Source organism: Strigops habroptila, chromosome 1, assembly GCF_004027225.2.
Source record: "Strigops habroptila isolate Jane chromosome 1, bStrHab1.2.pri, whole genome shotgun sequence".
Classification (NCBI taxonomy): domain Eukaryota; kingdom Metazoa; phylum Chordata; class Aves; order Psittaciformes; family Psittacidae; genus Strigops; species Strigops habroptila.
In genome coordinates, this window is record NC_044277.2 from 8,921,410 (window position 1) to 9,209,767 (window position 288,358).

Below are 288,358 nucleotides of genomic sequence, written 5' to 3' on the forward strand. Positions count from 1 at the left end.
TAAGCAGAGCTGCTTGTGCACAGTTTCATGAAGCAAAGGAGTTGCACCTTGCCTGTTCCTACACAGATTCAAGCCGGCACCTAATGGTAGATTGGTCCTATTTCATGTTGGATTCAATTCTTAAAACAACTCACCATTGTGAATTCCACCTGATTCTGCACAGCAAAATGTTGTCATAGAAACTTGAATCAATCTAATCATTCATGATTTTCTTCACATGAGAACTTGAGTGCAATATTTTTCCAGATTGAATAAAGTTACAAGTTACCCATTTGACAATAACATAAATGAAATTTTGAAGTGTTCAAAAACCATGTAGATGAGGCCCTCAGTGACATGGCATAGTGGTACTTTGGTAGTCTTGGGGTAAGAGTTGGACTGGATCTTAAAGGTCTTTTCCAATCTAGTTGATTTTATGAATTTATGATTCTATGATTAATAATTTGCTAAAGTGTCATGTGAATATAATTTAATAAACATAGAATATGAAACCATTGTATAACTAATATATAAGCCATTAGCTGTTATAAGAATTATATATTTGTATCTCCTCAATAAGATTTTAAAATGTATAATGTGTCTCTATATTATATAGATGATAGCATATAATTACAGTAAAACAGATACGTTTTTTATACTCTACAGAAAATGCATCATTTTATAAAACAATATAAAGACTGGACAATTAGAAGTTTCAGAACAGTGATACCGTAACTTGAAATATCTCAGTCAATTTACGTAAAAAAAGAAGTACCCTCCATTCTTAAATTAGTTATACTGAAAACATTAATGAAAGTTGTATTTTACTTATTTATTTCTGTTTATCCTGAAAATGTTATTTCAATATTTTCAAAGCATGTAGGTAGCCATGTTCATGTAGGTAGTAATGTTCAAAGATGAAAATACGATTTTTTATGAGTCTTTGTGTAATGAAAACGTGCCCATCAAAGTATTCAGACACTTGTCAGATATACATCTGAACTTTTGGATGATAAAACTGAAATTCTGAATATTACTACTGGTTGTCATTAGAATAGCTGAGGGATTTTTTTTCTGTTGAAACTGAAGAAAGGAAGTTTCTGTTACTTTCATAAATTTTTAAATATTTACTCTGCATGGAATAAAAGCTTTTTTTCAATTACAATTAAAAAATTAATTATTTAGGAGAAATCTAAATATTGGTGGAATCTGCGCTTTTGATTTAAACTTTGCCAAGTTGCTCCCTGATATCATAGTTTATTTGCTTCCCTTCCTTTATTCTCCTTCTAGATCAGGTTCACTGACCCATACACGTCTTTCATATGGTACCTGTGGCTGTGGGACTCTCCTGACATACTGAAGTAGTTCAGTAAGAGCAGGAGAACAAAAGCACAGTGGGCAAAGTGGACATCCTGATGAGGGGAAAAAACCCCTAAATCTCTAAGAGCACAGTGACTGCAGACTGCAAGTGCTATGATATTAGAACTTTTGAATTTCAGCCAGAGCTTTTGAACTTGTCTTCAGCTGTGCTTCCTATTTCTAAAAAATCAATGGTTTCAAAAAAAGAAAAACAATTTTCTGACAAGCCCTAGTTACTATAACAGTAACTTCATGGCCAAACAAATATAGAAACACACTGAGAATCAGGAAGCCTTGGCTTTATTTTTGATTTTGCCACCCACAGTTTTACACGGGGTACGTCACTCTCCATTTCCACTTCTGTGTTTGGCCTATGTCTCTGAAGTTGGACTTCTCTTTCCTCTGGGTGTATATAAGAGGATCTAAGCCTCATTTCATGGAGATGGCCATTTTAAGGACAAAACACTGATCTGAACTGAGCTCCTGGCCAACACAAGCAATAGGTTTCCATTGTGGAATTTCTGTGTCTGGGCCGTCATTTTCCACACAAAGAATAAGTCAAGAGACTTAAAAGAATGGAAATAATTTGTTATTTTTTATCATTCCCTGCTCATAACTAACAGTAAAGGTTTGTATCTAAAATTATATTGTTTGGAATCAGCTTTTAAACACCAATGCTTTTTAAATTTTCTCCCCTTGATGAAGGATAACATTGGCATCAGGAATGTTGACCCCATTGGTACTTCTGGACTTTCATTAAATATTCTGCTAGCTTCTTTCTTTTAAAAAAATTTAAAAAATAAAAAAAAAGAAAAAGAAAGACAAATTCAGCTTTCTAAATCCTTCCCTGGGAAAAAAAAAAAAAAAAAACCTTCTCAAGACATCTAATCATCCTCACATCCTCCTTTGGAGTTTTCCATTCTAGTATTATTTTCATTGCAGGCTGGTAGTCAGCGCCACACACTGTATCAAAAATATCTCTCTCAGGTAACTGTTCCACTCACAAGGAATGAAAAAGAACTGGACATCCATTTGTCACAGGTAATTCACATTCAGATGAGTCACAAGACACCAAAGTTAGTCAAATCTGGACATGGTTCAACAAGGTGCATCACAATGAGTTCCAATCTCAGTTGCATGGAGTGAAAGGAATAAGTGTTATGGAAAGACATGATTGTTGCCAGACCTGTATGTAGCTGGAATCTAAGCAGGCAGTAGGGGAGAAAAATGAAGCTCCCTATCATTTTCCCACCTAAACCTTCCCTGATAATAGCCAGGCTTGTGGTGCAGTGGTTAGAGTAAAAAAACAAGAGTTAGACATATTTCTTGCTCTACTACTGACACACGCGTCACATACCTTACCTGTAAGGTATGTATAGCCGCTATAGGTTGTCCATGCTTAATAAATAAACAAAATGTGGTACTACATCATGCAGAAAGGAATATGTATAAATGTATAGAAAGTGTGCAAAGTTGGCTTTTTTACTGGGCTTACAGCACTGTGATACATACCGATCTAGGAAACCTCAGACGCCTTGACGAAGGAGGTCCATGACAGCAAAACTGGAATCTTTTTTGGCTGAGGCAGTTAATTTCTGTGTTATTCCCTGAGAAAAAGGTTACATCAGTCAGGAAGGGGCAGAACTGTACATTCCTACAGCTTAGGAGAAATATTAAAACTCTAATGTTAAGAGTATCCATTAGTATCTAAACTATAACTGTAACTATGGCCTTTGTCTACTGAAGTCTGCTAATCCTTTAATTCTTCTTCATCTTTCTTGACAATGTTTTAATTTACTTCATTTCTTTAGGAAACTATAGGTATGATTTCATCTCCTTCCTATAATATTAAGATAGAGACAAAGACAAGTTTCGTTTTTAATAAGTCTCTGTAAGTCATAGGCATGAAAGCTTCCAGTCATCCGTATGCAGAAGTCTGGCACAAAAAATAACTGCTTTTGTGCAACCAGAGCACAGATCTCACCAATGCTGATTCTATAGAAAAGTAGATTTTGCTCCCTTCAACATCTATCATTACTGCACCTTATGCAGCTATTTATTTAATTACTTCAATCTATCTATCTATCTGTCTATTTATCTATCTAGTGAGGGTGTTATACACACTAAGGTATAGCAATTATTTTACGATTTATCCAATCTTAACTCAAAAATCATTCTTGTACAAATCAGTATCTCAGTATGCCAGTAAAAAGTGATATTTGATTCTTTTTTAAGCTCTAAGGGCTATCAACAACTGGTAGAGAGCTATGAAGTGTCTGGAAATTACCACTTGCTTTCATTGCAGATGAGTCAATAGCTTCTGAAGATGGTTAATACTCAGCATTGCAGTGTCAAAGATTTTATCTATCATCTCCTGTATGACCTACCCTTTTAAAAATGATTGAAATGATGTAACCAGAGGGAAGAAATCCTTCTTCTTCAACCCACACAACATTAATGGTTCAAAGAATAATGAGTTTTGACCAGACCATGTTGTCTATCTCATGGACTGAAACAAAGGATGAAATCTCCAGATGTTGAAGAGCAATAAAGATACAAACAGATCAGCCAACAGCAGGAAGAACCTATGAGTTTATACAGCTTCCAAGTGCTTCAGTAGCCCAAGCAGAACTGTATACTATAGAGTCAAAGTCCTCCTGTTTTGTACACAAGTCTGCTAGCAAAGTTACACTTTGGTTCAGTAACATCTCCATTAACAAGGCAAGCTGTAACAATCTCCCCTTTAATGCATGGACAATATGTCTTCATAATCCTAATTTTGATAGTTCTCAACTGGTGGACATTCATAGGGTTGGTTTAGCCTTAGCTGGAAGCAATGTAATATCTTTGCTTTGTAATAAAAAATTATAATATGCTCCATTATTTGCCTTGCACTTGTGTAAACCAGAACTACTTACTTCTTGCCTTCTCCCAATCTCTTTCATTCAACCAGTTATAGCAAACCCAGCCACACGGGCAAGATAGGATGGTCATGATCCCACAACGCCTGCTGTCTTGGAAGAATCTGTGGCACTATGTCACAGTAATTTTTCAGTCCATTTCTGAAGCTCAGGTGATCTGTTTAAATTTGGTAAATTTATTAAGCCTTTGTACTTTGTGAAGTCCTGGGTAGGTAAATGGGGCTAAATTAGTTCTGAAGGAGGTTATTCAGAAGATTTTGAGACTAGTGTGAAAAGTTTTGGCTGAAATAGGTATTCTGGTCTGGGTCTGAGGGATATGATTACTCACTGAAAGAGATGTGCCAGTGGAAAGTCCTATGTGTATCTATAATTTAACCCTAATTCTTAGGCTTGAATAATGGTATTATGTGTAAAATAGTATGGGAAACAGTATATCACAACCACTGCAGACAGAATGGGCAGAAGCATGACATTAGCATACATGGGTAATAATACATTAGGCAGTACAGGTCAGCTACTTAGACTAAGGAATTTCTAGGATCAGATGTTATCAGATGCAAGAGAAAGAGCTGAGTCAAGCCATTAAAGGGCAAAAAGTTAGAAGAAACCACATAATTGACAAGCAGATATAAACATAATCTTTGCTTCGTTTAGATTGCAAGAAAACAGTGTAATTATATCCAAAGGCATTTTTGTAGATTAAAATGTTTCATAGTATTGATTGAACTAATAAAAGTTGTTTCTGTCACCCCAAATATGTTCTTCCGTCCTTGAAGAATGTGACTGTAAAGCTTCCCATCTGAGATATTCAAATACTTGTACTTCTTGAAACTCAGTTTTTGAACTTTGGTAAATTATGTGAGATTTCTGCACTAAAATATTTAATTTCCCTCCCTAGAATTTTCACTTTGTATTCACATTCCTTTATACATATCTCTTACAGGTCACAGTAGCCCATGCAATTTCTATGATGTCACATTTGCATGGCATGATTTTTATTTATAGGATTATTTTGTTAAGTAAAATTATTTTCATCTTGTTTTCACAAAAATCCAATTGCTTTCAACTTGTGTGTTTTGCCAAGTAATATCAGGAGATCAACAAATATAAATACAATTATTCAGAAAAAAAACCCCAGATTTGTGCCTTCTTTCTTGATTATTTTCTTTTACTGGTAACAAACAGAACATTTCCAGTACAGCTGCATCCATACCATGGATGCTATGTTGTTGTTCTACTAGTATTAAAGTGCTTCTCCAGCCCATATCTCCCTAGTGTCAAAAGCACACATTTTACTGCCCTGCTTTAATTCCTTATATGTCCTGAATTTATTTAAAGGAAAATTAAAAAAAAAAAAAAAAAAAAAAGAAAACCAAAACCAAAAAACAAAAAACATTCTTTGCTTCTTGTTGAGTAAAATACAGAACAGGACATTTCCCCTGAGGAAAGACGAAAATAACTAAGGAATTAATTTTAAGGATGGAACATCCAAGGGAACATTGCTGAGAAGGTATAAAGCACCTTACATATATCTTACTCTGTTTCAGAGCTTACTAAAATTCAGTGTAAGAATGTGGAACATATAAAAAATAAAAAGAAACCAGAAACAAAAGAAGAAGGCTGAAAGAAAATGCCTGGCTTATCAAAGTGCATCACGAAAGTAGCATAGTCTTGTGGTCTGAGAAACAGTAGGGAACTCCTACAATCTCGTGCTGCCCCTAAATGCAACATCCTTCATGTCTCTGTTTCCCAAGTGAGACAATAACTCTCCAAAGGGTCCAAAGTCTTTGGGTCCAAAGCAGGAGAACTTCCTCCACTGTCGTCTTGGTAGTGCTCAGGTATACAGATGATGAACTCACCGAGGAACTGGTTACTTTAATTGACAGGAAGACACCCGCGAGCTGGATGAAGACAATTGCTTTGAAGCAATAGAGAAATTCCTCATCCAGGAAGTGCTTATGACAAAGTTCACAAGTTTTGCTTCACAAATTCTTCCCTGGCTTGTCATATGTGAAAAAATTTTTTTATATCCCAAAATTACAAAAGATTGATCACACATTATCCCTTCCTAAATCACAGGAAGACAAGTTACTCATGTGCTCACATGTGGACTCCATGTGATTCAGAAATGTGTTCCCAACCTAACTACCTTGCTGTTAAGTGTTAAAGTACCTCAGCAACAATCTCAAACGATAGATAAATTCAGGGTCTCCTAATAATTCAGACCTCTCCCACTGAGGACACTATAGACATGTATTGTTTGGAGAACGGTAACACACGAATGCCAGAGATCTTGAGACTAAGTAAACCAGATAGAGTGGATGGAGATAAATTTTGAGTCATTGTGCTCTTTTTTTTTAGTACCCTGATGGGGAAGAAGTCTTTAAAATCAATGCAAATATAAAATATTAAGTCCCTGTTATAGAGCCAAGAAATGTAAAAGAGGTCTATTGTAAAAATTATCAGGTTCAATGAATACATGAAGGTATGCAAATTAAGTTGAACAAAACCAAACTACATAAGCAATAGGGCGGAGAGGAATTTGACTAGATCAGGTATGTCACCAGCAGAAAGTGACCTGTCAAACATTTTCCGATGTCTTTGTTGCTCCTGTTACAAACTAGAACAACCGAAAGTCAACTCAGAGGAGCAGTTCTCCTGGTTCCTCGATTTTTTTTCCCCTGAGTCCAATTTCCTCATCTGCTTTGCATCTGCTATCTTCTACTACAACAAAATGTGCTACTATTATGAAACAGTTGGTGTTTCTGTTTGCTTTTCTTGAGTGGGGTGGATGAAACAGAAGTGATAGAGCTGGGGAGAGAACAGGGACTGGGGCCTATTTTGCCAGTTGCATTTTTGGTGCAGGAACACCCACAAAGCTCTGTTCTGCTGTACAGGCTGGCCAAGTCTGATTTCTACTGCTTCCTCCTCCTCATGTTTGCCTTTTGCAAAAGCTCTTCTGTGTATAAGACACCAAGTCCATATTGCATAAGTTGGGAATAGGCTCCTCCACCTCCCCAGGCTTTGGTTTTTTTCTGCTGGATTTTGTTTTTCATTTTAACAGTGTTCAATGGTCTCTAACTCTATCACCATCTATAATGCTCTTTAGGTCATGCTCTAGTAGCATTTACAACACATGAAATTCATATGATCATCCACTAAACTTCCATTTGTCCTCGACAGATAGAAACGGACTATAACATCTACTGATATCAATGCAGCAGCCATGCATCAGCTGCAAAAATAAAAGCCATTTTCCATTTCTTCACATAACAAAGCACACCCTATTTCAATGAAGGTTTCAGCTCAGGAAAGATTCTGAGATGGACTTTTCATAGTTAAACAAGCCAAAAAATTCCCTGCCTCTCTCTAGAGAGATATTCTCAACTATGTTCACAGAAACAAAATAAGAGAAATTCCAGTTATATGAAAATACTGAAAAGTTAGAGATTAAAAAGGTGTTATCCATGTTTAGATGATTTCCAAAATAATCAATGAAATCATTTAAGCTAAAGGAAGCATCCACATTAATTTTATTAGGGATTTATTACACCATTATGGGTTCAGTAGTTATGTATCCCAGCAGAATAGAAGCACCTCTGAATTGTGCTGCAGCATAGATTAAGGTGTTAAAGCAAGCTGTCACTGCAAACAGCCTATGTTATAGGGAGAACAACAAAATAGATTGATGGTACGAGCAGAGATGTGCTGTCTTCAGAGGGGAACTTCAAATTAAATTTCAAGACCAAGCTCATTTGAAATTTGAGAAGCTGGGATCACAATCTGAGGGTGCCCTTGTGCCAGTTTTTGCTTCATTGGGCTGTTTGTCATACTGGGAACACTTACAAAACTTTTGAAATAATAAATGACCATCATAGAAGTATACAGTACTGCAAGAGCCATCTGGCACAAGAAAAGCAAACAGATCTTTGACTTCTGGTCACAAGCACATGTTCTACTACTTTTATAGTGTCCATCATTTTTTCTTCACTATTGGTACCCTGTCAGAATATTTAAAATAATTTTACTATATTTTTGTCCTTTTATTTTTCTTTGTCTAAGCTTGTCACCTTTCCATTCACGCTTTCTGCACACAGCATAACTCATCATGGCTGGGCTGTTTATTTGCCTTTTTCATAAGCACTGACATTACAGTCAACTTCAAGCTGGGGACAGAATTTGCTTGAAAGTGAACTGTGCTTTTTGGCACAAGGAGGATGACAGCATCCTGATCAAATCTTGTCCGTCCCCCTCCCAGTAATTATCTATGTTTGGAATTGTCAGTGCTTGAAAGATGTTTGCTGGAAATACCACGCGACCATCAGAGTTGGGAATTTATGGACCTTTACTGTTAATTTATGAGAAGTTACAATCTCATGACCTCTCACTGGTGCTACCAAACTCTATGTTGAACAAAGGTTATGAACATTTACATATGAAGGTGCAGAATATGACAATTCATGTGTCTTCTTCTTTCATTTCCACCATAAAAAAGATGTATTAAAATCAGAATCAGAATGTAAATATTTGTTTTTATCTTATACCCCTTCTCTTGGCTTAAAGAGATTCACTATATTATTGCTTTTACCTGTTAATTTTCTCAGTCTTGTAAGACAGAAGAAACTGCAGTTTTGTCCAGAGGATCTTACAATCAAATCAGTTCAGCCATGTCTGTATGCAGAGAAAGAGAATATTGTAATGTCAGGCATAAACTGTGCTTAATTATTTAAGCTGTAAGTAACTTTTAAGAAACAAAAGAGTATATTAAGCACAGAGAGTAACGCTACCTCAGGACATTCCCTACTAAAATAAGTTTGCTTTATAGCAGATCAAATTATAGCCTCAAACTACTTGATAATTCAGCTTTAATGTTTCCAGCTTGTCAAATTTTAATATTAAATGAGTGTGAAATTTCAGCCAGAGGTAAAGCAAAGTTTCAAGACTAGAAAGTTGCAGCTAGCTAAGGGAATAAAAAAAGGATTTATAGAAGTAGGTTCTGCATGTATTGGGCATTTTGACTGTGAGCCAGAAGAAAAATAACAAAAAAAAAAAAAAAAAGGAAACATGTGACTAGTTGTAATCAAGGAATCCATAGGTCAGCTATTTTGCCTTGTTTCAGGTTAGGAGCAGAGAAACACGTGATGGTCAGTTGAGTATGCGCTATATGTGAGATTTCTAACTTAAGAGTTCGGTGGTGTAGGATGAAATTCTGGCTTCATTAAAGCCACAGTAAAACTCCCATCTACAGTATTCATATCACACTGCAACAATAGCTCTCCTTCTCAGAATAGCTTATGACTTTGCCCTCCCACCAGTCCGGTGTAATTGTTTTACAATAGGAATTTAACATCTCTGAACAGATAACTCTACATTATTCTGGTCAAGGTCTTCCAAGATATTCTTGTATGTCAGGGAGACACTGGCACTTTAAAGTCATCTGCAGGTTTCAGCCAAAGGCATAATGCCAAAATATACACTGAAACAACTATTGTAATTTAAAAAGCTCCAGGAAGGTTGAATAATTTCAAAATCCAACCAGAAAAGAGAAGGTGGAAACAGGCTAGGTATTTTCTCTATTAAGCAATGAATCAGTGTTTATAACACTTACACGAGACATCTTCTTCCTTGAGAGTGCTTAAATTCATGGCCCATCCCTCTGAGACAGCACCATAAACTTTATAGGGAACTCTGAATTAAGGACCTCTTCATCTCTTACTTTGTCCTTTAATATCTTATCTAGTTTATATATAATATTTAAATATTCACTAGAACAAGGAAAGGAACCCTAGTAACCTCTTTTCTAGCAATGTGTTCTGACCTTGTTCTATTGCTGCCCTGTGCAGACTTTGTGCCTAGGCAACAGGGAGTGGAAACACATAGAGGTCTACCAGGATTTTGTAGTGTTGATGCTTCCCAAATATTATCATTAAACATTTTCAAACAAACATCTCTGTGACTCTACACCACCAGCATGTTATGGTAGATGAGAATGTATGGCATCTGGGTACAGACGGTGTATTTAGAAATGGTGTGGATAAAAAATCTGAGATCAGAAAGGAAATCTTTTCCCACTAAAGAATTACATTTGTGATTTGTCGGCCCAAGACTTGAAACTTGGATGCTGCACAGTCCCTTCATTTCTAATCCTGACAAACATTAAAATCATTGAACGGAACAAGCTGCTTTATCTGTCTATCTCCCTGTTGGGCCTTCTGGAAGTTTTAACAGGCCAACTCCTGTTGCCTGTTTTTTATGGATATAAAAATAAAACTCTATCTGAAGTAAGTATCTAGTTAATGCTCTTTATCTACTTGTGGCAGGAACAAGGTTCAAACAAAACCCTGTTTGGATAGATTTCTTATTGGAACTATTAACCACAAATATGTGCTAAGTGGCCTTCAAACTCTTCTGGGGTTGAAAACTTTTATGGTTTCAGGCAGAGAACAATACAAAGCAGCTGGCTACCACAAAACCCCTCTTGTTGATGAGTTTCCATCTTGCTCAGCAGCCAGGTGAAGTCACAGAGGAGACCAAATAACTGGGACTTCCTTGCCCTCCATACACTGCAGGGAGAACTTGCCATGACACCCAAGGCCACATTTTGGCTGTGCTTTATTCCTAGTGCCTGGCAGGCACTGGGCTGTGGATGGAAGTGAACAAAGCGTGAGTCATCCTGGGGGAGAGAGAAGTGCTGTGTTGTGAGTGGGAGGAAGCATTTGGATGAGCTGGCAAAAGCTGTGACTGCTGCAGGACACAATGATCAGTCATTAGTCCTGAACTCAGTAACACCAGTGGCCGGAAATAATTCTTTACTTCCCTTGCCTGATGACTGTATCCTCCCTGGTAAACGTGGATGTCTCTATGGTCTTCTCTGAACTAGTTAATGCCTGACTGCAGCTTTGGATCGTGAATAGGTTAGGGCCACGTCTAATGTGGCATGTATTGGGAGATCCACCAAAGTCCTGTCACCAGGCAAGGACTCTTCAAATGTCTGTTAAGATCCACTGCATGGAATTCAGGTCTTTTCTTTAGCTCTGTTTGAGGGTGAGCTATACCCAGGGTATTTGTGCGCACAGGGAAAGGGCTGACAATCTCTGATGATGTCTATCAGAAATGTTTTTTCTGCAGGTGCAGAAACAGATCAGCACAGTGTGATATCCACTTTTCCTGCTGTATTAGGTGAGAGCTTGCAATACAGCATGATGGGGACAAGAATCCTCTTAAGTCATTCTAGATGCACGTCTGTCCCAATATTTATATGCCCACCACATGCATCTTATGAAATGGAGAAATGCACCTTCAAAGTCTGCATGGCAATTCTGACACTGAAGAGAGGAAAGTGGACCTGACATTAAGACATCTTAGCTCAACGGCAAAGCATGAGGTGAGGGATCAGCCCTGCACCTATTTCTCTGCTGCGCTGCATGTTTCCTTCCTTTGGCTGCACCTTCCCATCCCAAGGGGTCTGCAACATCTCCCTTAATTGTGGTGAAAGCAGGAACCACAGAAGCACGAGAAATTAGCACTGCGCTCAGCTTGGGCTCTTTACTTTATAAAAGCTGCTTTCATCCTGTGTGGCAGCTTGTCAGAATTAGAAGCAAGTGACCTTAAGTGTGTTTATCTTTTTATTATGCAGTTAGCCACATTGCAGGGTCCTGTAATTTCTTTTTGTGACTTAATCCTTGTAACTGAATTGCAGAGCTGTCCTAGACATAAACTCAATAGAAACTTGGGAATAGTAATAATTACAAACCTCCTGAGCTTTCCAGTCTCCCAAATTAGTGTATGTTTTAATTAGTTATTGGTACTTAATTCGCTCCTAGAGGCAGTTCATTCAAACCTTTGCAAAATCATTTTTAAATTATTTCCATTTTTGCATCAGAATATAAAACCAATGCTTAAAATATCTAGAAAGTTCATGCATTTCGTTCACATTTTCACAATGAGTTTCAGAGGGAAAAGGATGAGAAAGGCGATTTTCATTTTAGCTACAGTTTATCAGTGCAGCACAGACTAAATTCAGTGCTTAACAGCCCCACCTCCTGGTGAAAAACAAGGATAAAACAAAAAATTGGGGGTTTTGCTGTGGGTGTACATTCCCTGGCGATTTTTTCTAGCTCTAGCTTACATAATGGAAACACTTTTTTACTTTTGCACTTTTGCGTGACAGCTCTGGAGCATGTTTAGAGCTTCTTTTTTTAACTTTTACCCTGTATTCCCTCTTTTTTTTTTTTCTCAGTTTGTGGCGATATTTTAATCTTTGCTTGTCTCTTTCATGACTCCTTTAAAAATAGCTGAGAAATCCATTCTTTGTCCTTTTATGCGTCCCCATAGAGAAAGCCAATGCTACAAATCAGGAAAAACCCAGCAGGGTCTGGGAACTTCTGAAGATATGCTTGTGTACAGTTTCTCCAGGAGTTAAAGCATTAGACACTGAGGAATTCCAAGACGGTGTAAATCTTGGAGAATAAATTATTAGGTGTCAGAAAACCATTATACAGTAACATGGATCAGGCTGCACCTGCCCTTAGGAAGGACATATCCTGTGTGGCTCTCTCCTGTGCAGAGGTCTATGTTTTCAGTTCATTTTGTTTCACAATATCTTCCTAATAGCAACTTCCAATACTTTTTATCTTTTTCCACGGATTCCTTGCCTCCAGAAGTGGAACTATAAAACCAATATGAACCCAGAATGTTTAATAACAAGAAAGGGGCTGCCAGCATTTGGGGAGATGAAAACAACCTACATTCAATCCTTGGAAGCATCATAAGGACAACGAAAAGGTCAGTGGCTTCATTACTAAACAGAGCATGGAAGGAAGGAGTATGGCATGAGCAAGAAGAGGGGCTGGGTGCTTCACAGTGAAAGGCACATTCAGTATAAATCTTGGGCAAGCTTGCTTAAGATCTGCCACTTTTACTTCTCTGATTCATTGTCTGCTTCAACCTCTGTGCCATCTTTAGGCTTGCCAGCAGCTCTCTCCCCCAGCTACCTGTCAGGCCCCAACTTCCACAACCTCAGGATTCCCATCATCATGGCTGGCCCTGCAGCATTTTGCAGAGAAAAGACTGTGTTTTGCAGCAAGATGCCTTTTGAGCAAAACTTCTGAAGAGCAGAAGAAGTGATGAAACCTCAATCTACCTTATACATCCTGCTGGGCAGTTGGCATCTGGTCAGGGCGGGCAGTGGCAACAAGGTAGTTATATTCTACAATTAAATGCAAATAGGATTGTGTTAAGGAATGCATTTTGAAGAGAGCAGGAATTATGTGCTTTTGCAAGTATTGGCTAGTGCATTTCTAATGGCATCTGTCCAGCAAATGCATGTTTTAGTTTCATCACTTGTCTGTAGGGTTAAAATGCCTCAGCTAATACTTTCCAACAATATGCCTTTAAATACTAATCAAGATCAAGCCTGAAGCTGTTGACCCTGTTGCAACACAACACAATAGCATGCAAGGGAAACCTTCTCTGCCCACAACTGAAAGGGCAAAGCAGCCCTGGGCCCAGAATTGGGCCCAACATAATCATTATTCTATTTGGAAGCTTAAAAAGTGCTGCATTAAATTTCAGGAACTATTGATTGCTGTCGAGGTGGTTATGTAAACTCAATTATGGGGTTTTGTTTTAGGGAAAGAAGTAAGAGAGGAAAAAGGAGTACATGCCAGGATTTAAGAGAAAATGCACGTGACTGAGAGGAATAGTAATGTCATGGGACCACAACTTCAAAGATCGAAGCCCCATCTAGCCAAGTCCTTTTGGTTGCACAGGCAACACTTCACATATTGCTTGAGGCTGTTTTGAAGTGTCCTAGCTTTGTTCACCTCCTTTTCGTTGTATGGACAGCTCTCTATGGTTTGCAGTTTACTCTAGTTAAACAAATAAATGAAATCACTGGGGAGGAAGAGGGAAGGGGAGGGGGATATCTGTGCACATGCCTGAAGGTTGAATTGAACCTTTTATCATGTTTAAAAGATTGTCTACAGAATAGAATAAACAGGAATGTTATTAGGATGTGGGTTTCAGTTCTGCCAGCTTCTAAACATATAAGCATACAGAATAATTTGGTGCTTAAATAATTTGCCAAAATGGGCTAACTTGATTCACCTCCCACAGAAGCAAACCCCAAGAATATCCACCTCATCTATTTTATCTACAACATTTACCACTAATGCAAGAACCAAAATGAGGTGCAATTCAGCCCATACTGGTGGAGAATAAAAGCCATTTAGGACTGAAATAACTGGTAATGTTGACTCACCTCCCAATGACACAAATCACTCTCATGTCAAGTATTGGATTCCCTGGATGTCATCAAAGATATTTAGGAAAAGACACTGAAAATGAAGGATACATCTTCTCATCTCTTGCTAGACTCTTCAGGGAGCTTGTGGCACTGTTTCCATGCTGCATTTACTTAGCCATATCTATATATAAAGAGGAGTTATGTTTTTTCAGGCTGTCAGGACAAAGCCTCTCAAGGAGGACTAAATTCACGCGAACCTCTCTGTCAGTGCCTGGGGCTAGTAAAGGGGAAATAGTAGCAGGACTCAAGAATTTAAGGAATGAAGATGAAGGCTGCATATAACTGAAGCAGAAGAAAATGTGCAAGGAAAAATTCAATTACCAGTATTGCTTGTGTTTTAGAGCCTCTAGAATACAACCAGGAGAACAGTTTCTAACTAATAAACTAAGAAACAGCAGTATTTTTGCTCAAAAGAATGTTACAAACATAACAAAGTAATCACTTAATAAATTGTTCATGAGCATCTCATTGCAGTATTGGACCTTTGAGCTGTGTTGGATTACTACATGAAAAGCACTGGGATTGCCGTGCAGACCCAACCAAAGTAAAAATTTAATCAAAGGAATTGTTATGTGTGTAACAAATAAACAATTCAAACAGTTTATGATTCCATGGTAAATACCGTTTTAATAGTTGCTTCCTAATATTCACTTCTTTGGGTTTATTATTACATTCACAAATGTTTTTTGTCATTTATTCAGTTTGAATGTAGACCTATTGTAATTTTTCACTGAGGAAATACAATTAATAAATTAATAATTATCAATAATTAATATATATAAATAATATATAACTGTTAATAAATTAATAATAGTGCCAGTGGGTAAGAATTGAAAGCAAATACAAAGTCAGTTCATTCAAACTGGAGAAAGTATTAGGAAGGATTAGGAGACTAGTGCTGCCAGCAATGTTTCCTATGACTGTGAAAAAGCCATGTCACTTTAGGAGAATGTTATTTCCCCTTTTGATTCTTCATTTACTTACCCACTTTTAACTTTGTAATGTTACACATTCTTTTAGAGGATTCCCAAGAATCTACCTTTCCCTGTAAATCTAATGAGAAAGACAGTGCTGATGGTAGAAAAACTAATCAGCTTTCATCAGAGGGAACAGACCTGGGTTTTTTCCCCTCAGATGCATGATCAAGGCCTGAAATCTGGTGACTTTTTTTATGATACCTTTTCATTTTAAAGATTCCTTTACAATCCCTCCAGAATTTCACACTGTGAAAGATAACACGAGGCTAAACTGAACAATGTTGTGATGGCTTTAATGAAACTGGATATACAGGGTGAAAGTTTCACCCTCCTTTCCAAAGTGGACAGGTCTTTTTGCTTGGGTTTGAAGAGCAAATAGTCTAGATTAAATGATCTTTTTTCACACTGCTGTGTACCAGATAAAAAGGTCTTTCTGCAAGCTGCTCTGTATCAGACCAGGGAACTATGAAGTTGTAAGAACCGACTGTCCCATTGAGCTGTTGTTTTCTTCACTGGCTGTGACAAAAAGGAATTTTTCACGTAGGAATTCTGTAAGCGTTTTCCATTATGTTGGTTCATATTAGTTCAGCCTATTAACTAAATATTTTGGCTGTTTATCAGCACTGAAAAGAGGAATATTTCTCAATATGACCCACCTTCAGAACAAAATATACGGCTTGGGACTAAGCAGGCAGTCAACAAGGGCAGCACATTGGGGAGAGAGAAGCAGCTTTGGGAAATGCTGTTTGCAGCCCCTCCTCCCATACATATGTAAGGAACTGTGTTATTCAAGCACCACGTCTCCTTCCAGTACAACCAGCCTGAAAGCTTCTGCTGTTGCACTTGCATCCATATCTGTGGTGGGTGAGCTCATAGGAACAGTTACTACCTTCTTCTTACCACAGCCCTGCTGGCACTAACTATGGCCAAGGCAGGGTTAACAAGCTCAGCTCTCCCAGGTCTCTCCTTCATCCCAAGTCATAGCCCAAGAGCTGTTTTAACTTCAGCTACCTGTGAGGACTCAAAAATGCAGTGGAGTTCTATGCTGAGAAACGTGGAGGTAGCCCAGAGCATCCTCTGACATGCAGCCAGTGACTGAAACAAAAAGAGTGCAGGCAATAAATACAAACCAGCATGAACGTGCCTTCAGGAGTGCTTCATTTCTGTGCCCTGTTGTGCATTTAGATGGACAACGGAATGAAAATGTTCAACTAATATTCTGCTAACCAGCTTTTCCATAGCTGGCTACTTTGAGACTTGGCTAACTTGCTAAGCTTAATTGTCTGGGTCTAAAGTGATAAAAGTACTAAATAACATTGCAAAACAATATTTTTTTTTTCAGGTTCTGAAGTCAACCAGTGACTTTTTAAAGTTGACCTGTGGAAGCTTAGAAAATAAGAGCAGCAGAACTGAAGTGTATCTTAAGAGCTTTTTGAATGGGTCAACAAACGTGAACCTGGGTAAATTGAATTTGGTTTAATTTCAAATGAAATTAAAGGGGATGGGTTTAAGATAAACAAAGGGAAGTTCTTTAAATTACAAGTAAAAGATTTATGGAACTTCTTGTCAAAGATGAGAGACTGGAGAAGGCTGGAAAAGATGTCTGTAAGGTATTCCTAAGAGGAAAACCATGTCAGCCTCAGAAAATCCGCTCAAATGAAAATAGTTTCAGGATGCAAGAATCATTACTAATAGGTCTGTTATTATGATTCTATGGTCTGAAAGAGGGAGATGACAGTAGGAGGTAAAAAAAATTAAGTCATGTAGTGATATGGAAAGACAGGGAAAAGACTGTTTTCAGTAGACTTACACCTGTGTAAATGCAGTAATGCCTTCTGTCAGCCCTCTCCTTCACCCTTCAACATTCTGAAGGCTCTAGACCTTTCTGTTTTTCCTTCCAAGTCTTATATTTGCTTTGGTAGGCTGGGTAGTGGTGTGTGGCTTGTAGGTTGCATGAATGAACACATTAAATCTTGCAGGCTGTTTTATGCAAAACATCTGTTACATATTTGCCTGTGATTGCCATGGATGGGGTTCACTGATGTGGATGCTTCTGCACCAGCTCAGGCTGTAAACAGCAAGTAAGGGGTCTAATCAAGCCAGGGTCTGGGGGAGAGTAAAAAACAAGATTTCACCCCAGATGAGAGGATTCCCCAGGTTCTCTTTTTCCCTTGATGCATGTGTGCTTTAAAGCTTGGCTCTCACCCTCTGTTTTTACAGCTTACTCTAATTAATTTCCAGCTTTTCTTCCTCTTTTGGTCAGCTCAGAAAAACTCCTTTCGCAAACACAGTCCATTAGAGAAAGTTGTGCTCCATTGACTTGGCTACAGTTCTGTGAGGCAGCTGCTGCTGTTGCCACTACAGGGGCTTGCCAACTTCCCTACCTCTTGTTTGTGTTTTGATTCATTATTCATGAGAGAAAACTATCTAATCTAATCAAAATATTAAGACTCTGCCTGTGCTTTTTACTGCTTTTTTTGCTTTTCTATTCAACTACGCAGAAAATCCATTGCTGTTTTATAACAAATCTCTCATATGACACTCAAAAATTAAAGGTGGTGACAAATGTTCCTGCTCTGTTCTTAAGGAAATTCCCTTGTATGCTTTTTCCTTTCTTCTGAATGAGAAGACTAACCATGAAGGCAGGTTAGGAAATAGTCAAGCTAGGTAGGAAATAGTCAAGCACACAAGCATTTAAGAAGAGACAGCTAGCTGACTTCCACTGAACTTTCCTTCACCTGATTGTTAATCCTTCTTTCAGACTCCCTGGGAATCAGTACTTGCTGCAGGGGCTCTTCTATTTGGAACAAATTCCAGAAAGTTTATAAGAAAATATGGATGAAAAAAATGTCCCAAAATAGTTCCCTTCAAACCTTACCAGAATTTTGATATGGGTGAATTAAACTTCAATAGACTTTCAGGATGATGAACACAAAGGGCACAATACCCTCTACTGTGCAGTAGAACATGTTCTTTCACAAACAGAAAACAATTGCTCTTTGAAATGTCAGAGGCTATCCACAAAGTCTTACACACTTCCAGACACAAATACCTCTTTATACTGGATATTATTTTTGTTCCATTTGTTGATACTGTCCAAGCTCATAATACAAAGACAACACATGTCTGAAATTTGAAGATACTTACATTGGTACAATCATTATGGCCTGATTTAGATATTAGTGATCTTGAATCAGCTTTCTAGTCTTCTGCTGAAATCTTGCTCAAACACTGTGATACAATACTTTACTTAGAAAAGAAGTAGACAGATGAGAAATTGGGTTCAGCAGGGGATTTCTTTTCTAATGATACGAGTACTTTCCAAAGGTGAGAACTCAGTCTAGAAGTAAGAGTGTTGGTATTATCTTTGGTAACACTGTGGGAAGTAGTTTTCATGGTACATCATCGACAAAGATGTTAAATGGCGCTGGTCCCAATACCAGTCCCTGAGGAACAGCACTTGTCACTGCTCTTCACTTGGACATTGAGCTGTTGATCGCAACTCTCTGAGTGCAACCAGCCAATTCCTTATCTACCGAATGGTCCATCTGTCAAATCCCTGTCTCTCCAGTCTAAAGACAAGGATGTCATGTGGGACAGTGTCAAATACCTTGCACAACTCCAGGTAGATGACATCAGTCACTGCTCCCTTATCCAGCAAAGCTATAACCCCCACTATCAAATTTTTCAGGCACGATTTGGCCTTGGTGAAACCATGTTGGCTGTCACCAATCACATCCTTATTCCCCATGTACCTTGACATGGTTTCCAGGATAATCTGCTTCATGATATTGCCAGGCACAGAGGTGAGACTGATCAATCTGTAGTTCCCCGCATCTCCTTTTTTTTCCGTTTGTAAAAATGGGTATTATATTTTCCCCTTTTTTGTCGAGGGTGCTGTACTTTCATCTAGAGGTGGATATAAGAGAGCCAAGGTTTGCAGGAAGACATGGTATCTTTTATTATGCCAGCTAGTACAAGTGGAAAAAAACCCAAACTCTTCATCCCACAGTCCGTTTTTGTGTCAGCTTTTCATGTCATGTCCGTAACTTCCACATCATCATGGCAGTGTTGTCACAGCCAAACTGACTAACATTAATTTTTGGCATTGTACTGCCTGCTTCAACCCGGCCAGGGTAGGTCTTATAGGCAGAATTATTCTGTTCTTGGTACTCCAGGATCAGCTGGAGTTGATGACAATGATGCAAGTAATTACTGGCATAAAGCAAAGAAAAGATTTGGAGGTGCAGGCAGAGAGCAAACAGGAGTGCTAAAGAGATTTCATTTCTCTGTTTCTTTCTTCTCTCTTGAAAGTAAAGATCCCTAGAGAAACATTTGAGATCTACCATAAATCTATATAGGCAGACTTTGGTCTACATAGAAAACCATTTGTATTTGTGAAAGCAGTTGTATGAGCCTGCTGTCTGTCTATAACACTTATTGAATACTTGCTTGCAGCTGAACTGGTTTTACTATTTCATTACTCAATCATATCATTTAAATATGTAGGTTGTTCTGTTCTAGAAAGTCTTTTAGATGTGTTTTCCTCAAAATGGGAGCACTGGAGCATTATGCTCTCCAAATGATGTGAGAAAATTAGATCCCATCTTGTGATCTTGCTTGCTTTGAATGAATTTCTGCTGTAAATACAACAGTCAAATGTTGTTGGAAGAGTTTTTTTGCTGTGGTTTGGGCTGGTTTGTATTTGTTGCTGAACACACACAGGCAGGAGAATTCATGCTGCACTGCAGTAAAGTCTAAAATGCCGTTAGAATATATTTGTGGCAGCATAAGAAGAAAGGATCAAACTCCAGGACTTTTCTCTGAAACATGAACATTAAGAACATGACAATGAAATAAATGACTGTTTCTTTTTATGTATTTATTTGGGTTTGGCTTTTGCATGGAATAAAAGAAAGCCATTGTTTTAACTCACAGATTCTCATAAAGATGCATCCCAGTGGTGCCTTTAACCTTTTTGATGAATACTTTCTCCTGCCATTACAAGACCTGAATCTGTCAAAGATTTTCTATTCTTATAGTACATTAAAAAATCCTAGTTTCATCACAGATTTTTTTCCTTTTCCTGTGAACCCCACAGATTGACTGTGACCAACACAGTGCCTGATTTCCTTGCTAAAAATTGCATTTTTCCAAGTCATGGTAGAAGTCTGTAGAGGCGGAAAGAGGCAGAAGAACAGTCACTGAAAGGAGGTTAGTATTAATATGGGGACAACTATAGAGAAACCTTAGGTGACCACTATGCTTCAGTCTTTCACCGCTCTCATTCAGCCTAGATGTACACACCCTAAAGAAGATGAAAGGGGGAAAGATGTTTCCTTGCCCTTCCCACTCACTTCTGCATAATTCCTCTCACTTTTGTTAACTGCCTCTTTTAAAGTGACATAATAGTTTGCAGGTGCCCTAAAGCTTGCCTGACCAACATATAACAGTGAGGCTGAGGCTATCATTCGGAGCAATTTATATCTCTGGCTTACCTGCACCCACTGAAACAAACAAAAAGAAATCACACTACACTCCAAAATGTAGTCCAAATGCCAACCTAGGAAGAAGGATAAAACCCAGAGCATAGGAAGGTAGAATTATACCCTGAAAAATCACTGATTCTGACAAGTATTTAGGCACTATCATGCAGAAGTCACTCAGTGGAAACTTCAAATTGAATGCCATAGTTAATATACCTTAGTAGGGTTTTGAACCAGCTAGTGATGGAGAAGGAAGAGAAAGACTGTTTATTTTTTTAATTTATTTATTTGTCTACTTTTTTACTTATTCATTTGTTTCTTCTGTATACATCAAAGGAAAGACTAAGAGAAGAACACTGTATCCAGATGTGGTTTCTAGACTGGGGAAAACTGGAACAGATACAAAAAGTTGTTACAAAAATAATTAGAGGGCTGGAATACCTGCCTTCCTGTGGGAGACCTGGAGGACTGAAACAGTTCTGCTTAGCAAAAGATGACTGAGAGATGAATTGATTCCAAAATGTTTGCATTAATGAGGAGAAAATAGAGCTCTCTCATCTACTGGAGAAAAACATAACAGGAATTAATGACTACAAACTTCAGACACACAAACTGAAATTGTAAATTTGGTATATATTTTAAAAATGAGGTTGATTTGCCAATAGTTTAAAACTCCTAAAGGAGATGCTGCACCTTTTGGTTATGGTTGGATGATACACTGAATCTGCCTGCTCATTTTCCCTTACAGTCCCCTGTCCTTGCATGTTGATAGCATTGTTTAAAATACAGATTTGGAAGTCCACAGAGATTTTTCTTCGAAAGGGGACTTTAGTCAAGATTTGTTGAACTCTGGCCCTTCACTTTGCAGCTTATGCAGTGAAAGTCCATATTTTATGGGATTTCCCCCTTACATTAGACTTTTGTCTCAGACTTTGGTTTTTGATAGGCCATGGATTGGGAAAACCACCCCCATCCAAGCAGCAGGCCAGTGCAATGGATGCTTCATTTATCTCCCCAATTCAATTTATTCCCAATGATATCCAATCCAAACCAGGAAGGAAATACTTGACCTCAGGCAAAAGAGGAAAGTTGCTATGCAAGTTGTCCACTGACAGTGTGCTTAGTGATGGGGTCTACTATGCCAGGGGTTTGAAGTTCACTGTTAAACAACCTGTCAGGTTCAGTCTCAAGTCCTGTTTCCTTGAGCATCAATACTTAATAACTGTTGATAGGCTCTCCTTTTGAGTGAACCATCAAAATCCCTCTGAAGGAAAACATGCCTGTGTGGTCCAGAGTTCTTCTCCAAAGAAATGTCTCTTAATGGGCAATAAGGATAAGATTGGGATTTGTGTCACTGAACATATAGTCCTCTAACATTATCCCAGCAGGTTTTTCATCCTCCAACGTCACTACATGTTCTCACACCACACTCCAGGACAAAAAAAAATAAGAGACTAGCTTTGGTTTTATCATATAAATACAACATTCTCACAGGATACAACACAGATCCCACATTGGTTTTGACACTTTGAATTGAAAAAAAGTATATAACAAGTGGAAATTATGTCTTAGGACCATGGGAACCCATGGAGATGTTCCAGGAATTATTGAATGAAGATATGGCAGGTTCACTGTAGAGAGGCCAGCCCCAAACTGTGAGCTGCAAACACTTCAGAGTACTTGACATGGCAGAGTGGACACATTTAACAACGTATGTATAACCATCTGTGCTACATTGTGAGCACCAAAAGGACTAGAAACAGACCATACCTGCAACTGTTGCTGCAAAGAGTCTGCAAGAAAGACAGGGTTGGTAATGGACACTGTGGCGCTCCAAGGAATGCCACTACAATGAGTGCATCCTAAATGCAAAAAAAGGATATCGAAGATGAACATCCCAATACTTTTTATGAGGCTAGTTTGTTTCTTACGAGAAAGGAATATCATGTAGATCTCCATGGAAAATCCTGGACAGAAAATGGTTGATAGTATTGTGAAGTCAGCAAGAGCTACACTTGCCTGTGAAACCATAAAGGTGCCACTAGAAGTGTCATTTCTGCAGATGGAATTTCAAGGAGCTTGGGATGGCCAAGACCTATAGGTGCAGGCCAAAGGGACTATGGACTAAAACACTGAATTATATAGGGAAAATATGAGCTTTATTTCTTGAATCCTGCATACGTACAATTTCAAGGTACAGCTTCTGCTATGAAGATTTCCCAGAAAAGAATAACTAGGGATTCCTTCACTAGTAGCCACACGATTCCTGTAGGTAAATGAACTGCAGCTGGTGAGAAGGTGCAGGCATTTCCACTGGGTTTTCCCTGAGCCATCTGGTTGCCATCTGCTCCCCTTTCACCTCTCAATTATTGCGCAGAAAACAGCATGCAAATGCAAGTGCAGCAAGGAAGCTGGGGTCAGATTTAACTCTGGAATTAAGGACTCTACCTCCAAACCACAGCTGCTAAGGCAGTATTTTGAGAGGGTCTAATGAGGTATGAGGTTGCATCTGAACAAGCTACATCAGCACAAGCCAAGACAAGAGACAACAGGCCTATGGCAGGGACAACTGCAAGTATTCAGGGTGGCATTGTGATGCCACTGGTCTCGAAGCGTCAGGCACATACAGGCACCTTGGCATGGTGTGAGCTGAGAAGCAGCTGTGGAAGACACTGCTGCCATGAACTTAGCCAGACCAGCTGGTGTTAGCTTCAGTAGACCACTCTCCAGTGACCTACAATGCTTGCAGCGCAACAGAGTGAAGCCTTTCTTCCTGTTGAGAAGGACCTCAGCTGGGATGGAGGGACGGAGAATATGCATCCTACATCGTGGGCAACTGCCATACAAACAAAGCCTGTTTTGACCTTCTGTGTGCTCACCATTCAGAGAAAGTATAGGCCAAGATAAATATCTGTGAAATTCCACAAGCATTTATCTGAGAGGCTCTAACTGGCACATCAGAGAGAGTTAGAGGTTGCCTGATTCCTAATAATAAAAGCAATCCTCTTTCTATTCTCAGCTGTACTTTCACATTGGCCATCTGACACATCACATAACAGGTAAGCCAACACAGATGTCCATGAATGTAACCTATATCTTTCCTCATGACCAGACCTTCCTAAGTTACAATACAGATCCAGACATGATATCATGGTTTGATACCTTCGAATCAAGTTTGGATGCCTTTTTGAAAGAAATATTTTTGCCAGATACAGGTTGCTGGACTTGGTGCAGAGATGGCTAGATGAAAAACTATGACTGAAATAAAAAGGATTACTCTACTAATATCTTTTAGCCTTATATTAAGTCCCACTTCTGGCTTTATTGTAGACTAAGCATTATCTGATGTGTGCCCCTAAAGCTGCAAAGAAAAAAATTAGAACCCTAATTTGACAGCACAAAATAGTGCAACAACAGTGTACTAGTATATCCCAAACATCAGTATTTATAAGAAAATTTCATTCAGCTTATGTGTTTTTTTTAATGAGTGGCCTGGCAAAACAGCTCTGCCCAGAGTACACCCTGACAGAGCCGAGAAGTAAGATTATGATGCAGAGAAAACAAAACTTCTGTTCAGTGAAAAAAATCAACAGTGAGATCTTTTTTAACAACTGACCCTATTAAATTCACCAAGCAGGAAGCTGAACATAGGAAAACAAGAAATAAGCAATAAGAAGTTTTATTGGAAATACAAAATTAAGAAGCAGCATTGCATATACTTGAATTCTTTCTATTGGCACCTCGTCTTTTGACCAATACTACCTAGACAGACACTTTGGTGGGAGAAGAGCCTCTCCTCTCATCCACACACTGAACCTCGTGTCAGGACAGGTAATGGGTATTGGATTAAGATACAGTCCTCATCCAACCAGAGTATCCACTTGGTTCAATATGTACATTGACCGCCTGTGGCTTCAGCCCTATACTTGTCATGTCCATCTTTCTTGGAAATCTTTCCATGGTTTCAGAGCCACAGGCATGACCTTGTAGAGCTTGTAGCATTAATGAAATCATTAGTCTCATCATAAGAGCTGATTCTTAACTTACAAACATTTCAGTTTTCTAAATTCAGAGTCATTCATGCAAATGACAGCATGACACAGAAACGCAGTGGTTGTTCATTCAAAGAAGAAAAAACATGCTTAATTTCAAAGACAGGAAGAAAATTTCATTTGACACCATTCCAAACATAAAGGCTTTTTTGTTTTTTTTCTTTTCTTATTAAAGCACTAGATCATGGCATTTAAATGACGATGAAAGAACATGTTTTATTTTTATTTTTCAGTACTACAGATGAATATGAGTGACAGACTTAGAGACACGTGTACTGAAACTCTTCTGCGAATAGCAGAGGCAGTCTCTGTGTGAGCAGAGGCTTCCTGTACATTGTCTGAAGATCTAATTTTACTATTTTGGTAAATTAGCATGATTTGTAGAAGGACAAAAAGTGCTGAGAGATGGGGATGAAACAGACGCAACAGGGGGTGGGAGGAAAATTTTGGTGGCATTTGAACGAGTACATGATTTTTGCCCTGACTGACTCACTCTGGGAAGCGGACGTTATCAGAGGGGCTCCTGATCAAATGATCCATGTCCATGATTTGTTCCCCAGCCTTTAGAGAATCTGGGTTCACCCTGGATGGACAAACTCTTTTGGTATCTAAAATGAGGTATACAAAACAAGCATTCAAAAGGTTATACATAACTGTGTGGATCCACCTGACTTCTGAAAAAGTAATCCGCCATTCTGTCTATGTGGAAATGAGCTTAACGTCCCAGCTTCTTCTGTAAAACATACAGAGACTTACATACAACCGAATTTGCAAATTCGCTGTCTCAAGATTACAGCTTACACACAGACAAAGCAGCTGGATCTCTCCATCTACAGAGAATCAGCAGTAAGCCTGGCTGCCTCCAGATTTTGCAGTGCATTTCTGTGGGCCTTTCTTGCTAGGGCGGTGTGGGTTATTTATAGAGCAGTGGCTGAGACTGGAGGAGATCTAGTCATGCGAAAAGGCATATCCAGGAGTGCTGGCCAAAGTGTTGCATTTAAGCTGTTTGGTCAGACGGAAAATTGGATTTCAACAAGCCTTTTTTGCAGGGAGGTGGTACCTATTTTCCAGTGCAATTTTAATACTAAAGCACAAGAATTGCCCAAAGATACAATTATTGAAAGTTCTGTATTTCGAAATTTTGCCAGAGTACCTCTTGATAACTATAATCCAGTTGCAATATTCTGCCTTTCTCTGCCAGACCACATCTCCCATGATTCACTGAAGCTGAGAACACCCAGAATACATTGTCTCTTTTTTTTGATAAGGACCATATAATCCACCAGACAAGACGTAAAATAGCCTGCTAATATACAGAGAGGAGATCCGCATATACCAAAGCTATACTACCTAAGAAATACCCTGGAAGTGTTTCCAAATGGAAATATTTCAAGGCTCCACAATTGCTTTCGGTATTTTAACTTTTACAGTCAAAATAAGCAAACAAACAAAAAAGAAATAACTGCTGATGTGACAGCAGGCAACAGGACAGAATGAAAACAGTGGTACAGAAAGGTGAAGTGATCTGCCTCAGAGATTGAGTTTATTTTCAGGAGCTCTTCATTGCTTAGCATACTGTTGTGCTTTACAAGCTCTAAGACTGGAAGCAAAGTCGAGGAAGGCACCAGAACAGGCTGTCAGGATGGAACATTAGTCATATCATCAGCCTATGCTTAAATAATTCCCATGTGAGCTGTTACACTAAGTTAAATATACTGGGTCTTATTTTCAGCTCTGTTACACTTGCATGAAACCATTAACATTAAGGAATTGCACCACTGTGTTTTAGAAGAGAATTAAGCCTATTTGCTTCATTAAAAAAAAAATAAAAAATTACTTGTAATTGGTAACTCTGTACCTTTAAACACATGATCAACCTTTGTCTTTCCTTTGGGGGAAAACAAAACCCAGTGTTTTCTTCTATGAGCCTGCAGTCATTTGGGAGACAGAATCAGAGATCAGCTGTCACTGCAAAGAACATCAGAGGAGTTTGTGGCAGCAAGCCATAGTCGGGAGGTTAAAAAAACCCTTCATCGTGCAGCTATTTTGTTCGCATTGTTGGAGAGAGAGTAATGGTAAAATTAGTGGGTCCTTATGATCCTTAGGGAAAAGGTGTAAAGTTTACACTGATAAAAGTACCTCCTGTAGCATCACATACACAGCAGAGCACAGAAAAATAATTAGACAGACCAGGTTGGATGGGGCCTTGAGCAACCTGGTCTAGTGCAAGGTATCCCTGCCAGTGGGTTGGAACTAATTGATCTTTGAGGTCCCTTCCAACCCAAACCATTCTGCGATTCTGTAGAGGGGAAAGAGGAATCATGACCAAACCAGAGTTATTTCTTCCCCTCTCTCCTTGTGTGTACCCTCACCTGCTTCCAGGATGAGAAAAAAAGAGAATTTACAAAGAAGAGTATGATCTCTTACTGTCCCAGCTGAGTAAGCTGGGGAACATAGAGATCAATAGGATAAGCCAGCAGCTTATCAGTTCATCCTCCTTGATCAGGAGGATGAAGAACTCCAGTGTTTCACCAATGCCACCCTCACCCTGGTCGTGAACATTGCTTTGTCTGGCATCTAACTTACTTCCCACTGAACAGTAATGTTAAGTTGCTTACCCCATACCCTTTTCCTTCACTCAACCCTTAACATCTGCATTCACATTTTTATTCTTTTGTCCACTTACTCCTGCCCCCAAAAAACCTGCCCTTAAATGTTAAAATGACAGTGAAACAATAAAAGGTCATCTGTGATGCAAACACAGTGCTTTGCCAAACTCCTATCAGACCATAGTGTTTATCTGTTGCATTACCTTTCCCAGATCTGCTTCCATCTAGAGCAGTCAGGTAATAAGCCCCTGTAAAACAGGCTTTCTCTTATGTTTGTATAGAAAGCTAGATTCGACTTGGAGCCTCAGATGCAGGTCTTTACATGAAGGGAGTTGCTAAGCTACAAAGTTTATCTGGTACCTTAAATTTCAGTAATCTTTAAGAAAAATAGCTACTTAGGATAGATACAACTTCGAGTCCTGCTCCTACCCACCTTTTTCAGGGGCCAGCCATGGGTGCAGGACACCCCACATAACAGTGAACCACAGCAGCATCTTCTCCATTATCAGAAAAGGTGTCGTTCTGGAAATCAACAGAAGACTCTCAAATGCCTCCTTTTAAAGGTGATGGAGCAAAAGCCAATTACATTATTTCCATTTTTTCTCCAAAAAATACACCAATTCTATATACAACATTTCCAATGGAAGTGTGCAAGACCAAGAATACAGGCAGAGGTAAGGAGGGAGTGTATTTACTTGTAAATAATAAGACAGAATAGCTAAGCTAAAGATAACAGCTAAAATGAAGAAAGGCAGATGAATCCTCAAGACAAACTCAAGACAAACAGTAACTATTAAGATTTAGGATAAGAGCATTACTCGGGCAGATTATCATATAGCTGTCTCCTGAAAGCTATTTCATCTTATTCTGAAGTAGTTGACTCTGGCCCTAGTCCATGAGTGGATAAATGAGTTGACAAATGTTATTTCTGACATTGTGGTAAATCTTATGTTTCATAAGCAGGGCAGCTGCAGGTTTTGAGACAGTCTGCTAGATTAGACTTTATTCACACAGATCACTGCAAAGGGGCTGTATTATAAAATATTGCTATATCACACCTCTACTGTTATGCCAAGCTTCTTGAACTGTTTTGTTGGGTTTGTGGGGTTTTTTTTCCCAAAGAACAAAATGCTGAACTCTGAATGAATCTTGCTTAAATTTGGTGTGGGCATTGTCCAGCCTATAAGGCAGATTTCCTGACTGAAAACATGATGGAATATTTTGCTCAGATCTTTAGTCTCAACATCCCCATTCCTCTTGGGGTAGACTTTCAAAGACACAGGTGTGTTGCATAATAAAGAATAGCGTCTGTTGAATAATCTTACAATAAATTATGACCAGTTTTCTGGAAAATAAAATATGTCTTTTATTGTAAAATCTTTATGTAAGTCAGTGTTATTTTCTATACCTGAGCTTCTGTATGTCATTTTTCATATCTGAGGTTCTTTCTCCTCTTCATTTTGTTTTCCAAAATTTTCATTTTCTTAGCTAAAACTTCTTTTCTTTCTTTCTTTTTTTTTTTTTTTTGTTTTATTTATGTCTTTTTATCATTTGTCTATGCATCCCACACTGGATTTCCTCCTGAAATCTAGTTTATAGCATGTCAGCTTTCTTTGTTGTTACATATTTTTAGATTTTCCTCATCATCACAGAGTCTTTTGCTAGTCTCCAGTTCTCTGCTTGAAAAGACATTTGAGGATTCTTCTTTTCTTTTCCACATTTCACATAAAAGCTAAAAAGCACAGGGTCTGATCAGGAAGAAAGGTCAGTTGCTAATAGGAAAGGTTGCATTGCAAATACACTTCTACGCAGAACTGTCTCACCAATCACAGCAAAGGACACGACGGCGTGTTAAGCACCTCTTTTGTTCTGAAGGAATGTTCCCTCCTGCTATAAAATCTCCCTGTGCAAATAAGACTTCTCAGATGGCACAAAATAATTTCAAACAGACCCAGAGGCTGACAAGCATTTAAAAAATATAATAAAAAAAGCTTTGGAAAGTAGCTGGAGGAGAATTAAAGTTTAAATGTCCTTTGCTGTAGAGTGCAGACACATGAGAGGAAATTCAGGGAGTAGAATCATTTTCTAGTGGCTACAGCAGACGATGGGGAGAAGGGATCTGGACTTGTTTGTTTGTTTGTTTGTTTGTTTTGCTTTATTCTTTTACCCAGTCCCATGTGGCCTTGGGCTAGTTGGGTAACTTGCTATGCCATGGTTTCCCCAACCTAATTACTGCTTTCCAATAAATTACATAGAGCTATGATATTTCCAAAGCAAAATTAGAGAATAGGAAACGAAACTTTGAATTCAGCAGTGTTCTTAAAGCTCTATTAGTTACTCAGCATCTCACTTTTAGTTTGGAGTTGGAAGGATGTTAGAATAATTAAAGAAAAACTCAGTTGAACTTAAAGACTTTTCTCCAGACTTCCAACCAGAACTACACCCCCTTCAACCCAAGTTCAGGCTAGGTGTATTTTCATCAAGGAACAGCCTGGAAAAAAATCTCTGAATTCAATATAAGAAAGTTCAGTATTTACAGTATTCCCAGGAGTGGGAAGGGGAGAGCTAGAGTGGCTATAGTTCCAGTTTACCTTCCATTGCTATGGTGTAATGGCCTCAGAGACATGATTTATGAGCAGCTGTTACTCTGCAGCCCTGCTACAATTACATGCTTCAAAGTTCTCTCTGTTTTCTCCTCAGACTACAAGGTATTCTCATTATTGACATATCAGCAACCTCCTCATAAATTTGGTGGTACTTGATATTTAGTGGCTGTTCTTCAGAATACACAGTGATGGATGGATCATGGATGGAAGGAAGAGAAAGAGGGAAGGAGAGAGGAAAAGAGGGAAGGAAGCAAGGAAGGAAAGTAGTAAAGAAGGAAAGAAAAAGGAAGGCAGGCAGGTGAGAAGCTAGTTAACTAAAAAATACTAGCAGTCAAAACCAGCTTCCTATGCCTGGTTCTGCAAAACACCTGAAGTTTATGTGTAAATTTTCTTTCATTCCAGCAGCACTGGGTACAGGCTCAAGTCCCTCAGGTATGTGGCTTTTTGCAGGATTGCAGGGTAAAAAACATGCAGAAATTCTCCAGCAGTTATCTTCACTATTTCACAATCTTTCTGACAAATTATATCAAAGTACAAGTGTTAACCCAAGTATCTGAAATTATGTGACAGTAATGATCACTTCCACATCTGAAATATTTCTGGCCATCCACAGCTGAATGTGTTTAAATTTCAGCACACCTGGACTAGCTCTGGCAGCCACAAGTGAGCATCAGTGAGAGCTGACTTCATGAGTAAGTCGCTGCTCATGTAGGGGGCACATGGAGAGAGGCATGCTGGTTTAGCTATGTGAAATATACAACTGACTGATGTATATTTCCTTCATTGGCTTTAGATCCCTCTTCTCCATTTCTGTGCCTAAGAAAAACAGAGCAATTACTATGGAAAATGCATTCTGCGGGGGCATTTGCAGTTATAGGAAAACACTGAGAGAAGTAAATATCTTTGCTAATTTGTAGGCAATATTAAAACAGTTCTGTCAAATAGTAAGTGAAATATTACCTCTATAGAAATTAGGCATTGTTACTGAGCTTATTCATAAAGGGTTGGGAAGAAAAATTGCAATTGTCCCAGACTTCCTAGATGTACAGGGATTGAACATTTTGTTATTTTTTATTTTGATTTATGTTGGAACAATATCTGCACTATTTCTCTTTTCAAACACATTTTTAAAAAGAAGCATGCAAATTTCCCAAAAGTTAGATAGACCATGAAAAACTGTTCTATTTGTAAATGCAACCCTTATTTTTTGGTTGGTTGGTTTGTTTGTTTGTTTGTTTCATTTTGAAATAAAACTTCTCACTGCAATCTATGCATAACACTGATTCCATCACTTAATCGTGGCACAAGTGAGCACTGGCAAGAGTGGAATACCTTTCCCTGAGCAATCATTTCTTTGTTTTTCAATTCAACCCAGAGTATAAAGACACTTGTTATATGATTTTTCAAAATCACATGGAATTTAAACTGACTGAAAATTAAATGTAGGAAAGAATAATGCACACTTTCAAAATATTTTTTACTTTTTTTCCCAATTATTTTCATAGCATTAATCTGATGGGCTGGGCAAAAAAAACCCTAGGGTCTTGACCCACTCTGGGAAAGACTTTCATCTCATAATGACAGATAGTAATTATGTTCCTTTTATGGAAAAGATCGAGTAGGTTTCCTTTTTTACGCCTGGTTGGCTGTGGACAGAGGTGTGTGCAGAGCCATGTCTTCCTGATATTGCCTATCATTTTCCATGGCCCTACTTAGCACATCATGGTGAACCCGCCTGTGGTGGTGTCCTTGGTGCTGATTTCTACACACTGATTTCTAAAGAGCAGGCTGTTTTCATGTTCTCAATTATAGGCGCTGGTGAGCAGGAGAGCAGGATCTGTGCACTGCAGCAGGTAAAAAGGGTAAGTCTTATTGGATCAGATATGTAGGAAAGTGTCCCTCCTTTCCATTTCCTTTCTGTTCCTCTGAGTAAGATAAGGATAAATCTAATTCTTAATATAGCAAGCAGAAATTCACAAGGTGTGAGAGTAATAAATTCTTGAAGGACGGATATATGTCATATGCACAAATGCCTTTTATCTGTCTGTGTATCGGGGAATGGAAATGCTACCAGTCACTTTGCATAGTTAAAAGACCATTCAATGAGCTACACTGAACACCTGCGTAGTACAGGCGATGGACTTTCACCCAGAAGGTCCTGCATTGAGCCTTAAACTCCTGAATGAATGAAGCAGGAAGAACCAAACCTATCCACCTCTCACCATTGCTTCCAGCATCCTCCCTGGTTTTTGTGAGCCACAACAGGAGCCACACAAAGCACACTGTGGTGTGCTCACATCTCCACGAACGGACACTCCATGTCCTTGTGACCTTGGAACCTCTGTTCAGAATGACTGAGCTATCACATACCTTTCAAAGCATACTATCTTTGCTACCCTATTTAGAAACACAAAACTGAACAAGATACCCTTGTTTCAGCGGATCGCACGCAAACAAAGGATTTAGGAACTTCCTTGCTCTGTCTACGGTATTTCTTAGGAATCACTTGTCTATCTACAAGTCAATGCCAACATCATCTGTGGTACTCGATGAAGAGTCTTGAGAATGGAAGCAGTGCTGGAGGGCTACTGAAACACTAGTAAAATTCCAAATATATCAGTAGCCTGTTACATGGGTAGTTACGAAATTATATAGGAAGGGCAGAGACTGAGAATCATAGAATCATAGAATCGTAAGGGTTGGAAAGGACCTTAAGATCATCTAGTTCCAACCCCCCTGCCATGGGCAGGGACACCTTGCCCTAAACCATGTGGCTCAAGGCTCTGTCCAACCTGGCCTTGAACACCGCCAGGGATGGAGCATCCACAACCTCCCTGGGCAACCCATTCCAGTGCTTCGCCACCTTCACTGTAAAGAACTTCTTCCTTATATCTAATCTAAACTTCCTCTGTTTAAGTTTGAACCCATTACCCCTTGTCCTACCACTACAGTCCCTAAGGAAGAGTCCCTCCCCAGCATCCTTGTAGACCCCCTTCAGATACTGGAAGGCTGCTATGAGGTCACCACGCAGCCTTCTCTTCTCCAGGCTGAACAGCCCCAACTTTCTCAGCCTGTCTTCATATGGGAGGTGCTCCAGCCCTCTTATCATCCTCGTGGCCCTCCTCTGGACTCGCTCCAACAGCTCCATGTCCTTTTTATGTTGAGGACACCAGAACTGTACGCAGTACTCCAAGTGGGGTCTCACAAGAGCAGAGTAGAGGGGCAGGATCACCTCCTTCGACCTGCTGGTCACGCTTCTTTTGATGCAGCCCAGGATACGGTTGGCTTTCTGGGCTGCAAGCGCACACTGCCGGCTCATGTTAAGCTTCTCGTCAACCAACACCCCCAAGTCCTTTTCTGCAGGGCTGCTCTGAATCTCTTCTCTGCCCAGCCTGTAGCAGTGCCTGGGGTTGCCCCGACCCAGATGTAGGACCTTGCACTTGCCTTGGTTAAACTTCATAAGGTTGGCATCGGCCCACCTCACAAGCGTCTCAAGGTCCCTCTGGATGGCATCCCTTCCCTCCAGCGTATCAACCGAACCACACAGCTTGGTGTCATCGGCAAACTTGCTGAGGGCGCACTCAATCCCACTGTCCATGTCACCGACAAAGATGTTGAACAGGACCGGTCCCAACACCGATCCCTGAGGGACACCACTCGTTACAGGTTTCCAACTGGACATCGAGCCATTTACCACAACTCTTTGCGTGCGGCCATCGAGCCAGTTTTTTATCCACCGAGTGGTCCATCTATCAAATTGATGTCTCTCCAATTTAGAGACAAGGATGTCATGTGGGACAGTGTCGAATGCTTTGCACAAGTCCAGGTAGATGACATCAACTGCTCTGCCGCTGTCCATCAGTTCCGTGGCTCCATCATAGAAGGCCACCAAATTGGTCAGGCAGGATTTCCCCTTAGTGAAGCCATGTTGGCTGTCACCAACCACCTCGTTGTTTTTCATGTGCCTTAGCATGTTTTCCAGGAGAAACTGTTCCAAGATTTTGCCAGGCACAGAGGTGAGGCTGACTGGTCTGTAGTTCCCCGGGTCTTCCACCTTCCCCTTCTTGAAAATGGGGGTTATATTACCCTTCTTCCAGTCATCGGGAACTTCACCTGACTGCCAGGATTTTTCGAATATGATGGACAGTGGCTTAGCAACTTCATTCGCCAGCTCCTTCAGGACCCGTGGATGGATTTCATCAGGTCCCATGGACTTGTGCACGTTCAGGTTCTTAAGATGGTCTCGAACCTGATCCTCTCCTACAGTGGGCCTAAGGTCTTCGTTCTCACAGTCCCTGCATTTGCTTTCCAAGACTTGGGTTGTGTGGTCAGAGCAGTTGCTGGTGAAGACTGAGGCAAAGAAGTCATTAAGAACCTCAGCCTTCTCCAAATCCATGGTAGCCAGTTCTCCTGATAGCTTCTGGAGAGGGCCTACATTGTCCCTAGCCTGTCTTTTATTTGCTACGTATCTATAGAATCCTTTCCTGTTATCTTTTACATCCCTTGCCAAACTTAATTCTAGCTGGGCCTTAGCTTTCCTAACCTGGTCCCTAGCTTCTCGGGCAATGTTCCTGTATTCTTCCCAGGCCGCCTGTCCTTGCTTCCACCTTCTATAAGCTTCTTTTTTCCCCTTTAAGTTTCCTCAGCAGCTCCTTGTCCATCCATGGAGGTCTCCTGGCCCTCCTGCTGCACTTTCTTCTAGTCGGGATGCAACACTCTTGAGCACGTAGCAGGTGATCCTTGAATACCAACCAGCAGTCTTGGGCCCCCCTGCCCTCTAGGACTGTATCCCATGAAACCTTACTAAGGAGGTTCCTGAAGAGGCCAAAGTCTGCTTTCTTGAAGTCCAGGGCAGTGAGCTTGCTGCACGCTCTTCTCACCGTCCTGAGGATCTCAAACTCAACCATCTCGTGATCACTAGAGCCAAGGCTGCCCTGGAGCGTTACATTTCCAACCAGTCCCTCCCTGTTGGTGAGCACAAGGTCCAGCATGGCACCTCTCCTCGTCGGCTCCTCTACTGCTTGAAAGAGGAAGTTGTCTTCCACACAATCGAGGAACCTCCTGGATTGCTTGTGCCGGGCCGTACCGTCCCTCCAACAGATGTCAGGATAGTTGAAGTCCCCCATGAGGACCAGGGCCTGCGAGCGTGAGGCTGCTCCTATCTGTCTGTAGAGCGCTACATCCACAGAGTCCTCTTGATCAGGCGGCCTGTAACAGATCCCCACCGTAATGTCCCCTGTTGCTGTTTTCCCTTTGATCCTGACCCACAAACACTCTGTTACCTCATCACCCGTCCCCAGACAGAGTTCCATACTCTCTAGCCTATCACTGACATAGATAGCAACGCCCCCTCCCCGTCTGCCTGGCCTGTCTTTTCTAAACAGCCTGTAACCTTCCATTCCAACATTCCAGTCATAGGAGCCATCCCACCATGTTTCTGTGATACCAATGACATCATATTCCCGCAGCCTTGCACACATCTCTAATTCCTCTTGCTTGTTCCCCATACTATGGGCGTTTGTATAGAGGCACCTTAGCCGAGCTCCAAATGAAGCCGACTCAATGGCTGGGGCAGCTGGAACATCTCTACATCGCTCCAAGCACTTATTACAGGTGCTGGCAACTGACCAGGAATGTTGGGATGGATCAATGCTCCCCTCCCCCAACACATCTAGTTTAAAGCTTTCCTGACCAGCCTGGCAAGCCTCCTACCAAAACAGCTCTTCCCCTTCTTTGTCAGACCAGCTCCACCAGCCTCCAGTAGATCTGGCCTCCCAAATGGAGCCCCATGTTCTAAATAGCCAAACCCCTGACTATGGCACCAGCTTTCTAACCATTTATTAACCTGCCAGACACACCTAGCTTTTTTAAGGTCCTCCCCTTTGCCCTGGAGAATCGATGAAAAAACTATCTGAGCTCCAGAGCCCCTAACCACCTCTCCCAGGGCTCTGTAGTCCTTCTTAATGTCCTCCAGGCAACTGCTGTCTATATCTCTAGCACCCACATGGACCACTACAAGGGGGTAATAGTCAGCAGGACTTACTAGAGCAGGCAGCCTCTCAGCAACATCCCTGATCCGAGCCCCCGGCAGGCAACACACCTCCCTCGAGACTGGATCAGGCCAGCAGATGGGTGCCTCTGTGCCTTTCAAAGTAGAGTCCCCTACTACTATGACCCTCCGCTTCTTCCTGGAGGCACCAGTAGCGATCCTCTTTACTGGTGCATCAGCAGGGTGCTCATTAGGTGTGGTGGGTGCTTTCTCATTAGCCTCCTGCAGAACCGCGAAGCGGTTCTGGGTGGGGACATCAGATTTAGGAGGAAGCCCCTTGTCGTTAATTGTCCTCTTCCTCCTTTTTTTGTTCGTTTTTCTCGTGACTAATTCCCAGCTTCCTGGGTTGCTGCCCTCCTTCTTTCCTATACGAGCAATGCTGGACGTTTGCAGCCCCTGCGCAGTTTGAGCCTGGAGCAAGCAGCCCAGCTTCCTCTCAGCTTCCCTGGCATCTTTTAGCTCTCCAACAGCCTCCCGCAGCTCAGTCACCTGCTGCAGGAGGACCTCCACCAGAGCGCACCGAGTGCAGCCCTGTCCATCGTGCACCCCCGCCTCACGAGACCAGTCGAGGCACTTTCTACACTCCGAGGTCTACGCCGCAGCCTCCCCTCTCATCGGCTCTGTCTGGGTGCCTACGCTGGCCACCGCCGGGGCAGAGCTCCCACAGCGGGCCCTGCTCCTAAGGCGAGTGCTCACCATCCCGCTCGCTGCCCGCTCGCCCTGCCTGCGCGAACTGCCGTGCCACGCCCTGACTGCCCGCCCTGGTCGCCGCGCTCCTGGTCGCTCGCGCTCCCTGGGATGGGTTTTACCCACTGAGGGCTGGTGCCGTCACTCCTGGCGCCGCCCCCTGTGAGTCAGCTGCTCGCGTCAGCTGAGCTGCCGGCTCCTGGGCAAGTCCTGTCGAGGACTTGAGGCTCCCTCGGTCTCTCTTGCCGCTCCGAACTGAGGCTCCGGGACGCTGTGCTTCCCCCCGCTCCGGTGTTAAAGGCGTCCTCTCTGGAGATACTCACCTCGGCAAATCCGAGGAAACAGATGAGTCTGAAAGTAATGATAAAAAGCCTTTAGGTAATGTTTTAATTATACTATGCATAGTTTATGATAGCTTTTCTAAGACACTGAAGATATTCAGTCAGAACTATTGATGATTCTTCATGGAAAGCACAAAATTAAAGTCTTATTCATTTTTCATTCTTGGAATTAACATGCAACAAAATTGCTTCTGGTTGCATTTTTTTGACCATCAGAAAGGTTGTCATTCAAGACTAAAGATAATGATATGCAATATAAAAATGATAATGTTCATGTCACTGAAAATATAGTGAATTTACACATTTCACAGCTCCTTCTTTTCATTGCTCCTGTTCAGAAAAAAAAAAAAAAAAGAGATTTTAAAATATATTAAGAAGTTGCTAAGTTCATCAAACATTGGCTGTATGCAAATAAAACTGCATGAAATAGAACCGTTGTCTTTATTAAAAACCTTACTGTTTGCAGTACCTGTCAAATTCTATTTACCACTTGAATTTGGAAATTCTCCACGTAGTCTGTGTAAAAATAAGAAGAAAGCAGTGATTGAAAATTAACAACTTTCTGGACACATGTTGGGTTTATAATAATAAAGTTCCACACATGACTAACTTTAGTCTTCTGTTTTACATATGACATAATTAACTAAGAATATTTTCCACTTATGGTAATGAAACATACCTTTGGGAATAAATGATGTGAGACTGAAAATTAAACTGAAAGGGAGGAGCAGATGAGTCAGAAAATTTGTAATAGTGAAATGAACTGATATTATGCACACACTGGGCAAAATTACTGCATAAGGCAAATACACAGTCATGGAGTTGCGGCTGGATATATGTTCCTTCTATGCCTGAATGGAAGCATTTTGAAAAATGCTCCATTAGCTTAAGGTTAGCCTTCTCTGCAGCAATTCACATCAGTTTTCTAAGGACACAGGCACATACACAGATACTACACTTCAGATCCTTCACCTTGCATAACACTTGTTCACAACTGATTGACTACCTGTAAGTAGTAACAGATAAGTTTGCAGGCAGGGTACAGAATGGTTCCAAGAAATGTGAACTGTCCATTTGTTTCAGCTGTCCGAGGAAATGTGTCAACACTGGGAATAATTTAATTTCCTGAGGAGAAAAGTGGATTTCCAATTTGCACAAATTACTGTAAGCAAACATGTCATTCTGAATGACCATTAGGAAAATCTATCACCACCTTTTCAAAATGAAAGGGGAAAAGACCATTAACTTTTTCAAACCCAAGAAAGGAGAAGTGTAGTTTTAATAATTCAGTGGATGGAAACAGCAATGTCATCATATTTAGATGATCCATAAAGTCCTTGGTGAGCAGTGTATTGCTTAAGCGACCCATGAGGTCAGAACTTATTTTTTTAATTTGTCTTGAGAAATGGCATCTTCTAGTTTCCACCAAACCTAACTATGGCTTGAAAAGAGAGATAGACTTGCTCAGTGAAATGCAGAGGCTGTGTCATCTCAGTCTTGGTGTGTATGATATCCACATTACAGTTGCAAACTGTTGGGGTAGCAGGTTAAGAGAGCCTAGTTGAAATATGGGCTAACAGAAGGAGATGTGGAATAGGCAGACTTGCAAGTGGCATCCTCATTCTTCTAGGGTTTTGTTTTCATCTGAAGTAGTGTATAGAAAATAATTCAAGTGCCACTAGAAGAGGACTTTGAGAGATGACCTCTGGTAATCTATTTAAGATGTTATTTCTTACCTACCTGCCTCATCTCTATAAAAGGATAATGCTTACTAAATCATTGAAGTTCATAGTCCGGTAGCCAAAAGATGTGGCTTAAATCACCAGAGAAGATCAATTTTTACTGAGACTTCAGACAGTGAACTGCAGTGGCTGGAACTCTCAGCTCCTCAAAATTTGGGGTTGGGTGGTGTCCTTCCTCAGAAAGGCAGACTGTGTGGCTGAGAGAAGTCACTTATGGGGGACACTGTCTTAGACAGCGTGAGTCAGAGTTCTGAGCCTCTAAATTAACTGCCAACACAGCTTAGTTCCTTTCCACTCAAGGACACAAGAAGAGTCCCAGAAGGAGCAGTATGGCACAAAACTTTACAACGAAGATATTAAAAAAGCCCCTGGAATATTAGACAAAATATTCCATAGTTAAAAATAAATCAATTGGCAAAGTCAGTTATTAAAAAAACATTCTGCAAATCAAGTCTGGAATGGAATTAGGAGACACAAACAAAAGGGGAAAGGAGGAACAGAAGGGAGGCCAGAAGTTATCTGACATGATTAAATGGCAACTTTCAAATAGGAAAATGAGTCAAACAAAAATCCTTTATTATGTGACCCTAATAAAGTCAATAAATGGGAAAACGAATTAAGTAAACAGCTATTAAGTAAAAAGAAATTTAGGAAGGCCGAGATGGATTTCAAAGAATAAGTAACTAATGGTGTGAAAACAAATGAAAATTAGGAAGTCTGCAAGAGATCAATAATTCCACTGAATCATCAGGAGCTAAAGGGATCTATGAAGGAATAGCACATTGATTAGTGGCTTCTTTATAGAAGTTTCATGAAGGAGACTGTTTGGTAAATACTTACCTTGAACTTGTTCTTTCTTGGCATAAAAGGAAATAGTTTTGGATATTGAAATGTCAGGAAAAGAAATAATAACTTAGAGAGTGATAAAATCCATCAGACCCAAATGACACACCTGGGAGTTCTAACAGAGCTCAAGTATGGAAAAAAAACCTCCATGAAAATATGCAGTCTGGCTTTAAAATACCGACTGTTCCAAAGCAGAAGAATGTGGCAAATGTCATATGTAAACATCTGTAGCCAGAATAACAAATGTCTGGAGGGTATCTCAAGAGAGGGAGCAGCCAGCCTGACCCTTGCAGAAGAAAATTACATCATCCTACTCCCTTGGACTTCTCTATATGTCATTAATGTAATGAATAAAGGAAGTATCACTATGGCAACATATATATTAAGACTTAACACTTAGTATTTTGAAAGGTCTTTGATAAATATTCTGAGAGCAGGAACAAACTGAACACCAAGATCCATAGGCAAAGAATGCTAATCAGGGCCATGGCTGTAACTGATTAATGTCAGAGTGAGTATGTAGTGTTCCCTCAATTCTGTAGGTGAAATCTGCTGTAAGAGGTCATGAGTAGTGAGTCTGACACACTGAGGACAGGCTAGACCACACATGCTAAGCACACATGGATGTCACATCTGCGCTAGGACTACTGTAGGGGTATGAAGTCAAGTGTGTCCAGAACACATTGCACTCTCTGGGCTTATTCAGCATTTCTCTTCAAGAATCCAAATATCCCTGGGAACTAGCAAAGGCACTGCTCTGACTGGCAGATATTGAGACCTGCAGGATCTAGGTACTTTACCCAATATTGCTAATGGAAACATTACAGCATCTTTTATCACGTCAGGTATATTCACCCTCTTAAATGATGTTCATCAGATGAAGCATTATTGTTAGGAGTTGTGGGGGATCAAGAAATGAGTGACAAACAGAAAAAAAACTGAATAGTGTAAATGGAAAAATTGAAAATTAAATGTTCAGTTCCTGGAAAGGAGAGGTATTGGTGAGGTAATAATATCATATAACTATTTAGGTTCAACAGATTCCAGAAGAACTAATTTTGAGGGGTTTTTTAAAGATTTACGTAAAGCAGGTGATCAGGTCACAACAGCAGATTACTGCAAATGCCAGTTCTGAGACATCCAAAAAACGTCATTACCCAATATGCTTAGAACTGGCCAGTGACTGAGTATGTTGGTTGATGAGAAGTTAGTTGGTTGACGAGAAGCTTAACATGAGCCATCAGTGTGTGCTTGCAGCCCAGAAAGCCAACCACATCCGGGGCTGCATCAAAAGAAGAGTGACCAGCAGGTCAAAGGAGGTGGTCCTGCCCCTCTACTCTGCTCTCGTGAGACCCCACTTGGAGTACTGTGTACAGTTCTGGTGTCCTCAACATAAAATGGACATGGAGCTATTGGAGCGAGTCCAGCGGAGGGCCACGAGGATGATAAGAGGGCTGGAGCACCTCCCGTATGAAGACAGGCTGAGAAAGTTGGGGCTGTTCAGCCTGGAGAAGAGAAGGCTGCGTGGAGACCTCATAGCAGCCTTCCAGTATCTGAAGGGGGTCTATAAGGATGCTGGGGAGGGACTCTTCCTTAGGGACTGTAGTGGTAGGACAAGGGGTAATGGCTTCAAACTTAAACAGGGGAAGTTTAGATTAGATATAAGGAAGAAGTTCTTTCCAGTGAAGGTGGTGAGGCACTGGAATGGGTTGCCCAGGGAGGTTGTGAATGCTCCATCCCTGGCAGTGTTCAAGGCCAGGTCGGACAGAGCCTTGGGCGACATGGTTTAGTGCGAGGTGTCCCTGCCGATGGCAGGGGGGTTGGAACTAGATGATCTTAAGGTCCTTTCCAACCCTAACTGTTCTATGATTCTAGGACTTGTTGGAGCGAGTCCAGGGGAGGCCACGAAGATGACCAGAAGACTGGAGCACCTCTGCTATGAAGGCAGGCTGAGAGAGCTGGGCTGGGCTTGTTCAGCCTGGATAAGAGAAGGCTCCAGGGAGACCTTGTAACAGTCTTTCAGTACCTAAATTGGGCCTAAAAGAAATGTGGAGAGGGACATTTTACAACGACATGTTGGGATAGGACAAAGCGAAATGCTTTTTACTGGAAGAGTAGATTCTGATTAGATGTGAGGAAGAAGTTCTTCACTGCGAGGGTGGTGAGGCACTGGTACAGGTTTCCCAGAGAAGTGGCTGTCCCATCCCTGGCAGTGTTCAAGGCCAGGACTGGATGGGGTTTTGAGCATCCTGGTCTAGTGGAAGGTGTCCCTGCCCATGGCAGGGGGATTGGAACTAGATGATCTTTAAAGTCCCTTCCAACCCAAACCATTCTATCCTAAATGTGAGTTTGACTTTTGAAAATCTTGGCTTATATCTTATACAGTTTGCATGGTATTCAGAGATGTTTTATATAGAGAACCATATAAATACAGACTTAATATTTGACTAAACAATGTAAGTAGCTGTCTTAGCCATAGGAAACCAAGACTCTTCAAAGTCTTTCAAAGTCTGTAGAAATTATCACAGGATGTGGGAGTGAGGTGTGCTTGAAGGAATGTTCATCTAATACCATGTTTTTTCTGTGAATACTTGTTTTCTAGAGTAGTATTTCTGAAGAGGCTGGTAGCAGAAGAGTCAAACTGAAGCTAAAGGAGAGAAATGTGAGTAAAAACTCTGAGAAAACTGTTAAGTTCTGTTAACAAGAATGGTGAAAGAAAAGGAACGGTACACTGGGACTGAGGGATGGTGTTACGTAGTAACATAATGTAGTTGCTGAAAACAAGAACTAGAGGAGAAGACAGAGAAACCTGAAGGTGTAAGAAGTCAGGTAGTGGGAGAAGTAGATTGAGGGAAAAGGATGAAATGCCTGAGTAACCTCAGAAATGAGGGAGATTTTACTCCTGTTTGGCCTGTAAATTGTATTACTAACTTTTATGCATTGTGCAAATCCCTATCAGGCATAAATCAAGTAACATGAAAAGTGATATAAAGCTCCAATGATATAAAAAGTAGTTACTGATGGATGGCTAACCAATGGTCCAGCTCTTTATTATCTATGGTTATTTATGATTCCTGTCACTAGCTAGTAACTAATAACCACACAAGTGACCACAAAGATCATATTTTCTTTGTAATTGCCATCTCTAAACTACCTGATAATACGATTGTGTGTTGTGGAATGCTTATTGCTCTATGCTATAGTGACAGCAGTAGCACTACTTCCATAGGAAAATTTCCCTTTTGGTAAAGTGTCTTAATCCCCTCATGAGAGATAACATATGTAAGCGATATTCCTGGTAGCAAAGTACAGTGCGTTGCTCTACCTGCAGTCTTTTTTCCCATTACCTCTGACGAACTTGATCTCACTTGCCTGCAGTGTGTGCTGTGTTTGTTCCTTCTCTAGCCTTTTTATGCATAATTGCAATCCCACAGAGACTGGATGTTTTACTAAAGATATTAAACGTTACCAGCAATCTCCATTAGTATAGGAGACCACACAGAGCTCCAAAGTGCCTCACATTAAGGCATTAAGTGCATTATTCCAGTAGCTGAGGTTAAAGTTTTATGACTTGGTTGCTTACAGTATGGCATCTACAGAGATGGACAAGATTTCCAGGTCCTGTCTGAAAATCCTTCTCTTTTCTGTGTTGCCTCCATGGGACAGGGTCAGTTCCCCATCCTGGGACTGGGGGGATTGGTTTCCAGTATCCAACTGGGAGAACAAGATTTCTCATAAACTTTGTGGCATATGAGTTGGGGGCATGCTGATGTCTTGGTAGCATGTCTCAAATGGTACTACATGTCTGTATGTAGGCAGTTAGATCATATTTCATTCGGATTTAAAAAGCTGAATTTGCTAGACCTACGATAAATCATTTAGGTATCAGCATATGGATGTTATGCCTCCATTTAGGTATCCAATTTGAAAATTTTACTTTAACAGAATCTGTGGATTACTTCAGTCATTATTTAGTTTTCTGTTTGGGCAGATCAATGAAGCTCTCATACAGTTATTTTAGAAACTACCATGGAATGTTTTCAGATTATCTAAACCAAGGTTAGTACATATCGATCACTGAGCTAACAGATTTGCACTTTCTGAATCTTGTTCTCACAATGGGAGTAGAAAAGGCTAACCCATGTTGTTTAGAAAAGATTTTGTTCAATATTGAAAAGGTCACAGTCGATAAATACTTGTTTGGGGAACTATGTTTCTGATTATATAGAGCCTGTCTGTAAATCAGCAAACAAAAGTTTGATGGGATTAGGTAAAGAGTTTAATGCCAGATATGTAGGATGGATTTCATGTAATTTAACTTTAGCTGTGCACATCATAAACAAATATACTTCTGATTTAGTCAGTGGAGAGACTGGGCGCTTCTGGAGCGAAATATCTGTTATCACTTTCAGACTCCTTTTTGGGCCATGTTTGTGGTACCATGTTTCTCTCACTGACTGTGCAAGCAGTGGATATGACCAGGCCAAGTGTAGGTGTTTGCATAGATGTTACCTCATTTTTTTCAAGTACAAGCTGAACTTTTCCTCGGATGTTCTATTCAGGTGTTTACAAAATATGTCAACCTATTTGGTTTTAGGTATTATGAAACACTAAAGTAGAACATAACATATGCATGGAGGTTTATTTTAGTGATGTTGTCTTTGTGGTTGCACCATTTTTAAATATTTCTGTTTCTTTTTCTCTCTCTTTTCTAATTTGTGATCTGGAGGAATATGAAAATAACACTGGAAACACATCAAAATGTAAATTGGGAAAGAAATCTGCAGTACATGCACATTGCACTGACATTTTTTGCCTGCAGCAGTAATTGTCTTGCAGCAGAAAATTGTCTTGCAATTTTCTTACCTGTAGTTGAAAATAAATAGTAATTTGTAAAAAAGCCAAACCCACTGCAAATCTCATTTGCTTGGTTCTGACAATCTCATCTGCTCAGGTCCCACATTGCCACTGGCCATTATTGTTCACAGCCTTGTTAAATCATTGGAACACAAGTTTGAATGTTATGTAGTGTTTCCTCTGCTGGAAAAAAAACAACATTTAAAACGTTGAAATGGTGAGTTCCTCTCTGCAGTACAGGTGTAAGCAGGAGGTATAGATGTGAGAAGGTTCAAGGCGTCAATGTGTATGGCTTAAGTACAAAATCTCATTTGGTATAAAATAACAGGGTTTGAACAATATAAAATAAGCCACCTCTGGTTGGTTTTATTTTCTAAGGACTCTGACACAGGTCAGTGGTCTACTGAATTCACTTTGTCTCTCCAAAGACAGAGTTTATGTCTGCAATAAGCCACTATATACATTGATTTACAATTTTTCATTGCTCTGTTTGTCACTGCTTAAATTCTTACACTGCAAGTAGCATTTTGGTAGGAAAAAAATAGATGTACTTTGGCCAAAAGTTTTACAAAGAACACTGTCAACTTCGTGTGCCCTTCAGTAGAGATGCATAGCAAAAAGACATTATATGGATTCTAGGTCTATTGTGTACATATATAATCATATTTTCCTACTCTTTCTTCTTTTGTATTTAATTCTATTTTTAATATTTGCTGCCAGGATTAAAATTAGGCTGCTTTCTCCCAAATTGGAAATTTCATCCTTTTTGTACACTGCTATTAGATTTCAGAGATTTCATTACATTTTTCATTAAAGAATATGTAATAATGAAAATGTGAAGGACTCAGATGATCAGCTCTCTGGAGTCTCCAGGGGGTGACTGGGACTTTGGGAAGTACAATTTGTTCCCCTGAAGAGGGAACTGGGATGATCAGGCCACAGTGTCAACAATGGGAACTAACTGGGGGATGATAAGCTCAGTAAAACTGGTCATGTTTCAGCAAACCTCTGGTCACAAGTAGTGTTCCTCGGGGTTTAATACTTGGGCCAATACTGTTTTGCCTCTCAAAGAGCTGGGAAGATGGAATGCACTCCCTGCAAGCTGGTAGATGAGACTAAATTGGAGAGAGCCCAGTTTGGGATCCCCAGACACTGACAAAGAGCAGCAGGTTGAGCAGAAGGCCACCAATCAGGATGGAGGCTGGAGCACCCATGATAAGGGGAGGGGTATATAGTCCTTTCCAACCTTAATTATTCCATTATTCCACTATCCTAAGTAATCTGAAGACCATGTGAGAAGAAGAAACTTAAATCCCATATGAGGAGATTGTTCTCATGAAGGAGGTATATAGTTCAACATGGTAAATATACCTTCCGTAACCTATTAATTTCTCATTCATATATTTGGCCATGAGTGTAGGCAGAGCTGTGAGTGTTTGAGCTCTCCCTCCTTCAGGATATTCAACAACTTGGAGAGGGGCAGTCTCCTGATGCTGACCTGGGAATTTGCACTGTGCACAGGCACTGAGAGGCTAGACCTGAGACAGCTTGAGCAATACTACTGACATATGACATGTTGCCTGGCTCTATTAGCTACTCAGTGTCTTCTTTGACATCATGTCCATGAGATCAGGAAGACAACACTTAATTGTGCCTATCTTCTATCCAGGATGAAGAGCCAGTTTCACAGAGCTGTAGCAGTATTTATTGGCATTTTCTATAGAAAGTAGTGTTGTTAAATCATCTCTCTTCAACTTCCTGAAATTTAGACCCACAGAAAGGTGAAGCTGTGCTATTTTTACTCTTTGCTATATTGAGTTGCATCCCTATGTACATTTTTTTATAGATCCATTTTTATATAGTAACATCCTCTCAAAAGTACATAACACTGTGCATTAACAGAAACTCGTGATTGTGGGACAAGCAGACAGAAAAAGTAAAACTGGAAATGAGGCCCAAAAGCTTTTAGCAATTCATGCTTCTAAATTAAAAATGAAAGCGTAGTAATTTCTTATGTATCACAATGCCACCCTCTGCCCAGCTGGTGTTCATTTTGCTTGGACATTAATGTCTATACATCATGTGGAGCATTGGAGTACTAAGCCCAGGAATTCTATGCCCTGAACTACCTACAGACTTTCTGGTAGACATAAATTTTCCCTTTATGCAGTTTATACTTATCAGTCCTTAAGGTAGAAGCAATTAAACTAGGATGACTTAGGGTCTTCCTTGTCCGTACAGAAATAACTCTAGTGCAGACTGATGAATACTTCAGGGTATAAAGCACTCAGATGTGAGGAAATACCACGGTCAATATAGCCCTGGGAATGGTAATTTGTGTATAAGCATTACAACACCGCATTTAGATACTCGATCATGTATTATTTTGCTTCCTTGTCCTTGGATTGAGCCAGACTCATACAGGAGAAGAATTTGGTGGGCTTATTGCAAGAATTTCCTTTGTTTGCTGCAACAGAATAGCAGTTTTAATAGGATAGCAAATTGAACTGAACAACTGGATCTTCCCCTTCCCTCTGCTGTAGATTTCATGTGATGCAGGCCAAGACCAGCCCAGAAGTCATCGTTCTCTGAGCTTCTCTTTATCTGGGAAGGTACCAAACAGCAGACCCCAGGGTCTAATTTTCTCAAATGTTGAGTGCTCACACCTGTTAACAAAACCACTTCAAACTGTGCTTTTAGCAGAGAAACAAAGAAAATCTCAGGCAAAGGGTGGGTTAAATGTCTCTGTTGGGCCGACAATCAGAAGGCAGATGAGTCAAGATTGTGCTTCTTGCTATTCCAGCCCCTTTGAACTACAGATACCTCTCCATAGCACAGTAGAGGGATGTTTGCGATCCAGGCATCTGAGATGACCTGTAATCTGCAGAAGAGCTTCAACAGAGCCAGCAAGAAGCCTTGTGTGGGTCCTTCCTCTTTTCATAACATAGTTGTTTTGGACTATAGCAATTGAGTCCTTCCCTTTGCCTCTGCTCTTATGAATGACCACTTGATATCAGTCGCAAGCTGGCCTTCAGCTGTGCAGACTGATTCTCTTACATCAGGATTAGGAAGTAAATCTTCATGAGGGCTACCACATTGCTGTGAGGTGATCTGAGCTCCTCAGCACTGTAGTGTAGACTATAGAAATGGGAGTTTGAGGCTGCAGAGAGGTGCTTGAATAGTCCAGAGCTGTGAACCACTCTATTGCACCGGTCCCTACTGGGGATAGATTTAAAACAGAGTGTAAGCATGAGAGTACTCAGGGTTAGAATAAATGCCTGGTAGCAGTAAAATCTTATCTTTCTGCTGAAAGATTATCTCTCCAGTAGGATTCTTAAAGCCCTGTTGGCATAAAAATAAATAGTAATTGCTATATTTTGTCTTTTTTTTCCCCACTTTCTGATTTTCCTTCAGATTGATAGTCAGTTTGGAATTTAACAGTCTCATCTGAGTGGTTGATTGTAAAATGACCATTAAAAGCTCAGTAAGCATTTGTGCATTTGTGTCCTTTCTGACCTTATGGGGCCTGTCAGACAATAGTTATGGAATTTTGATTTTTATCTTTATCTTTGGTGTTTCATATTCGCTTCTTCATGGGTTTGCTTCGCCTCGCCTTCAAATGTAAAAATCAAGTTGATCTCTCCAAAAATTAGTGAGGTCATACTGCTATTACCTTGTTAATAGTGAAGCAATTTGCTTTTAGCTTTGCTATATGCATTGAACATTTGTGACACAATCGACCCTCTTGCAGTGCTCAGTCACATTTTCATAGCTTCAGGAATCCATGACTGCATAGTAGACGAAATGTATAAAAATGGCACTTTGCAGAAGGTTTTGATGATCACATTCATTTGATGGTCAACATAGTGCTGTGAAAAAGCTCAAGGATTTGTCAGCTAGATTTTGGGGAGATGTTTTAGATTAGAGCTAATGTAATCCAACTCTGTCACCAACACTATGGCACCCCTTTCCCCTTGCATCCAGGTGAGAACTCCCTTAGTCCTTGCTGCCTTTGACCTGTTCATCGTACAATCTTACTGATTTACAAGAAAAATAGTTAATTTTTTTAAAAAGTTTTTATTTTTCTTCGGCGATCAATGTCACCCTGGAGGCAACCATTAGATATGATGCAGAGGAGGAGGTGGGAGATCTGTTCTTCTGACAGCAACTTTAGATCAGGCGAAGTACAACATGAAATTGAACATGTAATTTCAGGCCAACAGCCTAAAAAGAGAAATATTTCATGGCCAGGGGAAGAGAGGTTGTAAAGGCATTTTCTGTTTCACTGAATGAATCCTGTAGCTGTCTGTAGGTGTGGATGGAGAAATAGTTACCAGAAAACAACAGGCTAGAAAGAGGAAAACACTGTGTTTAGAAGACTTCAGTATGGAAGTTTGTGATGGACTGACAGACTCTGGATACCAGGACTCTTCTGGTGAACTTGCAAGAGGTGATGAAATATTTTCTGAATCTGTACAAGGACACGAACACGCACTAATAGCAACCACAGGTTAGGTAACTCAGGCCACATCTGAGAGGGGGTGGCAGCCATATGCACATGAAGGCTACAAGAGTACATATATATATCTGTATGTATATATAGATATATACATATACAAGAGTATGTATATATATACACACATATATATATGTATGGTGAAACAAAGGACCTTCTGAGGGATTTGAACACTTACCAAGAAGTTAGCTCTACTTCTGAGTAAGCAGCTGGGGTCGTTCTCCCAGCTATTGCTCCAATTGTGTAACTGCATGCGAATGAGCTGAGTGAATGAATAACTGAATATGTTGTATTAATAACTATCTGATGTCAGTAATAACAGCTTAATGAATAACAAGTATTGTAGAAAATATTGATTGCAATCCCTGCTTTACCCACACACATACAAATGTACACTTGATATCCTATAAGGAAAAAAAAGAAATTTACAAGAGAGGCAGGCAATTACTCCATTTTTCATTACCTTACCTACAGTGATAAAGCCATCCTAGACCGAACCACAAATATCCAGAAAAGACAAAAATAATGAGCAGTTAGTCTAGAAAAGGCAGAATCTGTTTCTAGGGTATGTGGCAGGTAAGTCACAGAGGTAAGAACAGAATTCAGAAACTCTAATTCCATACCTCTTGTTTATCTCACCATAATGAAGAAACACGGAGAGCAGGGGAGTAGACTAGGTTTTGGAAGGGAAAAGTATATCCTGCCAAGAGCTACCCTCAAAAAAGTCTCATGGAAAAAATTTTGCAGTTTCTAATATCCCTTGCTGCATGCCTGAACTGCTAATGTGTCAAGCAGTTATTGTTTACCTAGAGCATGGGAATTCCAGTTTAATTTTGCTATTTTCTCTTTCTCCCCACAAACAAGAGTTCAAGGGTGGCAGTTCTTAAAGAAGAGTTCGACAAGGAATTTGGTGGCCATGGCTCCTAGAAAGAACATTCAAATATATAGATGCATATAATTAATGGATTTTCAAGGCTATCAGATATAAATGAAGGAAAAACTTGAATTTGCTATCAGATGGAATTCTCTTAGGACAAAACAGTTTTCAATAATTGGGAAATGAAGCTGGGACCTCAATAACAAACATTAATAAAGAGCAGGCAAGGAACTTTAACATGTTACTGTGGGAAATCTAGATCTGTTACCATACATGAGATTAAACAGTGTGTCTGTGAACCTATCTATCTAGGCCCCTCCTGTGTTATGGGCAAGAGAGACCTTCTTGTACATGACCCAACTGACCCTTTCCTCAATTCCCCAGGCCCCATGCTCCCCCAGGATGTAATGAAAAAAGCAGCTGATACCTCCCTGGCATTTATCTAGGACCATTTACTAAACTCCAACATGAACAACCTGTCTTCCTTATAGCTGAGGATGATTTTACCTCCCTTTTTTCGTATTTACTTACCTAGGATCTTAAATAGCACTTCCTTCAATTACTCACAGTTGTCTAATCAGCCTTGACATTAAAAGTTCTACTTTCCTTTTCTACCAAAGCAAAACGAATAACCGGCCTCTCCCTGCCTCATAGGTCAAGCATCATAGACTACAGCTTTACTTGATTGTCAGATAAAGTTTCTCCACTTAGCTGGTTCCCCACATCTTCAGACAGCATCAGATGTCTGAGGTACAAGTATCTGCAGCAAAACCAGTCATAATATCTATTTCTGAGTAGTTCCTAATTAGTTCCAAAGTCAGGTCAGGGAAAAGCCTGACTGAAGTGCAGAAGCACAGTAGTTCTGAAAAAAACACTGTGGCAGTCAAAAACTTTTAATCTCCCACTTCTCCACTACTCCTCAGAAGTTTGGCTGCTCTAATACAAAACTGAAATGAAAATTGGACAAAGCAACATTGTCCTAGTGAGCACTCGCAGAGATTCACCCAGCTTGGTCCTAGCTGGTTTTTTATCAGATAACTGAACTGATTTCAGCTGCACTTAACTTCTGCTTTCTGCCAACTGAGGGCAGGACATGGTGCTCATCTGCTCTGTTCTTTGTTTCATAACTAAGTGTACAAACAAATGAAACTCATGGCTCTGTATTTGAGGAAGTTCACTCAGGATCAGTAACTGGGTGCTAGGAATGCACCACCTCAGGATTTAAAAATTAATTAGGTATTGGTATTTATTGTCATTTTTTAAGAACAAGTGTGGGTGATTTTCATAAAGCAACGGTCAGATAGATAGATTTATATGTGAGCAAAAGACCTACCTACAGGTCCTGCTTTCCTACAGTGATAGACTGTGGTGGCAAAAACAGAAGCTGTGACCTCAGTGCTGGCACACAGAGGAGAAAGACTGAACAGAAAAGATCAAATCCAAGCTATTTAAACTGAGGGGGAAAAAAGACTAAGAAAATTACTGTTATGAAGATATGCAATGTCACTGAGCACTTACATATTATTTTTTAAAAGCAACTGCAGGTATCAAAGTGCAGCCCTCATGGTCAGCAGACCTTGCTAATCCTTCCCTACCCTTTTGCTCAGTACTCAGTTAAAGATGCAATGGAGCTGGAAGGGGAACAGCTGGAGCTCAAGGCCAAAAATAGAAAATGTCTAAAGCTGTCAAGGGTGAGGTGGCAACACACACAGCCACATGCCTTCAGCCAATGCAGCTGGGATATGCTTTTGGCAGTGCAGGCAGAGAACAGGCTCCTCTCTGCTTCCTTTGCACTGCATTGACCTGCGGTTTGTCTGCATTTTATGAGTCCATCACAACAAAAGAGACATTGATGTGCTGGAGCAGGTCCAGAGAAGGGCAACAAAGCTGATGAAGAGTGTGGAGAATAAATCTGATGAGGAAAAGCTGAGGAAACTAGGGTTGTTTAGTCTGGAGAAGAGAAGACTCAGGGAAGACCTTATAACTCTCTACAACTACCCGAAAGGAGGATGAAGAGAGGAGATGGTTGATCTCTTCTCTCAAGGAACAAGTGATAGGACAAAAGGAAATGGCCTCAAGCTGCACAAGGGGAGATTTAGATTTGATATTAGGAACAATTTCTTCATAGAGAGGGTATTCAGGCACTGGAACAGGCTGCCCAGGGCAGTGGTAGATTCACTGTCCCTGGAAGAGTCAAAAACTGTGTAGATGAGGCCCTTAGTGACACGGTTTAGTGGTGGGCTTGGCAGTGCTGGGGTAAAGGTTGGATTTAATGATCTTAAAGATCTTTTCCAACCTAGTTGATTCTATGATTCTGTAGTGGTTTCCTCATGGGGGAGGAATCAGAAGGCAGGAGCCTGTGAGAAAGTACATGTCTGTGTGAGCAAGGGAAGAAATGCAGGTTTCAACTTCTCTCTGCCACAAAGGACCTGGAACAATCTTACTTAGGTAAAGAAGTCATTCTCCCCACCCCAGAGATTCAGGAGCAGAGACCAAGCTAAAAGTGGCCATTGCCAGGATGTATGCCACCCGTGGTGGTTGCACAGATTGCATGCACTCATCCTGGAGGTGATGGCTTTCCTTGTGCTCCTGCTCCAAACCTCTGCTTCTGCCTTTGCAAAATGGACTGCTTCTCAGCTTGATGGGTTGTCAGGAAGCTATATTCATCAGAGTCTACTAAAATACCTGATTCGGAGCAGGCAGGTGTTAAAATGATGCCCACATCACAAACAAAAATAAAGCATAGAAAGGCCTGGAGAAACCATGCTACATTCATGGGAGCTGAGCGCTCTCTGAACCTGGAGCTTTCACTTAAACCATGCCTGCTGAGAGCTTCTGTCTCATGAGTCTTGCTCTTTCCATGGCACAGGCTTTACCTTTGGTGAGAAATAAACAAGTTTCAGGAGAGTGGAAGATGCCTCAGCATCTGTTGTCTGTTGCCAAGAATTAACTTCTCAATGGTGATATTGACAAGCTTGGCACATTCACCTACCAGGAACAAAGCAATGGCTATTGGCAGCAGCACATATGCTCATTTATCTTGGATTTTCTTAGCTGTGAGTGGGCATCTGCTTTAGGGCCAATATCCCTGTTACTCTTACTCTCCTCTGCACCACTGGATGCAGGAAGTGGACACACTTTCAGTCTGCTCCGACTGCCAGGTCACCAAGGCTCAGGCTGCCATTTGCTATGGAGGTATCAATTTGGGGGACTCTTTTTGTGTTAAAACAGTACAAGGACAAGGCAAATGGCAGTTTTTTCTTCAAATTCAAATGGATAAGACAAACAGCAGCTCAGAGAAGGATGAGAAAATAAAGATGCACTCTATTTTTAGGTGCTGGTGAAGCACTATTGGACCTAACTCCCTGTATGGCTGTAAGCTTATCAGACAAGAATTACAGTGGTATCTAGACCTCTAAAGATTAAGAGATGTCAAGGGAGAGCTATTATGGCATTCAAATGAGTTTCCCCTTTACCTTCTGGGAGATTTAATGTCTTACCTGAATGGATTTTTTTTGCAAATCATCCATTTGGCACTTTAAAGCACTTTAAGGCACTTAAAGACTGCAGAGTCCTGCAGGAAGGTCCTATTTCAAAATCAGATGTCCAGGCCCTGTGCACAGCAGCAGGTCGCTTCTTTCAGGGGTGCTGATACCCACAGGGCACATTTCTGTGGATCCCTGTATGTAGCTGTACACCCTGTACAGTAATTAAGGCTTAAGGCATTGCTTACAGCTGTGTGGAGATAGGACCAGACTCCTGCTCCTTACAGCACCTGCCTGCTGTCCCTATCCCAGCCATGGGGATGCAGTAGAAAAGGTGAACAGCTCACCAAGACAGGGCTCTCTGCAAGCATTGATGCCTGACATATCTGCATAGTCTTTCATCCTGGAACACCTCTGTTTGCAGAGAGCAAACAGTTCAAGCTGTCTCAGTGGTTGAAATGGCATCTCTGCCTATAGTGGTGTCAGCTGCAATTTTCTTCCGCCTTTCTTACCCTTGTCTTGGTAACTCAATACCCAATTGAGAAATACCCAAACTCCATGCAGAATGGAGGATATGCCTTCTTTTTTGTGCCTTGGGCAAGGGCCACAGGCAAACCTAGTCAGTTTACAGGCAGTGTTTTAAAAGTAAAGTTCGAAAGAGGTGTAGAAGGCAGTTCCATATCAGGCAGGATGTTACTCAAGGGTCTGTATTACTCCTGGAGCTGTCAGTCAGCTCATGCAGCTACATGGTCAGTGCAAGGTCCTTCACCCCATCACACATTCCTCCAGGTTGACCACAACCTAACTCCTGTTTATTAAGAGAGCAGTTTGTATGAATGCCTAATATTGCTCAGGCTTTCCAGTGTACATCCCACTTGAAGTCATTATCCTCTATCTGAGCCTTCCTAATCACTATTCCACAGCAATCAATTAGGAGGTGACTAACAAGCAATTAGGTCTTCAGGAGAGTAGATAAACACTCCAGACACCAAGATCCGGCTTTGTGTAAGTATGCTTTGCAATCAAGAATGAAATAAAAAAACAACAAGGTGTTCCAAAACCAGAATTAGTCCTCAAATAGAGCAGTGTAAGACAAATGAGAGTGGCCTTTTACTGGCACATACAAAGGTGTCATCTCTGCCTAGAGACACTTTCCAGGGATGCCAGTACTGTGCTGAAAAAGTGCTTATGGAGCAACAAAGGTGGTTTTAAGAACAGGAGATTCTTAGTCCTGTAACAACAGCAAGAGGGAAGCCAGCTTAACCTGGGTCCAGCACAGCTGAGGAGCTGAGCTAAAACCATAATGTCTGGCCAGCCCCCACTGCTATTTTAAAGGTGACACAAGTGTGTCTATCTAAACAAGCTTCATTTGGTACATCTCTGAGGCCATGAGGTACATTTTTGTTTTCCTGGGCCATGGCAGGTCAACCCATCCATCAGTGCCTTGGCTGTATGATGGAGGTGAAAGTCATGTTCCCTTTTCTCAGAGACAGGCAAAAAGGCTTAGTTGGATATGTTATTTGGAAAAAAAACCCCAACCAAACAAACACCAGAACTGAGTTGAAATAAATTCCTTGCAAATTTAACCTAAATTCTGCCAACTAACATTAACTGGGAAACCAATGAAAACAAAAACTAAACTGTTGATGCTTCTGGGTCTGATGATTTTTCATAGACAGCATTAGACATTTTGCCATGGCAGTGACATTTCAATACACAGTAGGAGCCATCTTTATCTGGTTAAAAAAACCCCAAACAACCATAAAACAGAGTACCTAGGCAATCTTTCTAATGATTATTATTATGGTGGCTTTATGAGCAAATAAAAGATAGAATCACTTGCATATTGTTACAATATTCATTCTTTTCATCTCTGGGCTTTTTTTGGGGGAGCTGTTTGGATAATGTGTATCTTTTTGGACTTCAGGAAAGGGAACATACTTGGGGCAATACTCCCAGCTCAGTCCTTTGTGTGGGGTGTGCTTTGAGTGGGCCAAGTGGCCCTGTAGGCATCTGGGTAAATACCGTACAATCTGACCCTTATTTCACTGCAGTCCACTGTAAAGGAGCAGGCCCAGGAGAAGTGATGACCCTAGGAATGAGAAGTTTCATCAACTCTTTGCAGGAGACAGATATCCTTATCGCTAAATATCTTTGGGAGATGTCCCCTTTAGAGACCTCCTGAGGTTGTCAGAGCTGTGTAAATATGTCCCTACAGGGGCAATAGAATCATAGAATGGTTTGGGTTGGAAAGAACCTTAAGATCATCTATTTCCAACCCCCCTGCCATGGGCAGGGATGTCTCATACTAGCCCATGTCAATCCTTGTTCTCTCAGAGACTTCTCCTCTTAAATTAACACAGAATGAAGCTGGGATAAAAGTTCATCTATTATTTGTAAATTGTGAGTTTGTCTTTATTTTGCTTTCTTTTGTTTTGTTCTGTTATTTTAGTGGATGGCCCAGAACCCTGGTCCTTCTGGCAAATCATCTACCAAAACTAAATAGCATGGGAAAGCTAGATGCAAAGCAAGTGTCGGGAAAGTTTAAGGCAATGTGTCAGCCAGAGAAATGGAAAGTTTGTTTCAAGCATGAGAAAAATGCTGGTACAGAGAAGGACCCAGCTGGGAGAGAGAAAGAAAAGCTGTGAGAAGACGAAATTATTTTTTCCAAACTCTCTAAAGACAAAAGAGAGACACTACTGGATTTGATATTGAAATTAAATGGAAATGATCTCTAATTACAACGTGTTTGGAACGTACACGTGATGCTGGATTCCCTCTAACAACAATTTCTCTTCTAGAGAGTGGTAATAGTAAGAGACTAAAACCTTGCGTTTATACCAATAATTTCACAATAACCAGCCTTGGTGCTTGAAGTTTTCATCTTGACTTATTATTAGAGGAAGAGATTTGCCAAAACCCCCACAGAAGATTGCAAAAGGATACTGTGAATGAATAATCCTATTTTGGAGGGTTCAAAAGGTGCAGAGCCATGTCAGCAGGGCTTTACAGAGGGGTATTCTGTTTGATTGCTCACTGAAGAAAACCAAGGTCTGAAATCCAAAACTTTAAATTCAATAGGAAGATTAATGGGTGCCAGAGACTTCGTCCTCAGATTTCGCTGCAGAAGAACCAGGGTCTTAGCCTCCACAAATGAGAAAGAGGGTCAAGTTGCTTCATACCTGCCTTAGTGGATGTAGATGAACTGCATCTGGTTTTCCTCATACAGAAAAGGTAACAACCTGCAATGTGGGCACAAGGTTAACAACTGCAGTGATTAACTTCCAGTCTCAAAACATCTTGTATTTCCTGAAACCCTAATTCCTAAAATTATTTTTCTTTTTTCTTTCTGTAACAAAATGGACCTTCTGAATATAGAAGGGTGTTGTGTATTTCTAAGATTAGAAGAAGAATTAAAATCTCAATACTATTATTCAAAATTCCTTGATGCTTAAAGCAGTCTCACATTTTCCTACTGTCTGTCTCCTGGCTCCTGCATGCCAGGTCAGAGGACAAGAAAGGGATGAGCCATCATGCAGGGTGTTCTACAGAGCACTAAAGTAGGAGTAGGCTATTCTAGTACTTGCCCCACTCCTGCTCCCTACTTCTCTCCCCCAAGGCAAAGTACCAGGCACCAGTTATTTCTGCTCCTGCCTGCCCTCCTCTCTAAAGCAAAGTCACATTGGGATGAGATGACTGAAGAGAAAGTTCTTTCCTCCCTGCACCTAACAGGGAGCCCTGACAGTCCAGACACTTTTCTCTTTGGAAAAGGCACTCAGCCTTGCCATGTATCTCTTCACCAGCCTAGGACATGAAAGCAGAGGACTGCAACATGAGCAGTGATTGCATTGATATTATTATTATCAGTATCTTCCTGCAAGACTATCAGACAAATGTCTCTTCTCTTCGTCATTTCTTGGTCCTAAAACACACAGGCCACTTGAACTCGAAGGACAAAAATGATTGCTAAAGCAAGGAAAAATAAACCAAAAATCAAGAGGCTATAGTTATCTTCAATTCAGCTTTGTTCTATTACGGTCATGCTCCTTTTTGTTCATTCAAAGTACAGGACAAAACCTATTTGCCTAAATGCGAACTGTGTCATTAAGATATTAATGAGCTTTATAGGCTAGTGAAGTGAAGGTATACAATTTTGTGTTGCTGAGGGCACACAAAGAACAACTAGGCACTTCTAACTGCACTAAACCACTGGGTTATCCACCTTAAAGCTGGTCAGCTGGAGATGTCCTTTAATACAAATCTGGAGACTTACTATAAATTGTTTGTCTGTAGCAAGAGTCATGTAAATGTAAATTTTACTTGGCTTTCAGCTTTTCCTTGTGTTTCACACAATGCTGATAGTAAACACCAGTTAATATGTCAACAGCTTGTATGAACACTCAATTTGCTTTACTTGTCTGAAGCTAGATTGATCTTGCTGCCAGTCTGGATGGTGTCTGGGTTTATGTCGTATATTTAGATTCAAAATGTACACTTTAAAATTGAGTCTGATAGTAGAAATGTTGGATGAAGAATACTTCCACTTAGCATACCTGCTTGAGTTATTTTTGAGCACTTCAAATATACTGGACCGTGACTTCCTGAGCATCAAATTTCACCGAGTCTACACATTTACCAACTCCCATGGGAAAGAAAAGAAATATAGATCCCCAGATTTATCCTTCATAATTGCAGGCACCAGCTACAGGTGCTCAGACCAGGGAGCTGTTAATCTAAATCTCCCATATATTCTGGAAAGTGCTGTCTATCTATGTTGTATATGACGGACTCCATCTCTCTCCTGGAGTGAAAATAGAGCCATCTCAACTTCTTCCTTACATTAAATCACTCAGTTAAGTGTCTACAAGCTGTAATGAAACTGGACCAATGAAAGTGGAGTTTCTTGGACACAGCAAGAAACACTCACAAGGCTTTATTTTCCTAATAAACAGAATAAGGGAACATCTGTGGGTACTACATTCAGATGTATTGCTGTATTCTTCAGAAGGGCACAGTTTTGGTCTGGACGTCTAGCACTTCCCCTAGGACCTAGCAGAGAACAGAAACTACTCTCAGTAACTAGTCTGTACACAGCCACCGTTTAGAGAGCAAGAAAAGTTAACACTATGGACACGGGTTGTTCTGTGCAGTTCAGACAGAGTACCAAAGGATGATTTGGGACACAGGTAGTTTACTAGGGTAGATGTAGCCAGGGCTTGGATTAGTCCCAGCTGCCTCCAGACATCCCTTAACCAACACCAGATGCGTGTATTTTCAAGGTTCTCTTTTGTTAAAATATCACTGCCCATAAATCAATACTATAACAGCATCTCATTTGAAAACTGCAGTCAGCATTTTGAGATATTTCCATTGCCATGTCACCGGGTTATGATCTGCTTGTGATTTAAATGTTCCAATTGTTTTTATTCAAACCAAACAATTTATGTCTCTCTTTGTGACCTTGCCAACATAAACATGTCAGGGAAGAGGAAAGGTCGCATTTTGACAGACCTGCTTGCATGGCCATAGGAAATGGCTCTCAACCAGACAAACACGACTTAGAGAATCATTTGCTCTTAAACAAATGGAAGCCTGCACTGGAAAACAGAGCCTGATACTTCATAAAATATCTGAAATAGAAAGGAAAATAATAAAGAATGCCCTGAGCTATTTCTTCAGGGAGTAGTATCACCAATCCATCATTATCAAAGAAACAGCAGGTGTCCCAAGGACCTCTGACACTATCAGAGAATGGAAAATGTAAACTAAGAATGAATACGTATTTTTTTCTTTTTGTTTTTTGTATTGTATACTCACTTTGTAAACAATGAACACCATTTAGAGAAAGCCACCTTATTTTCCCAAATACTATAAAAATACAAATGACATTCTACTGTGCCTCTGTGCCATATACGAGTCAATGTATGAAGGTAAAGTCAAAACGGAGTATTGCAATGAGGCTCAGTGGAAGTATGGCCAAAAGCATTCTGGACATCTTAATAAACACTAAGAAAAGGTCATGGGTCCAAAGTATTTAAAACATGCTGGGGGTTTTTATTATTATTTCTGATGCCACAGGGTCTGTGATCTGCAGTTGTATACATGCAAGATCAAATTCCAAGACTATTCGATCACCCACATATGGTAGATCTCTAACTAACTCTGAAAATTGTATCTTAATGAAGAATCACTTGAAACATATGTATCAAAATTACAGATTTTTTTGAAGATAATGGCTTTACTTTGTCCTATTATCCCATGTAAAATAAGGATGATTATTAGCAACATCCTGCTCTGTTACTCAGATACCTAGATCTATCGCTTTCCCCGCTTCACATTTAGAACGTCTATCTCATGTTCAGATTGCTGTATTTGTGCTTACTCTCAAAGATTATTCAGTAATAATAGTTTACTCTATGTTTTACTAGAGTCATCTTTTAAAAAATGTTTACTAGAGTCATCTTTTTACAAAACAACATGGAAAGTCTCCTGTAATTTCTGAAACTGCACAAGTTTCCCTTTGAAAAGAAGAAAAAGAAAATCAAAGTTGTAATGACTTTTTTGATATTCAGCCACTTTTGTAGCTCTTTCATTTGTTTTTGCCCCAAAATGCCAGTTGACCTTTTCAAGGCTATTAAGATTAAAATTTCATTATTATTGTTTTATTATGAGCAGTGTTCTGCCATCACTGTCAACAGCTCTGCAGAAGGTTTTATTTGCCTTAGAACTTGCTTGTTTTTTCCAAAAGTATCAGTTGAAATAACAAAAAGATACTCCTTTTTTTTCAGCAAACCTAATTTTTCTGTTGTATTTGCAATGAACTGTCTCAACCAGCAAGCTCCAAATATCAGAGAATTCCAAGCAGACTCATTTCATATGTAAATTAATTTGATCTTCATTTATTTCAAGTCATTTTTTTAATAAAAATCTGGGAAGAACTGAAGCAGAATCTTAATGTCTCATCTCTAGGCTTCACACAGCTTTTAATTTATGCCTTTCAAGCAGCCTACAGACTAAGCAAAGTATAATTCATGTGTTTATTTGCATTCTGAATTGCCTAGTGTTCCTACTACTCTAGTAGACTTTGTATTTTACCTAATGATTACTACTACAGGAAACATATGTAAAAAAATATAGATGTAATTCAGAATTAGAAGCAGGAACTATGTTTTCCACCCTCCCCAGTTCTGTGCTGAAACCGCAATACCATATTTATGTCCTCATTTGTGTGGGTTTTTTGTGGTCCAGAGGCCCCTCTTCAGAAGGATAGGGAGAATGTTCTTGCTTAGCAATGCAGACTGGCTAGCAACTTCTGTACCTTTAAGGCAGAGGAGAAAAATGCAAGCTGAATCTCCGTGGTTATAGAATTATAGAATAGTTTGGATTGGAAGGGACCTTCAAAGGCCAGCTAGTTCAACCCTCCTACAATGAGCAATGACATCTTCAACTACACCAGGTTGCCCCAGAAACACATCCATCCTTTGTGCTGAGTCTAATCATTCGACTTCTACATAAAGGGAGCAGAAAAGGACCGTGATGGGTGTCACTGCCAGTTCACTAGGGAATAAAAAACAAGAAACATGCTCTTCTGAGAGTCACAGTTGGGTTGAGGCACTTACTGATTGAAAAGGTGTCCAAAGAGTTCAGGAACCTACAGGCTTTGGACCACGGATTTGGGGACTTCATAACCTGAATTCCACCACTATTTTACTATCTCGTAAAACACACTTAAGACATTTCCAAAGATACTGGAAAATATAACAGCTTCTGTGCCTGGGCACCCCCAGTTTTAGATGGCAAATTCCCTCTTTTTAGCTTTTGTCAGTCAGTTACATCTGATTCAACTGAATGACTCACTGTTGTCACAAGGGCAGGTAAGCAAAACCTGACACAACACTGGTCTTAGGTGGCTCATGAGGAAAGGAAAAAGCTCTTTCCCCTTCCCAGCCGCATGCAGCAAAATTTATGCTGTGCTGAGACAGCACCAGCTCAGTCCATGCCCAAGAGTTACATACACTTCTTGGTGATGTGGCTTTAAGACATGACTCCATCTGTTTGGCAATGCTTTCCACTCACTTTGTAAAAACTTGTCACATATGTACAGGGATGTAGGCTTCAAAAGACAACCTCTTAATGTACAAAGTGGTGTTTGAGGCCTGAATTTCTTCCTGGACTCAGTACAAGACTTCCTAGCTTCCATAGCCAATACTCTGCAGGGGTTCAGATTAGATAATTGAATGACCTTTTCTGCATGTCAGCACTAAATGCAAAAAAACCTCTAGGATAAGAACACAGTCATAGAAAACCTGAAGTTAGACAAAACTCCTGGAAATGTCTAGTCCCACTCCCCTGAAGCTAGCAAGGCTAGCTTCAAACTTGCGTGAAGCAGCTCAGAGCCTGATTTAAGGTTCAGTCCAGGTCTGATCATCCCCAAGGATGGAGCTTCCACCATCTGTGTTGGCCCTTCTTCTAGTGGTTAACAACTCTTATGATGATTATTTTTTTTTCTTGTGTTCTCGTGTTCCTTATATCTCAGCTGAACGACAGAGTTATGAATGATCAGGAAAATAAGTGGGGTTCATATGGAGAGACTGGTTAGAGAAATCAGGTAAATGGAGTGCAGAGAGAAGGATTGAAGTGCTGTTTGCCAAGGGAAGTAGTCATGAGTATCATCACTTTGGGATCCTGAAAGGACTGTCAAAAGGAGAATGAGAGCAGTGGAGGACTTGAGGAATAATCCTGTCCACGAGTAGGCCCTAACCCAAGTTTTTCAGATGAAAAGCTTGATCACAAGCTGAGCTCTGCAAAGCTTTCATGCTTCTCACTCTCACAATAGTGTTCCAATTATCAGAATCTTAATTACCAAAACAAACTACAGAGGGAAAAAAAAATATCCAGCATTCCATTTTTAGCTGCAGCCAGCTGCAGCTGGGCATGAGTATAATAGCAATGATTAGTTGCCCATGGAAATTACAATGATGTTTGTGAATAAACTTCCCCAAGTTTACATTGGGAGACTATTAAAAACAATATGGTCAGTTGCTTAGTGGGGCCAAGCACTTAGAGGTTCCCTAAAGGTGGCTTCCCAAACTCTCAGCCATGTTTTTACAATGCAATAATATTGTAGCTTCTCATCATCTGTTTGGTAATACCATGGGCTCACATGAGCTCTTCAGACATAGCCAAATGATCTTCACTTTTCTACTTATTTTTTTTATGCCACATGGACTTCATTTGGTATTTCAGAGAGAGTATTTCCAACACACATCCAAACACAGCTGAAACATTATTGAAATCTTTCCCTCCTGCAATACAGAGAATAATTATCAGTGCAGCACATCAGTGCCATTTAGATTGCTGGTGAGACACTTCAAACTGCTAGGTTTGTGGAGAAGCTCACATTAATCTGTAATGCAGAGGACTTCAGGGAGACTGTTTTAATGTGGCACAACCAATTAATTAACAACAGAATGACCTTAATAATTCACATTACACAGAGATAATTGAGTGCATGAGATCATGCCTGTGAAGTGATATAAAAGCATAGCTTGGATATACTGACTGACAGGAGAAACAGAGAGACATCACCACAAACTGATCTACAGGTGAAAGTCACATCAGTACAGCTGCTAATGTGGAGTCACACCTGGACCATTAAAGTAATCCCAAAGGCTACATGAGCACATACATCAGCAGTAGAATTGCTTGCTTTAGACTATCTCATGACTGGGTCTAAAAGGCGTAAATAAGCTGTTTGTCAGAGAAATTTTCAGAATAACTCTTGCACTAAAGCTATCCCAAAATAAATATCTTCATCATGATACAAACCAAACTCTGTATCACACCCCGTTAGTCCATTTTAAACACTGCTGTCAGGCAATCGCACTCTTTCTTTCACTTCTGTCAAGGTACAGCTGCTTGGGAACTTGGTCTCACTCTCTCAGCCACACTTACACCTCCAAGAAACTCCTCCGGGAAGCTTTTGACCAGCTGCCGAGGAAAGCGATGTAAAAGAGCTTTGTCAAAATGAAGGATTGCTTATTTACTCAAACAGCTGCCAGAGGAGAGAGTTAGCCGAAGAGCAAAGCTTCATCGAGTCTAACTAAAGCTCACAATCTCCTCACAAAATTATGATGCTCCTATTTAACTCAGCCAGGCTCGTTGCCCAGAGCTTACTGGTCCTCGTATGCCTCTCTTGGTCTCACTCCTGCAACATCTTCCTCAAATAGTTTTATTTGCTGCCTGACTTACCCCCCTGGACCATCCCCTGCTTCCTCCCAAACTGTCTATATAAAAGGTTTGTAAGAATTCATTGATTCTTTTATTTTAGACCTCAACATTGGGAAAAAAACCATGACTGTACACTTGGCTGCAGACAGATAAATAGGCACTTCCCCTAAGCCTCCTCTGTTCTTTTAAGGCCTTCTGAGATTTTCTTTGAAGATGTTTTATCTCTGCCGTTGTTTCATTTCTGACTGCCCTTACCAACAGCCCTTTGTCTTCAGTTCCTTGTAGCCATATAAACAATGCCGCGTAGGTAAATTGAAGGATGTACGCAATAGTTAAAAATGAAGTAGACGTCTCCATCATCTGTGAACTCTTTCACAAGATACTATTCCAAAAGCTGGCTCTGGGCTGGAATAATTATGGTACATTGAAAACAAAGTAATTATTTCCAATTAAATCACTTTTATTGTGCAATTAGAGTGCCATATGGAAGAGTTTTAGTCTTCAAAACAGCTAGAAGTCATCTGAAGGAATGTAAAGAGGCTGGCCCATTCCTCTTACGGAGGCATAAAGAAAGTTCCTTTGGAACAAACCTAACTCATCTGCTCACTGACTTTTGCAGCCTCAGATAGCAGTTCAGCTGTGATGAATTAAAATCTGGTTCAAATACAGTAGCACTCCCTTTAAGCTCCTCTGAGAGAAAAGTCACAACTCTCTATTGCAATGTTCCCAACTTCCAGACTGCTTCAAGACACTAATGACAGAAAACAACCTGACATATACTTCTGATTGGTAAAAGGTGAGTAGGAGTCTGACAATTTTCTTACTCTACAACTAGAGTGGTTAAGTATAGAAATCCTGAAAAACTAGTCATCTTTACCGTTCATTTCTAAGAAAAATGGGAAAAAGCACCACAAGTGTTGCCACAAACAGGTAGGAGTGAAGGCATGAGGAAAAATGAAGCAGCACACCCTCACCACTCCCAGATTAGCTAATTTCTGTGCTAGCTATTGCCAGGCTTTGAGTTTTGCAGCAGATGTTGATTGTGCATGGGGATCAGAGCAGTAAGCCCTGGTGCGGCAGATCTGTGAGTGTTCAGGGCTGGTTGGTGATGGGAAGGAGCTATCTCACATCAAAGCAGCTGTGTCCTGCCATGCAGCTGTTTCTCTCCAATCAGTCTGCTGTTCCTTACTTTTCCTAGGTAAGTATCTGGAGTTCTTCTAGACTTATTTTGATCCTGCAGGATCTTAACTGAAGAGACTGTTAAAACTAATGACCTAAAATCCTGACTGCAGCTGCTTCTATATATTATTAGATGTATAATTGCAGAAATTACAAGGGGTTTTCCCTGCTCTTGGAAGAAATTGGGTGAAACTGTGTTGGCTATGCGAGTGTACAGCTTACAGGTTGTATAGTGCAAATGCGATTTTCTTGTGCGCACCTGTGTACACATAATGTACATGTGGCATCAGGCATGATGAGGAGGGAGTATAACTTCATCAAAAGCAAGCTCCAAAATCTGTGATCAATTTTTATCCCTTCTGCAGTGCTGTAAACTGTTTATAACTGTTTTTCGACATTTTCCAGCCTTGCTCCACAAAACCAAGAAGTCATATTACATGCTTCCAATTCATTATTGTAGACTTTTTCTTTATTTTTCATACAAGTTCATCTTTCAAGGTTTATCAGTAAAAGATTCTGAAATTCCAGGCTTCACTCATGCAGTTGTCTCCTCAATAAAACATCTTCTTATAGCATACTTCATAGTTCTAAACAAGACTTTGTTATTTTTCCCTGTATCTCAAATAAGCTTTAACAAAGAGGGACCAAAAACCAGTCATGCTTTACAAAAATTTTCATCAAGGAAATACCAAATGAAATCTTTGCATTGATTTTTTTCTAAGTTCTTAGTTTTGGCGTAACTGTGTTCCCACTGACTATACTGGGATTTTTAATCCCATCTTTAACTTTTCCTAATGTTAAAATTTTAAAAGAATCATGTCTTAAACAAGATTATTCCAAGTGCTAGCTGAAATATTTACAAAACCAACTAGTAGAAGAAAACTTGGACTACCAAGGAATTTTTTTTTATAGTGTCTGATTTCTGCAGAACATTCTGCCTTTTTACGGAAAATCAAGCACAAGTCAAAATACTCCCCTTGGTTCTAAAAAGCTGCTGTGGTGACTCATGATGATTATAGTTTAAGTGCACTGTTCTACTTTCTGGACAAGTTTATCTGTCATCATCACAGTTTCCACAGTCAAGGATGTGCTGCCAGTGTAACACAAGCTGGTTCTAAAGGTGAGGATTAGGGCTATAACATAGTGGCAAGCATGTGGCTGGAGCACATATGACTGAGGAGGAAAGGAGAAGACTGGATCAAACCGTTTCCAGGACAAACATGGTCTTCTTCCCCTTGCACTGTCCTTGTTCCTATAAAATCCCTGTCCTCATCTGAGTTCAGTATCTGATTTGTGGATGTGAAGAAAGGAGAGAGAAAAGAAAGAACATGAATCATCTGCAAAAATCATTATGAGATAGGGACTTTCAGACCTGAGCATGAATGACAAAAAAAAAAAAAAAAAAAGTAAGACTATCATATCCATCTGGAAAGTTCTTATCTCCATGTTGAGTTTGTCAGACAACTCACCCATGGTGTCTAAAATGAGCTTAAATAGTGGCTATAGACATCCAAATTGAATGCTATGAACTGTTCAGCCCAGTATATTGGCAACAGCCATTGACAACATGACTGTCTGACAGGGGTGCCTGGGGCCAGCTGAGTTGTCCAAGGGATTCTCATCTGGCCTCCAGCACTTCTGCGATGTGCCATTGTCTCCAGCTAGCTCCATGTAGATATTTCAGATATGCTTGTGTGTGGCAAACAACCTATAATCTACGTTTAGGAAGTTTTATTAAGCCCTTGGTGCATATCAACACTAATGGAGCTTGGACAACTATCACATGTGCTCATAGACAAGGTTTGGGTGCCTAAATCTTCAAACAATACCACCCTGAACAGATGAGTGTCAGAGCCCTGAGTGCACAAATAGGCATAAATGCCATTGACCAGTCTCAGTCAGGGCCTCCGCCTGCATCCTCTGCCCTTGGGCCCTGAATTCCCGCTTAAGCTCAGCCCTGGACCTTCAGTCCCTCCTTGTCCTCTGTTGTAGGAGAACTGGATGGACTCAGGAGCTCAATCTTCTTGTAGCCAAGTCTCCAGACCTGTCCCTTGCTCCATCACCTTCTGCTCATGACTGAAACCCCTGTATGGACCCTGGCTCTAGTTCATCATTTCCATGTCTGGGAGTGGCAATGGACCCTGTTACCATCACCAACTCTGTCCTCTCTCTGTGAAGACCCTGAGAGATTCTGCCCTATTTGGATGGCACTGCCTGCACAAGAATCACCCTCAGGTCCTCTCTCTCTCTCTTCCTTAGGGAATAGCCAGCCCTCACTGCTCCCTGACAGCAAACCACATTTCATTGGTGGTGTAGGTGCTATTCATCTCACGGACTTATTGCAATGCAGAATCTTGCTAAATACTTATAAATTGGAATACACAGTGGTATCATAGACACCAATGAAGATATTCTACAATAGAGTTACACCATTGGTGGATAAGGGCAGAGCAACTGACGTCATCTACCTGAACGTGCGCAAAGCATTTAACACTGTCCCGCTCAACATCCTTGTCTCTAAGGTGGAGAGGCATGGATTTGATGGATGGACCACTCGCTGGATAAAGAATTGGTTGTATGGTCACACTTACAGCATTGTGGTCAACGACTTGATGTCCAAGTGGAGATCAGTGAAAAGTGATGTTCCTCAGGGGCTGGTATTGGGACCGACACTGTTTAACATCTTGTTGGCAGCATGGACAGCGGGATTGAGTGCACCCTCAGCAAGTTTGCTGAGGACATCAACCTGTTTGGTGCAGTTGACACACTGGAGAGGAGAGATGTCATTCAGAGGGACCTTGGCAGGCTTGAGAGGTGCCTCTGGACGGTGTCTGAAGAGAGGCAGAGAGAGTTGGGCTTATTCAGCCCAGAGAAGAGAAGGCCCTGGGGACGCCTTCCAGCAACCTTCCAATAACTAAACGGGGCTTGCAAGAAAACTGAAGAGGGGCTTTTTTGCAAGGGTATGTAGTGATAGGACAAGGGGGAATGGCTTTAAATGGAAAGAGAGGAGATTTAGATTAGCTATTAGACAGAAGTTTTTTACTATGAGTCTAGTGAAGCATTGGAACACGTTGCCAGAGAAGCTGTGGCTGCCCATTCCTGGCAGTGTTTAAGGCCAGGTTGGACGGGGCTTGGAGCAACCTCGTCTATTGGAAAGTGTCCCTGCCCATGGTAGGGGGATTGGAACTAGATAATCTTTAAGGGTCCTTCCAATCCTAATAATTTTATGATTCTGTGATCTTTCTCCCATAAAGTAACTTAAAGAGGGTGTAAATAGTGTGTGAGAGGCTTTGTAGGTGTTCTCAAAAATCTTGCATTCTGAAGGTTGCACTGAAAACCTTCAAAACATCAAGCAGAAAATACTCAATCTGTCTGAGACTGTAGAAAGCCAGGAACAACATATCTGAAGGAAGAAAATGATTTAGCACCTGTGGGACAGCATATCTTTAGAACTAGTCAATGCCAACATGTGCTATTCTTCTGTTCGCATGACATGAGAGGAGAAAAAACTTTTTCATAGCACAATAGCACATCACGGTTTGCTTAAGTATTCCAATATGGGAAGAAAGAAAGGCTTTAGAAGACTACGTGGCAGGAGAAGACATGGAAAGTTAAGCTGTTATTAACATACAACACAACTGTGGTGAGTCATTATCAGTTTTTCTGACATATGTGAACCAAGATTTCCAATATCAAGAAAGCACTGCCCACTGGAAAGGAAAATAAACAACATCCTTGGTGAAGTATTTTTAAAATCCCAAATTAGACAACAACAATGCATGTATGTGAAAAATTTGGCACAACCTCCACACACACAGGAGCCTGAGTAGTATAGCACTGGTGGTTAGCACAGTGATAGGGTTCCTGTCATTCCCAGTGAGGCAGAAGTTTTAAATTACATGGAATACGAAAAAGGCATCTGAACCTGGACACCCTCATGGGCTAGTAGTTATATTTTGGAAATGCACATCTCAGCTACAGGAGTTAATTGAGTTGACCTCAAGAAGTGACCTGTCCTGGGCTGTTACTTCTGGACCTACTGTGACTTACTCTAACCAGAAAAACACAGAAATAGAGCCACAACAATGGGATAAAGATGGAGTTCATCTTTGATAAAATACTTCCTTGACTTATTTGATAAAACACTTACTATAGACTCCTCTTTCTAGGTGCTGCCAATGCATCTGAGAGGCAACCTACACTTTAAAACGTTTTAGATTCTAATTAGATGTATTCAGCTTTCATCCTTAGCCTTGTCAATTACATTAGAGTTATAGTTATCCCAAGAAATCTCTGTTTTGGAGGCAAGAACATTATAAATATAATGTTGTGTACACACAAGCTGTTCTTTTCCCAACCTTGAAACTCCTTCCACCTGCTTTGGTGCATACTGAGGAAACTGTTGAAAAGGCAGAGAGTGTTGCTAAATTAGAGGGTCTTTTTGGTAGCTCTGTCAGGGAAAAAATGAAAACTATCCTGTGCATTCTAATACTCAAGGGGCTTGCTCTTAAACACAGTTTTAAGATCCTGAAGAATGTGCAGGGCTCAAAGCAAGAGAATATGCCTAATGAAGCAAGTTAAAGAAACAAAAAGGCAATGGGGGTGTACTATATAAACCAACCAACCAAGCAAACAACAAAACTGAAGAGGTCGCGTATTACTTGATCAAAAATAGGTAAATGTACAGGACACAAAAAAATCCATTATTTTGTTCTAGAGGTGGAAGAACAAGAGTTATTTTATGGTGGAAGAAGAGAAATAGAAGTTATAAAATGACACAGAGCAAAAATACCTACAGATTGACCTCTAAGAAATCAGCTAAAGGCAACATCTGTTAGCTGGAGAGAAACATGGCCATGGTACACAGCACTTCTTTTTATTGATTGAAAACTAGGCAAAATGGAACCAGAAGTCAATTTTGTGTAAGCAGAGAGATGGAGAAGGTTACTGAATAATGAAACTTTCCTTTCAATCTTATCTCTGACTTGAAAATATGACAGGCAGTCAGGAATGAAGCTGTAGAACAATACATGCTAAGTTTCATTGTCTTCAGGAGGATGCATGTGGGATTGATTTTGTATTTGGCAACTAGAAACAGAAACTCTTTTGTTCAAAGAGAGGAAATAAAGAGCACAGATGAATTTTTGTTTGCAGCTGAGTCAGAAAAGTCTCTAGATCTCAGTCAAAACAGACCTGTTAAAGGGACTGGAATAGCTGTTGCCAAAGTTGGTAAAAGCCTGGGATAGACTCAGTCCATATCTCTGCCAGTCTGAGTTTATCGTTAGGTATACTTGTAGGACTGTGTTTCCCAGTTTAGTCATGGAGGCTGATAACAGGACTTTAGGACATATCCCTGTGAGCTCAGGCTGCACATCACTACTGGCTAAAAAAGAAGATAAACTTTCAACAAGCAGCTGCAGAGAAATGTCTGGATATTTTTGGCTGAGCTCGTGTTTCTGTCACTTAAAATTCAACCATCATGGTATCCTTAATCCTTAGTCAATAGTGAACTTTAAGATTGCTGAACTTCTCCTTGTTTAGGCTGGGTTTCCCTGTCCCTGCCCTGCCTAGTGGCAGCCTAATTGGGGTAGAGAAGAGAAAGATTGCTCCAGCCTTGCACAGGTAGTTGGAAGCTGTGGTGAACGAAGCCCTGACCAAGTTTCTGCTGTGGTGGATGGCAGCATGTCACCAACATGTGACACCAGCATGTCGCATCAGCTGCGATCAGCAAGACAGCCAGAACCAGGCAGAGTCAAGTAAAGGATGTTCCAGACCAAACAGCCCATCCATAGGCACAGCTCCAAGCAGCTCTGGCGGGACCCAGGAGACAGAGGAGCAAGAAAGCACTTCTTAAAACAAATTTCTCCTAACTATATGTCATGTATCAGTCAACTAAAATATCCCCTTGCTCCTGCCTTCTTTGTGAGGCACTTCTTCACCCAGATACTTCCACTGTTCTTCTGTGCTCCCAGGCCTTTATAAGAGCAGACAACCTTCCTCCTCTAATTGTTCCTTTTAACACAGAGGGGCCTCTGACCCTATCTGCAGTCTCATTTGTCTGAATAGAGAAACATTACCTTTTTTCTTCAAAAGTATGAAGCAGAAATGTAACAAACTCACTTGATTCTCCCTGGACACTTAATTAATCCTCATAGCCCACTTTCCAGCACTTAAGTGTAGCTTTCACCTCCATCTCATCAAGCTATGAAGGAGCTTTATAAGCTCAGTTCACGTTTAGCCAGAGTCTCTTGAGTGTGCACTCTGCCTTGGCAGCTTAAATCCTAGCCACCAGCCCTCCTCAAGTAAATGGGAAAATTTAACTGTGACATAGATAAAGATGTTTTCTTTTTCTTATCTGCTGACTTGAAACTCTGCCTGGCGTGTTTAGGATCCCACAGCTTTGCTGAATCCACCTAGATCATTCTGCACAGTTACTGCTCATCTAACTAAGGTGATTATTATTCTGCATTAGAAATATTCTTTTGCATTTCACCCTCTTCATTGCAGTGAAATCAAAGGCCTAGTACAGTACAGCTCTAGCCTTCCAAATTATGTTGGAGACAGCAAACATCTCTGATGTCAAAGCGTATATTTTAGGGAAGACATTGCAGGTATATATCATCTCTGTCATTTTTACCAAGTTTACTGGCAAGAACCATACATATTGTACTCTCTCCATCCCATTCAGCATTCCTCTGGCTGCACATTTCTTTTAGGGGGAAAAAACCCATAAAGGTCATTCTGTTTTTCTGAGGCAGTTACTGTAATACAAATGGAAAATTTGTGAGGGTGCCCAGCAGGTTTTCCTGGATCCAAAGGACTTGGAGAGTGGTTTCAAATAAGATATTACCAAAATCATCTTGGTAATCCTGACTAAATATATGATGTGAATCAAGTGCTTAGATGAATGAAGCCTGCATGCCAAGGGGCAGAGTGAATGACATGTAGGTATCCCCATACAGCTCCTGGTTCTACTTCAATGTAAGGCAGAGTCACAGGTAGCTGGGAAGAGTGGAGTCACTCTTGGTGGGGCAGATTCATGTTCCTGTTCAAGCAGTTCTCCTGTGTGTAAGTGGGTTCCACACTTCAGTGGGTCAGACAAAGATTACTACAGCACCTTGTGTGATCAGGGCCCACAAGACATCTGAAGATGTAGCTTCAAACCCTGCTCTGCATCAAACAGAACAGGAATTAAAAGATTAATTTACCTTATTTCAGATGAGTATCTGAACCACTAGATCTCTGCTAGAATAACCCTGATAGCCTTTCTCATTTTGACAAAAAATGCCAACAAACTTTTTCTTGGTAGGGTTTTGTGGGAAAAAACAAACTTTGGTCAAACACACCTAACTATGCTACGACCAGCATTGAGTAAAATACCAATACTATCCTTTGGTGCGATCTCAGGCTCCTGCAAGGGCCATACTTGTCATATACTGCGCTGATATTTCCTCACTTACTATTTAGTTCTCCTTTCAGTGGTTTGAACCACACCTTCTCCAAATTCCTCTTCTAGAAAGAGTAGAGTCTGGAGTTTTCCTTGGGCTCTTTGCTTCACTTTATGTAATGTGGCACAAGTGCATACTGCTGACCTCCTTCTCTCATGGATCTCTGGCCCTTCCCAAAGACAAAGATCTTCCCAAGGGACAAACATCTTCCCAAACTGGCAGCAACCTCCATCTTTCCAGATCTATCACTGCTGTTCTTTTCTCTCCTTTTCTGTACTCATGCTATAATCATTTGCATGACCCAGCAAACTGTTGGATTGAGATTTTCCGCTGCTTTGGTCTCACCACACCATCAGCTTTCTGAAAAGCCTTGACCAAGGAAAGTAACATCTACCACATCATCCTGGGGTGAGCTAGGAGAAGTTTGTTGGGAATGCAGCTCCTCAAGATACTTCCTCTGTGGGAAATGTCATTCTACATTAAAAAGTAGGAAGCAAAATGCAAGTTCTAGCTTATATGAAGATTTATCCCAATGGGTCATTTCCTGAGTACCCTCAGTTGCTGTACAGCAAGGAGCCAGGCTGAAACAGAGATGCACAAGTTGTAGACATTCCCTTATGTCACACATTAGACTATGTGGAAACAATGACTCTGCTTTCTACTTTGCAAAGAGGCAGCAAAAGCTCTGCAATGACCTAGCTATGAAGTGCCCTTTTGTTTGGTTACAGGTGCTGCCTGCATGGAAGTCCCATTCCACAGTGTCCAAGTACATGAGTTTCAGGGCAGAGAATGTCAGTGATGGCATAACTTATTCAGTAATATCAATGCCAAAATTTTGTAGTTTCAGGCACCTGGAATTCAGCATAGCACTGATACCCCTTGGCTATATAGAAATAAATTGGGTGGCAAGTTAACAAGGTGGAATAGATTCACTCTTTGGGTGAAAATAGTGCTTCCCAGGAGAGTGCAGCAAAGCAAGATGCTTGCAAGCATTTCTGTGTCTGAGGAGACCAGAACAGGTGTCAGTGGAGCTGGTTTGGGAGCAAATGAGTTCAGAACAGTGAAAAGAATCAGTGCTGCCATTCAGCAGCCTTTGTTCTGCCATTCCTAAGGAACCGTTAGCAGCAAATAAGAGGTAGTAAAAGGGAGGTGCAGCTGAATGAGCATTCATTCTGCTACCCCGCTGATCTAAGATGCAGTTAGAAATATACACATATAGATATACACCACTGCACCGTGAAAGGTGAATCCTGTCTTCTGCGGACTAGTCTCCTTCCAGGGATGGGCGGCTATGCTGAGTCTGGCCCTATGCTGAACACAGAACTAGAAAGAAATAGTTGGATCTCTGCCACTCTCTCTGCTGAGTCAAGAGAGTCTCAACAGAACAAGAATGCGGCCTTGTATGCTCAGCTCACACAAAATACTGAGGTCTGCAAAAATGCAAAGCACTGTGAGAGTAAACGTACAAGCATCTATGACTCTGAGCTATTGAAATAATGGAAAGATGAATAGCTACATCTCAACAGTTAATAGCTCATCAAGCGAAAAAAGAATTCCTCCCTCTTCTGCAAATATTGTTAAAATTGAGTTTCTAGAAGGCTAAAACGGAAATTCTTAACTTGTCCCATTCCCATACTGCTGTATGTACAATTTAACTTAACACAGCATAAATGGCATTTTGAAATGCAAAGGTGAATATGAGCCAAGAATACATTATGCATAAAGTTTACATATGTGATGACAAGTGTCATCACATTTAAGTAACATCCACACTCTTCAGAAAATTACTAATGCAGTTTGAATGCCTTCTTTCTTTAGTGAGATATGTATTCAGTCTGATAGAAATATCTAGATAGCAATATGTTCTACAGTTATGAAACATTAATGCTTGCTTTGTGTTGCTTTACTTCTTTACCAATAATTATAATAACTGTTCTTTAATTTTATTAGGAGACACATGTGAAGGCGACACCTGAACACAGCCAAACAAGTGTCCTTCAAACTTTCCTGCTGGTTACATTTCTACATCTCAGATCATACTTCTCTTAACTTGTTTCTGAAGGTCCAGTATTTCTTGATGTGCACATCCCGAAACTGGTGTCTGGCCGCTAAGGGCACCAGCAGCTCCGTACTGGCCCTGATCCACTTCACCCAGGGCCTCTCCCACCCTGCCCATGGCCCAGGACCCCATCACAGCCCATCCAGGGCCATCAGTCCCTCTCCCACTGATGCCATAAGATGCCGGTCCCCAGCTCCACAGGCTGATGTCTCAGTCTTGTTCTATCTTTGTCTCCACAGAGGTGCCTGATGATCTAGGCTGGGGCTGCATGGCCCAACCAGGAGAGTGTCCCCTGAGCCACTCCCCAGAGTGTCTCTGACCAGTACTGTACACTTTAAACTGGACCAGGTCCAGCTACAACCTTAACAGTATTGAACAGAGCGCAAGAATTATTTCACAAGCCTTAAAAAACTACTTTTCTCCTTAGGCACCACAATGTTTGATTTTCCTGCAGCAGCAGGACATTGTTGGCTCAATTTCAATAACCCCCAGATCATTTCTTGCAGAACTGCTATTTAAGCAGCTATTCCCCATCATGTGCTATTGTAACTGGTTATTTCTGCCTATATACAGTACCTTCCACTTGCCTCTAGAGAATTCCATCTTCTGTTCTTTTCTTTGTTTTTAGACCATACCTTGCATTAGCCAAAATTATTTTTAAATCTGACTATATGTCCTTCAACTACTGGTGCTCCTGGTACTTAGTAATAACAGCATTTATTTCATCATTCAGGCTTATAACCCTGGTAGGTATTTTAAAGCGTGAATAGTGCAATGTTATTGAGGTTAAAAAAAGCCAATGAGCTGTGATCACAAAAAAAGTGGTCCACCAGGATATTTGTGAAGAGTTCCCCATTTTAGCTGGCAAAAATATACAAGCTGAATGATCAGTACGTTTACTGCTGGAGTTGGTTTGGACAACTCTCAGTGGAAATCTGGAGAAAGACGTCCAATTTCTATATTGGATTTGTGGTTCTAAAGCTTCAACACCTTGCCAGCCTTTTGCTAAGACTGCCAGCTTCTGTAACATTGACGAAAGCTACCATCTTGCCCCCTTAATATTTAAATACTTCCCTGCCATAATTTCTGCAGGAATCTCAAAAGATGTCAACTGCTATGGGAAGGCCATTGCTTACTGCAGTGCTCACAACTGCTCCCACGCATACTTCTCTTGTTATCTATAACTCTATATGGTTCTTCACAATATCTAAACGCTGTGTCCCATCCTGGGCTGCAAAGCCATTGGAACCAAAATGTTTTGTTGGTATGCATTTGTAGGGAGAGTTTTGCAGTGGAGTTATAGTCACAAGTTGAGACTATAGTTCGAAGTAAAAAATCGATGCAAAAGCTGAGAGCAATCAAAAACACACTAGGCTTTCATTTCAGAGATAATTTTCATATGTTATGATGTGAACTGTATTAGAGTAACACTTGGGATCAACAGGCAGTAGTACCACAGTGTTCTTTTACTGTTAAAACAAAATGTTTGTGCTGCAGCATGCTGAAAACATTCACTGGAAATGTCTTGATAACAGAGAGGCCAAAAAACTTAACAGCAAAGTATAGTGTAATCTGGAGCTTCTTCCTTACAAAGCACTGGAATTTAAGATATTTTTTCTCCCAGTATGATTCCAGAACAAATAATTTTGTTTGTTTCCCTGTACACCTGAGAGCAGCCACAACCATCCTCTGTGTAAATTGTTGAAGTTACCATTATAAATTATATTACTCACAACAACAGTACCTGTGGTTTGGTTCTCATATGAAGCTGTTTATCCTGGCTTTAGAGCCCTACAGGTGTCATAGGCATTCTCCATGCCTGTTTCCTGGAAAAGGCTTTTGGATATTCCGTAGGTCCCTGTGTTACCTGCCAATGAGATGATATTCTTTGTGGCTCTTAGCAACCTCACAATATTGAAAACAGAGTAAATGCAACCTTTAAGGCTGACATGTCCTGTTCTCGTCGTGTAAGAGAAGATCAAATTAATATCATGTGTAGGGTAGACCACCTACAGTCCAGTTTTAAATCTTCGTCTGGAGCACCAACAACCTGCCATTGCTATCAAAAGAAGACTGGATTTAATCTGCTACAGCAAATCCTGCCACACTAGAAAATGACAAGGTTTGGTGATTTAGAGAAACGCAATATCAAATAGATTGCTCAAATATGAATCTGCTATCCTTCCCCTACGCCAAGGAAGATGCTACTGAATGTAAAAACAAGATAATAGAATTGAGAAACAAGTGCTCTGCTGATCCCATACACATTAATAGTATCATTCCAGAGAATGACTAAAGATTGCCATGAGTCAACGATTCCTCCTAAACATTTTGTCTAAGAACACCTACAATCCCCAGCTTTACTGGCAATGAGCAGATTAACATGCTTCAGTTATGATGGGAGCCCATTTTGAAATAAATCACTGTTCATATCAGCACACCAGGCATCAATGTTCTCTCTGCAATACAGCAAGTCACTTAAAGGGTTACTTTACATACTCTCCATTTTCTAATGCAAGAAACCTTCATACAGAAGATAATGGAGTGAGGGGCAAAAGCTCTGTTGTTGGGGAAAATTACTACCTAGGAACCCAGTTGAATTAAACCTTGTGTTTACCTGAAGGCCAGAAAAACACAGAGCCCTATATATTCACATGTGCAAAATATCTGATGACGTAATGTTTCAGAAACATAAGCCAGGTTCTTTCAAAAACCTGCCTGGCATCCTGTCAGCTCCGTAAAGTGCTGCCTGAGAACTCAGCTCAGGGGCCCTGCATCTCAGATGGCATAGTGCAAGTCTTTTTCAGCCCATAATCTCAGCATTTCTGTAGCTTTTATCATCCTTGCAATCTCAACATCCCTGGAAGCCCAAGGTACAGTCCCAGGGTTCCCAGGTTCCCTGGTTCATGAAAGAAATGGGGATACAAAGAAAGGAGTTCCCAGGAGCCAAAAAGTTGCCTTTATATTTTATTTAAAAATTGAATAAAATTATTTTCCCACACACATAAGAAAGAAGGAGAAGAAACAAAAAGGAACTTCCTTTCCCTTGGAAACATGAACATTTCTAGGTTTGTTCCTGTTCCAAGGTTTAATATACGCACATAAGCACATGCATACACAACCCTACCAGTCTTTCCCCCCTTTGATGTGGCTGACAGGGGGATTTCCTCTTAGGATATGTCTTATACTGCAGTAACTGCAGGATACTGATCTGGATGGATTTAAAATCTCATACAATATAACAGCTCCCTATCTGCAGCCTAATTAGATCTATTGTATACATCCACAGGAAACATCTCTATCCTGTAACAAGAAAAACACTTCGAGATCTGCTAGACTTTTAACTCTACACAGAGCTAAGAATTATTATGCCAAGTGAAAAAGTTATGCAGAATAGCCTTAGGTGTGGGGTTTTTTTAGGATTTTAGTTTATTTTGAATGTCTCAAATTCAAATATTCAAATCTCCTTTCTAGTATTAAATTCAATTGTAGCTTCACCCATCAGGCTACCACTCCTACCACTTGCTGCTTCAGATAGTAAATTGAGAGTAAAATGTTTGTGAATGGTTTCTATGCTGTAGATTATAAAGAATTCGCTCATAGTGCACTGAGAGGTGAATTTCCTTTTAACTTCTGTTGCAATTAACATGCAAGTCAAAGGTCTTTTGCATTAAAAGGAAAAAAGAATACTCTCTTCGTCAAAGGAATCCCATAAAGCATCAAGAACTGCCTAGTGCTTTGTGAAAAACATTATTCATTCAACAACACGGGTGCTCCAGGGATTCCCAAGTTGTAAGAGCATTACAGTGATGGTATGTGTAAAAACAGATACTCTCTGAAACCTGGTTGGAAAAGGATGAAAGGGTCTGGGGGAGCTTCTGGGCGGCCCAAGGAGCAATGCAAAGGACCGAAGTTCTGTTTTGGGAAGTTTATTCAAATTGCTGAAACTGCACTTGATTTTGATTTGGATAATGACCCTCCTTTCGTAGCCAAGAGGAATGGTCTTTTCTAATCAGTCTTGTTTGCTTTAAGGACTCCTTCACATTTCATCTCTGATTCTGGGTGAAAAAAAAAATGTCATTCACAATGAAAATTTGAAATAATTGTTTCAAAATTAAAAACTTCAATTCACTGTTTTAAAAATGTGAGTCTTTTCCTAAGAGTTCAAAATTTCCATCATCTTAATGCCTTTCTGAAGGTTAACTTTCAGGGAAACTGCAACAATTGCTTAAATAGACAGAACAATATTTTTCAGTACAAAACAACCTGGCTAATATATTCCTGGTCAGCACCAATGCCCACAAAGTCACGAGTCAAAGACTTGTGATGGTCACAGCTGCTGATTTATTTTAAATACTGGAGTAATAGCTGGGTGAATGGGGAAAGAGTAGATCTGGAAGGGGTGAGGGGAAAGAAACACAGCTCCACTCATTGATTAAAAGCTGAATTATTCATCTCCAGCCTCTTTTCTCCCTCCCCAAAATCCACATGCTTAGAACATCTTCTGGCTCTAGTATGTGGGTATGTGCACCCGTGAAGGGAGGGGTAGAGAATAGGAAATCATTTGTCTATGAGGGAACTGTTGCTTCACAGCATGGAGAAGCAATAACATGCACAGGAAAAAAAAGAAAAGCTACAAGTAAAAAAAAAGTAAAATCTTTTAAACGTAGACACTAAAACTGACAATATCTGCTACCTCTTTGTACTAGAACTGACTTATATTTCTTTATTTCTTTTTTTTCTCCTGGATTTCTTGCCTTTTTTTTTCCCTCTGCCATATGGTATTATTGAGGTATGCAATAATTTAGCTTCACTGCCTGCAAACTTTCAAATATTTTGCTGGTATTTTCACTGTACTGAAAAAATCATGTGCAAAGCCCCAAGCAAATGTTGATTGTTTCCATCAGCTGTTAAGCTAATGTTCCTCACCCTCTTTCTCTCTGATATTTCAGTCCATGAAGCCTTGCTTTTCTTTTACCATGGCTTTCATTAGTCAGTCTGAAGTGCTTTTACTAGCTAGTGTTACAATTTTTCAAACCATTCCCTATGCCCTTTGCTTGCTTTCATACAGACATTGTATTGAGATATGCATCGAGAAAAATGACAGACAGGTTTTAAAAAAGGAGACCTCAATCAATACCAGAAGTTCGTTGTTTTTTTTCTTTTAATCATTATTATTAGAATGCCTAAATTGTTTGCCAAGGAAAAAAGTTAAAAAAGAGGGAGTTATCTGGGGGAGGGAGGGCAGCACACAACAGAAAAACAACAGGTAAGGAGGAATCAAAGCTAATTTGGTCACATTCTGTCATTTCCATCATTAATCGAGGTTTTCACATTTCATGTATGCATTGAAGAGATAGATAGCCTATATGTTGATTGTTCACTTTTCTTAATTATTCTGTGAAATCTGTATTTAAATAAAGAATGTATAGTAACCAAGTGCTCCTTCATTATGTGTTAGATATTGAGGCCACCTTTACTGGAGAAACCCTGGAGTACTCTGCACAGCACAGTGCTAGGCTAAGCAATCCTGAGACACATAAATAGTACCAACTAAAGTGAATGAGATCATTATTTGCATGATTAAATATCATAACATTAAGCTGTACATAAATGCTGCTGCTGTGGGCAGAGAGGGGGAATGGAGGAGTGTGACATAAACTTTCAGGTGACAGAAGAGAAGTGAGTTCTGCCTGATTTCATCCTTCAAAAGCCTTCTAGTGACAGTATTATTTTTAAAATGGCTTTTAGTGATTTTGTGACACTGCAAAGTCATTTAGATCTATTTAAAAATATAAAAAATCCAATAGAGCAGAGATGAATAATGCACAGTACTAATCTAGGGCCAACTGAGCCCTATCAGGACATACAGGATTTTAGGAGGTATGTGTGAAATTATCTTTTTGGACCCTCAGCTCATCCACCCTGAAGTGGCAACACAGTCTTTGTCAGTCTCCCTCTCCAGCTCCTCAGGAGGATGGTCAGCCTCCCTCCTTACTCTGCAGAGCCCAGAGCATCGCTGCAGTGGATCCCTCTGCTCAGAAAGATCTTTGTCCCCTCTTAGCAGTCCTGTGCAAGGTGTCCAGTATACTTCTGAGGCTGTGGTTCAGAAATACAATGCAATAAATCTGCACACTGACTGTTACCTAAATGCACTGCACTACTTTGCCATCACTACTGAAGAGAGAGTAGGCTCACCAAACACACAGATGGCACTCCATGCTGGCATGGAGGAGGACAGGTTTAATATTCAACCTGTTCTAAGCAAATTGGGCTTACAGGATGGAAAAATCACAATGCATTTTAGCGAGGACAAATGCAAGATACTTCATGTAGGCTGTTATGCACATATGGAGCAAATAACACCTGCTCAGGCCTTGAGGACAGCAAAGAAGTTTCAGTAGGTCATCAGCTGTGGATAAGCCTGTGATAGGAGAAAGGCAGACACCTCACAGGCTGTATAAATAGGAGTGTAGATCGTAAGACATAGTTCTTTGACTTAAGACATCTTTCTGCAGTAGAACCGAGTTGTGGGCATCTCACAGAGGAGAAAAAACTAAAAAAAATCATGAACTAAGTGTACAGAACCCAGAACAAACCAAACAGAAACAATCAAAGGCCTAGAAAACGTGACCCACAGGGAAAAAATGGCAGAAATTAGGTTGTTTATCCTAAGAAACGAGAAGGGGAAGAGGGAATGGATGGAAGAGACAATTAAATATGTATAGGCTACTACCAGGATAATCTTTCTTCCAATCCATGGTGTACAGGACAAGAAATGATGTGCTTAGTGAATGCTGCAAGGAAATTTCAGGTTAGATATGAAAATGATAAGGATGGAGAAACGTAGAAATAGAATGCCTGGGGAGTTACCGAGCCTCCACCGTGGGAGCTCTGAGGGTGCAGGGTGAGGGTACAGCTCACTCTGCCATAGTGTGCAAGCACTGTGATTCACTGATTACAGCAACGTTAGAGAACTGAGTGCTGCCTGTCTTGGCTTCATCTTATCTCTTTGAATGGATGTCTCCTTAAGCTGCATTAAATATTTGTCTCCTTTTCCTTTGATTTTAGTCATTATTTGTGTTGAGTTATCTAGTGACCAAGAGGCTTTCTTTCTGTGCTCTGCGGGTAATACCCACTAATAATTTATTTTGTAAAAGAAATATGAAAGTCTTGATATAAGACTTCCTCACTTATTGTAACATCTTAATCTCAAGTAGTGCTTCATTGTTCTATGAGGTTTATCTAGGAGTAAGGATGTGTGTCTCTGTTATTATTGTGAAACTAGTATTAACCCTTTTCAAGTTAGCAGGGTCATGCTGAACCACCAGGAAAGATCCATCACTGTTCACAAAAGCACCACTCATTTCTTATCTGGGCTCCCGAGAACAAGAATTTCCTCTGCTTATATCTGTACAAAAACCTGCCTTAACACATGGGACACAGACTTTGGCTGGAGTCCCCAAATCCATTGTAGTGCAAATACAGAAACAATCAGTGAAATCCTCCTAAATCTCCATGTCTTCCTTACAAAAATAATAAAAGGTGAATTAAATAACAACAATCAGAGGGGAGTTCATGCAGCCTCACGCACACTAAAGGTCAAGCATCATGGACCATGTTCAAGCACCCAGACTCCCAACAGAAGCCAGAGCTCTGAACGGGGTAGCACAGCTCTCTTCCAGGCAGTATCTCTGTCTGCACACACCCTCATGCAGACAGAAGGCAGCTGCACATTTATCTGAGTTTCAGCAGTCACCACTCGTTATATTTAGGAAAATAAAGAAAACACCTCTCCCATAGTTTGAGGTAGTCTAATGTGTGGACTATACCTATTCCTATCGATGAACTTAAAGATCTTTTTCAAACTAGTTGATTCTATGATTTTATGATTCTATATTTCAGCTGCTTCTAGCAGCAGGGTTTCAACTCCCAAAAATGTCTTTCTTGCAGGACAGGGTTCATCACTTTAACAAGGTTTATTCTGGGCAGAGGAGGGGATGGGAGATGGAAAGAGGATACTTCCCACCCCTCTTCTCCAGGCTGTGCACTGTGCGCAAGCATCCAGGTTGCTGACACAGAGCCCCAGGCAGAGGAGCAGGGACAATTTCATCTGCAACATGGGGGAGTGAGGAGTGGCTCTAACTCCAGTCTCTGTGCTTCTGGTATTTATCCAGTGGCTTTAAGTGCTGACAGGATAGGAGCCAGCAAACATATAAACACACATACTTAACACAGGGTGGTTAGAGCCACACTCCTGCAGCAGCAGCACCTTCCCAGGGGGCTGAGCTCGGACAGGCTAGAGGGTGGAGGGCTCCAGGGCTTCCCCAGCCTGGGCAACGAGCTCTAACTCCCCAAGCAGCACCTGAGGTGCTCTGCCTTGTGCCAAGGCAGAGGGATGCCCCGACTTCAGCATCAGCTCTCCCTTAGCCTAGCGGGGACGATCTGCTGGGCATTGCGGGACCGTCCGGGGCACCCATAGAAGCGCCCCTTGGAGAAACCGGAGTGACACAGGGACAAACCTCCTGTGACCACGGAACCTGCCCCTGGGCGCCCCCGGGCCGCCGTCCCCCTCCCAGCGCCGGCGGCTGCGGCTGCTTTAACCGGGCAGGGGGGCGCGGGCAAGCCCCGCCGACGTCGCGGGCATCAGGTGACCGCGCCGGGCTCTGCCTCCTCCCGCCCCGCCGGCCCGCAGCACCACTCCGGCGGCGGCGGCTCAGCCGTGCCGGTCCCCGCCGCTCCCGGGCAAGCACCGGCCGCCTGCTTCCCCGCGGCCCTGCAGCCGCCCGCCCTCGCCCTTCCTCCTCTTCTTCCTCCTCCCTGCTGCCAGGGGAAGCCCCAGAGCCGGAGCTCTCCCTGCCCTGACCCGCGGAGAAGTTGGGATGCTCCCACCGCTCTTTCCCAGAGCTCTGAGTTTAGGGCGGGATTTTTCGTTCCCCGCTCTTTCGCTTTTTTCAGGCCTCGGGTTTTGGTGGGATTTTTTTCTCTCATTTCTTTCTTTCCCTCCTTTCTTTCTCGTTACCAAGCAAACCGAGCGTCTGCGATGGATGGCAGTCCCGAGCCCCCGCCGGCAGAGGCGCCCCGTGAGTCAAGGTTCGGGCCCGCCGGGGCATGCCCCGCCACCGGGGGGATGCGGGCGGGCAGCCCCCGGCCGGCGGCTCCAGCGCCGTGACCGAGGATGCCCGCGACCCGGCCGCCTCTCCCCTCCCGCCCGAGCTCGCAGGGCTCCAGCTGACCGCAGCCGCGGGGATTTACAGCAGCTCCCGGAGAGCGGAGCCCCGGGACCCCCGGCGAGAGGAGCTGCCCGCTGTGAACGGCTCCCTGCAAAGCGACTCCCCGAGCCCCCCCGCTCCTCCAGCCTCCGGATGGGGCTAAGGATCGCCCGCCGGGCAGCGGGGGCTGCGCCCGTAGATGCTCCACTCCTCCCTCCTCCTCTCCGGACCCGCGGCTCGGCTCCCTCCCTGCACACCCAGCCCGCCGGGGCGCTGGGGCTGCGCCGCAGCCGGGCTCCGCGGATGCGGCTCCGCGGGGTGCCGCGCGAGCGGGCGCGGGGCGAAGGCGAGGGCCGCCTGCGCTGAGCCGGCGCAGCCGCCCCGCGGACCCCCAGCCGCAAACCGGCCCCGCCGCCAGCCGAGCCACCGGACCCAGAGACCTGCCTATAAATGTGAACCCCCACCGCCACCCACAGCGGCCACCCGCCCTTCGCCATCCCCTCCCTCCTCTCCCGCGGCTCCATCCCTCCCCCTGTTCCCCTCCCAAAGACTGTGCCCCCCCCCTTCTCCCCCTCCGGTGCTCTGCCCCCACCAGTCACCGCCATGGAGCTCTCGAGGTGCGGTGCCTGAGCGACAGCGATGAACTTTACACCATCAACAGGACCCCCCGGCAGCGGCAGACCCCAGCGCGTGCTGTGGCAGACGGCCGTGCGCCAATCAACACCGAGCAGCGACTCTTCCAGGAGCACAGCAGCAGCAGCGGCGGCAGTAGCAGCGGTGGGGAAGGGCTTCAGCTCCGAGGAGACCTGCTGCCCCAACCACCCAACCTCACCCGCCGCCGCACCACCACGCACCACCTCCGGCGGCAGTCGGCCGGACGGAGTTTGGGCGGCGAGCGCCACAACAACGGAGGCACCAAAGTCTTCCCAGAGCGCACGAGCAGCCAGCGGGGACCTGGGCTTTCTGCCCCTGGACTGTGCCCCAGCAACTCCGACTTCTCCTCACTGGGGCTATACCTATCGCGGGGTCATCTTCCCCACTCTCCGCAACTCCTTCAAGTCTCGGGACTTGGAGCGCCTTTACCAGCGCTACTTCTTGGCCAGCGGCGCAAATCCGAGGTGGTCATGAACATCCTGGACGTGCTGACAAACTGACCCTGCTGTTCCTCCACTTGACTCTGGCCTCTGCTCCCATGACCCCATTAAGGGCATTCTCTTGGCTTCTTCACTGGCATTGAGGTGGTGATCTGTGCCTTAGTGGTGGTCAGGAAGGAACACAACCTCGTACACCTACCTGCAGTACAGCGGTGTGGTCACTTGGGTGGCCATGGCCACGCAGATCCTGGCGGCTGGCCTGGGCTGTGGCCATCCTTGGGGACGGCATTGGCTATGTGCTCTTCACGCTTTTTGCAACCTACAGCATGCTTCCGCCTACCACTCACCTGGGCCATCCTGGCTGGGCTGGTCACCTCTGTCCTGCAGCTCGTCATGGCAGCTGGTTTATCCCCAGGTTGGCCGTGACTTCCCTCAACCAGGTATGGTGGTGAGGAATGGGTGGGAACAATCCTCTTTCTCCATCACTCTGGATGAGAGGAGGTGTAGGGTGTCCCAAGAGATCCTCTCCCTTTTAGTCAGGTGCTCAGAGGTTCATTACCTGAAGGGCAGACCATCGGCAAAATGCAACCTTCTGCTCTCCCCCTTCTCAGTTTCCCACTGCCGATCCCAAGGCTTCACCTCAAGCTGGAGATGGGGATGCTTCCTAACGACTCTGTCCTCTCTGCTTTTGCATTCACTACACTGCTGTAACTTGAAGTAGCTTTGCAGAGAGAAGCTTCTGGGGCAAGCAGGGAGGATGGGTCATTTATCATTACCTCCCTTACACTTCCAGCAGTGGTCCATGGCATGAAATGATTCTGTCTTGGCCGAACTCTCTCACTGCCCATCTCTCATTTCACTTGCTCATAACTTTTAACTCTGGATCTGCTGGGAGGACTGGTGTTTCTGTACACACAGTGCAGCTTGAACTGAGCTGTGGGAAAACAGGGGCAAAGCATGCAGCTCTTGTGCATGGAGGGCAAAGCAATTCCGTGGGTGAAATTGGGGAAAGCTCTCCCCTTGGTGTGAGATCCCAGGCTGTCTTTGGAGGGTGCCATGAAGCCTTTTCTGCTGGTGGTCATGGGGCAAACATTGTGCTGCATTCTTACAAGTGATGTCTGGGAAAGAGTACTGGTTACATGGGGAGGGGTGGGGCTGGTGCAGTGCAAACTGCTGAGAGGCACCGGGCAAGATGTGGGTCCGAAAGGTTAAAACCAGGAGCTAAAACCTGACCTCATACTCACCTGGCTTCTTTCACATGAAAGTGGTGATGCACTGAACTCCCAACATCCCTGCAAGGCAAGAAAACACCGGCTAACAAGGGCAACTTAGTCTTGGAGATTCTTGCTGCTTCCTTTCACCCTCCCTTTCCAGACAGTCACATCTCCATGCTACCAGTATTTCACAGCAGATTATCATCTCTATTTGGCTAGCTCCGGGGACTCAGGGAGAAGGGGGTGGAGGTACTGACAGATAATCCCCAAAGGAGGGAGGGTGCAGAGGAGTGTGTTGTTGGTGGCATGTGGTTTACCTGAATGCTGGGATGCACAGCTGGGAAGTGGCTGATCTTGCACCTGGATGTTTTGATGATGATGGTTCTTGGGACACATCTACCTTCCTCAGACCCTGGCCCTCCTGAACCCCCTGCCCACCCCTGTCCTTGTCCTTCCCCCATGCTCTTGTTGGGTGTGCACTGCCTGACCTCAATTCCCGGTGGCCAGGCTTACCCTGTTTTGGGCAAAGCTGCCCCTGTTGTGCCTGGCTGAGCCCTATGGATGTGAGACAACAAGACTGCACAGAGTTGTTCCTCAGCTCTTGATGAATGAACGGCAGCAGCACCCCGTGCCCTGCTCCCCTGCACTGCTGGTGCTGTTAGTGCTGGTAAAAAGCTGTGTGAATTACGCTGATTTCTTAATTTATTTCCATGTCCTATCGTGGAGCTGTGAGTTCTGAGTAATGGCCTGCTGTCTCATTATGCACAGGTATCACAACTGTGTAGCCAGTCCATACACATGCATTTCCCACAGATATTCCTAACAAAGACATTTCCCAGGAGAGATACTAATATCTTCACCTTACAATCCGGTACCTTGCCAGTTGTGTGAATGAACTGCCTTTGAGCGGAGCACAATGGGAGATTACCAGCCAGATAACTGCCTTCATGGACTACATGTATAAATCTCCTTAATGGGATCCACGCAGCTCACCACACGTTGGTGGTGTTTTATACCGGCACCCGCCTTCCCAACACCCACTTAACGTCGCCTCGTCCCCATCAGCCCTTCGCCTCCAGCCCCGGGCTTTGCTTCCGCCGCGGTGCGCGGGGGGCTCCGCTGGTCGGGGACGCGCAACCTCCGCTCAGTCGCGGGAGACCCCCGAGCGCTGTCCTGCAGCGCGGTGCTGAATCGCGGAGCGGCGCGGGGGCTCCCTCCAGCGGCTCCGGCGGGAGCTGCCCGTCGCCTCCGCGCCTGCCCTCGGACCCCGCCTGCGCGTCCGCGCACGGTGCTGCGCACCTCCTGCGCCACCCGGCGACAGGCGCCGTGTCCTCGGCCCGGCGGCTTTGGGGAAGCCGGACCCGGCGCCCAGGTCAGGCGCAGCCCTGCCCCGTTACTCGCAGTGTCGCACCAGAGAATTGCAGAGCGCTTTCAGGTGTTAGTGAATGAAGGCTCTATAACTATGAACGGTCTATAACTACCACTTTACAGGTGAACATAGAGAATTTAAATGACTGTGTCATCAAGGTTATATAGGAAATCTTTGGGACAACACAGATGATCCTTAAGGTCCCTTCCAACCCTAACCATTCTGTGATTCGATGATTCCATGATCCTTGCTTTCACAGGCAAAGCCCTCTCTTTTATCACAGGGCTTATTTTCCCAGGTAAAATACTGCATCGTCCCTTCAGAGAAGCCTTACAAATCTAAAATGAACTATTTGATTATGTAGCAATACCTCGTCACCGTGTTGCTATGTCTCAGGATGCAGTCAGCTGCTTATTTTGGACCAAATCCAGGAATTAAAGTATGTAATGAACGAAAAAGCAGACAGCAAAACTCTGATCGTGGTACAGATAGTGCTTTTTCCACTGATTTTTATGAGACCAGGATTTCATGCAGAGAAACTACTGAATCCAATTCTGAACAGAAAGAATCATCTACCCTGAAGTCAGTTTATTACTGTGCCGAATAGCATCTATGGGCACAATGGTTCTGATCCTTTCCTCAGTCACACGAGTATAAGTCTCCCTAAACTCATAAAGTTGGAACAGTTTAAGCAAGAGGAAGACCAGGTGCTGTGAAACTGTTTTCCCTTAATCTCTTAATTAATCTTAGTTTTCATTGGCAAATATGTTCACAGGCAGCTCAAATCATCAGTAATGCTGAACACAAGCATGCAGTACTACCACCTGATTCAGCTGTTTGTTGAAGTTAACAAAGTATGCATCATCACAAATACAAATAATGCCCACTGTTCACCATTTTTTCTTGCAGTAGCACCTAAGAGGTCATTGGATTTTTCTTCTCTTGCATCTCAAAAAATTAATTTGAACCAGCATCCTAGCTAAAGGTGAGGGAGAAAGACTGGCTTGAAATTAGGTTAAAAAAAAACCCAGCAAGCCAAACATGTAGACTCACTAGTTTCAATCCTGCCAAGTGCTCAGTGCTTCTGGGGAGATATTACCACCCTTAAACCGAACTGACCCCAGCCTGAAAAACCGTTCAACAGGGGAGAGCCATAAAAAATAGCCTGATGTCATGAGTTAAGTAAAGGCAACACTAGTACTGACTTGGCTAGATTCTGTCAGGAAGCAAATAAGAACAAGACAAGGTGGGGTGGCTTTAAGCTGAAATAAGGTAGATTTATATCAGATATTGGGAAGTTTTTTACCATGAGAATGGTGAGACACTGGCACAGGATGCCCAGAGAAGCTGTGGTTGCCCCATTCCTGGCAGTGTTCAAGGCCAGGTTGGATGGCACTTGGAGTAACCTGGTCTAGTGGAAGGTGTCCATGCCTGTGACGGGGGGGGGTTGGAACTAAATGATCTTTAAGGTCTGTTCCAGCTCAAACTATTCTATGATTCTATGATCTTACTGGTAAACAAGTAAAGTGCACTGATTTGTGTGCCTGGTCAGATACTGTGCTAGGGGTGACTTATGCCTCTGACATTCCCCAAAATGAAAGTTTCATTTATATTGCATTCATTCTCACTTTTTCCTTGGTGATAATGTATAGAATCCAAATTTTCTAAGACTATTTTTTTCTATATATGTGTTTCAGACATATGGTGAAGAACAAACAACTCGGAGCTCCTTAGTGTTATGTAACATAGGCAGATAATAATATAGATATAAATTTTGACAGGCTTGGAATTATATAAGCTACAAACATGCTCTGAATTTTAACCTCTGCCTGTGCACTCTTCACTCACATGGGTACGTTCCACCAGCCAGTAAGCCTACTTTTGTGATTAAGTAAGTCACCCACATAAGGGATGCCTTGAAGGATCAAGTCCTAAATGACACATATCAGATAAAACTTTAAAAATACACTTAGAAGTAACCTTGAAGTGAGTAATACCAAGACTGGGGAAACTATTTTTTTCCCTCTGTTAGAATCTGTCTTTCCAGGTCTAGGCAGTTCTGTGAATTAATAAAGTAATTTTTGCTTGTGTTTTTTATCCCAAACCCTCCCTCATGGTTATTAATAGAGGAAAAGGCAGAATTCATGAAGTCACAAGGAGTCCCATAGAGATAAATCTATAATTATACAATGGCAACTGACAGCCTTTACATTCATATTTCAGCCACACTTTTCCCCAAATCTGATCATTGATATCAGTATGCGAGTATGGACAAAACACACCTCTTCAAAATTTCTGCTAAATGCTTTGCGGAGTAGCTGTTAAATATCAAAGGTATAAGGATGTTTCCAAGTTGGCTATCATTTGAGAATCAGAATCAAAATACTTCACCTTTATCCTGGTGGCTGATTTACATCATTTTTTACTATTAATTTTTCTGCCATAGTAAGTGACTTTTAACCTGATTGTGTGACTTTAGACTGGATTATGATCTGCTTTCCTTTTATATCCTGTAATAGCACCTGTCCAGTATCAGTGGGTCACAGCATTAGATTAGAATTGGATACACTTTTCTCTGAAGCAGCTGCATCATTGTTGTGCTAAGTAGGGCAAATGCATTAGTTATATTTACAATTTGATGATTAATTGCCTTCAGAGAGTTCCTCCAAAATGGAGGAACTCAGGCAGAAACATGAATGAAACCTGCTTTTATCAGTGAGTTTCAGCCTACAACAGTTAATGCACAGTGAAAGTTACTTTTCTAGATCTGATATGATTTTTTTTTTTTTTGCTTCCAGGACACTTCTGGGTTGTTTTTAAGTTTTTATTTATTGCTCGTTTGTTGTTTCTCATGGCTTAGAAACAGGCAAACACCATAATAGAGCAGCATCTAATGCAAAATAATTACACACAGGAGCAGCACACAGCTGACAGTTAACAGCAGATGATGCTGGAATGATCCTTGTTAGCCTGTGTGGAAGACTGAAGGTGGTAAGTATCTCCAGTCCATCCTCTTACTGCACTTCCCAACCCTGTCAATGGTGTGATTTGAACAGGAAAGAAGGTGGCAAAGCTAGAACTGTTTAACAGATTCTTCTCTTTCCAGAGGGCAGAGAAGGTGGGGAGTGGAAGGACTCCTTCCTCCATTTTCCTTATTTCCAGAATATCTGGCTAAGCACAAGAAGAACTAGAGTGTAAAAGGTGAAATTTAGTAAACATAAAAGAATCAAGCTTTTAAAGTGATGCTTAGGCTGATAGAGACTCCAAACCTGAAAAGCTGTGCTCAGCTTCTGCCTAGCACCCCATCCCTGCAAGCACCTTGTTAACATCACATTTAAGTGCAGTCTTCTTGCACTTAACTTTCCTTCTGTTTCTAAGCATCCTGTGAAGTGCCTTAATGACTCAATGTTAAAGTTTCCATGCAGCCCAGCCAGAATCCAAACCCTGTTCCAGTGGGAACACCTGCGATTCTACTACACACACAGTACTTGCCTGGTGCCAAAGCCAGATGAGAAGGGGATTGTGCTCTTCCTCTGTGTAACAAACGTGATGATGATGTTCCTAGGACATGGCAGACCAAGGTTTAAATCCCTTTTTTCCCAGAGAAGTTTGGAATCTCTCTCTTTCAATCTGGAAGAGTTTCCAAAACAAACCTTCCCCATTCCTAGCACAGCAGTTTTTCTGGAAAGACAAAAGGTTAAGATCCAGCAGGTCAAGAAAAGAAAGAAAGAATAATCCTGAGTCTGTAACCAAGTGATTAAGGAATTCATCTCTGATAGTGTCCTTGCTGAACATTTTAGTGTTTTATATAATGTTATTAAACCATTCCCTCAAGCACATGTCCCAACCAGCAGATGGTATAGTCTGCTCCCCAATTTCTGATGAGATGAATCTTGAATCTCTTTTTCAGAGTGTTGCAGCTTCTCCAGAGAATTTCTCTCCCTCCTTATCTGCTGCCTCTCCAGTTCCTCAAAAGCAAATCCTTCCTACAGGGAGGGCATTTCCTATGGAGGCAGGAGATATTGGATGAGGGGTGAGCCTCCAGTCACTGTGCTGCTATACAGAAGACATATAGCTATTTTAAAAGACAGTGGTAGTCCCTGTTCAGCTTTTGAACAAAAAGATACAGCCAGTGGCCTCGGGGTGGGGAAGAAGGGAGATTGGGGCTGAGAAGCCCAAATATAGGGGAAAAACTTCACAGTGAATCTCTAAATTCTGGGGAAAAAAGAGGTTTAAGACATACTCCGTCTTCCACAGTTCCCTCCTAGCTAGCTCTCCTTTCATTCATCACTCTCTTTTACGTTCAATCTGAGACATTAGATTCTATTTGCATGTTGTGAAGGATCCATAAGAGCATAGTGACATTCAACACAGGCTTGTAGCTTAAATTTCAGTAGGCATGTGTCTGCCAGTGAGGGGCACAGGGACCTTGCTTTGTGGTTTTGGAACCTTTGGGTTTTTTTCTTTCTCCTAGCCCTTCCTTCAGAGGCAGAGTCTGTTTCGCTTGCTCTGTTCTTGGTGCAGTGCAGCTTGTCCCCATCCACAGTGCAGAAGGGACTATAGAGTTGCAGTCTGGTGCAAGGATGGAGATGAGTGCAAATCCCTGAGTTAATGGTGCAGTGAATCTTGAGCATTTTGGTATCAGCCTCACTCGTTCACACCAGGGATAAAAGTCACCTGGTTGGTCAAAAGAGATCAAGCACAAAAAGTAATGAGTACTTAGCATTTCTTGGAACTAAGGATCTTACTAAGGGATCTTATTAAGATCTGACTGACTCAGAGACTCCCAACAGCATGATTTAGGGACCTGATTTAAAGCCCACAAAGTGTAAGAGAAAGAATCCCACAGACATCAGGATTTTTCAGTGAATCAAGAAGATAACTTCTCGGGACTCTCTTTAGGGAAATCATTGCTCTGAATCCACATTTCTTCTGAAAGAGAACACAAATACGGACATCCAGCTCCTCCAGGAATGTCTTGGAGTGAGCTCTGTCACTTTTATCTCTCCAAACACCCAGGGCTGTGGACAGAGATACATGTGGTACTACCTAATCTAGAACAAACAATATCACAAATGTGCACAGGGTGAACTGCAAAGCCAGGCAGCCACTGGCTGAGCGAGCAGTATTTCATTGTGCAAGTTTTGTTTATTAGCAACTATTTTAAGAAGTGCTGCTATTTCATTTGCCAGCTTCTTCTGCTGCAAGGTTTCATGCAGTTAGCCCTAGAGGAGAGAGGAAGGCTGCTGAGTTCATTAATTAGCCATTGCTGCAGTCTGAAAAACAGCTGAAACATACTAGTGTGAAAAAAAGCAAAACTAACCCAAGCCATGTTTTTTTTCAAAACCCCAACAAATAATTGTACTTCTCGCAAATAGCCTGTCAGTGTTATCATTTCATATGATGCTCTTAGTTTTAATTTAGAGAACAGTAGCACCAGGTATAAATGAAATACTATTTGAATTAGTTTGATGATTTAATTATTTTACCTCAGTATTCTTTTTTTTATTTTGATTTAATCATTACTTTACCGTTTGAATTTTTCTGTGTCTTTACTTTCTTTTGTTTTAACAGCACAGTCCCTTAAAAGTAAAATGCAGAAATCCCGCTTTACCAATATCAATTGAAGCATTCAACAGTGGTAGAATCCTAATTAGTAAAAGTAGTTTATTTCTTCGGAGAGATCTGATCTCCTGGCATTTTCTTATTTCTCGTTTGTTCAAACTCTCCTCCTTCATTTACCTGGGAGCTACTCAGGGATGGAGCTAACTAATCTGTGCTGCTTGCTTTAGCTCTACCACAACAGGAGCCTCATCCATTGATCTAGAGGTATCATCGCAATGCAAATAAGAAATCATAATAACTAGGACAATGAATCAGCTATATGATATTATACTGTGTACCAGGTATTTTATAACTCTGGAGTAAAGATCTTAGGTAAGAAAATCCCTTACACCTCATGGCAGTTATTCAAATAACTGTACAAGATCTAGATATACACATTCTTTTATCCTATGATTCTCTGTCATATGTGAAACTACTCCTAATGCTTATTAATATTAGTAATCTTCATAAGCATACTAGATAGGGTTATAATTGACATAGAAATCATCCCACACATGCTCGGTATGTATCTAATTTAATGTGTCAGATACGCATATTCTTTTGGAGAAAGGAGTGATATTCACCATGGACTTCAGCTAGGGACTGAGAATGAGGATCATTCCCATTTCATCACTAAATTTATCACTGGCCTGTGCTGACCCACACACATCACTTTATGTTTCTGGGCTTCATTTGATTTGAAAATTTGCCTTTCTCAGTTGCCATGATATGTGACTAATACGTTCAATTGCTTTGAGATTTTTGTGCAAAACATGCACATCATCTTCCATGGTGAATCAAAAGAGGAATATTATATTGACTTTTGTCAGTCGCACACATTTTTTTGTTTAAAAATGAATACGTTGAATGTAGTGGAAATTTTTGCATATAACTTTACTCTTTCTTGAAAGACCTGGTTCTACCTAATTCTCTTAAGAGCTGGAAGGCATGTCCTAAAAGGAGGGGCTAAGGAATCTGGTTTGTCTAGTTTGGAGGAGAGGAGGCTGAGGGGCAACCTCATTGCTCTATGCAGCTTCCCGAGGAGCACAAGTGGAGAAGGAGGTGCTGATCTCTTCCTCCTGGTATCCAGTGACAGGATGCATGGGAATGGTTCAAAGCTGCATCAGAGGAAGTTCAGACTGGACATTAGGAAACATTTCTTTACTAAGAGGGCGGTCAAACACTGGGACAGGCTTCTTAGAGAGGTGGTTGATGCCCCAAGCCTGTCAGTGTTTAAGAGATATTTGGACAATGTCATTAATAACATACTTTAACTCTTGGTCAGCACTGAAGTGGTCAGGCACTTGCACCAGATGATCATATTAGGTCCATTTCAACTGAAATAGTCTAGTCTAGTCTATTCTACTTCAGCCTGATTCCTTTACATTAGTCCATCTGTGCTGAGAGGACTCTGAAGCAGATGCCATATAAAAGATTGTGCTTGCATCAGTGCACTACAGAGCCACACACCTCCTTAGCTGGCTTCCTTATGATCCCACGCTTCTTGCTTTCATATCCATGCAGTAGACCAGTTTCAATGAGAGGAATGGTGGAGTTTTCCACCTTAAATAATTTGTTGTTTTAATAGACTTCGTTCCTAGGATTGGGATCCATAGATTCAAAATGCCACACCTAGAACTGAGGAAAATCAAGTCCTGATCCATATGTGAATACTGTAAACCTGTGAGCAAGAAGAAATGCCCTCCTTCCTGGCACTGAGTGAAATTGTCTGAAGACTGTAGGTCTCAGGTTGAGCTCTGTGCTGCTCAAAGAGTTAAGCAAAGTTAGGACACATTTCAGGATTTAGTCAATCCCTCTCCCCAAAGGCTGTAGCTATATTAAATAATCCCAAACAGGATGCCTGCATCCAACCTGTCAGGTGGGAAAAACAAGTCTGTGACAACTGCTGAAATACATATGGGAATTGTGAAGGGAGAATTGTTTGACCAAGGCCAGAACAGTGCCTGCGACAGTTCTGGTAGTTTAACAGCATAGATGATGATATTCCAGGGACGTTCCTTGTTGCAGCAGGGATGCAACCTCCCCTTCTGCCTGCCCTCCTCTGAATTCCAAAGAAGCTGGAAGGTGTATACTTTGTGTACCTCATCAAGATGCTAAGCACACTGGGGCTAGTTCCGTTTAATATCTTTGTCAATGATCAGAACAAGGGGATTGAGTGCACTCTCAGTAAATTTGCAGATGACGCCAAGTTGGGTGGGAGTGTTGATCTGCTGGAGGATAGGGAGGCTCTGGAGAGGGATCTGGACAGGCAGAATTAATGGCCCAAAGCCAACTGTACAGGTCCTGCACTTGGGCCACAGCAACCCCATGCAGTGCTATAGGCTTGGGGAAGAGTGGCTGGAAAGCTGCTCATGGGAAAGGACCTGCAGGTGTTGGTCAACAGCTGGTTGACTATAAGCCAGCTTGTGCCCAGGTGGCCAAGAAGGCCAACAGCAATAGTGTGTATCAGCAATAGTGTGGCAGCAGGACCAGGGCGGTGATCATCCACGTGTACTGGTCATTGGTGAGGCTGCATCTCGAATACTGTGTTCAGGTCTGGGACAGTCACTATATGAAAGACATTGAGGTGTTGGAATGAGTCCAGAGAAGGTCAACAAATCTGGTGAAGAGTCCAGCGAATAAGTCTGATGAGAAACTGCTGAGGGAAGTGGGGTTGTTCAGTCTGGAGAAGAGCAGGCTCAGGGGTGACCTTATCTGTCTCTACAACTACCTGAAAGGAGGTTGTAATGAGGTAGTCTCTTTAGTCAGGTAATAAGTGATAAGATGAGAGAAAATGTCATCAAGTTGAACCAGAGGAGGTTTAGATTGGATATTAGGAAAACTTTCTTCCCCAAAAGGGTTGTCAAGCATTGGAACAGGCTGCCAAGGGAAGTGGTTGAATCACCACCACTGGAGTTATTTAAAAGACGTGTAGATGTGCTTAGGGGCATGGTTTAGCGGTGGACTTAGCAGTGTCAGGTTAATGGTTGGACTTGATTATCTTAAAGGTCTTCTCCAACATAAATGATTCTATAATTCTATATAGTAGCCTATACTTGAAGTATTAAGGGAGCAATATATCCTAAAATGAATGGAGAGATTTGTAGCAGATTCCTCCAAGACCTGAAGGTCTTTGAGAGTAACCAGTGAAAACTGTTCTTTAAGACTTTGGCAAAACTTACGTGATGAATCTTCCCAAGGATATTACTGTAAATATTTTTTTATCATTTCCAGAGTGTAGCTAAATGCCACTCTGACTGATGCTATGGTAGTTTCCATGTTCTTCCCAATCTCGAGAGTAATAGCAGCTTGTTGACAATAATGGGAAGAGAAGAAGAATTTATTACATGTATTTCATTTCTGCTAATGTAATTGCTTTTGTCTGCTATGTTTCATTAGCCACCTGAGAGGCTACAAGAAATGGCAGAAGAACACATGAAGAGTTCTCATTTTCTATGTGATGGTACAGGATGATAGGGCCTTCAGTAATCTTCTTATAATCTTAATAGCTCTTCATGCTCAGAAAAGATTTTCCAATGACATATCACTTTTTTCCTATAAAAATGTACTTGTGTCTACTTATTCCTAAGGGATAGTTTTGTACATTGTCTGATGACAGCCACTCTTTTTTGCTACTCCTCCATAGTAGAATATCTAATGTAAGCATTCAGTTATTTCAAAACCCATCAACAATCAGAACAATTGACAAGCTTTGAAGAGAGGAATCTCAGAGGTAATGTGACTTTGGAGAAGGATTGTAGAAGACCGCATCTTAGCATTATGCCAATTATTTTCAAATCAAGAAAAGCACTTGTATACATAATGAAGGGTATAAGTTTGCTTGATGGCCTGAGGTCTTGAAACTTGGCACAGGGAATGTTAAGGTTCTTTCCTCTTCAAGCATCTAACAAAAATTTGCTGGGCAGATTGCTTTCCATGGCACCATATAACATGCTAACTTCCTCACTGAATTTACAAATGGGCTATCCACGCGTCATTTACTGAAGAACTCTGATGATGTACAAAAAGATCACTTCTGTCTTTCTTATGCAACACCAGACTTGTATAATAAAACTTGACACAGTTGACTTTTTAAAATGCAAAAACAACCAATATATCTAATAAAATTGTATAATATCCCATATTTAAAGTTCTAAAGGTTCAAAACACTTCATAGGTTCGCATATATTTGTATTATATAGATAGAAACACTCAGCAAAGGCAATGCTGTGTAATTTCATGGTTTACTCTTTTTTTGTAACTTGCTTTCAGGTTCAGTAATTGCATTTGCAAGTCAAAATAATATTTACTATGTTCCTAAAGTTTGTGTATCTCTAAAGAGAGTTTATAGGTGCAATTTAAAACTGGAAAATACACACCATTAATTAAGAGACTTTTTTTCTAATTACTATCATTAGAAATTTAAACTATAATCTGGAAGTCAAACTGTCATCTTCTGGCTAATAGCAATATGGATTCAACATCTGGAGATCTTCAGAGAACTTGCAAAGTGCTTAGTCAGAGCTTAGTGGCCTTTACCATATAGTGACAATTCAAAGAATCTCAGACAAAAAAAAATAAAATTTTAGAGTATCCTACAAATAAGGAAAGGATTAAAAATCCAAATTCTAAACACCCACAAATTCTCACAGATTTTGTATGAAACCTGTGGTCTACAAAACATGGAAGGATAGGTGGTGGTCATAACAGTTATTCCCAGGATAGTCATTTGGCCTAGAGCCCATTTTTCAATGTGATAATGGTACGGGGGGTACCAAGTGAGATTTTCAACACTCCACAATCTAAGGGACTCCTTAAATCACTTAAGTGGTTATAAGAGTATCTTGTGGGACTCCTTAAGTTCTGCCAACTCTCACCAAACTCAATAAGTTAAACAGTATTACATGGTATATACAATACAAAACTGCAAGGAGAGGTTGATACACTGAATGATTGCACTGCCTTTCAGAGGGTCCTCAGTGGGCTGGAGAAACGGGCTCACAGGAACATCATGGAGTTCAACAGAATGGAAACTCAAAGTTCTGCACCCATAGGGGAATAACCCTGTGCACTGGTACAGACTAGCAGCTGACCAGCTAGAAAGCAGCTCCGTAGAGAAGGCCCTGGGGGTCCTGGATGCCAAATTGGCCATGAACCAGCAATGCAAAGGCCAGCGGCCTCCTGGACAGAGCATTGTCAGCAAGTTGAGGAAAGTGATCCTTCCCCTCTGCTCAGCTCTAGTGAAACACATCTGCAGTGCTGTGGCCAGTGTTGGGTTACCCAGTGCAGGAGAGATGTGGACATGCTGCAGTGAGTTCAGAGAAGGGCTATGAAGGGCAGTCTGACAAATGAGGAAAGGCTGAAAAAGCTGTGACTGTTCTGCCTGGAGATAAGAAGGTTCAGGAGAGGTGTGGGGGGGCAATCTGATTAATAATGATGTTCTTTAAACATAATGTTTTCAGTTGCAGTGGATCCTGCTCATTTTCTTTGTGTCTGTAGGACAGAGGATTGCTCTAGAGAAAAGGAAGATGAAAAGAAACTGTGACAATATTTGAATATGGAAGGGAGTTGCTACAGAGAGGAAGAAATCCCTTGTTCTTTGCTTCATCTATAGCTATCAAGAGATGATGGTCTTAAGTTATTGTAAGGAATGTTTACATTAAATAGTAGGAGAAACCTTGTAACAATAACCCAATAGTGATAACTTAAATAACCTAATTTTTCTTGGGAGGCTTTACCCTGAGGTATGATTAAGCAGTTTAGAGAGGCGTTTTTTTAGGAATGATTTAAATAATATCCAGGACCTGGTCCATGGGTTAAACGACATGTCAAGGTCCTCTCGTGCCTTGCTTTCTATAATTAAATGATATTGGCTTCTAATTCTGGCTATAGTGCAAAGTATTCTCACCCCCAGTTTCCAAAGGAGTAAACAATTTTGCATTTCTAATGATTGCTACACTGAGGCTGATGGATTAGTCTGAACTAGCTTTTATTTATGTCGTCTGAAATGCTACAGCGTCAAGGATTTATACCTGTGGTTCACTAAGGACATGTTGGATGAACTATTAGACAATATTGCTGATGGTACCAAAAAATGGCAGAATCTAATTGTCTTTTCCAAGACGCTAACAACTGGTGAAAGGACTGTATTGTCGGTTAAGTCCTGCTGAAGGCTAAGAAACAGCAAGGAGTGAATCTGCTGAATAAGGAGGGGTCATTTTTACCCAAAGAAAAATCTTTTTCAGGTCATCATCAGCTCATTTTATTTGACCTTCAATCTTCCTCCTCTTATGTCATTAAGATGGTCTGATTTGTTTTATTTTTATATATATGCCTAAATATATATAAATATATTAAGAGGATCATTGGTAGATTCTGTTCACTATATACATTTGTGGTGCATATGCCACTTAATTACAAAGAATAAGAATTTTCCTGGTCATTCCTGCTCTAAGCAAAATATGGAAGTACCTGTGTACGTTAGAAGATACAGATATTGTCTCTGAAATCTTTAGGAGTACAGCTGACTTTAGAACTATTCTTAGATAACATGGTACACATGAAAATAATGGAAACAATGGAGGCATGCAGTGCCGTAAATAAATACAGAGATTAGTTCATGCTTGCTGAGTAGCTGGAGCATTGTTAAGAGGTGGATAAGTCCTGGCTTTTCCTTTGCATCTATATCTACCTTACACTCTGGGAAGCCTCATGAGATAGTTTGTCTCTAGCAAAATTTCTCCATGTGTAACACCCACAATGGGTCCATTAGACCTGAGGCTGCTTTCTGTTACTGGAGTAGCATAGCACCTTTCCTAGGGCCGAGCATCTCACCCTGATGGAAAGCAGGGCATTGGGCTTTTGTTTCTGAACAGACACAAAATATTTCCTTCCTTCTCCAATAAAGAAAAAGGCCGTAGCAGCACACAATTGAAATTCAGGGAACATGGTGGCTAATGTTCTCTTCAAGGGCAATAAACTCTAACCTTGCCAGGATATTTTAATCATGTTTTTTCATGTTGTGAAAGGCAATTCAGTCTTTCAGCAAAATGCCTTTTTTTCCAGACTATAAAATCAGTATCCGCAGTTCAGAGCAACCATACAGATATCTTTAGTGCTAGATTTTTAGACAACCATTTATACTCCTGCCAGATACAGAAATCTCTTTGAAAGATGAATACTTTGAAGATTAATGCTGGGTTTTCTGTTCAGAGTAAAGGATGGTATAAATCGCATATGTGAAATACAAGTGCTCTTGTTCTTAGTGAAAGTAAGGTTTTAGGTAGAGGTAGGTCATCCTGGGTCTTTTTATTGTTATACTCATTTTGAAGATGCACACATCGACATTTTATGGATTAGGATGCATTTTTTCCAGGAGTGCTTGGGTGATCCCATCCAAATCCAGTGGTGCTGCTGTGTTCCTGCAAGTCCTGGGCTGGCCACCTTTCACAATTGCAAGTCCTGCAGATCAACAATACCTGCCCTTGTGATCCAGCAAAGACTTTTTATTGAATACTGGGGTCAGCAGAAGCTCTCATCTCCCAATGGAAGGATTTTGCAACTCTGGGTGGCTATGACTCTTCCATTTCAGTTTCCAGTTAAAGTAAGTGGAAACTGGAAGCTGAAAGCTACCATATACTGCCCACATACTATTGGTGTCTTCTGAATCTTTAATGTCTCTAAGTAGCCATATTTTCCCTGCTGAGTGTGACCAGAGTTGTTCCAGTCTAAGAAAAGCATTTGCACACCTACAGGGCTGAGCTGCCCAGCAATGCAGAAGTTGCACCTCTTCACTACTAACTGGAGATTTATAAAAAATTATGAGGATTGAGGGTTTTTATATAATCTGATAGGAACTAAAAACTTTAAAGTGCACAGACACAGACACAGATACCCATTGGTTTTCATTAAAGAAATACTTCAAAATAGCTCCCCATAACACTTTTCTGGTTCTCCAGATTTTGCTTGCCCATCTCCAGATATTGTTCCCAAATGTATTTGCTTTTTTAATATAATCTTGTGAGGTATTTAGTCTGACTGGTTCTACTTTTATATTAATATTTTTCTCCTTAGAGAAAAAATAATTGGAATTACTTAGAATTTTTCTCATTTTTACAAACTCTTTGTGGAAATAATACAAAGGAACATGTCAGAAGGCAGGAAAGAAGGCCAAAAGAATGGCAAAAGTTATTTACGATACAACTATGTTATGTATTTATTTCAAGGATGTTATATTTATGCTCACATAATGATTAATCAAGCTGACCTTAACAAATGGATGTGGACATTCATGAGGATGGCAACATGAAGAGATCATTTGTGCTTGTTCTTGGTTTTACCCAGAATTTAATATAGGTTACACATACACTTACTGTACGCTGTTGGCCATCTGATGTCAGCTTAATATTAACAACTAGTCTGTTTGTAGTGCTATCCATAGACATGGTTTTAATTGCTTTCAGCACTGCACTATATAAACAGAAAAAATCTTGAACAGTCAGTCCTGGCTGGGGCTTTAATTTCCTGTAACAACAGAAATCCTAAGATTTTGCAGTTTGAAACATTTATACATGCCTTGGAAGGTGTGTATCTGGCCAATGTTGGCTGTCTGCATGGCAAAACTTATGCTCTAAGAACTGATTTCATCCTTCCAGGGAAAAAAAAATCAAATAGTTATGAAGAAGGACACATAAGTGATTCCCTGGGATATCTGAAATGCTTCATTTCACTTGCGTTCTGATAGCTTCCAAAACAAAATTGTTGGAGGAAACTGCTTAAAAAGCCAGAAGAGCCAGAAGGCATATCTCCATCAAACAGAACAGGCTTTGGGTCACGCATTAAACACTAGAATGTGTGTCACCCTGTCATTAAGTGTGTCCTTTCTCCTTGAGTTCTTTCGTAGATTTAACTATTAGCACTGTATGGTTTCTAGAAAACATCAGCCAATTGGGAAGATCAGATTATAAAATTGATTGTCTTTGGTTTTCTTTTTTAAGGATCAGAAGTGATGTTCTCTTCATTGCCCAAAATTCCAGTAAGAAATCCACTTTGACGGCTAATTCTTGACCTAAATTCTGGGATGATTTTTGTGCTACTGAGTAGGTGCCTTTAAATAACCTGAACTGCAAAATGTGGACAGCATTCATGGCTATGCATTGGATCAAACCCTGTATGAACTTGTACACAGCTATCCTGATGTAAATCATCTGAGGGCCTTCTCTTGTTTATGTCCATCAAGATTTAATAGCCTCCAGCAGCGCTCTCTGGTATCAGCAGGATTCATCATTCAACATCAGAGACAGCAGTTGTTTTGTCTTGTATCATTTATTTAATATTCCACAAACAGTCCAGTTTCTGTTTCTCATGCTTACACAAGCAGTGAAAACAAAAGCATGGCTTATATTGTCAGACAAGGAGAATTTGACCCACAGCAAATATCAGTGTTTGATGTTAATCCCGTTCTTGTTTTATACCAGAATAAGTCACTGCCTTCAAAGGAATTAGTCCTAGGTCACACCACTGTCAGTGCAGAATGAATCCTGCACTATGTCTCCTCTGCTAGCAAAGAGGCAGAGGAAACCTAATCCTTCATTATTTGTCTGTGACATATTTTGCCAGCCAAAAGACTGAATCAACTTTTTCCCACAGCACTCTCTGTACTCTTGATGTCAGTCTGACTTCTTCTAACTCACCACACTGAAGCATTCACCGTGACTAATAGCAAAACAACACCCACAGGTTTCACAAAGCAAAATGTTTATCCTCGCCTAATTCTCTGAGGTGAACTTTTAATCCAGCTGGTCTGGAATGCTGCAATCTCTCATGACTTTTGTCTGGTACATTTCCATTTGCTTCCACTCCCTTTCCCTATTTTCTCTCCAGGACAGTTCCTAGTTAAGAGTTAAAAATTTTGAGATAAAGAGTCTTCTTTAAGTCTTTAAAGAGAAAATTGAGTCATGTTAGATAGTTAGCAATAAAATTCTCATTGAACATGAGTGATTCATGTCTTCACCTGTGCCTAAGCTGTGCTTGGCTCAGCTCTGGAGGACAAAGACTCCTGGGCCCTGTTACCCCATCTCCAAATACCCTAAAGTTTTCTTTGTTGGTTCATCCATAACTTCAAAGGCTTTCCATTTCCTGTGGTCTCACATGGTCATATCAGCACTGGTTTTCTGTGTGGTTAAGGATGCCTGATATTCTCTGTACACTGAAGTCAGACTACAGTCCACTACCTTTATGTTACCCAAGATTTCTCCAAAGCAAGGGCAGGCCTCAGATGCTGTCATCTGCCATGTTTACAGCCCAACCTTAGCATCAGGGATGGCTGAGGAAGTAGGTGTTCCAGGGTATTGCTGATTTTTTGTTTTTAACATTTTCTAGGAAAGTATTCTAAAAAGGGAATTGCTGGGAAATTGGTTTTCAGGGGATCATCACAGTGAACATAAAAGGAGAAACTGAGGGAAAAATAAACACAGGGAATATCAAATTGTTTTCATTGGGGTTTTCAGGTCACTTTTCCAAAACCAGTTTAAGATCGAAGCAGAGCAGCCAAAATGGGAAATTTGGAGAAAGGAGATATTTTCCTAGCTTATTTCTGGGCTAGCAAACCTACAGCCTGATATGGGAACTATAAACCCATTCTTGTCATCTCACGCTTCAATCAGTTGCAGATTCAATGGTAGACTCCATCTCTAATGACACCTGGGCAAAACAACAGCATCTTACAAGTGCAATTATGGGAAGGATTCAGGCTTGCCATTGGCCTTTAGTCTAAAATGCCAATAATAAATTGTAAGGAGCCTTCATTTCCAGCACTGTTTTGGTTTTGGGGATGAATAGTTTAAAAAAAGAACAGCTGTGGGAGTGGTTTGTTTGCCAGCAGGTATCACTGATTAACACAAACAGCTGATCAGTAGAGCTTCTTGTCAGGATAGAATCGGGCTTTGAAGGACAAGGACTGTTTGGAAAAGGACACTCAACACTCTGATATCCATCATGTATTTTTCATTACCAGTATTTTCAGTACTATTCCTATTAAACCAATTTACTTTTTAATAGGTATTAGTCTCACTCTCAACCCAACTGGAGTGGCTTTCATAAGGCTTTGTTTCTCGATAAAGAGTCCAAGAGTAATTTAAGACCACTACATTTTACTATTACTTTCCTTTTCCACTGCGCTACTAAAAGGGGAAAATGATTTGCAGACTCTTGCTTTTCTTCCACCAATGGCCACAGCTCTATAATTCAAAGGAAAAGACACTTGGATAGGAATAAAAACGAAAAGCTTCTCTGTTTCTCTTGTGCAGTCTGTTGTTATAACACTGCAGAATGCACCGTAGCAGGGTCACCTATACAAATCATGACAATTCCCAGTTCCATTGGGAAGAGACATGGAGTACGTACTGCAGGTAATTGCTGGGACATGCAGACGATTATTCAGATGAAACCAGCAGTGCAGTGTGTCAGAAAAGATGAACTGCTGTCAGCCCTACAAATGTAATTATTGCTCACTCAGTTTTGACATCCTACTTTGGAAAAAAGCCATTATCCAGAGCAATAAAAACAGCTGTGCAGAACACCACCCCAAACTCACTTAGCAGAAATGCAGACTACTTAATTCTGTTTTCCTTAAAATGTAGTTAAACTCTTTCCAATGCAGCAAAGCAGCTTTAATGGATGATTTTTTTCCCTACCATTACTCCTAATAAGTTGTATAATCTATTAAGGGAAGTACTAGGAGTTCTTCTGCCTTGGCTGTCCTGCATTGACTTAGGTAGAAGTACTTACTGAGATAATTTGAGGAAAATTTTCAAAAGTTACTTTCACTATAGAGGTCTGAGATTTAGGGTGTTGCTCACCCCAAAACTCAGTGACTCTCTCAGACATTTCCAGACCAGGTGTCAGCTGGAACTTTTTGTCACTGAGAAGTTATCTATGATAGGACAAGAGGTAATGGGTTCAAACTTAAACAGGGGAAGTTCAGGTTAGATATAAGGAAGAGGTTCTTTACTGTGAGGATGGTGAGGCACTGGAACAGGTTGCCCAGAGAAATGGTAAATGCTCCATCCCTGGCAGTGTTCACGGCCAGGTTGGACAGAGCCTTGGGCAACATGGTCTAGTGTAAGGTGTCCCTGCCCACGGCAGGGGGGTTGGAACTAGATGATCTTAAGGTCCTTTCCAACCCTAACTATTCTATGATTCTACGTGTAATGCCTAGTCTCCAAATACTGGCCTATCTGAGTTGGGAAACCATTATGTAGAATTCAGATACTCATGTATGTAATGCAAACAGAAATACTAGCATTTGGTAAGGGTTGCTTTAAAAAACAACCCAACAGGAATTATTTTTGTAATTCTTAATATCTAGGATGTTGTATGTGTGCTTCTTCATTTCAGACTAAGTTGTTATAAGTCTTTTTTTAGATGCTGTAACTTTTTTTAGGAGTAATATATTCTCTGGTGGCTTTAAATGGAATGTAGATTGTATTGAATGTACTTTGGTGGTTGTTTTGAACAGTAAATGTGCAGCTTGTAAGGGAGATCAACTTCTGCCTAAAGAAAGTGTAGGGAAAATTTTAGTGTCAGATTGAGATTAATGAGTCCGAAACATGGAAGTGCAGAAAAGGAAACTCCAGAGCTGCTTTGCACTCCCTTCTGAGCATTGAGAGGGGGAATACCATCACTTCCTTTCTTACGCTACCTTGACTACAATGAGCTGCTTCCAGTGTGTTCTCTGTGGTGCAGGCCTTTGTGCTGTGCCTTGTTATTTGCTGGTTTTTTGTGAGTTGTTTCAGGATCTACTCCTGGTTAGACAGCAGAGGCAATTAGAAGTAATTCTGTAGTACATGTACTATGGTTTCATGGTTATGCATATTTGGAGAAGAAGACAGATTCTTGTCTGAGCCATTTATGTTTACTTAAACACACCAAATGAGGTGATGTTTTTGGACAATAAAATGATGACATCTGGAAAGTCTGGCTTTAGATTTCTCCTTGTAATTACCCTGCAATGCAGCTGTCTCAGAGTAGAGGGAGAAGGTACCTAACCAGCACACAAAACACTGAATAAAGAGGGTTATTTGCGTCAAAGGATAACACTGTTCATTCTAAGGAGGAACATTTCAGATATCTGTAATAGCACCCTGTGTGCCAAATGATGACAAAAGAGTGCTATGCTGCTCAGTGCACAGGAGACATGATCACCAAATTTCATTGTGTAGTTCAGGACCAGTTCCTAGACGGGGGTCAGGGAGTTCAGGAGATTACCCCTGTAGCCATGGAAAAGTTACTAAAAATTGAAGATCATTTACCCATCTTTGTCCATTTGCCTGTATCCATGGGCTATGACCCTACTACTGACATTGTCCCAGGCTCATCTAGTTACCTTAACATCTATAAAAAGACAAACACCCACAAAAGGTTATCCAAAGTCACAGAATATGTTTTCTTTTATGAGTTTTATGCCTGAATCCTAAGTTTTAGACAAACTCAAGGGCAGTTAGAGGAGATGTGCTGAAAATTATTTGCCGTTTGGGGTTGCTTGATGGCACTAGCAGGGTTATGTATTTGCTTGACTGATTCTGTGCATCACTCAGTTTCTTTCAGCCCTTATCCGTCTGATGTGGTATGATATGATTTTCTTGAAAGATCTCTTGTACCACACCATGATGCAAAAGTCTTGCCATAGTTGATAGCTGACTTACCAAATTGTATGGCTTGAGCCGCCTATGAACAACTTAGACATTCAATTTCCTATATTTCTAATGGATTCAAGGAGAGTAAGAGCAAGAAGGAAATAGCTGTTTTCTAATATCAAATTAAACTCTTGTTTTAAAGATAAAGATAAGTTTTAAAGACACATATTTCTGAGTTCTGTCTTGAGCTAGAACAATTGATTTTATGCAAAAGTGTTGTTCAGAGGGAAAATTGTCTCTGTTTTGTAAATCACTAGCAGTGCAGGAGCAATAGGCATGTTAGGATATTCTGCAATAGGATGGAAAAAACTGTTTCTTAAACCAGTTTCTGTCACTGTGTATTGAGTAAGTCCTTTGGGTACACCCTGTGTTTTGACAGGGCTAACCTGTCTTGCAGGATTTCATGCACATTAAAGACCAGACTGTGTCCTTACGTACACAGTGAATTTCTCTAATGCTTGCTCTGGAAGCAGCAAGACCAGGCTTTTTGAAAGATCTCAGATCTGCTAGAGGCATAAATGAGATCTGAGTTCTTGAAGAATCAGCCAATGTTCCCATGGGATCTGTGCACAACTGAATTGGTTCTAAACACAAAATCAGGAGGTGACAGTGACGCAAATAGCTTCTTTCACATTTAGCAAATCAGGTGTGAGTGGTGTAAAGCACTGCTCCTAACCGTCATTTTCTCATGTATGGTATGTTCCTGTCTTTCAGTAAACTGTATATGTAGATCACTCCAGCTGTGTGTAGGAGTTAAACAGCTATTGTACTTGTGCATTGGATGATATAGAGTATCAGGGACAGATGAGCTTTCTAAAAAGTCATGACAGCAGTTAGAGCACCTTTGTGGAACAGGTTGACTTCCAATACATTTTGATGAAGAAGCATCCACAATCTAAACCAAACAAAAACTCCCCTATCACGGCATTTAGCAGTCAGACCCAGGAGAAGTCAGAAGGAATGAACTCCTTACAAGGTGATTTAACAATAAGGCAGCAATGATTTCAGTTTAATGAGTTGGAAGCAGTGCCAACTATGAATGTTCACGTGCTTCCTCTCCCTGTGCAGGCTGTGCTGTGAACTCAATCAGATGACTGCTCTAGATGGGAAAATCACTGCCAGTGCCAAATGTTTGTTTTTTAAGTTGGCCAAGCTCCCTGATAGAGTTCACAGCATGGTCCCACAAATAATTGATCTGGCACAACAAAGGGGACACTGTGCTAAGGGATCAAGGTGGGCAAAAGGCAGTACAGAGATACAGGTACTTACTAGTTTCGCTACCAGGAACTTTGATTCATAAAATCATGGTCTCAGCTGGAGACAGAGGCTTGCTGCAGCTCAGCGGTGAAAGAATGGTAGAATCTGCGCTGCCAGATGTTCCTATTCTATACAAAGCAGAGCATTTTGGTCTCAAATCCCACATGCCTCATGCAAACCCCAGTTCATTCCTGGTGATCAGTTGTTATAAAACCATAATTTATTCTCCCTCGAAGTAGCCTAAGCAAGGTGGGGTTGGAGAAGGGAGAGAGGGCAATGGGGTTTCTGAGACATTTTAGTTACAAAACCCAACCTTGTGGCAAGATGTTATTTTTAGTTTAACAACTAATGATGAATCAAAATGCTTCTGCAAACCTAATTAACCAATAATAATTACCATAGCAACCAGTTTTTTATGTGGCACATGCTGAAAACACTCTTAAAGAAGCACAACAGCTTTATTTCCCCAGTTTTCCCAAAACAGACAAGAACTACTCTAATCCACTGTTGAAGACAATTCAAAATTAGAAAGCAAAATAGGAGAAGAATTAAATAATTCCCATAGGCACGTTTCAAGAATTAATGAAATTTCTGCTCTTTTGGACTGATCTGCCTGGAGAATGTCCAACTGGAGATTACACTGGAAACAATTTCTTTACTTTTCAGCTGTGTTTTGGCAAGTTCAGCCCCAGCACTGCTCTGTTTCTACACAGCAGAACAAAATAACCTGCTGAAGAGGTTCATAATAGGTTTATTTCTGTGGAGCACACTAGGGTTTCTTTCTCCACTTGAGGTTGTAACGCTGAAGTTCAGTGTCTTCCTGGATTTCAGAATTGTTTCTAAACATTTTTAGCTTTTTCTCCTCCACTTCCAGTGTGCTTTCCATGTGAATGCATGCTACCATTGGTTCAACTATTCATGATGAAAATTTTTTGTAGCAATTATTATCTTTTCGGGCTAGCTATGAGCTCATTTCCAATCTGTTGGGTTTGTTCCTATGTATTCACATTTCCCCAGGTTACAGGCTCTTTGGAAATGCTGAACTCAGTCAATCACTACACACTCCATACACGTCTACTAATGGCAGGCCTTAGAAAGCACTGAATTACCAGACTCTACAGCCAGCCTAATGGCTTTATATTCCTTAATGGACAATTGCACCTTTTCAAAGAGGAAACTTGTGGCAAAAATGAAACACAATTTAGTTATGGGTTTTGAAGTTTTGAAACTTTTGACATTTGCAAATTCTTCCTTAACTCTCTTCCAGTTGTTCATAAAATCACAGGATTCTGTGTAAGCTCCAAATCGAGGCAAACACAATTAGGTGCTCTTAATAGCAGAAATGCCTAGAAATTGTTGTTATGATTAGCCCAGCTCTGCTCTCAGTAACTCACCTGTATCCTTCTGAATTTCCTGTTTCCTGAACTACATTCAATTTTGTTAAAAAGCTGCCTGTGGCTGATTCACCTACCACTTTGCTACAGTCTTGTGAGCTACTTTACCGTCTTTTCAATTAATTTCCCTTTTCCTGTTCTCTTACATTAATATCTTGTACTTACCCTGATTGATACTTCTTCCTGACCAGCTGTGTCCAGTGCCTTTTAATTGTTTCTTTGAGATCTGGTGGTTCTCAGATCAGCTCAAAATGTTATCTTGGTTTCAGTTGTCTCTGCAAAGACCTGTTTATACAATGAATGACAGATAAAAATGAAATTATTTGAAACAATGTGCACTGTCCAACTTAATCTTGTCTTTCTTCTCTGACCTGTGTCTTCTTCCCTCATTGCCTTGGGTTTTGGCTAGTTTTCATATTGATTTTGCAAAGGGCTCCGATGTGCCTGTGTGAGGGACACTTTAGAAACGTAAATTTATTTGACAAGTGATTTCTCTGTGAATTAAGCTCTTAATCACCTCCTATGAGAAATATGGGAATCAGAGTTTTGGAGTAAAAATTTTAATGGCTGCTTCTAATTATCTGCATGATCTTGTCAAGTAACGTTCTTTAGCTCTGTTCCTCCTATTATGTGATTATATGCAACTGCAGGTTCAGCAGGAATAGTGCTGATCCTGTTACACGGATACTCCGAAACAGCATGGTATGGATACCTTCTTGTTTGCATTTTTTAAGTATTCAAAAAGCAGACCTCCCCAGAGCCCTATTTAACCTAAAAACATATCACTCATGGCCTTTTAAGATCACTTGCTGTCTCTGCTTCAGTTGCTTATTTGAGTGCTGTGCAAAGTACAGATAAACTTTGTGCATAAATTGCTCAAAAATACTGTGAAAAGATTTTCTTTTTTTCTCATGTTATAGCTCAGCTTTCCTACTGTGTCATTATTGATTATCTTCAGGTCAGTCAAAAAGACATGAAACAGTGTACATCACATAAAATCAGTCTGCCCTGGCTTGTGGCCCTGATAAGCAGTAGAAAAATCCTTCAAGACTTCTGGAATTGGCTACAGTAAACTGTAGGAAAAAAGAGTGGCAATGAGAAATTCAGGTCTTATATGTCTTTTTCATTCTTTTGTTAACAAGAGCAATAGATTAGTATCCTTTCAAAGCATAGTGCTTTACTGTTTAGATTGCTTTCAATGAGACTGCTATGTGTAAGAAAAGCAGATTCTGCCTCTGCTTAAACTGTTGTTTTACCTGTAACATGTTTTCCATAATTCCCTTTGTCCAAATGAAGTTATGTGCTCATGAAATCTAATTGAAGGCCAAATTCTACTGCATTTGCTCTAAGGAGATCTGCTGAAGTGAGTGGCGCTAGTCCTGAGGTGGGTGACTGAACTGAGCTCATGAGGAACTTCCAATTGAATTTGGAAGCAAACAAGAGCTCCCTGCCACTGCCTTCACTGTTGAAATGTGCATTTCAGATGTTGTGAAAGGCTCTTCTTTTTTTCACCCTATGCTCTAGCTTTCCGTGTGTGTGAGCATTGATTATCTTCAAGTCAGTCAAAAAGGTATGAAATGTAGACTTCTCCAGCCACCTACAGCTGATTTCAGTTTTTCTGATGAACAACATAATTCTGAACTGGTCTTATCTAATGTCAGCTCATGATATGGCTCTTAGTAGCCAATGCCAGAAAGGAGTTATCTCATGAGCTGAATTATTGCATTCACTGTTTTATCTTGCAGCAAAGGCAGAAAGCGTCTGGGGCAATCCCATCTCCGGTAAAACAGGGTAAAGTAGATAACAGGGAAGAAGCAGTAAGCACAGAGGTGGAATAGTGACAAAACAGTGAGACTAAATAGTTTCAAATTTGCCCCTTTTAAAAAATCAAAGCGTAACATTAGAAGTCAGTAAAATGAGTAAGAGGAACATGAATTGGAAATGATCAGTCACTGTTTCCAAACATGATGAGGCCCTCAAATGATAAGGCTGTGAATTAAAGCAAAAAAAACCCAAAGGAAACATTTTTATCACAAAGTGCCTAATAACATTGTAGAAATCTTTGTCATTGACTGCTATAGGGGTCAAAGGTACAATTAACCTTACAATCAGAAAAGTATCAGAAAAAGTTAAGCATAAAGTATGCCACCTCCAGCTCAGAGGTGCTGTGAACCACAGAATCCTGAAAGCCAGAAAGATGCAAGGATCATGCTAATCAAGCCCTATTTCTCACAAGTTTTACCTAGACATCTATTACTAGCAAAGGTTAAACAAAACCTCAGCTGGAGCCAGGATATGATTTCTTATTTAATCATGGCATATAAATTGTACATGAATATCCTGTACTATTGCAGAACAATACTCCAGATTCAGAAATACAGGACTATGCGAAGCTGAAGTGTCTGCCAGATGCATTTGGTTTGATATCAAATCTCACTTTCAAACCCACATGAATGTGAGGAGCGAGACCTGAAGATCTGAGGCAAAGCATCACAATGAGATTAAGTAGTTTTGCTAAATGTTTTCTCTCTTCTATTAGGAGAAGTAACAGTTTCATTTTAAGGAGACTGATTATCAGATAATACTACAAAAAATCAGCCTCTAGCCCACAGTGTTCTGCAACCACAGATTCTGGAGTGTTCAAGAATGTTTTGACAAAACATCTCTGAATGCTTGCTTTATTCATGTAGACATATGTACTGTTTATCCTTGTACTCCCATCTGAACACTCAGTTTTCTGCTATCAGAGATAGCATCCTCAGTGATGAATACTTGATCTGCCCTAATGTGGCTGTTCTGACGTTGTTATGATCCTGGTGGCTTTGCTGGTCAAGTGATGCAGGGTAACGTAGCCTCCTCTTGCTCCACGGCTGGTCTGCTGATGGGAGAAAGGTGTGATCCCACAAGGCAAGGTGCACTCAGTGGGACCTCATCAGCACAGTGGCTCTGACTGGACCTTGTTAGGAAGATGGGGAGCTGCAGTTTGCCAACTCTCAGCTGGTTCACTGTGTTCCAATGACTTCTCTAGCCAAGGTAGCAGTCAGAGCGGTTTGGCCCTACATGCTGCATTTGAGGAATATTAATGACTTCTGGACTTATTTTTGGCTCTTGACCCTCTCACAAGTTAAAAAAAGGCAGGATGAAGTGGAAACTGAGAGGAGTTCACATGAATTTGAAACCTGCAATGGGGATAAGGTGTTGCATAAAGCTGCTGAAACTGCAGGTCTCTGTTCTGTCTCTAGTATATGAAGATACTAAAAGTTTCTTAGTTTCCCACACAATCTCCACTTCAATGGTGTCAATGTGCTCTGTCTTACAAATACCCAGAGCACAAAAAGGTATCAGTGAAAGACAAATCCATTTTACATGGTCCAAGGATGCACTCCCATTTGGCTCTTTAAAGTTCATATCGCAAAGGAAGAAGCAGTGATGCACCTTCTGCAAGGAAAAAGAGTTCAGCTTTGACGTAGACCTCCGTGAAGAAAAGGTCTGTGTACACATGCACAATCTATGCAAGAATTTGGTTATCCTTTCAGCTTCTCCTGTTGAGTGGTTCAGAATTCAGATTGTGCAAGCTTGTGCTTTGGCATCAGCTGAAAATAAATTTATTTAATTTGGTCCATAAGAACAGAATAACTGTTACCACTGATATTAATTCTTAGCTAGCTGGCCCTCTTTGTTATCCTTAATATGTCTTTCTTCGCAAACTAAGCCATGGAACAAATCACAGAGTTGCTTTTACAAAAGAGGCAGTGCAAAACCAAATTGTTAATTATGTTTGTAATCATTCCAGACTAAAGCCCTGTGAGTCAGTCCTTGGAAACATCATTTGTGGTTCACCTAGAGTTTAATGCCCCCAAATACTGCATATTTCTTCCTCAAGGCAGAGAGAATTTTGTGCTTTTGATGCCTCTAATTAAGATCCAAGAGATTCTTCTATGTAAACTTTCCTAACCTTTGCTTTTACAGCCTGTATGACTGCAGAGCAGTCATTCTATATCTCTTTCTTTTTCTCTTTCTCTTTCTAAACAGATATTTTTGCTTCTCCTCTCTGATCAAACCTTATCTGTTGTTCATTGCAGATAGCTGCTCAGGCAGTGTTATTTATGTGTATGAACACTGCAGGAATCTTCATTAGCTACCTGTCAGACAGAGCACAACGTCAAGCTTTCCTGGAGACCAGAAGATGTGTAGAAGCCAGACTGAGACTAGAGACAGAAAATCAGCGACAGGTATTGGAGAAACAATCCTATTTTTTTATTAATTGGAATTTATAATTGGACAACGCTGGGCTTCCAGACTCCAATGTGGTGCCACCTGATTTGTGCAGGTTAAGTGAATTTCATACTGTTATTTTGCTGGTGTGTATTGAACTGATACGACATCTTAAAGATTTTCACTGGGAAACAGGATGAATAGAGAATGGCTGTTCATTGTCCTTTCTCATACAAGAAGAGGTCATCAAATGAAATAGCAACTGATAGGTGTTTGAAATTGGTTCTTTACGCAAGCGGTTAAACTGGGGAACTTCATGTTTCAGAGTGCTGTGGATACTAAAACTTGTATCGGTTAAATGAAAACTAAGCAAGTTCATGGAAATGAACTCTATCTAGGCAGAGAAAATACTAAAACATAACAGATGAATTTTTGGAGCTGAGAGGCCACTGCAGGGAAGTATCACTATATGCTTTCTCTGTTCTTTACTCTTGCCTAAAAATCTTCTTTTGGCTACTATGCACAATAGCATACTGGGTTAGGTGAGCTTTTGATCCGAGCAGGTACATCGTCTTTTCTAATCCAGAATAAGAGGCAATGAATAAAAAGAAGTTTGCTGCTTATTATTTTGTACCAAGGGAACAGAAATGGTAGTATGCAATATGTGTTTTGCATTCCCACTGAAATATCAGAAGGTTCCCCTGCTGTTTAAAAACTTGCATTAAGATCAAAATACAACCTGTGTGTGTATATATATATGTATGTTACACTGCTGTTTCATGAACTCAACCATTACTTTTGTCCTGTTGTATAGATACATATATTACTTCTCAATTTTATTTCACTAACTTCTTGAAAGCCATGCAGAGATCTAGGAAGATGTCATATTCTAGACTTTACTGACTAATGACTCAGTATGAATGCATGACTGTGCCAAGTAATTCAAGTTACATGTGCCAGAACATCAGATGTTGTGATAGGACGAGGGGTGATGGTTTTAAACTAAAACAGGTGAGATTCAGGCGGGATGTGAGGAAAAAATTCTTCACAATGAGGGTGGTAAAATACTGGCACAGGTTGCCCAGAGAGGTGGTGGATGTGCCATCCACAGTGACATTCAAGGCCAGGCTGGATGTGGTTGGGGGCAACCTGATCCAGTTGAAGATGTCCCTGCTCATTGCAGGGGGATTGGACTAGATGAGCTTTGAAGGTCCCTTCCAACCCAAACCATTCTATGATTCTATGATCTCTCCAGCCACTGCTGAATGGAGAAGCTTGGAGGGATATTATCTAGGATGCTTTGCTCTCATTTTAACTAGAAGACCACATTTTTGTGGGTTTTGGGTTTTTGTGCATTTGGGAGTTTTTTGCATTTTTCTTCTTTTCTAATCTTTTATAAACTAATATTTTGTAAACTTCACCTTTATAATTTTGGGAACTTCATTGTAAAAATCTTTATAAAACACTAGCAATAGTTTCCCCCATTCCAGATGATTCTGAGAATCTTCTGTGAGAATTGTTCTTTTATGGAGAATGACATTTCTACAATGACAACTTTTTTTTTTTGAGAAAATGAATTTTGCTAAGATTTTATTTCCTATTAGGAAAATTAAGGCAGATAATTTCCATTTGGTAGGAGTTGGATCTGAAATACTTGGTTTTAATCAGTTAATGTTGAACTCTGCATTTTGTCTTGGCTCAGTGCCTTGCAAGGCTTCAGGGCTGTGCTGTCCCTTGAAGGCAGAACTTCCTGAAGAGTTACCTCACTGCATTGAGGCTCACCCATAATCAAACAAACTAGTGTGACATAGGCATCATACGACTGGAAATGCATATGGGAAAATGTATTTGGGCCAAGAAAAATGTCCACAAGAAAAAAATACAGACCTCAGAGACACCAAATGAAAGATCTCTTCTAAAACTTGATTTAATGATAAGCTATCCCAAAATTTAGGAAGAAAATATTACAGCCGGATCAAGTTTTTCGTGGCTTTCACTGGTCATACTGCTACTTTTCATAGTAATGGGTGACATCATAATCAAAATCTCTTAAGGTTTATTTCCATCTCACACAGCTTCCACTTCTTAAACTGAAATTAATAGATAATTACAACTGGGTAATTGTACTAACATGTCATATATATGTTGCATCATATGAACTATGACAGTTTGCCAGATAGATCCCATAGGTCTGGTTTTGTGCTTTGTTTAAATAAGAAGACCAGTAAAATTAAAGTAAGAAAAAATAACGTGAGTTAAAAAATACAACAAGCAAAGGGACAATTTTCCATAAGTAATTGCAGAATAATACTCCAATTTTTAATAAAGTTTATATAAATGCTTCAGATATAGAATCATAGAATCATGTTTTGTGGTCAAAAGCAAAAGGTTATTATGTATTTCCAGATAGATTTCATATAGATAACTCAACTTTTTTTCAGTGAAAGCAGTTTCATTCATTCATTCATTTGCCATCATACTTTTTTGTAAAGTGTGTTGAAAAAACAAGGTGAAACCACCAAATCTCATGAGGACTGAAAAACTATTTTGTATTGTTGTTTGTGATACTCTGAGATGAAATTTGGACAGTTAAATGTAAAAGTTTGTTTTCCAGACATCATTATTTTCCAGCAGTGTCTTCCCTTTGCAGGGTTTTCAGGGTTTAAGGACTCCTTGCTCTATTTCAATGTTGCTGTGAGGTTTTCCAGTTTGACGGTCAAAGTCTTTTTTAAGGAGCCTGGCCAAAGTTTTTCAAAGCTTTTAAGTGACATAATTTCCAGTTTCTGTTTCCAAAACTCCATACAATTAAGTTCCTGCATCTTTTTTCATCCTTCCTCATCCATCACCATTTTCTTTCAACAAACTTTTAAGTAAAATTTCCAGAAGTATTTCAGAAAGTGAAGAGTTTCAGTAGGATTTTCAAAAGTGACTGATTCATCAAGGATCTTATTTTTTTAATTATTACTTTTTTTATTTTTAAGCACCTGGCATTGTTAACAAGTACATATTAACATTTTCAATTACAATGAATTTTCTAACTCTAATTACTCTATTAATAAACTGAACAGTACTGTGGATACAAAAGGGAATTGCTTCAGCAGTTATTGCTAATGATGTTTATGCACTTAACTGCATGGTATTATCTGTGTGACACCATTTGGAAATCCCAGCACTCTGTGAAACTGAGGGAACATCTGTTTCTACTTCTTTCCCAATTTTCACTAGAAAATTAGAATTTGGTGAAGATCTAAAACAGTTCAGACCTCTGCTTATTTTAAATGAGACTTCACTGCTGATGAATACCAGACAGAATGTATCATAGAAAGATAGAATACCAGAGAAGAAAGTTAGAGAAAGTAGCACAGACAAAATAAGGTGTAGCGAAACCAGCCTCAGTTTACCAGTTACTGATCAAATCATTAATTTAAATATTTTCTAATGAATTGTAGCTAGCTGATTGTGCTTAAGACATGTACTTATATCAACCAACCAAAAATGGCAGCCATAAAATGTCTTCCAGTTTTGTTTTCAACACATTGTCATTATGAATAAACAGCAAACGAGGTTCTCAGATTTCTCAAGTCCATTTTGTCAAGGGCTACAAGAAAAGCTTCTACAGGAACACTGGTGATAAAAAGAACACTAGGGCAAATGTGCCCCCCCTCTGAAGGGAAAATTGGTTACCCTGGACATGGAGAAGCCTGAAGTACTCACTCAACAACTTTTTTGTCTTGAACTTCACTTGTAAGAGCTCCAGGCACACTGCCCAAGTCACAGAAAGCAAAGGCAGGGACTGGGAGAATGAAGAACTGTCTGCTGTTGGAGATCGGGTTCAAGAACATCTGACAAACCTGAAGGTGTACAAGTCCATGGGATCTGATGAGATGCATCTGCAGATCCTGAGGGAAGAGGTGGATGAGGTGGCCAAGCCACTATCCATCCTATTTGAGAAGTTGTGGCATTGTGGTGAAGTTCCCACCAACTGGAAATAGAGAAACATAGTGCCTGTTCTTAAAAAGGGAAAAAAGGAAGGCCTGAGGAACTAGAGGGCAGTCAGTCTCATTTTGGTGCCCAGCAAGCTCAAGGAGCAGATTCTACTGGCAATAAGGCGCATAGACAATAACAACATGATTTATGACAGCCAACAGGGCTTCACTAAGGGAAAATTGTGCCTGACAAATTTGGTGCCCTTCTATAATGGGGTTACAGCTTTGGTGGATAAGGGAAGAGTAACTGCTATCATCTACCTGGACTTGTGCAAAGCATTTGGCTTCCTTGTCTTTAAACTGGAGAGGCATGGTTTTGACATAGGGACCACTTGGTGGATAAGGAATTGGCTGCATGGTCACACTCAAAGAGCTGTGGTCAACAGCTCAATGTCCAATCGGAGACCAGTAGAGAGCATTGTCCCTCAAGAGCTGGTATTGGGACCGGTGCTGTTTAACGTCTTTGTTGGTGACATGGACAGTGGGATTGAGTGCACCCTCAGCAAGTTTGCTGACACCAAGCTCTGCAGCACGGTCAACCATTCTATGATTCAGTGGTTTCATTTCAACAATATCATCACTTTCTACCACCTGTTTGGAATTTTGGGTCAATATGTTGATTTGATATCTATATGTTTCAAAAAGGTTGACACCCAGCACTGTACTTACTTTGTTAATAACCACTTCAAAAACACTGTATTCCTTTTTACCTTGATTTTATCATAAAGACACAACAGGTAATTCTGCTTTCGTAACATCTGGGAAATGAAAATAGAAAGTATAACTTACTTTCTTAATTAGCTACTGCAAAACTTTCAAAAACAATGAGTATGCAATTCCCCTTATTATGAAAATACCGTGAAATGGCCTTAATGAAGAGCAGGAACCTGTATTAAATTTCATTTTCATTTCTTTTTTTCATCATACAAAATCCCCAAGTTTTAGATGAATGACATATTAAATCCAGGCACACATTGAAATGATGACTTTATGAAGAATTGAATTCATAATCTATCTTTAGTGTTCTTAACTGTTCTTTCTCCAGCAATTCATACTAATTTGAAATTTGTCTAACATTTTAAACCCTCAAATATCGTTTAATTATAAAGTCTCTCAGATAACTGTCACTTTGCCTATTTCCTCCACCACATACAAATAAGTTATACATAGCCGAAAACAAGTGTTGCACAAGGAGGTTAATACTTGACTTACAAAATTGCTTATGACTGAAGCTGGAAATGGAGGCTTAAAATGACTGAGAAGGGAACATCCCAGAAGTTAAGTAGCTAAATGGCTTTAAAAATCAGTCCAGCTCTGAACTCTTATCTTGTAATAAAATCACAATGTTACAGCACTGCTATTCATAGAAAAGTCATTTTACATAGTTACGAGACCTATTTGTCATGGCCACACTTCTACTCTCCATCCAAAACCTCTGTTGACCACTGAAACTAATAAAGCCTGGATAAAGCAATAGGGAAATATTGGTGAAAGGCTTCATTCAAGCTAAGCAAAATTGTTAGACTGTATCCTACGAACATGAATAACCTGTGAATTGGACTAGTGTTCAAAGGAAAAAGAACCTAAAGCCTCTCTGAAGCATTTTATTTACGTTATTTCTGGTAGATTTAGAGCACCTGATGGTATCTTGTGAAAGAAGGATCTTCTCTGCAGTTGTTTGAGATGACAGGTGAAATCAGTCCAGATCTGTGTGATGCTTATATTCATCCTCTGGTGAGGTGTTTGCTCTTGTTCTCACTGTAGCAGGCTCTGCATCATTCACGAAAAGAAAATTCCCTACCTGGTGTGGAGAACTCACCAGCAAAGCTGCACTGCCATTGCTGGGCTAAACTATTGAGAGGGACTAAACCCAAATCAGAAAGAAATCCTCCAGGTTTTAAGCCCCGAGAAGCCAAATATAGAAAAGTATTTTACTTTAACAGTACATTTGTGCAGTCTCAGTGGTTACCTACTGTTAGAAACTACTAAAGACACAATACATTAGTCTCTTTAGCTGTCTTGTTTACATCCTTCTCCAACACGGTCTTTAGCAGGCAGACCCCTTTCTCTGCAGGTATCATCTAAAATTCCTCCAAAAGAAGGTCGTCTTATATGGAAATAAAGCTCCTTCTTGATGTCTACTCTAAGTTTTATGAATATTTTCTTGGGTGTCCAGCACCCTGGCAGAGAAAACGGAGATGAAGTCTACAAGAAAATGCAACTAAGAGAGTTGGTGGGGAACAACCCCTGTCTGCCTGTAGCCTTGCAAAGAGTACTCAGGCAAGAAGGTCTTCTGTTCTTGTAGAGATGTTTCCCATCCGGGAGGAATGAAGACAGGCATGTTCAGCTATAGTTATGTATTTGGTCAGATTAGAGGGCAGCAAGAGGAAAAATTTCTCTTCATTAAATGGTCTAATGAGAAGAATCCTTTATGAGAACACTCCAGCAGACAGTTCCTCCCTGTAAGTTCTGCCACTGGCTTACTGAACACCTGCTTTCCAGCTAATCTGTTTCTCACAGGGGATTCCACAAATTCAATTAAAGCTCATTTTCAAAGTTAAAACAGTTTGGCTATTATTTTCATTTGACTTCCACAAAAGATTTGAGCTGACCACCCTACAGAACCATTCACCCAGGTGAGAAGAGGGTTGTTTTGTTTTCTGTATATGAACATATTCTATTTTTCCAGTGTGAGTATGAGGGCTGTAGAAGGAGAAGACATCCTGTAGTATTCAGAACAGTCTGCTGTTGACATATTTAATCTCTCCTGCCCGTTATCTGTGGAAAAACTGTAATCCTGTCTTAATCTCTTTTTCCATTAGAAAACTGTTCTGTTTGACCATTTGTTTCCCTTCTACCTCTACTTGCAGAGGATTTTATTCACATTTTCCTCTGCAACAATCTCTACTTACCACAGCTTTAAGAAGCTCTCTGCAGATTGATGAACTCTGTTCTGTTTATTTAAAAAAAAAATCATCTTACGTGTTGCATGGGTTTTATCAAGCTCTTACAGATCTAGATTTTAATCAACCATCAGTACTTTGCAACCTCTAACATAAGAGCAGATTGGACTGGGATTGGAAAGGACAGTTTAAGAGGTTAAACACTATAAAGTCTTTATATATATATACAGGTGCTAAGAATATGAAAATCCCTCCAAATTGGTAGGAGAATAAAGTTCAGATTTGGTTTAAAAATAGAGTAATCTGAATTTTAGAGATCACATGACCTTCCTTTTTAATTATAAAAAAAATTTAAAATGCTTCACAAATAAAAATTACAATCACAATAACTGAAACTTTATTTTTAAAAGGCAAACAATAACCTCACAATTCTGTGTAAACCTCTGGCTAGATAATGCATTTTAGTTAGCTTTTCTTCTTTATAGGAAACAATCTGTTAAATGTGAAATGCTCAGAAAGGTTTCACATTTATCTAGACTTTCTTTCACCTTTCTCTAAAGATCCGTGATCTCAATAGAAATTTGTTCTTGGCGTTGCTCCTTTGGTACTTAGAAGATCAAACTCAAAGCATAACATATTGGTCAACCAAAAAAGCCAAGGAATTTGCAAACTTCCTATTGTTCTTCACAATCGATATCCATACCATGATTGAGTAGGTGATCTGTCTCCTAAGTCCATTAACAGACTTTTCCTCCTTATTAGGGTGGGGAGAAGCAGTATTTACATACACATATGCTTTTGTAGGAACCACAGAACACATCACAAGACTACCATGCACATTTTCTGCACCTTCTTGTCTTAAAACACCCCATCTGCTTAACCCACTTGCAGTAGAAAACACAACAGTTTACATGTCAGATTTTAGATGTTGTTCCTTCACATTTGCTGCTGCTATTTGTTTCTTATCATCGGAGCATAGCCCCACATTTTGCTTTCAAGTAGAAACCTAAGGTAAAATCAAGATACAAACCATCCTCTGCCTTCTCTCCCAGTCCTTGCAAATTTGGAGTAGTCACATGGATTCAAAGAGAATAACGAGATTTACAGCCAGTGCTGGAGCGATGGGAATCAGACCCTGAACTACAATTTATGGAGAGGAAAAATAATACCAAAGAGTGTCAGGACTTCAGGGATGCGAGCTTTCCCTGGAAGAAATTGGTGAGAAACTTCCCCTTCCTAGGAGCTGGTTTTTGGAACTAGTGATAAAACCTCTCTTTGAAAATCTGTGGTTTCTTATCAGGCTGTTCAAATGCTCTGCTAGTTGATAGTGAAGAGGACTGATAGCTTGTTGATCAGGTTTTGGTGGCTTGTGCCTCCCGTGTTCTCAGCTCTTTACTAAAGAGAGAGATGTCTAATAAAAAAAAGCCATTATCACAGCTGTCACTAACTTGCTGATGTCTCAGGGAAGTGCACAAAGGTGAAATGAGTAACAGGAATGAAATAGTTTTGGACCCCTACAGCGATGAGACACTTCTGCCAGCTGGTCTGCAGTACAGTCATCCCTGTTTAAATGAACTCCACGCTCCAAACTCATCAGGCTAGTGCCTTTCCTGAGTTCTGAATATACTTACTCATTTGAAGGTAATTATTTTTTCTTGTTTAGGACCAGGACTCTTAGGTTACTAAGGAAAGTTATTATAAACTACCCTGAAATGACTGTAGGAGTACTCTGAAAAAGTCTTTACAATCTTCACAATTAATAGAGAGGCTCTGTGGTCCAGATAATGGTTTTAAATTATCTGACCATGAGCAGTACCAATTCTAAGCTAGACAGAGTCAAGTTACTTATGTCATTGCTGAGATAATTTAAGTCAGGATAAAATATTTGAATTAATGTTTATGAATAGGCTGAATGTTTTTCACATTATCAGTATTTAAGTACCCACCTCCAAGCCTATTAAAAGTGATTTGGTTTTCATAAAGTGACCATTACTCCCACCTAGAGAAACTTCCCAGAGAAAGTTTCATCCAGCTTGTGCTGCTTGTTATTGGAGCCTTACAGGTCTCTGAAAGGTGTATTCCCTGTTTTCATTGGAATAAATGACCTCTTCACTCTTTTCCATCTTCTTATTCTGCAGTGATTTAGTCATATAAAGCTGAAAAATAAATGGTATGTGAGCTTGCTTTCTGAAATTTTCCATGTCATTAGCTGCAATAACTAGTACTTTTGAGAAATGTGTATTTTGCTGAAGTCACCTAGTAATCTCTGAAGTAGTACGCAAGTAACAAAATGGAAAAAGAAACATCTAAATTAATAAAAAGTGGAAACAGTGCAGAACAATTACATGAAGATTCGATGGCAGATGAGTCAAAGCAGTCCTGGATAAGTGAAATTGTAGTAGGGCATAGCACCACAGACATTACAGTCAGATGGGGTTATTCTGATATTTTAGAATAAAATCGAATTGTAGGAGTTGTTTTGTACACATTTTGTATTCCAGTAAAATAAGCAACAGCTTAAGATTATGCCATTATGGAATCAGTCTCCAGTAGGTGTGTCTGTCTCCTGTTCTTAAAGTATGACTCCATCCTTCCTGACCAAAATAATTGAAATTTATGGAAGCCAATGCACTAGAAGACAGTACAATGCTTTTTGTTGAGACATGAGTCTGATTTCCATAAAAATGTTTTTCTTTTGGTAATTTTTCTTCTCTACAATAATTTAATAAAGAATAAATTAGAAAAAACATCATGAGATTTAGAAGAAACAAAATTACAAAACAATAAAATTCGCCTTTCCATTTATTAGATATGTCTAATGTATTACTGTGTATTACGAGATCACCTGTAACCGTAAATGTTGGTGTCAATAAGATAGGGTGGTAATACAAATTGTTTTGTAACTCCTGCTTTTCTCTGCATGTCTTTGTTACATGGCTAGGTTTCACAATGGAACGCAAGTCTGACATGGTCTTAATTCATGACGTAAAAAATCACATTAGGATCCAGAGGATCTGGAATTATTACCCATTGCTTGAACTCTATATTGACAAGGGCACTGAATTTAAGACCTGTAGTTCCTACTGCCTATGTTAATGACAGCTCAAATGACAAAGCAATGTTAGGGGATTGTTTTGTGATGTAGCCTAGCAGGTCCAACAGCAGGCGTTTGCTGTCAAGGAACACAGACTTGCCCCCTGCAGTTCTTACCCGCAGACATATGCTCCCTTCTCAGTCTCGTGCAAGTTAGTGGTGCTCATGTGGCCTTAGGTAAGCTGATTCAATGTGCCTGTGCCATACTGTGCACGCATCAGCTGCACTTAGTTTCATGATGAATCATGTTACTTTAAAAATAATTTTATGGAAGAATACAATTTTTCATTTAAAAGATACATGCAGCAGCAGTAACAGGTACCATGCCAAAAAAATCAACAGGAAGGGTTGTTCCACTACTTCCCAGCATACTACAGGATGAGCTAAGTGTTTATGAAGCCAAAATGATACTGGGAAGGTATGAGAATACAAACTGGCAGCCCCGGAATCAGCCTTGTACATCTCAAGAAGCACAGGGCAAGCAGGCATTAAGACTGTGATAACCTTACATAGCCAACTGGCTGATGAGAAAGACACCTCCTTTGATGCCTGGCAATAAACTTAATCATCAATCCTTGCCAAGATTTTGTAATGTGGCTTCAGGTACTTGAATCTTCAAACCATTTGTTAACCAAACAAAGCAAAGGACCAGCAGTATCTTGCAGTCCTTCCCTTCGGCATGTGTTACTATATTGTCTCATGCTGTTCTGGACAACAGTATTGAGGAAGCAATTGAATAAAATGTCCTTCCTACAGGAAGTGTCTGTGGAAAAAGCTTTTTCTTTCTTGCATTACCACAAACTTTATAATGCTTCTCAGTAAACAACTAATTAGACACCATTATAAAAAGTCATGACCCTTATAAACACTGGGTTTATTAGTTTGGGTCAGACTCTAGCTGTGTTTCATAGCCAATACCTAAACAAAAGGAGACTCCAAAACCTCTTGTGTGATCTGGCCTTGTTACTCTTTGAGAACAGCAGATGCCTAAATGGAACATGCAGCCAAGGATGAGATGAATCGAAATGGTAACTGCCTGAATTCAAATGAAAGAAAGTTGTTATAGCTCATATCTCACATTGCAGCAGTAAGTAATAAAAGCAAACAGGCAACCTTGTAACCCCACAAGTCTGAACATTTTAGATATTGCAGTTCCTTACATATTTTTTAATTACTTACCATTTTCTGTATAACACACAAAAAATTACAGCTGCAAATAGACTGTCCGTTGTGCACTAAGTTAGAATGAAGGAATTTCTCTTTAGAGCTGTTCATCGTAATGAGAGGTGCTAATTCCCATTTTTTAGGGTGGCATTGTTGTGGTTTAAGACAGGCATCTACAATAATTATATCTGTTCTGAACACTGTCAGATTTTCCAGTAGAATTTTTATCTACTAACAAAAGCTAATGTCGTCCAGAGAGGCTAAAGCCACTGCTCTGAACAGCCCTTTTCTTGTGCTATTAAGTTCAGTGCTTAAGAGTTAGCACCTCTGTGATATTAATTGTAAATATTGACAAGGACAGGCTCGATGGTTCTGGCTAAATGATTCTTAAAAATCAAGATGAGAAGTGTGGAGTTGTTTCTGTAGAGTCTCTGAAGAGTTAAATATTTTTGGGGTATGTCTACTCCAGTTTTACAGAAGTGGCTTGGGAACAGCCATAAGTAGCTTGTCCCCTGATCCACAGACTTTTTCCCATAAGGTATATGTTGGTTCACTCATTTGAAAGTAAGTATAGAGGAGGAAGAATAAAACCTAAATTGAACTGTTGGCCAATAGGGGCTTTTCATCCCTTGACAAAGCCAACCCCAATAAAGATGCTGAGAAACAAAGGAAAATCCCAGGACAGTATAGGCAGCATATCATCATCATTCGCCCTGTACTATCTACGGGGAGCCAGTGTAGGGAGCTTATGCAGACATCAGACCCTGCAGGGGTGAGGCCTTCACATAACCTGCAGGGAAACCTTGGGGAGTTTGACCTTCCTCTTAGCAACCCCCTGTAGTTCCCAGATTGTTCGTTGGTGGTTTGTGCTTGTTGGTATTTTGTTCTCTTTGATCAGGCCCTGTGGAAAGGTCTCTACTTCAGTTTTTACTCACAAGACTGAGACCTTCTGCACTAGTTAACTGACTCTTCCCCAGAACTGTTCCAAAAGTTGCTATTTACTTATCAGGGACATGTCCCACTTTTCCATGAATATGCCTAGCTACATTTGTGCAGTTGTATACACTGTTGATACCTCCTGATTTCACAGGGGGACACAAGGGATCAGCGCATGCAGACCACAGAGAAGTTGTTCAACAAAGAATGACTATTTCAGATGCATAAACTAAGAAGTGGGCATTAGAGAAAATATCAGTGTTACAATCTTGGGACTTTAAACAGACTATGTGACCATGAAGTTAATTTGCTTTATCACTGCAGGATTTATTTCACTGTTCCTAAATTTTTCTGAAGGAGTAGATAGATTGTGTAGGAGTTAGTTCCATATTTAGACACCTCCTAAACTAGGTGCCTACATGCTTTTTACACCTCTGAGCTCCTGCTACAGTCAGCTGACATCTAGTCAGTACAAGCAACGGAGCCCAGAAAGATCTGTAGTGACACCAAAGTAGTCATTTACATCTGATCCGTTGAGTATGTCTCCTGATTCACTAGATAAGAATGAAACTTAGGCATGCCTACATTGTAGTCACCAAAATTCAGGTGTCTGAATCCAGACCTGAATTCTATCATCCTTTTGTTACACTTAGTAACTTCTACCAGTTTTATTTCTTTTACTTGGTTATTCTTTGTGTTAAAGGTCATTTTTTCATTTATTTGCTCTAAACTCTGACTGCTCTACCTTAAAGGCGAGGGTTGATTCATGTAATGAATGTTTTAATAGGAGAATAGATCACCAGCTCTTTTATAATATTCCTTTGTTGATGTCTTCTTTCTTCTGTCTTTTCTCTTGAACAAATATATGTCTGTTCCTTTTTAAACCACTCACCACTACTGCTGCTCACCTTTGAATTGTCTCCACTTAGCCAATTGCTCAACTCCCAAGCTTTCAACAAAGCTGGATAATGTAGCTTCCTTCATCCTACAGTTCATGACACTTCTTTATTAGGCTTTTCTCTGAAAAAGAGAAGACTTTTTTTTTCTTCATGTCTTTCCCTCCCTGTCTGAAAATGTCTTCCAGGAAAGACTGACTAGAAGTGTGAGGACTCTTTAATCATGCAAATAAGAAGGTACAGAAGACTATAAAATAATTTTCCAGTTTCTTTTTTGTGATTTGCTACTGCTTTTTTGCGCATGACCTTCATGCATTTGTGCTGTTCTTCTGTGCTGCAGTATCTAAATCTATGAAATGGGAATGATAATACTTAACTAGTTTAAAGGGGAGTTATATGACAAAGATCTTTATATGAAGGGGACAGTGACCTGACACTCATTCTTGGATAACTGGAAATATTTTTTAACTGTTGGATTGAAGAAAAGTGATGTGAAAGGCCTGTGAAGAGGAACACATTTGGTCCATAGAGCATTAGCATCAGATGTAGGGAGAGAAAGGATGCACTTGACCCACCCCAGAGCCCACCTCTCAGCATCCAATTTGTGAAAGGGGCCTGGTTCAGCATCCCCACCACCCTACCAGTCTGGTGTGGTTTAAGAGCATCTTGGAACAGCAAAGGACAGCTGATGCCCATAGAGGGAAGAATTTTCTGTCCTTTGAATGTTCCAGTACCATAGAACTGACTGGTGGCTGGAGTGCCTCACAAAAATATATATAGATAGATACATACCCTCACACTCATACATACTTAGCTGTTACTTTTCTTGCAGTGTTCCTCCATAGCATGACATATATAATACAGAATAGTGACATGAGCTGTATATGCGCTTTCAATTGTGATCCTGACAAGAGCTTTTCACTTGCTACCATATTAATAAAGGACCGCCACACAGGCACACTAATTAACCTCTGTTTTCATGGGTCATTGCCAAATCTTATGTGAAGCTAAGAACGTTTAACTTACCTTAATGAGTAGCATGAAGGTTAAGATATCAAATGTGCTGGGCACATTTTTGTTGGCTTACTGAACATGTGCCAAATGAACTATGTTTTATTTTAAATAAGCGTTCTAAAGCCATTGCTTGATTCCTTATTAACTGAATGCAAACAAGGAATGTCAGCTTTTCCTGTTGTGAAAAAATTATGTTCTCCATTTTAGTCATATATCTATGAAGAAATGGCTTTTTTAATGTTCTCTTATCACAGATGTTGTAGGTAGTTCAGTAACAACCATGATTTCTGTTTACTTTCTTTCTTTTATCTTCTTTTCTTTTTGAATTTGTATTCCTATTTGTCTTCCTAAAAGGACAAGATATGAAATAACTTTTTTTTTTTTTTGGCAGTGAAAAGATTTTGTGCTATTGTGAAAGTATCTTCACAGGAATCCATTGAACACTTTAATCTTATTGCTCCCCTGAAGATTGATCTGATTTACTCAAAGAGTGGATTTGTTATATGGTCATATTGAGCAATGTATCTTAACAGTAAAGGAATAAGAGAATACAACCTAAGTGTCTTCTATTATAGGAGGCTGAAGGATACAAAATATTAAGAATATTTCTGGTTCCTATAGTACCAATCAGCAGCTCTTCCCAAACATGCCATCTTAAGATGCATGGGACCTTTACTTGAGAATTGAGCTACCTTAGGGTTAGACATCCTTATGAAAACGTGGGTTTTTAAGAGTGTAAAGAACCTCCTAAGGGACTGATTTTCTTCTTGTTATCACAGCCAACAGATCCAGAATTTGCACATCAGAAAAGTGCAGGATATCAAAATTCTCAGGTGGGAAGGGTAGAAGAAAGCCAAGACAATGCAGATGTCCTCAAATTAGTACCACTCTGCATGGGGAAATGAAAGGTGTGAGTTGGTCTTTTCACCAGAATAAAGAATGAGTTAACTGCATGATAGCTAACTGCCTGCTCTCTATCAGCTATCACTACCTCTCATCATTTTTTTCCTCTTCCTCTTGAACATTGATTTAGTAAAGGATTGTCGAAGAGGTGGATTAAAGATTAGTAGACTCTTGGATCTCTCATCTTCCACATTAGCATGTTATGCAGGCAGGAAGGAACTCAGGAGAAAGCTGCCATCTCAGAATGGTGCGGTACACACCTCCACTCCAACAGAAGCTATTATTACAGAGCATGTGTTTTGCCTTCTAAAGTAAAGCTACAGTTCACCTCAGCTGGGGCTGCCACCTAGACAAATGAAAGTGTTTATCCACAATGTGTTTTAATTGTAGCTGAAGATTGTTTACTGTTGGCTAAGACTGCTCAGAGAGAATTCTTCATGAGCTTCACGGTAAAAGCTGTAAGTTAGAAACTATATTGCCTCCTATGAATGCTGTGGAAGGATGCCTTTGTTTTTTCAGACATTTTATCTATGGCTACATTTCATCTCCAGCATTTTCATGATCATTTTGCCTTTCTCATTCCACCTACCATCACTTTTTTCTCCGTCTTGTTCTTTCTTAACAACTTTTTCCCATCAAGAAGGGACATACCCCACAGCCCAGATAATATTAGTTTATATTATATCCTCCTCATATCAAGTTGCCTCACAACAACCTCAATGTCAGTTTGTCTGGCAGAAAACAGAAAGTCTATGTAACGTAGAATTGTAGAATCATAGAATCATAGAACCAACTAGGTTGGAAAAGTGTTTAATCTTCTACAAGAAAACTGATAGCATAGGGAGAAACTGAAGCCAGGGCTCCTGGGTGCTACATACTTTGGTACTTGTGAAAAGTGACCCACTCTTCATCCCTAAATATCGTCTCACTGGAGAGTACTATAACAACCATGAGTGTAAGCAACTGCAGCCAGAAAGTAAGTTAAGCAGTGCTGAGCTAAATGCCGAGTTACCACTATGATGATAGGACAACCTGAAAGCTCAGAATCAAAATCCTTTTCTTTTTGTAAGATTTAGGATTTAGTGCCAAGAAGCATTGTGCTGTCTGTGGAGTACATTTTCAGTGGTATTTGCTCTGTGGTATTCAGTAGGAATGGTGGTCTCCTTACAGCTGGTACAAAATTTAACCATATTCTTCTAAGCCAACCTAAAATTGCCTTTTGTCCTCATATTTCTTCTGAGTGTCACCTTTAGGAGATGAAAACTCTTCTGAGGTCTGAGAGGTGAGGTACAAATAGAAGACAAGACTGTTCCTAATGTAAGGAACAAGAAATATGCATAGAAAATGCAAATGCTGTATAAGTTAGGGTGTTCAGCCCAAGTTAAGGCAATAAAAATAGTAATAATAAAAAATGGAATTGCCAGAAAGTGCTGACAAGAATGATTTTTTCACCTAGAACAAGTCACAAAGCAATACCAGGCTGGCTTAGCTGACAAAAAAACCTTAGAAATTAATGTTAATATTTGGATCAAGACTGTCTTGAAATGGTAATAAATGAAACACATCCATCTACCAAGTCTGTGAAAACCTAGATTTGCACTAGTAATTTTATAAGATGGGCTCTATCTTGTACCAGAGCTCCTCTGGAATTGAGCTTGTGTCCTATTTTGAAGCTTCTTCCTGGTTAAGAATTTCTTGACAATAGTGGTAATGAAACATTTGTTTCCTTACAGTTTAAAAGCTTGAGTAAGACTTAGCCCTAAAGAGCTGTAATCTGGTAGAATTTCTGAACATCTTAAAACTTATACAGATATTTCTAAGACTCATTTTCTTATCAAATATTTATATGACATTATTTTGAATTGCTTATTTTATATTCATATATTCAGTAAAGAGGTTTTGAAACCTTTGGACATTTTCTTTTCTGAAGCTGATTTCTTGATATCTTTTTGCTTCCAGTTCATGTCTGGGTTCAACACTGATCTCAATTCCCAAACTTGCAAAGGACCTTTCTTAAAGTGTGATGGGCGGGGTCGAGTAGGGTGGAGACAGGATTTATGGAAATACCTGTCTTTCCTAAGTATGAAAAGGAAGATTTGGTTTGGAAACCACTTCCACCCCTCAGTATGACTTGGTACTATGTAAGCACTCTCTCCACAGTAGTATCACTAAACTGCTTTGAAAATACAGGAAGAGATTCACACTGCACGGCATTTCGTCTGTGAGCATTGCATGGGGGGACTTTCTTCATTGGTGTCTTCCACCTCTTTAAAGTTTCCACCTCTTTAATGTTTCCATATGTGCCTGATTTGGAAGTTCATATCTGGCTTTCCCTACACCTATCCTATTCCCCAAATTGTCATCTGAAATTTGGTGATAAGCAGCTTACAGAACTGACATTCACTTCTTTAGTTCAGTAAGATTTCATCCTTCGCAATCCTTTAAAGCAAAGGATTGTTAATAATTTGGAGCCAGTTCCATGAAAAACCGATTGCTTTCCCTCAGAGTGATTTGGACTGATATACTCCAATACTGGACAAATCTGGTTAATCTAGAAAAGAAAGACTGAGGACGAGAGGACACAATAACAGTATTTCAATACAGAAAAATTTTTGCAGAGAAGACAATCAATGATTATCCACACCCACTTTGAAAGGATCAAAGGCAAGCTTAATTTACAGAGAAACAGATTTGGGTGGGATGCTTGTAAAATCTGCCAAAGCTGTCAAACTGATGAGCAACTGAATCAGGGACATTGTAAAATCTGTCAGGTGATGATCTACGGCTTTCAGGAAAGAACTCAATAATCTTTTGAGGGCTTGCCTGGCCCTACTTTCATGCTGTTAGTCATTATGACAGGGGCTGGAAAACAGCATTTTTGTGTATGTGCATATATATGTATACTTATACTCTAACGCTATATGTATACGTACACTAATATACACTGATGTACTGTATATACACACTGATAATAAGCTAAAATACACTGATACTCTATTAATATATAGTAATAATATACATTATTAAAAAACATGCACATATATATAATTATATCTCACTCCAACTTGTCTCAAAATTTTTCTTCCTCAGTGTTCCTGAGACACAGACAAACTCATTAGAAATGCTGAAAATGTTCTCCAGTCTTCCTAGTAGAAATGGCCAGTTTGAATGGCTTTATTTAAATTCATTTGCATTCTTACATAAATCAGCCAGTCAAGAGACATGCTATCTCTGAATCCTGGATGCACAATCTTCAAACACCAGTTCAGGAAGCTGATGCACCTTCCTTCAGTAGCAGAGCATATGACTGGACATATTGCATGTGAGCAGAAGTGCATAACACTGTATAACACACCTACATGTGTGGAAAGGGTTAAGGAACTCAAATTACAAGTATAACTAAAGAATTGATTTTCATATTTGCAGTCTAGCACCAGACACCTGTGTGTGTGCTCACACACAGACTTACGTCGCCAGTTCTCTGTGTGATCCCGCAGCTCCTTGGCTAGTCATCTGTATAGCTGAGATAACAGACTGGTTGGACACAACTGACTAATGTGAAACCACCCTGAAAGCTGGAGATTGTCTGAACCTTTACAATTAAACATTGATGGAACTCTTTCTTACAGAAGCCGGGAAATTTGGACAGTTCTATAAATTCCCAAATGCAATCTCTGCTTTGTTTAGTCCCATTTATGTGTGTGTTAATTAGTATTCTGGTGGAGTGTCCCATTGGGACTTTTGCTAGGTGATTCCTGCTGCTGAAGTGATTAAATTCTGCATAGGTAAGACATTTGTAAATGCCAAATAGAAACTGTCTTTGCAGAAATGGTCTATGTAGCTAGACTTTTGCAGGTTAGATATTGAAGGTACGCTTAATATGTGGTTAAAACATATTCATCACCAGTAGTGATGAATTACTTAGGGCCGGGGTTGTCACATAGGATCTTGGGCCAGCCAGGTTGCAAGAACTGAGCAGAAGAGTCATGTGAGGAGACCTAGCCAAAGAGACTGCCATGAGGGCCCTTGCAACAGAAACTACCACCACCAGCAGCAACCAGCTCTCTATTTTGGGAGATTTGGGACCTAATGCAAGCATCACCCTAGGCAAATATCCCAGTAAATCAGTTTCTTTTTTCTCAACAGACACTCTGTCATGAATGTCAATACAATGAATGAGTGAAAGCCTATGTGATCCCTTAGCTCCTAGAAGACAGCCAGGGGCAGGCTGTCACCTGCAGAACAACACGTTCTCCCCACTCCCACATACCTCTCTCTGGGTGTAGGAGAAGGTTACATATTCCATGAACTGTTTTGGTGGCTGCTGTTGTGCAGCCTTTACTGTATCATGTGAACAGATATGAATCTGTTATGGGACAGGGAGGTTGTACAAGGCCTTTGGGGAAAAGAATAGTCAGCTCTGGGTCAGCAGAACAGCTCAGCCCACAATCTGTCCTGGGGGATCTTCAAAAAAGAAGTGGGCCACAAGCCAAATGAGTCATCCTGGAAAACTGCTTCACTGACACATACAAATGCTTGTTTCTGAGATTACATACAGAGTTTTCAAAGTACTTTGAAACCCAATCCCATTTGTCAAAATGAAGTAAGGACTTAAATGACACAGACTGTCGAGATGACACTGAGATTCCCAAGTCACTTGGGAATAAACCAATAAAACTTGGTTCCTGTTTATTATCATAACCCTATTAACAGACAAACTAGTCTATAGCTAAATCTTTCCTATAAAACATTTCTTAGGTTTACATTAGTTTATATTATCCATGTCTTGAATCTCTGACGATACGACTAAGCTTTGTCTAAATGCTGTCCTTTTCACTAAGTGGAGTCAGGTTCCTTTGCATACTTTTTGCTTTATTTATTCTCCAGCTTTATTATTAATTATACAGTTTATGAATGCTAAGCACACAGTCTGTAAATTCTGATAAATAATCAGCAATAAAAATCTGATCCTACTTGCTACTGAGGGCTTTCAAATTCTTCTGGTCTATATCTGTTGATCAAGCTACCACTGCCTGAAATGCAGTGATTGATAGCCTCATAACTGATGTTTAGTGAGAAACTAGTAATGGAGGAAATAAGCAGGATGGATCTTTAAATAATCAGCAAGTAAGATTAGAACATTAGAGGGAAGAATGTCTAGGAAGGGGAGAAAAAGGTCCATATTTTGAACTCAGGTTGGTAATGTGAATTATTGCAACTGGTCTGAGCTAGAATTTTTAGAGGGGAGGGTCACATCTTAAATTGCCAGATACTCGTCTCTTTAAACAGGGCAAGAGCTCGATCAGTGTCCTGTGAAGTACTAATTCAGACTGATACTGAAACTTTGTTTTCCTCTTTGTTTTAGGAACGGCTGGTACTCTCTGTCTTACCACGCTTTGTAGTCCTGGAAATGATAAATGATATGACCAACGTAGAAGATGAACATTTGCAACACCAGTTTCATAAGATCTACATTCATCGTTATGAGAATGTCAGGTAGGTGGAGGAGTCTCTCTTTAATGCTTAAGGAGTCAGATGCTGTTTAATGTCTCCTGTTTCAGTTTCCCTTCTGTTGCTTTGTTCATTCATAAATTAGAAAATCAGTGTAACCTTTAATCCCCAAGCAGGTAAGCAGTTTGGTGCCTTCTTTTACTCATCAGAATAGCTGGATGCCTCTGCCATGGCAAGACCCATTTGAACTCAACAGTGGTCTTCTCCATTTGTATATTTTTTCACTTGAATGAAGTGGTCAGGGTTGCACAGAAAGGGGAACCCTGCTTACACGTGGACACATATTCTGCCACAACCTTGTGGTTGACCCCAAATGCTAAGAAATTAAATGGAGACTTGTAAGATGCTTCAAAGATGTTATCTTATCATGTCGCTCCTCTGTTCAGTAGCCACTTTCATTTAGTCATTCTTATTGCCATTTTCCTAATTTTATTTCCCTTTTTTACTCTCATCTCTACATTTTATATTTCCTGAAATTAGTTAACAGGACAGTGATAGTTATTCTATGAGCTACTACTCAAGATAAGAAGTCCTAATTGCACATTCAGAATCATAGAATGATTAGGGTTGGAAAGGACCTAATGATCATCTAGTTCCAACCCCCTGCCATGGGTAGGGACACCTTACACTAGACCATGTCGCCCAAGGCTCTGTCGCACCCGGCCTTGACCACTGCCAGGGATGGTGCATTTACCACTTCTTTGGGCAACCTGTTCCAGTGCTTCACCACCCTCACAGTAAAGAACTTCTTCCTTATATCTAACCTAAACTTCCCCTGTTTAATTTAAACCCATTACCCCTTATCCTATCACTACAGTCCCTGATGAAGAGTCCCACCAGACTTTACACCAGATGATCAACTGCCACTCCATGGCGTTACAGAATCTCTGATTTTATTGTCGTTCTCAACCATCAGAATATTTAGCCAACCCAATAGCATTTTCCTTAAGTTTTGTCCTTAACCACAAGGGCAAATGATTGAGTAGCCATCAGTGAAAGAACTGAAAAGTAAGCAGCTTAGGATGTGATGGGAGATGGTTTGCTAGAAAAGCGTGTACTTCACCTTTTGATGAAACCAAAATACAACTTTGTCTGGATAACTTCAATAAACATAATTTGAACTTCTGCAAAAGAGTAAATTGATTATCTGCTTCTCCTGTGGCCTTGCAGTAGCCTAGACATATCATTTTATTAAATCTGGTGGAAAATTTCAAGGACCCTTACAAAAGGTTTGAACTGCACTAAATTAAAATATCCTCCATTACCCTTTTTCATTCTCAGAATAAGTGTTGATGTAGAAAAATCAAAATACATAGGAGATGGCCCTTCTTTTTGAATGGAAAAGAGTTGTAGTCAGAGGTGAAAAGTCGAAACATAATTTATCTTTGAAAGAGCTTTAAAATTAAGATTCTGTGTGCAGAGTACAGATACTGGTTGGTTCCTATGCATGCTGCCAGGGACCAGATCTTTTCAAAACTTGGTTTCACATTATTTTTTCCCAAACCAATGCTATATGAATCCCTAAAATTAGCATCCAGTTAGAGTTTTTTGTTTTGATACTGTAAGCTGTAGAAATTAATTGTTTGAAAATCTTACATTTAGCACTTTAGTATATCACTATTATTCATTTGTCTTTGGGTAGTTTGGTACTTTACCTTTTAATTTTGTATTTATCTCACTGGTAAAAATGTTGCCCTGTTTGTGAGCCTGTTGCTTAATCCTCACCCAAACCTTTACCAGACTGTACATTTGAAAGTGAGTTAAATTATCATTGGTTATATTTTATTGTCCACCTGGTCATTATTATATTTAATATTGGTTACATTAGTGATTCTCAAACACTGTCAAATTGTGATGTTGTTCAACACAAATGACAGCTCCTCAGCTACTCAGATTGTAACACCAGTTATTGGTTGACTTTGAAGTTCTAAGGAGGTTCATTAGAGTTATTTCCATACAATGTCAGCATGTGTCTTTTTGAATCCTACTACTTTTTAAAGGAGACAATACGTTCATTTCTTCAGCTGCTAAGTACTGAGCAGCGGAAGAAATGTTTTGGTCTGGATAATAGCTTGAACACCATACACTTTATATTCACTTGTGCTCATTGTAGACACAGGTTACAGACAAAGCTATGCTAGAAAATTCACTGACTGCTGAAATACAAGTTAAAGCTCTGTTTGGAACTGGTTTGTTGACTAAGATCCTATCATAACTTCAGGCACCAAATTTGATGCACCTAAATTCAAAGCATGATCACACTGGGCTCCCTTCGAAATCAAAGGAAAGAACAAGGAATCATCCAAATAAAGATTTGTACCTTAAATAGAGGGTACTATACTTCTAACACAGGTACTTCTGCCAAGTCCCTAAAATTAGATGCAATAAAGCTGGCCTGAGCCTGGTATGTATCAAGACTGTCACGAATCTGTTGTTTTAGGATTTTTGTGTGGCACAGAGATAAGTAAAGCCTGAAAATCACACTAAAAATTGATATCACTGAAGTCAAACTTACTGTAAAAACCAGCTATATATAAACCCACCCTCAAAGAACACTGTCAGATACTAACAGACAGCTGGGTGCCAAGTCTATCTGTTTATACAGCTTTCTATGTTATGGGTGCACTATGCCTCAGTCTTCTCACTGATAAATGATGACAACTGTGCTTATTAAGGCTTAACTATATCTTCCTGAATGATTTGAAAATCCAAAATTTCATACTACACGTTTTTGGCAAAACCCTTTCTCACACATGCAAGTATTTCTTTAGTCCCTTCTGTATTTATATTCAGTACTCCAGAGTCTCCAAAAGTCTAGAACAAAGGTAGCATGACTTTAAAATGATCCTTTACTACTAAATTACTGGAAGGTAACTGAGGACATTCAGTTATCAAAGGAAATAGACTACAATATTTATATATCTTTGGTTTTTCAGCATTCTTTTTGCAGATGTTAAAGGATTCACCAACCTCTCCACAACTCTGTCAGCCCAGGAGCTGGTCCGAATGCTGAATGAACTCTTCGCCAGATTTGATCGACTAGCACATGTGAGTTAAACACAGTTTATTTGCAAAAGGATATGAAGTCAACTCTGTATTTGGAGCTTTGGAAAATACCTTCTAATGACTTTGAACAGAAATCACTCAGCTTTTCCCCACTGGGATTTTATACAGCCATTGAGGTTGGAAGACAATTACAAATTTATTGGAAGTGTTGAGTTCTGGTAGTGAGAGAAAGCTCAGACAGTCATCAGAATCTTGTGTTTCTGCAGTGCCAGACCAAGAATGGTACGAAAACAGATCACCTGCAACAGTTTCTGAGGAAGTTTTATATTTCTGGTCCTTGCTGGCAAATGAAATTTTTTAAGACCATAGCTATATTTTGACTTTTCTTCTAAGAACTGAGGAAGGTTAAAAGACCTATTCATTTAAAGGTCAGTCAGCCACTGCAGTCAGACAAATTAATAACATTAGGCAAATTAGTTGCTACTTAATTAGTACTAATTAGAAAAAACAAAACAAAACACAGAAATACAAGCAGAACAAGCTCAGTTTTGCTAGGCTTGCATTTTCTTTTTTATGTTTCTTTGGTCATAGTTTCATATCTTGTGGCTGTCTTTAGGTGTCAATATCTAAGCTGACTAATGAGGCTGTTAGAGTAGGGAATGAAGTACATTTAATGCAGTTTACCTTATAATTTATGCAACTAAATGTAGACACCTGCTATGGGTAAACAGGAATTACATTCTGAATATAATTGGTTATGCTCTTTATTTGATAAAGGGATCCTAAAGTTACTTGTTTTCATGCATACATCTACATCCCTCACTGATTTTTATACACTTTTGGTTCTGGGGTATGGGGTTTTTGTGCACGTATTACACAGGCATCACTAAGACCCTTGGTGTCATCTCTTAGCTTGCAAATTAAAGTCAAGAAAAGCAAGACTTCTGTAATTATTCAAAGCTCTTTCGAGTCAGCTATTTTTTATCTCAAATGACAATGTGTTTTCTCATGTACAGAGTGATGCCATAACCCATTGCCCAGACACTGGCAAACTGTAAATGCAATCTACAATATTTGTTTTGCAAACAAAAAATGCTCATCAGCTCTGGTATACAATAAAAACCAAGCTGGATGAAAGAACTTACCTCAGTCTTGTCTTTTAGAAAGCTTATAAGGTTTTATAAGGAGTAATGTCTGCTTCTGTATGAAATGGCAAAAATAACAGCCGTAACTGAAGAAACATATTTTAAACCAAATTAAATAGATGTATGTCACAGAAGTATTTTAGGAAGAATATGTACACAGTATGACTTATTGCCTTGCTTACGTTTCAGTTTTGCCTAGCATTCTCGGTAGAACAGATTCTTCTTTCATGATCATTAACCATATTTTCTAATCAATCCAGAAAATCCTCCCTTGCTTGCCACTTAGCCCTGAAGGCGCTTCCCTGCTTGGTTTTAATATTTTATAGGAACTGAAAATTTTGCTGCTTTAAGTGCCCAAAGTTTTCTCCCTTCTCTGTGGTTTGTCATACATCTCCTGCTTAAACCTTCTAGAAATCTTTCTATTGCAGTCTTATGAATCTATTATGAGCCCTAAACTCCTAAATGTTCATGGAGAACGCTGAATCTGCCCACACAGGAGCAGGGATCTCAAATATGTAGGTGACTATTTTAAAGAAAAAGTAATATATATGCCAGTTTGACTAACATACCCAAGAAGTTCTTACCCAGAAATTTGCAGAGTTTGACATGAAAGAACTTCTCTGTCTGAAAAACTTCATCACCAGGACAGTCACCTCTCAAGTGAATGTCCCAGTTACTAAATGCAAGACTTTGGGCTCCTTCAGGCATTTTCTTTCCTAGTCTGAATTTGCTTTGCTCTTCTACACATCATTAACTAGACTAATCCAGTTGTCAAGATCAGTCCTCCAAAAGGCAAAAGACACGGGGAAGAATCACTGCAGGAATTGAACAGTTTGGCTACAAAAATTAGGGAGATCTAACCATGACTAATTACAATTTATTTAAACAGAAGGCATTTTGATTGTGTTCCTTGTTTGTGGCTTCTGAGACCTGGATGTAATGATACTTGCCTAATGTCCTGACAATAACGATGCCCAACTGGGCTAGAGAGGAACTGAAGCTCTACATGGTTTGGATGCTTCTGTCCAACCCAGGGAGATTAATTTCCCCTCTTGCACTTTCTAGGAAATCAAGATTCCTCACTCAGAGTTCTGGACTCGTACAGAGGGGGCAGCTGCCCAAAATACAAGGGCCTAAATCTTGTACTGGACTTAACCTTTCCCTTTGGAAAATTTTGGAATTGGACACTGACTGGTCCTTGATGCAAATTTTGAGGGCTTGTGATTTACGTATGGACGTATCAACCTACACAACTGGCATTTTTCTAAGCTTTCACACCTGGCAAAGTTTTATCTTTTGGAAAAATGGCAAGTCTTCATCTGAAGGTCCTAGCAGATGGAGAAATACTTGTGTATCTTGAGAGTTTATTCCTGTCTTTTAATACTCTCACTGTTAATTTAATATAGCTTGTTTCTCGTTTGCTTTTTTTTTCTGACTTTGAATTACACCCATTTATTCTTCCTATGACCTATTTTTCCTAGAAATAAGAACCATTTTGTAGCCACTGATTTTCTCTGGGAATACATTCATGGGCTTTGATACAGCCACTTTTCAGGGGTTTTTTTAATTAAAAAAAAAAAAACCCAAAAACCCAAAACAGACCAAATTCATTGTGAGGCTTTTTCTCTGTAAGATTTATTCCTTCAAATAACTTTTTGACTAGTTTTCTGGGCCTCCTCCAATTTAAGGCATAGATACTAGCACTGAAAATTATGTAGTGGAGGCAGATCATCACCATTCCTCCTATTCTCTCCTACCTTGATCACTGTCCAAAGGTCGCGTTTCTGAACACACAGTGATGACACTATTATAATGAAACATATTATTTTGGGGTTTTATGGTCTTGCTGTCTTGTTATGACCACCATACCTGCATGGAATTTGATCATTCTACCAGTCCTATGTTTTCTGCAAATGTTATTAGAATGGTTTCATTCTTGTCTGTAAATCCTTGACAGGCTTTTTGGAAAGTGGTCCTTTCAAGACCTCCCTAGAAGGATCTTCTACTAAGGAGGATTACACATTTACATCTAGATTTCTGATCTATCACATAACTGGTCCCAATTCAGCTTAACCAGAGTTAGAATCACAGAATCATAGAACCAACCAGGCTGGAAAAGACCATGAAGTCTAACCGTTACCCCCGTTACTGCCAAGTCCACCGTGAAATCATGTCACTAAGGACCTCATCTACACAGTTTTTTAACACTTCCAGGGATGGTGATTCCACCACTGCCCTGGGCAGCTTGTTCTAATGACTGACCACTTTTTGGGGAAGAATTTTTCCTAATATCCAATCTAAACCTCCCCTGGTGCAGCTTGAGGCCATTTCCTGTTATCTTACTGTTCGTTACTTGAGAGAAAAGACCAGCCACCTCCTTGCTCCATCCATCTTTCAGGTAGTTGTAAGCGAGCAATAAGGTACCCTGAGCCTTCTAGACACTGTTACTCAAAAAAATTATCTCAGCAAAGAGGTCAGTTGCAGAAAGCTTGGGGCAGTTTCTTTAGATTTTAAGGAAAATCCTTATAAACCCTTTATCTACTTCTAAATAAAAATAGTATTTTATAATCCCATATAAAGGGTTATTTGATCTGCTCTATGATCTGTAAATCATATAATTATTAAGAAGACACTATTTCACAGCTTCCTAAAGAATGTAATTTATCTTAGTTGCTTGTTTCTTTTATTCAGCCTTCCTTTTTCTTGTGCAACGTAGAAGCAATGAGAGTTCTGAGATTTATTTTTAAGCTTCAGTCAGTTATGAAGTATTACAGCATATGTTGATGTACGTAATTAAGAACAAAAAAAATCCATACTATCTATCTATATCATTACTACAGGATACTTTGAATAAAAGTTAGAATTCAAATTTTTAATATTTCTTATCAGAAATGTAACATTATGTACAGCTACTTCCCTCTTCTAAACACACTATGATACTTGTAAAAGTTTTATAGTTATTAAAGAGAAAAGTGACAGTTAGAAAGGAAGAAAAACAAGTTGGCATAAAATAGAACTGAAGAAATTATTTCCCTGTATATATCCATCTACTGAAAGGCCTAAACAGAAACTTAATTAATATTAATATTTTCCGTAGGCAGAAATTTTGAGGAGAGAAGAGAAATAAGATGACATTCAGTGAGATATTTAAGCCTAAAAAAAGGTCCTGCTTTGATGAAAGAATAGTTATATTTGACGTTTGTTTTTCCTCTGCCTTCTCTGCAGTGCTAGATGTCAGCCAATATTTTGATTTCAATTGTCATATTTCTAAATATATCTACACTGTGTGTAGATTCAGTTTCATATATTAACAGGGAAGAGTAAAGCCGTAAATGAAGGAGCAGACATCTGTAAGCCTTGTTGCAACAGCAACTGAGGTGTTGTCTGATGTCACTGAGACCTAAAGACAAAATTAAGCCACAGCATTTTAAACACATATGTAAAGACAAATACACAGACAATTTTAGACTTAAGTTTGGACCCATCCTTAATTTGAAGCATTGATGTTGAAACAGGAATATTCCCCTGAAATATTAAAATCCATGGGTTTCATATAAGAATAAAATGACTGGCCTATAAGACGATTCATTTCTTTACAGTCTCATCAGCTCTCATACAATAAACCATGATAATTGCGCTTATTACTCAGAGGACCTGTAGATATTGAATGGAAATTTCACACTTTGATATAAGCCTTTTTTCTCTTTATGTCATTAGCCTGATGTGAGCAAGAGAGTTATTTATGTGATATGGATCACAGGTTCTTTTGCTTATTAAACAACTGATGATTTAATTATTTTTCTAATAGAGGTGATCTTTTTCTGTAACCTTGGTTAAATTCTCTCTTGGGAGTTTGTAGACAATCTGCCAGAAATTCCTCCAGCAGTGTATTATTTGTGACTAGAATTTCCAGGGTTGCATACCAGCCTAGCTAGCAAGCTCCACAAGAATGTATCATGCTACAGCTCTAGTACAATACCTGTACCAGCCGGTATCAAAGGGGGAAGAAGGGAGGACATTAAAGGCTCTTTGTTTCCTCAATAAAGACACTTCTGCTGCACTGTTTTACTGTTCCTGGCCACATTTAACCTCTGAGCTGGTAGTGCTTAGTTCTTTTGTGAAACTGTCTTCAAGAACATAACCCATAGGACTCTGGAGACTACTTAAAAACACTGTCTGTTTAAACATACATGCCAGTAAATAAAGCTGTGAATTTCTTCATTCGTATTTGTTTGGTGTACTGTATTAAGAAGCAGAATTAACTGGATTATGAGTGGCATTTAGCTGATTATATTGACATTGTATACATTTATGGTAATTGGAGGGAAAGAATGCTCTTTTTGCAGTGCTTAAATCTAGGGTGTTTTCCCTCCTCACCAGTGTCAATAATTAATTGTCTAGTACTAGTGAACAATCAACATTAGCAATGTTCTTATTAATGTTATAGTATTTCAGATGCTAAAGAACCCAGTAAATCACCAAAAGACCTGAACAGTCAAATAAAATCCCACTTTTAGAAGTGATATTCTACAGGCATTTCCTGAAAAATGTCAGATGAAAGTCACAAATTAAATAAAACTTCTGGTTTGAAATTTCTTGGTGATTTAGGAACTAAGAGTTACATAAATCCAAACTCAAAAAAAGCCCTCCCACTTTGTTAACTAAATTGGGATTTGAATGAAATTTAGACTTCACAAGTATATTCTTGAAAATGGTCACCTCACCCTTTTTATATCTGCAGTCCTAGAAATTCCTAAAGGGCAAAATGTCCATGCAGAATTGCTCCTTAGCAGGAAAAGTACACCTTGAACCATTCTATCAGGTATTTCTGTGCCTAAAACCACTTACAGCATAATCTACTAATTAACACTAGCTGGAGAGGATGGCTGCTTACCAGACAACAGCCACAGGTTTTTTTTTTCCACAGTATGGCAAGGGAGAGAAGTATTGATGTAATACATTAGAAAACTTACACAGTGCCTCAGTTCCTTCTGCCCATATTTTCTGTTAGCCTGGAGAAGTCCAAAACACACCTCTATAGGCTATTCTAAAAACAATAAAGCATTCCTTACATGACCTGTCAAACTATGTAAAAAGAATTTAATATAGGGCTATATTTAAGTATTCCCTGATCCAGGCAGAGGAGGAAAGATGATTGCCATATTTTCCCTTTACATGTTTAAAAACTAGAAACAGTCCTTGCAACCATGACCCAAACCAGGTCCTCCTTTCTGGCTGTATCACTGGGCTAGAGAACTTCCCTCCATCTGGCTCTGACAAGGTCCTAGTTCTGTTTTCCAAAGTGACAGAGCTGCAATAGGAGGAATTTAGATGGATGTCTCTCTCCATCCCACCCCAAAACTGCCTGCTGATTAAGAGCTTTGGCCTAGACCCCATTACTGCTGAGAAAGGCCTTTTATCTAGGTTTTTTATCTAGGTTTCCTATACCTTTGGCAAATGTTTCAGGAACTGAGCTATTGCACACAAAGGCCAAATCCCTGCCTCCTCCCACTCTGGCCACCTTTTAAAGGGTATTTAAATGTAGGATCTCTTTGTTCTGTGCAGTTAAGTCTCAGTAATTTCTCATTCACAATGTTCTAAATTTTTAGCTTGAAATTATAAAAATTGTGACTGCGGACTTTTCTGTAGGCTGTTTGCAAGCCCTTGGGATTCCCTTCAAAAGTAGGTGGAAGTGATTAATTCACCACAGGGAGAATTGGAAAAGTGGGTAACTTATAGAACACAATCAGTTTTCACTTTTTCCCCATCATCAGAAATTTAGCCCAAGGAAACAAGAAATATTAATGAAGTTTCTGACTGTGTCTTTCAATAACTTGATATTTCGGTGACTCATTTCTTCAGCTCCACGTTATTCCAGTTTGCTTTGCTTCCCTTCCAGTCACTAAGGGTGTATTTAATAAGCTTAGGCATAAATCATTCACACCTATGAGGTAATTATTTATGAAAAATCTGCATATTTTCTTTTGCTTTGTATTAAAGTGATTTGAAAAAGATTTCTTATCAATTGCCACTGAATTAATCTAGAATTATTATTATTGATAGTTGAGTGTTTGAGTCTGCTCAATATCCCTAAGCAAAATTTCTATTATTTTCAGTTGATCTTGGCAGAATTAGCCCCTTAATCTTTCACTTCTAGCAAACAAGAAGCTGCAAATAAGAGAGAAAAAAGCTCATATTTGTGACATGCTGAGAAATTAATTGATAACTTCAGTAAATGACATTAATGAGCGAGTATGGGGAGGGCTGTGAGGCTGATGGATACTGATGTGAATTCTGTATAATATCCGCTGTCATTTACATGCCCAAGGACAACTTCTGGAAATTACTTATGGGAAGGAGAAGAAGAATAGAATAAAATAAAGTGAAGATCATAATAGACTCACGGCAGTGTAAGGATTTGAAACTGCAGTGTAATATCTGCTGCACCAAAGTTCCTGTATGGCCATTTTCTTATTTAAATAACTTACTCATTTTACAGTTTTTTTATACATGTTTATGTTTTTCACTGATTTTCACTCCGTATCAACTTGCAACTCTCAGATACCGTTGCAGTAAAATGGTTTTAGGAAGTGAGCTTGTGTTCTAGAGTGTGAGGAAAACCTTGAATGCTGTTATTATCATTTTATACCACTGAAAAGCAGACAGGCCCTTGCAAAACACAATCTCCTATTTACAACTACAGCATGGCTACCCACATTAGCCGTGAATCTAACCTTAATGACTAATACAATAAGCCTGACCAAGCATCTAGTCTAAACTGTAGATGTGATTAAACTACAGAGCTATCAGAGGGAATCTCTGGAGACCACGCAGTCTTCTTCTGCCAAAGGCAGATACCATTAGCCCTCTGTCCTTCCTGGCAGTTGCTGAATTATCTTTTTCCAGCTGAAACATTTCCAGTGATAAAAAATCCACAGTTTACTTTTGAAATAGGTATGATGGGAATAGTAAATGGAGAACAAAAAGAGTAAGGGCAATATATTCAGACTGTAACACAGTTCATGTTCAACAGTCATTATGATTTGACTAACAGGAAAAATAAAGAAGACAAGGAGTCATTTAAGTGCTCCTTGTGACTTCTTGTGCCAGCAGACATCCTGCCTAGCCCTTGGTCCACTCCAGAGGGACATAAGTCTTATGTCATGTCTGTCAGTCCCGTGTGGGTTTCTCATATACCCAGGGGTCTCACCAATGCACTAAAAGCTTACATATAGACAAGTGAACTGAAGCCTGGCCAACTACTTTAGCTGTGAGCTGAATCAGTCCCTAGGCTTCACTGACTGCATTGCCTGGCTCTCCTTTAATTGTAATGGCAGTCTTGATTGCTGGCTGACGTATGAACACCTATATATATTCATCTCCGTTTGGATGTCTCACTCTGTAGATAACTTCCTGAGCTTTGGCAAATGAGTGTAGAGGTGACGTATCATGACAAGAAAAAGCACACACTCATGTGCAGCTGAATGGATTTCCTATGTCACACATATGCACTCACATTTGCATACATCTAACTCTCATTAGCAGGTTTGTTATGCATTATGATTCTTCTTTCTTATTCTTATAAAAACCACATCTTTTCAAAGTGGTCTGCCTTGTTTTGATTTTCAGCATATGACATGCAGCCAGGCAACAGAGGTCTCATTTGTCTTTAATGGAATCAGCACTTTAGCCAGTTTAAATGAGCCATTAAGAGCCAAACAGCTGAAGTTTTTTTCTGTTGCAGATTATGTGCTCTAACTGTGCTGAATTAGATGTTCATTTAATAGGGGATTCCCACATCGTCAGATAGGCAGGTACTACAGGTACAAGACTGCATGATAAATGTTCCATGTAAAAATGTAATTATAATATTAAAATATGATACTAATTGAGATATGTCTCGCTTGCTTTCCTGGAAATTGACTGGTTGCCCCTTTTGTTTTTTTTTTTTTTCTTTATTACACTGTGAGGTTATCAGTTGTAATGTATTTGTAGTGGGTCTGAATGGAGTTAAAGTGCTGCCTTTTGCTTTACCTCAGTCAAACTGATACGACATTATAAATGCTCCTTTTACTTTGTTGATGTAAAAGCAAATGTCAATTAGAATATAAATCAATCAAATGGCACTATTAGAAAAGCCAAAGAACTTTAGAATCTGTGTTTTATAATAGCCTCATCTTTTTACGTTTTGCCTAACCAGGGAACACAGAGAGAAGCTTAAGGAAGCCCACTAACAGTTCGACATACACTGATCTATGCCATTGAGTCCTCACTACTTGATTTACATTTCACAGTTTCACTCGAAAGAAAAAAAAAAAAGGTGGAAAATGTAGAAAAAAAATCTTTAATTCTTTCAATCAAGGAGGAAATTCGTAAAAAAAATTATGTTTTGGTGGATTTTAAGGTATATAATTTCAGTTGCAATCATATGAAAAATACCCAACTTTCACTTGTGTGGGGACGAGGAAAGATGAGAGTTAGTTACATATGAATTTTGATGTTTTAGAACCTTGACTTCAGACTTGATTTTCCTTGTGAATCTTGGGCAGCTAGGCGTTGCACTCTGAGAGACAGCAGTGGTATTAGCTGGAGACCTAGCCAAAGCTTCAAATGCAGTCAGCTCCTACTGGTGGTTTAAGGAGATTTCAGTGTAAATCAAGCTTACTTTGGCCCTATGCCCAGAGCAAATTTTACTTTCACTGGTATGCTTAAAGCTTCAGCTGACTTCTGCAAAAGGTTTGTGTACAAGTGTGTAGGTTCCCTGTGCCACTCTAGGATCTGGAAAGACTTGTCTGAGGTTGACTACAAAGCTTCATTCATCCTAGGCAAAATCTTGAATAATAACCTGGAGTCACAGTCATTTGGCCTGTATTCAATTCCTGAGGTACAGCCAGTGTTCACATTTGCTCCTATATCCTCCTTGAAGTTGTCTCTTCCCCAGTGACTTTAAGTGTATCCCTGCTGCTTTGGTTAGTGCAGCCTCCACCACTGTTGCCATAGAGAAAGACAAGAGAAAAACTGAAATAAATAGCATAGGCAAAATTTTGCTGTCATCTAATGAACCAGTTTTACAAATCATTATCCTACTCCTCAGCAATGACTAGTCTTCATTTTAACATTCCATCATTGGAGCCTTTACTAATTGGATCTAATACTTACACTTGCTATTTCCATGATTCTCCATTATAAAAACACTTCCCTGACTCAACTAGTAATGCTGTCTGCCCCTAGACACTTCCAGCTCTGTCCTCAAATTTTTACGGCGTCTGTTCCTGTGCATCGATTGTCTCCTGCGAGTGCCAAGCCAGCAGAATATATTGGACAAGTTTATAGCTAATCTTGGTCTCACTTGTTTTATTTGTCTGGGAGCTGAAAAACTTTAGCAACTAAGGAATTTCTTCTAATTAGAAAAGGCTCTTCTAAAATAATAATCCAATCACACAGTTGTATGTTGTTTTAGTATATAAGGGTACTGTTAATATGTGTTTAAGAAATGAATTTCGGTATTTGCCTTTAGGTTGGCTGGATGCCAAATAAACACAATTTGTCTACAAGTCTAATGCAAGCTGGCTTCTCTGTCATCCTTAGCATACAGATACTTGATGTGATCCTATAACTGTTAGGCACGCCTGAGCTTGACAGTGGAAACTTTAGGTGGGAAGGGGTTATCAGTAGGAGGAAAGAGATTTTTCATTTATTTCCAGTGTAAAAAACGGCGCAGAAAGGATACCCTGGAGGAGTATAGTCTAAAATGGGTTATTCATTATCTCAGCTGGTGTTTCTGAATCCTTGGCCTAGCTTCCAGCCTGACGCTGATGAAACCTTTCTCACCATCAGCAAGGACATCTCTGATTAGTGTAACACAAAAACCAGTATATCTTTTTTTACTGAAAATGTAAAGGTACTTTATTTTAAAAAGGAAATAACCCAAGATTGTGCCAACCACAGGCAGGAAACATCAAACAACAGGTTTTTATTTTCAATTTTTTTTTCCAGTACTTTTTTCAACCACTTTCACATTCACCTTAAAATTATCAAAAAAAAGGTAAAAAACAAAACCAAACCTGAAAATCTTTTCTTTCTTCTTAATACATTTATATGTAGGAACATCATTGTCTCAGAATAAAGATCCTGGGGGACTGTTACTACTGTGTGTCAGGGCTCCCAGAACCTCGCCAGGACCATGCACACTGCTGTGTTGAAATGGGGCTCAGCATGATCAAAACTATCAGGTAATGTTTTTTTGTTTCCCTTCTTATTGTTTCTGCCAGTGTCCTGAATTTCTTATCTGAGAATGCTATTACTAGACAAACAACTCCTACGGTGGTGTAGAGACCTCAGGATTATCACTGTGAAAATGGCAGGACTTTTTCAAGCCATGTAATGTGTGGGAGCAGATACTAAATGTAATTTATTAATCTGTACTACTTCAGAGCATGTAACAGAATAGCTGTGTGTACATTACGAGTGATGGTTTTCACAGTTCTTAACAGTTCTCACTTTGTACTATTGTCATTTTTAAAAGGAGATTAAGGAGGAGAAGACTGAATTGCTTCGTGTATTCTCTTTAATAAAATAAAACGACAATATAAACACTAAATAGACAGCTCTGGCAACACTTTATCATGGAAACTAGCTCTTAAAGAAACTCATAAGCACTGAGATTTGAAAGATGAGCAAATTCTACTTCTCAAATTAGGTTGGTGCTTAAATTCACAAGTTCTGGAAGTATTTTAATGAACTAATATAGTTACATTGAAGTTATATAGACGAGTTCAAAGCCTTCTTGCAAATCAGAGGTTGTTTACAGGAAACTGCCAAAAATCTCACTACTTTTAAAGCCTAAATCTTAGCTTTATTTTAGCTCACGCACTTAACATAGCTTAAGAATTAGACTTTAAAATTAAAAAAAATCAGAAAACAACCAAACCCCAAAACAGTATTTATGCTACAATATCCCACCTATAATTGGAATTTAGGCATCTAAATCATGGAGAGTAATCCAGGTACTTTTTTAAATTCTTGATTCTTGTACTGGTTTAAGTCCTTTATACAATTAATGTAGAAGGAAGTTTTAAACTAGGCAGACCATATTTTCTCCTGCAAGTCCTCCAAGATTACAGTTCCTTCACTGACAACAGGCAGTTGGTAACATTGCATGGGTCCATACCAACATTTCTGGTGAGGCTGTGCCCAAAAACCTACAATCTCAGGGTACCATTACTGAGTTTTCCTTCTAATCTTGTTGATGACTGCATGGACAGTGGGAATTGAACAAGAATGTCAAATCTCTTCATTACACAAAATGTAAAATAAATCTGCATAGACAGATTCACTCACAAGGGACTTCTGGATGTTTTCATACAGCTCATATCCATACAGCTAAAGTGTTAATTTGTTGTTAACTGAGACTCTACAACTAGATCTTATATACCAAGGATCTAGATTTCAGTTTTGCTGCTGCACTTCTTTGCAGATGTAGGGAATGGATCAGAACTCAACAAAACAATCCAAGATTGTTTTGATTTTTTGCATCACTGTATCCTGTTACAAATTTTATAAAAGAAAAGCTATTATTGTTATTCCGCTCTGTCTTCTTATACTTTACTCCCTTAACCACTGAATACAATTGAAATACAACTTCCAGCCATGGAAAGTTGCATGAAATCTGGTATTTACTCTAAAACAAGAAAGCTTTGTCCCATCACATTTGTGCATGAGCAAGAATGCTAACTCTGGTTATTTTGCAAAACCCATCTTCCTATAAACTTTATTTAGCTGCAATTGCAAATACAAATTAAAATAAAAAGACCACGCCTTTCATGAGGGGTTCATTTATTCAGCTGGTTCGCATATCTTTTCACATGCAGCATAACTCTACCTGTCTTTAATTTTATTGTATTAATGCCTGTCTGTACTGACCATTGTTAGAAATTAGATATAGTGGAATGTTTAATCATCAGATGATAACGTTTCATTTTAACAATTATGACCCAGGCTAAATGGGTGTCAGAGATAACATTACCTTTTCAAATGTCCTTATTCCTAAAATCTCTGTGACAGGGAAAAGAGGAGGGGAGGGAGACTGTGTGAGGTCCAGCTCCTCAAGGCAGTATGTTATAATGAGGGAGATCCCACAACAATCCACATAACAGTGGAAATTAAAACAAACCTTTGTACTGGTACATTTCTTCAGTAAATCAAGGAGTTCCGAGCGATTTCATCTCTTGGATTATTTCCCACTAAAATACTAGCTGAAAGAGTAGTTATTATGACAGACAAAATAGTCCCAGCACTCAACGTAAGATAAACTCCATAAATTAGATAGCATCTTGTCTTCATAAAAACTCTGTAATGATCTATTAATATTAACATCAATTCATGAGTGAGGGGAAAAAAAAAAAAAAAAGGAAAACTAAACAAAAAAACTCCAATCCAAACCAAAGGGGGAAAAAATAAAATAAAGAAATAAATTTAAAAAATCTAAAGCAACCAAAAAAACCCCCAGAACACTACGATTATTTCAGATAATTTCACTGACTGACCTAGCAGGTTTCCTGCCATTAGCACAAATCCCTGTTTTTAAATTCATCTGTTGGATATTAAAAAAATGAAAAGATGAAGTGATCCATGCTTCTTAAAGGAGTTACTTAGGCAATGAAACAGTCAGGAATTGCTTTCATATTCTATTATTAATGAATCATTATTTAATTATACAATAATATAACTGATGCAGTTCTGGATTCCTTGTACAGATTATTTCTTCTATAATGTACAAAGCTCAGCCCATGAGAGAATGATCCCTGATTCACAGAAGACAGAGTAATGCTTTAAAAAACCAAAACTATTGCTTGTCTTCATTTAAGCAACCTTGTCTAGTGCAAGGTGTCCCTGCCCATGGCAGGGGGGTTGGAACTAGATGATCTTTCAGGTCCCTTCCAACCCAAACCATTCTATGATTCTATGATTCATTTCTGTATAGAGGTGGAAAGGGGTGTTGCAAGATATCCACAAGTTCAGCCAGTGCTCGTCAGACAGGCCACAGAGTGAATACGTTTCACACTGGGACTTGATCACATTGACACCTCCACTTGTCTATTTCAGCTACTGACTGTGAATGAACAGACTGAGTCAGGACAGTATATCTGCCCCTGGTTTTGCTGCTGGGTGGCTAAATGAATTGAACTGGGTAGAGATTAAAAGGTTTGTGTACCTCTGAGACCTCTTTTCTTTGAATGTGCTATCAAATACAATCAAAACTATATTGGCAAGATGGCATAGGAGGCATATAGCTTTTTATAACATGGTCTTCAAATGGAAAAGCATGTTTCTGATAATATTGTTTGTAGTCCCTTGTGCTATATTAGTTTCCTGCCCTTCAGAGCAGATAGACATAAGAAACAGGAATACAGCAGTGGTTTAACTCTGTCCATGTTGTTATAGTGCCTGAACTCAGAGCAAGTCAGTTGTATTAATGATAAGTCTGATGATATGAAACTTCTCCAGATAATAGTTCATGCTGACATTGGAATACAGCTTAATTCCAAGGTAAACCCACCTTGGGGCTATTTAAACTGGCTTCTTGGGATAATATCTACCTTAAACTGTAAATTCAGTACTGTGTAAAGTCCATCTACAAAGTGTTACATCCTGTGAGTCATATTACCTGAGCTGTATTGTTTGAACTCCTCAGTAGTTTAGAGTGTACTCTTTTTTAGTTTTTTAAAAATAACGGATGTAATTCTTTGCAAGCATGACACAGTTTCCAAAATCACACCAAAAAGAACATTTACCTCAGTTCACTTACTACTCTCTCATGTCAGCACCAAAAAAGCATTTGAGTTCATTTAGGAAAATTCCACAATCTTGCCGAGTCTAACAAAAAGGTTCTCTATATAATTGAACCTTAGAATTATAGGATAGTTCAGTTTGGAGGGAGACATCAGGAGATCACTAATCCAATCTTCTGCTTCGCAGGGTCAGCTAAGACCCTTATTTACTTCAACCAGAATACATAGACTTTCCTACTACATCTGCATCAGAGTGTAGTAGCTAAGTCTTAACGGGTAAATCAAAAAGCCCTGGGGAATGTTTAGCTGTCACCAAGGAAGAGTGGCACAGAGTGGCCAACTCCCTGCTGCTCAACTCTTATTGCTTCCAAAACTGGGCAGTTGCATTCAAATTGCCAATGGGAAATGATATTTGTCATATGCAAACTGCTGAACCTGGGAACAGGTTGTGAGAGAGCTAGTTGACCAGGAAATGAAAACATTCTGGGGCAGGTTTAAGTATCTCAAAGCATAGACAGAACCTTGCACAGTTAAACTGGTCAGCACAGACGTAGCCAATGTGTCAATGCCTGAACCTGCAAGGTATGAATTCCAGGGCATTCAGATTTTTGGCAGCTACAGAAAAGGTTGAAAAACAGATTTGACTTCTGGCTCACCTTTTATATGCAAATAGGGAAGCCTCTGATTAACAGCACAAAAAGAAAATACCCATCAAAGAATGATGACCAGAAGGAAATGTCAAGATCCAATTAAGATCAATGAAATTTTTAACACTGACTTGACTGAAATGAGATGAATGGCATGAATATCACCAGTCACAATTGCTTCATCCTGGATAAGATACCAGACAGCTTGCGAGCTAAACAGGGCTGCTTTATGGATCATGAGTAATGCAGCTTCATGTATGAGCTTTGTCAAAGTATTTGCAGAGAGCCTGTAGAGCAGCTGGAGAAATTACATTGTTTTTAATTAGAAACTTCACTGACAGTTAAATAAATTGAAGAGATAGAAGAACTAAAATATGTGGAACACATGAGCTTATGCAGAATGAACACTTTTTCTTTTTTTCAGTATGTAGTACATGCTATTATTTATAAGAAGCTTTTTTCTGAATAAATGAGAATTACCCATATTTAGGAAGATGATCCAGGGTTTGTTGTTTCCACTTTTTAAATTGATTTTTTCCTATAGCAGCATATAAAGACCTCCTAACGTATGTGGTAGTCTGACTGTTAGAGAGCTGGATTTGACCATGATGAAGTTCCTTTCTATACATAAATCCAAAATCTATTTCACCTTACATTACTCCAAATTTTAAAGAAAAATAATACTTCCATGACTTTTTACATACCAATCAAACACATCACTTTTAAACTACAACCATTTATTCTTGATTTAATTTAAAACCTTACAACAAAAGCTTGGTGAAAACTAATGTCTCCACAAACAGGTTCTCAGCAGCTTTGGTCTCAGTCTTGCATTGCAGATAATGAAGCAATGGGAGTGAGACTACATCACTGTTATGATTTGATTCATGTTCTGGACAGGGCCTGTTTAAATATATCTCAGACAGCCTGTGGCTCGATTCAATCAGATCCCCTCATGCAATTAGTTTCCTACCTATCAACATAAAAGCACATTGCTGCGAAGGGCAGGTAAGAGGAGGATGTGAAGATAGGCCCCTGCAGGTGCACCAGCACCAGAGCACAGAAAAAGAGAACAGCCTTCAGTCAAACGATGTAGACAGGTAGCCAAATCCACACTGACTGCAGATAAAGAGCTGAAATAAATATCACCTGAGCAGCACACAGAAAGAAGTTGCTGGAAGGCTGTGAAAGACAACAGATAAGGCAAGGGGGATAAGACCTTGAGTAGAGTCTGCAGTGTCATGCAGGAAGCAGTGTGAACAACACAGCTACGTGAGGTTTTGGACCAATGCAGAAGTCCTACGTGACTGAGTGAGGATGCCAAAGCCTATTCAGGCCATCACCGCATTTTTATGACAGAGGAAAAGTTAAAATCCAACAACCCTTACTGAACACTCTGGAAACAGTAGGAGGCACTGTGCAGTTGCACGATCATTTGTACCGGGACTCTCAAAGTGTTAATTTCCATATAGAGTACAAATATAAGACTATATTTAAAGTATTTAAAATTAATAGATGAGACTATAAGAACAAGAATAAGAATGAGAATTAGAATAAGAATAGAATAAAAATAAGAATAGGAATAAGAATAGGAATAGGAATAAGAATAGGAATAGGAATAAGAATAGGAGTAAGAATAATGCCTCTTAATCACTGGCACGCTTGGGACGTTGAATGCTGCTCTGGGAAGCCTGTTCCAGTGTCTGACCACCCTCTCAGTAAAGAAATGCTTCCTAATGTCAAGTCTGAACCTCCTCTGATGCAGCTTTGAACTCTCCAGCCAGTCCTCTCCCAGTTTATACATGTGCCCAGTGTTACTCTATCTGGCATTTGGACTTGTTAAGTTCAAAGCCACTGATGTTTGCCTAGGACAAATATAGGACAAATGCTAGTATTTGTCCTATATTAAATCCTAGTATTTATTAACAATTAAATACTATAGTACTTAAAATTCTAAATTGGTCTATATATACGGAGAGAGATATTACATAAACACATACTGTGTGTGCATTTTTCAATGAAAAGCTTCTTGCTCAATTATTCCTCTATATCCAATTAGCTTTTTATTTCAAGATAAAGAAATCAGACATAAAATGAGAAATAATTATCTTAGTCTGAACAAAGGGAAAAAGCAGACTAGGGAAATGATCCTTTGGGGAGTTGTGTGATAATTCCTCTGACAGTTCTCACAGAATCACAGAATCAGCTAGGTTGAAAAAGAGCTTTAAGATCAAGTCCAACCATTACCCCAGGACTGCCAAGACCACCACTAAAACATATCACTGAGGGCCTTATCTACACGTTTTTTTAACACTTCCAAATACATCCCTGGGCAACCTCTTCCAATGTCTGACCAGCCCCTCTGTGAAGAAATTTTTCCTAAAATCCAATCTAAACCTCCCCTGGCACATCTTGAGGCCGTATCATCTTGTCGTATCGCTTGCTACTTGGGAGAAGACGCAGAGACCCACCTTACTACAACCTCTTTTCAGGCAGTTGTAAAGAGCGATAAGGTCCCCCCTGAGCCTTCTCTTCTCCAGATTAAACAATCCCAGTTCCCTCAGTTGTTCCTCATAAGACTCGTGCTCCATACCCTTCAACATTTCGTTGCCCTTTTCTGGACCGTCTCCAGCAACTCAATGTCTCTCTTGTAGTGAGGGCCCCAGAACTAAATAAGTGTTAGTTTAGATATTTTTGTAGCATATGTATAAAATCTTCAAAACACATTACAAATTACGGTGTTCTCACTTCTCTTAGCTGTTCTCACAACATTTAAGTCACTAATTCAGTGTGGAAGTGTTGTTTACATATCCCATCTTCCAGAGACAGGTGGCTGTTTGATGTTGTTATTTCAAGCCCTCTTGGTTGCAAAACCATATAGGTATTTGTAAATTAAAACTATAAAGTCAGTTTATAATAGAAGATAGTTTAGCAGATAAATCCCTTCTCAAAGCTTTGTTATTATTTTAAGATTAACTTTTTAAAGTCTCTTCTGTTTAGATATCTGAAATACGTTAGCTTACTGATATGATGAACAGATCTTCTTGTAGGCTAATGACTGCACTGGGACTAATCATGTGCATGCTTTTCTCCAAGGTTTCGAATATGCAGGAACGGGTAATAAAGATTAATTTCTTATTCCCATTTCCTCACGTTTTGTTTCTCTTCATTTGAAAACTCTTTTGTCTTTTTTTTTTTTCTCACAAACTGAATTGATGCCCCATTGCAGCAATGAAAGGCCAAGTATGCAATAAGCAGTTTACCCTTCTCTCTTCTAGATTCTGCCAAGGCCATGACTGAAGCATCCGAGGCAATGGTAGTTAGCTTCAGAACTGTGAAATAGAGCTGTTTACTCTTTATGTTCTCTGTTGTGCAATCTTACTGTGCTCCTATTAACTTCAGTGGCTGTAGAACTGGAACTCTTTACAGAGAAACAGCAGCCTTGTTTGTAGACCAACAGTAGCAACGCATTTTTCCTGTCTTGAGCATGCTATTCAAATACTAATGAACACTAGCTCTATTGTATTGCTGGTAAAAATAATTGTTGTCACACAGGCAAAACTGGAAAAGTGCTCTCTTTGTCTTCTCAATGAATACAGCTCAATTATTTTAGTTGTGAGCTTCCAACAGTGATGTGCTGGACTATGTCAATAGTGATGCGGAAGAAGCAGTCCGTGGTCTAAGACACTACTAAAGTGCCTATGGCTGTGAAAGTACCTGTGGCTCATATAAGAAAAGGAAGATACTGTTTTAACACAGTAAAATTCTCTTTATAATCAATAGCCATATTAATTGAAAACAGTGAAGTGACAAAGTCCCTTTTCTGAGAGTGTTCACAAATATGCCCACGTGTTTACTTTTGAGAGGTGAAATGGTTCTTTGCCATTACACAGAAAGGAAGAAACTGATTTTAGAGTGACACCATTATCATAACACAGCAAATGGTGTTCTGGCCAAATCTGCTGAAAATAATTCACCTTTGGACAAAGAGTAACTCTGGAAAATTTCAGTCAATAAAGTAAGCTTTTTAAATATTGCAAATTATTCCAGAAAGTACAATAAAATATAAAAGTATATGCAGGTTTGATGATAATAGTTTCAGTAATGTTTTTGAATGTTCCTTTGTAATTCTAAGCTAAAGGACTCAATGAGTTCAACTAAATCCTTTCGCTCAGACTTCCTTTTCTCTCCCTATCTCTCCCTTTCTGATAGGAATAATACGTGTGCCACTGAACCATGCATGCCATTAAGCATTCAATGGTAATCTGGCTTTTAGAACCATTTTATCACAACTGGTACTTTGTTACCTAGAAATTTATCACTTCATTTTACAGAATAAGTTGATCTTAATAACAAATTGACACTGTATTTTTCATCATACTTTTTCCTAAAAGATATAAAAAAACATGGCATCTACTTTCATGACTCTGGTCTTTTTTTCTTTCTTGTTTTGTTTAACAGATATGTTAGGTCAAGAACAAAGCATGATATCGACATGAGAATAGGGATACATTCGGGATCGGTTCTGTGTGGAGTGTTGGGCCTGCGAAAGTGGCAGTTTGATGTCTGGTCATGGGACGTGGATATCGCAAACAAACTCGAGTCAGGTGGAATTCCTGGGTAAGGCAACGTGTATTTCCAACAGTCAGAAAACACTGCCAACACAGTATACTGTTAACCTTGCCAACAGATTAACTGTCTTACATTATTTCAACAACTATATCTCAGAATTTCTAAGATGTTGACTATTCCTAAGTTTTTCCAGGCTTCATTCTCTCATCCTGTGCACTAAAAAGCTGTTGTGAGGCACAAGGCTGTAATTTATTTTATTTCATGATGTACAATGTGTGGGAAGAATTATATGTTCATAGGTTGTCACACTAATAACAAGATGTTATGGACAGCAGGCTGTCTAGGAAGTCTTTTTAATAGTTTGATGATTTAGTAGATGTTTTGAGACATTTATGTCAACCTGTCTGTATGTGAAAATATATGGTTTTCCATTGAGCTGCCTAGTCTTTCTTTGTCTGAGGTGGCTGATTCACCTGGAAGTTAGAATGTTATTTCTGGCTGACATGATCTTACAGTAGTTTTGAATCTGTAAATCCTAGATTTGAAGCAACAGTAGTGGTTGCAGGAATCCTCTGTTCATTTCCAGTTCCCTCATCCATTGAAGAAAGATGCAGCAAAAGATCCCCTACAACAATTCAATTTTTGGCCATGGAACATTGGAGCAATAGCAGTGGACATCATTATGCAGAAAAAACTAAATGATGTTGTCATCTTGAGTGAGCGAGGGTTTAAGTCATCAAATCTGAGTCATGTGCTGTACTTCCTACACAAACATCAGGATCTGTCATAGCTGTCATTTTCAGGAAGTTAGAAAGATATTTGTTTTATATTGTATTTGCAAATGCAGTACCCTTCCACCTTTCCCTACACTAGACCTTTGTATCAATAAATATTCTTAGAATCAGCAGAAAATGAAACACTGCATGCTCTGAAAACTTCTATACTCTCTATATGTCACCAGTGTATAAAATTGCAGAAAAAATTTCTTTCCAAGCTGCTTTATCCCACATCTTAGCCCCAGACTAGACAAGGTTTCACGCTGCTTTGTTAACATTATTGCTGTTAACACATGCAAGTAGTATGGCTATTAATGAATAACGCAGAGAATGTACCACCTTGCTGTGGATAAAATGCCGGGCTAGGTTGCAGTCTATTGAAGCAGAGTTGTTTCCACTCCTGTATATCAGTTTGCCAACAGAACAAAGCCTGTATGTGACAGCAATTCACTAAGTCAAGTCTCTCAAAACAATGATTTACATCAGGCTTTCCTAGTGTGCAGCAGAGATTTAATAGAGCAGTTAAGTTCACTTCAGCCCCTCCTTGCTTTTCTCCACTGCCAGCATTCAAATGTCTCTGCTTGCCACAATACTGAGATCATTCCCATTCCCAGAGCTGCACTGCTTTCCTGTGTCATCAAGTAAGCTGCTCTGGGGTTAGAAGTGGTCCTGCTCCCACAGCATGAAATACAGCCCTTTCCTGAGTGCACAGCAGAGGGAGGCAACTTGTCTGCCTAGGATGGGGAGGACCCTGCCACCAAGGATCTGCAGCCTGGGGTCAGGAAAGAAAGGGCTCAGCTCTTCCCCTTGATGGTTGCATATTGCCCTGGGACCTCCTAAGCATGTGTCATGCAGGGACAGATTGCACTGAGTGAATGAGCATAGGAAGGCAGTTCAACTGTCATTGAAGGAGGCGGTGGGGAGCACTGAGAAAAAGCAATTATTTCTGGTTCTCTGGGAGAAAAAAAGTGTCCTCAACAGTTGAGAGGGAAACCATGTAAGATCCTACAGTATTATGTCAGAGACAATCTTTGGCCAGGAATCCATCTTGTAATAGTCTTCATGTGGTATATCTAGGTATTAATCTATGGTATTGAATTGGCATAAAATATAACTAATTATTAATTTTCCACGATATATCAATCACAGGTATCATCTAAAGCTTTGGTCCTGATATATTTTCAACAGTCTGACAGGTTATACTTTTACTTCAATCTCAGGTTCCCAATTTACTGCATTTGCATAAAATTAGAAAGATGTCTCTCCACTATACACTTTAAGTCTCTTTAAGCAAGCTGTACAAAAGATGAAACTAGAAAACATTTTTAATCTACCAACTCTTTATTAATACTTGGTCCATTTAAGTTTATTACATCAGTAGCCAGATCTACGTTCTAGTTAAAACTGTTAACATTTCCATTATAAAATCCATATCTCAGGACTTTATAATGCAATATTCCATAATTATATTAGTTGAAACTCAGCATAGAGATAGTCACCCTGGCATCTAATGTGTTACTTTCTTTTTCTTTCTTCTCTTTTCTTTTCTTTTTTTGTTTAATTCGTACTTTGCTTAAATCAATTTCCCCTGTTTGGGTTTCGAAGAGCTAGGACATGCATTGTCTTTCTGAGAGGTCATATGCTTTGTATTTAAAGTCCAGGCCAAAAGTTGCTTATATTTGAGAAACATCTTTACTGTTTTTTTACTGTCAGTTTTACTGACATTTGACTACGAAAGAGAAGGTCAGGTTGGACAGAGCCTTGGACCACATGGTTTAGGGCAAGGTGTCCCTGCCCATGGCAGGGGGGTTGGAACTAGATGATCTTAAGGTCCTTTCCAACCCTTACTATTCTATGATTCTATGATTCTGTGGACATTGTAACAGCATGACTTCAGACAGAGACAGTTGTATAAAACCTGAGTTGACTTCAGAGGGAAGCTGAGACCATGATACGAAATGGCTGATACAAGATGATAGAAGTTTTTGATCTTTTAATTAAATACTAGTATTTAATACTCCAAATTGGCCTAGTTTGTGTGAAATTCTGATACTCTTGGACATTTCATACTGCCTAAAGACAACCAGCACATCATATTCTGGCAATAGATGCACATCATATGTGCATTTATGGCCTTTTACTCAATCACTGTTTTATGCAATTTAACTCTGTAGTGGCATCCTTTAAGTTCCAGAAGAAATTTCCCAAGGGGCATGCCACCACCATTTCCTTCAGCAGAGATAAACTAATTTGTGAGGGCAGAGAAAAATGCCTCAGCATGTGTCATTAAGAAATGACCAAGAATTTTAGCTGACACTGACTTTTAGGAATCTGTCTGCAAGTCTGACTTTCAGGAAATGCCATGCATCCAAAGTTTGAAAAAACAGCTGGTTTTAATGGAGTCACTACATTTATTTGCTTGAGTTAGATAAATGTCTAATGAATATCTCCTTTTACTGCATTTATGATGCTGCATTATAAAGTATAGAATGGCTAACTATGTGGATGTTTTTTAGAGGTGTCTCCAATTTACCCTTCATGTAGGAATTTGAATATTTCTTAAAAATTGAAAAAAGAAAGACCATGTAGGTTTGGTTGGAAAACATCCAAAGCCCTATTATGTTTTTTCAAACTTTGGTCTTTTTTTATGTCATCTCTTTAATTCAACTTCACTTTTGCAAAAGCTTTTTGAACTCATTCCTTAGTCTTACCAGAAATTATCACCTTACTTGCTTTTGTATAATTTCCCTATTTCCCTAATTCACTTCAGGTGCAATCAGACCATTAATTTCAACAGTCTAAGCTACTTCAGGTAACTGAAGGAAATTAAAGAGCTACACATACACTGCTCTAACGCATACCATATATTTTCCTCTCACCACAAGTAGCAATTTTAATTCACTATGAATAGTATTTTACTCAGGAAGGTCTGCCATTAAGCTACTACTGTAAGCAAAGGTATCAGGTGTGAATATCAAAGTGATTTTCCTGTGACAGGACTTTGTGCATTCATGAGATTCTATTGACATAAAGAAGTCTTGAGAGTATTTGCCCCCAAATGAAGCTCATATTTGTTGAATACACTATTTAATTTTCTTTATAGAAATCATCATATACAATAGAAAAGCCTATTTTTTTCATCATATTAAAAATGATACAGAGTTCATAAACTCCTTACCTATGTATATTAGAGCACAGTCAGTATTTGCTACTACTTATTTCACTCACACAGGAGAATTCACATCTCCAAAGCCACTCTGGACTGCCTGAATGGGGATTATAAAGTTGAAGAAGGGCATGGCAAAGAGCGTAATGAATTCTTGAGGAAACATAACATCGAGACTTATTTAATTAAACAACCTGAGGAGAGTCTGTTGACTTTGCCTGAAGATATTGTGAAAGAGGCTGTCAGCTCCTCTGACAGGAGAAACAGTGGAGCAACGTTTACTGAAGGATCCTGGAGCCCTGAACTTCCATTTGATAACATAGTGGGAAAACAGAACGTAAGTCAAACGTCTTTTAATGTAATCAAGTATGAATGCATGCTTGAGTGCTTTTCAATAATGGAAGCCTCAGAGGAGACATATTCATCTTTAACCTTTATTCTAACACATACTGTAACAGCAGAGGATTAAACATATTGTTTCAGGGCAGAAATAAATCGTATATTCAAACTGGAGAAATGCCAGTGGATCAGAGGTTTTTCCCAACTGAAATTAAATACTACATACGCAGCTTAGTTTTAGTTGAACCAGTCCATAAAGAAGTAAATTAAAAGTAAAGCAAAGCTAATGTTACTAAACTAGCTGGGACATTCTAGTCAGAGTGTATATCTCATTGCATAGCTTCACTGCATTGCCTTGAGCGAACAGGCATTTTGCCAGAGGAATAAAGCATAGCTTAGGTTATTGATACATAAGAGAAAGAAAAAGGTCTACCTTTAAATAGTACCTTGTGAAAACAGCTTATCCATTCTTCACTTTTATTTTTAGTAAAAATTATTAATAACTTAGATTCTAAGACAAAATTAAAGTTCACAAGCAGGTGAGTTACACTCTAAGGTTGAGTAGCTCAACAGAAATATGAGGTAATAACAATTGCTCCAGATCATATCCTTTCGGAAAACACTGCATGGCTAATTGCTAGCACCCTGGGAACTAGCAATTCTTGGGCAGTTGTAAAAATATCTTGGTGAAATCTGCTTGCTTAGAGAATTACAGACAGAAAGGTTAAAATGCCCTCAGACATCACTCCTCACTGCATTTGAAAGATTGATGAGTCTTTATGAAACAAAGTCAGCTGGAGTTTTCTTCGATTTTACTGAGGGATCTGTAATGACATGATATATCCTTTCTTCTGCTGCACATCCTTAGTCCTACTTGTCTGCAGTGTCTGTTGAACTTCAAGCATTGTTGTATGGAGGTCTTGCTTTGTCAACTGTCTTTTGCATCTTATAAATCTGCTCAGAAGTGTAAAGCCTTCACAATCAATCAACCAATCAATCAATCAATCAATGGTGGTGTCTTCATCTCTTCAAATGGAAATGGAGCATGGCATGGTTTGCTGTTATATAAAACACCTGTTCTATATATGTTCTGTACATCTGTGTATCTGCATGTACACTGCCTTTTAGTATTCTCCGTATTTTGTTGACCTGTTTCTACAGTCTCATTTCATTAGGAATAGAGGTATGGGTGCATGCTGCTGTGAATATCTTCTGATGTCTGTTTCTTCTTCTTTCCTTTTAAGACATTCTAATTTCTGCAGTCCAAAAAATCTATGCAGAGTAGGCTATCATTTCATTGATCATTTCCTCAGCTAAACCTGACCTTGATATTAACAAAAACATGGAATGAGATAAACGACTAGTTTTTTTATTAGATTATTGAACAGCTCCCACCCAATAAACTAGTGAAAAGCCCATGAAAATCATTGAAATAGGCATTTGTTGTAAAGCAGAGTTTTGTCTTATGGCAATAAACAGTTTTAGAATAGTTTCTCACTGTTTTTTTAAGAACTTGGTTTTGTGCTAGAAATAGCTATAATTTTATATTACCCAGATTTACAATAAGCTTTCTGGTGGAGACAAGATTTTAAAAATCTGCTCTTCCATGTGTGATTCAATTATTATGTAATTTTCAATTTTAAAGTTGAGACAATAAGCATTACTGTTCATAAATAATGTATTTCAGCTCAAAATTCAGATGATAGATTTAAATTGTACTAGGATATACTAGCTTTTTCCAGAGGTGTGTCATCTTGGACAAAACAAGCATTTAATAACATTAATTATGTAGCCAAAAGTTCACTAGCAGCAGCAGATGTTGAGAATCCAAGTAGCAGCAACCCAGTGAATCACTTCATATTTTTTAATATTTGCCAATAGCATTCAACTGATTTATTTACCTAACATATGTTACAACAAAATTTGAGCATCTCTGAACATGTGTCTTACTTTTAGCTGTAGTTAAGTTAGGAAGAATATGAAATGACAAAGTCTCTAGTGAATTCTCCTGCCAAACTCAAACTCATCACAAACCATATTCTTTACCTCAAACATATTTCCTATGGGCAGCCTAAGTCAGTGAACGAAGATATGTTGATATATGTTAGAAACAGAATAACCACTCTTTATGTACGCAATCACAGACATTAACAAAAGCTACACGTCTAAAGCACGTTAAACACCATGTGCCTTGCCTCTAATGGTGAGGTAAGCCAAGGATGCAAGTGCCTGCTCTGAAATTCAGACCATGCCAAATACGAGTGAAGCCTTCTGTTATTGAAACAAATGTCTGGGCTTCTTTCATAAAGCAAAGAAAGTTGGACAGAAGTTATTTTATGTAAAGAGACTGAAGGCCTCTGCCTATAGAAGAATGAAGTGTGATTGATGAATATGATGAAGTGTGATTTCTTCAGTAAGCCTTATCAAAGAAGTAGCTGAAGGCATAATGTAGTCACTGTGTGTGTGGTGCTGGAGGTACCTGATGGGCCTGTAATGATGTGAATTAAAAAAAAAGTATGTTAAAATGTCTGTCGTCTTCTACAAGTGTATTTTAGTGGTGGCTGCAATGAATCTTAACAGTTATCACAGGAATTATACCTAAAGGCTGGCAAGATGACAGACCAGTATAGACAGCAGGGTGGAATTCCGTTCAAAATCAAAGTGCCTGCAGTTGTGTACCTAATGACAGTGCCTACTGTCCCAGGTGTTGATCTCTCACACCTCTCTAAACATAAGGGTCTAGTCCTACGTGTGGTCCTCTAGCTGAAACATGCTGAGTAAAAGCTTGATTTAGCCTCACACCAGGTGGTCCTCACCACTGGCCAGCAGTGCGTGGCATTCCCATAGGTCTTGTGCCATATTTCCTAGCTCCAGACTGTTGTCCAGCATACCCTAGGGCATGTCAACTGACAACAGCTGTGTATGATAGGGCAATTGAAAGTACACAGAGTGTATATTACCAATAATAGACTCCAAGCACCTAGACACCTTCATTTAGGTGTCGTCTTCTTGAACTAAATCCTATCTCTATCCTGTCTCTTTAAACATGTGACTTTGTATTTCCCCATTTCCCTCCAAGACCTGGTGTTGCATTATGAAAAAAATATTTTAGCTGGCATTGTGTTTTGCATACAAAAGGAAAATAATTTCAAAACACAATGCCCAGCTAAAAAATTCCTATAGTTTGCTAAATGGCACTGATTAAAAATTTCCCTCTTGAGGTCAGGATGCTTTGACTTGTTGCATGAAAACTTTGCAGGAAGGATGTAAAAATGAATTCAAGCTACTTTTTAAAAATCTCTATATAATATCTCTAAAGTTGGAATTTTATTATGTGCTTGTTTTAATTCATCCTATTTTTTAGTCTTAGATATAAGTTTGGCTAGGGTTTTTCCTAAAAGAACCTTGTATGTGTTCCTATACAATGAATGGTTATTGTCAGCATCAGGAAAGTTCAGAGTCCTACTGTAGAATTCACAACTATATCTTCCTGTGAACTCCACTAAACTCGAATATGAATTTCCTTGTTATCCTCTGAAAATAAATGCAACTTCGGAGTCCATTTTTGCACCAATACTACTGGCACCGTTGCCATAGTGCAGATATTATGTCATGTTCATCTACCAACAGTTGTAAACCACTTCATACATTCATCAAGAAGACAATTCTTCATATTAATCAAATATTAAAATATAATTTGAAGCAAAATGTAGTCACCTACTGGGATGTATTGAAATTATTTTCCTTTTGTATACAAAACACAATGTCCAGCTAAAATATTAGGGAACTTCTCCATCCTCACTTCCAGTGGAGATACAGCAATACGAACTAATTCTGAGGAACTAATGCACACAACATCATCTAATGTGATCTCATTGTTTAACCGTGACTTCAGGCCCACTTGTGTGATTTCACCACCACAAATTCAGAACTTTTCTTCACAGCTCAGTTTAAAAGAGATAGGAATACCTGAACTTCGTGTGTAGTAATATAGTATCATTGTGTAGTGTCTCAGTGTGTAATAATTTATTATTTACCCAGTTGATTATGGGATTTGGCTCTAACCTTAGAGTTTCCACCTCAACACCAACAATAAGATATGGATCCAAGCATATCTGAAACTTTAGTATGAGAAATGTTTCCTTGATACTTATTTTCCCCAAATGTTGATAGTATTGATTTTCTACACAGAAATGGGGACATTTGAGTGGTTTGCCAAACCTTCTCTACTGAATTATTTTTTCTACTAAAGCAAACAAGAAGATTGCTGTTCACTTAAATAGATAGAAGATTTCAATCCTGATATTCTTTTCCACCTCCATTTTGGGCACTTAAGTTATTCATCAAAAGACGGAATACAAGAAAACAAGATACTATCTGTGACTACAGAGTCCATGGGCTTTATTTTAGGATTGTAAAGAAAGTTGCCACTTGGGGTTTGACAGTGGGTACCTGAGCCCCTTTCTCTGCTTTAATGTTCTTTCCAAGATGTATTAGAATGTAATTACTGACAATAATTTGGATGCGAGGGAAATCTGCATATATCATTTGCTGTACCTACCCCATGATCCAAAGGAATTGGCTTTCCAGAGAAATCTGGGGATAATCCATCCCAAACTCCTGTTTCCAACAATGCCTAGTAGGAGATATAGCCGAAGATCTTTCCAGTAAGAACCTATGGGGACAACTTTTCTCAAGCAGAAGTGTATTTCTTGTCCATACTAATTTTGAAATGTCTTATGCTATGATGTATGAAGGTTTATATCCTTTCCACCCATTAACATTTCTTAATCCTTGGGAATATCACAGGTAGTAGAGTTTATTTTCTCATTCAAGTGGAAAAGTGCTGCTTCACTGTGGTTTGTGTCATGAAATAATACCATAAAACTGGATTGAGTTATTCTTTTTATGAAAGCAAAGTCTAACTCTTTCCTGAAGGTGAAGCACCCTTCATACTATCTCTGCTAGCTCTCTCTGCGAAGCTATGCGATAGTATTTATTTTTTTTTCTTTTTATTAGCCAATGAAATACCAATTTGAGACAATATTTAAAATAATAATCAGAATTACAGTTAAATTAAATCATATAGCCTAACTGTAATCTAGACTGGCTAAAATATACCAGTAGTGAAGAAGAACACCCATGCTGAAGTAATCAGAAATGTCACCTTCTTCACTCCTGCCTTGACTATTCTGTTCCTTAACTACACACATCCAGTAACTTTGAGATCAAGAAAAACATCGTTACCCTGTTTTGTGACTTCTGTTTTGTGACTTCTGTTTTCTGTACCTTTTGTTCTTATTCATTAAAGCACACCACTGAGTTAGATACCCTGCTGTGATTTTGGTGTGTACTCCCCTCATGCATGCTCTAATAATTAATTAGCAGAATCAGGAAAGGGGAATATTGTCCTACTGTTCAGTGCAGCAACAAACCTGTAAAAAAGGGCATTAAAGTGTTCCCCTTAATGTACTGTATGTGTTTAGTGGAACAGACTTATTTTTTTACACTTTATAAATTTCATTGAATGAATTGCATGGAATGCTGTAATGGTTTGCAATGCAACATGATCTAAAACATTGCATTTTTAACCCAGGGGACCAGCAGGTTTATTCTGTTTGCATGTGCTTTCCCCTAGACTCTGGCTGCCCTAACAAGAAATTCAATAAATCTGCTTCCAAACCATCTTGCACAAGCTTTGCATGTCCAGTCTGGGCCTGAGGAAATTAACAAGCGAATAGAGCACACCATCGACTTACGGAGTGGCGATAAATTGAGAAGAGAGCATATCAAGCCTTTTTCACTGATGTTTAAAGACTCCAGCCTGGAGCATAAGGTAGCTGGGTCTTGGTAGCTGCATTATTTGCAACTCAAACTGTAATGAATGTCCACTGAAGTCGAGAAGCTGTAGGTTCTGGCTTGAGTTGTTTGTTTTCTGGTCTTTTCTTTTTCATTTTGTTTCAGTTTTCAGAAGTTGGGACTGAGCTACAGGTCATAATAGACAGTGTTATGATGCAGGTGTTACAATGCTGCAGTGATTACATTTCAGTGTTGGAAAATGCTTACACTGAGCAAAGTCTGCTTCTGAAAACAACAGCCGTTTGCCAGGTTTCACTTGCTGTCAAGTACAAGCAGTTTTCTGTCAGATGACAGGCTGCTTTGGCACAAATGGTGATTTAGCATATTAATAAACTGACACGACTATTCAAAATATATATCTATATTTATATAGATATGTTTATTTCATTTAGTCGTAGGACCCATTTGATGTCCTCTAGGAAATTGTTATGTTTATTTCAAGTAAAAACTCATTTGTTAGCTTTTTTTTTAAACATTCTTTTTTTAACATCTTCTTCTAAGAGGTAAATATAACAGCAATTTAAGGAGGGGGGAGGAAAAGAACCATGCTCTAATCCAGCACATTACATAGGTCAGATTTTAAATATTAATAAAGTTTTTAATTGCATCTGGGTGACAAAAAGCCTGTTTAAAAGTTGACATTTTTAACAGTTTTGATACATTTTCTTCTCGGTATGACATTTCCAATGGAAAACTGTGCTGCAATGTTCAGAAAGTGGTGCTTTCATTCAATTTTTCCTTAAGTGTTAGTCCCAACCTTCAAGCACACGCACTGAAACACAAAATCCTTTCAGTAAAGTGGACTGAATCATTTTTCTGTCCTCTAAATTGGACTGGTTTTTAGCATTACATAGAGGTAAAGCTTTGAAAAATATTAACACTGCTTTATTTGCTTTGGTTCATCCACCTTGAAGAGCTGGATAGTTGCTGGCCAGCAACCTCCTTGCTTGTGTTCGGGGTGGTGGGGCACCATGAATATGCTCAGAGAAGCATGGGGAATGCATAGGGGTGATAGGGATTAAGGAAAGATGAATCGATGTCCTCTGCATTATAGACAGGAGTAACGTCTTGTGGGACAATGTGGGAAATGTCCCTTCCCTCCTCATTTGCCTGTTGCTGTAATTACAGGTTTATCCCAATAGCCTTAGTGTTAAACCATAGTCTAAAGGCAGTCATGAAAAAATTAATGTGTGAACTGGTTTCCTACAGAAACTGGTTATTTCCTCCGTGTTATCTTGTATTATTATCACTTTCTTCCTTCTTCCTGGCCATTTAGGAAACAAAACAAAACAAACTCAGATTTAAACTGGGGTCTCGTAAAGCTTTTTCAGAAGCCTTTTCGCTCTGCTCTCCCCTCTAACCTCTCTATTTAAAATGATGTTTTCTTCTAGCCATTAACATTTTGCAGCTGCTTACATGACCTTCTACATCAGCATCTTTAGCTGCTCCCTGCAGCGTTGCTGAGCAAGTAAACAATCTATGTCTACAGGCCTCCCATTTCATACTGTTATTTTCATTTGCTGCCACCCATCTCTGTTCAGAGCAGTGGCAACTTCAAGTAAGAGGTAGCTCCAAAGTAAAGTAACTTCTTCTATGCAAAATCCTCTGCCCTCACATTTAGCCATCACACTTTCAGACAGCACTGGCATCTGCCTAATACTTCTTCTTTTTATCGGTAACTACTTCTCACCCCAGACTTTACAGTTAGTAGGCAGAACAATCAGAACCCATAGCTGAGATCCTGATCAGCAAGATAACCTTGTTCAATGAGAATGTATTAATTCTCTGTATCCCAAACCACGGAGAAGTGAGTAATCATGTGAACATTAAATTACATTTCTCCCTCCTGCATTCCAACAGAACTACCATATCATGGGATCATAAACCTTTTGGAGTGACTTGAATAGATGTGAAATGTTATGCTGGACGTCTGTTTAAACAGCCTGGGTTGTTCTGGGGCTTTTTCATTGCAAAACAATTGCAGACAGCAGATTTACACTAGAAATGAAAGTCCTGGTTTACTTCCTTTAAGGTTTCAGAAGATTAAAAAAAATTTCCAGAGTTAGCACACCTAAAACTACCATGGGAGCTAGCACAGCTCCTGGTTTACAATGGTCTAAATGAGTGGTATATCACAGTAGTTTAAGCCATTGGCATATCTATCTCACTGTTTTATGTCCTTCTTGGTAATAGAATAAATGTAGATCCCATAGCAAACAGTAGCAGTTGCATTAGTGAATGGTTTATCTCCTTGAGGCACTATATATTTCCATATGAATTTCATAATAATTCATTTTTTAGAATATTTGTGCAGGATCCCTGCCCGGTATGTTTTATAGATTCTTTACCTAAATGGACTAGTCACTACTAACTTGCATTTCACTCATTAGCACTTGATATCTCATTTAAAGACGAATTCACTCTCTATTTTACTAGAGGTTATTTTCGTAAATATGATGTAGGCAGATAGAGCAAAAGACTCATCACAGGACAGTACTTCTAATGGTAGCATGAAAACACACTAAGGGATTCCAAATACGTGATAGCTCATAAGGAAAATCTGATACTACTTTAGATGATTTCCAGTAATTAAAAGATATCATCATGATGCTCTGACTTAATAGCAGTGACTTCAAAATATCAGACATGATATTTCATACAGGATAAAACATAGTAACAGGGCAGAGAATTTTACATGCTGGCTAGGTTTTTTGTTAAGGAAAATTTCCAATGTAAAGATTTGAATAAAGATATTCTAAGTCTTCCTACATATTTGTATTGGGATTATAAATCAGGCTGGTCTTAGAGGTGAAGTGTCTACATATTTTATGTGATGTGAGCACACTGAAAATATCAAAAAGGCTTTGAATTTCACAGTAGACTTTTTCTTAGGTCAAAGATTAGACCTAAATATCCGAGTTTCTCCATTTCAGAATTTCTGATGGGCAAGATGAATAGAAATCATATGAGTAGGGGAAAAAATTGCCCTTCCTATATGTTGTACCCTCGCAGACATGAGCCTCACCTCTTTCCTTCAACCCAAAAACTTCCAGTGTCAATAAGGTCTGCAAGAAACACTGGGCAAATTCTGTACCTGTTCAGCATCTTCTTTTCTGTCACTGGTCAACAACTGAACCTGTGTCTACCCTTCGGTATTCTCAGGAGTTCATCCAGCTCTTCTTCTGTCTTGGGCTTCCTGATACATCTTCTGCCCCTTCCCTGTACTGCAGAAGCTTTTCCAGTGACACAAACAACATTGCTCTGAAAAAAATGAAAAAAAAATCATCACCTTTTCATCAATAGGATCCTGAGTCAAACATCAACAGTGAGGATAAGACCAAAAACCTTACTCCCCAGTGCACAAACATGTTTTCTGGGTGAACATGTAAAGCCTGTTATACTACTCCTGTTATACTCCCTTTTCAAACAGCCCTGGGTAAAGAGAGGAGAGGTGGGAAATAAGCAGCATTACTTGGCAGAGGAAACTTTGCCTTTTTTGTGCAAGCTCAGTTTCAGCTAGCTGGCTGGACTAGCCAGTAGATAAACAGTTCCCCCGCAGCAGCATAGGCAAATGGCTCAAGCCCCATGGGAAGAGTGGGTGAGCCTTCGCTACCTCATAGTCAAGTCACACCAGTGCAGGCAAGCCTGTGGGATGTTGCAGCGAAGGCTTTCGTCGCAGAGTAGTTCACATCATGATTCTTTCTACCACTCTACATAGCTATAGTTAGCTTCATGCCTCCCCATACTTACAGAAGTGCCTTGAGGCTTAGTCTACCCTTCAATAACTTCTCCAAGTCATTAAGGGGTAGACTGCTACAGAAGTGCTATGTTTATCATTAGTGTTTGTGGTTGCCTCAGAGATGCTAGCAATTTCTCATCACGACATTGTTACAGATTACACCAACAGCATTCATCCTTTTGACATAATGCTCAACACAGCAGGCAATTCCATGTTTGTGTTTCATTCAATTAGTTTGCTATAATTTCCCTAAGGAACAGTTAGGATTTCACTTTATATTTTAAGGAATGTACTTTTCTTTTTCCCTTTGTATTTTTTTATGCTGCAACCAAAAAAAGACCCAGTCCGTTATTTAAGTGGACTGATGCAGTTGTTTTTCTGCACACGAAATCAGGGTCAGTGCCTCTGAGCTTCCGGCAGTAAAATGGAGTTGCCTGTGAGCACTATCAAAAATCGTGTCAAACACGCCAACAGCAGACAGGGTATAATCACAGCAGAGGAGAGGTCAAAATGAGGGACACCATCAATAAACCCCTCTCTTACCCATAACAAATGGCAGCAGGGAAGAAAGAAGCCTTTTTCCCATTTCAGGAGCTTGAGACTGTTCGATCAGATATCTATAACTGAGCTGAAGTCCCTACCAAAGGTCTGTGTAGTGAACATAGACTAAGATAGATAGATAAAATCTTCCTTCAGAAGTAGATTAGCTATAAAATGCAGTTCTTTCTGAGCTGAACTCTCTCAATGTGTGTTCCTGATACATTTCTTAATTGGTTTTAATTTTTCACAATTATGATGCTCTCTAGGCCTTTATAACTGCAGTTTGCCTTGTTTCCAAATTACTGAAGAAAGATTCTGATATCTCTTTGACTGATCTCCTTTTGTTCTGCACATGTAACTCTTAGCTCCTTCAAAACTACAAGAGATTAAATAAAATGGAATTATTGTGCAGAGGAGGAAAAATGACTGGGCCGAGGCATCTGTGGGATTCTTTGTTAGGCGAAGAAAATTCAGTGGCGTCAGTATAAGATAAAGAGATTTACAAAAATATCTCTATGGACCAATCTTCATCTACTGTAAACAATTGGAGTTTAGCTGAGTAAATGTCAGCTGAGGACTTGGGTAACATTTCTACTTTAACTTGTCTACCATGATTCACCGATGTATCTGTTCCTCTTTTTCTTGGTAACTCCCATAGAAGGGGAACCTGTTAACATTTCCAGTGGTTTGATATGCTGGAGAAAAATACTTTTGCAATAAATCATAATAATAATGCACCTCCAATGGTCTTTTACATACCAATACCTTCATTATCTCCTTGGAGCATGCGCACATTGCCAAGTTTCTTCACAGCCTGTGGATAAGTCAGGATACAGAGATCATGACCCACATCCCACATAGTCACAGAATGTCCCATTCTGTGTTCTTCTCTTAAGTAAGAAAAGTAAAAGATAAAACAGAATAGTCTCCGTTTGGCAGCATGGAGACACCTCTGTGACATCATGCATGCAGAATTGCAGCTGATTTCAGTGTTTGTCTTCAGGTGAGGAAACCCATGGTACCTCTGGTTATTAAGTGTTTTAATAAGCTATTAAATATTCAGTATTCTACTCAGCATCACAAACCCTTAGTATCTACTTGGGATTTAAAATAAATAATTTTGAAAAGCAGGCAACCAAGTAAAACAACTTTGCATTGTAAATTACAGAATTTTGCTCTCTTGGATGAAGTACTTGACCAGCTTATTGATGATTTATTTGTTGCATTTCATTTTTTAAAACAAATTCAGGTTACTGATTTATTAGATCTTCCTGCTAATTTTCCCAAAGTCTCCTATATGCATCAGTCTCTATGAAAGTACTGCATGGGTTAACAGCTAATTTACTCTTCTGTTTGTTTTTGGTTTTTTTTTATTCTAGTATTCTCAAATGCGGGATGAAGTATTCAAATCAAACTTGGTGTGTGCATTTATTGTTCTCGTATTTATCACCGCTATCCAAAGCTTACTTCCTTCTTCCAGGTAAATACAGAAATATATCTCTATACACCTGAAAGCACTCTTGGGAAAGCGGTGGGATAACATTTCTAGGATCAATGTGGAATGAACTGTTAAAATCTGATTGTTCCCCAAAAGTGGAAATATTTTTTCACATTTTTACCAATATTAACTACTTCTGTATCACATTTTCTGCAGGTACATGCTTTTATGTGAGACAGCAGATAGAAGCATGTAGCTTTTATGTCTACTGACATTATGTTGTTATGTTTTTAAGCAGACGTCCACTAAGTGGGAACTTTGGGGTACAAAAGCTTGACACAATGTGGCCTGCTGCTTCCACTGTTGAAGTAAAACATTATCTAGACAGCGACTTTTTGCTAAGTAAAATTTCTGGTAACCATCTTGGGAACTAGTGACAGTTTTGGCTTTGTTTCTTGCATGCCATGTAAGAAAATTGTACTGTTGTGCTTTGTTGTTGATGGTACATATTATCCAGCTGGGAAAAGCAATCTTGTGCCATTAAGAAGAAGCAAGAAGGTGATCTGGTAGATCTTTTCTCAGTTCTGCTTTTATTTGGGGCTGACCAAGCAACAGCTTCCTCTCCAGGTGAAGAAAATGTGGCATAGCTGAGACCTCTGCATCCACACATTTCACACAATCAAACCCACCAGCTGGCATTTTTGTCTATTATTTAATAGTGACAACACAGGAGTGTGTGCAAGACTAAGGTCAGTTTTATAGCCGTTGTTAGCCAGTAGAACTTGACTGCCACTAAAACGTGCCCTGGTCTCATTTGCTCTTCAGCCAGAGTAAGTGCTAAAATGGAAATGCCCAGATGAACATTCTCAGGTGGTTTCAGAAGAACATTAACTTATGGCTGCCTGTAGAATCACCTTGAAAATGCAGTATATGTATAAGAAATAACATAGTGTATTACAGTAATGCAGCAATATTTCTTGGATCATGTCTGGAAGACCTGATACTCCATGTTTACATCTAAGAATACCAAAATGGTGGTTAGAGGTAGGCAGGCAACTGCACTCTGCAACAGTGGTGTCCCATGTATTTTATAGTTCTCAGCTGAGAAAGTACCCAGAGTAGTACCTGACCTTCTGCTGTTCCCTATGTGTCATATTGCTCTGATACTAGTAAGTTTGTTTGTTTTTTTAAAGTTCTCTCAATACACATTCAAAATTCTTCACTTCTGATAGCTGCTACTTATATTTTTTCTTTTTTTTTTCTCAGTATGTACAAGAAGATTTATGGATCTTACTAATGGAACCTGTTTTCCAAAAAGATTTCTGCTGCTATATCAATCACTGCTATACCAGCAAAAAAACACCACGACATCTTTTCTACCTGCACCGATTCATCTCTGTTAATTCTTGTAAAGGTGTCTGGAGCAATTAGAATTAGGGGAGAAGGAGTCACGTTGCCACACTGCATGCAGCTGTCCTTCTTCCTGGTTTCCCAGCTTGTGCAGTGGTCTTGTGTTTTTCCCTGCGCTTCACGAATGCTTTAGGGACCTTTTTGTCACTGAATGTTACAGAGGTCGTAACTATAAATAGGTTCGAATAAAGATTAGATAAATCCCTATGAGATAAGATCAGAAGAAGTTTTTAAAAAAAAGTATGGAACCTTGGCCTTATGAGTACCTTTAAAAGTTGATTTCCAGAATGGGGGAAGATATTTAGGGAAAGGATATTTACCATTACCCCTTTTGCGAGAGAAGATTTGAAGACACATGGGTGCATTATGGCAGTGCTTATGTTCTTTCAGGAGCTGAAGATCACTGTCAACATTTAAGAAAGAAAATTTCAGTCTTTGTTTTCAAGTTCTGATGCTCTGCTTCAAAAAGTGTGTTTCAGTCTTAAAAAAGCATGCCTGTTAAATGAGCGGAGGTCAACAGATGAGCCACCCTAAAATAAAAGGATGGGGGATTTTTAGTGAGACAGTTTCAATATGCTTGAACATATTGAATGAGGAAATAATCTGGAAGTCCAAATTTCCCAAGTTCCAGTTCTAAAATCAGTTCAATATATGAGCACACAAACAAGCTATCACCAAGTTAGGCTGGATTTGGATTCAGAGAGTCTTGGAGAAAATTTCATACTCATCTGTTATAGCTCTGGCAGATATCAGAGAAGTAAACTACCCCAGTGGAAAAGCAAGGACATCACATCATTTCCATGGAACAGCTAACAAACTATAATTTACATTCCTCATGGTAACCTACCCTTTTCTTAACAACATTTAAGAGTCTTTCAGTGAATGCTTCAGAGCTCGGTTGAAGAAGAAGGGAATTTTGTATTTGCCAAAGTGCATGCCTGAATATTTTTCTGAGCTGAGTCTTTTGGGGATTTCTGGAAATTTGGTGAAAGAAAACATTATTTAAATCATCATAAAACATATATTATTTAAATCATCATAAAACATATATTATTAAGGATCTTCAGGGAGTTTCTTAGATAGGTTGCCATAGTCCGTGTGTTTAAAAAGGGAATAATCTTCCTATTATAAAATTATCTAGAATCTTATATTTTAGATTATTATTAAAATCATCTACTGTGTATGGGTGTTTCAGAATTTTATCTCAGTTTATCTCTGTCTCCCGTAGGATAAATATTTGATCCATTCATACCTTTCCCTGACAGGGCAGACACACCACTGAATTTAAAAATCTTTGTAATAGTTTTCATTGTTTGAAATATTGAGTTGGAGAAATTAGTCTAAGTGACACAAATTAATGCCATATTTCTGCTGTAATTATCATCTATGAAGCCATTACATTACATTGTCAATCTTGCAGTGATTCATCTTCTCCATCTGAGAGGCCTGGGAGTTTGATTCATTTCCTGCAATACACTTTCTATATGCTCAGATGGGCAATCGATCATATTGGAGTAGACTGCAGAACTACTCTTCTATCTGTTTTTCACTGAGTTATTCTTGTGAGGGGATAAACTGTTGTTCATTTAAACACCTGCATCTTCTGTTTTGTGTATGCTTCCTTCTAGCTCAGGTCTTGATTTGTGACTGTACATGTGGAAGAGGGAAAGCAAAAGCTCCATTTCACGTTTCACTTGATCATGACAGTAAGGGAACACCTAGAAAGAAAAGCATATGGTCTTGAATCTCTACTTGAATGAAGACGTGATCCAACCCAGGTGTTGTAGCTCTGGGAGAAGTTCATAGATAGAAGAGTATTAAGGCTGTTTGTTCCTATTCTTCTAACCTTGACTATGTCTTCTGCTGTACTTGATCCTATCTGCATGCTGCCAATAAAATATTAACACAGATACTGGATTGATCCTCTAGGAGGTCATAGGTGTGCAGATTTCAGTTTTGTTTTTATCTCAGGGAGGCTTAGACAGGAGACAAACACATCAATGTTCAACTGAACAGCTACAGTGGAAAAATTTTTGTTGTCTATGTATTTATTATGAACAAATACAAGACCATGGTTTCTCAGGCAACCTTAGTAGGTTATGCTGCATTTTGGATTGATAACCCAGACTTAGGTCCCTAAATGCTCCCTTTATAGTACTTTCATTCAATAGCACTGAGTCTTACATGTAAAATTTGGCAGTCCAAAATAAGAACTCATGTTTTGTGTCCTCAGGTCTGACCTCCTGAGGCTTGACCCTAATCTTTTGAAAGCCTTAATATGGTTTCATTTAGAGATGGCTCAGGCTAGGTCTGCAGAATTGCTAGGTTACAACTGCATATAAAGACTGTCTATATGTATCTGAGATATAGCTAGAAACCGTGAGTTCCAAAGAGGTTCTCAGTCATTTGGCTTTGGAAAGCAAGAAGACTACTGCAGAATACTGCTGTGGTGTGGGGAAACTGAAGGAAATTATTTCATATAATTGTCCGTCATTGTCCATAACCCCAATTAAAAGTACGGCCACTGGAGAACAGGTCGGCCTGTGGATCTCAAGATGCTTTCTATCTGAATAAATCTAAGAGCCTGCTGTGCAGTAAGATGAATTGTACCCTAACTTACACAGCTCTCTTAATGAGCTCTCTTGACCCCCATGACTAGTTCTCCATGAACATATTGTCCAGCTTTTCTCTGGCCTTATTGTTTTTCTCTCTCAGTTTTCTGTGTATTTTCACAGAGAGAAGTGGCTCTGAAGACATGGTTGCATTTTGTCTCTACTTGGTAGCTTTGGGACTTTCAGAAAGTCCTGAGACTCTTCCCGCAAAACTTAGTCACACAGGATTAATTCTGTGGATCCTGTTCCAATCTTGTTTCTTCATTATTCACTCTTCCCATCACAATGCAGGTTTTTTTTATAACATTTCAGAAGTGGGGACAAAGAAACTTGACTTTCAAAGTTCCGAGTGCTTTCTTCTCAGCAATATAAAATAATATACCACATTTCCCAACCACACATAGCCTACTTGGTTGACTTCAGGTCCCATATTTAACAAAAAAATTCAATAAATTTAGAAAACTATAATGAAAATTGGAGTAGAAGAAATTATGGGCTGTAATGGTCTACTCAAAGGAATAGACCTGTATTCTGTATACACACTTACAATAGTGAAGGATTACATTTGCAAGAACAAAGTTTAAAGGGTATGCCAAATGACATGTTTTATTTAAACTTGTTTGGATCGTACATCTTTTTCTATGCTTTATAAGTTAAAGAACTTCAATGAAAACAGTACATGAGTTGTTTTTTTAGAAGCCAATAAGATTCTTAGCTGCAGTTTAAAATGAGAGTAATCTTGCATTTCTGTAATTATTATATCCTGACTTACTCCAGAAAACAGGCTGCTTTACTGTATTCACTTTAGATCTATGACCCTTGGTATAGTATGATTTTAAGACCTGTGTTGTGTTATATTTAAAATAATATACCCTACCAAACTAATATACTAGAGTGGGAATGAGCTCATACATAAGTGTCATCAGTATCCTACAGGCTAAATAGATTTGCTCTGAAGGAAACTTAAGGGACAACTGAGCACTAAATGAAAGGACATTCTTGCCACTCACACTCTATATAAACTGATAGAGGCACTAGCAATGATTTCCCTGGCCTGTTTCTTCAACAGCAGTTTCTCAGCAAGAAGCCATGTGAAGCAATGACAGGCCTGTGGAATATGGGCAAATCTTTGCTTTCTGTGGTTTTTTTCCTGGGTTTTTTGGTCTCAGATTTATAGCAAATGATTTTTCCTAGTCTGAACTGTATAAGGATTTATTTTTATTAGCAGTGGTATTGTGCTGTGGTTTAATGCTGAGTTCTCTTTTTTTTTTTCTTCCCAGGGTGATACCAATGGTCATTCAGTTTTCCATTCTGATTATGCTGCACTCCGCTCTTGTGCTAATCACCACGGCAGAGGATTACAAATGTTTACCTTTAATGCTCCGGAAAACTTGCTGCTGGATTAATGAGACGTACCTGGCCAGGAATGTCATTATATTTGCATCCATTCTGATTAATTTTCTTGGAGCCATCATCAATATTGTAAGCTTATAGGGAACCAGGCAATATTATACAGGAAAAGATGATTTATGAATTATTAAACTTGCTACAGGACTTGTTAACTAATGCATTTATAAGCCAGCTATAATTTAAATATATGAAAAAGAAAAGGTGATGTACCACAGCTTCAGGAAATTAAATCTGTTGCTTAAACTATGTATTTCTGAAATATCTAATTATTTCTCCCTCATGAGTATCATCTATTTTTAAAACCCTTTTGCTACTTTCTATTCAATGTATTTACCCATTGAGGACCATTTGTAATTTTCGGACATGTTGATATGCTTCCTTAAAGACTGTCAATCCAAAAAATGCTTATAGATATTAAATTCTTCATTTCACAGTTCTCCCATTAGTAAGATTACTAAAAAAATGAGTGTCAACGAACCCAGAAAATACCTTCAAAAAAATGGTGGAGTTGGGCAAGCTATGTCAGTAACCACAGCACGTAAAAAAAGAAGTTAAAAGGCGGAAATTCTTCACATGTCTTGTCTTGCTCATTTAGTGGTTTGAAGAAAAAACCCGTCAGCCTGAATTCACCTTAGCTGAAGTAGCACACCATGGGCATAGTCACTCTCAGCTTGCTTTATAGTCAGTGAAAAAAAACAGGAATCCCCAAAGATTTCTTTTGATTTTACTGGTCCCAATAAGGAGATTTTTCTCTCTCCAGTGCCCACAGAGGGATCCTAATTTCCACATCTCCACTAAGACAAGTGACAAATCTAGGGCAAAGTTTATCAGTGTATCTGTGAGGAAAGGCATGTACCAAGCTCTGCTTAGCAGCTGTGGTAATTGAACACTGTGGGCCTGCATACACAGGCTAAAAGGATAGGGTCTTATATGCAAATGTAATAGGTCCCTGATTATCCTGATGTCTTTAGAAATATGAGACGGATTTGCATGAATTAGGCAGATTATCATGTCAGACAACCTGGCAGGTGTTGAAGCCTGAGACAAGAAGGTAAATATCTCACTGATTGATTAAAAGTAACAATTTCATCACTTTTTGCTTTGCTCTTAAAAGGGCACCTTTTGGCTACAGATGTAGCAATGCTTTTTCATCTGAACTTATAGTTTATTTTCTTCTAGATAAGACCAGGAAAGTATTTATTGAGTGTAACAACAATAACTATATGGTACAGCAACTATAACAACACAGCAGCACCAACAATTATCCTGTAATAATTAATAATATTTATATCATTGGAGTAAATATGCTGAAGTCTGATACTTCAAGAGTTTGCCTTGTCTTCTACTAACAGCTACAAGACTTTATTACATTCTATTGCTGTTGTTCTTCCACGACTGAATTCAGGTTGCCAGTATGTGAAGACTCAGCTTTTGTCTGGTTTTTTTAGTGATACCACGCAATCACAGCTAGGAGAGTTAGTGGAAGAAAGAAGAGTGTATTCACTGATCACTATCCTTACAGAGAACATATAAATATGGTAAATGACAGGAAGTTCAGTAGGGTTGAAAACTTCCTGAAGATAACGGCAGTGGTCCGTTATAGTATAGATTACTAAACCGTGCTGTGGAATGTAGGGGTTTTTAAATCATGTTTGGCAAATATCTGTCAGGAAAGATTTTGGTAGAAATAAGCACGGTCTTGAAACAAGATGATCTCTAATGGCCTGTCCATACCCAATTTGCTATGGGTATGATGACAGTAAGATTTTCCTCTGACTTGTAGTGGATTATTTTTTAAGACTGTGTCCACTGCAGTGTGGTACGATGGCTTATTCTAAAACAGTCAAAAGAATCAGAATTCTTTTTACTGTCATTCCACTGGGTTTCTATAAAGCAGTAAACAATTATGTTTATTGTCATAAATTCAGAATGGCAATGACTTGAGTCACTGAGGCCTGACCTCTACAGGAAACCACAACATCCATAAAACCTCATTATTCCATATGTCAAAATTCTGCCATAATGATAGTTTGCTCAGGAGGGACCTGCATGCATTTAAGAACAGGTAATGCAGCTGAGTTTTGCAGCTATATGCATCCACTGAGTTTAAATACACCCAGCTGGAGAGGACAAAGATGTTTTCTAACAAGAGCTATTAGGCTTCAGTTTCACCAGGGGGGCAAATGAGTTTTGTGGTTCTTTATATCACGTGCATTCTTATTGTTATAAAATCAGAAAAGAAGTTTCTGATCATGAAAGTCTATTAAAAAGACATGCAGAGTGGTTTTCATGGCACTCTGCCCTGCAGAGAGGTGCTGTACAACTCATAAACTTTTGGAAGGTACTAATAACTACCTGTTCTCACAGAGGACTGCACAGACGACCTAGCTAATGTTGCTGCATTGCAGAGATGACTGAATTGCTGAAAGAACAAACAAGAGAGTTCCAAGTTCAGAATTCATTAGAATTTAATTGTAAGAAATTGGGCCTAATTAAACAAATTCTCTAAATCTGTTGGAAAGAAAGACAGGGGAACTAGCTTGTACATACCAGGCTGATGAAATGACCAGATTGGATTAATATATGTAACAGGAGATTCCATCTGCTTTAACTGCTAAAATAAGAAACTATTAATGATTTTTTTTTTCTGTATGCTAATACCATGATGTATTGCAACTCAACACTGCTGTTTTATTTATATTTAACACACTTGATTTTAAATACCATCAAAATGAATGCAGGTCATAACAGCAAAAGGCAGCAGTATTATATTCTCAAAACCATTGTTTCATGAACGAATTTTCATTCCCTTCCATTCTAGGCATCACAACCGCAGTTCTGGGACAACATTATGTTTTGGCACAAGCCATAATGAATGATACAATGCTATTCTGTCCCACATCTAGAAGGATAACTTTGTCCCTTGCAACGTAGCATAAAAAAATGCTCGCAAACAAGTGTGCACATGCAATCTGATTTTATGCTCCCAATTTAATAATTTTCTTAATAGTTTATAACAAAGTATAACATTTTGAGAGGGTAATTCTTAAAAGTCCAGCATCACTCCTCTGAAACTCACAGAGGAGCTCATCTTTCCCCTTTAGCAACAAGAGAACACACGAAAGCTACGCAGATGCTGAATGTCTGTAGCATGTATAGCTCCCCCTTTTCCATTTCACCTCCACATTGTGTCTTCTTACTGTCAACTTAACCCTCAGTGAAAGCTATGGAGCTGGCATGAAAAGCAGGTCAGCCAGTTCTATCCCTGAACCCAGCCAGTAGCCACACAAGCACTTTGTCACCAGTGCATAATGTAGCCCTGATTTATTTATTTTTTTCCTTTCTTCGCAGCTATGGTGTGATTTTGACAAACCAGTAGCCTTGAAGAACCAGACATTCAATTCATCGGCATCTTTCACAGACATCTGTTCCTATCCTGAGGTATTTCTGAGGGTACTTTTGAATCTGAGGCACAGATCCACAAAGGTTACAAGGCAACCACTACATGGAATCAGTGATCTGTGTACTGGTGGTGGAGTCAGGTGCCTCAACAGCACTGTGAAGCTGAATCTTTGCATTTATCCATATGCTGATCGAAAAAGCAGAGGCTGGTTACAGAAGGCATTAATCTTATGGTCTAATGAGGCATTCCAATCAAGTTTCAACCTTCGAACTTCATATAGAACCTTTAGGCTGGAAACACATTCAGCAATGATTCAATGAGCTTAGTGCACTTAATTCATATGAAGCTAATGGATACTAATACTTACATAGCAAAAACACCAGTCATTCTGCTTTAGTTATCTTAAATTTGCATTTGGAGCAAAGAAAATCCTTTCTATGATGAGTAAGCAGGCAATAAAATCAATGGGTTACTCATGTGTAGATAAATCATAGAATCATAGAATGGTTTGGGTTGAAGGGACCTTTAGATCATCTAGTTCCAACCCTCCCTGAGATGGGCAGGGAAATAAATGCAATATGTTGCTTAGAAAGTCATATGGCAGTGTCATAATACTGCCAGCAGTATGCTGCAAATTGCAGGGATGCAGACTTTCCTACAGAGGAACTGTACTAAAGTAAAACTGTACTCAGAAAAATGAATGCAATCTCTCCTAAAGCTGTGTGATAGGAGTTAATTTAAACCACATTTGGACTGTGGGTGTTGATGTTGCTATTTTAAATCTGAGCAGCTCATGGCCATGATTGTATCTCTATATCCAGTATCAGCTGCATGGATTGCATTTGACAGATGACTAATCATTGAGAAAAACAAAACAATGAAGAGATTAGAAAATGAGATGTGAATAAAACTTCCAGGCATCAAATTTTAAGAGAGTAATATAATAAGTAGGCATGCAATATTGAAAATAATAAAAAAAATCACAATAAACCCCCACCCAAATCTGTGGCTTTATCCTCTCTTCAAGTAACATGGGAAAAGGATTAAAGCCAGAATACGATTCTCCCATCCTGATTAATGTGGATCTCATGGAAGTTTAGACTTCAAATGAATATAAATTATTTTCTCTCAGCTGGCTTTTTGTTAACAAACTACTACATGCAGCATCTCTTCCTTTCTCTTTTAAGGACACAGGGCTCCCTTTCCCTTCTAATATAATGACTATGCAGCAAAAGCATAGAGAAGGATTTCCACTAACATGGAGGTGCCCTGCAAAATAAAGAATTTGTAATTTCACATTCTGTTTTAGCAAAACCCTGATTTTCAAAGTGCCCTGTAACCTAACAAGACTTAGCTGAGCACTGAAATTCAGAGCAATTTTTTTTATACTTCTGATTTTTTTTATCATTTGTGTAGACATTTGTGAAGTTAATATGTAGTCACTGATCACCAAAAGTAACCAGTGCTGTTTTCTATTCAGTATTTTGTCTTCACTGGTGTGCTAGCAATGGTGACTTGTGCAGTCTTTCTTCGTCTCAACTCTGTCCTGAAGCTGGCAGTACTTCTCATCATGATTGCGATCTATTCTCTGCTGACTGAGACCATTTATGCTTCCCTTTTTCTGCAATATGACAACTTTAACCACAATGGAGAGTAAGTGTTCACAGCCCCCTTTAGGAGCTGCTTTTTAATAAGGTAATGGGTCAAGTCTTGCCAGAGTATACATTTATTGGATAGCACCATAGTTAGGTATGGAGTGATGGTTGCAAAAGGCAGTGACTAATGACAGAAAGATTTACAATGTTATTCTTTCTCAGGCTTTTTAATTAAAATTTTCATTTCATGAGGACATTTAAATACTGAGCAGAGTTTGTCTTTTATGTCTCCCACAGTTTATCCATGCTGCTAAAAATATGTATTACAGTGCATATACATTGGTTGCCTCTGTTCTTGAAAATTTCAGAGATACTGACTGTAATTCTCACCTCAATTTAAGAAATTAGGAATGAATGATTGATTTTTTTGGGGTCAGGGTTTTAACTGAATAAAATCCAAACTATAACATGTAGTTGTAAAAGATATAAGGGATGCAGGGATGATCCCATTGTAGGAGCATATTTGAAGGACAGACTTCCCTTCCCAGGCTTCCTTCCTAGCAAGAGGACTTGAAGAGGAAGACAGAAGAACCACAGTAATTTGCAGAGTCAAGAGATTCACTAAGTGTTGCAATAACTGAATCTAGAGCAGCAATGATTTAGGTCACTCAGAAAAACACTTCAGTCTTTGATACTTGACCAATTTAGTATGGCAGTTGCTTGTGCTTGTCAGCATATGCCAGATGAAGATCCTCAGAATAACAGGAAAGCATGGATTTACAACACAATTAGTTCTCACAACAGCCACATCTTTATACATAGTGAGCTCTGCATATCTTTCCTTGCTAGCTTCTTATGGTAGCAAGGTACTAAGAATTTGGGGTGCAATTCTTTTTTCTAACGCTAGTTAGTCTCCTACGGACTAATGATATGACATACAGCATATTCAGAGCAGACTGCAGCAAACACAATAAATGGCAGTAAGCAATACCTTGGCTAAGTAACTAGAAGTAGAAATAATGTTCGTCGTCTTTAATTGTGGTCACTATTCAAGCAGGGTAAAGAAAGATTCTCCCTTGTATGAAAATCTTAGAGAATTCAGAGTAGTTTCTGTTCCCTGAGTCAGTGAAACTCTCCAGTGACTCTTATCACAGGAATATCCTGCAGAGTAGCCAACAACCCAGGGGATAGGGAACTTAGGTGAAATGCTCCACACTCAGAACTTCAGCTCTGACATTAGGGAGCATGAGGTTCAAAGCTATGTGTCCAGAAACTTACCTGTTTTTCTTAGCTATACCAATTAGTGGAATAAAAGGTTTTGCAACTCCCTCTGAAACTCATCTAGCTCACGTATATGTGGCTATAGCTACATTGCTACAGTATGCAAAACCAGATGAGTTCATAACTAAGACCTTTGAGGCTGTTGCCTTTAGCCAGTGCACAAGGGGTTCTTCTGGAATAAAATCTTTGGTAAGTTTCATTTCAGACAAAATGGGAGACATTTCAATTCCAAAGTATTTGTAGATGACAAAGATGTTTTCTGCCGTCTTTTGCGCTATACTGTTGATTCATCCCATTGTGGCACATTTCCTCACAGTAAATTCTTTGTTAGGCCCACAAAGTCAGTTGAGTTAGCTCCCTCACAATAAGGTTTCCTTTTGGTTTATCTCCATTAAGCTCTGCTCTTTTTCTGTCTAATATCTCTGTCATAGGACTCCTACTCTGACAAATGTCACCTGATCTTTTTCTCAAAATTACTATGGAAAATGGACATGGAAATTGATTTATTCTTAAATCTCAAGTTAGACAGAAGAGTGTTCGAAAGTATCATCTTCCATATTCTGCTCTTTGTTTATTGCTTTATTATCTTTTCTTTTTCACAGCTTTAAGCACTTCTTAACCATTTCATCATCTTTTCTTGTCTTTCAACAAAATAATTTCCAAGTATCCATGTTTGATTTGCCTCCAAATTTAGTTCTTTCTCCCTTTTGCTTTACTATAAGATTGGTCCTACCAGTTTCCCAACCTCTTCATTAATGTCTTTTCCTCTGGGAAACATGTCTTTCTAAAACCCCTTGATATTACAGACATACTCACTTCAGTTTTTTCATTTTTCCACATAACTGTAATTTTTCTTCATATTTGGAACCCCCTTTAACTGCTCTGGACACTTTTCACCTTATTCTGTCACATTTTCTTCATGCTCCACACACAGCATCTCAGCGATTTCATACAGAAGATTTTATACAGCTGGTACCTTCTTGGCTCATCTTTGCTTCCCTCCTGTGTGCAAGAGTTTCCTTTACTTCCCTTGTGATAGACAGACATTTCTTCTCTGTACTCCTCTTTGTGGCTCAGTAAAACCAGTCCTAATTACTATTTGCCATTTGTTTGGTTCCCCTTTGATCTACACCTCTTTCCTTAACTCACCTGTCCTCTCAATAATTCTCACAATATGGGGATGTTTAACTTTCAGCATCTGCCTTGGGGTTCATCTTTTATCTCCAGGCCCATCCACTGGGCTTTTACTTTCACAATCTGGAAGTTTCCCTTTCCTAGCTCCAGCTTCAACCTTTCCCCATCCAGATCCCACTCTGTGTATTCCACAGGAGCCGTAGTGTTCATGGTTGTTTACTAGGCTCCCAGAAGAGACTGATTGGCACTGCTTGAATATCACATTTGAAAGAGGAACATCATCACCATCTGTATACCTACAGTAGGCTACAGTTTAGTTATTTAACCCATTTGTCTCCAAACAGTGAGGACTCCAATTACACTCCTTTTCTCTTGAAATATAATTAATGCTAAATTAAATTTCCAAATGCAGGGGATTTTTTAAAGAGCAATGAAAAGTACCAGGATGCATTATGAAATGAAACTTCTGAACAATTGCAATACTGAAAAATCAATAACTGTCATTTACTTTGGATTTTTTTTCCAGCACAGACTTCCTAGGTACAAAGGAGGCATCTTTACTACTGATGGCAATGTTCCTTTTAGCCGTGTTTTATCATGGTCAACAGGTAATGCAAACATTTGCTTTAACCGTTCCTTATATCACTTGCAATTACAGGATGTGACAATAATTACTTTCAAAACACTAACTGCCTTTTTGTCCTCTTGAGCATATGACCTTTAACAATTTAATAAACCGTATGCAGAATCTGATTAAAGAAAGCCCACATCTAATGCTGCCTAGCATTCTTAAAGAACATGTGCAACATTCTTTTCAGCAGTATGCAAGTTATATTGAAATTTCTAATAGAAATTGGAGGAACAAACAGGACTTCGTTTATCAGTGGCATCTCACTGCTTCAGTGCACTCGATAAGGCATAAAACTGAAATGAAGAAAGGGAAGAACAAACAGAAAACAATAAAACTCCCATGAAATAGCTTAGTATGTTCATAGAGGAAAAACAACAGATTTGAGGTAATGAGAAAAATTTGCAGTTAAGCACCATCACTAACTTCTTCAGGTCATGGATCACTTGCAAGAATTCTTTTACATGGACCTAGATTATAACCAGGATTTAGCAGCCTCAGAGTTTTACGATTGGTATCCCAAATTTGTGATAAGCCATATAATATTCCCAATGATTCTTAACATACCAAAGATACAAATCTACAGGCTTGGGAATCATCTTAAGTGAGACCAAGTAGTAAGAAAGAAAACACTAAAGGTGTTTAGGTAGAGCAAGGATTAGACAGAATCCAGGCAATGCTCTTCAGGATCACAATTCTGAGCGCAAATGTCTATCTCTACAAAAGCCCAATCCAGGATGTTTAAATGTATTTTCCAGCCCAGGGGCCTGTTTTCTATCCTATTAATCTTTCTTCTTCCATAAAAAGGGTGGCTGCACTCAAACTACCCTTGGAAATGGTCCCTGAGATGTGCTAACTCCTGCATGTCCTCTCAAATAATTCATAGAGCCACTTGTTCAATTTAACGATATCCAGCGGCAGTGCCCAGGACCATTTCCTTGCATTGTTTAATTTCTTATTATAGAGTTAACCTAAAGGTCTCTGTATAAATGCCAACTAAAAACATATATAAAAATTCCATCCACAGCACATTAAAAAAAAATATCTCGTCAATAATCTGAATTGATGGGAAGCACAGTTAACTCCAATAAATCTGTCCTCTGGCATAGCTTTACTTCTCACAAACTGCAAAAGTGTTCTGAAATAGAATAGCTTAAAAGTTGCCTCATTCTAGGTGGATTTGCAAAAAAGATTAATTTTATAAGATTATATTCATGGGCGTTTCATTTCCGAACAACTAACTACTGTTCCTTATCCACTGTGATTTAAAGTTAATCCCCAGTTTTGTACCCAGAATTTTAAGCCAGATTCAAGAAAAAGTTGTCTAATCAGACTCAGCTCTTTCTTAAAATCTTACCCGTACTTCAGCCAATAAATCTTGAGGGTCTTTTGTGCTAAAGCCATAATTAAAAGTAGTTTTGTTACTGTTATATGACATCAGGCTAAATAGACTAATTCCCTAGTAGAAATTAAATTTCATCTAGAAGCACATCTTTTTTAACACAAATTATACACCCTTTGAACCTTCTTCATGCTTGAGAAAAAGGGGAGGAATGAGGAAATGAAAAAAGGAGGTTGTTCCAATTGAAAAAAAGAGGAAGAGACATACCTAATTCTGGTATTATGCTTCAGGTCTCTTCATTATCCTGAATATATAAAATACTCAGATTGTAGTGTAGTGAAGAAAGGATATTTGTTTGTTTTATCCAGAGTTAGACTGGTGTGGCTGAAGGTGTCCCTTTGGGATGTAAATCCTCTTTTCTCATTCTCTAAGGAAGAATATGCCATCCATCAAATGCTTATCCTTACCTTGTGTTTTCTTTGCCTCTGGTAATTGACTCCAGAGTGGGTGGGTTGTACAGCATTTAGAGAACATAGGTACTATTAGGCTTTCTGTGTAATACGTCTTCTCTATTTTCTTCAGTCGCTACTGGAATTAGGAGTGTTTCATAGAGCTATGTATCAGAGCAAGAAAACCTGGACATTTCAAGATTTATGTTGCAGACAGTCGTTTTTATTGGCACCACCATGCCCAGGAACATTTCTGTACAAAATAACAAAAATAAACCCAAAACTTAACCCTATAACTTTGTTAGTTTTAACAAATATCAGAACTCAGCAAACCATCTTCTTGAAATGTTCTATTTACAAACCCCATATGTAGAGTACGCTTTTATCTCTGAACTGACAGTGTTATCTCCTTTGTTCATTAATGATGCAAGAAAAATATTTCATGCTACAATGTGATTTTAAATAACCAAAATGATATTATATAAAATGTAAAGGTTAGCTGCTGCTATTCTGAGCTAGGCTTAGAGATGTGAAATTTTCCTGTACAGCAGCATAAAAAATCAGCTGTAAAAAACTGTACTGTATTTTTGCAAAGTTCTTGTTGTAGTAACATTGAATATCTGAAGCATCAAAGAACTCAGAATCCACCAGCAGCTCCCGCTCCAAGCCAATCTCTAAAGTACCTTTAGAAATCCTTGCAAAATTATAGTCAGTGTTGCCTTCTCAGTCGTCGGTTATGATCTCGTATAGGCTCTGCCTTCCAGCACAAAAAGAAAGGCAAAGAAAACTGAAAAAACCTTTAAAAAACATTTTAGAATACTTTTTCCTGTCAGTTTTTATGGTGCAGTTAATTTAGGGAGTTAGTAGTCACAAGATGGAAGACCAAAATATGAAAATTAAAAAGAGATTAACTGTTTATAAAGGGAGCAATAGCATCAAGAGGGCAAGTAAACCACTGCTAAATTGCATACAAGCTTTAGAAGTCTATATCAAGCCAGGACCACCTTTATATTTCAGAAAAGAAAGCTCCCTGGAATACAGTCAACCTATAGGCCCTCTTGCAAGATGCTTCACATTTTCTTCTAAACAGTTTGCTATTGGTCACCGCTGCTGGCAAAAACTGTGAAAAAGATGAGTCCCTTAACAATCCATTTTTAGCCACTCCCACCCTCTGCAGGCTTGCCCTTTATCTCAGCTTGGCATATGAATTACATCCAAACCACTTGCTTAATCCCAGCACCTTTTGGCAAACCATTTGATGTCTCTCCCAACTGTAAAATCCATCTATTTGCTGCTATAATATGTTGATCTGCTGGGTGTCTGATAATTGGAGCATCTAACTTCACAAATACATTTTCTTTCAGTTTACTGCACACAGATATATCTCCATAATTTTCAAGAAGGCTGCAGCTTAACAAGTCACCAGTTGAAATCTGTTTAAAACTCTCCTTCAGTTTAATGCACTCAAAAGTTCTGGCAGTGTTGGTCTTGTTCATGTATTGACATACATGTGCCTCTCAGGCAAGCAACATGATATTTCAACATGTTCCCTGCTTCAGCTAGCGGATAGTTGTCACTTATGTATATATGAATATGCATTTATATATGTATATAAATACACAATATATATATGCATATAGAAGTTGTGCAGGAATCTTCCTTTTGTTCTGCACATATACAGTACTGAAAACCATTTAACTGGTTTGTATCTGAGGGTGTCAGGCACTGCCACTGTTCACATACTAAATTGTGATTGCAGGCTGGATTCACAACACACCAGGGACAGAGTGTTCGAGGGGGTATCAAATAGCATGTCTTTCACTAGCTTTTAAAATACTTAAATTGCAAATATTTGTTTGCCCCAGCAGTAGAAATACCTTGTTTTGATGCCACAGATTTGAAAGTCCTCTTTGGGAGTGTGTTGGGCTGTTATATACAATTTTGCTGAAAGATGCTCATCCTTGACAAATTAGCTACCTATCTCTTCACTGTGTTTAGAATGACCCTTGTGCTATTTTCTCATTAAACACATTTCATTTGAAAACACATATGAAAATGGGAACACATTTATTTCATACCAATACCAGAATCTTTCAATACCTTATCTCCTGTCTGACTCCATTATCTAAATAATAAAGAGGTGTTTAAAATGAAAATAATTTTGTGACATTTTCTAGCCACTGACCATAGCAGTAATATGACAATTATTTTGCCCAGGATTTCTCTGAGACATTCACCATATACAAGGCAAAGAAATAACATCATTTTCTGGCAGCCTGCCAGGATGACAATACAATCTCTATTGTTATCTTGTCAGGTTTTATTTTTGTCTTTTTTTTTCTTTCTGGAACTACAGCTTGAATACACAGCAAGGCTGGATTTTCTGTGGCGTGTACAAGCAAAAGAAGAAATCAATGAAATGAAGGAGTTAAGGGAGCACAATGAAAATATGCTACGGAATATTTTACCCAGTCACGTTGCCCGTCACTTCCTGGAGAAGGATCGGGATAATGAAGTATGTATCAGCTTTATTTCTGATATTTTTGTCTGATTAGCAAAAGAAAAGTAGATCTGTTAGGAAATTTTTAGAACTTAGTTCTTGATAGGATTCATTACACAATTCATTACATTCAGTATCTGATCAATATTAAAAAGACATTCATGTTTTAAAGCAAAGGTTCTGCCTTTCTAGGATCACATATAAAGTGGTGTTCCCAGGTTCAGACTCACCAGTAGGAGACACATGGATCTACTAGACCAAGTCTAGTGGAAGGCCACTAAGATAACTGGGCATTGGGGCACATGACATGATGAGAGGCTGAGAGCGCTGTGTTCATTGAAACTTAAGAGGAAAAGTCTGAAGGAGGATTTCGTCACTGTCTTCAACTATGTAATAGAGATGACAGAGCAAAACTCTTGCGCAAATGGAAGGACAAGAGGCAATGACACAAGTTGCAGAAAGAAAAATCTCAGTTGGATACACGCGAAAAAATCCCCAGGAAAGTGATCATTGTAGAGGGACTCTGAGAGGTTGTGAAATCTCCAGTCTTGGAGATACTCAACTCTCAACTGAACAAGGCTATGAGACACTTGACCTACTTTGAGTGGGGACTGTATTAGATGACTTTCATGTCCCTTTCAACCTATGAGTCTGTGAAAATCTAGTATTTCTAAAAAAGATATGTGAATTTAACATAATGCCTGTGAAACCTTAAGATAGCCCAGTGCTGCAAAAGTATTATTACAGTTATTATGGAAAAAATCTGTGAAACAGTCTGCAACGGACCTGGGCCTCTCTCATCTTCAGACCCAAGAGAAGATTTTCGCCATTTTAAATTGTCTCTGAATTGCCTATTTGGGGCAGTTAACAAAATACCCATTTCAGAAACTCAGTTTGTGGTTATATTCTTCAAGAATATTTGTAGTACGCAAAGAAAAGCTTGATAATGGAATCTTTGGGTATTCCAAAGACAGAGTTCGAAGAAAGGTTGCTGAAGGGATAAAGGAAAGTTCATAATTTGTTTCTGAAACCAGCAGTAAGTCACTTACTCATTATTTGAAATGAGGCAAATACATATTACAGTATCATCTGTGAATAAAAGCTATTGTATGATGAAACTGGGATTTTCTCATGTAATTTTGGAATTATCTTTAATAATGAAGAGGTTACAGATGTTGCAAGATTCAGATTGCCAGACATATCTATTCATTGTGCAGCTAAAAGGAATCAAGACCACCCTTTTCTGATTATACCTTTTGGAAACAGATGTAGCCAGAAGAATTAGACTGCATAATGAGGGATCATTGTGTTCTGAAGATGTGATTTCAAATGTCACCTAGGGAAGGGCAACATAGTGAGAAGCTACAAGAAAAGGCACTTTAGAAATCCACCTCTTGAGGAATTTTACACTCTGTGGGTATTAAACTGCCATAAAAACACCACTCTGCACAAGAGAAAATATCTGTGTGAAAGCAACCAGGTTAAAAGGCTTCATTGCAAATGGAACAGACCCCGGTACCAACCACAAGTGTGTTCTGGTATAGCTGCATTATGGATTTTAACGGAATAAATGTCCTCTCTTATACATTCATTCACACACACTAACATGCATAATAATCTTCAGAAGCAAACAGATGCCCCATGGATCACTGCTGATGCTTCAATAATTTGCCACTGAATTCAATTCCACCACCCCTGCCTTTTGCAAGGCAATTTCCAGAGTGACTATACTTGGAGATGATTTATGCATGAGCTGGCTGGCTGTAACATCTACCAGATTTCAGTACAATCAATCCTGCAGTTCATGTCTGGCTATTAAGTTAATTTCTCTGCTCTCAAAAAATGAATTCCCAAATGTGTACTGCAAGCATTTTCTCATGGATGTATTATTTCTGTCTTGAGGCTTCTTACCAAAAATAGAAAAAAGGAGCAGCTGAAGGCTCAGTCAGTTGTTTTCTGTCTTCATGATCTGAGCAAAGGGTATGCCTGAGTATATATATGCTTCTCCTAGCACATATTATTGAGTATTCCATAAGTATCCATGAACTAACGTGTGTATAACTTTTTTTCTATACCTACAAAAGGGGATAAGTGTCCTTAGAGTATGGCTTCCATGACCCCACAGATACTTTTCAGTGAAAGAAAGTGTAAAGGCAGGAAGGGAATTGATCATGGGTTTTTCTGAAGCTTTGCAGTGTCTTTGGAAACTAGCAGAATTTTCCCGCTTTTGTTGTAGGATGAATTGTTAAAGAATCTAGAGAAATAGCAGCACTAGCAGCATAGCAAAGCGCAGGGCAGGGGTTCAGGATGCTTCTCTAAGGAGAATCAGAATGAAGGAAGGAGTCTGAGGTGTTCACATCAGGTGATGTATGGCATCCAGTAGTAAGCCCTTTTCTCATGATACCAAAGCACTAAAATTTCCGAAAGCACATTAAAAAGAATATTGAGAAACAGCTGTTCCAGGTCAGAATGTCATAAGAGAAGATCCAGAACAGAAATGAAAGTATCTGTCATCAGGTAAAACTACAGAAGTTAAAGATAGAAAAATGTCAAACAAAACAGAATGCATATGGTTGTGGTATATTAGCCACTAGAAAAGCCTACCAGAAGTTGTGGGGGAGCTCTGTCCTTGGCATTTTTAAAGTTGAAGTTGGTTTTGTTCCTAAAAATTTGCTTGGCTTCAGAGAAATGACCACATTCTCACATACATAATGACAAGAACCCATCAATAAATAAGTCATTCAGTACCAGTGATTTGAATAATGAAAGTGGAAACATATCCCAGCACATACTTCATCCTCCCGTGTCTGATCCTTATAATCTGCTCTCTGTCTCCAGGAACTGTATTGCTATCCTCACTTCTTTTTTCCCTCCTTTCAAACTCTAATAGCAGGAACCTCTCTCAGAGCCAGGCAACCAAATACCTCCATAGTCACCTTAGGAGAGCCACAGTTTACCAGAGAGTAAGGGCTCTCTGAAAACCTGTGAATAAACTAACTTGTAAAGATCTGCAGTAGTACGAAGTATAAGTTATATACCAGAAAATGTGACAACTGAGAGGTTTCTTTACAAAGAGGTCACATCAGACATTTTAAATGGTCTGATTCTTGACAATTACCAAATTTAGAAATATATTGTCAACTGCAAACATTTATGAGACAGACTTATACAATAATAAATAACAAACATTAGGTTCCTTTTACTTGCCTAACAGTGTTTGATTCTCTGGTATTCACACTTGCAATCGAATCCTTCATTTCTGCAAGTGATTTCCATAAAAATAAAACCTGAAAAATTCTATTTCATTTTTGCTGGTGTAGCTTCCTGACCTCAGAAGCAAGCTTTCAAAGAAAGGGCAAACCCTGCATATAATCTGTGATAAAAATGTGAAAGCTGCCAGCCTCATCCTGTTGAACTAGGCTAACACTTTATATACTAATGCTAACCTCGAGTATTAAGGTATTATGCATGGAAAAAATAAGAAACCTACTTTAATTGCAGCCAATTACATTCTCTTCCCTATATTACCACTTCAACTCGTTTTTCTTCATCATTCTTTTAGGAATTATACTCTCAGTCCTATGATGCAGTTGGTGTGATGTTTGCTTCTATTCCTGGATTTGCTGACTTCTACTCCCAGACTGAGATGAATAACCAAGGAGTGGAATGTCTGCGCTTGCTGAATGAAATCATTGCAGACTTTGATGAGGTAATACCAGCTACCAGAGAAAATCTGATATTGTTTAAACGATGAGTTCCCAAATTATAAATATGTCATCCTAAATTATCAAATTTAGTAACTATTCTGCTTCCAACAATTGTCCGATATTTTTATTTCAATTCTGTCTATTTAGCTTTCTTGCACTTAGTCTTGCCAAACTTTGATCTGAATGACCTAGTGAAATAGAGACTAAAATCAATAGTTACTTGAGTGTAAACATGTATAAATAAAAGCAAAATCTGCTCCAGTGTAACTAGAAATAGAATATGTATTAGTTCTGCAGAAGAAAGAAGGTTGAAGATATTTGCAACAGTTCTGGAAAGTAGTGGCCTAAATCTAAACAGATAAGAGTATTGTTTTGAAGATGTTGGTTGAATGGACTCAATGGATGTAAAAGGTAAAATAGTGTCAAGTTAAACATGAAGCACACAGCTCCGAAGCAAATGTTGGGTAGAGAATGAAACGTGGTGACATATTAACTGAGGACACTTGTCTAGTCAGGTATGTTATACAGAGGTAAATGACATAAAGCTGTTTGCTTTGCTGAGGAATTCAGAGGTGAAGTGAGATTTAGGAAAGGACATGCCTTTCAGAAAGGGAGCCGAGGAGGGGATAAGATAAACAGGAGAAAAAAAGTCAGATCCCCAATGTAGCTGTTGCCAGATGAAAGCAAGGAAAACCTGGAAAGCGAAGAGGAAGTCAGGAGCAAGTTACGTGTTTGGTACTGCACACTCTGCCAACTAGTTAGTAAGGAAGCTTAGACAGATGGTATCATGTCCTGCAATGAGCCTAAGAGGCATTAAGAAAGGGGACAAAGGATAGACCAAAGAACAAAAAAAAATTGGAAAAGAAATTAAAGCTAGGAAGGGTGCAAAAGTAAAGCCAAAATTGCCTAGCATGGGGAATTTTAAACTATATAGTGCAGAAGTTTTCAGGAGTGTGTAGCCCTGCTGAGCTCCCTGAGTGGTAGAAGCAGAATCTGAGCCATCCCTACTTAGCAGTGAGACTGGATCTGTTTGCCAGACTGGAATAGTCCAGAAAGAAAAGAGGAGGGGAAAGGGGGAGGTCATACTGGTATCATTGGTCTGTGATTCCAGTTTTGGAGGAGTTATTTAAAGAGAAAATGGGAAAAGGCATCCTTTTCAGAATTCTGCTGGCAAGATTAGTACTGAACTGGACAATGGGGGTGAGGGCACACGGACAGCATGAAATCATTGAGAAAGTAAAAAATCCTACCCAATAAACCATGTTCTGTTTAATCTCTATTTATCCCAAGGAATTTTTGAATTCAGTTCTGTGTTGTGATAGAGTATCAACTGGAGAATTGATCAGTGTATTCTCAGCTTAAAATTATGATGCAGTTCAGGAAAACAGAATTTGTTCCCTCAAAAGGAGCTGGATCTGGATCTCACATCCTACATGAGCTATGTAACCATGGAGCAATTGTCTAAAACAGAGAAGGGGAAAAACTCTACTTCAGCTCACAACTCAAAAAGCATTATTAGAATGCAAAAGCTTGAGTTTCTGAAAGAAGACAAGAAGGCATACTGAGTTTTTCATCTTCTCATTTAATCTGGATCAGGATTCTGTCTATAGATTAAGCATCCAGAAAACTCATTCCAGAAAACTAAAGCGTTGGCAGAGTTCAGACCTCTCCAGGGTTTAGAATACAGCTGAATTAAGGTTTGAGAATTAGTGTCTCTTTTATTCTGATTATTTATTTAGTTCTACCTCAGTCCTGCTTTAAACAGTCCTACTTTAAAAGATTTCTTTGGAAATCTAGCCTACAGGTTTTCTGGTTGGTTGGGTTTTTGTGCTTTAAAGAGCAATTATCTCCAAGGGCTTCAGAGAACTACATTGAAGGAAAAGATGAAAGTGGAAGGCATATGACTGAGAAAAAGAGATTAGGGAAAAAAAACTTTATTCTTTATTTTAATTATTATTCCATCCTAAGCAGCAAGTATCTAAGGCCTCTCACAGGTTTTGAAGTGTTTATTTTCAATTTTCTCCTCTGGTGGAAGTTTTGTTATATTCATTTCATAATTGTAAAACAAAGGCACAAAGGGGTTATCTAATTTCCTGTCTTTTTATTGAAAACAAAGAGACCTATTCCCATGCCAGAAGGTAGAACCTAATTACGAACCCAGAGCAGGGTCTTGACTGCACCTTCATCGTTCTTCATCCCGGTCAATCTGCATGGGGAATGTTCATAGACTGGTAGCTCGTAAAAACTGGACCAGGGTGAAGATCACATAAAATTGGTCTGACACTAAAATTACTAGTGGGAAACAGAAGAATTCACAGGGGATGCATCATGTGCATTTTAGTAGAAAACAAAACTACTCTTCTATGGAAAGAGCTCTGTCACCTGCTAAGCTCCTGCACTGCTTTCCCTATAGGTACAAATACCTGCTTCTTATCTCTGAGATCTTGCACAGCTGTCAGCATGCTTCTTGATTAATAGCTTTGTTTTTCCTTCCAGATCTGATTAAAATGATTAAGGCTCAAACTTAATGCAACGCTTATTGCTATGAATTAATTTAAGACATTTTGTCATGCATGTACATGTAATCTTCACAACAAAATTCCATTGCTGTTGTGGCCATTACTGAAGACAAGGTTTTCATCAAAAACCCTAACACAATATTACATTCAAGGCCCTAACACCTGCTCTGTAATTAATAAAGGACCTAATTTGGGACCGTATTGTGCCCCAGACATGTCTAGTTGAATAATAGATATGTTCTTGCTACAGGTAGGAAATGAAATTACATGATCCTCTATTGACTGCTAACCTACTTCCAGCATGGTCATGCCATTAGTTTATTCTGTCTAAGCAATCTTAAAGGTGAAATGTTAGAGAAACAAAGCCAGTCAAACAATAAGCAGTGAATGGTGAAACAGATCCTGCCACCAACAACTTCATGGGGTAGGAGCCCACAGAAGACTTAGGTTGTTATTGAGTCTTTCTTAAGGACCTGGGAGAACTTGTAGTAAAAGTTAGTCTTGGGGAGTAGGTGACTGACTCTTCTCAAAGCACAGCTTTACTCAGAGCTTCTGTTTGGGTTTGTTTTATTTTTTCTCTGATGGCTCACAAATCTGGTTTCTACACTGACAAAAGGATTTTTTTAATTTAATTTGACATATAGCATCATTATAGAATACAGTTAGAGATAACTTCTTATTTTGTACCCAAGCACAGAGATGCTGACAGGAACAGTCCATTCATCAAAATTAAATATTAACATTGCAAATCTACCTTTATAATTACCCATTTTTTATATGACTGTAGTCTTAAGACATATACATTCTTAGAGATGTTGCAGAGAAAAGTAATATTGGAACATTTTTCCTGAAGATTATGAGTCTCTAAGGATTTTTTTTTAATGTAATATTCTTTCTAGACTTTTTAATCTATCATTTATGTATCTTACTGATGTTACAGCTGGGATTTGTGCTTTAATAAGAGCTTTCTAGTTCATGGGCTCTTCTTTCCTCCATTTTCTTTATCCGGCAGTGATATACATGGTGTTTATGACAACAGATTTTAATATATTATGTTGCCACAAAGAGAGGTTTGGGCAGAATGCAGGATCCTGCTTTCAGACTTTGCTGATTACTTCTCAATTGTGTGCTGTGTCCTGGAACATTCTCTTTTGTACAACTTTGTGCATGTTTCATTGCATGTGTGTATCCCAGGGTCTGACCTCCCTATAACCTTGGCTGTGCATGCATTGCGACATCAAGCCATTAGTTGCTTTTCAGATACCAACCACATTGTAGTGTTTGAAAATATTCCTTGAACTAGCTTGGTAAATTAGCAAACCTATTCAAATGTTGTAACAAACAGCAGCTGATTTAGGACTGTCTTGGAATGTCTTTTCCCAATATCAAAATCCATCATCCTGTCATACTGTGATGAAAATAGTTGGTAAATAAACCATTACTTGAAGAAGGAAAGAAGCTATCTAACAGACAGCATAAAGCAGGAAAAAATAGAGATTTGGAAACAATATGAACGAGAAGAAAAAAGATAACTTGAGATTCTTTCTTCTAAATTTCCTCACAGCCAATAGGTTCATTCTTTCCTAAAAAGAGTAATTTTAGATATTTATCATACATTTTAAATTACTGTGCTGTTTGCTTCCAGCAACCATCTGGAAATTAAAAAATAGTCTGTTTTTAGCCAAGACCATTTCCTCCCTTTGCCCGCACACCTGGTGCTCTCAGGCTGCTCATAAAAGCAGAGCTACAAGAAACGATCTTTTTCTTTAAGAGAGCAGTTGGAAAAGCTGCCCTTGTAGGAGGGAAACGTAGATAATAGGCTTTTCTGGCAGTTTGAAGAAAAATGAGAAGCAGGTCAAGTTTTTGGACTTTCCTGACTTGGAAGGGAGCTATTAACCATATGGCTTTGTATTCCCTGCTCGCAATGCTGTGCAGCCTCCCATTAGAGACAGATGGTGCGATATCTGTACATGAACAGCAAAGGTTCCAAGACCCCAACACTCTGGCTGACGTACACTGTGGTTAGTCCAATGGCTTAGGATATTTCATGTTATGCCTTTGGTATGTTTCTCCCTTTGAATAAAACAATCCTGTTAGTTTTTAATTGACAGGAAATTCAAACCCACACAATGGAAAAAGAAAGGATGACAGTGTATAAAAAAGGCAGGAAATGCTTCATTAAATTTTTGCCTGACCACAGCAAGATTTTTTTTTCATTTAAATCCCAAGTAAGTTAAGCCTTTAGCACTGAGAGTTTGAAATTCTTTTCCTCTATGAACTTTTTTCTTCCAGACTGCCTAACAATATTGGTACCTAAATTTATGAGATATCATATTGTTTATCATTAAGTATTTTGGTATAAACATCAGCAAACACTTTTTTAAAGCCTGTGATGAGGTGATCTGTACCCATATCTCACATAAAGCTGCGTTATCATTCATTGATTCATAACCTAAACTCTGCTTAGGTTTAGGTCTCTCAAGGACTGTAAGGCTCTGGCTTCTATTTCATGGAAAGTCCTAAGATAAACTGAATACAGACTTGAAATAGGGACCAAACTGTCACTCCCAGTCCACTCAGTGCTTTAGTCACTAGACTAAATTTATTCTTACTCTTCCAAATTCTAAAGCTGACAAGTCCTTTGTGCCTATTTAGCACCTATAGCTATCTCAAATGGATACCAGGTTTTACCACTTCCCCTTGGCTCCCTGTATTTCTTGTAGAAGGTGACAATACATAACGAAAGTGGAGGCTGAATGACCCAGACACTCTTAGGTCTGACAATAAGTACAGGGAAGCATGGGATACAGGAGGGCTTGATCTCTCATAGAAGTTCTTTGTAGGCATCAACCTTCATTCATGGACTGTGCAAGATGATTAAAATGGCTGGTTTAAGTGGACTGAATTCCCTTTAACATTGGTCTCGTCACCTGAATTGTTGCTGCACTTAATTTGCAAACTGAGTTCCTTCAAAAGAGATATAAAAAGAACTTTTAAGCAATCAAGCCCTCCTATATTCATACATACTTACACAGAAAGCTTGTCTTCACTAATTTTCCATGATTATAGGACTCATCTGCATTTTGGTTAGGCTAGAATACGCATGTCTTATATTATCCATTATGTGATTTACCAAACAGCTTTACAGAGCACAGCAGAACTTAGTTTGAATGTTCTCTGTGGGTAAATGATTTGCAAAGAGCCCCAGCTCGGTGTGCCCCAGAACCCAGAACGAACTGTGCATTGTGACCAACTGGAAGATACCATGAGCACAATTATTCATTTCAGTATCTGTAGAAGCATTTTGAATCAAGAATTACAAAAGTAAAAGTGTTTTTTTACATATGTATTAGTTACTAGGTGAAGAAAGATTTCAAGATATTGAAAAAATTAAAACAATTGGCAGCACATACATGGCCGTGTCAGGATTATCACCTGAAAAACAGGTAAGAAAATAGTTTTCTTTAAGAAGCAGAGCTCTGGTGTATCTGACCATTCATATTAGAGAATATTAGTGTTATCTTTATGATGTTCATAGAGTTGTGTTTGTTAAAATAAAATAGACATTTGGGGCTTCTGGCAGACAACAGTTGCACTTCTTGATGAATTGAAATGCCATCTTGTGCTCAGGAACAAGAAACATATGGATTCTTTCCTCAAATTTAGGCTTATAAAAGAGAAAAAAAAAAATCTCCTTTCAATCACACTGATGTGAATCTAGAGCAGGTCTTTGGACATACTATAAAGTTACAACTGTAACTCTGACTGGAATGTGGCTGATAGCCTCCAAATATCTGTGAAGATAGAGGATCTATTAACTGACAGCATACGTGCACAAGTGTAAGATTGAATTTATACATTTTTGTGATTATGTAGCTGTATATCTGCAGACAGATGTATCTACTAGAAATCATAAAGAAAACAGAATCATCAATTCCACTGAAGAACATCAGGAAGCCACATGCCTGCATGCCGCCCTCACTTGCAGGGGTATGAACCAAGCTGAGGGTAAAATCCACCAGAGGACATATGCACATTCACAGCCATAAGCCTCAGATAAATCAGATGAGAGAAATCTATTCATAATTACACCCAAGAATATGCTTGGAAATGGAGTCTCCAAAGGAATAAGACGAAGCTCTAAAATACATCCATCGAGAAGTTGGCTGGTGCTGAAATCTGCCTTGCTTGGCAGCCAGTGCCTCTCCCCAAGGAAGAGCACTACAAAAAATGGTGTGCTGCCCCAGATCAATCACAGAGTGGGAATCAAATCTGCCCACGTTGATTGCAACTGCTAGAAAAACAGAAGCCAGATTATCATGAGCTTTATAAACTAGAAAATTTCCATTGTTTGTTTAGAATACATTATAAAACATGTGGAGTGTAACTAGCTGAGCATCTCCCACCTACAGAGTTACAAGAGATGCTGACAGCTATAAATCCACAAAACAAGACAAGCATGAGATTTTTGTTTGTTTCAACTCAAAATGCTTCTGTGCAGAGATGAGCAAAGAAGGACTGAACATCAGGGAGGTAGCTGGTTATAGCTACACAGCTCCTAACCACTTCTTTTGACTCAATGTGGGTAAAAATGCAAAGGGAGAAAATCTGTAATGCATTTCCAAGATTGATTAACTTATTCTTTTTCTTGAACTATAATAGCCTCATAGAATTTTTATGTATGCTTTAAATATAATAATCTTCATGCGTACATGTCTATCACCTTGTCAGCATTTAGGAGGTGAGGGCTGCTGAAGGAGGTTGGTATGTTGTGAACTGAATGAGGCTGAGGCCAAGGACTGAACACAGTGTGAACAGAACAGGGTGATATCATGGAGATGCCTATATTCAGTACTAAACACCGAGGGTGACAAAAATTGCAAAGGGCTGGACTGCACGACACAGGGTGGAACTTGCAACTCTCCATTCCTATGGACTGGAAATATGTTTGAAGAATTACCTCACTTCAGAATAGATGAGATGAAATCATGCTACTATTGGGCCAAAACCACAGCTGTTCCTTACTCCACTGCCTACTCAGAGAAACAATTAAGGAGAACTCTTTCTTCTCTTGAAAGTCCCTGCCCCGTCATTTCTTCTGTTGGTGTTCTCTGAAGACCAAAACCTACTCCTAGTCCCCATCTGTAAGTTGACTGCCTTTAGGAATGGAAATGGAGGGGAAGGAGCAGGAAGTGACTTGACTGCTCTAAGCAGAGGCAATTAATCATAGAATCATAGAATGGTTTGTGTTGGAAAGGACCTTAAGATCATTCCAAGCCCCTGCCATGGGCAGGGATGCCTCACCCTAGACCATGAGCTATAGAATAACTTTTTCTCTGCCTCTTAACCGGTCCCAAGTTGCCCTTTTGTTCCTGTCACTACTCCATCACTCTGAGCACTGGAATTAGGTGTTTTTCCTGGACAACAGTTTCAGCAAAGGGGAATTGCGTCTTTCACTTCTTTCACTCTATTTCTTGCTTACATGAGTGATCTCTGGTTCCCACTAGTTTTTGTCCCTTGCACCTGAGCTATCTCAATCCTCCCTATACTTCCGTTCTCAGCCTTAGATAGGTTTCACATGCCTTATTAATTCCCACGATTGCCTGTCAGATTATTGACAGGAAATTACTTTCTTTTGTACGTCACGCTAAGCTTCTTTGTATCCAGGTATACAAGTGTTGTAACATAGATGGGAAGCATTATCATTAATAATATTCTACCTCTCCTAGATCTAGTATGTTGAGACTGTTTTCACAGATTCCAAATTCAGATACTTGGTAAGGATGGGTGGGAGCTTGGAAAATGCAAAACTTCTAACATTTTGCTTTATAACTTACTCCTCAGCAATGTGAAGACAAATGGGGGCATTTGTGTGCTCTGGCCGACTTCTCCATAGCTCTGAATGAAAGCATACAGGAGATCAACAAGCACTCGTTTAACAACTTCGAACTCCGTATTGGTAAGCATAGCTCAAACATGAGAATTACAATGGAGTTTTGTCTGCAAGGATCCAAGTCAGCAAGTGCGCCCCAGGAGCACTGCAAGGACATGTACAATTTAAAAGACTCCAAATATGGTATTCTCTGTTTTCAAACTGACTTAATCCCAGGCAAAATCAGAAACCAGAAATACTCTGTAGAATATGGTGCTGATTTGGGGACTGCAGGAGTTCTAAGTTTTAGTGAATTGTGAATGAGCAGCATAATTAAGCTACTGTCTTTAACAAGGCTGGCAAAGAGCCCATAGATACAACACGAAAAGTGAACTGGGCAGCCCAGACCTAACCCCAGCTTGATGTTGGATTGCACAGTCTTTAATGAATCTCTTTGTCTTAGATTCTTTTTCAGTAAAGGGGTAATAGTAGCTTATACTAAACCTTCTGCATAGTACTTTGGTTTTGCACAAAAACTGAATTACAATTCTGACCTGTCCAGTGTCGGCAGCTCTGAATTGCTGTGGTGGGGAAGCTATTACCTGGGATGGGATATCCTGGATGGCTAGTAGGGTGGGACATGAAAAGATGGCCTGAATATATGGCATGTGGCAGGAGTAAATCTGATGGCTTCTCATGTTGACTGGATCAGTGGCCAAAACAAAAAAAAACCCCTGCTTGACGGTATAGCACTAGCAAGGTTGCTTTCAACAAGAGCAGACCTAGAAAGATCCTTCCAGAGAGATCTTTCCTACTACATAAGAATCAGTTTGAAGGAGCTTTGGCAGTAATGTGCAGAATACAGATGATACATAAGTACTGTGGTTGCTGTGGATATCCCTTTTCATGTTTTCTAGCTTTTATGGCTTTTTTCCTTACTTCCTTTATATATACACCTCTTCCTTAAGCTTAGAGACAAGTGTATCTGAACCAGGATTCATCTGCTTCTTAAGCGCAAATATGGTTTTCAGCCATTCTTCTCTAACTGGCTATCTCTTCTAATTTTTATTTATTTATTTTATTTTTAATAGGGATTAGCCATGGCTCTGTCGTAGCTGGAGTTATCGGTGCTAAGAAACCTCAATATGATATCTGGGGCAAAACGGTTAATTTAGCAAGTCGAATGGACAGCACAGGTGTTAGTGACAGAATACAAGTGCCTGAAGAAACGTATCTGATCCTGAAGGACCGGGGATTTGCCTTCGACTACCGAGGAGAGATTTATGTCAAAGGTATCAGTGAACAGGAAGGAAAAATCAAAACATATTTTCTTCTAGGAAGAGTTCAACCAAATCCTTTAATCTTACAACCAAGAAAACTGACTGGACAGTATTCATTAGCAGCCGTTGTATTAGGACTTGTACAGTCTCTTAACAGGCAAAAACAGAAGCAAATCCTTAATGAGAACAATAACTCTGGAATTATAAAAGGACATTACAACCGGAGGACTTTGCTTACTCCAGGTGGATCTGAGGCAGCAGCCCAGGCAGAGGGGGCTGACAAAACTGAATTGCCATAATCAGCATTTTGTTTGTGTTCTTTTTTTTTGTATTTCTTTTATATATAAAAATAAATATACAAATAAAAAGGGTTTAATTTTTTTTAGAAGAAGTGTGATTATTTTCTGGTGTGATATTTCAATGAGATTCAAATTCCTACATTTCAATAAATGGTGCCTGCATCTCCCCCCCCCAGCTGTGATTCTAACATCTAAGCTAGTTGCCTGGTCTCCATAACAGCCAGGGAAAAGCTAGTCAGTACAATCAAAGGATTTTAAGGTCTGCTGTTCGCCCAGATGTGAGGATCTGTGAGATAGGAGAGATGAATCTCACCCTAAACCCACCGATTTCATTGCGTCCACTGGCTGTAGGCTCTTAAAATAGCCTAAGGCTTCCTCCTCACAAGTGTGTGACTGCTCTGTAGGCAGATAAAATGCATGTTGCTACCTAGCTGACCTCTTGCACCCAAGCCAGGAGGACTAGGGTCTCCTCTAAGAACTATGTCATAACAGTCAGTCCCATTTGGAGGGCTCAAATGCAGTAAGTATCTTGACCAGCACAAGACACCTATGAACAGATGACAGAATCACACCTTGAATGACAAGTCTGGAACCTCCAGCTGAGTCTAACCAAGGTACTAATCAAATTCTCTGGAGTCATTATCCAGAGTTTAGCTTTTTACCCCTTCACCAGTCTGAGCTCTCATTAAAGCAAGAGTTGTCTAAAGCTGTAAAATGGGTACATGCTGAAGTCCAAAAGCTCATCACTAAACTCCTGCTCAGTAGTCTCAAGAGGAGAAGCCAAGACGGACGACACTCCAAAGTATTAATGTGTCGGCACAGAGACAGTCCTGATGGGATGCTACAATAGCACACCTAGGTGCTACAAATCATATGTCAAAAGAAGGATAACTTTTTTAAGGGAAGGCTAATCAACTTCACTTTGAAACAGTAAATATATAGCACAGTGTCATGATTCATCCTGAGCTGCAAAGTGCACAAATGAACCTCTCATGAAGTCTGTATGTTCAAATGAGCTGGGTTTATCTCAGTAAATATTATCTTTAAAGTAAATCACAGATGGAAGCAACAGAACCTGCAATCACACAGCAATCCCCAGATGAAACCCCATACAACTAATACAGTGCAACATATGGATTCTTCCTAAATACAGGCCTTGCTTTTTGCAGGCTGTTGCTAGTCCTTAATGAAAATTGGGGGTTCATGGGAGCATCACCACTGGATCAGATCCATTTTTAAAAGATGGACAATATGGTTAGGAAATCTTGATTTCTACATTTTATAAGACACTATTGTTTACTAACAAAAAAGGCACCAAAACATGACAGCTTTTAATAGTAGTAAGATAAAAATAATGCTTTTAATTGTAAAACAACCCAATGAATTGGTTTGTGAGGCAAAATATAATCAGCTGAGTGCTGCCTTAAGAAACAGAAAATAATAAAAATGACCAAATAAATTCAACAGAAAATTTTATCATAGAATGATGGATCTGAGCACAGAGAGCAAAGAGATTCTGAAATCACGGAATCATAGAATGGTTTGGGCTGGAAGGGACCTTAAAGCTCATGCAGTTCCAACGCCCTGCCACAGGCAGGAACCCTTCCACTAGACCAGGTTGCTCCAAGCCCCTTCCAACTTGGCCTTGAACACTGCCAGGGATGGGGCAGCCACAGCTTCTTGGGGCAAACCTGTTCCAGTGCCTCGCCACCCAGTGATGATTGTGTCAGTAAGTGAGCTCTCATTCCAAACTGATTACTCCTTTGAATCCCCTCAAATATAACTTTTTATGCCACACAGAGAAAACTGAGCCCCTCAGCTCACCCAGAAGTGTGCTGATTCTGTAGGAGACAAGGAATGGCTAGCATCTGAAGAAATTAAATTAATTTCATATTTATAGTGGTATTTGAGGCACTAAAAAAGTAAGTTTGGGTTGGTTTAAAGAGCTTATTAACAGCTGTCCTCTTCTTCGCAGCTTATTTCTGTGCTGGATGGCTTCACTTCTCCTGGTTCTCTAAACATTTAATTCTTGCTGACATCCCAGCCAAACTGGTTTTCTAATTCTCACCACTGCTGCCAACCTCTATAATGACAATTAGCAGTGAGTGGAAGGTGTTAACTAGATAACAGAATTGGACTGGAGCTGTGAGGGCAACTTCACTGCTTCTTAGCATGGGCCCAAATTGCCTGCTTTTATCATAGCATGGGTGGCTTTGTGTGTTATCCTTCTCAAAATCCCCGTTAGCATAACTATGTTCCCAAGCAAAATTGCCTGCTAATGAATTCTGAGTCTGTGTTGACCAGATAAAGAGTTTGCTAAATCAGCTCATTGCCATGACTAATTCTTTAGTGAGGAATTCCACCTGTGACTGTCACAGGTAAATCCCTGCTTGGGGCTATTTGTCTATGCTAGATGCCTATTTGTCTCCCCAGCAATTACACTGCTTGTTTCTTTTCCAAGTTTGATGACCTTAAAGGTTCAGCAATGTTATTTCTCATTGTAGCATCTGTTTTCAGTGGAGCAGAAGCTATTATCTATATGCTCTCAGTCTTCCAGTTTTATCCCATGACTTTATGGCACCATTAGAGTATTCAGATTTCCCTCACAACTTTATCTTCAGGGTTTCTTGTTCATACAGGATAGAATTGCTCATACACCAAGGACCTATAAAGCCAGAACACCTGGTTAATATCCTTTGAAACATGCATGCCTGGGTTTATGAAGGCAAACTGCTTTGATATTATAACTCTTTGGCCAAATCAGCTAGCCAATACTGAGAGCTTTCCTAGATTTTTCCCATTAAGAGGAGAAAGCCTTGGTAGAAACTGACTGCACTCTTTGATGTCACCTTATTTATTTCTACAAATGTGTACTACAGAAACAAAGAGCAGCCAGCTGCTTGCTCAGAATTTGTACCTCGGCCCCTCCAACAAGCTCTGTGCCATAAGCTCTGCTGACTTACATGTTTTCTAAACAAACAGGCTGAAATCCACAACTTTCTTCCCTGAAAAGCAACATACATTCAACTACATCCAGGGTAGTTTATGCCAGCTTTGAAGTACTCGTTCTTAATCATTAAAACAGATGGAATATTGACTATGTGGACAATAGATCTGTACCAAAATTATTTCTCCAGGTGCTTATTTGCAACGATCACTGTTATATTCTAGCAAAGACCATATCCGTGGCAAGAGTGTTTGTTTGCAGGAGAGTGAAAAGATTTTAGTGTTGTTTAATTTATGCCATTCACCAGTTTTAGTAATATCTATCCAGAAAGTCACAGTAAGGTATTGATACCTGTTAAGGTATCTACTGTTAGTTCATATTAAACATGATAGAATAGAGTTTACCTCTACCGAGAGCAGTGTGATATCATTTAGAAGATTGTGTTGAGAAAAATCTAATTCAGAAAGTAGCCCTTGCACACAGGGGAAAAATGTCAGTCACTGTTTTAATTCATTCCTGATTATTTCACAGTTGTTTGTACATTTTGAAAAGTGCAAGGGAAAAAAAATAAAGAAACCTCATCTAATCCTTTTCTCCTTAGCAGAACTTCAGCCGCCTTTCCTAAGTGCAGTGGGAGTCAAGAAGTTTATACAAATACACAGCACAGCAAAGGTGCCTAATAGCCAAACATCCTGTTGCTGCACACTGTCAAGCTGTAAGGCAGGGAGCAGAGAGACTAGCTCCAGAGCTGACTTCACAAACACGCATAACCACATTAACTGTCGCTAGTGGTACATGGTAAGTGTTATAATTGCACAGGCAACTTATTAACCTCCCCATCAATCTTTTTCTGTTGCTCAGTGACATGATTAAGCCTTTGCAGTTTCCCCAGCTCTGTGCTTTGCTGGAGGAGGGGAAAAAATATCGCACCAGGGCAGTCAGCAGATGGGAGGGAAGGGGTAAAAATTCAATATGGATATCTCTAGGCACTTAAAACTTACTGCAGTTCAGTCAGTACTTAAGGAATGTTCTCATTAGTAATCCTGATAGGAAAAAATATTTGCTTGGGTATGTAGCTTTAGCAGATAAGGCCCAATTAAAAAAACAAAATAAAATTCTTTCTGACTATTTTCCACTCAGATCTTTTTTGGGTGAGGAGTGTCAGTGTTACAGAGCCATCCGGGGACTGATTCATTCACCTCTTTCATGTGACAATGACTGCAATGTGCAGGGCTGGTTAGGCAGCATCTCCTGTAAATGCCATTCATGCTGCTTCTGCTGACCCAGGTCTCTCTCATCCCAAGGTGTTTCTTTTCTGGCTGATAAATATGTTAACATTGGTACGCTGAAAATCTGTTTCATAGTCCATGTACCTTCTGAGGGTCTTAAAATCAGTGCCTCCTTCATCTTCACAGTATTTTATGTTGTTTTGGTTTTTTTATAAAGGCACCACTGTTGCCACATGGAGAAAAACAAGAAGAAATCTCAGCTGGTTTGCTGAAAACCTAAGGTTCTGAAACAAATGACGTGTGAAATGACTTCTGATTGCAAAACCCACTCTCAGCAGCAGTGACATGGAGCATGTCAAGGGATATTTTCACAGCAACAGGATATTAAGTATCATTTTAATTAACTCACCAGTTACTTAAAATAATGAACGTACAACAGCATCTTCTTGCTCATCTTTCCTCACAGAGACTACTGTGACAGGCTGTCAGTTTTCTAAGTTTCCATCAATCAACAAGTAATTTTGCTTCAGATGAGTGATTACCTCTTTTGGATGTGCCCAGATCGATGATCTAAAGCTGTGTCCAGGAGTCAGATCGCCATCAGAACACTGTGTATGGGAATGAGTCACAGTGGCACCAACTCTTTCCCTGCAGCCCTATTCCTGAGAAAGGCAAGACCAGGGGGTTGGAGACACTGGGAGCTGTAGCCTGATGCTTTTCCCATCTGAATGAGGGTGGTAAGAGGACCTACCCCACTAGGTGAACCAAGATGCTGCCTTTACAGCTCATCCTTCGTTAACAGCCTACTTATCTGCGAGTGGCCACTCAGCAGCTTGGCCATCCCAGACCTGCTCACAGGGTAATGAGGACACAGGGAATACCTCCCCCATGTACAGCTGACACTGCAGTATGCAGTCACCTGTTGCACCATTGAATTCCCCCTTTCCTGACAATTAACTTGACAGGACCCATTACCTCTCAGAAACCACTATATGGATATTAGCAGGTAAGTTTTCATGGCACCATCTCCAACAAATCTTTTTCTGTTGTTGGTTTTGGTTTTGGGTTTGTTTGCCAAAGTTTTGTTTTATTTCTTCCTGCAGAACAAACAGAAATTTCTGTTTTCACAGTTTCCATTTTATTTATCCATTCCGAATGTATTCAGACACAAAAATCACGCCTGTGCCCAATACTTAAAAATTAACTTAAGCAATAACATACCTGCCTTTTACCCTCTCAGACAGGGTTGATCATGTGTCTGCTGCAGTTTAAGGACCTGGACCTCCACCATACTTTCCTCCCTTGAGGCATTGGAACACACTGCCCAGGATGAGACACCATCCCTGGAGTTATTTAAAAGATGTGTGGATGTGTCACTAAGGAACATGGTTTAGTGGTGGACTTGGCAGTGTTGGGTTAACAGTCGAACTTGATGATCTTAAAGGTCTTTTCCAACCTAAAAATTCTATGATTCTGTGATCTTGTGATCCCTAAGACTGTGAGACATGACAAAAATGTGTTCATAAAAATTCTGCTCATTGGCAGAACTGAGTCAAGCAGTGTGGCTTATTGAAATAAAGGCTTTGCTGGAGTTAGTTGATTTAATTCCCATATAGGAATACTTTCATATACGTGAACATATGGGAATACTTTCATGGACCAAAAATAGTGGTTTCTTGATACCTTTTTATGCTAATGTGGAAAAGCAGAACAAAAATGATGATGGGAAGTTAAGCAAGATCAAATCGGAAACAAAGCGCATACTTTTGACAACAAACATGATTAACCACTGGAACAAACCACCATGAAAAACAACGACTCTATTATCTCCTGAAGAGTTCAAAACAAGATTATAGAGACCTTTGTGGAAATTATGGTTTATTCAAATACAAGTGCCTGAGTCCACTGATAGGGGAAGAATAAGGCTTTCTACAATCTGTGAAGTCTCAACAGGTAGACTGGATGTTTTAAGAATTTTTTTCCTAAATCAATAAATTTGCCATTATCTCTTTACCACTGAGATAAACAACCAAAACAAGAAGGCAAAATCTTCAGTCCTGAAAATGTTTCACAGCTCTTGCTAGTATTGACTGAGGATGAGGAAGGCAAACCTTTTCCATTTCATGCATCGATTCAGAGCCTGGAAAAAACACGATTTGTTACATGTCTCCATTTGTGGAAGGCACCAGAAGCATTGCAAGCCAGTGGCTCAGCTCGCTGGCAGACACTCTACCAAGCTATTTAGCTTCCCTATCACTTATAGAACTGCTTCATTGATTTTAGCAAAAAACTCTGTAGTCAAGCATCAGGAAAGAAATTGAATTACTCCCCCAGTTGCGTTCCACCATTGCAATCCCATCACCTCTCACTGTGCCGTTTCTCTTTACTTACCTCAGAGCTCAGAGCAATAACTCCCCATTGCATTTGTTCTAAGTAAGGGCTGTAAGACACACTGGGGAAGAGCATTTGTTCCTTATCAGAAGTCTGTTCACAGAGGATTTAGTGAGATTTCAGGAAACCTTTGTGGTAGTTGACTTGTTTGACCTTAGCTACAATGGGGATGTTCGTACTTTCCTGTATAACTAAAAATGTGGCCTTAAGTTAAATGGATGAAGAGTTCGCTACAAGAGTAGTTTTTTACCATGATGTCTCCCTGCCATTTTTATATAAGCGTATGATATTCCTTACGTAAGATACCCAGCCTGACAAGGCTTCTGGAGGCTTTTGTTCCACAGCCAGAAAAGCCTCTGCTGAATAGAAAACATGGGATGCAGAAAAAGAAGAATGGAAATAAAAGCTTCCTCTAAAGCTGTGGAGGGAAGAAAGAGAGGCATGTTAAATGCTCAGGAAGTTTCTTCCAAATAACCCAATTACCTATTTGCAACCTGTAATTCATGATGCATTTCTCAAACTTCTCACAAAGGCTGACAAGAAGAATTTTTCCCCTTTCCTCTCCAAAATGAACCATTATCTAATTCTGTCACCAAGTGGAGAACAAATCCTAATATTTCACTTGGATTAGCAGTTCCCACCAAATGACAGAGGTGAGAGATTTGTGCTGGAAAGTAACAATGGCGAGGCAGAATAAAAGCCTCTGCTGCTTTGAATTATTAATAGTGCATCACTGCAGTGCACATACCAGTCACACTGTTCTCTTTTCTGGTTCCTCAGGAGAAGGGAGCATAGTTTCCAGTGTACTTCAAGCCTTTTAAAACTGCTTTGAGTCCACCCAGCTATTTCATACTAGGGGTAGTTTTGGGGCAGGACAGACTTCTTAAAGACATATCATCCTGCTCGTGGTCATGAAATGAGGTTTTCATATGGGTTGTTTTGGTAAGACATTTTCAGCATCATCTAAAAGGAGGGAGAAGAGTTTAGTTCTCCTAAACCCTTCAGGCTCTGTTGAAAAGAAAAATTAGAAAATTCTAATTCTATAAGCACATAATTGCATCTGAATTGCCGTGCACTGTGATTTCTTTCTGCTGGTTGTCTTTATACAGCTTATCCTACAGGTTCTGATGTTTAGTCTTTTTCTAACACATCTAGCAGGCTTGAATGGTATTTTTGAGACAAAGGGGCAGCTTCTTCAAGACAACCAGAAAGTGCGTTGCTGGATACCTATTACATGTGTTCTGGAATCATTGTGACTCACGGGAAACACCAACAAGCACAGCTCAGGGGGGTTTCCGTAGTGTATTTGCTGTGTCTAAATAAATGTTCTGAAATATGATGACCTTACTTTTTAACCAGTTTAAGGTTTAAGCTGCAGCAGGCTAGAGTAAGTTGTGTCCGTATTGCCCTTCAAAGGTTGCTCCTGAACTACTGAACTATGTAAAAAGCTCTTTCTGAAGAGATATCTTTATTTACAGCCTCTTCTGTCTCCTCTGTCTTAGATGGTTAAAAAGACTCAAGGTGTGACAGCTTGCAGGGGAATCATAAATCTGTCTTATTAGATTCATTTACCTAGAAAATGTAAGATTGCATTTCTATAGCAGAAGCTCACTTTTTACTGTTTGAAAGAAGAAGAGAGCATTTAAAATGTGAAACAGGTGTAAATGACACAGCACTATCTTTTTGCACCTGCAGGCAGGATGAAACTATTAGCCTGGGAGATGAAAAAGATGTAGCACACACAGCTGGCCAAGTTACTAATTTTGACTCCTGCAGCAGGCTGCAGCCTTGTTCAGGATAAATCCGGCCTGTTCATCATGAGCCAGCCAGAAGCTGCTTTTGTGTAGGTACCTTCTTCACAATGCCACTACAGGGAGACACAATAACTGTTGTGGACGTTGCCCATGGGCACAGTCATTCTGCAAGTTATGTCCATGGACCAAGGCTTTTATTATCTTGCACTGGAAGCACCTAGGGCTGGATAATCTAAATAAATGAGGTTTGCAACCCAACACAAAATTAGAATTTATTTCTGATCTCAGTTGCTTTTAATCTATGACCTGTAACCTGTCAGTCAAACAAGTCCTCCAATTTCTATCCCAACCATGAGGACAGCAAATACTTTCCTCATACACTGCATACACTGCATTTCACTCATACACAGTACATACACTGCATTTCTTCAAGCATTCATGGAAATCTAACTCCTCCCAGCTGTGTATGAAGACTCCTTAACCAGTTTAGGCCCTACTCTGCTGACGCACATCTCAGTCACAAAGAGATGGATTGGAAAGCCATAGGAATGAAACATACAATCATAGAATGGCTTGGTTGGAAAGGAGCTTAAGATCATTCAGTTCCAACCCCCTGCCATGGGCAAGACACCTTCCACTAGACCAGGTTCCTCAAAGCCCTGTCCAACCTGGCCTTGAACACTGCCAAGGATGGGGCAGCCACAACTTCTCTGGGCAACCTGTTCCAGTGTCTCATCACTCTCACTTCTCCCTAATATTTAATATAAATCTACCTGCTTTCAGTTTAAAGCCGTTTCCCCTTGTCCTATTCCTATGCACTTGTAATGAGCCCAAAGTTCTATAGGAACACCAACCACCTCAACTGAGACCCTTCTTTCCCAGCCAAAAAGCATAAAATGTTTACTGGCATCTCAGACACCCTTGCGAATTTTCCTCCTGATCCAATCTTTACTGTTGACTTTCCCTCATAATCATGTGTTGAAAGGCCACTCTAGGGACTAGTCTTGTTACTCTTTATGCGGAATCTTCTACTCTGGCTGGACTCAGGTCCTCAAGAGTGTGATGTTCATTACTGTGGTTGCCAAAGCACATTAGGGACTGTTAAAGAGCTTTTTTTCCAGAGCAATAAGATCATAATAGGCACATTTCCTGACCTTTGCTAAAGCACTTGGCTTCATCCTATCAAGTTTGTCACTGAACCACTAATATGCACATTCTTATAAAAAAATTTTAGCAGATGAAACTTCCCATACTTGGTATTACCTGAACCCTTGTTAGAGTTCAGTGCACATTCTTCTACTGCTTTTGGTAAAACAAATGATCTCATGATCAAAATGATTAAATCTATAAAAAGCCACAAGTACAGAAATAGGAAGGCTGCAAAATTACATGCAGACATGCACATGGACAAACACAGGCTCACACCTGCATATCTGAAACAAGCTGCCTTGAAACCAAGACACTTCTAAGTGTCACCTCAATTTTAAGTCAATAAAGACCAAAAGACCTAAGATTGGAAGGATTGGGTGGGGGAAGGAGCAGAATTGAAACCAGACAATGGAATCTCTCTTTGGAGGCAGAGAGCTTGGAAGAAAAAAGAAATAATCCGAGAATTTCTGTAGGATTGCCTTAAAAATGGCTCTGGAAAACAATCACATCTGCTGACTATTGCAGTCTAATTCATTTGCAAAACTGTCGTGCTGCTTGCAGAGGAAAACCACCACCATTAGAAACCCTTTCAGCTTTTTCTGAGAGATCCATTTACTGTGTAATCATTGTTTAGTTAGCTATGAACAACTTTCTCTCTTTCTTGCTTTCCTGTGCCACCCTTAAATAGCACTCACCCTTTTACCAGCAGAGAATGTTAATGTGCAGAAAGGTCAGCTGCTTTCAGTCCTCTACAGTGCATCGTTTTTTAAAAGGAGCTCTTAACTCACGTGGGCCTTTAACAAACAAGCATCAGATGCTCTTCTCACACTCAACACCCACTGCCTGGAACAAGGAAGGCAGATAAGTCTAAAAATAAAATGCTATAGTATTTATAGCTGAGCAAAAAGTTTAGAGTGCAAATTAATGTGCATGGAAATCATCTGACTTTGGTAACAATCACATCGGTTTCCCAGAAGGTCACATAACATTTCTGAGGTTTTTCAGGTCAGCTGTAGGGCTCAAACTAACCTACAGAAGTTTGGCATATCAATTGGAAAATGTGTGGTTTTGATGTGAAATCATCGTGCTTTGAATGGGACAGGAATTGAAATGAGAAGGAGGGGGACAGGGAGAACAGATGGATTTTACTAACCTGATTTTTTCCTGGCAATCCCCAGCATTTCCTGTGTTTCCCTTCAGCCTGTAACATGTTTTGGTTTAGTATATTTGTCCTATAGAGCAGTTAGATGTGCCATGAAGACTGAAATGAAAGTAACAGTGAGCAGTAACACCCAGGACATCACCATTCTGCCTGCTGGACCTTGGTAAACTCTAAATTTCATAAAACTGAAGCTATCCAGTGTACATATCTCTGTACGCCTAACACAAGATGCTGCAGTAGCCAACACAGCCGTGCTCCAGCTGCACGGACTAATTGTTGCTCTCCACAATGGTACCCGTTGCCACTGACTGGGTGCCTGCTGAGAGCTTTTAGCAATTGCAAAGTAAAGCCTGTTTGTTTAAAACAACCTTCACGACATGTTGTGACCCAGGAAGTGCTGGGACCTCTGTTGTCTCTGGTTAGGAGAGCATAGCCTGACACCCAGCCCAAGTCTGTAAGTGGCATCAGTCATTGGGAAGTGATTTCGATCACCTGGGATAAACAAAACTTGCTTAGTAGTTTCACCTTGTGTAATACATAACCCAGCGCTTTCTAACATTGAAGAGGGAGGTTAATATTAAAAACCTCTTTCTACTGGAATTATTGTACTAGAAAATTCTGAAAACTCTACACATTATATTTTCCAAAACATTATCTGACATGAACAGAATGCAATGTCCAAGCCATCTGGCTAATTCACTCTGTTTTACACCAGACACTTGTCGATTTGTAATGCAATCTCTAGCTAAGATCGAAATCCCACTTTGATCCACTCTATATGGTGTAAAATGAGTTAGCTATCTCTTCAGTGCCCCTGGAAATGTTATCAGACACAGGTCCGGGTGCAGTCATACTATGGATGAGCGGAAGTGTTCTTGCACTACTACAATCTCAAATGGAGTGCCAGCACCCCAGAAGGCACTGCTAAAGGAGGGGAGGCTTCCTTGATACCCCTCATCTCCATGACCGCACACAGACCCAGCATGGAGGGACTACACAAGACTCCCTGAGTGGACCTCAGGTTGTATCAATCACTTCACTAGCAACTGCTGAAAGTGTGTCTATAGTAACAGCCTTGAAAGGTTTCTACCAAAGTAGACAAATGGGATGAATAGGGAAGGAAATGAGAAGCCCTAAGCACCAGAGGGATTTGTTTGATGGTTCTTGGTTTGTTTGTGTCAGAGTCAAAATTGCATTTCAGGTCCTTGATCTTAACCTAGACCTAAAGAACCGGGTTGTGTCACTTCAGATAGCATACAAGGTTTTTACAGGCTGCTTTGTTGAACTGACTGCACACATCTGTCAAACTTTTATTTCTTCCCATAAACAAACCCTTATAGAAGAGTTCCTGCCTGAGGAGTTTAATCCTCTTAGAGTCTCAAAAAAGACTCACATGGATTTTTGTCTGTTTTCTGTCACTGTTAGAGGATTTGATTGATTCTTTCATTATTCTTCCAGCTCAGAATAATGGAGAATGGCATTTTGCTTGGAGAGATTCACAGTGGCTTAAAAAAACACTCCCAGTCCATCCATCTGCTAGAGCTCGGGAGAGCTGAGCGGTGCTTACTATTTTAGACATTCAGTCTAACATGGAAAAGATTTTGTTTTCCCTCTTTTTAAAGTGTTACACTAAGCGCACAGTTATATTCCATGTGTGTTTCTCTTTTGGCCTTATCAAAGGTTTCCAGGGCTTTTCCTGCCCTGGAATGGATTTAGGGTTGATCGTTGCAACCCTGAAGGGACAGGACCATGCACCCTATGCAAACCATAGCAGAAGCATGACACAAAGACAACATAAAGACATGGTGCCCTGGTACCAGCAGATGTAATGAGAAAAGTTTAGTACAGCTGCAAGCAGGTCCCCGACAAGACCCAGCGGGCTGCTTGCAGCCATGCATAAAGATTTGTAAAAGTGACAAAAAAGTGGTTGCATAAAGTGATGCTCTGATGTTCTGCAGTGAATGCTGGATCATGTCAGCCTGTGAGCAGCAACAGAGGAGGCACAATGGTTATCACTTCCAATTTGAGTCTGAGGAGGAGGGCTTCACTAGGAAATCAGAAATAGGCTGGTTTGCAGCAAAAAGCAGGGGGGACAGAGGCAAACAGAGGTAACAACCTGTTTTAGGGCAACCTTCCAGGCAGCCGAAGTTGCCCTAGTCCCTCTTAAGACGTCAGCTCCATATGGCCTCCTCTATTACAGATGGCAGTGTGGCAGATGCTCCACTTCTCCATCCGAGCAGCAGGTTGGCGCATGTTGGTACTTCACCTGGGGCAGATGCTCAGGTTTCTTTCCTGGCAATCAGGCACATGGTGAAGGGATGCCCAGGTCTTGCACCCAGACCAAATAACTCTTGGGCATCCTTTAAAGCAATAGTTTACCTGTGTCCTCAGCCTCAGCTGAATTGTAATGCTTTGGGTTATGCTTGTGGATTGCTGCATTTCACAGCTCATTCAACCGCATTCATTGGAAGTAACCAACATGGAGTGGGATACTGATCTGAACAAATAAACCTGTCCCTGTGTGGTTCCTCTCACCTGTGTTCAAGTGTCACCCTGAGCACACTTTTTGTTAGGTACAATATGGCAGCAGCGGTAGCAGAAAACACTCCCATCCTGAGGCTACAGAATGGCTGAGATTTGGGTCCACATCCAAGCTCTGATACAGCCCTTGGAAAGATGCCTGCGCTTTCCTATGCTAGATTTTTTTTCCTCTGCCTTCTGTTTGTCATTTATTTAGAAGCTGAAGCATTTGAAACGGAGAGAAGTCTCCTGTATATTTTAAAGGTAATTAACATGCTGGTGCCCTGGTTGCCTGCAGAATCGCAGAACACATGAATGAAAATGCAGGATGCTGCAGAGAACCACTTCTTTGACTAAATTTCTATTTGCATTCAGCAGAGTCACTGTGGCACACAGATACTCCCCCAGCAACTCGAACCAGCTATAACACCCTAGCTTCTGCCTAAATAGCTCTAGGTAAGGCCACCAAACAACTAAAAACCAAACCAAACCAAACCAAATCAGGATTCTTTTTTTATTTAGGTGGCATCTTGGGATAAAACTGTCAAAAGTGAGACAGCTTTGTTGTCACCAGGCTGTTCCTTAACTTCAAACCTCTCCATTTGTGTCAGTGCTTCCTCAGGCAAACTGGTTTAGAACGGGAGGGAGGAATTGCGGGGGGGAAAGCACTTAAATTCTGTGAGAATAGAGCAATTAGCACTAGAGATTACGATGCCGAAGCCCAGGAGACCTTGCTTAGCTGCTGTGCTGTTATCACATGACCGGGGAGCACAGTTGAAGGTAGTAGCAAGTAACTTCATTAAGCTCTCGATAGATTGGGAAGCTTGAAGAGCATTTGAATGCTCCTTCTCTCAGCAGGTGGCTTTCTACAAGCTCTCCTAGTTCCCACACAATGGTATTTGCAGGATCTTATTAAGCACAGCAGGAAACTTAAATGCTTAAATGCCCTTGAATGTTTTTGTCTTGCATTTCGGCAACCGTTTTCCTTTGCTGCCCTCTTGTGGGATAATGGACAAAACGCCCATTCAGAAGAAAAATAAAAGGCTTCATTCACCAGAATATATCCTGCCCTACATTCACCTAGAGTGCAGATAGGTCTGTGTAAAAGACCCTTGTTTTATTTCATGTACTTTCTTCATGAGATGAGGCTTTCTCTTAGTGCCAGTCTCTGTATGGTAAAACAGCTCAAATGTAAAATATTTGCGTTGTAAAACATCATCATTCAGGTGAAACCAGTGTGGAACAATTTTCTTTGAATGGGCTGAAGGGGAATATACATATACACATGTATACAGCGTATACCAATATATATTGTATACACAGGTGTTGCATAAATGTATAGATATATATGTCTGCATACATATGCATATATAGAGAAAGCGCAATATATATAGGTGTTTACTTAATGCAGCTCATGCAGAATTCTTATTCTTACTGCCATGAGTTCTAGGACAGAAAAATCAATATTCTAGCATTATCTATGAAGCCAGTCCTGTTCTTGAGAGACTAGTCCCATACGAGATTTTGAAGACAAAGAATCAGACAAGATTAACAGGCAAATTTTTCATTCAGTTGCAAAAAGACTGACATGAAAAGCAGATGATAAAGACCTTAAATGCTCACAGATTCCCAGCGAGGTTGAAGGTTGAAGAGTGCCCTCATAATCCTTCATTGTGTTTGAGAGCCACATGTTTTTCTGGAAACTCAGGTCACAGGACAACTTTGAAGCCCATCAGTTCTGTGGATATCAGTGGCACTGTGCATGCTCCTCGCATTACAGATGACTTACACCTCTGCAAGTACATTCCTATCCAACATTTTCCAAGAAGAGTTATATTCCTTTGGGTAATGCAGCTTTAACCCTAAAAAAGAGCTGAAGAAAGATCATTTTTAGGTTTATCTGTTTATGGAACTGCTGAAGATCATGCAAATCCTTGTTAAATATGATGGGAATACTTTTGTATGTGCACAGATATGATTATGATTATAAAAAGTACACAGTATGCTTCTCCATTCAGACAGTCTTCTCATCCAAAATAGGGAAAAAACAGAAAATCCTCAAAAAAACAGAATAGTCATAAACTAGATCCTATAAGGACTGCTCAGGTTGGTAGGGATGACAAAGGTCACAGGCAGTTTAAGAATGCCTCCTCCAAGTGGCATCATGAGCATATACTATGACTTTATGGGGGTAAATCATCAGGATTGACCTGAATGTTTTATAGTCATAGTAGGTTCCCTTTCACAGTACTAGTTTATTTACATCTTTAAGTTCTAAATAATGGTGCCACATGACCTTTTTTATGAGTAACCAAATATAATTATCCAATACAGGGTGGCCTAAAGCAGATAACACAATCAGCTCTGGATGAGCTGCAGCCAAGGCTGCTTCCAGCTTGCTCCACTGTCAAGGTAAATATCCACAGACTATGTGACATAAACCTGTGAGGCCTGAAGGTCCTAATGTCATCCCAGTACAACAGTGCTATAAAAGCCCATGGGAGTGCACAGCTCTGAAGGCACAGCTTCGAAGTGAGACACGGTCTGTCATTAAGGTGCTGAAAACTGCATCAGCCAAGACACCTTAAATATGTTACCTTGGAATTATTTCTGCCTCTTTTTTCCTCTCCAGTTACAATTTATCTCTTTAGGAAGATATAAGTTGAATCCCATAAAAAAGCAGAGTATTCACAGCTTTCAGAAGTGCTGACATTTCCAGAACTCAGGAAGTTTATGATATCCAAAGCTCTTCCCATGAGTTTTCAGCAAGATGAGCCAAGTCTCTTTCCCTGGACATGGCCTGACATTAGTCTGACAACAAAACCAGATAAAGGCTTTAGAGTGGTCATTAATCCAAGCAGAGGAAGGAGCACTTTCCTGTAAATCCACCACAGACCCCTTTCAGATATTTGAGTGATGGTGGCACATAGAAGCAGGCCAGGTTAGTTGTTTGGGGGTACCTTGGGTACACTAAATGTCAGCCCTGAAGGAGATGGATTTGGGGGGTTACTCTACCTCCCCCTGCCCTGAGCAGATTTATTCATTAAATCAGAGCATTCTTTGGGGTACTTCAAAGTCACTGCTGAGGTAATCCCAAACATTAGATTTTTATATAAATGCAGGCATTTGAAAACATAGTGAGTTCACCTGAGGGGACATTTTCAAAGATCCCCATCAGCACCATGTTATTTGCAGAGGAGAATATCACTATAGGTATTCCTACATTTCAGTTTTTAATATATATGAACTCCAAAATCCAGGACAACTACGAATGTTTTGTGTTCATGACTTTTTGATCAGAGAAACAAAGAGCATTCTTTGTGTAAATTCACTGTAATACTGAGAAAAAGTTTAAAGGGAGAGACCACATATTTTGGAAGAGGGCATGTGGCAGATGGAGTGGGAAAGTTAGTTATCAAGCAATTCATTCATGGTGCTGGAGCAATGATGAACAGCTACTTTCCTGTTAGTTTTGTAGAAAATATCTTGTCAAAGTGGTAAGTGTTATGAGCCAGGACCCCAGTTCAAGAGGGTGAATCACAGCAATCGAATGGATTCATCTACTATGACCTCAGCACTTAAATTTAAAGTGCTCTAGCTAGGATTTGTTAGAGATAATGAAGTAGGCATCACTAGGATGTCCTTTTCAGCAGTTTATCCCAAAATATTTTCCAGTAGAGGTCAGCAACACAGCCACAAATATACGGATGAGAAAACTAAGACACAGAGAGGCAAACCATTTTATTCAAGGTCACACAGTGGGCAAGAAAACTCCATTCTTTGAATTGGAGAACAGTATTCTGCCCACTTGACCACACTGCATAATGTTTGCATTCTCTGAGGCCAGAAAATGCTCCATGTGTTCATGTAATGCTTAGCATAACCAGCTTTGAGTGCCTTTCCAAGGGTGATGAATGCTATTCAGTGTGCAAAATAGTCTGGCAATTTGCTGATGCTCTCCACCCATGTGAACTTCAAGCTGTCTTTACCTCCTTTGACCGGGTACCAGTACACAGTAAAAGACAGCACTACCTTATGGTGGAGTCAGGCAAATATTGTCATTGGTAATTTGCTACAGTAATTACTGTTTTGTTTAAATCAGTGTCACTTCAATAAACTCATGTATCACCTGTCACATATCTCATTAACAAACAGTCCAAACATGAAGAGCAGAAATACCTGTTGCACTGGCATGTTGGGAAGGTGTGCAAAGAGAATCCTGATGCTGTTCTAGACCAACGCAAATTTCTGTAAATCACAGACTGGTGCAAATTGGAATAGCTCTGTTGCATCGACTGATGCTACATTAATTAACACCCATAGAAATTCCAGCCCGTAAGTCATCATTTTCCTCGTGTTTAATGTGAGAAACAACCTGACCAATCTCATGCTCTGAGTATTAAATACAATCCAGGTATTTAATTGTACCTGATTACAATTAAATCAGGTACCAATTTTCTACAGGTCCTGATTTTCTACAATCATTTTTCTTATGTCCTCATACAGAATCTGTCAAAATGAGTGAGGTTAATGTCAAATCACAGTTTTCACTCATTGGCCCCACAGTAAAATTTAACACCCACAACACACAGCATAAATGATGAGAAAAAGAAGTGATGCCAATTAGCATCCAACCTGTTGATTTTCAGTAATGAGCAACACATTCAGTTCTGCCGCAACTCAGGGACACATGGAAGAGTCCTAGTTGCCAAACTGTACTGACAGCCCTCGCTTATTCATACTTTGTGAATTCACCGCATTAGTTTGTCTGGGAACACTAACACTGACAATATACTTATTCACTGGGGAAAATAATGTGTCTCACTTCCAGGCTTTTACTTTGTGTTGCTTCTTTATTTCTTTATTTTCTCTTCTTCTTCTTCTTTTTTTTTTTTTTGGTTTTTTACAGCAGAATCTGTCAACATCTAAGGAATTGCAGAATCACACTGTACTATGTTATGTATGTTATGGCTGGAAGAGTCACTGTGATTTTCCCCTAGTTACTTTCATGTTTCAAAAACTTCTCAATTGTCTTCATCATGGGAATAGGGAAGCATATATTCTTCTCTCATTAAATACATCTATATGAGCACCAAAAAAGAGTAAGTCCCTTTTACCTTTATATGTTTATAAGCTATATACTTTATATGCTGTCAATGGAGCACAACACAGAGTATAGGATAATCCGAGGCTCAAAATTCTCAAATTAAAAGGAAAGGACTGGCACAAGCTTGGGCTGGGTATACAATCATAGAAACATAGAATTCTTTAGGATGAAAAAGACTTTTAAGATCATCAAGTCCAACCAAGACTAAAATCTCGGTAGACAACATCCACAGCTTTTCCCCCATCCACTAAGCAAGTCACCTTGCCACAGAAGGACATCAAGTTAGTCAAGCAGGACGTGCCTTTCATAAACCCATGCTGTCTGGGCCTAATCACCTGGTTGTCCTGTGTGTGCCATATGATGGTGTTCAAGATGACCAGCTACATAACCTTCCCCAGCACCAAGGCCAGAGTGACAGGCCTGTAGTTCCCTGGATCTTCCTTCCAGACCTTGTAGGTAGGCATCACATTTGCTAACCTCCAGTCAACTGGGACCACCCCAGTTAGCCAGGATTGCTGATAAATTATGAGAAGTGGCTTGGTGAGCGCTTCCACCAGCTCCTTCAGTACCCTCGGGTGGATCCCACCCAGACCCATAGACTTGTGTGTGTCTAAGTGGTGTAGCAGGTCACTGATGATTTCCCCTTGTACTATGGGGCTTCATTCTGCTCCCTCGTCCTTGTCATGTAGCTCAGGAGGCTGTGTACCCCAAGAACAACTGGTTTTACCATTAAAAACTGAGGCAATGAAGACATTAAGTACCTCAGCCTTTTCCTCAGCCTTTGTCACCCTGTTTTCCCCCCCATATCGAATGGAAGAGCAGATCTTGTCTGTCTGCTCTGCAAGTCCACCGAGCCTTGGTTACAAGACCTTATTTTGCTAGATTAATTTGGCATCTAATCTTTTCCTTTTTATTTAATTCCTCCAGTTTCCCAAATGCCTTCTTTTTCTGTTCTTTGAATCTTCACCATTTTGAATGCACAATGTACAATGCCCTGTGTACAGTGATGCTCTGGATACGTAGATAAGACTGACACCTCTCGGTTAAATGATCACTTTGCTTCTCTCAGTTTGTTTATGCAGACTAAAAGTTTCAGTAGTAGCTTGTTGAAAACTTGTAGATTTCTAATGAATAGGACAGAAAGGAAGAAAGCATCTCCTGATCCAAACACTGTCAGCTCTACCTACAACTTCCCACAGATATATTTCTCTCTCTACATTTCATTCAGCATCATTAATTTTTAATTTTCCTCTAACCACTGCCTAAAACAAAAATCATTTTCATTGGATCATTTTGCTTCTATTCCTCTAAACCAGACCCCATTTTGTTATTTGCTAGCAGCTTTGTGTCCTTTTATCATTATTACTTTCTCCTGCCCGATGTTCACATTACCCTTTAATTTAATAGTCTATTAACAAGCAGCCTACTCAGCCTTCTTAGGCCATTAACATGGGTGTTAACCAAGATTGAGTGTAACAGTAACCCATTAGCCATGTCTTCAAAAATGCTGCCATTTCAGTGATTTTTTTAACCAACTTGCCTGCAAAGACATTTTGAGTTAATGTTTTGGGTAAGAAGTATTCACACACCATTCACAATATCTCCTTGAAATCCAAAGCTGATTCTCACATTCCATTGTACATCTGGATCCTGATGTTGAAGAGAGATGCAGAGGGCAAATCTTTGCAGTGTAATTCTGTCACAAGACAAGTCTTCAAAACATGTCCTATGCTTTTTTTTTTGCACAGTGTCAGTATTTTCTTCATTTCAGGACACTTGCATCACTCTGTTTGCAGGTAAAGGAACAGCAATTGCCAGGATCATTTTCCCTTCATCTGAGCATTCTTCTCTAGATTTTCAGAGCTATCCCAATTGCCTGATGCTTTTCAAGTTCTGGTGGGTTTCACCCGGATGAATGTATTTCTTTGTCATTCAGACCATGCCTCAGCTCAAGGGAGGTGAGAAGAAGAAAGAGCCTCTTTAATACCTGATGTGGCTGCTGAACCCTGTATCTGGGCACTGAGCACATGGGAATTGAAGGCAGTTGTGGCTCTGAGAGGCACTATTCAGCAAAATAGCACAATGACTCTTTTTCTACTGCTGAGATGCTGTAGAAGATCCCATGACCTTTAGGTGGGTGACTGATGGCTCTCACATGTGTGGCACACCTGAGGACCTGAGTGCCTCTGGGATTTGATTCTCCCCAGACCTTCACCATTGCATGAGTTCAGGACACCTCAATGTCACCCCTTTATGAAAAACTGAGTGCAGATTCAGGACCATTCCTTTCTAGCTGATGTCTGCATTACCTGAGCCACAAAGCTGTGCATTAATGGCTACAGAGACCTGGCAGATGTCTCAGCCTTGAGGTGACCCTTGAGCTTTAAACCATATGGTTTAAAAGCTTGGCTAAGAAAGGCTAATTAGTTTTGGGAGATATTCTTCTATGCTTTTAATTGATTTTATGCTAAGAGATTAAGGCTGTGAGAGGTTTAGATTTTCAGATAGCAGAGAAACTATTTATTCACAGGAATAGGAGGCTGAACAGATTTCTACCTAGCTCTGTGAGTGGGAAAATACATTCTAAACCTGTGGTTAGGTGGCTTGAAGAACAGCAGCACTATTATACATGTAGTAGTTTTAGAACAGGAAATGATCTGTGTAATAGACCCCTAATTCAACCACCTGCTTTAATTAGGAAAGAATGTAATTAACATTGAAATCACTGCCTTGAGACAAGTTTTACAGGAAGAATAAGCCACTGGTCAAATTCAAAAGTTAAGGATATTTAAATGGCCATTTCACATCCAGGAAGCACTTCTGAACTACCAAACAGTGACTTTTCATACTCTCGACTAGTTATATTTTATTCTTTTCTTGTTGCATAGGAAACATTAGCAAAAAAACCATATCTTGTCATCTGCTCAGAACTAGCCCTTCACAGATATTCACAGAAAACTCATCCAGCCTTGCACAGAGACTGTAAGTCTCTGCTCCTTAAAGTGAGAGAAGTTTCTGCAAAAACTTGCGTATACTTCTTAAACATCTTTCTCAGATGTCTCAGCATACAAGCTCCCATTTGTGCACCTCAAGTCTAGGAATACTTTCTGACAAGATCTGAACTAGCACACTAAGGATGTGTATTTTACAGAACTGGTAAAATAGGCATTCTCTAGAGAGATACATCAGTATTTGGCAGCCCCTGAAGAGGACTCATTTTATTCCAGCAGAAGTCTTCCCATGACAGGGATGTAAACCATGACTCTCCTATCAGTTTATAACAAAAAGAATCTCACACTTAATGCCTAACTAAGGCTTCTCTCCTATCTCATTAAACCAGCTGGTGCCTTCCTGTGGTTTGACTAGACCCCAACCAGCTACACAGAGGTTATGATTAATGTTGAACATTGGTAAATTCAATACAAATGGCAGCATTGGTAGTAACTGACTATGAGAGTTTTTAGTCCCACAAGCAACTGGTTGAAATTAATTCTACTTGAAGACTTCTGGACCTGGTTTATTTCTACATCAACCCATGGGTAGGATGATGTAGGTCTACACTGTCAAAATACCTAAGCTCTAGAACTGTAATCCATGTCATGTGGTAATTGGGCACAAAAAGCTATGGGAGAGCACAGTGAAGTACTAAGAACAGAGTTTAACTGACAATGTATCTGTCTGCTCACTCATGGACTGTCACCTTGCAAGCCAGACCCCAAGAAGGAATTCATCCCGACTGTTGGCATCTATCTTGACCAGCTGCCTAAGTGATCTTGTAATCAACTGCAAGTCAGTGGAGCTTGGCTGGTGATCCAGCTGGTCAAATGTGTGCGCCTCCTTTCAGGGAGACAAATCACACCCCACACCCCATTCATTCTACTGAATAGATCTCCACTAAAACTAAGCAAGGTAAATCCCTCCACAGAGATCTCCATCCTGGCATTTACGGGCAGTGGGTACCATACAGTGCTGCTGGTAATGTAATGCAAAGCTGAACTGGAGGATTCCTGGAGGAGGTCAACTCTTCTGTGCAAGGAGAACTGCAAGGTCAGAGGTCTGGTTCCATCTTTTCTATTCATCCTCTCTAGTTAATGTTGAAGCTGATATTAATGTACTACTCTTCAGAAACTCCCTTTTTGTCGTTGCTATTAATATGATGGCTATCATTCAAGCAGAATTCTATTTTCATAAGGATATCATACAGAAAATTAAAGATGATCTCTTATGGCTGCTGGAAAAAAGTTCCTCTCTATTATCCTTCATTATCATAATGAATCGTCACCACTAACAAGAAGCTGTGTAAAATGAGGTTTAAAAATATCCTGCTTGTCAAACTAAAGTTAATCAGGTCATCCCTAGGGATGGAAAGATTTTAGTTTGTGGTGTCTATCAAACCCTCAGCAAGGGAAATAACCTGTACAGGTATGTTAAAAGTGAGACTTCAGCCTGCAAAGCCAGGACAGCTTCTTCATTAACAGAAAGAGTGTATCCCCAGATAAGATTTGTCTCCTTTAAATTCTGTCTTTTTGAGGTCACGCAGCAGTTTTACTGTAAACGGAAGACTGCTGAGGTGTTACATCTGTATTACTTTAAAAAGTAATTAAATGTACATCCAGCAGCTACTGTATGAAAAACCTATTTATTTTAAGAAAGATCATAGAGAATGTCATAAAGTCATAACTGACCTGAGGCCTGAGATGTTGCTTTACTTACAGGATCAGCCTCTAATACATATTCTACAGCTCTGGCCCATGGAAAGCTCCCTTTGACCTTTTACAGTGTTAGTTTTGACCTACACAAAGATAGAAGATCCAAGGTCCAATCCTTCCAAATCAATTAACGTGGTTGCTTCCTCAGCCCACACAGAGTGGGATTTACAAATTTATCTTTTGATAACACTGTATAAGCTCCTAGAAGTGCAGCATGACAAAAAAATTAATACCTTGCTGCAATACTATTATTTACCAACCATATACCTACACCTTCTTTAAAATCCTGGAAAAACTGCATAGCATTAACATTCATGTTGCCAGGGTGTTTTATGAACCTCTCACTATTACATAGTCAGCAATCAGTGAAGATATTTCACTCAACTAGCAATTAAATTTCTTGCCATCTAATCAAGATAACTGTGATTGACATTGCTGCATCTTCAGATGAAACAGATTAAGTTTTCCTCTCATTAATTTATGAAGGCAATGCCTTATGCAACACCACATTAGAACTTCTCCTCACACATCACATACAGATGTATCTGCTCATAGTACACAAATACCTTTTCTTACAAAGAAATGATAGTTTTATCCAGAAGATTCACACCCTGAAAACCTAATGTAAATTCATAGAATCATAGAATCACATGGTTCCATGATTGATTGGGTTGGAAGGGACCTTAAAGATCACCTAGTTCCAACCTCCCTGTCATGGGCAGGGACACCTTCCAACTTGACCAGGTTGCTCCAAGCCCCATCCAACCTGGCCTTGAACACTGCCAGGGATGGGGCAGCCACAGCTTCTCTGGGCAACCTGCGCCAATGCCTCACCACCCTCATAGTAAAGAATTTTTTCCTAATATCTAATCTAAATCTAACCTCTTTCAGTTTAAAACCATTCCTCTTTGTCCTATCCCTATGTAGCCCTGTAAAAAGTCCCTCTCCAGCTTTCTTGCAAGCCCCCTTTAGGAACTGGAAGCTGCTCTAAAGTCTCCCTAGAGCCTTTTGTTCTCCAGGCTGAAGAACCTCAGTTCTCTCAGCCCATCTTCACAGGAGAGGTGCTCCAGCCCTCTGGTCATCTTCGTGGCCCTCCTCCGGGCTTGTCCACATCAGTCTTATGCTGGGAGCCCCAGAGCTGAATGCAGTACTGCAGGTGGGGGCTTATGAGAGTGGAGTATTTTATGCAAAGCGAAATTAACAAGAATGAATTTTGGAATCACTTCACTAGTTCTACTTGGTTAATGATGCCTCAAAAGCAATAAAAGTGCATACAAAATGAATATAGTTGCTTAGCTAAATCATTTTACACAAGCTGAGGAACAATGGGAATTAAGAAAAAGGGGAGAAGTTTTAGCCATGGGAATTGAAACTGCCAGATGTTTATTGCAAACAACTGGAGCAGGCTAAATGCTGGAGTTAGCAAGACTTACTCTTTCACCAGCTATGTAGATGGTCAGCTGAATCAGCACCTCAGCAGGGCACATGTAGGTGTGATATGTGAAAACTGGGAAATTATTTTAAAATTTCTCACATGACAGTCTCATAAACAAATGCAGTATGGTCTCTATTAATCCACCTTTAAGTCTCTGACCAATCTGTTGGCAACTGCCTTGTAAAGTGAAACTTTAGAGATAGTTATAGAGCCCAAGGAACAAGCTTTCACCATGACTGTGACTAAATTAGCTTTAAAATTTGTTTTCTTATTCCCTTAAGGGTTGAATCATTCACTGCCTCCCTAATATAATTTTCCACATCTCCAGTCAGTAATCTTAACAGAAGATATCTCAATTAGAGGTTTTCCTAATCTTTGCTGCCAGGTCTGACCGATGTTCTACTTTTGTTCAATAGCTCTTCATCATGTGTCAAGGCTACTTCCTCCCTTGTGTTTGATGGCTTACCTGTCTTACATGGATACCACATCCGGTTTGCAGGGCTCACTACCTAAAAAATTAAAATGTGGCTTAAGAGTAACCATGAGTTTGACTTTCTGTTACCCTTCCAATTTCTGGTGGCTTTGTTTCCAAGCATGTCCTCATCTAGGTAACACCATTTCACCTTGTGGAGGAAATTATGACATTACTCTCAAGGGTAACTGATTGGTTATGTTTCTGATTTTAGATGAAAGTAATATATTATAATTAATGGAGAAAAAGAACATTTTAGCTTCATCTCACTATGTCAGATCTTTTAAAATTCCTTTCAAATCCAACTTCATGAGACCAGAAGGAACCTCACTTTGTATAGTCATTTTCATGACCTGTGGAATCAAAAAGAATACATTTGTCCACTTGATAGTGATTTTCCACCCCTGTGAAGTGCCACATGCCGGAAAGGAACATGACAACTTATTTCCTGCGCAGAGCAAGACAGGAGCAAAGGAGGAATTGCAATGTAATGTGACAACTTTCCCAGAGCCCTAATGAAGGGGTTCAGTGAACCACCTCCAGTGCATATGGCTGAGCCAAAAGACTCGATCCAACCACAGCGATTAAAGTTCAGATAAATAATTTAGTAATGGGTTTAGCAGGGGATTTTACTCACCAGTGTCACACATGCATTTTTTCAGAGGCAGTCTGTGTGTGGTTTGTTTTTACTTTCACTGCCATCGTAATTCCTCAGCCTTTTGGCATTGCAGGGAGGCAACTGCACCCATAAAAGTGTTACAGCTTCAGCCAGCCTCTCCTCCTCATCAGCACACCCTTTGCTGACTTCATGCAAGTTCCTGAAAGGTTTCACAGGAGAACTGTTCATTGTCCTGTCCCAAAACAAAGCAATGGTCTCACAGATCACAAGTGTATCTACAAATGATTGGAAAAGCTCTAACACAACAGGATATATAGGGCCCTATCCTATTCATACTGCTAGTTGCTAAGAGGAGCGTATAAAGAAGGCCATATGCCAAATGAAATAAAGTACTTTGCACAGTTAAGAGCAGTGATTAAAATACTGCAGCTGCAGTATAATCTGATTCCCACTGCCTTTTATTCATTATTTGATAGATCCCATATCAAGTCTCTACCACAGCTCATACGCCTCTTGATTCACTACTGCAAGCATTGCCATTGAAGATAACGATATTATTATTTTATTAGATTCTATACATAACAGAGTCAGGCTGGTGGTATATCTTAGTGGTCTCTTGGCTCCACCTAAAGATGAAGAAGAGGCTGACCTGGCTCAGAGGCATAACCAACCTGTGGAGAGAAAAAGTCAAGAGGAAGGAAAGAAGTCCTCCTTTGGAACCTGCATGTGGGATCAGCCCTTCTCTTCCTACCTTAGGCTCATGTAGCCACTTTGCACTGGGGAACAAGCCCACAGACTCTCCTCCTTGGGAAAAACACCCAGTGTTTAGCATTACATATGTTATATATTAGCTTAAATAAAGGATAACATAAATAGAAACATGTTTTGCAGCCAAGATCTAAGAATATAGGGTTCTAAATATGTGGGCTCTGTTCTTTTATTTTTTATCTAGTGCTGTTGGATTGATATATCAAATTATTTAGGCTGGATTGATTAACTAGAATCTCTGATTTTCCTCTAAATCTTACAAACTTCTTTCTCTGCCTGAAGCATGGCACAACTGTTTTGCTTTCCCCCACACACCCCATATGCACTGCAAGGCATAAAGTTAATATGCTCTTTGCAAACGGCATCGTCAGCTAGGTGATATTGGAATGACTCCAAAAACCTTAGCAAGTGCAATGTGCTCAAATCTCTTTAACAGCAGAAGAAGCCTTTAGGGATAAATATTAAACGCGGTGTGGTGGGATTTAGCTCCCCGCCTCCTATTACCTTTCATGGGAGGCACACAGCTGAAGCTTTCTGCACCATGTTAAAAATTTAGGCGTTGATGTTTAAATATTGAACAAAATGTTTAATGTGAGAACATCAGTTGCTCTTTCTTTGTTGTTCAGCCACAATCAAAAGGGGACGGAAACAGTTTATGGGCTTTCATATTGCCTCCTTTCACAGATGCTGTTATAAATGAGGACACCATTCGGGCAGCTTGTGGCCCCCAGCCAATGGCACAGAAATGCCAATTTTAATTTCTTTCGTAGTTCATAAATGCGCATACAGGGAACGTTAAAATTCCCGCCCCAGCTTTCAACATTACATTGTGCTACAGGATGACAGATTGCAGGAGAAGACAAAGACATCAAATTAGCATCTCAGGAGGGAAGGTTCTGCCTCCCACCCAGTTTAGAAATCACTGGTTGATGGGAGTATGGGTCACTTTGGAAAGCACAGCTGCTATATAAACAACAGGAGTAAGAATCATCCCTGCATGTGGACCAGAGAAATTTAGGTGTTCTCAGGATAACTGTCTACGTGCACCACGGGCCAGCAAACAGATTTAGATATATCCTTTACAGTGCATGCAGATCATGTCCAGTCATACCCAAACATTAAGAGTAGAGGAAGTCCTGAACCCTTTCTGAGGCAGTCACATGGAGGCACACCACTCCCTGATTGCACCTGCACTGGGACCAAATCATCTGGAGAATGAACTTAGCCACCCATGTCATGCATTTCCTTGCATGGCTAGGTTATGGCAGTATGCATAAGAACCCACTGAATCAGAGCACTATGGTGGCTACTGTATGAACTGGAAGTGTCAATTGGATTTGACAGTATGGATCTCACTCTGAAACCCACTTTTTTTTTCTAACAATGACTGCTTCAGTTCAAATTTGCAAACTGTCAGCTTTGCTGGAGGAGTCCTTTTCTTGCATGTTCTTTAGCTTATCATTTTCCATGACATGTATGCACTGTAATAGTAAAAGTGTTATCCTGAGAACAGTGTTCTGTGGGTGCTCTCCTGAAAAGTGAATCTTCCTTATCCTCAGTTCTGCTGTCACTTGGCAACCAAGAGGATAACCAGGGATATTCTAAATATTATCCTGTCAAGGAGATCAAAACACAAAATGCACAATGAAATTGTTAGGGAAACTACCTCATCTTTTTATTTTTTTTTTTTTTTCTCTTGCTTCATCACCTCTCAGTGGCAGATGCAAAAAACATTGTTACTTATAACGGATTTATACTTCAGCCTAAAGATCTAGAAAATAGCCCCAGGGACAGATGTCTTTTAATACTTTTAAATTCAAAAATCATCCAAAGAGATATGGAGATGTATGCTGAAGACAGGGCTATGGCTTAGTATAATATCACTAGTAATATCCTTTACCTCCTGATGTTGTGACGTGAGCAAAGGTTGTGTTCACAGAGATCAGCAAAACTTCACCTGCTGGAAGGATTACTTAGAAAACACAGCAAGATTAGGTCTATGGAAGAGTTTTAAAGAAACAGGGTATCATAGTAGATAAGGACTATGGACAAGGAGCTGGAAGAATTTCGTCTCACTGACTTAAGCCATCATTATTGCCTTGTGATTTGACTTCCTGAATCTCTCAAGCCCCCAAGTATCACTCAGTGATTCTGTTGCACATTCATGACTGAGTTGTTAGAAAATACGTTTTCAGAGAGGCAGAGTGGCCCAGAGTATGCATTTAAAGGGTGATGGTTATTTAATTGCACTGTAAAGGTTTTCAGTGTTTAATTATCCACCAATACATGCTATTTTATTTTGAGTCTGAATGTGACTAGCTTTAAAAAAGACTGTTTTCTCTCCTTTTCTATTACATTAAACAATCTTTATAGTGGTCATCTTTTCCTCATGGAAGCATTTACACTCTGTCATCAAATCATCTTCTCACCTTCTTTTTTGCTAATCTTCTCTATTGACCTTCTTTAGTTTCCCTCCCTAGCGCTGTCTCCAAACTTTCCTCAGGCCGTTCTGGAACCTTTGTTTCTTAGAAACTAAAGAAAGTTAACAAAAAATCTACAAACTTTATGTTTTGTGGAATCCAACATTCTCCAAGTGCAAACCTTAGCACTGGGCTCAGTATCCTCGCACTGAGCTCCTCATGCAAAGTTAATATTGTCTTCCTTTTCCTGACTAACATTTCCTTTCCACAGTTAGGTATGAGGCTTAGTATTTTTAGCTATTTGTTACAAAAAGAGCCTGTGTTCATCTGGTGACCCTTAGGGAAGTCTGAGCTGCCTTTTTTAAAAAACAGTTTTTCATTATGAAAGTGCATCTCATTCACTATGATGAACCTTAATGGAGCCTGTGTTAAATGACATGTTGTACTAGTCCATCATGCATATGTTCTAGGTCACACTATACAATTCATCTTCCCTTAGATAAACTTATCAGACTTTTGGTCATTCTACATCTTTACTGCTTTCTGCTTTGTCGTTTCTTCTGGGTAATAACTAGCACCCATAGACTATAAGGTTAGAATGGACTTCAGTAGGTCATCTAATCCATCCTGCTGAACCCAGGCAATTAATATCTAAGAAAAGTACCAATCAGGTGATTGATCAGTGACTGTCTGTCTGACTGAAGACTCCAGTTTCACAGCTAGCAGTGCACAAAGGCAAGGGAAGGCATGACCAGCATTTCCATCTGCCCATCTTGAATTCTTGGCACAAGCAATCAGTTACCTGCTATCCAAGGCTGAGTCAATCAGTCTTGGGATGGAAGGGACCTACACTGGAGCAGTTCGTGAAGAACTGCAGCCCATGGGAAGAACTCACATTAGAGAAGCTGGTGGAGGACTGTCCATCTGGGAAGGGACCCTACACTGGAGCAGGGGGCGAGTGTGAGGAGAAGGGAGTGGCAAAGACAGTGTGTGATGAACTGACCACAATTGCCATTCCCCTTCCCCCTGCACCACTGGGGAGGAGAAGGTGAAAAATTCAAGTGATGTTGAGCCCAGGAAGAGGGTTTTATTTGTCATTATCCTGCTCTGATTTGATTGGCAATAAATTAAACTGATTTCCCCAAGTCTGTTTTGCCCATGACGGAAAGTGGTGAGTGATCTCTCCCTGCCCGTGTCCTGACCCATCGAGCCTTTTGTTATATTTTCTCTCCCCTGTTGAGTTGAGCAGGGGAGTGAGAGAGTGGATTTGGTGGACACCTGGCAGGCATCCAGCCAGGGTCAACGCACCACAATCAAAAATGTTAGTCGCACTTTTTTTCCCCCTTAAACTATCTTTGTAAATACTCTAAAAAAATATTGGGAATGTACATTGTGCTACATTAAAAATATGTTTTTGACATAACCATTAATCTTAATATGGATTAAGATTACCCATTTGTAAATCTTCACTTCAAAAAAAAAAAAAAAAGAAAGAAAAAAAGGTATATTATAGGAAATTGTAGGTTTTGTAAGGAGTTTTTGGAGCTTTATGTTTTGTAACCCAGCTGAATGAGATTCATTTAGAGCTTCAAAAACCAGCTTGGTACAGTTTCTTAGTTTGCTTTTTCCTTGAATCTTCTATATCCCATCTGTTTCATTTTGCACTACTTCTTTTCATGTAGCACTTATATATTTTTCTATGTTGCCTTGCCCACTAATGTGACTGACCAGCTGGCCATGGATCCAATTTATCCAGCTGTTAAATGCTCCAGAGAGAGAGTATTTGTGTAAGAAAGGGGTACTAAACTGATTTGCAACCTTCACATAACGTTGTGAATATCTACTTTTAAAATAATCATTTTCCTGCTTGTTCCATCAGTGGATTAATGCAGTGCTTCTCACATCTCAAAGTGGTTCACAGCTTGTTGAGTATTAGTGATTAATTTATAGAGATGACTTCAGAAGACCAGCTTGGTTCATTCTATTTATTGACTGAAGCAATAAAAGACTGTAACTAATCAGCTTTAAAAAGATATGTGTTATGAAGTTCCTTTGCTCTTGTTCCTGCTATAAGCAGCAAATCAAAATGAAAACAGATTTTAAAAATGCACATTTATATTTCCAGTCACTGTTTGTTGGTTAATCGCATGTTTTCTGTAGCCTAATATAATCTCTATTTGACCATCGAATAAGCAGCTGTACCAATCTACTAAAATATTAATCATAAAGACCACCTACGGGCCTTCCTGTTTTCTAGCAGCCATCTGGCTGTTAGAGAAAACCTGGCTCCGAAGGGAAAGTAAGAAAAATGTAGAACTCCAAAATAGCTCATATTTGTGGGTGAAAAAAATTCAAGCTTTGGAGTTAACAATCTAACAACCTCCCTAAAATGCTCTGGGAAATATGAGATCTTGAAAACTTTATCCAGGCCTAATGCTGCATAGCAAAGCACCTTGGAAGTTCCTGACACAGCTTATCATAAGCACTTAAAACCTTATGCCAATGAATAGCCAAAATAATGGATGATAACAGGAGTAGCTGAGACAATATTTCATGTTTTGAAATAGGCAATAGGATTTTTTAATAACAGACTGTGACTTCATATATAAAAGTGCCTGTGTCAGACTTTAATTTAGTAGAAGTATGAATCCCGCAAGACGAACAGAGCCAAAAACCATTTAAAAACTACAGGCTGGTGTTATGAGCAGATCTTCATACTACCTGTTAATGGCCATTTTATTGTTATTTCACAGCAGTTTCTAGGTTTGGCTTGCAGCAAGGAAGAGAGGACACGGAGTTGTACCTCCCTCTTTAAAATGAGCCACCAGGCAGGTAGCACTGCCTTATACATCTCCGTAGGAGATTTACGAGTTGATAAAAGTTGTTCCTCCTTTCTCTGTATATGCATGTAACTGCACATTTGCACTTGGGGTTTTTTGCAGAGGGTTTTTATTTATGGTATAATTGCACTTTTTGCAACAGCACCTTGAGTAGTTAATGTTCTTTTGCAAAAGCCGAAAGTTATCTTTCAGCCTTGAATCTGGCCTCTTTAACAGATTCTCTTTAGGAGTTTTTTCACCTGTAAAACACTTTGTTGGCAGTTATGAGGATTAATGAGCCAATGTTATGAAAGTACATGGAAAGCAAAAAGTGCCATATTAAATGCACTATATGATTTGTATTACTACTTGTATGTTAAAGGCTATCAGGTGGGTATTTTCAGTCCTGTTATGTACCATTTGATGGAAATACTTTAACCAGACCAAGATAAAAGTAGTTTCTTGATAATAAATTTCATTGCTCTCATTTTCTTACCTCAAAATAAACTCAAACCTAAGAAATCTAAAACCCAAGACTGTGTTTTGAAAAGGGCCCTCAAATCTTTTTTCTCCATGGTCACCCAGAGTAGGCCATCTGGTGAGCAGCTACTCCCTAAGTGCTGACCAGAGGCCTGATTCAGCCCTGCAAGTTGTCACATGCCCTGTGAACCCTGTGGGATGAGGCAGGACTAAGATGTCCCCCATCCAGCACCACCTGGACTGCTTTGCCTTGCTTTTAATTGCTGACTGTGGGGGATATGTTTGAGAACCTGAAGAGAAGTTTAGCTGGGATATTGGGTCAAAGACAATTTATATGAGTTGAAGGAGGCTTTCCTTCTCTAAGGAGAAGATGATTGTTTGGAAGGAGTATCTGGAAACCAAGATCTGGGAACCAGGCATTCCCCCCTCTAATTGAAGGGATGAAAAGGAAAATATCTTTAAGAACTTAGTTTCTTTGTCCTCATTTTCCCTATCTGTTATTTTGCGCTCCCCACATATAGGTTTTGGGAGATAAAATGGATAATTTTAATGAATAATTTATAAATTATTTTGAGCATCCCAGATAAGGGATTACCTCACTTATCTGGGATGCTGGATTATCACTGGGTACCGTATAGTCATGGTGATAAAGAGGATCATCTTGACATTGACAAAGTTGACATTTTTGCCTCTTCGGTTTCCTATTCACATTCAGTTTGGAGGAAACTGGGTGATTTTTCCTGGAATGATGAGTTGTCTGCTTGGACACTTGTGTGTAAGCCTAGATGAACTATATCCAAAGCTCTACCTTGATCCATCTTTCCTTCTTTTCGAATCAGTAGGAAACCTCTTGCTGCCTGTATTAAAAGAAAGATGAGGTCTGTGTTCAACTGTTTTATCTCCAAACTACCTAGATTTCACTCTTGAAGATAAATCCGGTACATTTGCCAGACAGCTTTTTAGAAGACTGTGGCAATTAGAAATCCAGGAAGAACAGATTTGTTGCTCTATTCCTACAGCTGTCCCAGACACTGTCAGTAAAAAAAGAAACTGGCTGAGAACAAGATGGAAACTCTGAACTTTCAGACTTATCAGTTCTGGAAGTTCCTCATGAAAAAAACCCTGCATTTTCAGACCCAGCACTAGCCAGATGGAAAATGTCTATTTATTTAAAGACTAAGAGGTTTGTTTTATCATATTCAGAGTACTTTTTTTTTTTTTTTTTTGCCAAATGCTGATCTTACTTACTATGGTATAAATATAAAGATAGAATTTTTGTTTCATTTTGTTGTAGTATAAATATAAATACAGTGGTGGATACTACACAAGACCAGAACTTGGCCCAGCAAATGCAAATTTTCTTTTTTAAATTTACTCGTTTCTTGGGTAATTTTTCTTTTAATAAAAATTAAAAGATAAAAGAGTAAAAAGGTTAAAAAGTAATTCTGCTCTAATCCAGGGATGGTATATTAGACATTCCCTGAATTAAGAAACACATTACATGTTCTGCTTTCCTCCTTACCGTTTGCCTGGGGATATGAACTTGGATATGAATCACTGAGTGTTTGATTTTTCCATTGAACCAGACTCACCTGTAAAGCAAAACTGCAGTCATCAAAACATTACTTGAGAAAGAAGCCACCCAGGCTACCTGCGTGTGTATATCGATACTTGGCATCACAATTTCTAGGGCCTAGAGTGAACATGTGATGAAAAGCAGGATAAAAGGCCTCTGGAACAAATAAAACCCTTTACAGCATTGTGTTGATTCCTCTCTGAGGTCTGGTAGAAAGTCAGGTTTTTGGCTGGGAACTGAAGCCGTATTCAGGACATACAACCATTCACCATGGAATGAAAGCATGTGTTTCACTGCTTAGTGAAAGGGAGTCTAAATGGCTCTGGTACCAGGTCCACATCCTCCTGAATGCAAACGTCTTGGGATTTTGGATGTCGTAGAAAGAAATATTTATTTTTATTTCAACTAGCTCTGCCTTCCCTTTTTCATTTCTGTCTTGGTCCCTTTCTTATCTCTGCCTTGGGGACAAATGCAACACAAGTCTTCCTGTTCTGCTGACTACTGTGGAGGCCAGTGATGTTCACTGGTGTTTTGATTTTCCCAAAGAGAATCACAGAATCATGGAATGGTTTGGGTTGAAGGGACCTTAAAGATCATCCAGTTCCAACCCCCTGCCATGGGCAGGGACACCTTCCACTAGAGCAGGTTGCTCCAAGCCCCGTCCAACCTGGTCTTGAACACTGCCAGGGATGGGGCAGCCACAGTTTCTCTGGGCACCCTGTGCCAGTGCCTCACCAGCCTCACAGGGAAGAATTTCTTTCTAATATCTAATCTAAAGCTACCCTCTTTCAGTTTAAAGTCATTCCTCTTTGTCCTATCCCTATGTGCCCTTGTAAAAAGTCTCTCTCCTGCCTTCTTTTAGGCCTCCTTTAGGTACTGGAAGCTGCTCTAAGGTTCCCCTGGAGCCTTTTCTTCTCCAGGCTGAACAACCACAGTTCTCTAGCCTATCTCCATAGGAGAGGTACTCCAGCCCTCTGATCATCTTCATGGCATCCTCTGGTCTTGACCCAACAGGTCCACGTCCCTCTTGTATTGTGTGCCCTAGAGCAGCATTCAGTTCAGGTAGGGTCTCATGAGAGCAGAGTAGAGGGGGAGAATCACCTCTCTCGACCTGCTGATGGTCCTTTTGGTGCAGCCCAGCATGAAGGAGAAGAGGAGGATGGGAAAAGAAGCCTGTCTAGCATAGGAATGAAATCTTTTTTTCCCTCGCAAGTGCTCTCTGTGAGAAGAGGCTTGTGTTTCAGAGGCCTCGTCTGTCTGCAGGCAGGTCCTGCCATCACTAGGGCTCGCAAGAGAGCTGCTGGAGCCAGCCTTGGCTCGACGCAGGAATTGCTGCTCCCCTGCTAAGCCCAGGCTCTGCGTCTGACTGCGCCTGCCTGCTGCGAGGGAGAGACGGAAATCCTGGCACAGCAGGGAGGCTCACAGCCCTGGCTACAGGGAACCGGGGGGTGATCGGGTACCCAAAGGAACCAGGCTCAGAGGATGCTGACAGCTGTGGGTCATCGGGGCTCGGTCCTGCTCTGGTCTCCGCTGATTGCTGTCCTCCATCTGGGGGTGCTGTCACCGTTCCTGTGATGTTTGTGAGCTCCTACCAGGCCAACGATGGTATGACGTCTTTTCTTTAAGTTTCGTTCCCATACTAACCCCGACAGTGTGAAGAAAGGATTTTTCCAAAACAACGGCGCTGTTCCACCCAAATAAACACCTCTGAGCAGTGAAATGCCCTGTGATCATTTCATATTTAATCATATGGCTTCTCCTGGCACTGCGGATAGCACCACTGCTGGCATCAACTAAGTGTGCATTGCACCTTGACATCAGCACTGGCATTTCACTGTCATCCCCCTCCTGTTCCAGCATCCCTGGAGAGCACTGCTGGGAAGGGAAACATGACCAGCTGCATTCCTAAAACATATTCGAGGCCATTTCTGTATGCCATGTGTCTAGAGAGCTGGGACAACTTGACATAATTATTGTGCCAAACCCTTCCCTAAACAACACGGCTGCTGTCAGAAAGCTCTTCGGTAGGCTCTCACTGCCGGCTCTTACAGTTAGTTGGTTCATGTTTTCACATGTGCTGAGCTTGTGTAATCCCAGCCTAATGGTTGGACTTTATGATCTTAAAGGTCCTTTCCAATCTATTTGATTCTATGATTCTATGATTCATTTCATCGCAGCGTAGGTACGGTGAATTAAGAAGGTGCCAAAGCATCACAAAGGTAAATGGGATCACCCCCAGCTGGACTTACAAGAAGAGAGAAAAGTTCTCTTACCTACTCCTATTTAATTAACATCTCATTTGCATTTGGCTATGCATCTGCTCAGCTGCACTCCCAAAATGTGCAGCTCAGAGATATGGGGGGCCTGAAAACAGCGTTTGGGCAAACATTTATTTCACATTGCCCATTGTGTGCCTCGGGCCCTGCTAAGACAAAGAACTGATCAGAATGAGAGCCATGTGCTGGGATGATTAGTAGTTTACTGGCCACAGCAGTGGCTTGCGAGGGGCAAAGACATGGTTTGTCCCCCAGCCCTGAACCCTAAAGTGCCTTCCCATGTGTGAGGTGAGTGTCTGAGCACTATTTGGTGGAAGAGAGATGTAAAAGCATCTTGTTCCTGTTTTAAGACTTGGTTCCCTTGTGACTCTGTCATTCAGATGAGGACATTGCCCCTAGGAAATACACAGTTTTTGTCAATCCTAAAAATTGTTCATCACATTTAATTTAGTTGAAATTTCCCTTTGGGGGGACACAGATGATTCACTAGTAGAAAGTCAACCCAAGCTCAAGACTGCCTTAAAGAGGACAAAGCAACAGCCTCACATCCCTGCCAAAAGCAAGCTGACGTCAAAAGCCTTTACACCAAGCCTTCTCAGTGCCAGGACCTTCTCGGGCTACGTTTTAGTTGTCTTGGACCAGTCTTCTGAGTTAATGACTAAAGTAAGAGCACTTTCAGTTTTCTGAACCTGGTGGGTAGCATCTGTAATGCCTCTTGACCTCATCTCCAGCAGAGAGCACAAGAAGGTCCTGCAAGAGCTGTATATGGTGGCTCTTGTAAAAAAGAGTGTTCTGGGAGGAATGTGGAAAAGCAGAAAACATCCAGCAGCATCCAGGAGTTGCTGCAGCTGTGTGGCTGCAATGTGAAGCACAGAAAGCTGGAGAGCTGAGGAAGAAGAAGGGTCTTGCCCTGCTTTCTGTCCAAGCCACTCAAAAAGTTTGCAGGTAATCTGTGCACTTGTAAACCAGTTGACCCAGATAATAAATATAGGGACTTTATTGTCTTTCCATTTGTAGGCTACTGATAGGAACAGCTAAGTTGCTTATGGAAATAAGTAGATGAACCAGTAATAGTTCCATCCCTAATATATCACTGTATGAAACAAAAGATAGGTGCACTGGAGTGGTATGACTGACTCTCACACCAGGACTGTTTGAGCAAGAGGCAGAGTACAGCAAGGGGTCAAGGGAAGAAATCTAGGGGTTGTCCTGGTTTTGGATGAGGTAAAGTTAATTTTCTTCCTAGTAGCTGGTGTAGTGTTATTTGGATTTAGTATTAGAATGATGTTGATAGCACACCAATGGTTTTAATTGTTAAGTAGTGTTTATACTATGTCAAGGACTTTTCAGCTTCTCCTGCTCTGCTACTGAATAGGCTGGGGGTGCTCAAGAAGGTGCAAGGGGACAGCCTGACCCACGGGATATTCCTTAACATATGACATCATGTTCAGTATATAAATGGGGAGGAGTTTGCCAGGAGGGGCCAATCACTGCTCAGGGACAGGCTGAGAATTGGTCAGCGGTTGGTGAGCAACTGTATTGTGCATCAGTTGTTTGTTGAGTTTTCTCTCTTTTTGTTATCTTCCTTTTCGTTACTATTATTATTGCTATTATTATTGCTTATTGTTTCTATTATTATATTTAATTTAATTTCCATTATTAAACTGTTCTTATCTAAAACCATGGGGTTTATCTTTTTCTGTTTCTCATTCCCATCCCACTGGGGGGTGTGAGGGAGTGGCTGCATGGTGCTTGGTTGCTGGATAGGGTTAAAACATGACAGGACATAAAAACCCAAAGGATCATGTCGAATGGTTCCAAAAGCTCATCTTGCAGAGAAAATTAAAAACTTTTCTGTTAAGAACTGGGATGGTTCTTGGTTAAAAAAATAGGGATTTTATTACTAATTTCATTTCACCTGTGTTCAGGAAACCAGGATTTTGTACACTAAAAAAAAAATTAAATATTTGAGTCTATCATTTCACTTTCATCTTTAAAGAGACAAACAGCACTTTGAATTTTCCTGTCCATGTGGACTATGAAAGGCTGACACTTCTGATTCACAATGATTCTGCGAGCTATTGATCAAAACACTTGTAGAGCACTTGGAACTTCGTATTAATGACATCGTACCTGTGCATTTTATCACTTGTTTTACTGCAATCCTGGAAGCTAGACAGTTACATTTCTCTTCTCTGCACATTTTTGTCCTTTTACATTTCTGAAGCACTGCTCTCTGTTTGCTTTCTCTGCTGGTATTTAACCATGATGAAGTTTAACTTGCCATCTTTTTGTTTACATCCCTGTTCAGCAGCATCCTCATTCCTCACCTGTCAGCACACGACCAGGAACAGCAGAGTTTCAGAAACCACTGGTGCAAACGCCTCCCAGACCTTTATCAGAAGCAATTATTCACTCTGGGTCAGAACCATCTGTCTAGGTGCCCTCTTTCTAAATGTTATTCCCTTCAACAAACTTCTTGTTTGCCAAGCTGATGCACACTGACTAGATAGACATGAGAAAGTAACCTTCACAAAGCAAAGCAATCCTGAGTTCATGGTACAGAATGTTCAGTTATACATGATCTCCAAATTTTGCTTATGCAGACGGTTGAGAGCAGGTGCAGCTGCCTGTGGGAGAGGCAAGGTTCAGCACATTGATGAAGCATGTGTCAACACTAGAGCCCTGGGGACTTGCCTTCCCAGGCAGAAGGGAACAGAAACAAAAGTTCTTACAACCTTAACAACAAAGGTGAGGTTCAGCCTCCATGTCTTCATCCATCTCAAACTCCAAGTTTCCACAAGTCATTGGGAAAGCAGGACCAGGCACCACATCACTGAAAACTTTCTTCCATGATTCCTTCCCAGACATGCTCTTCTCCACTGAGTCCAGAGGGAACCTCACATTTGCCAGTTCACCAAGGGCTATCAGCTGGATCCTATGGTTGTCACCTTTTCAGCTTGGTAAGCAGATGCAACTGTGTCACCACCTCAGAACTCCCAGGGAATTCCTCCATCAGGGCTGAATTTGTATTCCCAAATACAAACCTTGCTGCCTACCAGTTCATCACTGGGAGACCACATTGGAGTGCAGCATCCTCCTCTTGATTCTGCTGTGGCAGTTTGTTCATGTGGGACATGTTCAGAGAAAAAACTCCACTTGCCACTTCTCAGCATGCTTAAATGAGGACCTTCTCCATCACTCATTTATGAAAGAAAAAAGAGCAGAAGACAGTTGCTGGACACACATACAGAAGCTAAAGGTCCTTCCTCTCTTCTTCATCCATCTCTCCCCAGGTTTTATGATAATTTTCAAGTGTTTTTCTGCATGCATAAATCTACCTGTGTTAAAAAGTAGAACTGACAATACTGGAAGTAAAATAAAAAACTCTTCTTCCAGTAGAGATAATAATACAGGAAAATGTTGTCTTTACAAACAGGCTTCATGTGTAATATCCAAATACAGTAATTAGAAAAGTAAATTGATTTACCAGCTGTTATGAATCAATACAAAGATGTAGAGGCCAAGAACTACAGGTACAAGCTGACATTTGGGTTTGTTTAAGGACTAATCTGCTCTTTTGATTTGTGCAAGGAAAAGAAGAGTGACAAGGACAGGGCAAAGGGAAAAAATCGCAGGACAAAGCCACAATGACCACAAGTCACTGTTCATTTAGGCAATCTTTTTGATAGACACAAGATCGAAGTCTGTCTAAATGAAAGCAATGAGCTGAGAAATTTGTTTATTCCTTATATCTCCTCCCACCTAGCTGAAGGACAACTTACTGCTCTGAAGTTTTGATTAGCACCTCTAAACTGCTAGTACTCTGCAAGCAATGAGGGAGGCAGTGCTTGGCATCCCTGACCTAGGATCTGCTGTGATCTGAGCCTGGTTTATCGTTTCCTGCAGGCAGCTCACTGCCTCCCTGGAGCAGTCCGGAGATCTGTGGGGATATTTTTAGAGCATTTCTGGTGACAGTCATTCAGTTTTCCTACGGACTGAAAAAAAAGACAAACAGACTGCCTTTGTAGTTAGAACAGGCTGGGGCCAACTGAGGCTCCTCGGAAACAAATGCTTTTCCCCTCCTCCTGTGATGAAAGGCAACCTTGAATTCTCTTATTTCTTCCCTTGTTGGCAAGGGTCATTTCAACCCTCAGCTGCTCCCTCAGGGCTGCCACAAGGCCACCGCACACTGACCCAGTGCAGACCAACCAGGGACAATAGCAGAGTGTGGGCTGTCACTAGAAGCAGATATACCTTTTCATCAACTTGCTCAAATCAGGCCATTACTTGCCGCAATCTTTCCTGCTGCCTTGCGTCAAAGCAAGGATTTGGGAAAATGACCATCTCTTAGTAGTCTCTCCTTTTGTCAATCTGAAGAGATGCTGAAGAGACAGGGACTGTTAACCTGAAGGGCTCCCAGGCTGGACAGTGTGGTGTCTGTACGACATTGAGAGTCATATCAGCAGACTCTGGCCAAGGTGCAGCAGCAGTTGCCATTGCCAAAAGGATGTGGGTGCTCTTTACCCCTATCAGTCCCTGATCAAGTCATTCCTGGCAAGAAGTAGAAATAATGTGCCATCCAAAAAAGCTAGAGGGTGTTTGTTCTGCCAGTTCTCACTGAAAAACAAGGAGGCATTCACCAAAACTGAAAAATGGAAGTTCAAAACCAGGTTTTCATACATCACATGCAATTAAGCTGTTTTCCCAGTAATACAGCAAGTTGTCAAGGTCTGGGACTCAGCAAGACGGTAAAGTGTACGAGCAACTGCCTGGCACAGTCTTGATATCCAAATTGCCCTAAACTGACTAAAGAGAGAGGATTTGAAAGAGCTGATTAACCTCTGTTTAAGGATTTGAAACAATTTGGCTATTAGAAACCAGGGTGACAGCTGGTTGAGGACAGGAACTTTCAGGTGACCACTTCAGAGCTAAACGGTCCTCTGAAATATCAAAAGTGGCCTTTTTACGAAATAGCTTGCATTTTATGCAACCTGTTTTATGAGAGGTGGACTGGAAGGACCAAATCATATTTGCTAACTTCTGGTGGAGTTTGTCAAACACTGATTAAACCTGGAATTGGGTGGCCAAGTGCCACATGTCTGTGATATCATACTAGCCTCATGGGATGTAGTGTCGGCTAAGACAGTGGCTGGATGTCACAGTTTTATCATTTATCAGTAGGCTAAACTGCCCTGATACCGATCCCTTAAAAAAAGGCCACCACCTTAGTTTTGCAGGTGAAAGCTGATACTTTAGCTCCTTTCCCAACAATGCAGTATGTGCACATGCATTCGGGTGTTATTGCATAATACCCATACATTTACAGAAGACTTTCTTGGACTAAAGCTGTTATATTAACAGCATTGCCTTCATGCATAAACAACACAGAGGACGTCTTGCAATAACATTTGTTGTTTATGGCAGCAGCCAAGAGCCTCCTGACTGCCTGTTCTGCCTGAGGGCAGCTCATGCCTACCAAATCACAGCCAAGCTACTCCAGAACATCTATTTATTAGTTTGCTGAGATTCAGGAACATGTAAGCTTTAACAACTCTGCTATGACTCAACATAAACAAGCACCAAAGATCTCATGTTAAATGAGATCTGTTCTCTAGTGCAAAGTGCAAGGTAATGCTTCTGCAGAAGTGCCTTGCTCTTCAGCTGTTGTAAACCTCACAGCTCTACTGAAATCAACTTTAATACCCCTTTCAGGAGTTTTATAGTCTAATGCTGGTTAAGATGCCTCAAATTAAAATAGGTTAAAATAAGTTATAAGAAGTGCTAACAAGTTTTATTCCTGGCTCTGCCACTGCCTTGCTTACTAAAGAAACTTATTTCACTTTCACTTCATTGTTCCCATCTGAAAAAAGATTTTAAGAACTTTTATTTTTCAAAGTGCTTTTAAACTTGCAGATAATTCACCATACAAGATTTAATCATTGTTATTATAACCTTGGCCTACCTTGAAAGCAAGGATTGTATTAAGCCAAAGATCTGTTTTGAAGACATTATTGTTGCTGAGATGGGTCAAAATAGCAATGTTTTTGCAAGAAGGCTACCAGGTAGCCTCACGTCTCATCATTTCTGTCTTGTAAGACTAGAGGGAAGTTAAATAAACACACAAGAGAGGCTGCATACAGTGAAACAGGGAACGTGTTTTACTGGGCCTGATCGCATTTGTTCTTTTTGAACTCGGTGGTGCTGCATGCCAGAAAACTTCCATTCATCATTGCCAATTCAGAGGTTCTTTGGCATTTGAAGTAAGTAGCAAAACAAAAGTATGATAGTGTTTAATAAATGGCACCCTGACAAGCCTGGGCCCATTTTTCTTTATATAAAGAAATACTGAGTTATTCTATTATTTTTTCTAATAGTTTCCTTCCTTTTTCCCCTTGTTCCCCATTGTTGGTTTACAGCAATATAGTGATCACTGGGCCAGTTTAAAGCTGATATTTTAAGACCTTTTTAAAGTCTATATCTTGAAGATAAATAGTAACAGTAGAATGATCTTTCTTTGTGTTCCATATTGCACATGAAAGAGCTTCCTGGAGAAAATACATGAGGGTGATCACACTTAGATCCAAGGAAAATATAAGCCAGAATTGCCTATGAAGCTCTTTAGCAGTGTAGCACTTAGGATTATAAGTAGGAAAGTAGTTGTTCATATAAGTACAAAGGGGGGAACAAAGTTTGGGGAAGAGGACATGTCTTCTGTCAGACCAGCTGACAAGGTCAGAGAAGATGATCTTCACTAGCTCACTTAGACCAGATGGCAATTATTGCAGATACCATAACACTCCTACTGCCAAACCATAAACATTTCAAACCAACCTGCAGAGCCTCACGTACTGAATACATAACACTCACAACTGGCTTCTGCCTCCTGTTACCCTACAGGTAGAACATACAGAGCATCACAGCCAGGACTTCCCACTCTCTTCATCAGACCTCCCAGGTTCTTTTCTTCCTGTGAAGGGGACTGTGCAGGATGCACTGCTTCACCATGGTGTGGAAAAGGAGCACAGGCTTGTGTCACAGCTGCTGATGTGCCATGAAAATGGAAACTGGTGTTTAAAGAAGCCCTGGCTGTGAACCTGACAATAAGCATGAGTCCTGGCAATGAGCAAACCTATCCATCAGGGTAATTCCTCAAACAGGGAAGTTGGTTATACAGATGTGTGTGATGCTAAACTTTGACAATTCTTACATGGACAGGACTTAACCCTCCATTTAGGGCCCAGCAGAAACAGAATGACTAGAATATAACTAACCTTTTTATGTTCTTTCTGAAACAACAGTCAGAACCATTGTATAGGTGGGCATATACCAGCCATGTGATTCTCATTAAGTGTAGGAACAAGCTATAAAGCCAGTTAGCTAGTCTGCAACACAGCGCAATGAAATGTCCAATGAGTATAAGAAGTCAGAACTGATAGTCTTTGTGCTCTGGCATGTTGTCTTGTGGCTGCTCCGTGGGTGGTTTCTGACCAGCTATATGCAAGTACTGTATTGCTTGTCAGACAGTATAAATACAAAACAGACAACATAACACAGATATTTTAGTGAGAAGGGTCAAAGCTCCTGGCTGAAGAAGACATGGGGGCTGGCTGAACATATACTACTAAAAGACAGCCCAGGCCAAGCATCATGTAACCCAACACATTGTCCAAGTCCCATGACCCAGTGTATAAGGTCTGGTGCACTTAAAGACAAGATATTTGTGAGGTCTAACAAATGAGCTATGTCTGTGTACAAACTATTAATGGTTTTCTTCAGCTATCTTGTTCAATGAAGCTTTTGGGATTTTATTTTATCAGAGCTGCTTGAATCAGCCCTGCATTACTGAGAGGTGAAGGAGATGCTCTTTTCCTCCACTGCTCCACAGCCTGGGTGGTCTTTGAAGCTGACCATTGCAAGAGTTGGACATTACAGCACTAAGTAGACTTAGAATATATTACCCATGAAAATTGGCTATGGCTTGCAGAAAGGAACAAGGGTCTTCCTAAAGTAAAAATGGACACTAGAAACATCCCAGCTTCTCCACCATTCTGTCCCATTAAGGGTCCTTAATGAAGTCATCATGATGGAATGTCATTTCAAGCATAACCTAGAAATTCTCTTAAATTCCTGGCCCCTGGGACTAGTGGAAATATAGTCTTGCCCTTTGCACAGTGTTGTGGGTAGGAAAATATGAATGTCATAAGGAAACTCTAAATTACTCCACCTCAAAATGGTAGGTGAAGTTCAACAGCTCTACCCCAAACACTACCTGTGTGAGGCATTGGCATACACAAGCCACTTAGGTATTCTGCTCCCTCTCATACCTTTGTTGTAGCTGTCACTCATATGTCAATAAAGATTGAAAGGGTTCAGCAAAACTTCATCTGTCTTTCTCCAGCAATAATCATCTGTCTCGGAATACTAGCAAGCTAGCCATCAATTCCATTGTGTTTCCCTTCTGACACTGATGTCTATTGAAACAGACGAGGAAAAAAATTCTTCACAATATTAACATTAGCACTTATATAAGCACCCCTAGCCAAAATTTTCAGAGCTCTTTGTGAACGCGAATTAATTAATCTGCATAGTGGAAATAGAAGTGAAGTGACAATGACTATTGTCCCCTTAGTTTTAAAGCAGGAGTGTACAAGCTGGTTTTGCATAAAATTATTTCTGGGTCAAGCCTTGTGTTCTTTGCCAGCATTAGTATTCATTAGAGACAAAAAAAATATGAAAGAGTGGATTAAAATTTGCTTTCAAAAATCACCTTGAAAAATAAGTCTTACAAAGAAAGAGCCAGTAAAAACGCAATAATACCTTCAGAGTTAATGAAATAGAAATAGCATTTTAACAAGTTTGGGTCAATAGAGCTCAGTCATGAAGGATTTTCATTGATGTTGCGCTACAATGGAAAGTCATTATAAAAATTTAGATGTATTCTATTTTACAAGAGATGAATATTTAAAATGAGAGCTAAATCTCAGAATAAGGAAATCCAAATTCTGTTCTAGACTGACATCTGACAAATTACTTAAAACCTTCATATCTCTACATACCTTCTTATGACCCTTCTATTGCAAGACCTTAGATGCTATCAGTGAAGCTGAATGATGGTATTTAAAGGGGTCCTTTTCCCTCAGAGAAGCCTGAGCACTGCACCCATTTTGCCTAGAATACTGAACTCAAGAAATTATTACAATATTTGTGTTTTGCTTTTAGCATAAATACATATCTGAATTTTTTTTTTTAAGCTTATTATTTTGGCCGTTTTTTAAAATTAGGTCCAGATACTCAAGACAGGCACAGGATCAGGAACTCAAACATTAGGTGTGGGTGCTGAGCAAAGCTGGGTACCAGGGAGAACACTCTAGCTCTAAGAAAAGGTTGGGTACACTTTATTTCATTATCCAAAGTTTACTAACTTCTAAAACACCATCATGGAGAACCATTGACGTTACATGTGGCTCCTTTAGGACCCTTCCTGATTGCCAGTTCCTGGCCATAAGGCCACTGTTTTCCTCCTCTCTTCTGTACTGCACCCACCCATTTCTTTCACTCTTTCAAAGCTTATTACAAATTATCACTTGGATTTGTATGTATTCACTGTTCTCTTAAACTTTCAGTTTACCTTCCTCCAGCACCACTATTCAGTCCCAACCCAACAGCTTCGACAACATGTTTACAGAGGCAACACTAGCTGCACTGTGCAAGCCATATCTAAAAAGTCTCAAGAAATGAGTCTCTGCAGTTCTTATCCCTACAAGCCAGGACAGTTCCTTCCTGATGTGGCACCACAGCCACTCCATCCGCTTTCCTGCTTCAGCACATCCTGACAATGTTTTACATGCATGCAGTCAGCATGGATGGATGAATTCATTTCATAACTTGATCAGGCATGCATGGAATTATAGGACCAGAAGGAATGACAAGAGACCATTTTACCCTAAGGACAGGTCGTCTGTCCTTTTTAGATTGTCTGTGAAAATTTTTTGTCCTATTACTCTTAGAAATGGTCAGTGAAGAAGATCCCACAAAATCTGCACACTGTGCTTTGCATCTTTCATATCTTGAAATATTTTCCTGATACATAATTTACCTTTTCCTAGCTGATTAAATTGCAAATGATGACATTCTCTTTGGACACATCACACTGTTTTGCAAACTGACTGACCATGACTTAACCTGCTTTTTTCTAAATTAACAGACTTTTTCCAGCCTTTTCAAAATTCACTTGTTTCTGTAGATTTCTTTTGGATTCTTTTGATGTTGACTATATAATTTCTCAAAGTTATTCTGGAAGTCATGCTTTTTTAGTCTTACATCCAAAACCTCGCTCAATACCTCTCAGAGGAAAATTTTTCAACCTTGCAACACCATCCCCTTTTAAAATAATTTCAGTTTGTGGTCTGCTGTGTTCACCATGCTCTTTTTGGAAGTTGTTGTACTAATGCAAGCATTAGCCGCTTTGTATTTGTCCATTTTTCTTCCCAAAGTACAGCAATTGGCTCCTGACTTCACTGAATTTCCCCTGATTGAATTCAGACACTCTCTCCAATTCATCAAGACTATTTTCAAGGCTAATTTCCAACCAAAAACTTAAAGGCCACTTCCACCTAGTGGTCTCTTCAGCTGTCCTAAGCATGTTTCCTCTTCATCATCAAAGTCCATCACAAAAATAATGACCAGCACAGGAGCCCATACTCGGCCCCACTGAACCCTTCTTTCACTGTGAAAATCCATTCTTTCTCTGCAGCTCTTCAATCCATGTCTACATCCACTGACATCATTTAGACCCCGGTCTCTAACCTAGGACCCTCTTAATGGAAAATGAGGAGGTGGAAATGAAGAACAGACTAACACAATCCATTAGCTGTCCTGCCCCACTCCTATGCTGGTGAAGGCTGTCTATCAGGGATCTAAACTGTATTCTCCTAGTTTGCATGCTACTGTCGACTAGGAGATCACTAAAACTGGATTTATAATGTACTAAACAGATCTCATCTTCTGTGTCCACACAATTTTCCAGTTCTCTTTCAAAAAAGGAAATTAAATTAGTTTGGTCAAATTTGTCAATGACACACCTACATGCTTTGCTTTTTAAGCATTTTTTTATTACTCTACGAACTTGCAGAAATAGGTTATTTAATAATGTTTTCTCGTACCTACCTGGGTAACAAAGTTAAACTAGCTGATCTTGATATCCCTGATACGATGTACATTTTCCTCCAGTCCTCTGGGACCAGAATGTCCTTACTGAGTCCTCAAAGATAACACCAACAGTTCTGAGCTGCCTTGGCTAGTTCCTTAAATCTACTCAATTTTATTAGGGCCTGCTGAGCTGAACACATCTATTTTATATAAATAACCGTTGACTTTTCTTCACTCCCTGATCTCATTTGCATTTCAATCTCTTTGTTAAAATTAATTTTGTCATGTATCTAGGCATAAGTAATCTGTTTGGGGGAAGAAAAGTGAAGAAAGGATGGCAATTATTTTCAGCCTTTTCTGCAATAACCCTTTTTTTTGTTCTTCACATTTAATGGTGGGCCGCTCTGCACTCTTTTTTCCTTCTTTATATTTCTAATATATTTGCAGAACATTTTGTTGTCAGCTTGGTGATTTTAAATGTTGGATTAGAACTTGGACCTTTTGTGTTCAATCTTTACTTTGGAGAGAATTTAAAGAGGAACAGGGAAGGAATCAGAGGAGACATCCAGTGAGAAACTGAAGTAAAAAGAAAGGACAGGGCAGGAAAGGAACAGAGGAGTTGGAACAGAACATCAAATAAAATAATACCTCAATAACTGACAGTCATATTTTATCACATTCAGTTTAAAGATTTCTTCTGTGTAGAAGGATAAAAAAATGTTAAGCCAGGAAAACCATACTGATGTTTTAAAATTATTTCAATTTTGGGGTACACATAAAGGGGGAGAAGTGATCTGTGAATCTGAGTCCCTCTGACATGTTAAAACTTACTTGCTGTGCTTTCCCAAAGCACGACGTGAGTGACCCAGGCCATATTCAGCTCTCCCAGCTGATGCAGTGGTAAAGGTCACTTTTCAAACACACTTGATGTTGGCAGTGACCCTTTGACACCTGGTACACTTGTTCAAGCCAATATCTTTCAGAAAAGCACCTACAAAGGTGCAGGTACTAGAATTGGGTCACCGTTTCGCCCAGTCCCAAAGCCTTGCAGGGTATCCTGGCAACATCCCCACCGGCTTCATAGGATTTCACCATGTCCCCTTCCAAAGGGTAAAAGGAGACTGGTTCTTTGCTGATGCCTTCAAAGAAGGAACAGGAGTAGGTCCATTGAGCACACACAGTGCAGAACAGCCAGCTCAGGTGTAACATTAATACAAGGACTCTTTGTTGTTTCTCCTCTATGAGAATTGTTGCTATTCACTGCCTTGGACTGGAGGGCAGGCGTCATTTTAAAGACACTGAACAACAGTGACATGCTGGTTTTTTGACCGCTGTCAGTATGCTCAACTTTGGATCCTGCAGAAGAAGAGACCTGATCTGCTGATACTATCTGCAAATTTAGCATCCCTGGAGAATGAATGAATGATTTGGTAATTATCCCTCTGCCTGCCTCTATAATTACTCCCTGCCTTTTTTGAGTGTGTGCACAGGTAAAACATATCTGGCTGGCAGGTTGTGAAAACCTGTGGGCACTTAGCATGCAGTGTTTGCAGCTCATTCCTTGAATGGCTTTAGATGCTTTGATCTGACTTGACATTTCAAATTTATAGAATAATGTTGAATTTTAACTACCTGGGAGAAGATGCAAACCATGCTTTCCACACAGTGGGACAAGTAGAATGCAGATCACATTGGGAGTAAAGCTGTCAAATATTCAGTAGCTGTTACTGGGAGCTCAGACTTTAGCTACTCCATTCATTAATGTTCTTTGATATCATTCCTCTCCTAGGGTGCTTTTTCTGATTTAGAGCTATGACACTGAGCCTTGGACTTTGCTATCAACTGTGACTAATATAACAGCCTGAGTACGTTAGATGATTTTGACCCAAAGCAGGAGGAACAGACCCAGGTCTTACGAGATAATGATTTTAAAAGGTGCTACCAGAGAGGAAGGGGAAGGGAGGGATGGGTGTGTTAATGGGCTCTGTTAAGCAATTCCTCTTAACCTACATATTTGTCCCTAAAAGGCATTGGGATTTTGCAACAGTTTCTTTTTTCAATAATCAGAGTGACAAACAACTGCTGAAACAAGGCGCTTTTTAATGCTCTGTCAGCATAACTAATCACTGGCATAACTAACTCAAAGCCAGAGGTCTGTCACGGCAGATCTTTAAATCAAAAAGAAAATTATGTTCCAGCTCTCCACAGAGGAATATCATATATGATATACTCCACAGAGGAATATCATATATGATATACTATATATGCAGGCTCCAATTGGGGGACATCTTATGGCATCTGGTAGAGAGAAGATTGGATTATTTTATCACAGTGTTCCTTTTCATTCTTAGTATTTTCTCTTTCTGATTTCAATCATGTTCCAGGAAAGCATCCCTATTTCACAGAGAGCTTAGCCATATGCTTACTCTGCAAAATGACTCTCGCTTAAATCTTATGAACTCCACAGTGACACGGGTCCATGCAAAAGAGTTAATCTGAATTTGATTTATAAATGTGGTGTGATCATTAAGAGCAGCCTAAGTTTGCACTTGTAAATCTGGCTCAGGTCTGCCCAGTCCAGATCCTGTGGGTTCTGGAAAGCCAAGGGTATGTTAGAATCCTTACATAACCTCCGCAGCTTTGATGTGGTTTAGTTTATTTATAACAGCTAGCTCTTGTGAATAATCATTCCTGCTTCAAAGAGTTCGTAGTCAGCTTTGAGTTCTTGGCCCTGTGCTACTCACCCTCCAGAAAAATAGTCTGTTTATCAGCGCTCTTTTCTACTACCCATGGGGGAAGTGTGCACAATGGCAGTACCTAATCCTCCAGTTTGCTTCACTGCAGGTTGGTCAATGCTCGGGACTATACCATCAACTGGGAAATTAATTCACTGGATTTTTGGCATTTTCAGACAGAAGTTTGATATTCAGTCCAAGCCTTTTGTCCTCTGCTGCGTATTTTTAGAGGCTCCTGCCACTGGCGTTGGTGAAATATTTACAGATGAATTCTTTGACTTCTGTTGGCATCCAAATGCTCTAGGTGGCAATTAAACCTCAAAATAGAGCAGTGACAAATCAGAGTTGTGAAAAAAGTTTCTTTGCTAGGGACAATATTTTTGCTTCAATCTATTCACTGAATTCCTATTGACATATACAGGAAGATTGCCTAAGGGCCCTTGAAGAGAGATGAACCATTTGTGCCAGTATTGCATAAAGATTCTAAAAGCATTGTGTTTCACTAACATGATCTGAGTTTCTGTCTTAAAAGAATGGCACTGAGTTCCTGGAAAAGAAGAGGCTGAAGGAAGAAATTCAAAGGGATTTTCCAGCCCTTGGGTTTGTGGTTATAAAAACAACATTTCTGGGTCAGAAGGCATCAGAAATGGATAAAGCTTGTGTTTCTGGATTAAGCTGGATACTTTACATTACTAACTAACATATCAGAACTGGCATTCACCTACACTGTGGTCCTTTGAAACTCTGGGTGGTGTGAAAAACAACATGTGAAGCCCTTTGTGGAGCAATTAGCTCATCATCTTTTCAAGGACGTGCTTTAATCTACTTCATCTCTTCTTCCTAGGTCAGTAATTTCAGGCCCCTAATCACTTTTATTGCTTTCCTGAATGCCTTCTTATTTCCAGTAGTTAGAACTTAACGCAATATGCCCAGTGCAGTTACAGCAACTAAGAGCTACAAAGAGATTCAATTACTTCTTTAGTCTTTAACTACAATTCTGCTTTTCTTCATTTGCTGATAATATCAAAGTGACAAATTTTATGTCCCCCACCATCATGATGCCTGTGCTCAAACTATTTTCCACACACTGTATGAAAACAACCAGCATTTTCCTGACACTTACTGTATTACTTTTCGTTCTTATTTCTAGCCTGTTTCTCTATGTCTCATTTTTCTGCTTTCATTAGCATGCACAGAAGCTCTAGTCTGTTTAAGAGCTGTATTCATCTGCTCCAGGTCATGTGAGTGATCACCTTGTTACAAAAATCTGTCAATTCTAAGGAATTAAGGCAAAACGTATCTGCCATCAAGGAACAAACCAAATCTAGATACAGCCCTGCCAGAACACACAGTTCACCTGCAGAAAAGGAGGCCACCCCCATGCAGGCATCAACATCTGGATTCCCTTTACAGTGAACAGAAAGAAATGGGCACTTTCAGAGAGAGTTTTGTCTGGTTTGCTTTAGGCATCTGTTTTAGCATGACGTCCTAAAAATGCTCTATCTCTGCACTGACTGAAAAGAGCAGAGGTTGCCTGGCTAGTGGGCGGTGCTCTACTGTGTAGATGTCTAAAGCAGGATGAGATGAATCCCATGTTAATCTCTCTCCAATTACAGCCTTGTTCAGAGTCATGTAAAGGTACGACAGATGCCTAATTTCAGCCATAGCATCTACTCTGACATCTGAAACAGAGGAGGGTGATAAATGAGTCAGATCAGGACTCATTTCCTAGGATCTGCAGAGGCAGTAGGGAATTCTTACACCACCTAAGCAAGGCTCACAGAATAGACTAATTACCAGCACCTCTGGCCCACTTTCACATTTTTATTGCTTTGATCATGAGACCCTTTGAGCCAGACTCCTGAGTCCTACAGTACATATGTACAGAATCTAGCACAGTGAGACCACTTTGCCAAAGGATCCTCTGGGTGTGACTGAAGAAATAATACTAGAATAAAATGAAGAAATAATACTAGAATAAAATGGGATTTTTTTTTTTCTAAATATAGTTCAATATATTTCTAAATATAATTCAAGTGGCCAGGCACATTGCCCCTATTGGATGCTTGTCTGATCATATGGTCAACCTTGAACACCTTCTGTAACTATCTTTCCTGCAAACAATACTAAAGAATTTAGTTGGCTGTTATTCCTAAAAGCAAATTTCAGCCTCTAGAAGATGAACAGGATGATAAGAAGGACTGAATGGAGTGGGTAGATGTTTCCAACAAACCAAGCACCACAATACTTTCACACAGGTACTTTCTTTTTAATTAAAGAGGGCTCTTGCAAGCTACCACTCTCCTTCAGTCTCCCTCTTCTTAACTAAGCAATCATAGCAGAGCTGTGCCCTGCAAGGTGAAACATATTGAAATGGAAAATGTTGTTCATTCGGTGCTGTTCTAGTATTGTCCATTTCTCAAGGTCATAAGCAAATCTGCCTAAAGCCTCATTTGACAGGCATCTAAGTTGCATAAGTCTAAGCACTGTAAGGCTTAGTGGTATTTCATATTCAGCTTGGTAAGATATAAGCAGCCTCCCCTTGGGCACTCACAGGTCTCTCAAGCTGAGCAAGCTAGCCCACGAGTCAGGATTGACTTGACCACTCTGTGACATGTTCCCAAAATGACAAAACAAAAACCAGTAGGTCAGAATGGTAACCATGAGGCTGTTTCAATGCACACAAAGTTTTATATCACCTTGGGCTCCAGATTCAGTATCTCTTATTTCAGGAACAAGCAGTAATAAACAGTGAGAGAAAACACCAGGGTTTTACAAGATATATAGTCCCAAAGGGATGTGCAGGACAGAACTCTCATCTTTTGCGAAAGAACTGACTTCATCCTCATTCTTTGTTCATTTGTGCTACTTCTTGCAGCAGCATCTTTGTTGAGACTTAAAAAAACGGCACTGACCTCTACTTACATTCCTGAGCTTTCCATAGTTATCCTCAGGGATGATTTTATACCCCAGAAAATACGGGAGAGCTCCCTGGACTGGGTGCACTGGAGATGGTGGCAGGCTTTGTTGTGACCCAGGCTTTTCTTGTCACATACAAAATGTTGGCAGGAATTACCCCCCACTGGACATCCCTGCTTGCTTGAGACATAGATGACAATCCTGTGTTTAAATAATCCGGAACAACCCCTAAGAATAAGAGACTTTTCCTATTCTTGGCTCTCTTGGGCCAAGTCTCATCCCCAGCTGCCACATGTCATTGACTTCAGTTTATAAACGGAATATGTTTCACATTAAAAAAAATAACAAACAAAAACAAGGGAGGAGGGATTTTTGTCCTCATTACCACTACTGGCGTGTCTTCCAGAATCTCACTGCTGCAACAATTAGGACTCTTCTAACTTCCAGAGAGATTTATCCATAAGCAATTGGTACTTAATTGTTCTTCTAGTTGTATGTCCCAAATTAATTCGTTCTGATCTTTCTCTGGTGCTCACCTGTTGTGTATTTATAGCTGACAGCCACATCCCTTCTCACTTTATCTTCTGCAAGACCAGAGAAGCTCACAGCTCAGTTAAGTAAACTCTCCCTTCCCTCGTCACCACCATGACCTCTCTCTGGGACTGCTGCAGTATAAACCCATCTTTCTATTCAAACGGATGATAACTGTGCAGTGTGCAGCACAACTTAACACTTCGCTGCTGCAAATACTTTCCTTGAGAGGCTCCAGGATTGCCTTTGCCATCTTCACACCTGCATCATTTCTGTGGCTCATGCTCAGCTTTTATCTGACTGTTGCACACAAATCTTACTTCTCTTTAGTTACTCTCTGCTGATGAGCTCCTAGCTTATAACAGAAATCCATCTTATTAGTCCCTAAGCCCCTATTATAACAAAGTATTTAGGTTTCTAATTCCTATTTAAATGGCTCCTAACATCCTGCTGAAATCAGTAGAAATCAACTGATGCTACCCTGGTCCCACTGAGATCAGTGGGAATAAGATTTTGTAGTATACAATGGACTTATCACCTCTTCTTTAAGAGATTTACAACAGAAACATTATCATCAGCACACCAGACACCATGAGCCTTAATAGTTCTAATAATTATTCATGGAGTAATAAATCAGAAGTTGCTTTTAGACACCTGGTAATGAATTCACAAAACAAAATGAGCGTGCACATTGATTTGACAGCATCCATTCTTTGAAAAAAAGCTTTACTGACTGAGCAGCCCTGAGCTGTATCTTCTGTTTGCTAAAGAAAATGTTGATTCAAGGACAAAAAAAAAAGGCAAAAGACTAATACAACAGTTCTAGCTGTTCTCAGTGAGTCAGAAGGGTCAAGTTGAACTCCACTGAAAAGAAAGTGGTCCCTCCCTAGGAATCCTGCTGGTCCCCTAAATCAGTACTGGTGCCCACAGTAACATTTCAGTCTCAGGAGTTGCTATGAGGAAATCCTGCAAGACAGTCTTTGCAGAGAGGGTGAATTTTGTTTATTGCATTCTCCACATCACAATTTGTGACTTTATCCAAACCTGCCACGTGTTTTTCTTAGTGCTACAATTTAGTATTGTCATACTGCTAAATTATTACAGGATGACATGCTCAGGATATCATTTGAAATAATAAAGCCCAAGAAGAACATAAAATTCTTTGATGCAAAAATAACAATAATTTAGAATTATTTCCAAACAAACCAAAGCTAGAGAATTATTTCTTGGAACTAGACTGTAAGAATATTTCTAATCATTGGGTTCTGCAAAGTAATAAAAGAGTGTACTTTACTTCCTACCTGATTTATAAACATTAAATAATGTAGTAAACTATAACTATGAAGATTGTATTATAATAATTACATGATTGCTCAGAACCAAAAGCATATTAATTTTCTTCCAAGACACTTCATTTCTTGGAATTTTACCAGAGATGACTGGCATTTCTTCATATGGCAGAGATAAATCCTTGTTGTAAAAACAGTTATAAGAAATGGGAAAACAGAACCGCTGGGAGCGCTTCTCTGTGGCAGCCCATTGCAGGGACAGGGAGAAGCTGTAACCTGCAGAGTTACAGCTGTAATCTCCCTCTCAGCACACAGTGCCAAGCCCTAGGTCTGCACCCAAAACACCAGTCTATTCAGCCTTCAGTTAAATAAGAAGGATTCAAGTCTAAGATTATGTTCTTTATTTTACCAAGTAAAAGGTCCAAAATACTTTAAATCATCTAGCTGTAGCTAGATTTCCCTGACCCAAGCATTTTGGAAGAAAACTACAATACTGCCTTATGAGAAGCTGCAAGCCACACACAAAGGGTGTTTTTTAAAATACCTCAGCACCTATGAAAGTCCAGATTTATAGTTTCAAAGGTAACTTTGTGAAGTTAGTGCTGTATTCTGAAGAAGTGCCGTGAAGAGACCTAACATCTTCTAAATGAAGACCTAACTGTCTTCTAAATTAATAGAAGACAGTGCTCAGACACTACCTAAAAAGTCAGTCGGGGAAGAAGATGCACAGAGGTGTAAGTAGGAAAGGTATGTGGACAGAAGTATTCTCATTCTGTAGATTAACAGTCAGGGTGCAAGGCCAGGAGGCAGAGGCCATTGCATTCTTCCCCAAAAACTGGACTAAGCATGTGTTTAATAGCGATAGCTAATCTCCTTGTAAAGACTTCAAATGAGAGTGAGTTCAGCATCTTTGCTGGTAGTTGCTCCAATGTTCAATTAAGCTCACAACTAGGACATTGCCATTTTTTTCTAACTAATAACCCATCATGTCACAGTATAATAGAAGATAAGGCTGGGAGGGACTATGAAAGGTTTCGTGGTTCGTCTTTTTACAGGAAGGGATCAGCTTCACCTAAACTGCTGATGTATTTGGTGTCTGTTCTTAACAATCTCCAGGGACACAGATAGGACCAAATCCCTTATTGTCACTTTCTTTTGAATAATCTGAACAGATTGTGCTCTTTAAACCTTCTAAAGGAAGGCTGGACCAGGCATCCCTGGAAGTGTTCAAGGCCAGGTTGGATGGGGTTTTGAGGAACCTGGTCTAGTGGAAGGTGTCCCTGCCCACGGCAAGGGGGTTGGAACTAGATGATCTTTAAGGTCCCTTCCAACCCAAACCATTCCATGATAATTTACTAGCTCCCAGGTAACATTTTGGTCTCTTCTGAACTTTTTCTGTTATTTCCATATCTGCCTGGAAGGATGGTCAGCTGAGTTGAATGAAACATTTTGTTAATGAACCACCCAATGTTGTGTCTAAAGAAAGTATAACTCTGCTAAAACATACTCTTTTTTCATATATCCCCTGTGGAGACATTTGTTTTCTTTCCTTCCTGTCCTTCTACCTTGATTAGGCCATACAAGACTTAATTTTCCTGATGAAAGCTAAAAAATCAGACATTTCCAATCATCCCTTTCACATGATATGTTAACCAGCAAATATCTATTGTCACCTGCTACATCAGTGATGAAAACATCAGATGGTATCAGACCAAGAGCTGGTGTCCAGACAAGTCCTCTGCTAATGGCATCACTCAGGAACAGCTACATTAACAACTGCATTTCAAGGTCTGTCAGTGAGCCAGTTTTTCATCCATTTCATGCCCTGTTGATTCCCTTTAATGCAAGATTTTAATCAGTGTATCAGGCAGTATTAAGTGAATCTCCTTGGAGAAATCCAAAGATATCACCTCAGTACAACTGGCTTAATCACCCAGACCTATAATCTTATCAAAGAGAGATAATGGACTTGTTTAACATTGCTAATGTATTTCTAAATGTATTTTTTCTAATCTTTTATGGCAGTGACCAGATTTAGTTCCATCTGTGCCTTTGTCTTTCTAACTTTCTCTCTACATAACCTAACAACATCCTTGTACTTTTCATGGGGAGATAGTCTCTTCTTCCACAGGTGATAAATTCTTTTCCTGAGTTCCAGCACTATCTCCCTGTTCAGCCAGGCTGGTCTCTTCCCCACTGATTTGATTTTCGGCATATAGGGATTGCCTGCTCCTGCACCTTAAGGATTTCATTCCTGAAGGGTGTCCAGACTTCCTGTACCCCTTTGCCCTTCAGTAATGTTTCCCAAGGAACTCTGCCAACCAGAGTCCTAAACAGGTCAAAGTCAGCCCTCCGGAAGTCTAAGGTGAAGGTTCTGCTGGCCTTATTCCTGACTTCTCCAAGGATTGAAAATTCAATCATTTCCTGTCACTTTGCCCAAGACGGCCTCCAACCATCACATCATCCATCCCTCCTTCTCTGTTTGCAAACAGCAAATCTAGCCAGGTATCTCCCCTAGTTGGCTCACTAACCAGCTGGATTAGGCAGTTATCTTCCACACCCTCCAAGAATGTCCTGGATTATTTCTTCTCTCTTGTGTTGTACTTCCAGCAGACATCTGGTAGGTTGAAGTCCCCCATGAGAACAAAGACAAGTGATCATGAAACTTCTCCCAGTTGTTTGAAGAACACCCCATCTGTAGCTTCATTCTGGCTGCATGGTCTATAACAGACTCCTACCGGGATATCTCTTGGTTGGCCTTCCCCCTGATTTTCATCCACAAACGTTCAGCCTTGTCACTCACAACATTGAGTTCAAGGCAGTTGATGCACACGCTGACATACAATGCTACCCCACTACTTCTTTTTTCTTGCCTATCCCTTCTGAAGAGCCTGTAGCCATCCATTGCAGAGCTCCAATCATGAGAATTATTCCACCACGTTTCCGTGGTGGGGATTATGTCATGATTTCCCCGCTGCACAATGGCTTCCAGTTCTTCCTGTTTGTTGGCCATGCTGCGGGCTTTGGCATAAATGTATTTAAGTTGCCTGATGGATCTGGACTCCAACAGTGGCATGCTACCCCGTGACTTATTTCTAGTGAGCCTGGTGTTATCCCCTTCTCCATTCAAACCTTTTTAAATCATTTTGCCTGGTGCCAATTAATGTCTTAAGCTCTAATTCTTCGTTGTCAGAGTCCTGAAATCACTGCCCCACTGTCTGGCCCGTAAGGAACATTAGGCTGACTGATCTTCTCTGGTTTGTCTCTTTTCTATGTAACTATGACTGTAACAATAGGAATCACAAAAGGATTCTGTAATGATATGGCATTGCCTCATGTACCAGGATTAATTACCAACTAACCACAGAGGGTTAGGGTAATTCTCACCTCAGCCTTTCTTGACTCTTAAGTGTAAATTATTTTCTGGATTTTTTTATTTGAAGAAGTCTTGTATTAAATGACACTTCATAGCTTTTTTTTCATCTACAACATCACCTGGTCGGGTGTTTTCTTCTCTCTTTTGTGTCCTTCAAATAACAAACAGAAATATCCACTGAACATTTCTGCATTACTGTTTATGATTTTACGTTTACTTATCATATTATTTTACATCTGTATCCAGTAAATTACTTATGCCTGACCTTAGCTTTTTTTTCTCCTCTAAAATGTTTGTTCTTACTGTCTGTAATCCTGGCAATTGTTGCTATTCCACTTTTAGCTTTTTCTATCAACTACTTACGTTTTAAAACTTACAACTTCCATTCATGGTTACTAAATCCTATTTCTTTCCTGTTCTTAACATTTGGGAAATGTTTATGTTTCACAGGTGTTTTTTCCTGCTGGATGCCTCTTTTACTCCAAAAAAACAACTTTATTGAGTTCGGAGGATCATGATTTTATGGACCTCCAGGAGTATTCAGATAACCAATTTATAGCATGCATTAAGATTTGCATTAAGATTAACATTGCAAACAGATGTTTAAGGAAAAGACAGTTGTGTTGTCCAATGAAAGGCAGAAGTGGTAAGTGCTAAACATCTTACACTTTAGTATTTCAAATCTGTAAGTATTCAAGCATTCTCTCTGACCTGGAATCACATATGGCCCCATAAAGTTAACATGAGCTGTGATGAAAAGTGTCTCCTCTTTTTCCTTTCCCTTCCAGTATTACAGAACCGAAAGGACCCTCCTATCTTCCCCAGTGTCTTGCTTCTCTGACACTGAGAGAGATGTCACTTCACATTTGCAATGTCTCCCATGATCTGTGCAATGAGGCTTCCTACGATATCACCAGTTCCAGTGCAAGTCACTGCCAGGGAACTGTCCCTCCATACCTCAGGATCTCATCTATAGTTCATAAAAGCTTCCTCTTCTTCTCCTATAATAGCTACACTATTCTACTCTTCTTCTTGCAGGAGACCTGCTCAATTTTCCTAAGTCTTTTCTCCTCTTTTGTCCAATCCTAGCTACTTTCTGAGTTGCCCAGTTTGAGTTGGACAGAGTTATTTTCTTGCCCATGTTTTCAAATCTCCACTCCAATTAGTTTTTCCGTATTGTTCTACACTATCTAACCACATAGAGATATAATTTCCTTTTGTCTCCTTTTCCAAGCTGTTTCTTATTTCCTGCCATTGTTGTACAACCTCCATTTCTGTGATAAGATGTGCTGTGCTATTGCTTGGATCTAGTTTTCAAGGAAGGTATCTCTACTTTTAACACATATGATGATGATCAGCTATTCCTCAAGAACATAATTCTTTGATATGTTGTAGGCAAAAACTTTCTTTTCAGGCAGGAATATCCAAGGCATGCTATTACCATTGATTACCAACCCCTCATACTGAATTAAACTTGTACCTAGAAAACAAGACCATGAATCTTTCTCCCATTAATTCCCATGTAAAATTCATTAACTAAAGAGGTCTTGTTTCTTTCTATAGCCCCTTACATTTTTCAGCAGGGAGAGACTGGACAAAATGTTAAATAGACTCTTTCTCTCAAAGAGAACTGAAGCAAACTACTGATGTTTCAGACCTAAAGGAAAATGCAGCTTTTTGAGAAGGTTAGCTGAGTTTGTTTCACTATAAAATTAATCATTTCCAGAAATCTAGACAGGCAAATTACCCACTTTCTCTCAGTTCAGCTGAGATGTATTTTGTAGATGTTATCAAGTAGAAGACTATATCTGAGTATACTGTGGCATCTATATAAACAAGATACACTGGGGGAGAAGAAATGGAAAAGCACTGATTTCCATTGAAGATTCAATCCTGACAACCTTGCATACATAAAACTTCATATATTTTCAGCATAAGGAAACAGGATCAAAAGAGGGAGTCCATAGCAAAACTCCTTACCAGAAAATGTAATATCGAAAGCTGTCTGTTTAGTCTTCAATTCTTTTGTGCAAATTGCAGATCATTAAAATGTCACAAACGGAGATCTGCTTCTCAAATCTGGACTTCTGCAATGAGAAAAGGGAGATGCAAAATCTAGGTCATGTAATTTCAGAGCCTCCAAATGTCAACAAAACTTCATAGTCTGGGGTGATTAACATTCAACTACAGCAACTGCTAACAAGTAAAATCTTTTCCTTTGTTCCAAAGCCTTGGGGCTGTAGCCATAAAACTGTCTGTTCAGCAATCATTGACACTGGATTGGTTTTCTCCTGATTGTTCAGTGAGTTCTCCACACAATTTTCAAAATGGTGCAATTCATACATTGATTTTTCAATACCCAGTTTATAAAAGATTGGAGGAGAATGAAGTGAGCAGTAATGAGCCTAGTTATGTGCATCACTGAGTCCGAGTCTTACGTGAAAGCATCAAGCTACTGCACTCTTAGGTCTTTCTGTCTGCACCATCAGGTTTCTGTGCTCCTCTTTGTCAGGATGAAGGCAAACAGGAAGGCAGAGTGAGTTCTACTGTACCTCAAAACCTTGATCCCTTGAGTTACACTCCATGATAAGGGAGGGAAAGGGATGAAATCCCCTCCTGCCTGGATTAGCTGGAGAGGCCAGGCTACTGCAGTTCTCCAAGAGGCATTTTCTAGTAATAGGAAGTCAGGTGCACAGCCATGTGCCACTAAATAGGCTAGGTGGCACTGTAATTATTTCAATATATGGAAGGAGAGATGGATGCAAAACTCCTCCAAGGGCACCTTGTATTTTCAATGCCAAGGTGAGCCACCTCAGTCACTGGTAGACCAATGCACCATGCTGGAAAGGCGCCAGCATAGGAAAGGGGCTGCAGTGCAAGAACCAGTCTGGCCCTGCTTGTTCAGTTTTCTGTAGATGTTTTGACCATGGAGCACCTCCAAGAATGGGCCCTAAATCAGCAGGTTATTGCTTGGCAGGCTCTGCCATGTACAATCTACTTTTCTTTGGAATTTCTCTGTGTCTCTTTTGACCTGCCTTGAAGAAGTACATACAGGTAATTTATTACCACACCTGCTGTCCCCAAGGTGTGTTTCCAAATGACCTTTCCTTGACTCTGTGCTATTACCATTCCCTCCCATCATCATTTGAATCACATCCCCTTCCTACATTCTTCCTGTTTGAATTTCAAGGGCCTGAGGAAGCAGAGTTTAATTACAGTTTCACTGGCTTTATTATGAACCCCAAGGCTTGGCTATAAGGGGAGCTTTATAATAAGCTATAATGATCCATCCTTTCTTACGTACTGTGGATTTTAAGCCCCTTCATTGGTTATTTATTATTTCAACTTGGAGTATGAATTAATTAATTCTCCCAAGCTCTAGCATGTATGAAAAAATGCTATGAAGCAATAAAGATCTAGACTTGATTCCACTGAAGACAAAAAGCCATCCCCTGGCAATTTCAGTGGAAGCTGCGTTAACCTATAGGATTGTTTAAATGGAAATTGCTTCTTTACCATGGTAAGTTACATATATCTACAAAATTGGCTTTGAAGACCCATGTAGACATGCCAATAACATCCTGGTGCTACTCCTAAAATCAATTCCTGTCACTGCAGGGTCTTGTAGCATTGCTGGAACCTCACCTTCTCCAGTCCTCTCTGATTTGGTCCCCCAAACTCTAGCTTAGCTATAGTCTGGGATCTGAGACAGAGTATGATATTTGTGATCTAAGTATAGAAACAACATGCTGTGAAGGTCTGTGTTGGCTTTAAGCCTGGAGTAGGTATGGAAGATCGTTCCTCATGACAGTACTCTTCCAGGAAGCAGTCACTGCTTGGGAAGGGTCCAAATTCTGCCAAAGAAAAGTAGTGAGTGCCAGAAGGGACATTTATGCATCTCCTGGAAGGCATCTGCATGTAAAGGAACAGATTCCAACCTTCTAGGCAAAGGATCAAAAGAAAAAAACCTCTGCAAAGCTCATCTCAGAAGCTCACTTCCCTTCAGCAGCTGCTGTTCTTGAGGGGGATGGAGATGCTGCCCATGCCATGCTCCTGTCTTCTGTTGCTATGGCAATCCTGAAGGTTTTTAGGACAGTGCTTTACAGGTTTCATTATTTACATTAGGTTGCTCTCTGTGTTTCTTTCCACTCATCTTGCTTATTTCCCACTCTCCCCATTCCCTTGGACTGCCTGTACAAATCATTAAATAATTAACACTCCTTTGTATTGTGCACCTGGGAAAGCGTTGGAAACATTGGAAACATCAGCTGTAAAATGCAATTTAAAAGTACAGAAATTCTTCTCTGATTTGGAATTAAGCAGAGGAAATATTCAACCCTGAGATCATACTTTTCAGTGCATTTACATTTCTATGTCGTTCACAGCAAATAATTTTAAAAACTTAATTTGCATTTCAATTTTTGTCATTCCATACTTGCTTTCTGCATTTCACTCCGCATAAAGAGTGAAAATAGACTGTGAAACTTACTGGAAGCTAATGAATCTGGCTCTTCTTGTCTAGAAAAACGATGCAGTGTTTGGCTTAGAAACCCAGCAAGGGAATAATTCCAATTAAAATTGTTTTCATTGGAATGCTTAAATACAGAAACATTTCTATTGGTTTGAATCTTCATTTCACAGGACTTAAATTCAGCTGTAACCTGACTTGTTGGTGTACTTTTCCTTCTGCATACATTTTCTTCCCAGTCTTCAGACCCTGCAGTTGACTAACCCTTAAACAGAAGTTTTTAAGAAGTTATTGAGGCTTCAGGATCCTATACTACTTTTGAAATTAGTGATAGGCTTTAACACTTCTACAAAGAAGTAAACTCAAGCAAGAAAAATACCCCTAAAGAGAAGAAAAAACAAGAATGTAGGAAATGTATCGGGAACAAACTTGAAACAAGGCAGCCCTATTTTCTGCTAGATAGTTGGAAGTGGAATAACAATTTTCCAGGTTTTTCATCTCTAGGCTGGAGTTAATCTACCTTTCGAAGTTCTTTAAATCTAAAAAAATGTAGGAGAAAATCCCAAATTGGCTCTGTAGACTGGTTTCCTTCCATTAGACTTTATTTTTTTGTAAGACAGAAAGCTTAACTTTATTATTTTCATGTCCAAAACCAACAGAGAATGCTTCCAAATGTAGACATACGGATTTAGTGTACTTCCACAGAAAACATGTGTAAATCTCCAGCTACCTTTCTTTGCCTGGAGGAAAATTCCTTACTCTTCTTAGCTCTTTAAATCAACTGCAAGAATAGAAAAAGCTTGATTTCTGGCAATTAGGGATTGCTTGTGGTGGAAGAAGGTAACGAGGAGGTCACCTCAAAGGAATATCTTCAAATATTTTTGTGATGCTCTCTCAACTCCAGAATGACTTTTAGTTAGAACCCCACAGAAATAATACTTGTCCCTTGTGACATTGAACGTATCTTTGCAACACATTGCTTCTAACGCTTGGTTTTGCTTGGGGTGGTTTTTAATTCTCCCAGGAGACCTTCCAGCGACAGTCCTTGTGTTAGAGAAATGGGTCAAGGCTGAGTGTTGGATCTCTGGAATTCGCTGTTGCTACTAATTAGTATATATCCTTGGAGGATTTGAAACAATAACCCCAGTTCTGCCATTAGCATGAAAACAGGGTCTAGCTGTTGTTCAGCTGAGATCTCTTTTTTTTTCTTTTTTTTTTTTTTTTCCAGTAATTACTCACAGGGCCTTTAAGATGAATAGAAGGTGCCAAGTGGAACACTTTCCCCTGTAACCCTGTTTTGAATGAGCAGGCGATTCTGACTCATCATTTCTTGATGTCTCCTACATCAAGATGTAGCCACAGTCTGAGATTTTTATCTCAGAATTTCTGTGCACCATATTAATCATTATTATGCATATATAAACCCAGTGGCAGAGCGGTTCATCTGCTGGACCTGAACCCTAGGAGCATTGATGAGATGCACAACAGGATCTGGTCTCTCATGAGACACAAGTGAGATCACTTCCATATTGCTGGCCACCTAAAAGTAAGGTGGGAAAACCAATCCTCTCTCCCTGCTTTCAAGGTGCAGGAAGGTGCCATGAGGCTGGGGTTGACTGGCATCCACTAGGCTGCTGAGGGGCTTTGAACCCCACTTGCTTGGCAGTCATCTCCATAACCAAATGCAAGGTCAGTGCTCTGTAATGCAGCCCAGAGCAAAGCTCCAAGCCTGAGCTCTGCTGTGAAAACAGTGATTGAGAAACAGAAGCAAAAGATGAGATCCCCATAGGCTTGAAGGAGGTAGCTGTAGAGATGAAGAGGTCATCCAGTGGTGAGGCCGCTTGCTTCCAAGAGGGGAGTTGGAGCTAAGCTCTTGACCTCCCACAGACTTCCACTGTGGAATCAAAGACAAATTACATGGTCTACTTACGTTTTAGGTCCCCGTGTGCAACATGGATGTAATTCTATTTTTTCTGCTTCACAGAAGTGTTGGGAGAATGAAATGGGGATGTGCTCCCATAGTCCAGCAGTGACAGTCACAAAAGTAGGATCTTAAGCCCTGGATGGAACACAAGTCTGGATCTTCTGTGAAACTGCAGGGAGCTAGCACGAGCCAGTGGTCTGTCAGGCCAATGCTTACCACAAGACAGGATCTGGGATGCAGAATGATGACTTTTTACATTCTTATAGCTACTGCAGAAAATGACAATAATATTAATAATAACCATTCGCTGCACTGTTACACCCAAATAACCAATGCAAAGCTCAGCTAAATGTCAGATCTCCTCCACTATCATAAAAGAGATTGTGCAATGCTGACAGTCAGAAACAAACTGTTTAAGGGAATGAGGAAGATTGTAATGAGAAATGTCAGGGAGACAGAAATAGCTGGTCCCTCACAATTTCACCCTCGAGAAACACTTTCTTACAGGATGAGACTGGGGATAGAAAGGGCTGAAGAAAGGTTATAAATTGTTCCATAGAAAGTCCTTGTTAGAAAGAGATCTATATGAATATAAATCTTGTAAAGAGGACTTTTTGCTCAGCATCAGCAAAAAGGCAACACTCTTCTGTGAAGAATGTCACAAGGAATGATGCTGTAACCGAGGAGAAATTCAAAGTTTAATTGTTTGCTTATTTGTACTAGAATGAACAGTATACACATTTTCCATCATGTTCACACTTGCATCTGAAGCCTTGTCAAGTGTTAGTGTGTTTAACCTCTTGACGTCCTTCAGTAGGCATAAGGTACAGTTGGAGGACACTGTTTCTAGGACAGCCCACTGCCAAAACCAACAAACATCCCCAGTTAAAAGCAACCACGGCCTAGCTGCCTTCCATGCTTATACCAAGGTGCAGCATAGCCAGAAAAGAATGGGATAGATAAATGGATGGATGGACAGATAGATAGATAGATAGATAGATAGATAGATAGATAGACAGACAGAGAACATGGTGGCTGCAAGGAGCCTTTGGTAATACTTTGCCCTTCTTGAGACACCAGCTTCAAAGCACCCAAAGAAGGAGGAGCAGAAAAGGAGGATGGTGCATGTTCTTCAACCATACCTGGGGACACCTCATCCAACTCAGTTTAGACCTTAGACAGACCCATGCATCTTCAACCTGAATGTCTTCACAACACATATCCATGTTGCTCATCCTACCTGAGGCTGCTGGGCAGTTTAAAGCAACCTCTACCACGGCAAGTTAGACAATGAGCAGCCACAGATGGTTGCATTCAACATTCCAGCCTCGTTAGAGCCTCGTTTGATGAGAGTTTAAGGTGGGGTTGTTGAAAACTCGGAGTTTGGAGGCATAAAAGAAGCCAGGAATGTGCACTAACTCAATGTGGAGCAGTCAGGGTGGTCACACTGAGGGTGTAGAAGGACATGGTTGAAGCATGGTTGAGCAGCCAGGCCCCCATGCCCTGTTGTCTCAGGGGCTTCCTGGCACCACGTGCAACCCCAGTAAGGGTTTTCCCAAGGGATTAGCAGCTTTCCTATTTTTAAATAATTTACACAAAAGCATCTTCCTTCACTAAGACTGGTTATTTTTAGGCAGAGAAAAATACACATGCTTATCTTTATAAATAATCAGAACCATATGGCCTGAGCATTCCAAACAGATCAGTTAAGCCAGCTTTCTGAGAAAGGGACTTTATGCGTGAGTGTCCATAAGTACGCTTAGCACATGTGAACTGTGTACTATCCTGGCAGCTTCACAGACCTGAGAAGAGGACTGATCTACTACGGACTTACAGCAGGCTTTACAGCCAAAGAACCTTTCTACAGCACCATTGCAAAGATGCCTCAGGCTCTATAAAGGAGGAGACAGGTCTTTTTTTCTTGAGGCATAGTCACTCATGATTGCATTTTGTGCCTGACCTGACATGGCCAATAAGTGCCAAGATGAGTACAGAAATAAAGACAAATGCAGTTTGTCTTGGAGCTGCTAAAAAAATCTGAGACAGTCGAGCCCACCAAAGTGATCAGAGGGTTGCAGAAACTGACATATGAATAAAGGCTGAAGGAACTGGGTTTGTTCAGCCTTGAGAAGGGAAGGCTAGGGGAAATCTAATCACAATCTTCCAATTACATAAAGGAAAAGATGAAGGTACTTTCTGCACAAGGATGCACAGTGAGAAGACAACAGGCAATGGGCACAATTGTCTTCAAGAGAAATTCCACCTGGATATAAAAAATATGTTTCACTGTAAGAACAACTAAACATTTGAACAGGTTGCCCAAAGAAGCAGTGGAGTCTCCCTCACTGAAAATATTCAAGGCTTGGCTTGACAAGGCCTGAATAACCTAAAGCCTGTTTTCAACAGAAGGTGGGACTAGATGACCCCCAGAAGACTCTTTCAGAGAAGACTTTTTTGTGTTTCTGTGATTCAGAGTTCTTCATGTAGGCCAACTCTTCAAGTGCAGCGAATTACAAGATTAAATCCCCTAAAACCATCAGCTGGGCTCAGATAACGAAGTAGGGCTCATAGCCTATTTCTTAATGCTCTGAGTCCTGCAGGCCCAAAAGATTTGACAGTCTGAGGGACCCTAACGTGCATGCAAAAAGGAACGAGTTTCCATCTTTGAGACCTGTGCACGCCAAATGGCTCAAATCAGTTGATTTTTTACCATGGTTTGCAATAGAACTGGTCCTGAGGCCCCGGCTACCAGGAAAGTCCCAGGTAAAAAGCCCTATACCCCACAACAGTATCTCATGCAAAAGGATAAGCAAGATCAGCCCCCATGTTTCTATTGAAGACAGTGTTCCTTTTGCTGCCAATACCCAGCAAGTTCCATCATTCAGCTGCTGGCATTCACTCCCATTTTGTCACAAGACAGGTCTGTACAGAGCTCTAGAATATAAATCTCCATGCAGCCAGCAGGAATCATGCAGCAACATGGGAGCTGAGGAGATAAACACATGCCCCAGGAGAGCTTGTTTATTTTTAGGGCTGAAGAGCCCACTAAAAATCTGTTGAAGAAAATAAAGGCAGGGTCCTGTGGTGACAGCTAATGCTGTAAGTAAGAAGACAGATGCATGTATGTGCGGAGTAGATTAGTCGAGACATCACTGCCAAAATCAGTTGGCGTACATTTTTCAGGTCATAAAACTGTTTTTAATAGTAGGGCAGAAGCAAGCTAACATTGTTTCTCTGTTTACTTGTTTGTTTTAATTCCTAATCCTAGGAAGTAGTCACTTTGAGTATTTCGCACTGTATATATGCAGTTAGAGAGCTTAAAAATTAAGAGATTCAGCTGGGGAGTGAATGAAGGTCTTTGTGCTGCCCTGCCTCCAGCTCTCCTTGGCCAGCTGAGATTTTCCCTCATGTGGGGAGCTCTTTGATGGATGGTATAATGGGGCTTAGAGGGGTACTAATCCCCCAGGGTTTAGGAGGGTCGTACAGAGGGTATGAAAGGCCATGCTGAAGCAGACTCCAGCAACTCTCAGCCAAGAGCCACTTTGGCATCATTCCCAGCCAGCGTAGGTTATTGCAGTCTCTGGAGTATTTCTAGCTGCTGATGGGGGTAGGAGTATAAGAGGAGAAGAGAGTGAGTAGGCTGCGGCATCTGTAACTCCCTTAGTAAAAAGTACAGTCCCAGCCTTCCCTATATAAAGACGCACACATGCGCACACACTCTCATCCTTGGCCTCATAAGGCCAGGAGCAAGTGATGGATGAAAGAGACTGCCAGCAAACAGCCACAATGAGCTTGAAAAGGAGATTAACAAAGGCTGTCTGGTCCCCAAACTCAGTAGATAATTGATTTGTGCTTACATTGGGGGCTATACAGCCAATCAAGGTGCGGTGACCAGCAGATGTAGGATGATGCTGGAGTTGTCCTCTTAAGGATCAGGAGGATTTCAGAGGCTTGATCATTGCTGCCGGCAAGGGGCAGTGGTATATTTATAGACACCAAAAGTTAACGGATGGCCAGACATCAGTATTGCCAGTGCAGTTGTACAGAGCAGCAAAACAGTGAAACAAGACTAGATGGCTCATCACTGTTTTCCCTCACTTCACAGTAAATTAGGCACAGAACAATTCTCCTTTTCTCTAGCTCTGCTCTGGTGTTTTCATTTCCATCAACATGATTTTAAATTCCAGTCCTTCTGACCTGTACTGGAGGAGAGAGTAAATCAAACACACACATCCCTCAAATTCATGCTTTTAAAGTTGTTTACCTCTGTTATCTCTATCCAGCCAGAGTACTGTAAGGGCCTTCTGTCATAGCAATATTTGTCACTGCTCTGCCTTGTGCCTCTTGCTTTTTGTTGGTACTTTAAAATGATTGTTTTTCCTTATGAACAGGTGCTTAGTTTTAAATCAGTGTTTAACCTCATTACTCATCTAAGTATTCATTAATTCTCAGTTCACTTATATTTATTCATCCACATTTGATCAAACTAGTTCTTCTTCATCTGCTCTTCACAGCTTCCACGCTTTGACTCTGGTCCCTGGTGTACGCAGCTGCTTTTCTGCCTATAAAATTTCTCTATAGGCATTTTATTTTTTGCTTCATGCGTAGTTAGGAGTAGGAGATGAATCCTTCCTTTGAGTGATTGCTTTAATATCCATCCCTTTTTTTGCCTTTTTGTGCCTTTTTGTGTGCATTACTTGCTTTTTGTACATGTGGGATATGTGTCAGGAGGTACTAATTTCTTCCTCTGATGTGGGTGTTGTAAGTGACAGGCATTAATAAGGTTTGATCTGTGACTTTTACTTTATTCAGCTTAAGGATTTTTCTTCTCACTTTAGCTGTCTCTGTAACACCTTTGATAGATGGCATGCAACTGCATATCAAGGCATATTACAGAGGTCTCATTGATATTTATATGTTTAGGATGTACTCCACTCTGACTGTGAACCAATCTTTTGACTGAAGAGCTTTTCATTTTATGCTCATACTTTCATATTTCTTCCTTGACTTCCAAGGAAAATGCATCCAGTCCTTCCCAAGAGAGCCAGTCCCAAAAAAAGCAGGGACAAAGAAATATCCACATGTGTATTTAACCCTTGCTCTCCCCACAGAAATTAGATTTTAATTTTGCAGAGATTGAGGTTTTTCAGTAGTTACTAAGGAGGATTTCCTTCGCAAAATACTTTCCCTCAGGTTGAGACTTAGCCCTGGCAGCACTGAGTCACTGCTACAAATTCCTAACTGGAAATAAGCCAACCATTAACCTGTTTTGGAGTCTTTGCAGAAAACCATGGTCACAAAGCAACTTTGTACTTACCTTTGGGAGCCCCACAGACTCCAGCCTTTCCCTCATTTGATGTATTATCCACACACCATTGCGAGGAGCTACTCTGAGATTCAGCTGCAAGAATGGTGCATTTTTCTGCATCAAGTTCTTGCAATGAAAAGTGATGTTTCCTTTGGAAGGGGAAGTATAGTCTTTTTGAGGGGTTGGTGCTAAATAGGGTTAACTTAGATCTTATCCCCATCTCCATAATCTGCTCTATCTTCTACCTTACTTGTTACATTAAATGCTACCTTGACTAGCACGATGGCTTCAGTGTAGATGTCTGCAGTTGGACTGCTTAGCCTCTCTGTGTAGTTGGTGGAGAGAAATGGGAATTTCCATGTGGCAGTTCTTTGCATCTGGGAATAGATGTCAAAGCTGGAAGGTAAACCTGCCAAGACACAAGGACTAACCCAGTTGTTGGCCTCTGTGCGGTGTAAGATAAGTGCCACATTCAAATTCAGGCAATATGAACCCCAACCTTACATAGTCTTCAATGACCTTTTGCAATGCTTTTTACCTTCCCACAGTGTTTTCTTGGTAAAGAAGAGCACATGGATCTTCTCAGCCTTACAGCTCTCTGCAGATTTGCTACTCTGGGCTCACTTTATTGGCCTACTGCTGAATATTGACCCAAATTTAAACATACTGACACGTTCTGGAAAAAAAAATCTTTTAAAATCTCCATCCTACCAACACCCCTAAATCCTGTCGGTTTCTGTTGTAAAGTTCCTAAATAGGAGTTGAGCTGTTCAGTGTTTATCCTATCTGAGCAGAAAAGGCCTATATTATCTACAAGACCTTCACTTCTTCATTTTGGGATACCCTTGAAAACTTCAGAGAGAATGAGAAACTTGCCCACCATGAAAGTCCACCAACATGAGGGTTTTCTCAATGGCCAAATCGTGTCTCTGCAGCCTCCAGCATCTGAGGTGGACTGTACAGTTGATTTTTGCCATACCAATATAAATCTCCTCACAGTACTCTCCTTATCGAGCAAAAGGTCGTTAAGGTAATTTAAAACTATAATTATCCCAGAAACAGTGAGAGAGAGCACAAACTATGGAAGAGACATTCACCTATTTCTTGCTTGGTGGGGTGTCCTAACACTACAGAATATGCCACCCTGATGAGAAGAGCCCCATTTCCAGTGAATAGGAACCCACATCAGAAGAAGTCACATTAACAGCCATTGCAGAGAGGTCAATGAATTTACATTGGTCCAGAGTACCAGCTGGAAATAGCAGGGGGTCTTTCCACAGCACCATGTCCTACAGTGCCATTGCTTATCTTCCATATGTGGTAGGAATAAATAGAAAGTGTTAGCCTACAATTGCCCTACAGCCAATAAATGTCACACAGAAATTTTATTTTTTCTTAATAACCATTTACATTTAATTTGTAGCTGTTGAAATGGGTGAGAGGAGGAAGAAAATTCACATGTATTTATGTATCTCATGATTTCTTGATGATTTTGTCAGACATGCCCTGAGTTAGTCACACATTTTGCTGTCAGAGAAAATGTTTGTCTCTTTAGTTTCATTGGGGTAAATACACGTTTTGATTGACTGTTGGAAATTTCTTGCTGTAGCTGTGTACTAAGGGGAGAAAAAATCTTCAGTCAAAGAGAATAAATCTCCTAAGGACTCAGTTCTCTGACACCCTGTACTAAATTTGGCCACTCACAGCTGTGCGAAGCAGATGTAAAACTCACAACAGGAGTAAGCATTTACTTTGCAGTCACTTAAGTGACCCTACAGGGTGCCAGGCATCAAGAGGTCAACTCTTTGCAGTGGAGAGTCTACTGATGATGAAAAAAAATGGGCTTCCTGCATGCATGTATTATAAGTAGCTCTGTGCGTGTATATGTGGGCATAAACAGAAAGAAAATAAGCATTTCAAACTAGCCATACGTCACCCCTTTGAAGCTATGCCATCTGAGTCATCAAGAAACTTGCTAAAAGGTCCATGGCACAAATGTTGACATGACTGTGTAGAGATGTTGTTTTCTACTTCCAGCGCTTGGAAGAGGATTCATCTGTAATGGTCAGACAGGAGGTAATCAACAGAATCAATGTTGCCTGGGGTTCTTTTCATCTCATGCCAAAGCAGACATCTCAGGTAGCTGAGATGAATCATGTCCAATCATTGGTTATGTAAAGACATTAGATACATGAGGATGAATCTCACCATTGAGATTTACATCTGAGTAAGAAATCTTCATAATCTCTGAAGAAAACAAGCAAACATCCTCAGGGATTTGCTATTTCTGTCCTACCAAAAGCAAACATAATTTGGTTTGGCTCTTTACTAATAGGCTAGAAAACACAGTAACTTTAGAGATCAGAACTCCCAAAGTCAGTAAAAGAGACTTCTGCGGACATTGGTGGGTTTTGAATCAAGCCTGCAAGAAGAGGCTGAAACTGATCTTTACATCAAATGCCTACTTGAGGTAGGAGCAATGTCACACTTTCTATCTTTGGCCTTCAGCCTCACAGACTTGCTGGTTGCCTTCACCTACAAGGCCCCCATAAGTCTACTTTGCCCCTTTTCACACTTACACTTGTTCCTGACCGGTTGCTGGACTGTCTCAGCTGTGTGGGCAGAACTGTCTGTGAGGCTGTGGTGGACCAAGCCCACTTTCACAGACACATTTTGGACATATTTCTAAAACCAGTTTAAATTCCCTAGTACAGTTCATCACAAGGGGGTGTGCAAAAACACATCAAGGCTTATGTGAGAGTGAGAGCATAAAAGGACAGATATACCTTGGGGGGGCATTGCTGCCAATACTTCATCTTAGACAACCAAACCTGATGGGTTTGATCATGCAGTGGCAGTCTCACATGTTTAATGATCTGATCACCTCCAATCTGATCACCCCTGATCTGATCACCCTGCTCAGAGTGCTCTTCAATACTACAAAAGAGAGACTCCCTGCAAAAGTTCCCCTCTGATATAGCTGTCTTTTCTCCAAGTATCATATAATGAAAAACGCTATGGTGTTCCATGGTAATGTGAACTTTTTGATTCAATATTTATCAACTTAAACAGGTGCCAAGCACTAGAGTTATTTGGGTATTTTCCAGAAACGTAGTTTATCACTGGAAAATGCCAGTTTGTTGAAATAGAGACTTTTCTTGGGAATATGCCAATTTTGGTGAAATTTTCATAAGAAGGGTTTCCATGGTAGGGTAGGATTTCTAGTCAAAATGCCAAAGAGAAAGAGAGATACTTCTCCCTCCTCTAGGAAAGTAAATATGTCATTATTAGGGCACCTGCTGAGGCCAGGACATCCAGCCCCAAACCCACACCCAGACCACAGCTTCGGACCTGGCTGCCTAGTTACCTGGTTGACTACCTTAGAAACCCATTTACTGTTCTGTGTTGACTGTGTTTCAGTATCTTTTATAAAAGCTATTCTGCATTCTTTGAATAATTATTGGTGTAGGAATCTGGACCCTAATCCAAACAACAAGGCTTGATACTCAGCCAAGCTCTTTCTGCTTTTCTGGCCAAATATTATTTATTCACTAGAAAAGTAGTCATTGGAATGAGTAGCTAATACGCACTTAGACTTCATGTGTGTCCCCGAGTCTCGTTAGTTGTGTCTACTCAACACTAAAATGTAGTGTCCATATTTGTATCCATGTCTCGTTTGCCTTCTGCTCACACCAGCAACCTTGTCGATAACCTGCAGCTTGTACGTTAGTGAACATGTATTGATTAGCAACACGTGAGCCAAAAGGTTTCCTGTGTAGTCCCACATGCTCTGATGGGCTACAAGTAAATCCAGTGGAGGACCTTTGTGAAGGTCTGGTAGGTAAGGCTGGGCAGGGCTGCAGACTAAAGCCAATCTCAATAAAGACAGTAACTGCAGACACTGACCTCAACAGGAGTTAAGGATATAAAGCACAGTGGAAGATGCCTGTCAGGGTTGTTTGGATCCATGTTCTTAAATGGATTAGTTGAAATTAGAAGTCTTATTTATTTGAATTCAGTGAGAGGTGCTAGATATCAGCTTTTGATATTGGCATGTCTCTAATGTCTCCAACCGAGTGAACCTCTGACCTCTTTTCCTGGTAAATTTCCACGGTTTTACAACCTTAATGTTATCTGAGCAGACAAACGCAGCAGATTTTTTTTTTTAACCAAGAAACATTTCGTTATACCCAGAGCCAATGAAGTAACTCACTGTGAATAATAATCAGTGAGAATTTTTTCAGGTTTTCTCATTGGAGTAAACATTATTTGCAAGTACATGATCCATCAGGGTTCTCCGAGCTACGCTGGTGAACAGCAACATAAACAGGATTTTTTTTTCCATGATCCCAGCAGGCTCTTATCTACAGATTCAGTGCTTCGGATTATGTAGGAAAGGGTACATAGGAAGCTTACAGTATCTGAAACTCTTTCATTCTATGTCCCACTGCTCTGTGTGTTGAATCAAGGCAGGAAAAGTATATTTATATACTCGGTTATGGGGAGGGGCAGATTCTCACTGTTGCTGAGACGGAAAGAGTAGGTTTACTGGGAGAGGAAGGAGAAGTGTAAAGCTTGCAACAGTCATTTCCCCAGTCTAATTTCCAGTTACACCACTTGACATCCCCCCCGGTCACGAGGTGATGGTGTGAAAAAGAAGCCACGTGACAGCTTCCGGAGAGCTGAAATGTGGGCAGAGCTTTGGGGTTCACTTAGTCAAAGTGGAAGTTGTGGGAGCAAAGGGTACTGATAAGGGTGAAGAAACGGACAGAAAACAGCCGAGTCTTTGTGGAGAAACTTCTACATTTCCTTTACTAACAGCTGCCACAGACACCCACCATGGCCCTGCAGGTAAAGACAAACTAAGACAGTGGTTACTGCCACTGCCATTTCTCACTTTCACAGTGCCACTGGTATGTTGTTCTTTCCTAAAAGGGTGAATTATAGGTTGCATACATGGTGCAAGTGACACTCAGCTGGCACTTGACAGTTTTGAAACCTCAAACGCGCACACCCCTCACCCTTCACGTACCCAGGCAAACATGCATTTCCTTCTAATGTAACAAAGGGGTCATCAGGAGAGTAATAGATTATTGATTTTTTCCCACTGGTAAATTTAATAGAGGACAGACAGATGGAGCTTTGAAGATGAAAAGAGTAACATTGTCAAAACAAACAGATGATAAAGAAGATTTATCTAGCAAACAGCTCACTTTAAGGCATTAGTTTAGGGCAATGTATGGAGTATAAAAGGTGAACATCTATCCTCAACATGCCATCTGTTTCTAGACTGTTTCAGTCTGTACTGAAATAAAATCAACTTCAATTCTACCACCATGACAGATATCTTCTACAGTATGAGCATCTTAAATATTTATGTTTTCAATCATATGATATAGTCTCATGCTTTATTACATTTACATAGACTTGAATACATACAATAAACAGAAAAGAAAGATTAAGATCCCAGTCCTAGAGAAACGTGGACATTTGTTACTTCCTTTAGTCATTTGTCATGACAAGAGCCTCAAAGGCCTGAGCTTCTGTTGCTTAGCTTAAAGACAACATCTTATCAACAACAACCAAAAGATCTTAGGTACTAGTTTAGCAAAGCATGCAGTGAAATCCAATCCTGATTAACAAAAGTGCAATGCTAAGTTGCATTTTTAACAGCAAAGAGTTCAATGTATCCTCAAGTCCCTCACTGGCCAAGAAGCTGAGGTAGGTAAGTGTCTGCAAGACACTGTTTAGCTACCTCATCGTGCCTGACCCATGTGTCACTCTGCCATCTGGCTTGGATCAAAAATGCAAGCGAAAGCATTTTCGTCTCTTCCCAGCAGACTCCAGCCACATCTGGAGCCCCAGGATCTCACCTGGGAATGTGACAGCTCAGTGGAAGGGCAACAGCCACAGATTATTGTCACAGGAGGTACTAATCTCCATGAGCTGCTTTTCTTCAGAAAACTGGATCTTTCTTTTTCTGTCTGTCTCTGAGAAATCATAACACAATGGAAAAAGTGTTTGTTTGTTTAGATTAGCTAACTTATATGTAGCCAAGTGTTTGGAATTAAGTCAATATAGCATTTAAAATGTGGTTAATCACTTCACACATTGGAGTAGAGCTGTAAGATCACTGCAAACGTTTCAAAGGTGGTCATTACTTGGGTCTAAATCAATTGCTTCTTTCAAGTCATAAAAGAGTCTGAAATATGTATAGATGAGAGGCCATCAGTAAATTTTTATTTATTAATGAGCCTCTCTCTACTAATTGCTGCATTTGCAAGTATAACAGAAAATGCAACACAGTCCTTCCTTCCCTGACTTCCTTCTTGATTATAGCAAAATCTGATGAAATAATTAATTGTTACAAAGATTGTGCAATTAAATGCCTGGATATTATTTCACAGGTATGAAAATAAATCAGGACTAATTTCACTGTATTCAAACATGGCTGTAAAATGTACATGGGTGGCATCAGCAACAGAACTTACTTACAGTTCATTCAATTCCTGTGTTGCTGAAATTTGAGAAAATTAGAGCTTCAAAGCACTTTATCTGGCAGAATGTACAAATTCTACCAGCAACTATTGCAATTTCCACAATACTGAGCTATAAAAAATATAAATACTACTGAGTTTTTAAGAAGTGTTCAGAGTTCAAAGTATTTGCTGCAGATTGCATCAAAATGGATGTATCAGCTTCCTGGGCAAATAGTCAAAGATTTTAGCCAGGAATGAAGTAAACTTCACATATATACACATATATATGTGTATATAAGCACATATATATGTGTGTGTGTCTGGTTTTGAATACATATATACATATATATATATAAAAATATTTAGGCTAGGTTTTGGCAGTTCTGAGACCCAGAATTTTAATTTCTTACTTCTTCTCCTCCCTCCCCCAAAATCAAAAAGAGAATAAAATCCTTTCATTTTTCATAGTCCTGCCTCAAAAATGCCTACTCTGATTTAGCTAAAACTTCCTGGAGAACAAACATGCTTCTCACAGGAGGCCAGGCACCAGAAAGCAGAACAGAAACAGAGGAGTTCCAGGAAAAGTCAAGCTGGTAGCATGGAGTGAACTTTAGCCAGAGGTGACTGTAAAGTTCTTCTGGTTTGTTTTTTGGGGGGTTTTCCTCATTGTTATTAAAAAAAAAAAAAAAAAAGAAAAGAGAAAAGAAAGAAGTTATTTCATCAAAATATGAACTTAACAAAGAAACCTATAATTTTTTTTTCCTGGGCAAAACTGGAACAAAATCAACTACTTTGATGCTCTGAGCGCCTATAGCTGCGGTTAAAGTTTGGAATAAAGGTGATAACCAGGAGGTTCAGTCTTTCCAACCAATGAGATAAAACCATACCTTGGTTTCCCACCACTTGCCTGCCATGTTTAGTTTGGCAGTAAACTTTCTAAAATAAAAAGATTACCAATCCCTGTATGTGCAGTAAAACAGGAGCAAGATTTGGACTGGGGCTTCTGATCTGTGTTATTCTAGAAACAATCATATCCTTGTGAATTTATTTCTAACTGTTGCCAACCAGCTTTCTGGGCACTGACCATGTTGAGTATAATGTGTTCAACAGTGAGACTCTGAGTGTCTCTGCTGCTGTGGGAGCCACACTGGCAAACAATGGAGCAGAAACTGGTAACATCCCCCAACCAGACAAGGCTGCAGGTGCTATTTCATCACAAGGATTCACTGCAAGGAAAGACTAAGGATGCTACTGCTCTGTTTCAAGGATAGAGATGAGGACTTCTTGAATCTGCTCTTCTTTAGTATTTAATATTAAGCTGGATGCTGGCTGTGCTGGGATTACTGTAGTAGTTCCTAAGTATTTAAATCCTAAATGCCAGCCTGTTCCTGATTTCCTCCCTTTAGGTACACACTCTAGGACCTTCTATCTTTGCAGTAAAATCTTATGCAGTGTTTCTTTATCAACCAACAAACACAGTCCATGTCAGGCTGAAAAGCATTCATTAAGAACACTTTGGCAGATAACTACTGACTTTGGTCTCGCATGTAGCAGGGCAAGTGGTGGTGAGAGTGGATGTGAGGAGGGGCACTGTTATCGTTGGGTTCATAACTCACTTCTGCTGCATCTTTTAAAACCTGCCTTGCTTCAGTTCTCCAGGCCCCAGCCTTCAGCTACTTTACACAGTGTAGTGTCAGCTCAAAGTCACACAGTGATTTAGCTCCCAGATCCAAATTTAAGCTAGTTTCTGTAATCTGATTACAGGGAATCTGAGGGTTTTGGCTCAATGTGAAATTGCAGAATGTGACACAGAGAGTTAAACCAAGCCAAGGAGGATTTGGGTTTGTTTTCTCTCCTAAAAAGAATCCGTAATCCATTCAAAGAATTACCAAGGTATTTTGGAATCAAGCTAGCTCATTTCTGAAGTTCACACGGAGGTAATGTGTTATTAACCTCAATTGTTTTGTTTTAATCTTCTCTGTCCATGTGAACAAAGTTGGAGCTTGGCTCTGGCTTAATTAAGAAAATATTCATCTACCATCCTGACAAAACTCAGAAGTGAAGGGAGCTGTGTGAAGGAGAGGACAGCAAAGGGCATGGCAGTGCTGTATTCTGCTGAGGCAAAAAAGAGGAGGATAGACACTATTTTCCAGACCATTTAATGCCATGGTCTCATATATCACAGGCTTACTGAAGTAAGCAGAGGTTGCATTTCTCTCCAAGAGTGTCTGATCACTCCACCGTTTGGTGCTGTGTGGTTAACCCACCCTGGTCTGCTCCCAGTTTAGGAAGCAGGTAGGCAGCCCAGAAAGATAGAATGTTGCTCAACCCCACACTCTTTCAGAGTTTAACATAACAGGGAGCCTCAAGTTCTTCACAGATGCCACCTGCTAATCCCCTGCTTTATTCAAAAGCACTAAGGAGCATGACAAACAGTGACTGTGGCTGAAGAAGTTGTCCAAAAGCCACCAGTTGGCACTTTACAGCTGTAGTTATAATCCAGGTTTACTAGCCAATTTCTTCTGAGCTGATTTCTTGCCATGTGGAATGGGTCTGCCTGCTCTGCTGTACTGGTAGGCAGAAGTAAACAGGAGCCAGAAAGCCTGGGAGTGGAGCTAATTGGAAATGTCAGTTAGCACTGAAAGATGGGATGTGTGCTTAGTGCAGAAATGGTGGTGGTTTATGGCTTGTAGTATGTCCCAGGTCAGGCCAGAGGATCTTAAAAACCTTTTCATCTAGGAAATATGGATGACTACTTTCTTATTTCATAAAAAAATAAAAAAATAAAACTCACAGTTTTTCACTTGTCCTAAAAAGTCCTAAAAATATCAGAGCAAGTGTCACAATCTGGAAATACTTTCACCAGTTCACCAGCCCTCCTTGCAGCAGGAAGGAAAGGGTGGTTAGGGCAAATCCCAACAGGAAAACATCTGGCACAACACCTGGATGGGCTACAAGGTGGGAAAGTGGGTGGCTACATGTTCCTGAAGGGGTCCCCAGTTCTCAGAAGACTGGAAATGTTTCTCAGGACTGTGCAAGAGCAGTTTGACAGTAACAGCACAATATAGGCTACATAGAGTCTCCAAGTAGCTGCTCACATCCCTTCTCTTTGTCCGTTCAACAAGGAGATCCAGATGCTGATTTCACAAAAGTCAGCAGATTTCACTCCCTTCTCTGTTTCCTCTGAAGCGCACTTTCCACCTTTGTCTTTCTCTATCCTTAATAAATTCTTCATCATCCAACTGCCCTTTTGGCACTCCTGGTTTTTAGTGCTCTTCGATGTATATGGTTTTCAACGATAATCCCTAAAATTAAAGTGTATAGCTATCTATTTAATCTGCCTTCCGTCCTTTTCATCTGTGTAATATGAATCACTTCCTCCATTCTTTTTCTGCAGCCTGCCAATGCTAAAACAAAGCTAGTTTTATTACTCTGGTCATACATTTTTAATGATTTTTTGTTTCATGCTTGCTATTCCATTTTTGTGAATAGATTCCTATCTTTCTTCCATGAATTATTATTTATAAAGCTTTCTCACAGGTCTCCCTGCTGAGGCTCTTTGACAGTATGTCTCAGAGAAGAAGAAAGATGCACATTAGTTGGCCAGAGACAAGCTGGTTCCAGTGCACAAATTGGCTGGTTTCACCGGGGTTGTTAGGAGCCCAAGAACTCAACACTGCATCTTCACTCAGGCTCAGCACAGCATGAAACAGTGCTCCACACCTTCTTGCTGGAGGTAGCTCAGGTACTGCCACCTCAGCAGATCATCAGAGTGAGTGTGTCTGTGCACCCATCACATAACTACATCTCCATAGTGTTTGTCTCAGAGGTGGGTCCTTTAGGAAATGGCTGTCCTTGCAGCCACCTCCTGCAGGATTCTTGATCCTAATCCCAAGGCTCTGTGGTGTCAGCAAAAATGGAAATCCCCACTGTCCTCTCAACCTGCACAACGCTGTAGCATCTGGAGTTGCTTTCAGGACTAGATGCTGTTTTCAAGTGGACTATTACTCTGTCGGCTTTTCTGCCTGTTAGGTGTGGTTATTCCAAGAATATTTTTTGCATGCTGCCTCTATACCTTCCATTCAGGCCTAATTTATATTCATTTAGCATTTTGTTTCTGAGCATTCTTTGGTTTGGTCTTTTCCAAGAAGCCTGCAAGGGCCTTTGTCTTCAAAGTCCTTGGAAGGAATAATTTTCCTGTTATGATTCTGCACCTTTTCATTTCCATACTTGACTGCAATCAAGAAGGCGCAAAGTCTTTGGATTCTGGCTATTCTTGCATTTCAGACGAAATAAGTAGCTTTTTTTTGGGTGGACAGAAGGTTTCACCTTTCAAGACCAGAGAAGGATCTGATAAAAAGGTCTTTTTTTTAATTCTCCCACCACCACTTTTTCTCTCAAATGTTCTATTCCTCAGAGACCAGATAAATTGGTCAGAAAACTTCAAATATATCACCTTCATAAGGATATTCTGTAGCAGCTAGGGCCAAAACCACTGGTATGTCGGTCTTTTCCATGACTCCAGCACAGTACTATCTAATCTAATTCAAAACCCAAAATCTTATTTTGAGAGCCCTCCATGGACCGTGGTTAGCTTATATCACATATCACATCCCTGTCTCTAAAGCAATTCTGTCTTTAAAGTCTACTCAGACAGAAGGACTTATGCAAAAATTCACACTGAAGAGGCTGGGAAAACACTCCATGGCTTCATGTTTCACCTCCATTAAACATGTGGTTCAAAATATCATCATTGTGAGCAACAAATCCCTCTGCTTTGCCTCTGAAGCCATTTGAAATAACTAGGCTTAGATGCTACGTAACAAGAGAGGTGAGAAGAGAAAAGGTCTCGGTGTTTCTGCAATAATATACAAGAAAAACAAGATTCTTCAAATATACAAATGTAGATTTTTCCATGTACTTTATTCCACAGCAAGTATTTAACCTATAATTTCTTAACTTCAGCTGTAAGTTATCAAGGCTGTCTTCTTGAAGTGCAGTTTTACAAAATCAGATATTAGTAAATACATTTTATGTGGGCAACTTGTTTCCTGGAAGCCAGGAAAAAATATTATAGGAAGAGAACATTCTCATAACATATTTAATTTTTTTAAAGAAAACTAGAGTTTCTGGAAAATTCTGCAAGTATGCTGTAAATCTGGCTGCTCCGTTGGCTTCCTCTTCCAAATTCCACAGTGATACGGAGGACTTTGTACACAATAGTGGCTGACTTTGAAGAGCTTGCAAGAGGCTTTGCTGTTAACATCCCAGCCTCAAACACCCAGCAGTATTTCCATTTCCCAAAAAAATGTTTAGAAGGAAAATAATTCAGAATTGAGTTGTCTGGAATTATTTTTGGCCTGAACTTGAATCACCTTTGGCATTAGACATGCCTTTCATTCTGGCATGTGAACTTTGCTTAAGGAGATGGGGAAGAGCACAGGCATATTGCCATGTTTCAGAACAAAATACCCATTTCACATTACATTCCCACTGTCTGTATCTAATTGCATGTGAATATCTGACAGGAAATGGAACAGGATACTCAGCATTCAATGCTTTTAGGAAACAGATAATCGGTAAATTGCTCTTTGCTATAGTTAAAGGAATGATTGTTTTACTGGACAAACCAAATTGCACCAAGGATGCCAAAGGAGATTGACAATCTGTACCCTATTGGGTGAAAATGGGATAACTCTTTCTTTTCCTTTTACTTTTTTTCCAGAGTTTGCTGCATTTCTTTCCCTAAACTGATGGTCTCTCCTTGTATGTATGTGATTGGTAAGGAAAAAACTTTAACTTCAAATGGTGTTAAGATAATTAGCTGCCGTATACAGTTTTTTCTTATTCCCCAGCTAGGATAATGTCATTTATAACAAATTATCAGGGTTGCCCCTACATTACAGAAATGAGCTGTGTTCCTAATGATCATATTCCAGCCTTTGAGATAGAAAGAGGCTTTGCACTCTTTGAGCATCTTGAGACAGTCATCTATTTGAATAATGGTAATCAAGTGGTTCAAAGATATATGAAAACTTTTTTCTTCTTTTCTTCTCTCTCTTTTTTTTTTTTTTTTAATATAATTCCCTATTAAAGAAATGAGGAGGAAGAATCCTTCTGAAAAAGAAGGTTTCCAAGGAGACTCAATGCTCTTAACTTCCACCTAATGGTAAATGTTAATGATCTTCCTATGAAACTTTCCCTTAAGCAAATGTTTTCTAGCCCATTCTAGTGTGGTTGGTAACCCTACATTTGAGTAGAAGACTTCTTTTTATGTGAGCATTTTCAACCACTGCTCAACATGATGGGATCTAAAAGGCTGTGGTTGGATCCTGACAGGTCCGTGACTGACCTACTTGGTCTTTCTCATTTCACTAGAGATCGGATTCCCACCTAATTCAGTAAATTACAGAAACAATTGAAGTTTGGTTTTTTTGCTCTTTGCAGGGTTTCAGGAAAACAAAGCACATCAGCTGGATGGCAACTTTTCTTGACTTTTTTATACAACATGATCTACAAACAGCATAGATGTCATTGGACCAGATATGATTTGTGTATACTGTGCTCCCAGCCTAGGAAATGTATCTCTGTTTTCTTGGAGAGTCAACAGAACGTGTCATTTTGCCTAGTGGTTTTGCTAGCGTTCAGCACATTAAAATAGAAAACATCTATTAAGGAGCAAAATTCTAATTGAATGATACAGCTAGGTAGGAAAATCCAGAGATGAGCCCAGGGGACAATTTAAGTACTGTTTGCCATTCTAAATCATTTCCCTTATAATGATAAACAGAAACAGTGAGGAAAAGAGTATGAATATGGAGCAAATACATTATATATTATAAATGACTTTAAATAAAGCTTGTGAGCAGTAAGATTATATTTTACTTTGTACATTCCTGCATGAGAGAAATTAAATATATATTCTAGAAAGCAGAGGTGCAATTTAGGTTAAACCATTTGAAGACTGTTGTGCCAGGTGAAGATGAATTTAATGATACTTTACAGTCTTTGGCACCTCTATAAGTAGGATAGTGAAGCATTTCATTAAATTTTACAATTCTTCTGTCAGGTATTGCTATTAGAGACCACTAAAAGGAAGCTGACTTGCCCAAGGTAGCAGTACATTGCCATAAATATCAGAAATCTAAGGTTTATTCCCTGGTCCAACTGCAAAATCTGAACTATGTCAGCCCAGTCCCTCACCCTGTGGTCTGCCAGCACTGTGGGACCTGCACACCATGTTATGTATGGTGGCTGACTCCTGCAATCACACTTTGTTGCTGTCTCTGTCTTCAGACAACTCGATGTGCCTGTTTGCTTCCAAAACACCATCTCAGCTGGAGTTGAGCTAATCTTTGTGGATGTTGTATGAATAAGTTCAGCAATCCATCTCTTATGTATGATTGTATGCCAGCTAAGAGACAGTGTTGCTGTACAGGGTGAGAACATTGGCTTTTTCTAGCAGGAGTAGCAAACACAAGCAGCTCTGAAAAATCATACAGATGCCCATTTGTTTTTTAAAGATCCATTAATCTTTCAGAAAAGTGTTTCTGAAGTTGCATTTGGACTTGGCTTTCATTAACATCCCATATTTCTGATTGATTTTTCTGACCTTCCCAGCCCATATGAAAACAGGGCGGCTGGGATTGCTGAGGGAAAGTACTGTTTGCTACTACAAGAGCCACATGGCTGGCAGCCAGCAGCACAATTACACCACGTGCCTGGAATGATAATTGAGTTATTGCTCCCTTCTTTACTTTTAACCTTAATATTAGCACTGATGCAGCCTTTGCTTGACTGAGTGACAGATAAGACAG

The 288,358-nt window shown here is 39.9% G+C and overlaps 1 protein-coding gene and 1 long non-coding RNA gene across 2 annotated transcripts; one reads left to right on the top strand and one right to left on the bottom strand.

Annotated features, from left to right (window-relative positions):
• The first annotated feature begins 83,325 nt into the window (after positions 1-83,325).
• Positions 83,326-204,614, top strand: ADCY8 (adenylate cyclase 8). Its single transcript, XM_030505613.1, is given in 24 exon segments — positions 83,326-84,966; positions 84,969-85,035; positions 85,037-85,097; positions 85,099-85,188; positions 85,190-85,252; positions 85,254-85,313; positions 85,316-85,357; positions 113,532-113,681; positions 133,925-134,055; positions 137,007-137,118; positions 148,326-148,453; positions 157,120-157,278; positions 161,239-161,509; positions 167,150-167,347; positions 173,029-173,129; positions 178,390-178,591; positions 181,871-181,960; positions 183,403-183,575; positions 186,459-186,540; positions 190,708-190,866; positions 194,414-194,560; positions 200,431-200,523; positions 202,922-203,036; positions 204,041-204,614. Coding segments are annotated over 24 exon segments (3,201 nt in total). The 5' UTR covers positions 83,326-84,947; the 3' UTR covers positions 204,529-204,614.
• A 23,711-nt stretch (positions 204,615-228,325) lies between these two features.
• Positions 228,326-247,293, bottom strand: LOC115616792. Its single transcript, XR_003994393.1, has 4 exons — positions 247,283-247,293; positions 242,212-242,215; positions 230,816-230,823; positions 228,326-228,478 (listed from the first exon to the last, which is right to left on the bottom strand). It is a non-coding gene; the product is annotated as an uncharacterized LOC115616792 (long non-coding RNA).
• Positions 247,294-288,358: the final 41,065 nt, after the last annotated feature.